Source organism: Vulpes vulpes, chromosome 4, assembly GCF_048418805.1.
Source record: "Vulpes vulpes isolate BD-2025 chromosome 4, VulVul3, whole genome shotgun sequence".
In the NCBI taxonomy this organism is placed as follows: domain Eukaryota; kingdom Metazoa; phylum Chordata; class Mammalia; order Carnivora; family Canidae; genus Vulpes; species Vulpes vulpes.
Genome location: NC_132783.1, coordinates 122,784,603 through 123,072,960, shown reverse-complemented (window position 1 = coordinate 123,072,960; position 288,358 = coordinate 122,784,603). Strand labels below are relative to the sequence as shown.

At 36.7% G+C, this 288,358-nt stretch overlaps 2 protein-coding genes and 2 long non-coding RNA genes across 7 annotated transcripts; 1 reads left to right on the top strand and 3 right to left on the bottom strand.

Moving 5' to 3' along the window:
* Positions 1 to 72,564: 72,564 nt before the first annotated feature.
* Positions 72,565 to 74,457, bottom strand: LOC112933781 (uncharacterized). The gene is made up of 3 exons (XR_003237741.2): positions 74,335 to 74,457; positions 74,172 to 74,225; positions 72,565 to 72,811 (listed from the first exon to the last, which is right to left on the bottom strand). It is a non-coding gene; the product is annotated as an uncharacterized lncRNA (long non-coding RNA).
* PARP8 (poly(ADP-ribose) polymerase family member 8) lies at positions 74,059 to 247,768 on the top strand. Of its 4 annotated transcripts, none has more exons than XM_072756941.1 (27): positions 74,059 to 74,904; positions 75,982 to 76,083; positions 77,025 to 77,079; positions 165,970 to 166,007; positions 173,377 to 173,466; positions 174,291 to 174,361; positions 175,860 to 175,937; positions 177,411 to 177,505; positions 187,116 to 187,176; positions 187,610 to 187,700; positions 193,268 to 193,334; positions 198,931 to 199,056; positions 199,529 to 200,093; positions 201,746 to 201,796; positions 201,894 to 201,989; positions 211,901 to 211,993; positions 219,846 to 219,971; positions 221,241 to 221,306; positions 223,804 to 223,871; positions 225,594 to 225,642; positions 226,744 to 226,856; positions 227,062 to 227,134; positions 228,348 to 228,417; positions 230,688 to 230,761; positions 231,895 to 231,964; positions 232,849 to 232,933; positions 243,170 to 247,768. In XM_072756941.1, exons 2-27 carry the CDS (start codon positions 75,993 to 75,995, stop codon positions 243,270 to 243,272), a joined length of 2,565 nt encoding a protein of 854 aa, XP_072613042.1. In that variant the 5' UTR covers positions 74,059 to 74,904; positions 75,982 to 75,992; the 3' UTR covers positions 243,273 to 247,768. The 4 variants fall into 4 exon arrangements, with proteins under 4 accessions (XP_072613042.1, XP_072613045.1, XP_072613044.1 ...); XM_072756944.1 differs by having other exon boundaries at positions 74,894 to 75,100; XM_072756943.1 differs by lacking the exon at positions 74,059 to 74,904 and adding an exon at positions 75,314 to 75,391.
* LOC112933801 (uncharacterized) lies at positions 74,990 to 75,700 on the bottom strand. The gene is made up of 2 exons (XM_072756945.1): positions 75,290 to 75,700; positions 74,990 to 75,078 (listed from the first exon to the last, which is right to left on the bottom strand). The coding sequence occupies exons 1-2, from the start codon at positions 75,698 to 75,700 to the stop codon at positions 75,049 to 75,051; spliced, it is 441 nt and encodes a 146-aa protein (XP_072613046.1). The 3' UTR covers positions 74,990 to 75,048.
* Positions 150,737 to 171,976, bottom strand: LOC112933800 (uncharacterized). The gene is made up of 4 exons (XR_003237742.2): positions 171,573 to 171,976; positions 158,554 to 158,718; positions 153,597 to 153,938; positions 150,737 to 153,402 (listed from the first exon to the last, which is right to left on the bottom strand). It is a non-coding gene; the product is annotated as an uncharacterized lncRNA (long non-coding RNA).
* Positions 247,769 to 288,358: the final 40,590 nt, after the last annotated feature.

Sequence of the window (288,358 nt, the reverse complement as noted above, 5' to 3'; positions counted from 1 at the left end):
AAAAGTAATTAAATAAAGCACATTTTGCAGTACTATTGTGACCATGCAACTTGCACAAAGCCTACTGAAGCACATTTTGTTCAAATGCATTTTCTTGCATAATTTTCCAGCACCTTATATAATGCAGTCTGAATCGAAGATAAAATAGATCTTTTAGACTTTTCACCAATCAGCACTAAAAAAAAGCTACATTCTATTAATCGATTGTCAATGACTGCAAGTTATAAAGAAGATATGTTTCATTTTCTTGTCAAGATTAGAATGGTTCTCCCAAATATGGCTGAAATTGGGATATTTGCAGAGGGAAAGTAGGTTTTTTTTGAAAGTTACATTAGAGAGTTATCGAAGCACCATACCTTCTTTTTAAATTGTATTTTCAAATAAGATTTATGCACATTTAAAAAGGGGTGTGGTGATTTAAGGTACAAAACAAACTTGGGATATAGATCAGAAAAATCTTCCCTTTAGCAGAAGTCCTTTCTGAGAGCTGACATTGAAGTCTATCTAATCTTTTCTTTGGCAGAACAGTGATTAATTGGCATTAGCACTTGATTACCTGATGAAATGGGAGTGCTGGGTGCCTCTTAGTTGGTTAAGTAGCCTACTCTGGATTTTGGTTCAGGTCATGATCTCAGGGTGGTGAGATCAAGCCCCACATCTGGCTTTGTACACTCAGAAGGGAGTAGGAGCTTTCTTGGGATTCTCTCTCTCTCCTACTACCCTTTCCCCTGTTTCTGTGCACTCTCTCTAAAATAAATAACTGAATCTTAAAAAAAAAATTACTTGGGGATCTCTGGGTGGCTCAGTGGTTTAGCGCCTGCCTTCAGCCCAGGGTGTGATGTTGGAGACTGGGGACCGAATCCCGCATTGGGCTTCTTGCATGGAGCCTGCTTCTCCCTCTGCCTGTGTCTCTGCCTCTCCCTCTGTGTGTGTGTGTGTGTGTCTCTCATGAATAATAAATAAAATCTTTAAAAATAAAAAAATGAAAATAAATTACTTGATGAAATGGTTATTAGTTCATATGTTTTCTAATTTTTGTTATTATAATTTTTTGCTTCTACTTGATTATCTTCATTTATTCTTTTGAGAAAATTGTTACTTCATGTATATCTTCAAATTTACTGGCATGTATTTACTCATTATGTTGTCTTACAATTTTTAAAATTCCTAATATAGCTTTAGTTTATGTCTGTTTTCATTTGCAGTGAAAATGGTTATTATCATTTGCAGTGTGCAATAAAAATAATTACTTTGGCCATGTCTTGGAACATATTAGTCTCTTCCAATTGTATCATTGATTCTCTTTGATCTTAAAACATTAACAGTTGCCACTTTTTTTACTATAAAATGTATTTATCGAAATTACTTTCCTGTTTATTAAATGCCTTAAGAGCTTCAAATGAAAAGATATGACACTAAAGCAGTTTCACTTTTGGTTCATCAAAAGTGTGTATTTCTTCCCATATTAATACAAATTCTGAATTTATCAGGAATCATTTTTCTTTATACCAGTGTATTCCTAATTGCTTGAAAATGTCATGGTGCTATTTTCTTTTTCTTTTTCTTTCTTTTTTTTTTTTTTTTTTTTGTTGTTGTTGCTATTTTCTTTACTGGAGTTCCAAACTTCCAAATGGTTTTCTTTTGACAACTGTTGAGAGCAATGACTCATGAAGCACTGTCTGTAGCAGAACATAGTTGTCCAGTGGGTAACAAGACTCAAAGTGAGACAATGGGTCAGAGCTGAAGAGGAGAAAATGAGCATGTAGATATCTTTAAACACAGAGCTCCACTGAAGACTTCTGAAAGTCTAGATTTATCTACTCTTTGTGGCTCAATGGGAAAACCGCACAAAGAAAGTGCTTAGAGAATAACGGAAGAAATAGAGGAGAAGAAGGAGGGGAAAATTAGAAAGGTAACTGGAAATTCCATATAAATTTTTAAGATTATATTGTGGAATTTCTTTCAGTTGCTCAGGCTCTGTCTCAGAATGAGGCAGTCATAACTTTGACAAAATGGTAGCTTTGTAATTCACAAATAAAGGGAAAGACATCATACCTCATCTATTCTAAATTGTTTTCAAGTAAGAACAGGCAGTACAGAGACTGTGACAAATACGGAAGCCATTGTGCACACAATATGACTTGGCCATTGGGCTTTTACTTTGCTTTATTTTTTGTTTATAAAGAAGCTTTTGGCTGGCATTCTCTGGGTATATACCTGAATGTAAATGAAGATGCCTTTGAATTTGAAACAGAGAATAGTCCTGACACTGTGACAGGCTACTCGTGTTATGCTTTTATAACTACTCTCCAGTAAACATTTGAAACACTTTGCAATCTCAACATATTATAAATAGTCAGGTCAATGCAAGATATTTTAAAATAGTTTCACATTTCTAATGATTTGGACTTGAGCTTTAGCACAAATTACTTGGACATTGATATAATCTATGTATGTTTTCCAATAGTGTCTTGATTGTTTAAAAATACAAATCTTATTTTACCTCCCAACTTAAATCCTCTAATGATTTCTCATGGTCAAATTTCTTTTTTTTTAAAGATTTTATATATTTCTTCATGAGAGACAGAGACAGAGAGAGAGAGAGAGAGAGAGAGAGAGAGAGGCAGAGACATAGGCAGAGGGAGAAGCAGGCTCCATGCAGGGAGCCCATTGTGGGACTTGATCCTGGGACTCCGGGATCACTGCCTGAGCCAAAGGCAGATGCTCAACTACTGGGCCACCCAGGCATCCTTCCAAGGTCAAATTTCTTAACAAAATCTTACTAGAGCCTAAAAGAAAGGTTCAAGCATGTGCTTCTCCCTTGTTTCTCTATGCCAGTGACAGTGAGCATCTTCTAGTTCTTCCAAAGTTCCACAGTTCCCAGATTCTCATTTTTGTGTTGCCTCTTCTTTGCTGAAATGTGTCCATCGCCCTTTTAACTAAACCCTGCTTCATATGTGAATAAAAAACTTTACTCCTTGTCCTCCCAGATTAGATCAGTTCCTTCTGTCACCTGCACATTTAGGTCTCAATATTTCCTCTCATGCCACTTGTCACAGTTTGACATTGAGTGAGGATAAATGTATAACCACTGTTACAGATGGCACTATAAGATCCACGAGTAAAAATGGACTTAACAATTTTACTTACCATTTTATCCTCACAACCTAGCCCTGTACTTAGGACTTAGTAGGTACACATGAAATACTTTTGACTGAATGAATGTATACACCACATGGTAGTTATAATTGTTTTTATGTAGATGAAGCACAAATAGAATTTTCATTGTTTTGTAATTTATATAGGTGAATTCAGATAGTCCAAGCGTGCTATTATTTTCACAGTAGACATAAGATTAATTTTCCTAAAAATACAATAGTCTCTCTTTATCCACAGTTTAATTACCTGCAGTCAACCATGGCCCTGAAGCAAATGATCCTCCTTCAGAAGAGTCCTCAGGTCAATAGCAGCCTAATGCTATGTCACCCTTCCTATGTCATTCCCCTCACGTCATCTCATCACATAGGCATTTTAGCATCTCACATCATCACAAGAAGGGTGAGTACAAGGGCACCTGGGTGGCTTAGTCTTTTGAGCATCCAACTCTTGGTTTCCGATCAGTCACGATCTCAGGGTTGTGGGATGGAGCCCCTCACTGGGCTCTGGGCTCAGCGGGGAATCAAATAGAGATTCTCTCTCTCTCTGCCCCTCCCCCAGGCCCTGCTTGTATGTTATCTCTCTCTCAAATAAGTAAATTAATAAATCTTTTTTTTAAAAAAGGTTGCACACAGTATAATAAGATATGTTGAGAGAGAGAGAACACATTCACATAACTTTGTTCTTGTAACTTTTAGTGTATTGTTATTATTGTCCAACTTAATTATTAGTTATTGCTATTCTCTTACTGTCCCTAATTTATAAACTTCATCATAGGTACATATATATATATAGGGAAAAAAGTAGTACATTCTGTACAATTTGTAGTTTCAGACATCCACTGAAGGCCTTGGAACGTATCCTGTGTGTAAGAGGAGGACCACTGTGGTGGCACCAAGTGCCCTTTCTGTTCTCTTTTCACTCTACCATATTTAGAATGTTTAAATTATATTAGAAAACACATATGACGGCAGCCCAAGTGGCTCAGCGGTTTAGCACCTTCAGCCCAGGGCGTGATCCTGGAGACCCAGGATCCAGTCCCATGTCATGCTTCCTGCATGGAGCCTGCTTATCCCTCTGCCTGTGTCTCTGTCTCTGTCTCTGTCTCTCTCTGTGTCTCTCATGAAAAAATAAAATCTTAAAAAAAAGAAAATACATATGAGAAAATGTGATTGTATGTGAGTTTGAGTTTCCTCTATAAGTAAACCCTAAAAAGGGGGATTCAAATGTAAATAGTTTAGATGGGAGGTGATCTCAGGAAACACTGGTAGCAGAGTGAGGAAGTGAAATAGGGAATGCAGACAATTTAATAGCATAATGACATAATAACAACACAATAGCAGGGTGTTTATTAGGCATGTTAGTATTGTAAGCTTTGGGATCCAGTGTAGAACATGTACCTTATTCAAACTGAGGGGCAAGGGCTCTGGGTGTTTAAACTCTGTCTTCTATCAGTTGTGGTTGCTCAGAGGAGTGTAGATTTCCAAGGACTTTCAGACTGCCATTGTGCACCAGCAGAACAGTCTCACATTACTGGAGAAAACCTTCAAAGAAATGTTCATGCTGCCTGTGGAAGTCTACTGGTATGCATGGCAAAGCTAAGAATGTAGAGGATATGGCAGGGCACAGAGTTTGCTTATGATAGGCCTCATAAATATTTCTCACTATATTTTTTCACTATATTTTTTCTAATTTTAGTATTATTTCTTCTAGTTCTGTGACATATGCTATTGATAGCTCTTGTCTTTTGATAAGGATTGCATTAAATCTGTAGATTGCTCTAGGCCATATGGACATTTTAACAATATTGGTTCTTCCAATCCATAAGCATGGAATCTTTCCATTTATTTGCACCGTCTTCCATTTCTTTCATCAGCGTTTTATAGTTTTTGGAGGCTTTCACCTTTTGAGCTAAGTTTGTTCCTAGGTATTTTTTTTTTTTTTTGATGCAATTGTAAATGTGATGGTTTTCTTAATTTCCCTGTCTGCATCTCTGTGACTTCATTACTAGTATATAGAAAAATGGCAGGTTTCTGTATGTTAATTTTTTGTATGTTAATTTTGTATCCTGCAGCTTTACTGAATTCATTCATCAGTTCTAGTAGTTTTTTTGAGTCTTCAGGTTTTCTATATGTGGTGTTCACATATTCTGCAAATATTCGTGGTTTTACTTTTTCTTTACTGATTCGAATGATTTTATTGCTTTTTCTTGTCTGATTGCTATAACTAGGACTTCCAGTGCTATGTTGAATAAAAGTGCTAAGAGTGGATGTCTTTGTCTTGTTACCAATCTTACAGGGAAAGCTTGTGGCTTTTCACCGTTGAGTATGGTGTTAGCTGTGGGGTTTTTTTTATATATGGCCTTTATTATGTTGAAGTTACCTCTAAACCTACTTTGTTGAGAATTTTTATCATGAATGACTATTACACTTTGTCAAAACCTTTTCTGCATCTATTGAGATGATCATACGGTTTTTATTCTTTTGCTTCTTAATGTGATGTATCACATTGATTGATTTGCAAATATTGAGCCAAACTTGCATCCCTGCCATATATCCCATTCAATCTTGGTGAATAATTTTTTAAATGTATTTTTGAATTTGGTTTGCTCATATTTTGTTGAGGATTTTTGCATCTGTGTTCATCAGAGATATCGGCCTATAGTTTACTTTATTTGTAGTGTCTTTGTCTGATTTTGATATAAAGGTAATGCTATCCTGTAAAATAAAGTTATGTTTTCTCTCCTCTTCTATTTTTTTGAAATAGTTTGGGAAGGATAAGCATTAACTCTTCTTCAAATGTTTGGTGGAATTTACCTAAGAATCCATATAGTCCTGGATTTTTGTTCATTGGGAGTTTTTTGCTTACTAATTCAATTTCATTGCTGGTAATTGGTCTGGTCACATTTTTTATTTCTTCCTGATTCAATTTTTGGAGGTTATATGTTTCTAGGAATTTATCCATTTATCCATTGTCCAACTTGTTGGAATATAATTTTCCATAATATTCTCTTGTAATCCTTTGTATTTCTGTGGTGTTGGTTGTTATTTCTTGTCCTTCATTTTTTATTTTATTTATTTGAGTCTTCTCTATTTTATTCTTGACGAGTTTGGCTAAAGATTTGTCAACTTTATAATTTTTTAAAGAACCAGCTCCTGTATTTATTTATTTCTTTCAGTTTCTGTTTCATTTATTTCTGTTGTAATCTTTATTATTCGCTTCCTTGTACTAGCTTTGGGCTTTGTTCTCTTTCTAGCTCCTTTAGGTATAAGATTAGATTGTTTATTTGAGATTTTTCCTATTCTGTAGTTAGGCCTCCTATAAACTTCTTTTTTAGAACATCTTTTGCTGCATCCCAAAGATTTTGGAGCATTGTGTTTTTATTTTCATTTTTCTCCATGATTTTTTTTTTAATTTCCTTTTTGCTTTTTGGGTTGATCCATTCATTGATGAGTAGCATGTTCTTTATCCTCCATGTATTTGTGGTCTCTCCAGATTTCTTACACTACACTATATTTTATTATCTCAAATACTGAGGTGACTGTTTTAATTATGATATGCCCAAATAAAGTCTTGGTGGTACATTTTTAAATGAAATAATAAAAAATCATAAAGGAATGGGCAGGTATAGATTATAGCAACTGATAGCATTGCTAAAACAGAAGCTGGTATCCCTTAAAAATACTTGGGGAAAGAAACTAGTACAGTTTTTAAAGGGATACTCTAAAACATGGTTCTAGAAATTCTTCCAGGTATATGTGAATACAAGTAGAAAAATAATTTGGCAAACAGTGGACCTCTTCTTTTCTTTTTTATCTCACATGTTGGAATTGACCAAACTTGCTCTCCAACTGGTGGAAGCAAAATAGAAAAACTAACAAGCATTTGGATCTTAAGGAGATTAAAAAAACTGAAATGGAAGAAAAATCAGTATAAAGATATTGGTCATTTTGTGACATTTTCACATAAGTAATAGATACATTACAGACCCTGGAATTATTGGAGTTACTCCTAGACAGTTTACATGATACCATTGACTTTTCATCCAAAAAAATAGAGTACCATAAGAGATTGATACAATGCATGCTGAATGAATATTAAACTCTCTTCATATAAGTAAAAGAAAATATTGCATTTATGTTCTGATTTTTAATAAAATAAAATGCTTCATACATATTTTTTACTCTCATATATTTTGAGATAATACTGTTATTTATCTGATAAGGGATTTGGACACAATGCCACAAAGTAAAAAGAACTCGTTGATTGTTAAAAAATTTGTAAGATATCAAATTGACAGTGGTATTTCTTTGATGAAAATAATTACTGTAAACAACACTTTCTGTTTTTCATAATGCTCTCACATTCATTAATTCAACCAGTCCTCAAAACATTCCATTTTAAAGGTAGGAAACTCACTCTAACACTAAATACATCTAGTAATGATCCCGTCTCCCTCCTTTGGAAAAAAAAGAAAAAAAGCCATTGGATTGAGCTTACTTCAATTAATTTACCCCAAATAAATCCAACAATCTTGTCTCCTTCTACTTTATCTTCTCTCCTTTCAAAATAGAGTAAAGGAACTGAACCTTCACTGTGCCCTGAATCAACTCTTCTTTTGCCTTTTTGGGGAACTGACACTACCACTGATCCTTCCTCCTTGCCTCAACCACATCAGCTTTAAATATCTTCATGTTTTTACTACATTTAAAACTAATAAAAACAAACAAACACAAACAAAACAGATAAACCTCCCTCTTAAATCCCTCTCCATCTAGCCCTTCATAGCCAAACTCCTTGACTAATCCATATTCACTGTCTTCATTTTCTTCCCACATCTTCACTCCTTAATCTCCATCCTCTGCCCCATTGAATTATCAATCCAGAAGTTTTTCAGCCTCATTTTATTTAATCCACTTGTAACATTTACACCTGTTGACCACTTCTGCCTTCCCTTGGCTTCATTGGTACTATTTATTCCCAGATTTCTTCTTACATTCTGTCCCCAACTACTCAAATCCTTTGTCAGGTTTATCCTCCCTCACCCATACATTAAAAATTTCAGGGCTGGGATGTCTTATCTTCTCTAAGTGCTTTCTCTCAGTAATTTCATTCCTGCCAAAGACTTCAATTTCTATCTCCATGAATTGACACCCAAATTTACATCTTTAACATAGATCTCTTTTTGCGATAGATCAATACTTTTTTTTCTTCTGGATATCTTCACTTACCTACCTCAAAGTCATCCTTTTACACAAACTGAACAAACAAAAAACTAAAGTAAAACTAAAGTTAAGCTAAAGAGATTGTCCTCTTTCAGTACTCATTACCTTAATTAATGGCATCACTATTTACCCAATTTCACAAGCCAGAAACCTGAGAGTCATCTTTCATCCACGTCTCCCTCTCCTTTAGCCCTCATGTCCAAAACATCCTCAAATCCTATTAACTATACATCTTAAATATATTTCAGATCCATCCCCTTCTTCCCATTTCCAATGCCATCATCCTAGTCAAAGCTATTCGCTGTTTTCCAACCTGACAACTGTAACTGCTTCCTAACTGGTCACTTCCCACTTTCCCTTTCCTCTCTGTTCTGCACACAAAACTCAAAATGTGTCTTTTTTTTTCTTCAAAATGTGTCTTGATGATATGATCATGCCCCTCTCCTGCTTAATACACTTTAATGTTTCCCCATTTGCAAGAAAATCCAAACCCTCGATCCAGGCTATAAGGCCCTGCAAGTTCTTCTCCCTGCCTAGTTCTCCAGCTTTATCTGATTTCTCTTTCTCCCTCACTCAGAGCTCCAACTACTCTAGCCTTTTAGGTTTTTTAATCTCTTGCACTAGCATTTATCTCATCTTAGAACACTTCTCACCTACATCTTCGTACTTATTCTTCAGATTAGATCAAATGATTAATTCCTAGAAAACCCTTACCTGACCATCCAGTTTTACTTCACATTCTTGAAGTAATATTCAGCTTTCTTTTATGGCTCTTAGCAAGATTATTGATTAGATGACAATTTTTAAAATTTATTTTATTAATGTTTGTCTTCCCCCATTAGACTATAATAAAAACAAGAAAACGTGACTTTGTTCACCATGGTCCCTGAAATGTAGTCAAATTCCAATAGCCACTCTTTGTTAAATATATGGATAATCATATCTGGGTCTTGATTTAGTGTGAAACTCAGCCCACTCTACCATGTACAGCAATTTTGCAGAAAAACCCACTATTTTTAAAAATTGTATTTATATTTTTTTATTTATTTAAGTAAACTCTACACCCAACATGGGGCTTGAACTCCCAACCCGAGTCACACACTCTTCTGACTGAGCCAGACAGTCACCCCTGAAAACTTTATTTTAAATTATCAGCTCTTTATAAAGGTCTATCATACCAAAAAAAAATCGTATGTTCTTTGCTACATACATCACATTATGGACCATTTTCTTTCACTTTCAAAGTAAACATACCCACAGAAAATACCTATTTTATCAAAGCAGAGTAAAAGATTATCTGGGAAAGTTTTAACTAAGGATAGATGTTTAAGTAATTCAGACAACAGTGATTCTTCAGTGGCAAAGACACAAATTATGTGAAACATTAGGAGGACTTCCAATGTGTCTAAGCTTTATAGACAATAAATACATTGGAAGAAATAGAAAAACTGGCCACCATATGTGTTAAACTGTAAACCATTCAGATATAGCAATGGCTACATATAGGACAGAACCTTAGATTTAAGAAAGCTCTAGTTTGTGGGAAGAAATATTATCTTTCTCTCTTTCTTCAAAAGACTGGCCATATTAGGTGTACCCCAACATCTTGTGTTTCACTGAATGACTACCTTTGCTGAATAAAGGCTGCCACAGTGACACAATCCAGCTGTACCCCCCCCCCCACTATGTGTAAAAGAACAGTCCTGAGCCCCACTTTATTTCATTACTAACTACTCTAGAGATTTCCCTCAATGGGTCAAATCCTGATTATACTTTACCCTGTGCCCTTGAATTCCAAAATGTAAATCAAACATATATATTACCTGTCTCACCTCCCACATACCATTGCTCTGAAAACACAACACAGACTACTTGTACAACATGAGTTACAGGTGTCAGGATCAATTATTTTCTGAGGGTAACTAAGAACACTAAATAGGTAAATTGCTGCTTCATTTTTCTATGCCAAAATGTATCCAAATATTACTGTTATCTTTCCTATTGCTTTATTCCATACCAAAAAGACTTGAAATGCAGGGGGTTTTTAAATTTACATTTTTGGACAAAGAAGTGCAGGTTTTATGACACTAAAGCAATGGTTTCTAGAAACCGTAGCCTGACATAGATTTTCTAAATTTTCCTTAAAAATTGTTTTGGATTTTTGAAATTTTCTACCTAGAAATAGTCCATAATTGAGACATGAATTTATTTAAGTTGCAAGATGCTGGCTCATTCTCACTAAAGTTTTATTATAATATTAGATATTTATAGAACTTGAGCAGTAGTAAGACATTTCTTCACAAGATTTGCTGGGGCTAAACTTGAAAAAAAACTGATATGATGCATGATCTGGAGAATTTGCTAAACTTTAACAATATTATTATTACACAAAAAAATAAGGCACAGAGATGTTAACTTGTGTTGTTTGCTTTTCTTAGTAATTACTATAATGAACTTGGAAAATACTTAACAAACATTAATACAAAGCTAGAAATGAAAAATTTTAGCACACGAAATTTTGACACAGGCTTTCATAATTGTTATTGAGAAAGAATGATAATAAACTTTAACAAATGTAATCATTTAAGCTAGACATGCTCGATCTATTCCACTGCCTTACTCTTGCTAACAATATTATTTCTTATTATTATGTTTATTTTGTTTGCACATTATCAGTATAGTCAGATAAAAATGATAACTGTGATTCTTTCTCAAGATTGTAGTGCTTAGATTTGCAAGTCCCATTAATCTCAATGTCAGCAATCCATAACATTCCAGTTTTTTAGTCTATTTCCTAGTTAAATGTTTATGTATATATTTAAACTTTTGCCATGCTGCTAGACAGTCTTAATAACTAGAAATTTAACTTCCCTGACTAATGTTATTCTGAATAATAGTATTAGAAATATTATTAAGTATTCTAATAAAATTAGAAATTTAACTGCCCAGAATAATGTTATTCAGCACTGAGATAACCTTAATTTGACTATGCCATTGCTTAACTGCTAGTTATATAGTTTGTTTCAATATCTTTGTTTGTTTTTACTGTATTAGGGAACACTAAAATCAATATTTTCCAGCAAAGAACTGTTTAGAATATTTATTTGAAGTTGCAAGTACATTTTCCTTTTTAAAAATCAAGTTTTTGAGATATAATTTACATATAATAAAATGCACAAATTTGGGCAGCCCAGGTGGCTAAGCAGTCTTAGCGCCGCCTTTGGCCCAAGGCGTGATCCTGGAGATGTGGGATCGAGTCCCACTTCGGGCTCCCTGCATGGAGCCTGTTTCTCCCTCTGCCTGTGTCTCTGCCTCTCTCTCTTTATGTCTCTCATGAGTAAATAAATAAAATCTTAAAAAAAAAATAAAATGCACAGATTTAATTACAAAGATCAATGAGTTCCAACAAAGGTACACTTCCATATAACAATCAATACAGATATTCAATTGACTATTTTCATCACCTCTTACAGTTTCCTTGAGCTCCTTGAATTCAACCCCATCCTTCCTGCAATTCCCCATCCCAATGCCACTTACCAGTTTTCTATCACTACGTGTTAGTTTGGCCTATTCTAGGATGAGCTATAAGTAATCATACAGTATTTATTTGAGTGTCTGGCTTTTCAGTTCAGCATAATATTTTTGAAGGTCATCCATGTGGTCATCTGTACCAGTGGCTTGTTTCTATGTATCTCTGAGTAGTATTCCATTGTATGAATCTATCCGTTCCTTCATGTGTTGGAGGACACTTGGGTTGCCTCCAGTTTAGGAGATTATGAATAAACCTTTGTCAACATTCTTATACAAGTCTTTTTGTGGACATTGTTTTTTATTTCTCTTGGATCAATACCCAAGAGTAGAATTTCTGAGTCATAGGGTAAATTCATGTTTATAAGAAAGTATTCAACCCCTTTCCAAAGTGTACACTTTCACATTCCAATCAGCAATATATAGGTGTTTCGGTTGCTCCACACTCCTGCCAACCTTTATTATTCTTTCCAATCATTGCAGGACTATAGGAAACTGAGACAACAGGACTTAGTGTCTAGAGACTGCAAGATATCTGAGATCAGGAAACAATGAAAATAAGAGACTTTTAAACTGAGATTGCAAGATAATGCAATCTCTCAATTTCCTGGTCCAAGATTTGATTACTCAGTGAAATCCTCATGTAAGAGAATGAACCAGGGAAGCACATTTTCTTTGCATTTGAGACTTCCTCAGACTCAAAGCCCTCACATCAGCTGAAAGGTTTAAAAAGTTTAGCAAGTTTCTCTTACTGCAAACCAAGGTTGTTCTTGAGGTGGAGGCCTGCTCCTCCCCCTATCCAGAACCCCAACCTCAGCATCTGCACCAAGTAAAAGTGCTCTCCATCTTTTGCTCACCTATGAAGAGTTTGTCTCTCTGGAAAGTTTCGTTCTTTAAAATTTATTTGTGCCTGTGAAACAGGATTGTCACGAAATGGTGGTTTTGAACAAAAGTATGAATTTTGATGTATTGGGTAACTTATGTCAGTGGGAGTAAGGATGTTTCATGGTTTTTTTACACCCTAACCATAAGCAGAGCTTATACTTTTTCCCCCTAATTTGAATGATTTTCTAAGGATACACTCCCAGAAGAACATTGTTAAGTCAAGAATAATATATGTTTTTGTGACGACTGCCAAAAATAATATGATGAGTATTATTTATCAAAAGAAAATTGTGCTCTTTTTCGCAGTTACTCTTTTTCACATTACGGATTTGAAACAGGACTCATTGAATTTTATTGCATTCATTTTATTAAAATATTTGTATCTTGTTCTCAAGTTTATTTGCATTATATATTCTCCCCTCATCTAGTGTTCATTTATTTGACACTCATTTCTATAAAAGCAGTCTTAGTTAAGAGAATGACCTTGCCTTCAGTTTTACAGACAAAATGAAATAAATGAGAGTAACTGCTAATAGGTATGGGGTTTCTTTTCAGAGTGATTAGAGTTTTCTAAAGTTGATTGTGGTATGGGTCACAACTCTGAATATAATAAAAATCAGTGAATTGTACATTTTAAATGGCTGAGTTGTAAGGTATATGAATATTATCACAATAAAGCTGTTATTTAAAAATTAAATAAGGGAATGAAATATGAATGTCAATAAAGCTTCTATGATATGTCTCCAACAACTAAATTCTTACCCAACTGAAAACCAAAACCAGCTTTATGGATCAACTTCCAAGCACAGTGAAAGAAGAAGGAAAATTATCTCACCTACAAGAATATTATCATAATAAATACAACAAGAGTGAATTATATATTTGTTTGATATCATGCACTAAGCTATACATTTTAAATGCATTATCTTATTGGATCTTTGCATCAACTCTGGAGAGTTACTACTGTTTATTATGAATGAAAAATGAAAATGAAAAAAACTGATATTTAAATCAAAGCAAGAAACTGAAAGATTCAGGGCTAAAATCTCAGATTTGACATAATTGTTTTGGGGCATAACATTCAAGAAGATTCTACTGATGCACACATTCAGAGTCATGCGAAGTATAACAAGCATTCCTCAGGCCATGAGAAATCAGCCTGCTTTGGTGAAAACCTAGATCCAGAAATCCTAAAAGCCTAAATCGAGAAGTCCTAAATCCTTCGGAGGTTAATTGGAAGGAGAGGGTGCCAATACATCCTCTAGCTCAAGCTGGTTGTAAGTTTATAGTTGTGCTCATGTTCAACATGAGTTTAATACCTTGCTGATCCACAATAATAATTCTGTAGGTTCTATGACACTTTATAGTTGATGAAGATATTTTAATGGTTAAGACAATCTATTACTAGCCTTTTGAGAATTATCAGATATTAGGTTTGCAAGAAATTTTTTATGTTTTATTTTATTAATAAGGACACATTTCCTAGAGAAGCGAAGGCAACTTTCCACAGTAAAGCATTTTCAGAAAGAAAATCTGGGAACTATCTCAGGTGTGTTGAACCAGGGTCCAGAAACCCTTTACCACATTGCATTGCTTATTACTGATTAATAAATATCCTTATCCTTTCTTCTCTTCAGTCCCTGGTAAGAGCCCAACACTGGCCCAATAATCACTCACGATATTGCCTCCATCTTTTCTAGTACAGTCTGCTCTCTGATTGCAAACTCGGGGAATAAACTTGGCATTATTCCAGACTCTGCTCCTGCCAAGTCCAATTTCATTAGGGAGTAATAAAGAACAACAATACACATTTTTACTTTAATGTTCAAAGAACACTTCTGGATCATTGAATTTTGGACAGCATTTCATCTGTGGGACGCAAATTATTCTAATTACGACAAGTTTACCTTATAAAAAAAAGAACACCTGCTTTTTCAAGGCAATCTCCCCTAAACACTGCTGAATTAAATTAAATGAAATTTGTTTGCATTTAGTAGTAGTTAGGAAAGAATGAAAAAGAAACAAGGAATTGTGTTTGCTGCTAGGGAAAGCATTGGATAGTTGGCGAACTTTATGGAAGAAACACTTCAGAATTTTATAATGTGTGCATTTCTACTGTGTGCACTCAATAAAGGGTACACAAAGAAACAATAGCATGAACCTTGTAAACAATTCTTTCGTGTTGACACTCCAAAATGAACTATTCCCTTTAGAAATGCAATTAAACATCAGGAACTGAGGTTTGCCTTATACATAAGCAAATTTTCCATGTAACTAAGGCTGATAGCTCCAATATGCATCACTGTTTATTTCATCATTCATTCTGTAAATTTAAATTCTATATAAGCCTACTGTGTTCACCAGGCACCAGGCTAACCCTACAGCACAAGAGCAACATGGTCCCCATCCTTTGGAATTTTCATGTTAGATGGGATCATTACTGAAGACGTCTCATTTTTGCCTTTTAAACCAGGGATAATCTATGCATGTTCATATAGTCTCAATGGCTTTTGATAGATATCCATTATTGAAGTAACGTACTAGAACTATATTTTAGACTTTGTGTCTCTTCTTCTTAAAAAAAAGTCTGCCAACTTCTATGGCACCAAGCATGTCCAAATTTATCACACTTGTGGTATTTTCATTCTTTCAGTTTTTAATCATCCATGAGAAGTGAAGCCAGGTCAGTAAACTTGTTAAAAGTTATATGCTTGGTAAGTGAGATTCTAAAATACATTTTTATAAAGTACCTGGTCACTTACAGGGACTCTGGGAAATGTCTTTAGTGATTTGAACAGAACTTTGGGTTCACATATTTATTAAAAGTTAGAGCTCCCCGTGAATGAAATGACCTATGCTTGACTCCATTCTCTGTATCATGTTGGCAGAAGGGAAAATTGATAACTGGGCTGCTCGGGCTGCCATAATGAAATACCATAGACTATGCAGCTTACACAACAGAAATTTATTTTCTCATGGTTCTGGAAGCTAGAAGTCCAAGGTCTAAGTCCAACAGGGTCATTTTCTGGGGAAAACTCTTCCTGGCTTGCAGGTGGCCACCTGCTCATTGTGTCCTCACATGGCAGAAAGAGAGAGAGAGAGAGTAAGCTCTTTGGTGTTTCTTCTTCAAATTTGTCTTTCAGGGCAGTCCCAAATAAGAATAAGGCTGGGTTGCTGTGAAGCTCTCCCCTTGTATTTTCCTTAAAAGATTGTAATGGTGGTTTCCAATGTCTGTTCTTAATGTAGTAGTTGTAAAACTAATCAAGTGTAGTGATCCTTCATTTGGAAATTCCTCAGACTTCTTCTAATGGATCTTTAAGTTGTTTGTCCAGACACGGGTCAGTAAATTAAGCTAGTGGTTTTGTTGGTGGTGGTGGTGTCTGATGGGATGATGCAATAAACAAAAAACACTCATTTTCCTTCATAGTAAATATACGTTATGAATATTTTTTATTTATATACTGCAGTGGGACCATGAGACCCTTGTTTCCAGCATGAATACTGATTGTTTTAGGTCAATAGACTGCAGAGCATATGGTTTTTGCTAAACTTAAACTCGCAGTATTTCTTAAACTCCAATGTATAAATGAATCACCAAGAATATTGTTAAACTGCCCTTTCTGATTTTCAGATCCAGTAGGTCTAGGCCAAATCCTGAAATTCTGCAATTCCAGGGGTGATACTAATGCTGCTGGCCAAGACCGCACTTTGAGGAACAAGGCTTCCAAAGGCCCCAAAGCACAGTTCTTTCTTTTTCTTTTTTCTTTTTTAAATTTTATTTATTTTTTTGAGAGAGAAAGTGAGAGAGCATGAGCAGGAGGAGGAGCAGAGGGAGAGGGAGAGGGACAAGCAGACTCCTTGCTGAACATGAGGCCGTACACAGGGCTCGATCGCAGGACCTCAGACCGTGACCTGAGCCAAAGTCAGATAGATACTTAACGGACTGAGCCACTCAAGCACCCACAGTTATTTCATTTAAAAATCTACAAAATGGAAATCACTAAAATAGCATTGCTATCTCTATTGTTGCTTAGGGGATTGATGAGATTTCATATGTAAAGCAGCTGGTACAAAAAGAGTTTCAAAATGATGAAATATATTAATTGGATAAACAAAGACATTGTCTCTTATGGTGAATTTTATGAATTTTATGATTATTGAGATTACATATGTAAAGCAGCTGGCACAAAAGAGTTTCAAAATGATGAAACCTATTAATTGGATAAACAAAGACATTGTCTCTTATGGTGAATTTTATGTATCTGAATTTACCTAGGGCATAGAATTTGGAGGATTTGTTATGGTAGCATGGGCACGTCAAAAACATTAAACTCTAGAGATATGAGACTTTATTTCAAAAGTGGAAGTAAACTCATCAGTGGCTTTCAGTCATGTAAGGACAAAGCAAAAGCGATAATTTCATTCAGCAAAATTGAAGTTTTGGAAAGCAGTGTGAAGATTTGTGCAGTAATATGGATTTGACATGATGAGGAATGTAGGTAATGGTGGAAATAATGAAAAAGTGGAAAGCAAGAGGCCAACAGATATTGAGTACTTACTCTCAGCAAGCAACGTGCTCCACTGGCTACATGGAAAAGCATCTAGGAGACTTCCAGAATGTACACGCACATATTCACACTTCACTCTCATTTCTCACCAAAAGTACTGCAGGAAAGTCCAAGAAAATCTTTTTAAAAGCTGTTTATAGCCTCTCTTTCTTATGACAGGTATGCCTGTTCCTCTGGAAGACTTCTCCCATCATTACTACAAGGAGACAAAACCGCTCTATTCTTATCTCTACTTCTTCTCCTCCAGATTTCCTGGCTACCTTCATGTCATATCACCATGGAAGAGACAAATGGTTATGACAGATTATCCTGCACTTTGATCCCCTGATAGCCCTCTCTTTTTATTCTCAAAAGTCTAGGTTCAGGGGCACCTAGGTAGCTCAGTAGTTGAGCGTCTGCCTTCAGCTCAGGTTGTGGTCCCAGGGTCCTGAGATTGAGTCCCACATTGGGCTTCCCACAGGGAGCCTGCTTCTCCCTCTGCCTGTGTCTCTGCCTCTCTCTGTGTGTCTCTCATTAATAAATAAATAAATAAAATCTTTTCTAAAAAGTCTAGATTGAAAGTCAGAGATTTTTTAAAGTAGCTGTGTTTTTCTTTACCTCTTTGCTCAACCTAACTCCTCTAAAGCAATTAGAATTCCCAGGAGGTGTAGACAAGAAAGAGATACACACAGTTCAGTATTTCAAAAATCTTTTCTCACTACGATAAATGGCCTGAGTCAGGGTGTGATTCTAGGACTGACTGAGTCCCAAGTACATATTTATTATTCCTACTATGCCCTGCTGCCAAGTATTGCAAGCTATCTAGGAAAAAACCATTAAATTAATAATGACTTTTGCTTTTTCCTTTTCTAAGACAGGAAAGAAATAAGAGTCAGTATTTCATCTCTCAAGAGATATATCCTGAAATATTAGGAAATATGAGACCACAATTAGGGTGACATTTTTATCTTGAGCTACAAGGCTCTCACCACAGGTCCCATTTCATCAACATCTCCAACTTCCTGGTTCATATTTTTGGTCCAATTCAGACCTTAAAAATTGAGCATCACCCTTTCCAATAGATCTCTCCCACTTGTGCCCTTTGAGTTTCTCTTATGTCTCTTACCTGCCTTGACTGGATCAGATCTCCTTTCTATCAGAGCATAGTTTGCAAAGTTTGTTTCTTTTTAGCTTTCTTGAACAGAAGAGTTGAGTCTACCCAGTTTAAAACCTGTATGCATTAATAGTCCCAACAACAATCCTGAATCCCTTTCAAAATCGGCATTTCCTCAGTATGTACGTTCTCTTAATATATATTAAAAATGTATATAATATCTATAATATATAAATTTTAAAATATATATTTATATATAATATTTCAAATATATAATATATAAATATATAATATATAAATTTATATATAATATTTTAAATATAATATATAAATATATTATATATAATATATATAAATTTTAAAAATATATAAATATATATTTTTTTAAATTTTATTTATTTATTAGAGACAGAAAGAGAGGGGCTCGATCCCTGATCTCCAGGATCATACCCCGGACTGAAGGTGGCGCTAAAACGCTAAGCCACCGGGGCTGCCCAATATATATTTTTTATTTTAATTTTTAAAAATATTTTATTTAATTATTTATTTTAGAATGAGAGAGAGGGTGAGAGAGAGAGAAAGAGAGAGAAAGAGAGGGTATGAGCCAGTGTGAGCAAGGGGAGAAGCAGAGGAAGAGGGAAACAGAATCTCAAGCAGATTCCTTGCTGAGCGAGGAGCCCAACATGGGTCCCATCTCACAACCCTGAGATCATGACCTGAGCTGAAACCAAGAGTCAGACACTTAACCAACTGAGCTACCCAGGCGCTCCATTAATACATGTTCTTTTAAAGCTTTAAATGCTTATAATATTGCAGTGCCATCTGATCTTTTCTTTAGAGCTCCTCTAAAATATGTCTATGATGATTTCCTGGGAACAGTGATTCTCAGTTCCAGCTACACATTAAAATCTTGTGAGGGCTTTAAAAAAATATTGTTTCTTGGGCAAAATTCAATCAGAATCTCTGGGGTGGGATCAAGTATGAGTGGATTTTTAAACATCAGGATTCAGAATTGCTACAAAAATGTCATACATTGCTTCAAAAATGTCTCTTCTCTTTCCCTAAAAAAACAAAGACAAAAAAACACACACAAAATAGCTGCAGGGCTTAAGTTTAGCTAAAGGAGCTCTGGAAGGGTTTGGAGGCCTGAATACTGGAGAACTCCCAAGAGAAAAATGTGAAAGTCACAGAAATGGAGGACGTAATTCAACCAATAGAATTCCCTCAGCTCCTAGATACCATATTTATATTCCTCATTTCAGTTAAATCTTGTGAGACTGTAGGAAGTACTTTGTGCTCAAAATCAATCTTTTAGTGGATTGAAGATCAATCACTTTTGTTTCTCCGGTCTGCAAGAAAGCTATGGGGAGAAGAGCAGAGTCGAGCTTGCCTCAATTGTAGCTTTTTCTCACCTTGTCATTCACATGGCCCCAACTTTTTGGGGTAAAGATGTTCTTTTCAGATTTATTCATCAAGGGCCCAGAATTTCTAGGGTCCCAGGCACAGGAGCTTCATGGTTCAGAATTTGAGACTAGACACCAGGAAACTACTCATCATGACATTGCTCTCTATTGTGAGCACGTCACTAACCAATACATGCCTCGGTTTCCTCACAGTCAGAAGGATGTGGGATCCAGTGCTATCCACATCTCAAAGGATTTTATGAGATGAGACAATCATATAGCTAAGTGTTGGAAAAATTGCCAAGTGCAGTTCAAACAAAAATGATTTGTATCACTGTGATTACCCGTGAATGATTAATTTGGTCCATGTTCCTCTATTTGTTGCTAACTTTGAAGACCAAATGGAATTTGGAAAGTAACAATGAGGGGAAAAAAAGTCACATTGCAGTACATTAATGATATGAACCCAATGAAAACAAAGAAAAGAAATTATTTTATAGGAAAAGAAATACATCACTGGTATTTGTGATGGACAGTGAAAATCTGGGGAGAGGGAAACAGCTTTATATTTTGCCTTATTTACAAATGTCTTCCTCCTGCTGAAATGTACTTGTTCTCCCCCTAGCAACCTAACCATTGTTTAGGGCAGAAATGGCTGACTTTTAATTTAAGTTGAATTCTGTAAACTCCAGAAGGAACTTTTGTCACTTCCTAAGCCAAAATAAAAACTCAGTCTTTATCCTTATTATATTCTCCAGGGAAATTTCAGCTCCTCAGTGTAGCCCCTGGGACATGCTGCTGAAAAGCTGTGTGGTTGCTCTGGAGAAAAAGATCTCAGACTTCCCCTGAGATGCTGTTGTAACTGCTCATTTCAGCTATTTATACACAAAATGACTTTATTCTCAAAATAATTTTTCAGAAATGTATTTTCCAAATGATCAATTGTATTAAAATTCTGTATCAGAAATCACTTACTGGTAAAGAGGTTAACCTCATAAGAGACCAGGAATATTGTAAAATGTTTTATAATATCTAAGGCTTTCATCATTGTTTTTGAAAACAATACACAAGGGAAAATGTATTCCAAAACCACCAGGAAAAATTATGTTCCATTTAGTTCCTACCATGGTTACTCCTCTATTCTGTTTGCCCTCAACATTTGTGAAATTAGTCAATGCTATATTATTTTACTTTTATGATTAACTTTGAAGGAGTGTTTATAAAGATCAATGGAAACTTTCCTCCTTAAAAGAAAAATTGCACATTATTCTAAATGCACTCAATAAATACTTATAAATCACCTGCTAATTTGAATCACATGAAATTGATTTTCATGAGTCAAGTGTAATTCAATAACAGCAAATATATATATATATATATATATATATATATATATATATATATGCCTAATCTCCTACAGACTAACTCTTGTCAATCACTTTGTCAAATATCAGGCTGTGTTTAATTTTTAAATATGTAAAAAATGTCTTCTCATCTTTGTCAAAAGTTTAGCTAAGTGTTTTTTTTGCTCTCTGCTTATGGTAGACATTTGTACTTTATAGCAATTAAGTATTATTTCTTCATGACTATTATGATGACTATTGCAAGTATTCAAAAAATTTTTCTTTTATAAGTCTAACACTCTTCTCTAAGATTCATTGATTTTAGTTACATTCTTTGGATGTTAAAGGAAAATATCTTTGAACCAGAATATTTCAGCCTTACTTTTTTCTTAGATTCCATATATTACACACATAAGTCACAAATTAGCTAACAACATTCTTATTTCTTTAACATCATTTTCCAACTCTGTTCATGAAAACTTGAAAAAGCAAATTCTTTAAATTCATACTGAAACAGGTGCTTAGGCAAGTATTTTTACCATCCAGTTAGTCCATCCTAGTCTTTTTCCTTCCCCAACTCCGACAGAAAAAAAATTGAAAAATGTTTATTTCACAATAAGAAGTACATATTTCCCTTTCAGTTACTACCAGAAATCACAAATGTTAATAATGCCAAACAAGACACATGTAAGATCTCTGCACATCTTTCATCACTGATTTAATTCAACTTTCATGATTTTCTCTTCACCATCACATCAACAGAACCTCCACAAATACTAAATAACAAAACATTACAAGGACTCTACACTCAGATTGTCATTGTTTTCCCTCCACCGCCTCTTCCATTCTGTTTTCTGTTGTGTCGATCACATTCTAAGATCATTTGTCTATCAAGTTATGCTTTCAAAATGCTAATCTCCCAGTGCTTGGATTTCCCAGAGGGCAGTTCTAGTTCTTGCCCTTTACATTTATTTCTTAAGATTCTTTGTCAATACAATGAGTCCACTCTTCCCTGTCCCAATTTTCTACCCTTTAGTTTCAGTTTAGGCACATTTAGAGATTGTTTCACTCATTCTCCATGCTCTTCTCCTGGGCAAATGCTTTTCCCTCCCTAGGAGTTTTATGTGGACTTTGTCTAACAGCTATGTCCATACTTTAAACATGCAGTTCTGCATTGCCTGGGGTTCCAATTTCAGCAGCTGCTTACAGATGCTCAGCCACAGAGCTAACACTTTCCCTCTTACATAGCAGAATCACCATTGATATTTCTTTTCACATGTTTATTTTCCACTCATTCCCGGTTGGAAAAGAGGATGGGGAGAGTAAGTGGGAATGTAGCTTGGAGCAGGGAAGAGGGAGAACTGGAGGGCTGGGAGGGGGAGGCCAGAGTAGAAGGATGGGAGAGAGGAAGATGGAACAAAACCAGAGGATTAATTTCTTCTTTTGAGCCTGTTATTTAGTAGAAGTGCCCCCTTTCCAAAGGTCCTCAAGTCTAAGGGAAGAAAAACTAAAAGGCAGCATTGTGACAGCAGTGACGGAAAGATCAGTGCTACTCCAACAATAAGCTGTGTGAACGAGGTGGTGCCAGAAGGACATGATATTAAGTGTTCAGTTCTTCACCGTTTGAGGGGGTTCCTCTTCTTGCGCTCCCACCCATGGCTCAGTTCCAACTCCTGCAAATACCCTGGCTGCATATTTGATCAACTGTTAGAATTTGCATCTGATGTTTCATGTTCTCTTTATATTGAAACTCATGTCCTTTACATTGAAAATCAAAACCAAAATCTAAAACATTCTGACACTGAATTTTCTTGTCATTATCCATATCTTTAGAGCATAATTTTGAATCGCAACTGCATAAATTCACACCAGTTTCCTGTTGGATTGTCAAAATAAAGTTGGTTATCAACAGATATAGCTATTTTTAGAAACTATATAACAAACAGGAGAATTTAGAATCGGGTCTGTAGATGTGAAAGAGTAAAATCTGTCTGGAACCCAGAGACTAAAATCAGCTCGGATTGAAAAAGAAAAAAGCACCCCTGCTGTTAATCGGGCTGGGAGGACAGACACAGATAAAGCCAGCTGCAAAGAACAGGGAATGTTTTTGCCAAGGTCATGCAGCTCCTATAAACTGCTATCATGACCTTCTCTTTGTGAGACCACTCCCTTGTTACCAGTGAGGCCCTCGGCCCTGCTTTGCTATCCCCACCCATCTATTTTTGGGGATACCCAGCTGCTACACCACCCTCACCTCATGACAGTGCCTAACCCCTAGTTAATTTCTGCCTTTCCTAATCCTGCTTCAGAAAGAGCATCCAACCCAGAACTGGTTTCCCTTCCCTTAGAGCTTCCTCAGAATGCTTCAGCAGGAACCTAAGCCTTTTGAAGGACAGTGCTGCCCCCCCTCCACCCCCATCCTGAAGAGTCCCATCTACAGTTTTGGAGTGGGCTTTCTTGCTTGCAAGTCAATAAACACAATTTTGTGAAAGTACAGGTTTGAGTTTGGTAGATTTTGGCTGGTTGAGCTTTAACAGATGTCAAGTAGAAGTTGGACAGCTTTAATGATTTTTCTTGGAGATTTGCAGTTTGGAAATAAGATTTCCCAAATGCTAGAATTTTTCTTTTTTGGTGGTCTATAATTTGTAAGAAAAAATGTCTTTTAAAAAAATCAAAATCCTTTGAGACATAATTAAATTAGTATCTGAGGCTTCATGACTTCATCTAAAACTGACAACTTTCAATAATAAATAATAAAAATTTTCATTAATGGAGACATAACTTTTCAAAAAGGCTTGACAGTTTGGCTAAGAAGGAATAAATTTCCATCTAGTGTTTGATTTAATTTTTTAACAAGTTGAATTAACTCGGGTTTCCCTTCTCTAGAAAAACTTGGATCTCCTCAGCAAGCACCCAATATGAACATTTATATGCCTTCACTCTTCAAACAGGTCCCACGTTGTATATATTTGATTCAAATGTTTGCTCCAGGTATGGCCTATTTCTGACATATCTATTATGTTCTGTAATTTGTTTGTATACACTCTTTCCTCTGCTTTATGCACTACAATTTCAAAATACATTTTATATCTGGTGGGAAAAACCTCTCCCCACCATTCTATTCCTTTCTCAAAACAGTCTAAATTATTCTACCAAGTACATTTTGTTAAAACTTGGGTCAATCCAAAGGAAAATTATGATAGAAACGTTCCCCACTTTACCAAAAATGACATTAAACTTCTAAATTAATTCTGAAATCATTGAATATACTTTCTCAGGACTTATTATGCATCATCTTTTCTAAATATTATGTTGTTTCTCAGCAAAGTTCCTGTTTTAAAGATATGTATATAATATTTTTACTATTTTAAATACAAAATTTATTATTTTTCTTTAATAAAGAAAATGCACATGATAAAAAATTTGGAAAATACAAAAAAATATATTATTATACTCTTCTTGCTCCTATTAGGCCATAATATCAACAATGTTCAGTTTTAAATTCATATATATGTGTTGTCTTTTTTCTTAAAGATTGTATTTATTTGTTTGAAATACAGAGACACAGTGAGAGAGAGAAAGCATGAGCTGGGGGTGGGGAACAGAAAGAGAGGGAGAAGCAGATTCCCTACTGAGGAGAGAGCCCAATGTAGGGCTCTATCCAGAGACCCTAGGATCATGACCCCAGCTGAAGGCAGCTGCTGAACCTACTAAGCCACCCAGGTGCCCCAAATTCATATATATTTTCACATTTGTATTAATTTAGTATTTGACCACTTTATTCAATTAGATTAATATTTCTACTGAGCTTCTTAACAAGTTCTCCTTTCTATTTCCATTTCACGTGTAATGGGCAGAATAATGGCCTCTCAAAGATGTCCTTGTCCTAATCACCAGAACCTGTGAATATGTTATGTACTTGGCAAAAGGAAATTAAGGACCCAGATGGAATTAAGGTGCTAATCAGCTGACCTTAAAAGAAGGAAATTATCTTGATCTATCACACGAGTCCCTAAAGTGAAAAGACCCTTTCTCAACTTCCACCTGAGAAGGATCTGATGACAGAAGAACAGAGAGATGCGTCATCTGAAGGATTCCATCTGCCATTGCTGGTGGTGGAGATGGAGGAAGGGAGCCATTGGCCAAAGTGCAGGGGTGGCCTCTCAAGGCTGGAAAAGCCTTCTCCCCTAGAGCCTCCAGAAGGGAATGCAGTCTTGACTACACCTTGATTTCACCCAGAGAGATTCCTGCCAGACTTCTGATTTACAGAACTGTAAGATAATGCATCTCTGTTTTATGCTACTACGTTTGTGATAATATGTTACTGAAGCAATAGAAAACTAATACATATGTCTTCCTACATTGATCTGAACAATATTAAAAAATAATGTCAGATTTGGGGTAGAGAAAGAGATGTTAAAGTTGAAAAAAACGAGGCTATCCTCTCTCAGCAACAAATGATGTAGGAATTCTCTTCTACTTCATTAAATTTAATTAAATTTCTAACCTAGTTTTATTGATCTGGTCTCTAATGATACATTTTAATGTTTCATATTTCATCTCTCTGGTTTACTTCATTTATTTTTACATATTAATTTCTTAAAGTACCATTTTCAAAGGATTATACAAGTTTTTTTTCATTCATCTTATTTTATTATTTTATTTTTTTATTTATGAGAGGCACAAGGAGAGGGGCAGAGACATAGGCAGAGGAGAAGCAGGGTCCCTGCAGGGAGCCTGATGCAGGACTCAATCCCAGGACCCTGGGATCATGCCCTGAGCCAAAGGCAGATGCTCAACCACTGAGCCACACCCAGGTGCCCTTTCATTCATTTTTTAAAAGTAATTTTATGGGCATCTTCTCTAGTGGGTTCTTATTTCAAATACATGATCATCTTAAAATATTGGCCCCTTCTGGTACTCCTGCTATCATGTCTCTCTGTATTTAATATGACAAGAGTCAGGTCTTATGTACATATTCTTATTTTCATCTCTTAACTTTTCTCACATTTAAGCTGTATTTCTAAAGTTAGAATCTAGTCATGGGTTGAGTGAGTAAGCTATTATCTACTCAGTAGCCCTTCCTCCTCCTTTTTGGAATAGCACACAGCCCCAAGACTGTAAATCACCATGCATCACCCCTTCTTAACTAACAAGGAGTAAATAAACCAAGATTCTTTCTTTCCTGGGAATCTGAATCTTGAATAGAATGGCCGGTGTTCTTCAAGTTGTTCCTGGCACTCAAAAGTAACTGAGTTTCTGACTGAGGTGCCAAAAGCTATTCTATCTTTTTTTCTGAGGCTTTTTTTTGGTATAATTTTTTTATTGGAGTTCAATTTGCCAACATATACTATAACACCCAGTGCTCATCCCGTCAAGTGGCCCCCTCAGTGCCCATCACCCAGTCACCCCATCCCCCTGCCCACCTCCCCTTCCACTACCCCTTTTCTGAGGCTTGATTATCCTGTTTGTCCTTCTATTGTGTAAGCTAAGCAATATCCTTTTAAATACCATTATTTACTTTTACCAGAGGCATTTTCTAATGTTTTCAGCCAAAGGCCTCTGTGATGTTTCATTACAGGAGAAGTTGGGCAAGATGATATAGAACATTGACACCTACATCTGAATGTAATGGACTACTGCAAAAATGTTTCTTTGAATGCTATCTTAGTTAAGAATTTTTCGGTTCTAGTGTAAGACTAGAAACAAGAAGAAGAAAGAAAATACATCAAATTAGTATAAAAAGGTGTTAGAATAAGAACAAATTCTAGTAGGATCTCCCCAGTGATTCCAGTGTTGTCAAATGTGCCTTCCAATTAACTCCTGTTTTCTCCCAAAGTAAAAGACTACTCCGTGAAGGTTGGAGTGAGATTAATGGAGTATTTACCTATTTACTTCCTATTTTCAGTATGGATGTCAGCAAACTTTTCCCAAGTCAGTCCTATGCGACTCTCGAATTAAATAAAAGTCTCTAGCAGCCATGTCTGTGTCAACTCACTCCAGCCCTTGACTGCTGAATGGTGACATAAAAATAAGGGTGACTTCAACATAATGTAGCTTAATGGCCCACGTGGCAAACAAGGGCAAGACATCCGATGGCAAGGAAATGAGTGATAATGAGGGCAGCCCTAGAGGGAAAAACTAGAATGACATATTGTCATCAGATGTGCTAAGTGATAAACATTAGGAAATATAGGAGATTTATAGTGGGTCTGTTACTTTGAGCTCCTTTGGACAGAAGAACCTCTCTCTCAACCATTAGAACACCCACTATCTTGCCTCCCCCATGAACATTTATAAATATGAGTTATAAATCCCTTTTACGGGATGCCTGGATGGCTCAGTGGTTGAGCATCTGCCTTCGGCTCAGGGCGTGATCCTGGGGTCCTGGGATCCAGTCCCACATGGAGTCTGCTTCTCCCTCCACTTATGTCCCTCATGAATAAATAAATGAAATATTTTTTAAAAATCCTTTTTATTGAGATTAGTCTATGAGAGAACATTTCAGAGACAAGAAACCAATGGATATACAACTTCATTTATCTGAAGGGAGAAAAGAAGAATGTTTTGAAAGTTACTCAGGTATCTGCAAATCTATGGGAAGAGTGGAATATCTATTTTTTTAAACATTTTATTTATTTATGAGAGAAACAGAGAAAGGAAGAGAGAGAAGCAGGCTCCATGCAGGGAGCCCAATGCAGGACTCGATCCCTGATCTTCAGGATCACGTCCTGGGATGGAGGTGGCGCCAAACCACTGAGCCACCGGGGTTGCCTTTGGAAAGGCTCTAGAAAAACAATCCTACCACAGGACTCTCATGGCTCTAACTCTCTAGTTTCAATGTTTCCTCTTTCCTTGTTTTTCCTTTTTTCCCATGTAAACTACATTACTCTTTGATTTTCATTCTCTCTGTCTTTGGTTTTTCTCTATGACTTAGATCATTCAATTGCATTCTGTAATTTTGAAAATTAAATCTTTCACTTCATTTTTTCTCTTAAAATTTTTATCATATTTTAAATTATTTTATAATTCTCCAAAATTCTTAAAGTTAAAAAGTATCAGTAGTTTCCTTTCTGGTGTTATCTTTCTTTAATATACATGATAGATTAGGTGTAAAGGTAAGGTACAAAAACTAGGGTGATGACCTCTTATTTTTATAAAAATAATGTGTATATATATATATATATATATATATATATATATATATATAATAGTTTTATACACTAAGGTCCTCATCTAAATACCATTTTGCAAAAAAAATGTAAATGAAAGAGGAACAGAGTAAGTCAAGTGACCCTACAGGGAAGCAATCAACCAAATTCAGAATGTGGGAGATTGTTCAGAAGAATAGATCTAATTTCTTCAACAATAAATGTCATAAAAATTGGTGAAGGGAGAAGCAATTGATTATAAACTTAAAAATTTGGTTTGTGCCAAATTCCTCAGAGGTATCCTCATTTGGAAAAAAACAATAACAATTAAAACACATTTTTGAGAAAATCAAGGAAATCATATTAAGAAATAAATGTTATATTTGTTGTGTGTGATAATGGCATTGTGGTTGTATTTTTGGTGTTTTTTTTTTGAGTATTTTAATTCTAGTATAGTTAACATATAGTGTTACATGAGTTTCAGGTGTACAGTTTAGTGACATTTCCATACATCACCTGTGCTCATCACATCAGTACGTTCCTTCATCCTCATCATGTGTTTCATTCATCCCCCCACCCACCTCCGCTCTGATAACCATCAATTTGTTCTCTTTAATTAGAGTCTATTCCTTGATTTGTCTCTTTCTTGATCTTTCTCTCTTTTTACACTTAGCTCATTTGTTTTGTTTCTTAAATTCCACATGCATGAAATCATATGGTATTTGTCTTTCTCTGACTGACTTATTTCACTTAGCATAATATTCTCTAGCTCCATCCATGTCAATGCAAATGCCAAGATTTCATTCTTTTTATGGCTGAATAATATACCATCAGCTATAAATATTTATATACTATATATAGATTAATATATATATATATGTATCACATCTTCTTTAACCTTTCATCAATCAATGGACACTTGGGCTCCTTCTGTAACTTGGCTATTGTAAATAATGCTGCCATAAATATAAAGGGTTCGTGTATTCCTTTGAAATATATTTTTTTTTGTTCTCTGGGTAAAAATCCCATAGGGCAATTGCTGGATCATTGGGTTCTTCTAGTTTTAATATTTTGAGGAACCTACGTGCTGTTTTCCAGGGTGGTTGCACCAGTTTGCATTCCCACCAACAGTGCAAGAGGGTTCCTCCTTTCCTTCACATCCTTACCAACACCTGTCATTTCTTGTGTTTTTTTTATTTTAGCCATTTTGACAGGTATGAGGTAATTTCTTTTTTTTTTAAGATTTTATTTATTTATTCATGAGAGAAAGAAAGAGAGAGAGAATGAGAGAGAGAGAAGCAGAGATACAGGCAGAGGGAGAAGCAGACTCCATGCAGGAAGCCTGATGCAGCACTCTTGCTGGACTCCAGGATCACGCCCTGGGCCAAAGGCAGGTGCTAAACTGCTGAGCCATCCAGGGATCCCCTGAAGTGATTCTTATTGCATTTTTTAAGGCCTGTCTGTTAGAGATGCATACTGAAATATTTTCTGATAAAATGTTATTATGGGTGGAATTTGATTTAAAATATTCCAATAATGCTTGTCAAAACTGTGTATTGGGATGGGGAAGGGCCATTGATGGCACGACTGACAGAAGGTTGATGACTATTGCACATGGATGATGAGGACAAGGAGATACACTGATGCTCTCTCTGTACTTTTGCAAACATTGAAAATTTCCATAGTAAGGGTGGTGAGGTTATAAGTGATTTATCGTTCCTTTTCAGTATTTTTCTAATTTTTTAATATGTTAGTCATACAAGAAAATTTTGAAATATTTTAAAAGTATGTCTTATAATTTAAATGTATTCCTATTTCTAATGCAATTTGTTCATGCTTTATGTGCTACTGCCAATTTTTCCAGTTTTGAGAAATGAATTTTGACATTTTGAGGAAAAGTGCCATCTTCCATCACAAGTGCAGTTTTGAAGTTCAATTGAGATCACATTTCTGAAAATACAGTGTAGCTATCATAGTATTATCCAAATGTACTATAATTTGTTGTTGACTTGCTTTTTCCTTTCCGTTTTTTGTTATTATAATCCAGACTGTTAGCACACATATACAAGCGCATGGACTTTTGTCTTATATTCCAGCATATTATTTACTATTACTTGACTTCAGTAGTTGTTTTACTTACTTCTGGTTCTATTCTCTTTTCCCAAGATTCACCTTAAATCTTATTTATTTATTTATTTATTTATTTATTTATTTATTTTTAAAATTGTATTTATTTATTCATGAGAGATAGGCAGAGACAGGCAGAGGAAGAATCAGGCTCCCTGCTGGGAGCCCCATGTGGGACTTGATCCCACAACCCTAGGATCATGCTCTGACCCAAAGGCAGATGCTCAACCACTGGCCACACAGGCATCCTGATAATTGTCTTTCTCTGATTGACTTATTTCGCTTAGCATAATACTGTCTAGTTAAATCTCTTTTAAATAACTGCTATATGCAGAGTGATTATCTTTGGATGACTTTTCATATTCATCTTAAGAGTATGCCCATTAGATGGGTGCCCAGATGGCTCAATCGGTTAGGCTTCTGACTCTTGGTTTCCACTGAGGTCATGATCTTTGAGTCAAGGGATCCAAAGCCCCGGCGTCAGGCTTGAGCTTAGTATGGAGTCTGCTTGGGATTCTCTCTCTCTACCTCTGCCCCTCCCCTCAGTAGCTTGCAGACATTCTCTATCCCTAAATAAAATAAATAAAATCTTAAAAAATAAAAAATAGTATACTCATTAGGAATTCTCACATTCCCCTCTCAAAATAAACTACCACATTCTCAAGAGGTAAATGTAAAATGTCTTGGAGCATGGAAAATATTGAGGTAATGCTAATAATAATGATAGTAGTAATTTCCTCTCCCCTCAATTTCTCTCCTTCTGCTTCTTCTGCCTGTGTCGGACCCTCCTGTTATTGTCCTATGCCCATGCACCTGCTGCTTCCAGGCCTCATCGTCCATTTCATTGGGACTATTCATCTTATTTCTTAGATCCTTTTCCTCTGTTGATTTATCCATATACTCTTTTCCTGTCTCTACCTTTCTACTATTGGTATTATCCCAAACTTCTCTCTTAAGAAAAGGCTGTCATTCGACTCTTTGCTTTATGTGTACTGTTTTGTTTGCAGCCGTGCTGTCTTCCTTCACATCAGCTCTATCACCAGAAATCCATTGTCTTTGCTTTCTGTCTCATTTCTAAGCCTTGCTTCATTGCACTACAGTCTCATGTGGCCTTCATTTAAAAATAAAACAAAAAACAAAACAAAAACAAAACAAAACAAAACACTCATTGGAGCAGGAGTAGTCAATTTATTTCTTTAGATTCACATTTTATTTATTGGCTTGAGTCTGACCTGGTTGTGTCCCTCTCAATTTTGTTATGACCAGCTGCTCAGAACCCATCGAGCCCACAAAGGGACTCTTGGGGATTGTGAATCCAACTCCTTCATTTAAAATGATGAGAAAGCCACAAGCCCATGCTTCCTGATTGCTAGTCCAGTACTGGAACTCTTTTCCCAACACCTCAATTCTTTAAACACTTTAAAAGTCATATTTTATATTTGCATAATCCTATTGCCCTTGCAAAGGGCTTTCACATCTATCTTCTCATTTGCATGTAGTCTAAAAGCCATCCCTGACCACTAACTCCTAATCATAGCAACCACAACTTTGGGATACTCCTGCCCTGTGACTGTCCTTCCCTGTTCTGGGCACTTGGCTAATAGCACAGAATCCTGCACTGTGTTTTCTCTAATGCTTTCCCACTCTCTGGAGAACAAATTTTGTCATATGTTCTGTTACCATGGTTAACACTTGCCTTCAGTCCTATCTGGAATCATTAAAAATGTGCATAACATATGTGTGTGTGTGTGTGTGTGTGTGTGTATCCTTATAAATATTATGTTAATAAAAATCACTTGTGGTGGAGGGGAAGTAGAAGAGTAAAAGAAGGGTATACTTCTTCCTACACAAACCCACTAAGAACCTCCTGAAAAGAGCTAAGCCGAAGGAGGTTCACTTCAACACCAAAAGCAAAACAGCCAAGCTACCCCTCGAGAGAACCTTTCTGTCCCACTCGCGTCTTAGAAATCTTTTCGCTGCTTTCTCTCTTTTGTTTGTTATCTTTTTTCCTTCTCTGGGATGCCCCATTCTAGCGTGCACATAATTCTTTTTTTCTAGAGTTTAGTTATGTCCTTTTCTTCCAAATATGCTGTACTTTTTGTTTTTGTTTTTTGCCTGACGGCATATGCCAAAAGGGATGGGAAGAAAATCAGCCTCTCCCATTCTGCTCCCCAGCCTGCAAAGACAACATAGGCAGGAACAGTGTTTTTCACCCGGGGTGTCCTTAATACCTTGTAGAGCCCCCTACCATGTGCAGGCCCTTAGCCTGTGCAGATCAATGAAGAAATGGAAGATCTTAATGGGATTTCCGTGGCATGCCCACTTTGCCCAATTTCTCAAGCAGCCTCTCTATCTCTAGAATTTACTCTACCTATTTAAGAACATTGCCAGCTGCTGTTAGACACGTTTACCATTGAGACCATGATACCTTCATCTCACCATGCATTGATCCTCAATACAGCCCCTTGAGGAAAGCAGGGAACTTTACAAAGAAAGTGGTTTAAAAAGAGAGAAATCAAGCCACTTGTTAAAAATCAGTTACCAAGCTGGTGACAAACCCTGAATGAGCTTGAACTCGAGTCTCCGGCCGGCCGAGAGTTCAGTGCTCTTTATATTTAAGCCACATAGTTTCTTCAGAGTAGATGAACTGGAATAAAAAACAATTTGCCTAAGTGCAGGGTGCCCTATAAGAGCGTATGGAAAGTGACTGATACATGGCACTGGCAGCATTTGGCCATGGGTCCTCCTGGTCCCTCTCGTATCTTTTGTTTATGTCCCAACTTGACTTGGGCAGCAGGCAGGTAGCACAACAGCTGTCAGGATGAATTGAGGCCACAGTTTTATGTTGCTGAATGTGTTGAGTCATTTCCCTGAGTTCACACTTCTGCCTCACTCTGTCTTCTAAGTTATTTTCACGACTTTAATCTCTCCTTTATTTTGACAGTTGAGATTTTTTTTGAGACATTATCCAAATGAAATATTGATTCTCACTTATGAGCCCCTAATCCTTCCTCAGGAGAAATGGCTATTTCTTTGATACAATAGTTAAAGCAGTAGGATTAAAAGTGCTTTTACGAAGACATTAAAAAGTTGTTTACAAAAAGGATGGTTAATTTAAAGAAAATAGAAACTGAAACTAGAAATGACTGCCATCAGCTTTCTCTAATATCTTTCTCTAATCTTTTCCCCCCTGCGATGTAAATTGAAAGCCTTTTTTAAAAAGACTATTACATTCAGGTGAGGAAAACAAAAACAAAAAAACAACTAGCCAAAACACTGAATTAGTTGGTAGACAGAATTTCTAGCCACCAACTATTTTTATATTCTTTTGTAATATAGTTATTTCTTCAGCCCTCTCTGATACTGTGTTTAACTCATCTCCAGGTAGGGAAACTCTCATTTCTCTATCATTTATCATTCTCTGATTTTAATCTTTTATTTGATAAAAACTCAGCTTCTTTTTATATATAAATATTATTAGTAATCTAAAAGTATCATTTGTCAATGAAGAGGATAAACCAACTTGGGAAATAGAGAATCAGGTAATCACCATGGGAGAAATGAGCAAAGAGAGGAGTCCCCCCAGCCGGGGGAAAGTCAGTCAGGGCTGCAGCATGAAAATATTGGAGAAGCTTGTTGGAAGGGCAAGACCTGATATAGTTTATCTTTACACTTTTAAAAGATTTTACTTCTTGACTCTGCTTGAATGCCCTCTGTCATTTATTATAACTGGATTTATTGTTTCAATAGTGTTGTACCTAGAGTCTTGACCACAGTCAAAACAAACAAATCACTGGATCTAGCTGAAGCCATGGATAAATGACATGGTAGGGATTCATGCACAGATTTGCTCTATCGCCTTCTCACATTCTCTTACCATCAATCCATCTAGCTCATGCTCTCTGAAGGTCATCAAAGGTCAATATAATTTCAATAAGGATTTTTTTTTTAATTTCAGTAAGGTTTTAACTGAAGGATGGCCCTAACACTGAGTGAACATCCTGCATGTTTATAACCAAAAAGCCACTCCCCCTCTGCTGAATGCTCACCTTCTACAGAAGTCCCTAGCTTGTGTCACATTTCCCAACAGTGCTCATACTGTGATGCATTGGCCATTGATTCCCATAAGCCCAGTTGCCCCAACATTGATGATCCACATAATCTCAGTTATTTGCCTGGCCTTGTCAAAGCCATTTCATTTCCTGTCTTTTTTGCTCACATTGTTTCTACCTGGAATGTCCATATGCACCTACTTCATTTTCCACTTCATCATTCCACCATCCATATGCTCTAGAGACTATCCATCATAAGAACTGCATTTATCTGACTCTCCATCAAAAAGCTTCCCCTGAACTCACCCTGAAATAACATTTTTCTCTGCTAAATTACCACTTGTCATAGATTAGTGCATGGCTTTTCTAATTATCATGAAATGGAATAGATGAGAGAAGATGGAACTTGAAAGGAAATCTGTTCTTTGAAGGTAGGCCCTAGGGAATAGGCCCTGGCTGGAGGTGATGTACGGTCTAAATAGTATTTTCAGGATCTGAAGATGGTAACAACTAAAAACCGGTGTGAGCCCAGACAAGCTGTCAGTGCTGGTCCTAAAACTAGGTACTTGAATGAATGGACATATCAACTTGGGGAATTGTATCACCAAATGGAAGAAGGGCAGGAAGGAGTTCAGTACAAAACTATTGAGGAAAAATGGCTAAGAGATAGGAAGACTAATGCGTGGCCTAAATTGCTAAGAACTTAAGACTATTACTAAGGCACTAAATCAATTATAGGGGCATCGGACAACATAAAAACATAGGTTAGGTCAAGATGAGCGGTAAGGTGAAATAATATTGAGTCTGGCAACACCGAGCTAGAAATATTTAAATCCTTCTTGCCAAAGATAAATGTAAAGGACATTTGTTGGTTCAGGGTGAATTTCAGGTCTTTTGTAAAGAAGGCTAGAACAAAAATATTCTCTTCCACTGAAAGGGAACAGTGAAGCATAAAACCCCAAATTTAGCTGCAGGTTCCATCACCTGCTGATTTGTGTGTATGGAGCATGAAAGGAAGGCGCAGAAACAAAAGCATATAGAAAAAAATAGAAGGCAGCATTTACTTGCAAAGAAATGTGAGGAAGTCAGACTTCAGAAGAACTGGCCCAACAAATTAAAAAATAGGACAAGTATTTTTAAACAAACAACATTATGAATTCTTAAGCTCACATCAATCTGTTCATGGTGGAAAGCAGCAATTTTATTGTGGTTACCATACTCACAAAGTTCACAACTATTTTCAGACAACAGCATTGCAAAAGTCAAGGGCAAAGTCATTTCCATTTAGGAGTTTGCAACTTGCAGGGAATACTCCAGGTTTTATTTGGAGGACAGAATGAGACAGAGAAATCCTTTTATTTTTTTATTTATATCACAGCAGCATATGAGGGGTTTTTTCTTTCTTCCCTGGTGAGATATGATGCACATGCTTACAGTGGTGGCAGTGCCAGGTGTCACTTTCTGTTTGTACAGCCCTTTTTATGGTCATGATTCCCTGCCCCCCATAGAACACAGTTGTCTGCCTATATTTGCTTAACAATGTTCTCAAATGAATATTATTGATTTTATATTTTAATTTGACTCATTTTATTTGCATAAGTATAACAAGAAATGTTGATTAATATATCATCACCTCCTCGTAGGTTTTGTTTTAATAAAACAATATGATAATAAGACCCAAGACTTTACTTCTAGTTGTAGGTTTGTAAAGCCTTTATGGCTTTAATTTATTTTCATGTGTTTATTAGTTCAAGTGAGAGCAGACTACACCACCCAGTTCACCTCTATCTGATTTCATCTGTGGTATTTTAATTTTAAGAGTGTCCTTTTCCCAAAAGATATCCAAATCTCTCGGTATCCATACCCTACCAGAAAGTGACATTCTTTCCCACCTACAGGGCAGAGAGTCCCTTGTCCATTAGGGCAAGTACCAGATGAGTTTCTTGAAGGATGCTGTAGGCATCGCTTCTGTATGCAAAACACAGAGCCTGTTTTTATTACTGAATTTGTCTTATCTACTTAAATGTAATTTATAGCCTGCTTATGTTAAAATTTGATTTTTCCCATCACATGGTGGTAGAAAAGAGGACAGATTCTTATTGAAGCAATACGAATAACCACACTCTCATGGAAAGTAAAGGTTTTTATTAACAGTAAATTCATAACCATTATAATGAATTTTATACCTATGGTGTATTAAATCTCAACGTTTTTTAAAAAGTTAATTTCCAAAGCAATTATAAACAGAAATCTAAAAAATAGCCTTTGCTGATGTCTTTCAGAACCCAGGACATAATAGTCTGACATTAAAATTTTTATTTTCTAGTTAATGTTGGAAAATAATCTATCTTATGCCAAGCCAATCTGAAAATTAGTAGTTATTTACATAGCAGATACAGAAAAATTTTGCCATATTTATGTTAAATGCAACACTCTATTCATCTATAAGTAAGGCTTTCTCAACTCCTTTTTAGAATAACCAAAAATGATGTTAGAGGAGAATGCTCATGTTGAAATTCAAAGCTGATTTGCCATTCTGTACCTTACTCCTATATGGAAATTTGACCATTTTACCACAAAAATAAATGTTTAACATTTAGCATTTCTTGAAAGGATTTTTGAGGAGAATCCCTATTCCCTCAGATAGCAATGTTGCTATGGGTATGAAAGGATGGGCTCCAGAAGGACTATTTCTAATCTGGTAGGACACTGTAAAAAACACTACAAAGCAAAGAGGATACTGAACCCTGATCATTAGATTTAATGAGACAAAATGATTATTAAAAGTGAGAAGGTTTTTTAAAGAATTATTCAAACTTATAGTAAGATCAAAAATGTTGTCTTCACTAAATGAAAATCCTTTGCTATCTGGAAGAGGATAACTTTTTATGGTTTTTACTAAGAGCAGGCCAGTATACAAAGATTGATTTATCAATTTATCAAAAAGTAAACCCAAATACTATTGCTTCTTTTAGGTCATCTGTATAAGAAATTGCAGCAAAAAACCTCAAAAGCCCTTTTATGTTTTATATTTAAACTCATTAATATTGAATCAACTTAGTGGAAAAATTGTAAATATTTTATTGCTCATTTAAACTCATTTTTGCACTTATTATAAATTATGATAAATAAAATGTATTTCCCTCAGCTATTCTACAATTATTATACAACCTCAAATTTGTATTTTAAAGCCTAATTTCACATTCTGGCACAACTACAGCAATTTTACTTTTAGGGAAAATTACTCCCAACCTGCCTTGATAAACAAAAACACATTAATATCTTGTGTGCACTTTCCCTGCATCCACACTGACTTAAATTCTTAAAGTAACAATGAACATGTGCACTAGTGGGTCCTAAAGGTGTTTGTACATGCTGTTCATTTTCTTATCTGACAGTCATTCTATAATGTATAAAAATAAGGGACATGGTTTTACTTGAGTAGGCAGAGATTATTATCTTAGCATAATATTAGTCCAAGTTCTCAAAGTTAACTAATATATTAAAATTCCATTTAAGTTGACATGTTACATAGGAACAAAAATTTATACTAAAGTTCTGTCAGATATGAAATTTGAAGTTTTTTCCAAACAAGGTAAGTGTGATTTACCAAGGCAGTATAATGATTTGTAGCCCTATCTCAAGTTACAGGAACAAAACCTCTTAAAAGACAATAGTTACTATAATTCAATTTAATTGAATCATAAAGCCAGCATAGGCCATTTTGAGAGCTCTGATTAATTAAGGTATTTTATAAATTAGAAAAAAATATGTGTACATTAATTCCAACATTGTGATAAAGTCAGGAAGAAAACTTATAATTCATTTAACCCCAAATTATCAAACATACGCATTTACCCAAGGATTTCCCATTATTAGAAGAATTACTGAACTTTATTTAAGTGAAATAGAAAAACTTTTCAACTTTTGTTGTAAAGTAACAAAGTCCTTAGCATTTTGGGCTCTTCTTATGCACCTGCCTTCTTTTGCTTCTATCCTCTCACAAAGCAACCAAGTTCATTAATTCAACTGAGAACTAAACCTCAGAGTTTTTGTTCCTCAGAACTACAGTTCTGCAAATCACCTGTGTTTATATAAATAAGCAAATGAAAGCAGCTCCATTACATTTAAGACTTGTTTACCCTAATTCATTCATTTTCCTCAGAGATAGTAAAATATAACAGAACTTGTTCAAAATATATTTACATCATACAACAAGAGGTCCTTATTAAATTCTGGGCCAGCCATGATTTTCTCCCTATTTTATTAGGTGCATTTTTGTGCCATTTATTTGTAGTCCTCATCCAGCCAGATTGTTGGTCAAGTTAGGGACATAATTATTGAGGTTAAGTAATTCTTATAGTTGGTATATAGAACATTTCTTGCATCTTCTTGTGACTCATTTTTTTGCATATCTGTGAGATTCTCCTAGTTCTGTTTTTTGTTTTGTTTTGCTTTTGGGGTATTTGTTTGGTTGGTTGGTTGGTTTTGGTTTTTGAGAGAAAAGAGAGAGGAATGAGTTTCCAGAAGACTCAACTGGAGTCTGAGTCAAACGCAGAAATTTCCACTACAAAATGTACTGGGGCTCACTAATGTTTGGTTTCTGCAAGCCATGCAAAACTCTCTTAAAAGTTAGAACTTTCCATTTTACAAACCATGTGAAATTGCCTTCCTTAGCTATTGCTACAGTAGTGACTCAACTTACATGAGCATAAGAATCACTTGGAAGGCTTATTAAAATATATGTTTCTTGGCTTTCACTGGGCAATATGTGCTTCAGCAGGTAAGGTCCAAGAACTTAACAAGTTCCCAGGTAATGCTGGTACACTGGACGACGGACCATTTTTGAGAACTCGTGTCCTAGAATGTTCGATAACTGACCAATTTCTGTACCAAATTAATCTGCCAAAATTTCATGAGAGAGAGAGAAAAAATGAAACAGTAGTTACACTTAAAAACAGACCACTTTAAAGGCTAAGTAAACTTTCTTCATAAGAATGAAGGGAAAACTTATTTCGCAACCACAGAAAGCTTTAAAATCTAATTCATATGCCAGAAAGAAGCATAGAATGCCAAAATTTACTGACCCAGATCTCAAAGGGAGATGAGAGTCTCAGAAGTTCTCTCCATTCCAATGGGCACAAAAATTTTGAGCTTCTGTTATTTTGCAAAAATTAAAAACACAGAGGATGCTAGAAGGTATCATCAAAGTCTTCAATACAAAAAGACCAAAAAAGAAAAAGGAAAAAAAATATTAAGGACTATCTGCTAGATTCCCCAACACTTTCACCCAAGAGAAGATGTCTCCTTAATATTACCCAACAAAATCAAAGAATAAATTAATATGGTAAAAATTTGTTATTCTTGCTTCCTTGAAATTTTATTAAGAATTTCAGGGTAAAACAAACAGAGGGTTGCTAGAGGGGAGGTGGGCAGGGAGATGAGTTAAATGCGTGATGGGTATTAAGAAGGGCACTTGTGATAAGCACTGGGTGTTGCATGGAGATGATGAATCACTAAATTCTACACCTGAAATTATTTATTTATTCATGAGAGACACAGAGAGAGGCAGAGACATAGGCAGAGGGAGAAGTAGGCTCTTCACAGGGAGCCTGAAGTGGGACTCGATCCCTGAATTGGGATCACGCCCTGAGCCAAAGGCAGATAGATGCTCAACCACTGAGCCACCTAGGGTCCCCTCTACACCTGAAATTAATATTACACTGTATGTTAACTAACTGATATTTAAATTAAAACTTGAAGAAAAGAAAAAGAATTTCAGAGTAAAAAAAATCATCATTTTCCAACCTTGTTTTCCTAGGTGCAAAAATAAGGATGAATGGTCATGAGTTCTTCAATTGCCTCAACGGAAGCTGACCCTTTTAGTGATATAATAGAGGATAAATTGGAACCAATGCCCCCAGGGTCACAAAAATAGGCTGTGCAAAGTGGTTCACTAAGCTTTCTTAACAATTTTCAAGGAATTTATACTTAAATGTTTGCCCTTCATAAAAACTATAATAAATTCTATAAATGTAATTTGACTTTGCCACTTCAACTCATATAAACAAATTGCTTTACTTACTTATTATACCATGAGAAAGTTCCCTCAAGTCAACAAACAAAAATTAAAACTGTTGCAAAACAGTGTAATTTTTACATATAGGTATAAATAATATATATGTGTGTGTATTTTTGTGTAGGTGTGTGAACGTATATATGTGCATATAACTAAATTCTACAAGTCATTTATTTAATTTCTCCTACTGATGGAAATTTACCAAGGTCCCAAATCTTTTCCTACAATAAACAAAGTGGCAATAAATATTCTAATTTTCTGGAATATGTCTACTTTCACACTGGTGTTTTAATTTCCATAGGCTCAGGTCCCCAAAATGAAACTGCTAAGTCAAGGGGTTTTTTGTCTTTAAAAATAATAGCAATAATTATTGCCATATTACTTCACAAGAAGGTTCCAATTCAGATTTCCACCAACAACATATAATATTGGTATCCCTGAATCCTCACCAGCACTGAATTTTTAAAATATAGTCTAATGGAATAGAAAAAATTAGTTTCCTTTTCAATTTCAAATTCCCTGATACTACTGAAATTAAAAATCAACATTACTCCTTTAAAACACAAATACTGAAAATATGTATAATTATAATAAATGTCAAGGCTCTAGCAGCCAAGAGCCCTGGTAAATTAAATATCAGAATTCCCAAGCGAACACAGCACTAGCTGTGGAGCTGGGAAATTCTTATATAAATCCTATCTCTTTCACCTACTAGTTTGTAAATGTAGGCAAGTTGCTTAATTTTTCTGTTTTAGTCCCTATGATACTTAGTTGGACTAAATCATCATCCCTATTTCTTGAGGTAGTATGATAATGTCAAGGAACAACCTCTGTTGAAGTGGTTAACACAGATCCTGGCACTCGGAGAGCAATAATAAACATTGGCTAGGATTATGAGGATGCTTACCATCTTCTGATATGCTTTCACTGCTTTTCTCCCTAGGATCTTGAGTGAAACGTGGTTATAGAACAAAGCACAGAATGATGTCAATCTGATGACCTCAATGCATTCACATTTGAAATACCTTAAAATATTTTGCTGGCAAAACAAAAGATACCTCCTATCCTAAGAGGCACGATCCTTTCTTTAAGCTGTATAGGCAAACAATATTATAAAGTGAAAACAGCAGCACCAAAAACAAAAATAAAAACAACTAAATGAAACTAGACGCAAGAAAACACATCCACATAAGCCTTCCTAGTGAGTTCATGAAATTCCTAATGGTGAGATGGTAATGTTTTAAGGATTACAATTTCTTCACAAGTGACTAGGTGGCCCCTGTGAAACCATGTTATCAGTTCACCCACTCACCTCACTGTTCCTCTTTCCAGTATTTTTACATCTTTATTGTTTCTGTAAATTCACTAATTCTTTCCGACATTATATTCTTATACTTTGAGCCATTTTTGTCAGTTTTCTTTTTTAAGATTTATTAATTTATTTGGAGGGACGAGAGAGGGAGGGAGAAACTTTGCAGACTTAGTGCTAAGTGCAGATCTGTTGGGAGGCTGGATCTCACAACCCCGAGTTCAGGACCTGAGCAAAACCAAGAGTTAGAGGCTTAACCGACTGCGCCACCCAGTCACCTCCATTTTTATCAGTTTATTATAAACTTTCTCAAATGGTAGTTTGTCTTTGTTTATTCTTGGCTGATTCAAAGCACTTGGTATAATTTCCTTTAAGTGGTCTCCTCCCATTTCACAACACTGCATTATTTTCAATTAATTCCCAATAAACTCTTAATTGTCCATGCTCTGTTAGAGTTAACAGTTAATCCCTGTTTGAGCTAATGGTTTCAACTTCTTCAACAAACAAATCTTTCATGAAAGCTGCTGACAACCCAGAGTATTAACTGAGTCTAGTTTCATTATTTCTCACGTTCCTTAATCTTTCTCTCTCTTATTCTTTGGGAAATAGTCATAGCGTCTGGTGCTAGTATATGACATGTTAAAACCTAGAGAACTCAATTCAAGGAGTCAAACTACTCTCCTTAAAACTGATATGATCTGCTTGTATACCAAGCTTCAGATGACAAGACCATAACTTGGGTAGTGGTACTCTCCAACCCATTCTCAACCATAAGGCAGAAAACAAATACATCTGACAATATGTGATTTCCCTTGTATCTTCCATGAGCACCAAGAATAAGAAGCCACTGTTCTATCAGATACAATGACACAACCTTTTTCAATTGGGATTAATTTTTCAAAATAGAAAAACTTAATGGTTATTTTTATTATAAAAGTAAATGCACTTATCATTTGTAAAAAGCACAAAAATGTCTAAAAGGAAAACGGAAAAAATTACCAGAGGTCTTATATCCCAGAGACAATCACTGTTAACACTTAGAAGTAAAATATCCAAATATTTGGATAAAATTATTTCCCCTCCCAAAATACTAGACATTTTATTTTGAATAACCTGTGTTTCACTAATTATACGTAGCATGAAATAATGCCATCCCTTGACAATATAAACCAATCCATTCTTTTACCTTGCTAGCAAGATAAATTTCATTGCATTATATACATAATATACCATGAAATATTTACTGAGGCCTCTGGATGGGAATTTAAGTTGCTCATAATATTCTGATTATAGTTATAAACATTATAAATGTAATCTTTGCAAAAATATTTTTTCTCTGTTATTTGTGTAGGAAAATTACTAGAGGGATAATTGCTAGATCAAAGATTTATAACAATTTAAATTTCAAGATATTGGGACTAATTGTCCTTCAAATTATTGTACAGAATTGTATTTGAGTTTTTCTCCCTTTCATTAGAGCCAATCATTTCAATGTTTGCCAATCTCTGAGATAAAAAAGAAAAAAAATCCAAACAATAATATACAAGGAGATTAATAGGCATAAAAAGAAACACACAAATGACCAAGAGATGATCAATATCAGTCCAATCAGATTAGCGAAACTTTAAAGAATGCAATAATATTCAGTGTTAGCAAGTGTATATTAGACATTCTCAAATGATGCTGGTAGGAATATAAACTAGGGCCTTGTTTTGGAGGTTTATTTGGTCACAGCATTAAAGAATATTATATTCCACAGCACTTTCACTGAAGAATTTATCACAGAGATAATCTTGAAAAAATACATAAACCAAAATGTGTTATTGATGTTAGTGGCAGCAGATTATTTAAATAAAGCATAACATATTCATACAATGCAGTTGTAAAGGTAGTAATATCTTGGAGATCAATTATTTAAAGAACCACCAAGCTTTCATGATATATATGCCCATCAAATTATTATGTAATGTTATTTGTCAATTATATTTCAATAAAGCTGGGGAAAAATATAAAGCCTAGGTTTTGAACATCCTTTTGTATAATTCTAAAAGATATAGCTATATTTTCTCTAAACTTGTTTAAGATTTAGATTCTGTATAGGGGATATATCTTAAAGTAATTTTTAGAAAGATGTTCAAGAAACCATCAACTGTCAATGAACCAATAATGTGGTTTCATAGGAGATATCTATTCATCTAGAACCTTCGGAGGAAGTTCTAGATGTCTGGTGGTGCAAGACTACAGGAGGAAAATTTTAATTTTATTCTTAATCCATGACTTCTAAAAAGTTCCCTGTTACCTTCCTACATCCTTCCACAAGGACTGTTTATGTTCTACAGTAACTATTTTCTCCAGAAAAACCTTATAAAGTAGATACAAAAAGTGGCGTACAACTTTTGGGTCAAACTAATTTCATGTAATGAACAAAATTGTGTAATATCATTTTTCTCAGACCTTTTTGTGATCTATCAATCCACTGAGTTAAATAGCTGAAATCACTCCCAAAACAAATCCTTTTGCAGTCAGCAAAATGAAGCAATTACATGAATAAGTTTTTCCACTTGGCCTATTTTTCTGCCCATGGTTATTAATCAGTCTCACTGACTACATTTTCCATTTTACATCCACTTTGAGGCACTACTCCAGGTGGCCAAACATTTCACATTACGTAAATAAAATAAAACAAAACCTTTGCCCATTGAGCAAATGGATGTACTTCATATCTAACTCTTCCAGCCTCTCTCAAATCATTCAGAAAACACAATATGGTTTCTATAAAAGGATACTCAATATTTTCATTTTATTTGGCTAACTGGAATTTCTTTAAGTGAAATATTACTCCAGCCAATCTTCCTCAGATAGCTGAATTAATTTAAGTTGATGCCCTGTTTTATCTAATGGCTCCTTGAGATCTTTGTCTTGATTGTTTGTTCTTGCTTTGTCTCTTCTGAATTCAAAGTCTGGAGAATGCCCCTTCTGAAACTGCTGTTTTGCATAATGTGACTTTCAGATGACGATTCTTAACCCTTGCTACACATCATAACCACTATTTCTTTATACTAATACTCTAGACACAATCATGTAGAGATTCAGATTTAACTGGGACAAAGTGGGGCCAGGGTAATTTTTTAAAGCTCCAAGTGTGATACTGTTGGTCCCATACATGTTGGCCCTCAAGCAGAGCCAAATTTTACTCTATGTTAATGATACTTCTCTTAAATTTAGTCCAGGTCCTTACAACTGATAGATTTCTGTAGGTTAATCTGCCCTGAGTGATAACATGGCTATAACAAATCTACTCACAACATCTATGCCCTTCACAGGAATTCCAGTGTTATAAAGATTAATGGTTCTTAGGCCTGAGATCTTTAAATAATAGTAATGTTTGTACTGCTCCCAAAGTCTGACGTGTGAACTGGGCATTGAAATACTTTAAATTTTTCCCAAATGATACCAATGTGCAGCCAAGGTTGAGAACCACCATATAGGGCCAAGATACTTAAGACAATCCAATTCCTGCCCTGTCAAATGCAGTATCCCTCTTTCCCAAAGAGATCCCCAGGGATAACGACCACAGGAAATAATCCACAACTATTATATGTACATACTCTTCTGTTTGTTAAACTTTGGCTTGAAAATATTTGTGTTAGAGTTTATTTCTAGAATTCTATACAGGGGCAGTCTTAGGAAAAATACTGAGACTAGAAAATATTTTCGATGGCCTTCTCTAAGCTTCTTTTATCAACTTTCCTCATTTCTCTACCTGGGACCCTCTCATATGTCACAATCTCTGAGGGCTTTGCTCTCAGCTAATCAGCTAAGACATTAGATTTCGAAGGCATGAGATGTTTACTCACAAACATGTAGAGTATTTCTATTTAATAGGACAACCTATGGAAAGATTTCAATTCTTTCCAGGAACACTCTATCTTCTCACCCAATTCATTAGAATAATCAGGTTTCTAGACCAAGACTGAAATCCACAGTTAAAAAGTAAATTCCTGTAATGACTTTTCTACAGTCCTAGTGTGCCCAGGATTTGATTTTAGCAACAAAAATTCCTGAGCAAATGGGGATATTGACCACCTTTCCTCCTGTGTCTCCCTTTCATGACTGGCTCATAACCATGGTGGTTACGTTCTGAATGTTTGTATCCCCTGAAATTTATACGCTGGAATATTAACTCCCAAAGGTGATGGTATAAGGAGGTAAGGCATTGGGAGGGGATTAGGTCATGAGGACCAAGCCCTCAGGATTGGAATCAGTGGCCTTGTGAAAGAGACCCCAGAGATCCTTCACCTTTTCTGCCATGTAAGGACATGGGGAAAAGACAGTAATCTGTGAACCAGGAAGTAGGCTCTCTCCAGACACTGCATCTACCATCACCTTGGTCTTGGACTTCCCAGCCTCCAGAACTGTGAGAGATAAATTTCTGTTGTTTATAGCTTATACAATTTGTAGTGATTTGTTATAGCAGCCTGAGCAGACTAAGACAATGATGAAGGTCACAGTGTTGTGTTTTCTTTAAATTTTATTTTAGTGCATTACTCATTGCTGTTTCTGCATTTTAAAAATAATATAAACTTATTAGGAAACATTGGATTTAGAAAATAATAAAGAATAATACAAAAACCATTGACAGAGTCACTATTAAAACCTTAACATACTCCCTTTCAATTTTTTTCTCTGATAATTGGAACCTATTAATGTCAAAAGGAAAAATCAGAGATTCACTCTTGTGAGCTGGCTGTCACTTGCATATAGACAATGTAGGACAAACATGAAGCTCAATTCTAGCCAGACTTCCGTTAAGATATTATTTCTTGAGATTGAATAAATATACTTACCAACATACAAGCTTTCTCAGTTAAACTACCATCAGTTATGCTTCCCTAACCTTGACTTCGTAGCATTTGGATTGCGAATGATCCAGAACATTTCTTGAATAATTCTAAAGATGGTTGATTATTCCTTTTGCAACTTACTTCTTTCCTTTCAAAGTCAGTTCTTGGAACATAACTATAATTTGGTGGTACTTTTTTGTTTCATATTCATATTCTCTCCCAAAGTTTATGTATATTTCCATATTTGAATATTGTATGTAAAAATGTGTAGAACAATAATGAGATGAATGTAGTACATGCAAATTTGTATACTGTTGTTTTAAAAAGTAAATACTGAATATATAAAATAATATTTATAAAATATGTATAATACATCCACTGTAGTAATAAAACAACAGTATATCCATCTGTAAGTTTTAAGACTAGAACATTGAAATACCTTTGAAGCCTGCTTTGATGGCCCCTCCATTCCCTGCTCTTCTGTTACTTATTGGATCCCAAACTAGTTTTTCTCAGACCACCTCCAATCTACTCTTCTAGTCTATTCTCTATTTCAGGAAAATACATTTGCAAGTATCTTTAACCTCCAATTTTTCATTAGGCTAGCCAGTGGGAGGCCCTGGGAAAAGACAAGCTGTTATATCCCCATCGCCTATGATATCTCCAGCAAAACTTGTCCCTTCTCTGAGGATCTAATTCCCAACAGATAGCCTCTCCTTCCATGAAGCCCACTTTCCTAGACAATGTTGATCTTAGTTCTAGCAGCTGCCTGAGAATCCAGTCTCTTGACTCTAATAACACCTCATCCCACTTCCTTCTAGCCCCAGGTGTATGACTGGTTTTCTGCTCTTGAGCAGCTGACTCAAAATGCCGGTTTGGCTTTTATAATCTGAGTAATCAATAACCTGTCTTAAATCACCTCTGCTTGAAAGACCAAGAAGTTTCTGATGTATAGGTGGGCACTAAAAGCTCTTCTATCTTTAGTTTGCAAATAATAATAATAATTTATTAAACTTAATTATTTAATTTTATTGAATTCACTTTCTGCAGCTCCTGAGATGATAATTTGCTTTTCCTCCTTTAACTTGTTAATGTGATAAATTACATTTATAGATTTTTTTCTATTGTTTAAAATCCTGCCAAAACCTAGTTTTCATTTTATAGATCACTGTATAAAAGATAATTTGCTAATTTCTAATGTAGAATTTTTGCCATTAGGTTCATGAAGGAGATTGGTTATAATTTTTCTTTATTGTACATTTCTTGTATAATGTTTTTATCAAGATTATAGTGACTCCATAAAATGAACTAAAAAGTGTTACTTCTTTTCCCATTGTGGGATAGTTTTTGTATGACAAAAATAATACATTCCTTGAAAACATTTGTAGAACTCATCAGTAAAATTGTCTGGGTCTGATTGTTCTCTTTTTGTGAGGAGAATTTTTAACTTCTAATTAAGTGTCTTTACCAGTAGGAAAAATTTGCAAGTGCTTTATTTCATTTTGAACATTAATAAATTTGAACTATGAAAAGTCTTCAGATATTATTTCCTTGAGTATAACCTTTCCTAATTCTCTTTATTTTTCTTTGGTATGTCTTATCAGATATTGCCTCTGTTTCTTCATCCTACTTCATATATCCATCTTCCTGTCCTCCTTGTGCTGTATTCAGTATAATTTCTTCATATCTAACTTCCAGTTCCTTATTTTATCTTTGACCCTGTCCAATCTAGCACTTAATCTGCCCATTGAGTTTTCAATGTTCATTATATTTTTTATTTCTAGAAGTTCTCTTAAATTCAGTTTGAAATCTGCTTAATACATTATATATATATATACTGTTGCTAACTTATGTTACTGGCACACTTCACTGATTTCTTTAAGCATATTAAATTTAGTTTTTATTGTTACATAATTCTAATATCTGAAATATTCATGAGTATAGTTCTATTTGTATGTTTCTGCTCATGATGCCTATCTCCTCATTAGTTTTGTGATTTACATTTAATCTCACGTTTAATGGAATTTTGTCTGTAATTCTCTGAGACCTGGAATACACAGATTTCTCTAAAGATGCTTTGCTTTTGTTTGGGGTAGGTTCTTAGAGATAACACCAAACTGAAATAAATTTCAGCTAGGTTTTCTCTTACTTATAGAGAGTGTGAGAATTTAAACTACAAAATCATGTGAAGATGCACTTATTATTTTTTTCCTCCTCAACCTATCACCAAGTTTGGGGCAGAAAAATGTCCTAATTGCCCCTCTAAGGGGAAGTTATTTTTCCTATGTTATCCTTTCACTGAAATTATAGTCCTTTAGATTTCTGGCTTTAAACAGGTTTCTCTAGAAAATGACTACACTGGGAAGCTCTAGGCTCTGTGTCCCACTCTCCCATAACTTGGATAGTCATAAAAATTGAAAGTCAGGGTTCAGGGACAGCATTGTTTTGTGGAAGTATCTGGTTACAGTGCTTTAATAGTTCTCTGTATTCATATATTCTCCACATGGTCTTCTTATGGGTATACCTTAGTTCCTTGGTGAGTCAGCAATACACTTTAATAAATGGCATATATATTTTATCTGGTCTTTGTGGATATTATACAGTGTTATGGTGGTCCAGCAAATTAGTCTACCATATTGTTAGTAGGAAAAAACCCCAGCTTTTTAAGAATACTATGTCAAATCATTTTTATTGCCATTAATATTTTTTTAGAACTCTGCTTTTATTTTATTTTATTTTATTATTTTATTTTATTATTTATTAATGAGAGACACAGAGAGAGAGGCAGAGACATAGGCAGAGGGAAAAGCAGGTTCTCTGTGGGGAGTTTGATGTGGGACCCATCCCAGGACCCCAGTGTCATGATCTGAGCCAAAGGCCAACGCTCAACCACTGAGCTACCCAGGTGCCCCTAGAACTTTGCTTTTAAATATCTGCACAGCATTTTGTTACATCTTTTTGTTATATTTAACTAATCTGCCCTCCTTCCCTTTGTTTTTTGGAAGTGAAGGTTGTACTCAGCTCTTCATTTTAAATAACATTGCAATAAATATCACTCTACATATGGATTTATGGTTATTTCCTAGGGAATAATTAGTGAATCATGGTAAATGTATAGTCCTGATGCTTGAGATACATATTTTCAAATTGTATCCCAGAAATAATGGTACCAATTTATACTCCAATCAAGCTGCATTTGAAAGTGCCCATTTCACTGCGTTCCTACCAAGAAAAACTATCACCATTTTTATACCTATAAATCTGACAAAAACTTTAGAAGGCATCTTATTATTTCAATTTGTATTTGTTAGATTATTAAATTACTCAGCATTTTATCATCTGTTTTTGGACACAATTTAAACATTTTTTTCTTATTGTTTTTTATATTAATGCAAACCGTATATCACTACTTTCTTGGTCCAAAATGGTTTCCCAAGCAAAATTATATACGCCTTATTTGTATGTTTTACACTGGATTATTCTTATATTTACATCTTGCAAAATCTGTTAAAATATATATTAATTATGAATGATTGATCATACATAATATCTTTATTAGTAAATTTTCTCTGTAAACCGGGGATCCCTGGGTGGCTCAGCGGTTTCGCGCCTTTGGCCCAGGGCGCGATCCTGGAGCCCCGGGATCGAGTCCCGCGTCAGGCTCCCGGCATGGAGCCTGCTTTTCCCTCTGCCTGCGTCTCTGCCTCTCTCTCTCTCTCTCTCTCTCTCTATGTCTATCATAAATAAATAAATAAAAATAAATCTTTAAAAAAAAAGAAAAGGAAATTTTCTCTGTAAACCTAAATTTCATAAATCATCCTTTAAATAGGTCTATGGAATTTCCCCTAGTTTTAATAATTGCAGATAAACCTTTCTTCCATTTTCTATTGCTTCTGGTCTGTTGCTCTCCCCTTTTTCTTCCAGAAGATAAATAAAAATTCTAGTATCAGATTCTATGATATATTATTTCTTACTCACAACCTCCCACAACATTTTAAGGATTCAAATTGACCTTTTCTCCCATTCTTCTTATTTCAAGTTACCAGTATGTCAATACCTGTGAAATCTCATCAAGAATTTAATAGTCCATACCCTACTGACTCATTCTTTATTTCAATTTAATCTTCCTTATTCTCATTCAATTTTTTTTAGTAATATAACTTCTTCAAGCATTTTACCCTCTAACTCATTTCTCCAGATAGCAGCTGTAACCCATACTTGCCCTCATTCAGCAAAAAAATAAATTGCACTAACTTTCTTTAAACGAATAATTATATCAATTTGATGATACCAAATCTGATGTCTTCATAAACAAATGAGGCCTTACAATCATGCTCCTTACAAGTGGAGCAAAGTTGGGAATCAGAGGGGCCCTCCTGTGCTTTATTCTGAACAAGCCAAACGTGTTTGTTTGTTTGTTTTTTTCTACTATTAAGGGATGTTTTCCCCCATAGTTTTTACTTTTTGTTTAGATTTTGCCCATGTTTCCACTTTTCCAACTTTTAGATCTCTATACTTCGCTGCTCAAAAGGGGTAGCATCAGTTTCACTTGGGGGCTTGAGAAGACAGAATTTCAGGTTCCCTTCCAGAGCCATTAAATCAGAATCCACAACTCCTCGGGATCCCAGGGTATTAGTATGTGCAATCCACTTCAGCAGCACTGTTCTGGCAAACTAGGAGACTATTCTATCTCCTTCATATAAGTTGTATGTGACAAAATTAGTTAATCAGGCAAAAAAGATCACATTTCTTAATGAGAAGGAGCAGACACTGGCTATTATTTTTAGTGGTGAAATGGGTTTTTCAGTCCCAATTAAAAATAGAGATGGCAGAGACTGAAACCAACATTTTTAATTCAAGACGTGCTTGTGATGCAATTACATTTCCTGAATGACGCTGCTTGAAAAATCAAATGTAGGTTTCTTCTTTCTTCTCCTTGAAGAGAAGGGAAAAAACAGTAGGTTTACAGAACTCAAAAAGTTGCTACCGACTTCCTTCACCCCACTATATTGTTTTCTTGTAACATTGCACAGAGCCAGTTAGCGTTCAAAAAGTGAAGTCTCCCAATTCGAAAACAAGTTAAAAGAACTGCTGTGATTTTATTTCAGAAGTTTTATTGAATACTATTTACAATTCTTTTCTTTTTGCTTCATTAAAATCTGACTGACAATATTTTAAAACTTCCACTTTATTCCCAATCGGTAGCCTCTCTTCTTCTGATCAGTTTTTTTTTTTCTTTTCTTTTTTTTTTTTTTTTCTATTAACTTGAGAAAATGAGATTCTGGAAAGTATACTCAAACTTTGTGATCCTGAGATTTTATATTTTCAAAGTGAAGTTACTCTCCTCTTGCACCACAAAAAGTACTCAAGAGAGCTTAGACTACATTTAAATGTTTCTGGATGAAATATGTTTAGTGACTGAAGGTGATTGTTATACAAACCATGTGTTTTTCCATTCCGAATTAAAAGTAATGAAAGAAGATGACAGTTTTAACTAGTATTCCTGTTTCAATATTACACAAATTAGGAACATCCGTCTTCTATTATATTTACAAGTTCCAAGGCTTCTCTTTAATTAGAAATAAAATAATTGATGAGTAAATAAAAGGTGTGTGTGTGATAATGAAAGAATGGATAGATGTAGAAACCCAAATTGCCTGATAGCTAGCTAAGTACTTCAAATAGCACACTTTTATTTCAATGACTTTGTATTAAGCTTCAGTGATAAATAAGTAGAGTACATGGAACATAATAGATACTTGATGATTCAGGGTTAACACTACACAATAACAGTATGATAAAGAGTTTACATTTAAAAAGTGACTGCTCCTGAGACCTATGAGATATTTGGAGGATGTAAACAGCATATAAAGAGAACAACACACCAGTAGAATTTACTCTGTTACCTCCAGGAATAGTATCTGAATTGTAAGGATTCCTTTAGCTTTTGAACCTCCACTTGTGTTTGGATAAACCCTATAATCATGGAGCTTGGTAGGCTCTACCTATCCAGTTCACATTACTGAATGAACATCTGTATTTGGGTCTAGTTTTTCCTAATCTGACCCATTTTGATTTCTTTAACCCTGACTCTTATTTTTATTTTACAATAAAACATACATTAACAGATATGCCAACAAATAGAGTGGAGAATGCCAAAGAACTGGGTTTTTTTTTTTTTTTTTATTGTTGTTGTTGTTGTTTTCACAAACCAGACACCGTAACACAGAAAACAAATTTAAGAATGTGTGTATGGGAGGGTGCCTGGGTGGCTCAGTCAGTTAAGCAACTGCTTTTAGCTCAGGTCATGATCCCAGGGTCCTGGGATTGAGCCTGGCATTAGTCTCCCTGCTTAGTGGGGAGCCTGCTTATCCCTCTCCCTCTGCTGCGCCCCCTGCTTGTGCTCTCGTTCTTTCTGTCAAATAAATAAATGAAATCTTAATTTAGAATCTGTGTATGTTCACTAGCCTTCAGTGCAATTACACAGTTTGTGGGAATCAATTTTTTTTGAAGGTTTACCAGGTCTGTGATGGTTAATTTCATGTGTCAACTTGATGGGATTCCCGGATGCCCAAATATTTGATCAGACATTGCTCTGGGTGTTTCTATAAGGGTTTTTTTTAGATGAGATCAGGTTTAAGTTGGTAGACCAAGTAAAGCCAATCATCTTCCCCAGTGGTGAATAAGCCTCATCTAATCAGTTAAAGGCCTGAATGAAACAAAAAAACTGACCCTCCTCCAAATAAGAGAGAATTCGTTTTTATTCTGTCTTCAAACTTGAACTGAAACATCAGCTCTTCTTCATTCTTGAGGTTGCTGGGTTTCTAACTGTAACTACACCATTGAGTCTTCTGAGTTTCTGGTTCGTGGACTCACCCTGCAGACTTTGGGACTTGCCAGCTTTCATAATGATATGAGCCAAGATATATGTGTTTTTTATATATCTTATTGGTTCTATTTCTCTAGAGAATCCTGACTAGTTCAAGGTCACTCACATAATTTTACCATTTTGACTGGGAAATAAGAGTGAAAATGTATGTCTTACAGTGTTCTATAATCTCCTACTATTTCCTCTTCATGCGGTATCCTGGTTTGTGTGTGTGGTTATTGTTATAAGATCAGAGGTGAACAGAGGTGTTTGCTATGACCTTTTAGTTTTTCTTGTATACTCAATTTCCTGATCAGTTCATACTTTCTTCTTGCCCATCTCCACAAGATATGAGAACAAGTAATAGATTACCTCATGGTACCTATATTAAAGATGAATTTAATCAGTCCCATTTTTTTAAAAAGACACTAGTGAAATTATTTCATATTATAACATCAAAATCGTTAATCAGATTACAGAGCTAGAAAACAATTGATCCTCTCCATTCTCAGATGGTTATAAGGAAAGCTATATCCACAAAAAATATAATTAAGTCAAAATCTCTTGCTACATATCCAATCTTTTGCTGCCATTACTCTTTTCTCCTTGATAACAGATCCTGTTATTGTTTAGGACCCTGGTCTCAAATGATGAATCATGAAGGATATTGAGTCAGTATGTAGTATCATTTCTCCTTTGCTTGAGATTGTTTTAGAGGCCAGTCTCTGATCCATTTCTGACCTCTGGTATATGAGAGGAAATATTTTGAGGATTCTTGGAAAGATTTCACCCCAATGAAAAAAAAAAGGAAAAAAACTTTTATCCTCTTTCTCTTCTCTTTACTTTGGAAACTTTCAAATAAATATGGGCTATCTAGAGCTGCAGCCACTATTGACAACTATGAAGTAACAAGCCTCATAATGAAATTCAATACTCTGAAGAAGTCAGAGTTAAAGGATTAAAAAAAAAAAAAAAAAAAGCTAGTTTTTTAAGATCCCACTGAGCCACCAAACCAACCCTGGGAACCAGCTACTAAGGTTTTCTGTTGGTTTCAACCAAGCACAACCTAACTGGCATGATCTAACATAATTAGTTACATGTGATAATGTATGGATTTGTCTTTATTTTTCAATAGTTCTTTCTTGTTATGTTAGCTTCATACTGCATAGCCTATCTTTTTTGCATTATTGATTGCATTGTGTCAACTTTTATTATGATATTTTTATTGACATTCCCATTGATTTAATACCCCATGGTTGCCTTTGCTTGCATAGTGTGATCTTCTAACATACTTTATTAGAAATATACATAAAATATTTTATGTACACTAATGGTCTAGAGTACCCCTCAGAAGTTCACAAAAATTTATAGCAAAATGCTTCTCTTTTTTTGGGCAAAATGAGAATTTTTGTTTTTTAAGAGACAACTCTTGATTTGATCCTGGGGCCATTGTGGAGATTGGAGTCCTGTCAGTGGAACAAAACACAACAACATGAACTGTTTATCATGAAATTAGTGCTACCCAATTAACAGGTGTACCCCATCAGCAGGCAAGAATAATATATAGGGACTAGAGCCACAGTAGATCCTGAAGACACAGAAAGCTTCCTGAGCTTACTCTCTGCACTGCTGCCCCTTCTTGATCTTCATCTGTATCTTCATGGGAAATTCCCTATGGCCAGCTGATTAATGAGGGAAAAATTGAGCCTGTTTTTAGAAGTCACTGCACAATATATCAGTGCCAGCTAAAAGTAGATTGCTTAGACATTATAGCCCACTTAAGTATAAACTTAAGAGATACTTCAAACCATTTATTTGGCTGTTCACTATTCTTGCAAGATGAGATATTATTGAGTTATGCATGGTAGCTAATAATTTAGTTAAATGATTAAGGACTTGGAAGGAACAAGATTGGAGGATTGGTAATTATGAGTTTTGGGAAAGAAATATGTGGATGAATCACTGAGAATGAACTAGAGTATGAGAACATCTATGCTTAATATGAATGCTTACCAAACTACTGTCAAGATTATCAATCAGATATGTAGCTATGAAACAATCTCTCTCATTAGGCACTACATTGCTCTTTCAGAAGGCTAACGAACAAAGAACAAAGCAACCTTCATGGTAGTGTATAGAACATGCATAGGCTCAACTTCATACCTTGTCCCACACGAAAGCCAATTTATCTGCCAGGACTATTAGTGTCCAACATGCAAGCAACAGTGACGAAGGCTAAGCATTCAAAGATATATATCAGGAGAACAAACTACTTACCTTTTGGCAGGTTCATTGACAATATTTTAATTCCTCTGTCACTGCGGCAACAGAGAGTTTCATAACTGTAATAGATATCTGTTCTGAGATTACATTGTCTTTATCTGAACACCATGCTTCTCTGATCACCAGTCTCCGCGGCCATATTGAAAGCCTTATAGGCTGCACAGTATCTGATTTTACACTGCTTGTATGCAAGGAACTCTCATTATAACGAAATAGTATGTATGCATTGAACTTGCTTGTCTCATTATTTACCCTATCACCCAAAAATTACTCTTATCACTGAATGGTGAGAGACAATGGCTTGTGAGGATGGGCTGATGTTAGAGGATGACCGGTGTGTGTTCTGAGCTAGTAATCAAGTATAAGCTTGTGTGGGTCCCCCATAGAGCAAATACAAGAAGTTTTTTATTATAGATATTGGAGTGGTATCTTTGATCTGTGATAGATGTCAGAGTGACACCTTTCACCATTACAGTTACTGATCCTTTTCAAATCCTGAGATTCTAGGCTTTACTGATTTAGTACCCAAGGAAGATCCGCAGCAATATCCATTTGAATATGAATATGATAGACTGCTATGTGGCCTTTTAGGGTTCTGACAAACAAATCAAAAATTTAAGAGATGGTTACATTGTTGGCTGGAGAATTGGCTCTAGAGGGGAATTAAAATTGCAATTTCTGAGAAAAATAATAAAGAACACAGGGGATCCCCTTGGATGGCTTATAATTCTGCCAAGTTCTGTGGTAAAAATTAATGAAGACTAATGGCTAAAACTTGGAAGCAACCAAGATATCCCTTAATAAGTGAATGGATAAATAAACAGTGGTTCATCCACACAATGGAATATTATTCAGTGATTTTTATTTAAAAAAAATCAAGCCACAAAAAAGTCATGGAGGAAACAAATGCATTTTATTAAGTGAAAGAAGCCGGTCTGAAAAGCCCATATACTGAGATATTCCAAATATATGATATTCTGGAAACTATAGAGACAATAAGAAACATACAGAGCATTAGCAATTGCCAGGAGTTGGGGGAAGGGGGATAGATAAGTGGAACAGAGTAGATTTTAGGACTTTAAAACCATTCTTGAATGATGCTGTAATTGTACATACATGACATTATATATTTGGCAAAACTCAGATTTATACAACACAAAGAGTGAGGCTAATGTAAAGGAGGAACTTTAGTTAATAATAACATCAATATTGGTTCATCAATTTTAACCAATGAACCGTACCAGCACAAGGTGCTAAAAATTAGAGACTAGGGGCTGGAGGGAAATGAACAAAAAGGGCATACATAGAAACTCTATCCTTTCTTTTCAACTTTTCTGTAAACCTAAAACTGCTGTAAAGAATAAAGTCTATTGATTTTGTTAAAATAAAATAAATGGCCACGGCAAGCTCATGCAAGTAGATTATGAAGGACCTTTCTGTCAAGAATGAAGAGTTGGTCACTGTAACAACAGAAAGCTCTGACTAGCAGAGATGTCAGCAGAGGGCACATTGGTCATAGCTGCCAACAATAACCTGCTGATCATTTACAGAAACGAAGTCCTTAACTTCTACCCTCATATATTTTCTTGCACTGCTTGGTATATTTTTTTTAAGATTTATTTATTTATGATAGACATAGAGAGAGAGAGAGAGAGAGAGAGAGAGAGAGAGAGAGAGAGGAAGAGACACAGGCAGAGGGAGAAGCAGGCTCCATGCAGGGAGCCCAACACGGAACTCGATCCTGGGACTCCAGGATCACACCCTGGGCCAAAGGCAGGCGCGAAACCACTGAGCCACCCAGAGATCCCCAGTATATCTATATTTTTATGTCTATCTTATATTTATGTATCTTAACAAATTTCCCCTCTTCTTTCCTCTTTGTTTTCCCCTCTTTTTGTGTAGGATATATTGGGAGTGGTTAGCTTAATTTTAAAACCATACATGACAAAATATCAAAATAGTATAGTGATGGGTTTAGAAGAGGAATGGACCTCACCCAGAATCTTGGACTTGGGGTAGTTACTGTGACTGATGAGATTTTGTGGAAGAGAGTGTAGAAAAGTGTTTGGCCATTGAAAAAATAGGGGCATCTCTTAGGAGGAAGGATGAGTCTTTGTTTTTAAAATAAAGAAGAGTTTATGTTGATAATGAACAAATCAAAGTATGGATTTTGTTATTACTATTATTGAAGTATAACTGACACACAATGTTATATTAGTTTTAGGTGTACAACATTTTAATGAAACAGTTCTATATGTTACTCAATGTTCGTCATGTTAGGTGAACACCATACAATGTTATTGGAATATTATTGACTTTATTCCCTATGCTGTACTTCTTATCTCCATGGCTTATTTATTTTATAACTGGAAGTTTGTACCTCTTAATCCCCTTTACCTATTTCATCCATCCCCCCACATCTACTTCTCTGACAACCCCCAGTTTGGTCTTTGTATTTAAGAGTCTTTTTTTCTGTTTGCCCGTTTCTTATTGTTGTCTTTTAGAGTCTACGTATAAATGAAAATATATAGTATTTGTCTTTGTGTGAATCACTTAGCATAATACCGTGTAGGCCTATCAATATTGTCACAAATGACAGGATCTCATTTTTTTTTAAGATTTTATTTATTTATTCATGAGAGACACAGAGAGAGAGAGGCAGAGACATAGACAGAGGGAGAAGCAGGCTTCAGCCACCTAGGTGCCCCAAGATCTCTATTTTTTAATGACTGAGTAATACTCCATTGAATATACTGCATCTTCTTTATCCATTCATCTAGCAATGGACACTTGGTTGAAAGCATGGATATTTATTATTATTTGAAGTCTGTTGCTTTTGGAGAAACACCTTAGCCTGTCAGTCTTGATGGGAGCAAGAGACCATCTCTTTAGCCTGAGAAGCTAAAATGCCAAATGCTTGCTTTCTCAGCCTCCTTTGCAGCTAGGGTACCAGCGTACAATTTAAATTCTGCCAATCTGTTTGCCTTTGCTGAATTTTGACTCAAGAATTCATAAAAAAGAAACAGCTTTAGTTAAGCTTTCTCTGTTTCTAGTGGAAGCAATGCAGCAGCTGCTAAAGCATCTGCTGTAGAGCGCACAGTGGGAGCGGTAGAGTGGTTAAACAGGTGGCCTGGGATTGAGCAACAGGTACAATTGTGACGTCTGCAAACTGCAGCATTAATTCTTAGAGGTGGTGCTAATAGAACTCTGGACAAGTTCTATAGCATGGTTTGGGGCATATATCATGGCTGTTTAGCTTTGAGTCTGGTTGTCCAGCCTTTCAATAATACCACAAATTCCCCAATATCTCTGATAAACTTATTTACTGTTGAAGTCAGAAATGGTAGGCAACTCTGGTTTATATTTTTAAAAGTCCAAATTATACAAATATAACAGATGCTCAGCAAACATTTTTCTTTTTAAGTTGAAATACACTCTGTCACAGAAGGTAGAATGAACAAAAGTCAACAAGTTGAACTGAGAAAGAAAAGATATCTTAAGCCTGGTTGGTCTTGAAAACATAACTGGGTAGAACTTAAGCTTTTAAGTAAGTAGAAAATACTTTAGGTAAAATTCAAATAATAAATTAACATTCTAATTATGGATTTTTATTCTAAAATTTTTACTTTAGACTTTTGTTGCTTGTTAAAATATTTACCGTGTTGCAAATCCTTGAAAGTGTGAAATATAATCCTCAGGATTTTCCAAATGTATTTCAACATGGACTATTTTATGTACTAAGCTAGCAAGCAAGTGCTCTGCTAAACTCTGGCAAATACTAGAATATATTCTAGTATTCTAACATTTTAGTGCTTATGTTATTCTGATAATTTTGGTCACAAGTAACAAAAGCATAATTCAGACTGGCTCATATGTTAAAGAGAATTTGGATAATAGTTTAATGCAGAGGTTTAGTGATGACACAAAACAAATGCTTCTTATCCTCTCTGTATCTCCACTCTCCCTTATCAGGTTTCTGTTTTGTTTTAATGATTGAAATTCCATGTCATCACCAGATAACTACTTAACACTTCCTCTGCTATGCTTAGAGAGAAGCTATTTCCCCCTCAATCACTGAATGAAAAAAAAATTGTGCTCTTTTCTGATTCGATTAACTGAAGGCTCGTGCTCCTTCTTGCACCAAAAGTCCTGTGCCAAGAATTCAACATGGGTATCATCCCACTCAAACTTTGCTGTGGATGGGCAATTACTTTTCTGGCTAGGAGTGTGTGTGGGGGAAAGGGGGCAGATGTTGAATGCACGGAGGCCACTGCATACATTTCCAACAATGCCCACCACATGGATTTCTATTTCAGTAAACTTTGCCATTAAGATATTGCTTCAAGGGGCAGCCCAGGTGGCTCAGCGGTTTAGCGCCGCCTTCAGCCCAGGGCCTGATCCTGGAGACCTGGGATTAAGTCCCAAGTCAGGCTTCCTGCATGGAGCCTGCTTCTCCCTCTGCCTGTATCTCTGTCTCTCTGTCTCTCTGTCTCTGTGTCTCTCATGAATGAATAATAAATAAAATCTTAAAAAAAGATATTGCTTCGAGAGAAATCAGAGGAGCAGAGCCTGGAGCCCCCAACTTTTGTTGACCTCACAAAATGAGATTGCTTCCAATTGGATCCTTTTGGATCGCACATGTGCCTTTAGGTCTCAGTCAGTCCAAATTTACATTAAATAATTTTCAAACCCTTTTGTTTAGCACATTCCATTTGTTTCTCTATACATGTGTAAATTGTATATTATATATAAGATATATATATTTATTTAACAAATGCATGCACACATGTGCACATATACATTCCTACATGTAGTTTGGAGGTCTTCGCATTAACTTGTTTTCCTTAAAGAGTGAGGAGAAATGATGGGTATAGGAGTTGAAAAGAAACACTTTTACTTTATTTACACTTGTAGTATATGCATCTAAATATTTTACATTATGTATTAATATTTTCATAAGTTTATTCATTTTTTCACAATTTTATGCATTTGTTTATTTACTTACCTTACTTACAGATTAAAACAATAGAAATTTATTTTCTCATAGCTCTGGAGGATAGGAGTCTGAAGTCAAGGTGCTGGCAGGGCCATGCTCTCTCTGATACCTCTGGGGGAGAATCCTCATTTCTTCTACCTTCTGGCATTTGCTGCCAATCCTTTAAGTTTCTTAACTTAAAGATACACCCCTCTCATCTCTGTCCCCATCATCACATGGCCTTCTTCTCCCTTTGGGTGTCTGTGTCTTACATGGTCATCTTCCATAATTTTAAACACTACTTTAAAAGAAGCAGACGATTTCCCTTAAATTTGGTCAACTACAAGATATCAGAGTATATTCTACTTGTAATTTGTTTCTCAGGATCCTGTATAGAAATTTGAAAGGCCTCTATGTTTCAGAATGTACCTAACATGGGTAATTCCACACATGCACAATGTTCTCCAACTGTCGACCAAATACTGATAGAGCAACAGGGTGCTACAGAGAGATGATAGCACCTGTGTTTGCATTTGCTTCTCCTCCTTCTTTCCTCTGTATCTGACATGTTTCATGTCATTGCTATTTAGCTGCTGAGTTAATGTACTTGTATCTATAAGGGGTCTCATGTGAACCAGTAAATGATTAAAGACACATTAGCTCCCTGGAGAGCCAACATGACTCCCTGAACAAGCGAGGATACCTAGGGACCTAATCATGCAATTTCCCTAAACCACCTAGCTTTGAGGAAGAAGTCACATCACTCAGCAATGAGTATTATAATTATTCACAGCGGTTTGCCTGGTGCAATATAACATTCAATTTACAGAATTAGAGGTAATGTGATTCAAAAGAAAAAGCTGGTTTGAAGAAATGAATGGCCACATCAACTACTAGAAGTATCTTTGGGTTAGAGCCTCTATATTAAGCTTTCAGAAGGCTTATATTTTTAACTAATATCCTATTCAGCCTGATAAAACTTCCATTGAGCTTCCCAAAGACAAAACAACTCAGAAACTGATCTTTGATTATAAGCCAAATAGCAAAGAGCCAAGAATTGAGACAAATTTTGAAGAAAGAGGTCTATCAGGACTAACCATCTCAAAAGAATAAAGACTAATCAGACAAAAAAGAACCAAGTATTGTATACAAACCCTATGAAATACAGTGAGAAAAAATAATTTAACTTTTTTAAGAGAGAAAAAATAATTTAACTTTTTTAAGAGAGAAGGTATAAACTTCCAGAGAAGAGTTAGTAGTTTTGGTAGTAAAAGAGCCAAAGAAAATACCAAAGAATTACTGAAGTCTAGAAGATCAAGCTCTAAATGTTCTCAAAAAGAAATGGGATGCTAAAAGATATGGTTTAGTTAACAGGAACAGGCAATAAAAGAATAATATCTTCCACATTGTGAGGGAAAATAACTATCAACCTCGAGTTTTACAACCAAGTAAACTGTCATTGGATAGACAGAGATTAAAGATATTACCAAATGGATATGGAAAGATTTAACTCACCAATGCCACTGTAATTTGATTGTTGAGATGTGCTAAATGGATACCCAATAAACTTATTCGGAATTAGTTACAAGCTCTTCAAAGCTTAGGTCATGTGTCCTCATTGAACACTTTGCACTTGATATATGAAGGACTACTGCTTCATCTCCAAAGAAATCTCTGCAACTTCACCCCCGCAAGTGGAAATGGCAGAGGAAGAAGTGAAAGGCTCTAATCTTGGTTTCTATCCCCTGCTTACGTGTATGCATATTTGTACGCATGGGCTTCTCTTTTAGTTACAAGTCCAGAGACCATCTTTCAAAACTCTTTATATTCTCACCCCCCCCCCCCCCATGGAGAGCTGTGCTAAGTTAACTTGGTTAACTATATTGACTGTGTGGCAGTTAGCTGGTTGGTGCATTTCTTTGTAAAATATTTTATGCTTAGATGGAGAGCACTAGATAATTTCCAACTATAGAATATTTTCTTTGGCAGTTCCTGGACAATTAGACACAATGACTGTTAACCCCTCCTTCAGCAAACAAACAAGCCAAAAAAAAAAAAGTGATCATAAATGTAACTATTTTGATCATGCTTTCAGATGGTATATGAGGTAGTCCACAAAAGGCAAATAATATTCAGGAAAAAAATAATTATCTCTTAAAAATTGGTGCTGAGAGAGAGAAGTGTGCAGCTTTGAGGAGTGTGAGAAAAGTTTGAGTGAGTGTAGATAAATCTTACATTTTTGTTGAAGTTTGTCTGCTAAGAATTTCTGATTGCGTAATGAACAGGACAGCATGAGATGCTCTTCTTCCTCAGGGTCTGGCACACAGCAATAACTTCATACAAAAAGTGAAAGTTACATTATATGAAAAGACAGAACGAGTCGAAGAAACTGGACTTTCTAGAGGAGCGTGGAACCATGTGGATCTGAGAGTGTCAGGGAAAGGGAAAGGATTTGGGTCCCGAGTGTGGGGAAATAGGAGGTGCTGCAGAAGCCTTGTGGTGTCTTTCCAGGAAAGCTGGGTTGAAGAAACGGAAAAGGAAGGGACTCTGAATGGAGAAACAAAACAGAGCAGGGTTTCTTTATTTTCTTTCTTTTTTTTTTTTAAGATTTAATTTATTTATTCATGGGAGACACACAGTGAGAGGCAGAGACACTGGCAGAGGGAGAAGCAGGCTCCTGTGGTAAGCCTGATGCAGTACTCGATCCCAGGACCCCGGGACCATGACCTGCATTGAAGGCAGACACTCAACCACTGAGCCACCCACACGTCCTCAGAGCAGAAATTCTTCATCATTGACAGGGAGTAGAAGGGCTGCTGAGACCACTTGCTGGAGAAAGGAGAGCTGCTGTAGGAGGAAGGATGTGGGAAGAAAACCAGTGAGTCAGAAAGAAACGCTAGTACACAGGAAGGTGGAGACTCTGATCAGTTAAGGCTGCTGTGAGAGGCAAGGGTGTGAAGCTTGATGGAATTTGTTGGCTGACGTTTTCCAAAATAGGTAATTCCAATAGTCCCTTCTTTGGTCCTTGGCAGCTGAGGAAATAGCAGACTAGTGGATGGAAGACCTTTCTAGAAGAAAAAAGCAAAATGCTGTCTTTTAAAAACTTGTACAGAAAAATAGTAGTTATATGGTGATGACAGGTCCACTAATTTATTCAGCATATATCTCTATCTATCTACTTCACTATCTCTATCACCATTATTTCCATTTTACTTTTTTTTTTTCCTCTCGTTCCCACTCAACCCTTCCAAGTACTTTCTAGACCACTATGCACGCATTGTCTCTGGGGAGGGATGTGAAAGGTAAAGCAGAGAAAAATGTTTTTCTGGCTTTGGTTCCTAAAGCTAGGAGCTCTTGGGCTAACTTCCTGATAGAGAAAGATTCTGGATAGAGAGAATTCTAGATTTGACAAGGTAATCAGGAACAGAGCAGAACTTCCTCCAACTTCTCATTAAAACAAAAATAAAATCCAAAATACTTTGGGTTCAAATTGGAAAAAAAGAGAAAGGAAGATAATGCAAGTGGAAAGAAGTGTTATGACCTAAAAAGGAAAAGCCATGCCTAAAAGGTTACCCTGATAGGAAAGAGGAATGCTGCAGCAAAACCCTGCAGCAGGGTGTGGGGGATGTTGGGAGGGGTGTTGGGGACCCAGGAAGCTGAAGCTGAGTGAGCAGGCTCGGACTTCACTTGCATAAGCAGAATCGTTGCCTAACCACAGGGTGATGCTCCCTGAACTTGCCCCTTTGTGACCTGTGGTGCAGCTTCCCCTCGGTAGCATTGTGCCTGACATCACAGGTGTCCCCCATCAGTGCCTGTGGATGAATAATCACATCCCTAAGATGCCACTGGAGGGAAGGATGTGGGAGTTTTATATGGAAGAGAAAGTCCTATTCCTGAACCTGATAAGATACACTTCTATTATACAGACCTTCTACTGAAATCAGACAAACAATATCTAAATGCATCCCTAGAAATTGGGGTTTACTGAAGAAACTTTGTTTTAAGAAGAAATATTTCCTTTAGGGGCACCTGGCTGGCTAAGGCAGTGAAGCACTCAGATGCCCCTCAAACATTTTATTTATGCCCCAATCTTTTAAATTCTCTTTAAATGCTTGAATTTTTGTGGAAGTACATTTCCAGTATTCCATTAATATAATCCAATCTTGCCTCTTTGAGGTCACATCCAGGGTCACTATTTTTGTCAGGCAATATTGATGGTGTAATAGAACTCCAACTCAAACTAGCAAAGGCAAGGCGCCTAGGTGGCTCAGTCGGCTAAGCATCTATCTGCCCTCGGCCCAGGTCATGGTCCCAGGGTGCTGGGATTGAGCTCCACATGGGCTCTGTGTTCAGCGGGGAGTTTGCTTCCCCCTCTCCTCCTCACCCCCCACTCCTGCTTGCTCTCTCTCTCTCTCTCTCTCTGAAATAAATAAATAAAATCTTTAAAAAAAAAAAAACACTAGCAAAGATTTGGTTTGTTGGCTCAAATAACTGGAAAAGGTACTTGGTTGGCTTACCAAACCAAAGCAAGAGTTGGAAGAACTAGGGATTTAGGGAGTCAAACGGGACTCGATTCAACCTAAATTTTCTCTCTCTTTCCATTTCCATTTCTGCCTGGCATTTTCTTACTTTCAAATAACAAGGAAAATGATCTTGTGGTAATCCCAAATCTATAACGTGCCAGCTTAGTAAGCCCAGTGGGAGAAGGATAACTTCCTTCCTCTAGGACCAATGTATCAAGCTCATAATAAAAGTAATATAATTATCCTGCCAGCTTGGATCAAGGCTCTACCTTTCATACAGCCACGTTGCCAAGTGGATGAAGTACTGTGACCTGTGAGGCCAGGTCGAGTACCAACTCCATGTTTGGGGGCAGTACTTAGGGACGCATGGAAGCAGTATCCCTACAAGTCTCTTCCACTCTGATAAAAAATCATTTATTGCATCAGTTCACTGCATTTCTCTGGACTGGATTTATGGTGTTCACTCATCTTTTGGGGGTGAATTAGATCAAGAAATGGATGATTTTACTCCTCACAATTTGGATTTCTTCTCATATTATTCTCACAGTGTAATCATGCGAATCACAGGCTATGCTTTCTAGCACTGCTTACCCCAGTGATAGTACTTAGTGACTTATTGTCTTCCTTTTTTTAAGAGGCTAAGCAAACACACTCAGAACCTGAGTAAATTGCTATGCTCAAGTATTTATCTTATATCTAAGCTAATGTGTGAAACACAGAAAACACTCAATAAATACTCGTTAAAAGGAAGGACGGTATCCTTCCATGGTGCAAAATAGAAACACAGCAAGAGGGCATCTAACTCAATTGAACTGGGGAAAGCAGTGGGTAGGTGGATGCTGCATATTGAAAATAATAGGAGTAAAGGAAGTGAAGAGGGACAATCTAAGCAGTGGGGAGGCCCCTGGAGTCTGTGATGTGCTGAACTGGATCACATAAGCTTGCAAGGCCGATTGTACACCTCTCTTCCTCACTCCACGGGCATTAATTGTATATTAGTAGCTTGCAACGATCTACAGTGCAGAGTATTTACCCCAGAAACCAGAAATCTTAGACACCGAAAGATTTTGAAAGGGAAAGCGCATGACACGACTTGCTCAATACTCGCTGGCTCGAATTCTTCCACAGTGGCTTTGCATAGCAAACTTGGCAGAGGGTGGCATGAAGAGCCACCCTCTATTAAATATGTGCAGTTCTAGGGAAGTTATTGCCTGTCCTGTCAAGTCAATCATAGCCAGCTGCTTGGACTAGAACTATGCCAGGCCCAACCCAAGTTTGAGTCCATCCAGACCAGGTCTGGCCCTCATAGCTGCATCACTTTAAATCTATCCCAGGTGTTCATTTGTCCCATAGAATACAAGTCTGTTTCCTCCAGCCACCTGGCACAACAGCCTCCTGAAATGTTGACATTAGCAAGCTTCCAACAAAAAAGGTTTCCAACTCTAGCCATATTTTTTTTGTCTAGGTTATTTTAGGTATGGTTCTGTCTAATAGTAGAGACATGAACTAAGTGGGTTTTCACAGTTCTTTGAAATCTAGGAATATATATGTATATTTTAAAGAAACATTTGTTCTTAAACTCATTACAGAGGAATCAAGTAAAGTTTTTTTTAAAAAAAGATTTTTATTTATTTATTTGAGAGAGAGAGAAAGAGAGAGAACAAGTGGAGGGAGAAGCAGAGGGAGAAGCAGACTCCCCACGGAGCAGGGAGTCTCACTTGGGACTCAATCCCAGTACCCTGGGATCATGACCTGACCAAAGGCAGCCGTGTAACCAAGTGAGCCACCCAGGAGCCCAAAATCTAGGAATATATATAGAGAGAGACAAGTTTATTTAAGAAAGACAGACATACAGAGATTGGAAGGAAAAAGTGTTCTTTTGAGGTGACTGAGATGGACACGTGTAAAAGTGTGACAGCGGCAGTGCATGCCAGTTGGATGAAATGAGCAAGTACACCAGAGCATTCTTTTCAAAGTCACTTGGCTGTTTCTCATTTAAAACTTTGCTTTTATGAAAGCATCTAAGTGTTCTCAGTGGACAGACTCTTACAAACTCCTTTCCTGACATCATGGCAGAAAGCCCTCCTTTACCCCTAGCTTCTGATCCCTGAAGTCAGTTCACAGAGTCTTCGCTCCCTGACTCTGACCCTCTCTTCCCTTGGGGTCTTTGGCCTTTCTGCTGCCCCGTGTAGGAAATGCTGTGTGTTTACGATGATTGTTCTACCTGCTCAAACTTCTTACAGTTTACAGAGAAAATGTATAATAGAACCAGGAGTTAGAATTCATATTGCTATCCCTAGTTACTGCCATGGAAAAGCGGCTACAGAAAAACCTAGTGAGGATAATTTCTAAAAATGTATTTTTCTTCTCGCATCTCATGAAAGTGAGTCATCTGTGAAAAAGTTGTCATAGGGCAAATTTCTGTAAATCAGAATGTAAGTATCATTCACATTAACAGTATGCAACTACTACAAAAATTAACAAAGCAATTTTATAAATTCCAATGTTTAAATTGAAGTTTAAGGGAATAGATCCCATTCTTACTCAAAAATCCTTCTGCCCTCCAACTAATGGGAGAAGTCTACTTCTTCTTGCTGTTGCTTGTGTGACTCTCCTTGGCCTCATGCCAAGTGGGGTCTACACTGCTTCCCTTGCCTTTGGGCTTGTCTGTTGACATGTTTGGTCCATAGATTATTCACAGGTATGAAATCAGCAGAAGCTAGAAACATGCTCGTGTGTTAGGACTTGCTCTCTTGCACTTCTGCCATGACCATGAGAAGATAAAAACTAGGTAACTTGTTGGTTCCCAGAAGGATGAGAGACATGTAGGGTAGACCTGGATTCATCTTGCAATTTGGAGCCAAGCCCAGTCTACCAAGCTCAGGCACAGACACATGAATGAGAACACATGCCTGTTGCTTTAAACCACAGTTTGGAGTGCATTTGTTACTCAGCAGTAGTGTGTTAATTGTTGATTTACACAAACAGTAAAGACAAATAAATCAATAAAATTGAGGCAAAGAGTCTACCAGACTATTGCTAGGATAACTGAGACTGTAGGTTTCTTGAAAAGAAAACCTAGTACAATAATCACTGATTTTAAGGGGTGCTTTGGTGGCTCAGTTGGTTAAGTGGCTGCCTTTGGCTCAGGTCATGATCCTAGGGTCCTGGGATCTTGCCCTGGTGTTGAGCTCCCTGCTCAGCAGGAAAATCTGCTTCTCCCTCCCGTACTTCCCTTCAGCCCTGGGTGCTCTCTCACTTGCGCTCCTTCTCGCAAATAAATCAATAAAATCTTAAAAATAAAATGTTTGAGAATAACAAGAAGAGAATGGGGCTTCCCCATGCTGTCCCACCCAATATTAGCAACATGTATCTTTCAATGGAATGAAGAGTAAAACAAATGGAGAAAGTCTGCATGGGACTTACCTCCCAAGTAGGGTTCAAAAGCAACAGAGGGAGCCAGGTGGTTCCTAACACAGCAATTCAGCAGTGTTCTCTCAGTTGGGAGAGGCTTTGTGGACAGAGACAAGGGCTTCCAGCATTGACTTGAGTGGTTCACTGTCCAAGGAACACATGGGCCTTCCATGAATACCTTCACACAATGTAAGCTCTCTCTTAAATTTCAGTACAACCCCAGGAGAATTGGAGTAGAATTCACAAAAACTAAAGATAAATTTTCTGTCTGCTAGACATGATAGGATTAGAAATAGAAATCTATTTAAGCCATCAAAAGTAAAATATAGCTCCACCTCCTCCTCCTCCTCCTCCTCTTCCCTTCCTCTCTCACTACAGTCTCGGGCTCTGTGGTCACATTGCTTCCTCTTCTGTCTGTGCTTCTCTCGCTTCTCTAATCTCTGCTTCTTGCTTATAAGGACATTTGTGAAGGCCTTTGGAGCCCAATAATCTAGGATAATCTCTTCATCTCAAAATCCTTAACTTAATTACATACATAAAGAGCCTTTTTTCTTTACAGGTTCCAGAGATTAAGACCTGATACCTTGAAGGCCATTAGTTGAATTGCCAACCATACTCACTACTCACTAAAGTATTTGGGGGCTAATGGGGCAGCAGGTCGGCAAAGTCCTCTTAAATATTTCAGACAAAAAAAGTTGTTTGTTCTGTATTTCCAACTTTTTTTATAACTTTGTTTCAAAACAAATAAATACAGATATCTTTAACAGTTGACAGAGAAAGAAAACAAATGTACCTCCAGGGAGGACTTTGTTCTAGAATTCCTCTAGCTCCTTCTTCTACCTCAAATCTGCTTGCATTCCCAGTTGGCATCAAGCAAATGGGACTTACAAATATGAGTAAGAGGAAGGCCCTGCACAGGTAACAAATGCATCCCAACGATATGACAGAAAATTACCAGATAAATTGGGGTTAGAGGGGAGAAATTAATTATATATACAAGTGAGGGAGAAAATTTTTAAAAAGTGGCTCCTTAAGAATAATGATTTCTTACTAAGTAAATTCTTCATTTGTGTTTTCATGTGCTTATTTCATTTAATCATTTTCTTCATCCATACAGAGACAGGGATTGTTCCATTGGGGAGCCGTTGTTCTCCCCATTTTTCAGATGAGAATATTGAGATTTTATGTAATAACACACTGTGATTGTGTACCTTGCTCAAATTTACATCAGGAGGAAATTGGAGAGTCAGAATTTGACCCTGTTTTACGTCAAAACTCAATCATCACTAGCTTTTCCTGGGATGAGTGTTAAAAATGCTTCACAACTGATAACACAAAGAAGAAAATGAATATATTCACAATTCACTGCCAAAAAAAACCCCAAAAACCAAAAACCAACTAACCAACAAAAACCCCATGTGTTTAGTCACCTAAAACTTTTTGGAAATTCCATAAATCCCTCCTAGTTAGGCACAGTGCAGCTGCAAATTAATTAGAGAGAAACCTAATCCATTTTCCCCAAATTTACTTGAATCTGGAGCAATTTTGGAAGGAAATATCATTGTATAATATGAAATTGATATCCAATGGAACACTCTTGGGGAAATGCTTCTCTCTGTGAAGATAGCATGAACTGTTGAAGATCATAACAAGATGAAATCAACTAATCACTGTGTGTACTGAGTACCACCAGTATACTCAGCACTGTGCCAAAGGTCATTTAGGAGCAGTGGAAACAAAGTATAACAGGAGCAGCATGCAAAATTTCAAGGAATTTAAAACAACAGCAATAAGAAGTAGGAATCAAGATTTCTTGTCAAGCCAACAATTGCTCATCAAACTACTTACTGTGTATCATATTCAATAGCTTCTGTTGTGTATACTAAGATGAGCAAAACCAGTTCCCATCCTCAAGGAACTTATATAGTCTAGAAATGGGAGATTCAGTGAAGAAGAAATATTAGTAACCTGGAGAAACCAGGAAAGATATATTTTTTAAGATTTTATTTATTTATTCATGAGAGACACAGAGAGAGAGAGGCAGAGACACAGGCAGAGGGAGAGGCGAGCTTCCTGCAGGGATCCCGATGTGGGACTAAATCCCAGGACTCAGGGATCATGCCCTGAGCCAAAGACAGACACTCAACCACTAAGTCCCCCAGGCATCTCTATAGCACCTATTATTGAGAATGATGCAGAGAATTAGGTATTTTCAACAACAGTTAGTAGAATATAAAATAATTTTGAAAGCAATTTTCTTATACCTATTAAATGTTTAAATTGTCAGCTCCTTGTGATCAGGTCAGTCCACTTCTACCAATCTATCCCAGAGTAACTGCTGAAAATTGTGCATAAAGATGTGCATTTATTCAAAATTGTCTTAATCATAAAACATTTGGAAAAACTCATCATGACTGCAGAGGCATGGTTAAAGTATATAGTGCCATGTCCATTCAAAAAAATTCTCTGCGATAGTTAAAAGGAACGAGCTAGATCTCTTTGCACTGATACAGAAAGTTCTCCAAGACAGTGGAAAAATCAAGTTGCAAAACAACATATATTATATGGTTCCTTTTAAATTAAAATGTGTGTAATTAAAATACGTGTAAATCTATAAAAATACAGATAGATATGGCTATGTAAACGCCAGAATGGAAGGATTCTCTTATAACGATGCTATTTATCTTTGGGATCAGCAGTGGATTTAGGGGTTAAGATGGGTGGGAATTTTCAGATTTTACACTCCTTATTAATATACGCCTTAAATAGTTTGCACTGAGATTGTATTCATGCAGTATTTATGCACTTCCAAAAATAAACAAAAGGAGAGGTATTCCAAATGAAATAGAATTAATATGTGTGAGAACAAGCCGAGAAGTATCAGTCTGTTTGCATGGGATGGTGAGCATCTAATAAGGGCCAAGGATGCTTCTCGGTAGAAATGAGAATTAAAAGTCTATTGAGAGACAAATGCGACTATAATTAAAGAGAAGCCTGGAACTAAGAAAAGCAGTTCAGGTTTCATGTTATAGCTTTGGTGTTAGTTAAGTGTCTTAAGGTTGCTTGAAAGGTCCGTAAAACCTCAATATGACCTATGTGCTGCTCTATTTGACTTTAGGTTAGGGGATATGCTACGGACCAAATTGGGACGAATTTCACATCAAACCACCTCAAATTCTCTTCCATTTTGTCAAGTTTATTCAACGGTGACTTTGCTTTGCTCATACTTTGATTGTTAGACCTAACAAATGAAGTCAGGATAACAGGATTAGTTTCTCCCAAAGCAATACTACCAGCAGAAAGAATTGCCCAAATCCACCTTATTGAGGAGGGCCCAGTTGGGCCTACCAGGCATTTTGAACTCTATGGAATTCTTTCCATTACAGAATCACTGAAAGAAGTTCTTATACATCTAATCGTTGAAAAGTGTTTTGAGATCACCTTCCTTCCAGTAGCTTCCCATTTCTCTCAGATAAAATCCCACATCCTCATCCTGGCTAAAAGTCTCTTGGTGATCTCTTCCCATGGTAATCCCTCAGGCTCTCTGTCCTTCTTTCACTCAGATTCTACCTCAAGAGCAAATTGTCACAGTGCTGTTTCCACAGCTGACCAAGGCTGCTGGGTGTTCCCATGGGGATTTGCTACTGATGACACCACCATGCATTTGGCAAAGGGACTGCTTTCTTTGCAAATCCTGCCTCCCATCTTCTTTTCTTAATTCCCAAGAAATAAGAGAGGTCAGGCTTTTCCTAAGACTTTACTGAGGACTGAGATTCATTTGGGAAAAGAAGTTCAATGCAGGGAAGGGAAAGATAGCTGCCACCAGGAGAGGCTATTTTGAGAGCCCATAGACTCCAGGCCTGCTTCAGAATCCATTATAGGGCTTCTTGTTGGCTTAACTCCTGGCCGGCTGCCATCGGTGAGGCCAGTCTACTCAGAAGTGAGACTTCTGAACATTTCTTTTCCTCAAAGTTCAGTTCAACTGCTGGAAGTTTTGGAGAGAGGAAAAAGTTAATTGCAGTCTATGTCCCACTTTAGGTAAGTTAATTAACCCCTTTGTGCCTCAGTTTCCTCTTCTGTGAAATGTGAAGAATTATAGTAACGGCTACCATAGAGGATTATTATGAATATGAAATGAGTTAATATATGTAAAGCATTTAGAGCATTATCAGGCTGCTCTAATAATCTCTGGACACGTGTGAGTTATTAATAACTACAGCACACCCATTGCACTTAATGCCACATTTCCATTGCCTTATAGTTCTGCAGCTGGGTCTTTCAGCATAGGCGAAGAATTTACATTTTTTCCCCTAATAAATTTTATTTTTCTGCCTGGGATCATTTTTCTAAACTGCTGGGACTTTTTGACTAGACCCAGTCATCCAGTGTATTGATTACTCACTATCTTGAATTTCCTGTAGCATACTTAACCAGAGGTCTCTCCCCGTCGTGAATGATTTTTGTTTCTTTAACAAACTGATTAAAGGCCTGTTATGCGCTGTGTTCCTGAATCATGTGAGTATTCGTGTGCACATAGGAGTGGTTAAGGCAGGGATATAACCTCCTCATCTCAAAACATGCATATAGTTTTTAATCACTGCAAAATCATCTATAAATGTTTAAGTGAGAGTCTGAATGAGGTAGGGTAAATGAGATACCGATTGTGGGCCAAGTTGGAAAGAATCATGCCATAAGGATCTAGCATGGAACACTGACGCCTTGGTATAGCTTCTTTGGAGAAACTTATCTTGCAAAAATGCATACTAGATAGAAAGGGATTTTTAAAGATCTTATCCCTTAACATTTAAAAATATTTAAATACATCACACCTTAAGGGCATGAATGAGGGAGGTCAGTTTTGTTTAACAAAAACAGGGTGCCTGTGAAGCTTAAAAAAACAATCAGATATAGGACAAATCACAAGAAGGCCTATTTTCTGAAGGGAGTAGTAAACCAAGAGGTGATCCGGATGAAACACATCAGGTAGGTTTAAAACTATTTCAAATTCATTTGTAGTAAGGGTTTTACTTTAAAAATCTGGGTTTCCTGGATAAGAGAGACAACCATCGAACAAATTATTGGCAGTTGATAGATTTTAAGCCTTTTAGAGAAGTTAGAGCACAGAATGTGAGGTAAACACACATGATGCTAGGCGTGGAGAGAGGGAAGTGCTTTTGGTTGCCAAGGGGAGACACACCCAAGAGCTACATGAACCTCCCCTCCCACCACCTCAGGCGGGAAGTTTCAGCAAAGATCTGAGCAGAAAATGTAGCCTATGGTGACTCTGACATCAAAGGGGGCAGTGGTCTTCTTAATGCAGAGGAGCCTTTCCTCTTATTATTCACAATGAATGTGCTGTGTCCAAGGCTGGATGACAAATCATTTCATGTTTTTCTTTTCTGCAAGATAGAGCGGTTAGGACATACATGATTTCTCATTGCACTGATCTCTAAGGAATCCTAAGAGCCCTCAGGGATGATGACAGCCATTTCTAATTCTCCTACACACCATGTTGTCCATATCAGAATCCAGGCTGGACTGATGCAGTGTCTGAGCCAGTCTGCCAGCGCTTGGGAACTTTTGCTGATAAGGAAGTTGGTCAAGACTGTGGTAGGTTAGGCATCCCGAAACGAGGCTGCAAGGCACCACCCTTCGTGCATTCAGCCAACACTCAGGCCTGCCTGCTATTTTTCAGGCACTGCACCAGGCACTGGGAATGCAGAACCAGATGAGACCCGGACTGCTCAGGGAAGCCTTCTCAGTGGAGGAAGAAACAAAGGAGGAAAGTGCCATTGGAGGCCTGTCCTAGGGCATCTGGCAATACAGGGGCAGGACGGCTACCTCAGCCCTGAGGTGTCCTCAGGCAGAACAGGAAGTGAGGATCAGAGCCCTGTCTCACTTTCAAACAAGACGGCAGGATTGGAGGAGTTTTCCCCTCCACTGCCTGGCAAAGGGGCGGCTTTTTAAAACAAGCCAAACAGATATCCATCTTCCAGGGAGACCCTGGCACGTGCTCATTGATTCTGCCAATTTTTTTTTTTTTTTTTATGGACGGAAGTACCTAGGAGGGGAGAACTGGTGAGTCCCTGCAAAGCAGAGGAAGTCCCTGGGAAGGGGCTGCATTTCCTAGGGGGGGGGGGGGGGTCACAGAGGGACTGAACTACTTGCATCTGCGAGAAGAAGACTCCGCCAGGGAGGGCACGGGAGGGTGTCTGTCTGGAGTCATTTCGAGGCTTTTTTCCATCTTGCCTCCTGTGGCAACAAGGAAAGATCTGTTCGTTTTATTTATTTATTTTCAATTTTTTTCTCCCTCCTCCCCCCCCCCCCGCCCCCCCGCGCCCCAGCCGCTCCGGGTTGGGTTTTCCATATGACTCATAATCCCTTCCGAAAGTGGAGTCGAATTCATAAAAGTGGTGGAAGGGCGGGGGCAGGCTGGGAGCCCCGGGGAGTCTTCACTACCTACCTTCCCTCTCGGCCCCCCGCGCGCGAGCGGCGGCCGGGGCGGGGACACCCAGCCTGCGCCCGGGAGGGCGGCTACTATGCACACCCCGGCGGCCGGGCCCCGGTGACTGGGCGCGGGAGGGTCTGCGGCGGGCGGCGCTGCAGCAGCCTGGGCACGGCCGCCGCCGCCCGCGGGCGCGAGTGTGCGCGGGTGTGGAAGGCCGGCGAGCGGGCCGCGGGGGGTGTGCGCGCGCGAGGCGGAGCGGGGCTCGCCCCTGGCCGGCGCCCGCCGCCCGCCGCCCGCCGCCCGCCGCCCGCCGCCCGCCGCCCCGCCGGTGGTCGCCCTCCGGCCGGCCGCCTCCAGCACCCCGGGCGCCCACGGCCGTTGGTCCGGGCGGGGGAGGGAGAAAGTGAGACTCGGTGTCATCACCATCCATTGTCAGGAGGGGAGGAAACTGGAATCCAGCCGTGGCGAGCAGCAGCTGGGCGGTCACATCTGGGAATGCAAAGCCGACCTCCCCCTCCTCCCCCTCCTCCCCCTCCTCCTCCTCCTCCTCCTCCTCCTCCTCTCTCACCCGGGATCACTTCCGAAACCACTTCGCCTTCGGCCCCTGCCTCGGCCAGAGGTTTCATTTTTAACTGAATATTTACGAAAGCTGGAAGCGTGCGAGGGGGGTGGGGTGGGGGTGGAAATAGCGGCTGCTTCTTTTCCAGGGATTTATTTAATGGGGATGTGTTCAAGGCAAGAGCGAATTCAGAAGGATATCGACGTCGTGATCCAGAAGTCCAGAGCCGACAAGGACTGCCTGTTTGCAGGTGAGTTCTCGCCGTTCCGGAGCCTCGGACCCAGCGCCGGCCTCCCTTGACCGCCCGCCGCCCCCCTTCCCAGTTTTCTGCCCGCGACGTGTGTGGCTCGGGCTGGGGCCGGGCTGCACGTCCCCATTCCGGGGTTCATTTGGCAACAGCTGCTGCAGCGGGAGCGCGAGCCAAAAGGGGGAGGGGGCGCCAGCCTCTTCCCGACTCCCCTCCCCCCGCCCCCCGTCTGGGGCGGCCGCCAGCCCGGGGGGCAGAGCCCCGGGGCCCCGAGCGGGGTCTCGGCAGCGGAGCCGTGCGCGGTGTTCCCAGCCCCCCGAGGATGCCCGGGGCGCCCCAGCCCGCCTCCGGGCTTCAGCGGCCGCGGCCGAGCCGCTCGGGGAGGACCCGCGGGTTTGCGCAATGGGCTGAGCGGCGGCGGCCGGGAATGGAGCCCGCTGCGCTGCGCTGCGCTCCGCTCCGCCGCGCTGGCCGCCTGCGCTGGGCGCCGGGGCCCCCGGGGGGCAGCGCCGCCGGACCTCGGCGCCCCGCGGCTCCCGCTGCTCCCCTCCGCCCGGCGGCGCGTGGCCGCGGAGCGAGCGGGGCTTCCCGGGCTTCCCGCGGCGCCCTGCTCCCCCGCCCGGGGGTCGCCTTTCGTCCATTTTGCTCCCCCGGGAGAGGGATCGGATTTTGCTTTCTCAGCCGCGAGCTCGGCGGGGGCCGCTTCCGGCCGCCCCGACCGGGAAATTCCCGCCGTTGCCATGGCGCCCGGCACTTGTTGCGGGGGGCGGCCTCCCGCGGCGCCCGGCCCGGGGTGCGCAGCATCCCCTGCTCCGCGGCCCCGCTGCCCGCGCCTCCCGCCCCGCCGGGCCTGCCCTCGGCCTCGCTGAGTGGGGGGCCCGGGTCGCGAGCCAGGTTAGAGACCCGCCGGAGGGGTGGCTTCTAACAGGACTTTTCCGTTTCAGATTTCAGATACTCAGACTCCACCTTTACTTTCACCTACGTTGGCGGCCCCAAAAGGTATTTGTGTGTCTAGAGTTGCTTCATTTCCTGTTCACAGGCTTGTGTTTCCTTTGTTCTTAGCATGTTCCGTGTTTGGGTTTATTTATTTATTTATTTATTTATTTATTTATTTATTTATTTATTTATTTTTGTCTCTCTTGTCGCTGTCCTTCAGCCGCATCCCGGGCTCGAGGTCCCTCCGTTTTCAGATAGCAGAGGGGAGGGAAATAAATCTGCGATTCAGGTGTTTCTAAGATCAGGCCACAGGCAACGAGCAAAACTCTTGCACCGTTCATGTTCGAGCTGTTACACCGTAGTAGCTCGCTCTTGACACGTTTGGGGGGTGGACACGTATTCCAGCGGGTGCAGAACCGGAATCCTGGGTATGAAGTGAAATGCATGCATGAAAGATGGAAGATGCCACAAAGTAGTTTGAACACAAGTAATGGTTTTCCTGGTGAGTTGGGGCTGCATGTTTCTGTGTTTTCTGAAGGTTGACATAAATATGCAGTCTGCCAATTCTCCATACTTTTTTTTTTTTTTTTTTTTTTTTTTTTAAGCAGTGGCATTTTGGTTTTCGCATTCAGTTTTGGAAAGAATTTGGAAGTCCTGTGTAGCTGGAGTGTATAACTTCTCTCTTGAGGGGGAGTTATGACAGATGCATATATTAATACCGAATTGTTAACAGTGCGAAAGAAGTCCAAATCCAATTTTGTATTTAGGAAGCAGAGTTAAAATGAAAGGTAGCTTTTAAAACATGCCTTGCTGTCTTCATTTGTTAAGTTACGATTTTCTCCCTTTTAGCCCTTTGGGGACACTGGTTTAAAAGAGCAGTGGCCACATGACAACTGTCAGAGATTGAGCCCTGCTGTTCCGACTTGACATTCAATATCACTTGATCACATTCCAAAATGTCTCTTAGCTAATGGAAACATTTATGAACATATAAATTGCAAAAGAAGCTTTCCTGTGTAAATGCATTTTTTAAAAAGGTTGTAATTAATGTGAATCTTTAAAATCCTTAGGATCTGTGCTGCAATCTGTATCTCAAAAAAAGCTTTAATTAAAATAGTTAAGGCAGTTATCACGTTTCGCGTATGTAGAGCGTAAACCTCAGGATTGGCGTGTTGATTTGATTTACTAGTTGAAGATATAACATGTACTTTTTGGGAGAGAATGAAATTAGAGTGCTGCTTAATTTCCTTTGGTACTATCATCTTTGTAATAATGAATAAAAAGAATAACTCTTAGAAGAGATTCAGCTAAATTAATGCTGCTCCTACACTTACTATCCAAAGAAGGTTGGTGTATGACTAATATCCGTTTGGATTATTTTAACAGTTAAAATATGCTCCGCGGCCCATTGAGAACATTCTCCATGCAATCAGGTAGATGGCTGCTCCAGGGGTCAGTTTCACAGTTAACTGTTGTCCACCTAGTGAGAGGTGTGGCCCGAGGAATGCTCCCGCTAGCTTTTTCAACAAACTAGCTTATTTTCAATAAGATACTTGAGTTCTTTTGTGCTCAGTTCACTTACCTGTACAGGGAGGGAGAGAGCTATACACTTAATCTCTAAGATGTGTTAGATGCTGCAGTTAGATTATCAGCAAATGATTGAATTGGTGTTAACACAGCAGGAGGTGGAGAAGGTATAAATTCCTCCAGGAGCAAGGCCAGAGGCGTTGGGATGAATAATTAACTAATTAAGATAACATCAGTTTTCACTGTAGGAACTAGCACCTTGGTTGCTCTTAAAGAGATGTTTCCTTTTCTTTGTAATCCTATTAAGGGATAGTATTTTCTTTTGTCTCTGATTTAAATACCTGGGACTTGTGTATACACTAAAGAAGACTTTAACAGACTGTTCCGTGTGATTGCTTTGTCTCCCCAAAAGCTGGTTCTACAAAACGATATATAAATGTTGTTTTAGTATAATAACGAGGATCCATAATCCCTTTAATGATAGTCCCTTTATGGATTTATAGCTAATGGTAGAGAAGACATTTTTTTCCTGAAGATAAAAATGCACTGTTTACATTAACTACATTAGAATTTGTTATTTATTATTCTATTTCTAATTGTGACATGCCAGTTGGGCATTTAAAAATTTTAAAATCCTGCAGTTTTTATTTCAAGTGCTTATCGACTCTAACAGTCTATTAGTACTGTCATTTTAGGTAAACTAGAACTTATTTCACCATTAAAGGAGGTGGGAATCTTAATGGAGACATAGTATGTGATTATCTTGAATTATATTTAACTATCGTTTCATCTAAATCACTGAGAACATATTTAGAGAATAATTTTCAATTCAGGTTGTGGATAAAACTTAATAAACCACTTCCTCTTTCTCACACTTGCTAAGAACAAGTTACACTTTATTCTAAAGGCCAAGGTTGACCGTACATACTGCAATTCAAAAAAAGGAATAGTATTGAGAATTTTTTTTTTTTTACATGTGCATTTTTTATGTTTCTGTGGATAAGAGGAAATGCCAAGAGGCGACTGTGTCCGGGCTGGCCAGGCCTTTCATTTGGTGGTTGAAGTGCTTGTTAGCATTTGCTGTTTTGCTGCCTCGGTGTACTTGAGGTGAGCAACAGGATGTGTTGGGGGAGATGGTCAGCTGGGAGACTGAGTTCAGTTAGTTTTGCCTGAAGAGAAGGCTCAATTATATCCTCACTTTTGGATGTACAAACAGGCTTGAGAGTTTGAGAAACATGCTGAAATTTACTCCCTTCCTCGAAGAAGCTACCATGTACACCCTGTTCTGTTATATTCTTGAGACCTGTGCTCATCCCTCTGCACTAGTGCTTTCAGCCTCTTTAAACATGGAGACACTTTAACGTCAAAGGATTATGCAGATATTTATTCGAGAGTGATAGTTTTAGTGTCTTTTGATGGAGAAATAGTGAGAAAGAGGTGTTAAGTGTTATGAATTTGATTAATACCATTTATAGATGCTTGAAAATGTATGGTATACATACAGCTAGATTAATTTATTTTAGCAATGGTCTTTGTAACACCTCCGACTCCTGGACTTCTTGGAATAACCTCACAGCCATCAGTGGTTCGGGGCCTGCCATGGACACCTACCTAGGGTTGCTTCCAATTTCAGGGGTGTGCTGACATCTGACCTCCTCTGTAGATAGACAGTGTGGAAGTCAGTGAAAGTCATTCCTTCCTTGTACTTGTCATGCTTGTGATCTTCTGCCTCTTTCTTTCTCCCTTGTTGATTGATAGTAAAATCCTTAAGACCACAAAGGTTTGGGGTTCTGATCCTTCATCTCACTTGCAGTCAGTCTTGCAGTTAGTGGTAGAAGAAGCAGAAGGGATAAAGTGAGTGGTGACAGCTACTAGGGATGGGAGAGCAGCCTGAGTCTCAGGTGCCAGTGGTCAGCAAAGACAAGCACTGAGCAAGGGGAGCCCGTTGGGCCTGGCCGTAGACCCCTGTGGGACACCTCATTGTGAGCTTCAAGCAAGAAAAGTATTTGTGAGAATACAGCAGAGGTTTAAAAATATACAAATAAGAAGTGTTTATGGTAAAAAAAAATTGTGCAAAAGAGATAACCCCCCAAAAATAAGAATTACATGTTTTTTTTCATTTTCTATTAATGTGTTAGAGTTTATTCTTTCAGAATTTTTATGTGCTTATATGCATATAAAATATACACATCCAGAGAATGTATTATACTCTTTTGAGACCTTAATGTTTTTTCACCCCAGAACATAAAAATGTCTTCCCTTTAGAAAGGATATGATAATAAAGAAATGTTTATTAAGTTGAGAGGTTTTCAATCAAGGACTGTGACTGCACGATAAGAAATCCAAATTTATATTAGAAATTATTAATACATTAGAAGCTTAATATTTGGCAGAATGTTCAGAGTTGCCTACACGTGTATACCTTTTATTGTAAGAATGGACACTCACGTGGTGATGGGTAGAGTGGCATCTTTTATAAGTGTAACATACCACACCCCCCGTTTTTAGGATTTTCTGTTCACATAAATGGTTTGGAGCATCACATGTAACACTAACAATAATGTCTGCAATCCCTTGAGTCACGTGTTACCTCTTCTTTTCCCTGGGCCTTTGCACATGCTGCAGAACTCCCACCTACACCCTGTCCTCCCAGCCCTCCCTGCTGTCAACCTGGTAGGCCTTCATTGTTGGATCTTTGCTAAGCCAAATTACCCTCCGAGAAGCCTTTCCTGGCATCCCCTTCCCTGTATTATTCTTCTAGGTGTTTCTAAAACCATGTTGTCACATTGTATTGTTAGCACCTGTTCACTTGATTATCTGTTTGACCTTGAGCTTCTTCAAGGCAGGATCTGTCCTCTTCATTGAAGTTTCTCCAGCCCCTAGCTCGCTGCTTGCTATAATGTGTTTTCTGAATAAGTAGATGTTGAATCAGTTATTAAGCGAATGCTAAAAGATCCTCTGGCAGCAATTTCCTAACTAAATGACCAGGTATAGAGATAGTCAGATACTTCAAAAAGCCCCAAATCTGGTAGTGTCACTTGTAATACAATTTCTTAAGAATCCAGAAGTTGCCTAGCCAAGTTGTAAACCTGGTGGCATGCCCAAATGCTTTTAGAGGACAGAAAGATAATGCAGTTGCTTGACATTATGAGAGAGGTAATGGGGACTATGACACTCTAGAGAGTTTGGACTTCTAACGTATTAACTCAGTTAAAAAAATCAATAGCACTCTGGTGATCAAGCAGATTTTCTGGGGGCCCTAATCCACCTGGGCTCCTAGTGGTTAATTCCTTACTCATGGGATGCCATGGAGAGAGGTAATCTACTTGATTGCTAAAGTTCATTTGTTTTTACTTTCTTCGAAAGGAGAAGTGTATGTGTGTGCAGGAATGGGGGCATTGGGACGGTGGTGAAATAGCAGAAGATGATCTCAAAAAGATTAGTCAGTTCATTATGAAAGAATTACACACTCATTTTAGAAATCTTGAAATATGCAAGTATTTTGAAACCATCAAGTGCTTCTTAAGATGTCATAATGAAAAGAATGAACATTTTTAAAAATTGAAATTAGCATGTTCCTCTTGGCGATGGGGACTTGCTTCCCATAATTTTATACTATATCAGTTATTACCTAAAATAATGATTTTTTTTAAAAGAGGCTGTTCTTTGGAACCCTGGGAACCTATGTTGGAAGCTGGGGTCCCTGGTGGAAGGAAGTGTGAAGGAAGGTGTGAGTGAGAGAGATCTGGGCTTTCATATCCCTTTGTAAATTACAGCTGCTCTGGCTCTTTTCTGTACAGAATTTTTTTGAAAAAGATTTCACTGTTAAATGAATTTAAAAACCACTGACCTAAATAACCGCCAATTTGACATAAATATAACTTTATTGAAACTCACATATTAAAATGCTTAAACTCCATTTATTTAATGGATTAAGATAAAACTCTTCATCATATTAATTGGGCATAGTCTCGGCTATGTCTTTTGCCTACTTTACATCCAATGCTTGCAACAAAGATAGGTAGTTTTTTGTCACTCTTTTGCATTTTATAGCTAAAGAAACTGAGAGTTGATGTTTATGGAAGGTTTAAGGGGCATTGGTTGTACTGGCATGACTAGGATAGTTGGGAATGTTTGGGGTTGGGGAGGGATTGCTTAGTGGGATGTCTGCCAGGGGCAGTTCTGAAAATTCCACTGGTTGGCAAGGGAAATGCCTGAGCCCAGTGCTAAGCATTAATAGGGAGAAAATTATGTACATTGGCTGTGGAATTCTTATGCAAATATTGGGCCAACCCATTTAAATTCCCCATCATTTCTCTCGGCAGCATTTTGAAAAATATATGTAAGTGAACATTTATCAGTCCTAAAAATATTTTGTAATTCTCTGCACAGATTTGCTGTTGGATAGATTGTGCTGTAGTAGATAAATCTTGTTTTAAGACAGCTGCCACTGACTTAGTATGAATTGTTAAGTTATTGGCATGTCATCTTTCTCTTTTTCGTTCTCTAAATTTTTGAAATCCCATTTTCCGTGTACCCCCAGGGAAGACTAATAAGAAATATGCTTTTGTTAATCAGGCTTGTCACTCCTATTTTATTGGGACATAATTTAGGTTTCCTGTCCAGTTGCCTCCCTTAAATGCTGGAAACTTCAACCCAGCATATCAGAACAACCCCATGGCTTCCTCATTAAAAGCTTGTCTTCCCAGCCTTTCCCTCCTTATCACAGTATTTGAGCCACTCAGAGGGAGTCAGTCTCCTTTTGTTTATCCCCATCTCTTCATTTCTTTTGAAGCTTCATTGGCTCTTCTTTGAAATCATTGTGGGCATCTTCATCCCTCTCAATGTCAACATTTGGTCTGAGCCTTGATCCCCCCAGTTCAGGTCGATCACTTTAACCTAATGTTTTAAAATTCTTGATTAACAGCTCCTCAGCCATCCAGGTCATTGATACCTGAAACTCTTTTAAGTTTGCATTTCACCAAAGCATTGTTTCTGCTCAGAAGCCTTCAAATGTGACCATGGTTTCCTCCATCTAAGATTTAAACCACCATCCTTGGCTTTCTAGAGCCACTTTCCCCATCCAGTCATATGTACTTCTCAGGCTTCCCGCTGTTTGTTTATTGACTTGGCCTCTCCATTCAACAGCAGTTTGTGTTTGGTGCATTAAGCATACACAGCTGTTCATGGTTTATTGATTGATAGTTTCTGTGTCACATAATGTGCTTGGTTTGGATATCGAGATCATGATTTTTATTATCACAAATGCCAGTTCATTTAATCTTTTCTTTGACCACAAGTGGCATCTCTGTGAAAATTTATGATACGTTTATGCTCAAGAAGAGGATAGAGTAAGATCACGAGTAGGACAAACGCAGAAGACAGTGAAATCTGAAGAGGATGGGATGAGAATATAAATAGACTGTTCCCAATCCATTACAGAATAACGACAACAACGTTTTGGGTGTAGTTCATTTGCATGTCAGTGACATCTCAGTTTATGGCTGATACCTTCTTGGTATTAACAGAAGATGTCAAAGCATTATGTTAAATTTAAAAGGGGATCATCCACGTAAACCTTTGTGCAGTCAGATCAGTTTTCCTTGTACAGAAATTAGCAGAAGGCTAGCTGCTAACTGACTTTCCCCAAGATGGCTTCTTTCTGAATGTTTTGAAATAGATTGAAAAGATCTTACTGATGGCCTGCCTGACAGTGTTCTTAGGATGTCTCAACCAACTCAGAAGTATTGTAATTATTTGGATTTTCACCATTATTTTGTTTAAAAAAAAACATGAACAGGTTGTTATCCAAGAATCCCTTTTATCATCTACTATATACAAAGTATAGAGTGGAGCCAGAGACTAATATACTCACTTTGCATTTGTTAGGCTTTTGCATCTATGAAGAAAAAAATTAAGACAAAATTGGAAAACATAAATGCTATTAAGGATACAGCTGTGTAAAAGAGAAGATAGAAGTCAAATAAAAAAAAATTACCAAAAAATCAATATTCTGTTTAAAGACTAGAATTCTAGTTTCTTGCAGAGTGACTAGAATATTATAAATATTTTCTACTATTTTTAAAACGAGAGTAATATTTTTCTTACATTATGTGTTAGCATTTCCCAAACTCTTTAATTAGGTGTTAGATATGTGGCCAAATGTGTCTGGGAAATGTTTAGTTAAACAATATTAAACATTTCTAATGTTTGGCTTTTTAGAGCTTTTTATGTATTAGCGTACATTATGCATATCCAAGAGGTGAATGAAGCATTCAGGGTTTCTCAGACTTATTTGACTACGGATTTGGAACATCTTGAGAAAGTTGTTTTGTAGAAAACACTTTGGCAAACTCTGAGTCTTACTCATTAAAAATAGTTTTTGAGTAAACAGCAGTATAGTAGAAGTAGAAATTGCCGATTCACTTTGAGCCCTAAAGAATTTACTTTCAGTAATTTTTATAGAACTTGCTTAATGACCAGGAAAGCTTTGGTTAAAGGTGGTTGGCATTTCATGCCACCAATTTTTCTATGTGAGGACTTCTTTCTTTGGGTCTCTCACTTTGTCATCAGTTGTGTTGAATCCATTTATAATAAGAGCTTTCAACTATTCTTCATCAAAGCCCTGAAGTTAGCAGGGCACGCTGTGGTACAGGATTAGAAGTCAGCCTCATAAGGAAGTGTTAGAGATAGATAATGATTTTGTGTAGCAGAAGTACTCATTATATCCTCTAAAATTCTGTTGCTTCACAGTAGAGCTTCTTAGTGGAGCAATCTTTGATGGAGTACATACTTTTGGGAGAAATTCTTGGTAAGGGAAATACGGAATTTATTTAAGTGTTTCATTTTTTTGATAAATTACATCTAGAAATCAATGAGGGTAGATATTTTATTTTCTTCCCAGTGACCAAATGAGAAATTTGCTGGAGGAGTTTTAAGATATTTCTCAGAATTTTTTCAACACAAGTCAGGCAGCAAACTCTGTCTTTCTCTTAGGCAGTGTCAGTCAAGGCAGTGTTAGTCATTAAACTTTAGGAAGCCACATGCTACTTTTGGTAAAACACAAATGGAGAATGAAGCTTGTGCTTGAAAGCGCGTCCTTGTGGACACGGGGTTATATATATATATATATATATATATATATATATATATATATGTATATATATATTTAAAATGATTCATGTTGACAGTAGACCTGTTCCTATATGAACACTCCATAGCTTTTGTGATTCAGGGAAGCCAGTGGAACCTCATACGTACTGAGAATCTAGTAAATCCTAGGCTTTTAACTTTGAAGTCAGTGTGCAAATCTTAACTGAGTGAATTCATGATTGTAGTGATATGTTTGTCAGTCTGTGTGTATCTATGTCAGTGATCTTCGTAAGAACAAAGTCTTAGATACTGGTATGTGGAAGACCTAAGCAGAATGTAAAGATCTGCTTTATGGGTAAAAGCTGATGCAATCATCATTTCTTATTAAAATGCACCACAGCTAGAAATGCACCACACACACACACACACACACACACACACACACACACACACACAAAGGCCTTCCAGCTGCAAAGTAGTCATTAGTTTATTATCACCACAGAATTTGATATGATTTCTCTAATTAATGGTCAAATTCACTTTTAGTTAACTAAGAAAAAGTTTGAATAATTCACTGTGAGCCAGATTCTTTCCAGTTTCTTTTTGGAGCAGTCCATCCTCATGGGAAAACCAGCCTAGAAATGGTGATTTAAGTGAGCTTCAATTAATATGAGAATTGCATATCCTTGGCCGAATTTAATGCCCAACTGATAAAATTTGGAGTGAGAAAGATTTTAAACTTAGTTTTTTAAAACTCATACTAGTTTGGGGTTGGTCAGTAAACTGTCTGACTCTTGATTTCAGCTCAGGTCATGATCTCATGGGTCAATTGATCAAGCTCCACATGGGGCTCCTCTCTCAGCAGAGAGTCTGCTTGAAGGTTCTCTCCTCCTGGCCCACCCCTCAATTGCAGGTGTGGACATGTGTGCACATGCATGCATGTCTCTCTCTTTCTCTCTCTCTTTGTCAAATAAATAAATCTTTAAAAAAATAAAATCACACTAGTTTGATTTTCTTTTTAAAATGAGATATAATTGACTTATAACATCATGTTAGTTTCAGGTGTACAATATAGTGATTTGATGTTTGTATATATTGTGAAATGATCACCACAATAAGTCTTAATTAAGATCTGTCACTGCACATAGTTACAACATTTTTTTCTTGTGATGAAGACTTTGAAGATCTAGCCTCTTAGCAACTTTCAGATATGCAGTTGAATATTATTAACTATGATCACCATGTATATTATATCACTGACTTAATTATAACTGAAAGTTTGTACTTTTTGATCCCTTTCACCCATTCTTTTTCCCCTACCCTCAGTTTGACTTAATGTGAGCTTTCTGTGTTGATTTCCTATGTCATTAAAATCTCCAGTGCCCCCAGTTCTTGATGCCCAACATCCTTTCCAGCTGTAGGTAATTGGCAGGGAAAAATCTCCTTCGGGCAGTAGTTCACCAAAGGTTTTTTAAAACAGAAATGTGACCTTTCCAATCTTTGGTGTACATTCCGTGAAATGTTGCATTTCAGATGCACTTTTAAATGAAAGTACAGGTGCTTACTTACTACTACATACCTATTAGAATGGCCAAAATCCAGAACATTGAGAACACCAGATGTTGGTGAAGATGTGGAGCAACAGGAGCTCTGATTCATTGCTGGTGGGAGTGCAAAATGGTATAGCCACTGAGAAGACAGTTTGGCAGTTTCTTGCAAAACTAAATGCTCTTGCCGTACCGTATAGCAGTCACACTCCTCTGTATTCACCCAAAGGAGTTGAAAACTTATGTTTACACAAAACCTGCACATGGGTGTTTATAGCAGCTTTACTCAAAACTGCCAAAACCTGGAAGTAACCAAGCTGTCTTTCAGTGGGTGAGTGGATAAATCAACTGTGGTACAGAGAGACAATGGAGTATTATTCAGCACTAAAAAGGATGGCACAGCAGTTTAGCGCCTCCTGCAGCCCAGGGTATGATCCTGGAGATCTGGGATTGAGTCCCACGTCGGGCTCCCTGCATGGAGCCTACTTCTCCCTCTGCCTGTGTCTCTGCCTCTCTATCTCTGTGTATCTCTCATGAAAAAATAAAATAATAAAATAAAATAAATAAAATAAAATAAAATAAAATAAAATAAAATAAAATAAAATGAATTAGCTACCAAGGCTTGAAAAGACACGGAGAAAAGAATTTCTGTGACTAAGTGAACAAGACCAATCTCAAAGGCTGTATACTGTATGATTCCAACTATATGATACTCTGGAAAAGGCAAAAGTATGGAGACAGTGAAAAGATCAGTGGTTGCCAGGGGTTACAGGAGAGGAAGGAATGAATAGGTGGAACAGAGGATTTTTAGGGCAGTGAAGCTATTCTGTATGGTACTGTAAGGGTGCATAGGTGTTGTTATACATTTTTACAAATTCCTAGAACGTACAACACCAAGAGTGAGCCCTAGGGTAAACTATGGACTCTTGGTAATAATGATGTGTCACTGTGGATTCAGATGTAACAAATATACCACGCTGATGGGGAATGTTGATAATGTGGCCAGCTCTGCATATGTAGAATAGAGGGAAATAGAATATGGGAGATCTCTGTACATTCTGCTAAATTTTGCTGTGATCTCCAAACTACTCTAAAAATTAAAATCTATTAAACAAATAGCCAAGAAAAAAAAGGCATGTGTTTGCCAAGGCTTTTTCAACTTCTAAATAAAGAACCTGATCTATAGAAGTTTAAGAATTTTTTACATTACACAGGCATATAAATTTGAATTAGGAAAATAGAAAATTAGCTTTTCATTTTTATTAAATAAAAGTGACTTGGCACAAAACTAAGATGAATAGCCTATATTGCAGATTTAGTATGTAGCTAATTACATAGAAGCAAATCACCATTTTAAATTAGATTTTCTATCAGTGTTTTCCAAATATAGATTATAAAACTGTACTATTCTAAGAAATACTAAATAATTATTATAAATAGTATTCTAATAGTATTCTAAGAAATACTAATAATTATTATAGAAATCCTATGCCTGTTAATTTTTTTGTCACCATAGAAATACATAATGCCAGTGCATTTCTCAAATAAAATTGAATAGGAGTTGGTGCTCTCAGATATTTCTGTGGCTGAATACTGAGCTTAAACACAAAACCTATTTGAAATGTGTATGTTGTCTGTGTTGCACATCATGTGATGCATGCATGCACACACAGGCATTTATATGCACATGGCTGCAGAACACCAAAATTGCAGTGGATTTTAAGTTTTCCTCCTACACCTTCTAAACTACATTTGCAGACATGAAGAAAATACTGATATACCTACTTCTCTCTCCCTAAACACCTCGCCCCTAACACACACACACACACACACACACACACACACACGCACACACACACAGATACATAGTTCTCAAAGACAGGAAGTATTGGGAATTGAATTACACTGGAAATTTTTTGTGAGCAGAAGGAATAGGCAGACGAGGGACACTTTGTAGGTTAAAAAACATCTGATTATGGCTTTTAGAACCACCACAAACCAAAAATTATAAGTCCAACTTTAAGTTGGATTGTGTTTATAGATTAATTGTAGTCTAAATATTTTTCAGAGTTTATGAATTGTATTTTATATTTTCCAAAGGAAAGTTTTCCAGTGCTGGTTGAGTTCTAAGATTATTTTAAGAATTCTTTGTGACCCTCAACATAGTATTACATAATACTATGGTGTAATATTAACAGAAAGGACGGAGTGATTTGGTTTCGTCTTAAACAACCAAATGACTTTTCCTCTTGGAAAAGTCTTGACTTTATCATCTGAGAAATGGCAGTGATATTGCAAGATTTTTAGGATTGAACTTGATAATGTGCTTGGAGGGGGTCCTGAAGACTGTTCTTAGGCTCAGTGGTTTGCTAGAAGGAATCACAGGACTCAGAAAGCTATTATATTCATTGTTTATTATAGCAAAATAATAAAGAATAGAATCAGCAAAGAGCACAGGCTCATTGGGCAAAGTCCAAGAGAAATCAGGCACGAGTTTGCAAGTGTCTTGTCAGTAGAGTCATAGGGACACACTTAATTTTCCCAGCAGTGATGTGTGACAACAAAGGACAACCAGGGAATCTCATCTGAGCCTCAGTGTCCAGGGTTTTTATTAAGGATCAGTCACAAAGGCATGCTGTACCTTTACAACTGACCTCAGTTATTCAGACTCCAGCCTCCCAGAGCAAAAACATGTGTTCACCATACATCACATTTGTTAGTATAAACTGTCTGAGCAAACTGGTATTGCATGGCCCAAGACTTAGGGCATACAAAAACATTCTTATCGGGGAGTCAATTCCAAGGGCTCAGAGCTCATTTCCTGGGAACTGGCCCAGGGCCAGTCTTGAGGACAGGCCTTTCTTGGGAATGTGCAGGATTTGAGCAACCAAGGCCTGCATTAACCCTTCCCTCTTCATATACTGATGGTGTCCAGCTCAAGACCTGACAGACAAGGCAGCACTTGATGTCATTATTTAAAGCACTAGCCCAGTTCCAATTCCTGGAATCGGGACCTCATAAAAAGGCAAAATTAAAGGGGAAAAAATCGTCCCCCTTTTTGGTAGGACAACTGCTCTATCTGGTTTGGAGATAAAAGAAATTTCTCCATTTCTCCAGTAACAGTTTCTAATGAAAACTATATTAAATGTATATAGAAGTAAAAAAAATGGCAATAGCATATGTTTATTCAAGTAATTGTATGCCACCCCCCCCGCCCCCCCAAATAGCAAAGCATATGTTCACTCATGATTGTATGCTGGTGTTTTTTTCCATGTTGTTGTTGTTTTTTTTTTTTTTCAGTGACACAAAGTTCAAGTTTAAACTTTTATCAGTTTTATTTATTTATTTATTTTTAAAGATTTTATTTATTTATTCATGAGTGACAGAGAGAGAGAGAGAGAGAGAGAGAGAGAGAGAAAGAGACACAGGCAGAGGGAGAAGCAGGCTCCATGCAGGGGGCCCGATGTGGGACTTAATCTGGGTCAGGCCCTGGGCTGAAGGTGGCACTAAACCGCCGAGCCCTATCAGTTTTAGAATGTAAAGTTTCTCCAGACTCACTTTTGGCCATCATCAGGTCACCACAGCATTCAGTGATAATGCTTTTTCTCTCCATTGGTCTGGATTCCTGATCTTCACCCATAAGTTTAGAATAATTCGGATTTTTTTATTTAATTTGAAATAGTCTATGTTTTTGTTTCTGTTCTTTATTTGCTTACCCTTGTATTATTTCCCCTTTCTTTAACTGAGTTGTTTAATATTAAATTAAGTAGTTTCTTTGGGAAGGCAGTGAAAGTGTGTTTTAGGGCCACCACAAGATCCTCCGATCCAAAAGAAGTCTGGGTATATTCTGGTACACGTGGCAGTGTCTGCTGACTTTTCTTGCATTGTCTGACACATAATAACCTTCTTTGTAGGGAAAAAAAGTTTTTTTTTGTTGTTGTTGTTTTTAAGATCCTATTTATTTATTTGAGAGAGACAGAGAACGAGAGCATGAGCAGAGAGAGGGAGAAGCAAGCTGCCCATGGGGCAGGGAGCCTCACCTGGGGCTCAATCCCAGGATCCTGAGATCATGCCCTGAGCCAAAGGCAGATGTTTAACAGACTGAGCCCCCCAGGTGCCCCTGCTGTTGTTTTTATAGGGATAAAACTGTAACTTCAGGGCTACATCAGAACTTCACCCGATAGGCAAATGGTGGCTCCGGGGCAAGTACCATAGGGGACCCATGAAACGAAGTGAAATGGTCTCTTGATGGCCGAGCTCTCACTTTTGCTGACCCTGGTGGATAAATGTCACAACTTCCTCCTGCATAGCAGTTAGCTAAGATATGCATATGTATGTATATTTAAGTAAGAAACATGAATTTTGTAATAAATAATGAAACAAAGGCTCACCAAACAACTTACTATGAGATAGGCAGGTGCCAGTTCTTGCTTCTAACTTACCCTCACATTTTTGTCCCATTCAGATTTCTCATTTACTCCGTGGAAAGGTTCTAGGAGGAGCTATGGGAAGGAGAGGGTGTCTGGAACAACCTTATGCACACAAATAGCCTGGATTGCCTCAACATTTACATTTGTAATTAAAGTATCTGGTTGATACTTTCATTTTCAGCAGCACTGTGAAGGGAAAACTCTTCAGACTCTGTGGGAGAAGGTATTTTGGGACTGGATACGTACCATAGACTTGCCACTTCTGTCCTCCTTCCTCACCCTGGATCCGTGCCCTTTCCTCCTACTTTTGATAGCTCCCTGCCCTCTACTTCTCACACCCTGCGTGGTCTCTGTAAGCTTCCGGTGTTTTATCTGGTTTCACAGCAACTCTCAGGGCTGTTGGGAGTTGCTACATCAAGCGAAGTGGGAAACACAAGGGTGGATGAGCATAGAGGTCACCTGTAAACCATCTGTGTTCATATTGTTCCTCCCTTCACTATGTCTGCCTGTCTGTGTGCAAGTCTGTTTATGATTTTTGTGGAGAAGCTATTACTACAATTAAAACCTGGGAGTGGGAAATCTATTATTTTTAAGAAAATACCACCTGGCAAATAAATGAATTGACTTCCGCTAAGACCCCCTAAAAATTGCTTAAGTGCGTTGTTGACTCCATACACTGGGTAAAGAAAAACAGCACTGTCTCATAAAGTATGCTTCGCTCAGGACCCTGCGTGGCAAAGTCTGTTAAGGGTCCGACTCTTGGTTCTGGCTCACGTCCTGATCTCACAGTCCTGAGATCGAGCCCTGCCTCAGCTCCACACTCAGTGGGTAGTCTGCTTGGGATTCTCTTTCCGTCACCCTCTGGGCCTTCCCCCACTGCACAGGCTCTCGAGAGTGTGTGCCCTCTCTGGTTTTCTCTCTCAAATAAATAAATCATTAAAGAAAAAAAAAAAAGTATGCTTTACTTTCACGTGCCTTCCCTATGGCAGAAACTCAGGCTGCTCTGCGTTAAGGGTTAGCCTCCCAGTAACGTTGGAAGCCTTGTGGTAAGAGGACAGAATTATAAAATCAGACTTAAATAAAAAAACTAAAGTCTTGGTATATTTGGCAAAGGTCCATTAGCCCTGTATATGTTATGACCTAAGGGCATGCCTGGTTTACATAAACACAGTGTACTGCCATTCAAGCAAACAAGCAAACATTATTTTTGATACCCTAACTTGAAAAGGTATGTGAATACCTTAAGAGTATTAAAAATTTTGCAGATGGTTGAAATTTTATAAAATGCTGAGTTTTACCTTTTTTCACGAATTCAAAAGATAGGCCTTATTTTCTTAATAATAATCTACATAGATAATTTCCCTAGTAGGACATAAGTGAGTTTTAGTTCCAACTAAAATATCTATTACCATATAGAAGAATCATAAATATTTCTGAACCTTTTAGAAAATACTACTTTTTTCTTAAACTTTTAGAAGATAAGAATTTAATATCTCTTGACTATGTCTTGTTATATTTTTAAAAATTGTTTCAGTAAAAAACAATTGAGCAACTGAAGTTTGTTTTCCCAATAAGTACAGGCTTTTTTTTTTTTTTTTTAATTAAGTGTGTTTGGCTTTGAATCCAGTTTTTCCATTGCTGAAGGTCTGTTGGGTCTGATCTCTAAAACAAAAGTCATTTAATCATCCTACATGTGGATGGTGACTCTTGAGCATCTTTTATTTCTTGTCTACTTAAAATGAGAGGGATTAGCTTTGGGAAGCTAGAAAAAAGTGATGGTGAGCATTCCTCTTTGATAATCTCCAGTAGGAAGTTTACAGGTTCATTTTTCTTGCAGCTTTAAATTGTCTAAGAGCATCGTATAAAATTTAATGCCACTTTCAACTAGTTGTGAAGCACTTCACCCAAAATAAAAGTCTTTGATTTTAAGTTGTAGGGGAGACTCAAGAATGAGAACAGAAGTTTCTTTCAACCTGAAGTTCTTTGGCATCTGTAAGGAGAAGGCCTGAGTAAAAAAGCAAACTATTTAGTTTGGTCATTAAGGGGGAACTAATTAACTAATTCAGCAGTTACAATGCCCTGTTAAGGAACATTCCGGTTTTGAATCCCTCACTCTCTGACCTGTCTCTCCACACCCCATTCTTCTTTCCACTCTACTTATAATATGATGTGATTGGAAACCAGATAACCAAGCCTGTTAGAATCCTGTCTAAAATGGCAGACTTCGTTCATGGACTCCAGAGGGAATGTAGGGACATGGCCTTGTGACATTATTTCGGCGGTTTAAAACCTTTTTGTATGTTTTGTTTTCTTCTCTGCTTAATTTTATGGTTATTATTATTTCTCATAATCTGCTTAGGTGCTTTAGCTACAAAGCAGTATAAATGTTGCTCATAGTACCATTTGTCATATTGGCAAATGGCAGTGTGTTGATGGTGGGATACTGCTGTGTGGTCAAGGCTATGCCTTTAGAAACTCATTCTCCCAAATACCAGTGCCTCCTCCACTTCTGCTTAAGTGGAGAAACCCAGATCTGAGGTGAGCCCACCGGGGTGGGTCTAGCGGTCGGTCGTTGCCACTTCTTTTGCTTCTAAATTGTTCCTTGCCTTTGAATATGAATAAAAAGGGTTACCACCAAGAATATGAAAGTAACATTTGCTAAGCTAAATTTTAATGAAATCATTTCAGCTTATTTATAGTCACTTAACATTTTCAGTTCGTGTGTTAATATTCTACTTACTGGAGAGAAATTACAGAAAATGTTATTCAATGTGATAACCACCTTGTTACTGCAGAAATGTAGAAGTTTGGCATTTTAAATATCACATGTGTTAAGTTAAAAAAAATTACCAGTGCCCCATGCACAGAGAGATAAATCTGTGCTTGCTGGTGTCCCTTTAATTTTCCTTTTATAAAATTAAGCCTGAAGGCTTTATACTATTTTAAATTTTCAAAATTAGGTCACACAAATGTTGTGTCAGACTTCCAATTCATAAATAGTATCTTCATGAATAGGAAGATAGGATATATTTATATCCTAATTGCTTAACTGTGGATCAGAGGTGAACGTAGATGATAATGGTGTTTTCAAATGTTAGTAAACTGTTTTTTTTGTGATCTCTACAAGTATGATGGCTTTCCCCCCTCCCTGAGCTAATATTAGAACATATGGTCTGATAAGTGTGAGTACATTTGAGGAAGGCAGGATAGAAATCAGGATTGACCTGGAAAAGACATGGTCATAGTATTTGTGGATTAGTAGAGGTAGGGACTGAGGAGGAACCAGAACAGCAGTGACCAGTGGAAAGGATTAGCAGCAGAATTTGAGGGGTCCTAGGATTTTCCTGAAGAGATTGAGGAGAGTTCTTATGGTCACTGCAGCAGGCGCTCAAACTGAAAGCCAGCCACAGAGGGAATGATTCAGATACCCTGTTCCCAGCTGGAGGGTGAATGCTTTATTTACTTTGAGAAAGATTTTCAACCGGACCCCTCTGTATAGATTCCATCAATTTCAGATGTAATGTAAATACATTTTCCCTTTGGCTATTTTACAAGGATATTGAGGATTAATTATATTTGAAAGAAAATAGCTCTTGAACTCTGCAGTGAACTCTCAGGAGAGGAGGAGGAGCTGTTTATCATTTTCTCATCATTCATTGTTTATTCATTCATTTAACAAATATTTGTTGAATACCGATTATACTGAAGACACTATACCAGGTGTTCTAAATGGAAACACAAGATGAATGATTAGGGTGACTTCTGCTCTCATTATATTATGTATTCATATTTTATATTAAAAATTCCCATTATAATATGAATAATTGTGCAGGGACATAATATTGCCAATCTCAGCAATAGCTGATCTTTGACTAACATCACTGACACATATTTTTACTTTGTAAGTTCATTTTTCCTTTCTAATTTTAGGACTACTCTTTAAATTCTAATGTAAAAGATGTACAACGTAACTTCATTTTCCCCCTAAATTATCATCAGTACTATATGAACTACCTTTTCTTAAATTTATTTTTCTTTTATTATTATTTTTTAATTTAAATTCAATTGGCCAACATACAGTACATCATTAGTTTCAGATATAGAGTTCAGTAATTCATCATAAACTACTTTCATATTAAAACAATAAACACAAGTAATAGTAGCAGACCAAAATGAAGTCCCTACACATTCCTTCTTCCATTTAAGATCAGTTGATCTTATTTTGGATGGCACATTGAGAGCCATTTTAACTCCATGTTATTACTTGTGAAAGTATTATTCAGTATAAGTTTTAAAAAAAGAGAGCTACTCATATTTGTATTCTTTAGTTAGCATTAAATAAACCTATATTAATCCATAGTTTGAATTAAAATATGTTCGTTATCAGGGACATGAACTTAAGACTTTTCTAACAAACATTCATAGGATGTTCTAGTTCAAGAATGCTAGCTATTTTCTGAAGAGGCTGATGCAAGTTTCCTAGCTTAGGTGATTTTTTAGCTGGTTGGTTCTTGAAGTTCACTCAATAATGAGTGAACAGTTTTGACTACCAGCCTGAAAATGTTAATCTTTAATTTTAATCAGAGCAAGTGAAAGTAGATAAATTAATAATGTGTGCCTGATTCTCTCCTTTGAGTTTGACAAGAAATCAAGACTACTTCCTAAATTAGGATAGAAAGGAGGAACGTTTCTCTCCTTGATTATTTCTCAGTTTGGGTTTGTGTTTTTGGAAAAGAAAAAGAATAGTGCTGGTATCAGTAGCCTTTGTCACTGCCAAATAACGTAGTTATGTAGATGTTTTGGACTGGTTATATGAAACAATAGTTAGGCATGTAGCCTCAGATGACAATCTATAAAGTAAGAATGCTGAGCATGAAAATGAGGGGTTGAAAAAAATGCTAGACTGAGAATAATAAGTGATAACTAGAGTTACATATATTCATATATTCTATTTCTCTTCAGTTTACAAAATGTCATAAAAAATGATAGAGTGCTTAAGTGGTCTTGAAAGAGAACTAGCATCCAACTTTTGTGTAAATCACAAGAGCCTATCAGAAACCTTATGACAATAGTTTAAGAATGACCTAGTATTATTTGTGAACCAGTGTCAGGAGGTACTTCTAGCACTCATTTTACTTCATCCTTATAGCATGGACTTTAAAAATGATTAGATCAGTATAACTACTTTGAAAACCAGGAGTTTAGTGAGTGTCACCAATGGCAGATATTTCTTTTACTGCGTCCTGTTCCTTCCCCAGAAGCAAGATGTGGGTTGAGGTCTCTTTGTAGGTAATATGCTTGCTGGTCAGCAGACTAGTAGTTCTGTTGCACTTCCATCCAGGAAAGATCAAATCTTACCATTACTGTTGCTTTAGCTGTTCCATTTATGGCAGTCACTCTAGACTAGTCACCTGTATGCTCCTTTTTCAGAAATGCGGACTTCATGATACCTCTAATCATTCTCCTTGCATTTAGTTTAAACATGTTTTTAGTCGTTTGGAGACTGGGGAGAAGCAAGCCAGGATTTCTGGAACGCACAGTAGTCTCTCAGAGCGTGGGGAGCCACAAGAGAGCCATGTGTCTTGACATCTGTGCATGTCAGGATCCTTTATTTGCTAATGACAGAATACTCAGATTGGCTTAAATCAAAAAGAATTTTCTTGCTTATCTAGCTCTAGGTTAGGTGGTAAATTGAGTTTCTGAATTGATTGGTTTAGGCCTTAACAATGTCTTCAGCAACCTGGTTTCTTTCCAGAGGTCAGCTCTTGCCTTCCATGTCGGCAAGTATCCTTTCCTCGTGGGACTGCAAGACAGCTGCAGACAACTCCAGTGCTTTTTCCTCTTCCATTTCCAGAGAGGGGAAATGCTTTCAAAAGCTGATTATTTTAGGCCTAAATTCCATTCCCATTGCTAGAGTCAGGGGTAAAATTAGCTGTCCCCAAATTAGCTACCCTGAGGAAGATATGATATAGTGATGAATAATAGGAACATTTCTAAGAAAAAGGAATAGATGTCGGTATGACAACCCCAAAGTCTACAAAAGCGAGAGCTTTCCACTTTCATATCATAGCTTTTTATTCTGTTTGCCCTTGGAAAATGTAGGGAACTTACATGGACTTAACCTTAAACAAATAACTGTACTGTGCTATGTGAGAATAGGTCAATTTTACACACACAGCATCTGCAGCACAAACGAAATCCTAGATTTGAGTGTACCCAGGGCAGACTTCTGTAACCAACATCAGTAGTTTTGCCATGAACCTCAAAAATTCCTGATGAGCATACATTCTATAGGAAGAGATTTCACAGGAGATAGAGATTTACCAGGATGCAAAGCAGAATATGACATAATGAACCACCCCATTCCCCTGCAGATGGTAGAGATGATGTATAATATTTTATTCTTTTGGATAATCTTCTACAATTCATTTGAACTTATTGGTGTGATTTCAAACCCACATATGTGGCATAAAGTGTGTATTAATACTTTAAACCAATAATGATAGGAATAAAAATCAGATAATTCTCATCTCTGTATAAGATGTAATTATGAAAGTTCTCAATTAATATTTATATAATGCCTAGAAGTTAATTTTAGCTTTACTCTTCAAGTACTTATCAATTAGCATTTAAATTCTTTACTGAAAGAAAACCACTTATATGCGATGAGTGACTAAATATGTTTTATTCTTTTTATTATAGCCCTGTCAATTAAGAAAATTAAGAACATCATTTTACATTATTGGTTGAGCTGTCGTCCAAGGCACTTGAACAAGAAAATGATCATTTTGATGCACTTGATCTTGGACAAATATCATGATTCAGAACTGCTTCCTTGTTTAGGCCAAAGGAAAGGGGTAGGGTTTGGGAAGATGTTTACATATGTATAATTTTTCTAGAGGAGTTCTTTAGGGGATGCTACATTTTTCCTTAGGGCTAAATTGCTGTATGACCCACTGGCCTTCTAGGGAAGAGATTGTTTAGTCCACCTGTTATTGGAGATAAGATTTTCTAGGAGGATGAGTTGCTGGAGACTCTTGGTCAGTATGGAAGTTTTCTATTTTTGGTGAGCATAGCCTTCTTATGTTGCTATAACCAAGTAATTATGAAATATGAGCCACTTCTAAGGTTTATTTCTCGCTTCCTCTCTATATTCATCTTTGGCTGGTGGGTGCTCTATATCATCACTTGGGGAATCAGATTGAAGACCTTGTATGTGCATTATCTGGAAATACACCCTGATTATTCTCCATTTCAGGTAAAGAACTTGGAGAATTCTACATGGGCCTTTCATTGCATCACTTCCTCTCACATATCATGGCTCTCATTAGTCATGTAGACCTGCTCAACTATAAGGGTTACAGTAAAGGGGAGAACAAAAGGAGTATTGGTGAACTTTACTATATCTGCTGTATTTTTCTGTGACCCAGGAAATGTAATTTCTGAAGACTTGGTAAGGTTCCTGGGGACTAACTAATTCATCCCTTCACCCTACGTCACTTGGTAGAAAGGTCTGTTGGAATCCATAGACCTAATTTTTAAATGAGACATATGTCCCACCATGTACCTGGATTGCAGATGTTTTCTCTTGGAAGATTATTTTTGGAAACACCATTCTTCTAGCCATGTGGCTGCTGGTGCGGACCCAGTAAGGCTCATCAATCTCTAGCCTTCAGTGGGGATTAGGCCTTTCCTGAGATCATCTCCACATAGGCCCACGCCCTTTTTACTTTTCAGTTAGAGCCAGGACCTGTGAATTATGTATGATGGCAAGAAGATAAAAGGATGCTCACTCAATGGCTTCTATTCTTTCTTAAAGAAGGTAGAGGAATAGAAATTAAGAAAGTTGGAATAGCCAGTGTGAAGAGGTGTGGAGAAGGGAGAAGAGATGCCCAGTGTTTTCTTTTCTATCCTGTGTGAAATCATGGGCTCTTATTAAGCTGATTGTTTTGCTGTACTACCTTCTTTTCCCTCTTGCCGGTTTGTACCAAAAGCCTAGTCATTCACCCTCCATTCCTGGGGCCTTTGTCACACGGTTTGCAGTTTTCCAGTCAGTCCCAAATTCAGCCAGCACATGAGTGACACTCAAGGATCCACATCTGTTACCTACTTGATATCCACAGGCCTCTTAATTCTTCGACTATTCCAACACTAGTATTTTCACATCCTCACCATGTTTTTTTAAAAAGATTTTATTTATTTACTCATGAGAGACAGAGAGAGAGAAGCAGAGACACAGGCAGAGAGAGAAGCAGGCCCCCATGCGGGGAGCCTGATGTGGGACTCAATCCCAGGTCTCCAGGATCAGGTCCTGGGCTGAAGGTCGCGCTAAACCACTGAGCCACCTGGACTGCCCCACATCCTCACTGTGTTAACCTCATAGTCCACAATCTGGATTTGCTGTCTCCTGGAATTGCTTAAACCCTGGTGTATTTAACATGCCCTCCTTCTCAGACACTGTAGGTGTTCTACCTTTCCTGTTCTCATGTTAATACTGATGCTTAATTGAGACCTTAGATCTCATGGTCCATTTAGTTTCTTTCTATTATCTTCCTCCTAATTTTCTCCACTCTCTTTTGAGCTATGTTTCATCATTTCCAAAGACCCATTTGGCAATATCCTCTCAACTACCTTGTCTTTTTCTCTTTTCATAGGACCCATCTAGCTAAACTGCATCTAAAGACCCATCGACCTACTTATTCCACACCTATACCTGGGCTGATTAACATTTCTTCAGGTAGAGACTCAGGAGTGACAATGAATGTATGATTTACAACCTCACTGGGCCCTCACATATCAAGTGTTGCATAAATCATTGAAAGAATGTTGAATAGTGAAAAACAAGCATGGTCTGTTTTCCTGGTTAGCTTTCCCGTTTTCCATTGTAGTCTTTCTTTCCTCTTTTCTCTACTCTTCTCAAAGCTTATTCCTCCAACCTCTTCCAGAACACATTCCACTAAACTTCACATTAAGATCCGTAACCAAAAGGTAGTGATTCTTTTTACTTCTTGCCAGGTGTCTATAACCTGACTGTGTTCTAGAGCATTCTTTCCTCCATCATTCATCCTTATCAGAAAAAGCCTGTGGCTAACATGCTAACACCCACCACTGGGCTCTGAATGCATCCGTTTCATGATTTATCCCTCTTTCACTCTACTGGCTCATTTCTGTCTTAAAAAATAGTTTACAAATAAACACTCCCTTACCTCCTATTCTCTTTTTGCTTCTGTCTTCCTCCCATCCAAAGCCAATTTTTTGATGGAAATCTTTGTGTTCTTTTCTTCACATTCTCATTCAACTTCTCTCCTCAGCCTAACAGCAGTCTGTATTGATGCAGCATTTTTTTTTTTTTTTTTAATGTAGCTTTACTTGACTTGTGCAACTGTGGCCTTGGAGAGGGTTAACCATACCTTCCACATTGGGACTCGCTCTCCAGTCTGGGCCTCTGTGATGGACTCCTGGTTTTACCCAGTATCTCTGACTGCTGTATCCTTCCAGGGGCTCCTCTTCCAATTTCAGCTCCTTACATGTCTGTATAACTTAAATGTTTCCTTCCTGTTCTCCCACCTTTACCTGCTTGAGACATTCTGGGAAATCTCCATCAACCCCCTTGTGTTAATATCTATATTTTCATGTCCCAGATCTCCCTAATCCTTGACTCTTCATTTTTTAATGTTCCTACACTGTGATCTGTTTTTCAGCTCAGATCTGCCTTATATCCGTATTACCTCCCTGCCTTCTAAATGGTATCACAACTTGGACATTTGAAGAATCTCCAAACTAAGTTAGAAAAAATGAGTCTCATCTCCCACCTCCACCCAAGTTCTTGTGTTTTTGAATGACACCCATATTTTCTCCCATGAAACACTTGGGAGATATCCAAGATGCCTTTGTCTTCCATACACCTTACATATGTGATTAATCACCATAGTCGTATTGATTTTTAACTCCTCAAAACCTGTCAAATGACTGATACTGAATGGCGGCTACTTTCCATCACAACTTCGTCTACCTTAGTTGTGACCACCACCACCACTTCTTACTTTCGTTATTCTAAAAGCCTTTTCCAGATTAGTCTGGCTCATCTAGTCTTGCTCTATTCCATTCCATTACACCCATAGCAAAATAATCTTTCTTAGGTACAAATCTGATCATATGACTCCTTTCTCTTAAAGCCCGTTCTAGTTTCTCCGCTAACCACAGGGTGAAATCTAAACTCCTCATGGTCTTTTAAAGCCCTTTTGCTATCAAGCATCTCTTGACTTTCCTGAGCATAACTCACTAATCTCCACCACTTATTTTTGATACTTACTTTTAGTTTGCATTTTAAAAAATTTTTTTTCTGCTTTGATTTCAATTTAGATGCCATTTCCTCAAAGAAGTTTTCTCTGAGACACTCAGAATTAGATTTTATGTCTCTCCTAGATGTTACCATAGCTTCTGATACTCAGCCACATGAGGACAGTGATCATATAATTAAAATTCTCTGTTTATGACTCTGTCTTTATATTCCTTAAGGGCAGGAACAGTTGTTCCTTTTTCACTTAGCACAGTGCCTGAGTTAAAGTAGATAATCAAAACTTTTCAGTGAAGGAATGAATGCTATTGGGACAAAATTAAACAGGCCTATTGATGGGAAATGCTCTTTGTCCCTATGATTACTTTTTCTTCCTTCCACAGGGTGGTAAAAAATTAATACTCTACTTTCTAATCATTTGACTAAATCTTACTATCTTTCAAGGTTCGGCTTAGCTTCTCACACCTGGTCAGTCATTACCCTGTCCAAGAGGCACTTACTCCGCAGTCCCAGGCCACCCTATACTTGTTTGTTTTAACACTTAAAGCAGTGATGTATAATTACTGGTTTCCCTGCCTGTATTCCCTTCTTGACTTTAAATTCTTTGAAGTAGTGGTTTATATTGTTCTTATTTGTGCCTCTGAATGACTGGCCCAGGAAAAGAACAGCTCTTAAAATTTTTATAGTAAGGGTATTGGAGACTGCTGTTAGGAATTTTGCATTTAAATTAAACCTAAGCATTCTCAAGATGATTACCAAACTAAAATACCATTGGTGGATTTTAAGCCAATTTATCTGTTGATACTAAATGAAGTATTTAATTTTTTTCCCTAGCCTTTAATTATTTATTACAACTGACCATAGATTCCACTACCAATGGCCTATCTCAAATAAAATGTGAATAAGCACAGGAAATAGCTAGTAGCTGTATGTATGGCCCCAGTGTTTTCTCATCTTTTATTAATTCAGCACTACAGTTGAAAGTATCCCCAGGCATAGAATGGATTATATGTAGCCAGCATTTTGAATCTAAGCCTTGTTCTGAAGCCATTAGGAAATTAAGTCTGTCCAGGTGTTCTGATTGTTTTGGCTGTCTCAGGAGGTCAGAGCCGATCTCGGGATAGAACATAACCACATTTATAGAAGAACATGTTCAGAGTCTGAGACAATATTGTAGAATTCTAAGCTTGTTTGGTTTGTTGTGTTCACATCTGTATTGCCCATGATTTTAGAGTCATGCATATTTACTCTAAAAATCTTGACAATGCAGGAAGATGTGAAAAAGAAAGTAAAATTATGGGACGCCTGGGTAGCTCAGCAGTTTAGTGCTTGCCTTCGGCCAAGGGCATGATCCTGGAGACCCGGGATCGAGTCCCACATCAGGCTCCCTGCATGGAGCCTGCTTTCTCCCTCTGCCTGTGTCTCTGCCTCTGTGTGTGTGTGTGTCTCTCATGAATAAATAAATAAAATCTTTAAAAAAAAGTAAAACTACAGTTTTAGCACTGAAAGATAATGTAACAGTTTAGTATGTCTTCTTTCAACCTTTTTTTTTTTTTTTTTTGGTACACACACCATGTACACACACACAGATACATACACATGTGTAAATACTTGCTCCTCACATTCTCGTTTTTTTTATATATTATGTATAAAGAAGAATTATCCTAAATTCCTAAGTGATATTTTACAGGTAGCCTTTTTTCACAATAACCTAAATCATTATGACCATTTATGAACCATACTTTGTTCAATTCAATATTTTTATTGCTCTCAGGGTCCTACAGTGAACAAGGATTCTTGGACTTATATTTTCCAGCGCTTGTCTGCTTACTCATAATATATTCCTACAGCGAAAATTCTGAGTCTTTTGATACATGTTGTGAAATTGACCTCATGAAAGTGACACCAATTTTCACATCTGGCAACACTCCCATGACATAACTCACACAAGGATATTCGAATTTTTTTTTGTTTTTGCCAATTACACACATGCAAAGTTGAATCTCATAATTTTAATTTGTATTTGTTTAATTGCTAGTGAATATAGTATATGTGTATATATATATATATATTTTAAGATTTTATTTATTTATTCATGAGAGACAGAGAGAGGCAGAGACACAGGCAGAGGGAGAAGCATGCTTCATGCAGGAAGCCTCACGTGGGAGTCAATCCCGGGTCTCCAGGATCGTGCCCTGGGCTGAAGGCGGCACTAAACCACTGAGCCACCGAGGCTGCCCAATAGTGAATATATATTTTTTATGTTTAGTTTATTCTCCTGGTTTTGATCAAAACCCCCTTGGAGGGTCTTGGAACCACATTTCTCGTGGAGGGGGTTTCAGCTCTGCTTATATGAGTTTGGTGTCCTTGAGGCATTTCCTTATGGTGGTTTCAAGAACCTTGCTTTTAACTATGATAGTACAGCTTGAGATCTCCAACTTTCAGAAACTGGGATCACGTGTAGACTCCTTATATGGACTCTATGTAGTAATTAGCTCCCCAGGATAGAAATTTAGTGTCTTGACAATTGTGAATTGTCCGTGCTTAGATAAGCCTGAGCTTTATGTGTGACCATGCAGCCCCCACAATGCTTAGAAAATGAAAAAAGTAACAACCGAGTCCATGTTCATGCTCAGTCATTCAGACCTCCTGAAATATTGAGTCTACGTTGTAAATGACTCTTGGAGTCTGACTAGCTAATTGAATATTTATTAGACACACTTCCTAAAAGCAAATGGATAGATTCTATAGTTTATACTAATAATGTGCACTAATTAATAAATGATTATTATTGTCAATAAAAAAGCAAAATATTTCAATAAGCTTTCCTTTTATGGCTCTTTTAAAAAATAAATGTAGTCACTTTTTTTCTTTGGTTAGTGTTCAGTTTTGTTCTTTTTAATATCTGTATCCTTGCCTCAGTAATGGATTATTTCTAAACTCTTTTCCTAATAATAAATTATTTTGACTTAAAAATTACTCAGCAGATATGGGATCATTATTCCCAGAAGCACTGCAAGTTGATTTACTTTTGAATATGCAAATTTCAAGCTTTAGTGTACTTGAGCAATGTTTTTGTGATTTATAGTTGCTGTGAGAAATATAAATTTCAGAAATTTTCATTTGGGTGAATTCTAAATTATTCCCTACCATGGCATTATTTTGATATATTTTAGTTGAATATACTGTTTATTTTTGAACAAAGACACGATTTAGATGAAAGGAATGCATGTTGTTTGTTGTTAGGAATTATGTAAATCTTGGAAATTAAGTCTGTACATCAGTACTTAGAGGACATAATTTGGTACTTATACAGGGGAGATGAAAGATTTTGTTTTAAATGAGGATAGGAAAAACAATTACATTTAATTAATTTCAAATAAATACTGTAGCAAAGGAATGAGTAGAATCAAACTAGACCACAGTTCCTTCTATGAGTTAATCTCATAATACTTTATAGTCACTATTTAAGCTACCTTACCAACAAAAATAATAGAAAAAAATTAAATCAGAATTCCTTCAAACTTTACTGGGGTGAAAGCTTAAAAGTTTTATTTTAAGATTATCTTAAAATTGTCCCAAATTTTAAATTAAATTTGGGTATCCAAGGTACCATATTTTAATGTGTGTGGAAAGCATCCATTCTATTTCTTGAATGATTAGCCCATAATCTTCAATTTGAAAGGATGGAAACTGGAAGGCAGCCATGATTACATTATCTGAAAACAAAGCAGCAGTTCTTTCTGCCCATTAGATATTTCCCTTTCTCTTTCCCTTGAAATAATCTTCTATGCTTATTTCTCATTCACTCACTAACCCCTTATTATTTGCCCTCTGCCGTCACTCATCTGCTTCCTTCTCCTTTGTGAATTCTTTTTGTAAAGTCTTTTTCATCATGGTTTTACCAACACTACTCCTAGTTTTTTTCTTTCTTTCTTTTTTTCTTTAGTTACTTCTTTGGTTTCAGCATTTCTACATTTGTACTTCATCTGCTTGCCCCTTTCTTAACTGACTCTGTAGCTGTTGGAATTTCTTTTGCTTTTCACAAACTTAGCTGGCGATCAGCCACTGAGGACACAACCTTCTTATCTGTGCTCGGATTTACTGCTCTAGCCTTGGGTGTTTTAATTCTCACTTAGGACAGAAACACCCAGCTTGCCACCACAACTGTCACTCAGGTAGGACATGAAAAAGAATAGGTCATATCCTTCTGAGTCAAAAATTCAAGGGGTTTTTGGAAAGTTATTAAACCAAAGGCCAAAATTTTATCTGGAAATCCAATCTCTTTTATTTGAAATTCTGGCCAACAGTATTTGAAAGAAGAAAATCAGTACTTAAATTGAGACGTTAGAAACTTAAAAAGGCTTATTCTAGAAAAAATAAAAAAGCAAGATTTTTGTATCATTTTCTTGATAAATGTGTTGGTGGTGATAGGTATTGGTGAATACTTAGAGTTGTATCTTTTTATCTTTTTAGTAAGTAATATTCTTATTTGTTTTCCATAATGTAATTTGGCATCTGGCTTTTATTACCTATAATTTTATTAATAATTATAATGATCACTGTGTTGGATCAGTGGCACCGAATTTCTTTTTTTATTATGTGTGTATGCTTCTGGTCACTGTTTTAAGTATCATATAGGAACACGGTCTGTTTCTCTCACTCTTTAGGTTAAATTCTACTAGAGATTTCTCTTTGCATCACAAATGCCATTTTACATATTTGTACATGATTATTTGAGCAGTTTCATTTCTTTCTCTGGACCATGAGTTTTGCAAGGGCTTTTGGTGTCATGTCTGTGGCTTACCATTCCTAGGGTCCAGCTCGGTACCTGTACACAACAGGTGCTCAGCAGTTATTTCTCCAAGCGCATGAGTAAATAAATGAAGCAGTTCGTGTTTCATGGCTAAATTGGAGATTTAGATAAGAAAACCTCCAAGAACCAAAATGTATAAAATATTTACTAGTTGATTTCCTCACCCACCACTCCAGCAGACATAGGCATCAGGGAAACAAAAATGAATTCAACATGACTCTTGCACTGTAGGTGTACTAATCTCAGACTTTCCCTATTTTCAGGGCTTTCTGGGAATCTTAGAACATCTGTGTATTATAATTGAAATATAACTGAAATAAATTACCTTCTAGGAGGTTCTTCATATCCCCTTCTTATTCCTTAGCATTTTTTCATTACTTATTACTGTGATAAAATGACCCTTTGCCTTAGATAAAGCCAACAATTATACCTGAAAATTTTATATGCGGCAGAATCTCAATAGAAATGGGATTCTTCTCCGAACAGCACAGTGGAGAGCAGGAAGGAGGCCAAAGACCATTCCTCAAAGAATAATCAGTCTCTAATCCTGATGAGATTTTCACTTTACCCCCTCTCTTTGAATGGAAGGAAAAGCCATTAGAAGAAATAAAAAGGAGACCAAAAAATTTGAAAAGAAGCCAGGGGGTCAGGTATTCTTTAAAAGGATTTACGGAAGGAAAAAGAATAGAAGTCTAGGTGTTATATAAGATGTGCTAGCTCAGATGATCTTTAGCTTCTATCTAGTAAGTTAAAAATGTACCAAGTAAATCTATTCAAAATGTGTCCTCCTGCTAGGAAGACTTAGAACAGGATTTTACTTAGTTTCACAGGGAAAAAAAAGTTTCTTTGAAAAAAATCCTTCCAACTTTGCCTCCTTGGAACTATAGTGGAAAGATTTTTCCACATCCCTGTGTTTGAGAAATGAGGACACTGTGGTGTCTTTGGTTCCTGTGTGTGTTTCTGGAAGAGGGTGATAACCTGTTTTAGAACTGTGGTAATGTCAGTTCCATACAGACAGAGTCAGGTCTGTTTTATTCTCTGCTGACTATATTCTTATCCATAATATGGCAGGACATAGGTAGTGTTGAATAAGCATCTGTTAAATGGCTGACCAAGTAAATGAAAGATTGAGAAAGGCCTGCAATGCTGGAACGTGGGAAGGATTGATTGTTGACCGGTTGGGTTCCTCCCTTGCCAAGCCCATTACCTAAGGGACATGGCTCTTGGCAGAATTGGAATCTTCAGAGAAATCACAATACCAGTAGTTTTTTAAGACTTTACCAATTTCAGAGTGTCTGAATATACATTTTCCATGTAATCATTTCCATAGGTGCTTCCCAGTTTCCCGGTGGACTTGAGAGCATGAGTGTAAAGAGGTACTCAGATCAGAGGAGGCATATGTTTGCCCAGCCATCTTCATTAAGACAACATCACCTGCTTAGGCTTCCTCTTAAACTTGGTTCTAGAGAGACCCTTGTAGATTAGCCAAATTACTTGTAGTTACGTCTCCACTATCAATATGATGAAAATAGCAAATGTGTTTTGCATTAAATCTTAAACTGGAGTGTCATAGGAACTATATGAACATCTGTTGAATGTAGATTAAGATTCAGTAGATGTGAGGTGGGCCAAGACATGATATTTTTAATAGTCTCCTAGATGAACAGATGCTGCCTGGCCTGTAAATGGGCCAAATTCTGAGAAGTAGTAAGTTGCTAGCGCACTGGAGGTCTTTTAGATGCAGCCAAGGCCCCTCATTGTCTTTCTTTGGCCAATACATGCTTGATAGGTTAACATCACCCATTGGGTAATTAAAAGTTCCATTAACAGACATGAATGGCTTATGGAACCTATTTTCATTGAAAATTAATGAATTAAACCAGACTGAATACATACCGATTTCTAAAAGTCCAGCTGTAGGCATTCTGGGGAGAAAAATGAGGCTTTCAGATGTGGTTACTGGTTTAAGGTCAAGAAAGGGACTGAGTCTTAAATCATCAACATGTGTCCTCTTTCTGCTACACCAAGGGCCAGATGTGCTGGAATCAGCTTCCAGAAAAAAAGAATTATACTAGTTTGGGGTGAAGAAAGCTGGTATTTTTTTTAATCTTTTGCTGCCATGCTGGAAAAATAATTTATCTTGATGTGATTTTTCTCCTTAAAGTTCTCTGAGTAACAGGATAAAGCTTCTTCACAGTGAAAACCAAGTTCCATCTAGCTTTTGATTATTCCATAGATTGTTTCATTCACAGTTGGTAGGCGAGATAAGTTTGTGCATAAAAACTTTTTTCCTTGAGAGGCCTGTGGTTTCCAAACATAAATTTTTGTTTTGCTTTTCTGTAATGCAGTAAAATTAGAGAGTTAACTTGATCAACTGCAAGGAAATAATATAACATGACCTAAATTTACTAAACAATGCTTTAAGGCAAGTATTTAAATTAGTAAGAATTAAAATATATGTTTGTTTTTTTCTTATTTTAAGAGTATTTGTAGTCTCTTGACTGTTGCTCGTACTTAGTAACCAAATATTTGTGTCAGGACATCATTTCTCAAAATTATATTTCCCCCCCATGGATATAGTTTTAAATTAATGCAATAATGCTAATTCAGCTACTATTTCATAAAGCTCTGTCTTTTTTTTTATTTAGTGAAATCCTTCTCTCAGGATAATCATTACACTTAGCAAGCCTACCTCTTGTACTTGAAGTAGTTACTAGACAACACTCCAAGTAGTACTCCAGATTCATCTAAGTATTCATTAAAACACTTTTTGATAATATTGGAGTTTCTGAATTTTTGTGTCTATGAGACAATGGAAACTCCCCAGATGGTGCAATGGAGACATATTTGTATTATAATTGAAACCTAAGTCTTACATTGTTTGAATACCCTCGTTCTAATTTTAAATGTGATTTATTTTTACTGACCGATATGAATTCAAGCTATAGATTGTAATTCTGGAGTTCAGTTAACTCAACTCTGGCCCTTTTTCTCACTCTTTTTTTTTTTTTTCTCAGTAGAATGATAAGATGGAAAGTGTTTTATGTAATTTTAATAACGGATGCTGTTACAGTAGTGGCTACAAAAATGGGGATAAGTGGATGAATTGAAGAAAAACTCAGGGGCAGAATAGTAGGATCAATGTTGATTGGATGTGTTGGGTGGGGTGTGTTGATTAGATGTGAGAATTGTGAACTGAGGGAAGTCATTAAAATAAACTAAGCACGGTGATTTGCTTATTTAGGGATAAAACCTTTAATTTTTTCTAATAAAAAGAATATGCTTTTTTTTTTTTTACCTCAGTCCTTTTTATAAATATTAATTTGCTTTCCTTGGCATAGTTTCCACAAATGGCATATAATATATGACATTGTGATTATGTAATTACATTTACAGTTTGAATAATCAGATTTGAAGTGACTTTGACTAATATGAATGGGTCCTTTGAAATCTGGAAAATTTATAAGGTTGCTAAAGAGACAGAGTTTGCTTGGAAAGACCGTTTAAAGCATGTGTTGATTAGTGATTGCAAAATAAACGATTTGCCGTTCTGCGTAGATAGAGATACACAGCCACATCTGGAGATCTTGCTTGCTTAAGAAGCTACAGATAGGGCTTATTGAGCATTTTTGTTTTTGTTTTTGTTCAGCAATACAGTTATACGTAACATTTAGAACTTCTTCCTTTCTTGTTTAGAAACTTGGAACCTTTTTATGTCCCACTTTTATTATTAAAAAATTCAAGAACTTGACCTTGTTTTTATAGCTCTGACTCATGAAAATATGGGTATAATTGTGGAGTTGTGATTGTTTCAGCTAGTAAACAGAAACTAATACTTTTTTTTCTTGTTTTGACAACTGACCTTTTAAATATAGCAGCAGCTTCCCTGAACTTGGGGTCTGATTCACAGAATAGAATTTGAAACCTGATGAAAATGTATTCATCTTTATTAATTGTTCTTAAATTTGGCCCTTTTAGAAATAAAAGCATCGCCTTTTAATTTTAAATTAAATCTTACTTAATTTCTCTAAGAAAGGGCATTAAAATTTTTGAAAAGTACATATTACACATAATCATACAACTGCCATAATTAGACCTAGTCTTTTGTGACAATAAATAACTTGATCTGTGATCACTGATAAAACATGAAAATAAAATAATCATTTAACTCAGTAAATTCTGACTTTATTGGTGGTGTCTGGAACAATAGTACGTTTAAAATTCACACCTGCCTGTCAAAGTGACAATGGTCGTGATTTCTCATTTTGTTATTTCATTCTCTAACACATTTTTATTTTCTAAAAAGTATCGTAAATTTATTCTGTCAGAAAACCCTCTTTCATTCCAAACTAAGAATCCAGTAAATAACACCCTTGTTTCTGACATCTCTTAACTCTTAACTCTCTAAAAAAATTTTTTTAAATATATATGTAAATCCCAAAATATGTATATAAATATATATAAATCCTCTCAAAAAATATATAAATATATATGTATGTGTACAATATATATAAATACATATGTATGTATACATATATACAAACATATATGTATACATGTGTATATAAATACACATATAAATCCCAAACATCATTGCTATAGTACTGCTCTTTTCCTCACCCCATTTCTCTCTCCACTTTATTTAACAAGAGTTAGTAGGAAATTTTGTTATTGTTAATATAGTATCAGGTGTTTTTAAGCCTCCTGTAGAAGTAATTGAAGCACCAAATAATGTTAAGGGCATTTCAGGCTCTATTCTCAGCCTTGGAGAACAAAACTGTCCAATGCCTTGGTCTGAGGGAATCTGCTGTTTGTTCTCTGTTCCTTTGATATACCCCACCTTGGCAACACCTACCTGGAATTCTGTGTCCATCTCTCAGAAGAAAGCCTCAAGGGGGAGATGCCCTGGGGTATGACGTTAGGGCAGCTGACATTTGTGCACTTCCTTAGGATTGGGAAAGTGAAACAAAGACATGGTCAGAGAGTAAGATTTTAGAATTACTTTCTCACTCCTGGCTTCAGAATTTCAAAATCTGTCTGTCTTGTTCTTTCTCTACCTTTCAGACCTTAGCATGTTATTTCATCTTTCCTTTCCTTAGTCTCATATCTAGACTGTGAAATGATGGCAGTAATGACTTTCCTCACTAGGTTGTGGGGAGGAATAAATGACCATATTGTAGTGAACTTATAAATATGGCAAATGAGTGCTTACTTAATTATTGATAGGAATTACTGTTCCTGTGTTGATCCTAATTGGATTGAAGGGAAAAGAGGAGAGGTTGAAAAACTAGTTATCTGTCGCACAATTTATTATGGCATCATAGAGTTTCCCTATCTTAAGAACAGAACCTGTCTTACCTATTTCATTTTTGTGGTGTTTTGCATAGCACCTCACTTGGTGCTCTCCACGGGTGAGATGCTGCTGAATCTTCATGAATGACTACCTGTGTGTTCAGCCCATTGATCTAGCAGTTTCTGTGTTGCAAGCCTTTGAAAGTCTTTGTCTTCGTGCCAGACATTAGTGTTTGAATAATAGGCCTTTTCAATGAATGCAATAATGTCTCGTTAAAAAGATACTCATCTGGAGACCTTACAAAATTTTCTTTTGAAGATTTTATGTCAAATATGGGAGGTCATTAATAAACTTCTGTTTTTACGTTTGTCTAATTAATATTTGCTTTAAGACTTTGTTCTAAAAGAATTTGTTCTTAGTTAAAAATTTATTTTTATTTGTTTGCCTTAAGACTTGGAACTTTTAAAATATTCTTAATATAGGGATTGAAGTTTGATTTTAATTTACTTTTTAAGAAAAATACTGTCATTTGGGGAGAGCTTACTTAAAAAGAATAATGGACTACATCTCTAATTTATTGATTCTGTAAGTTTTTATTAACATCTACTGTGTGGCAGGCACTTGGCGGGCTGCTAGGAATGTAACAGCACAATGAATGTGCTAGATTTCATTATGCAATCAGGCTAAAGATAGTCAGTGAAATATTTCTAGTGCTTTTGTGGAAAATGTGATATAATTGTTAACAACAACATCCCTGTTTTCAAGAAAACTGGGACAGAGTTAATAAAACTTAGTTTAATGAAGAAATTTGATGTAAGCAGGTGAGTGTTGTGTGATACTGACTTACATATATCAGCAATGTTTCAAAGAAAGGAGAAACTGCATTGCCTTGAGTGATACCTTTGATTTTTAAAGTTGACTATAATTTAGAGAAGTATCAAGAAAGAGAGCAGTGACATTAAAAATGGTTAACATTTATTAGATGTTTACATGTTGTAGACAGTTACACATACACACACACACACCTCATACACAAGTCTCACACACTTTGAATTAACATTTTCAGGTTTTGAGCTTTAATTCTCTTAACAATTCTGTTATTGTAAGGGCCCGTGGGTGGCTCATTTGGTTAAGTGTACAACTCTTGATTTCAGCTCAGGTCATGATCTCAGGGTCCTGGTATCAAGCCCTGCGTCAGGCTATGCACTGGGCACAGAGCCTGCTTGGGATTCTCTCTCTCCCTCTCCCTTTACCCCTCCCCTATTTGCTCGTGCATGCTCTCTCTAAAAAAAATCTGTTATTGTTTCTGTTTTCAGAAAACTGAAATTTTCTAGGGAGTGTTTTCCTCCTTTATCTTTACCACCTCAATTATACCATAAATGTAATGAAAATGAGAGACTAGGAAACAATATGATATAAACACGACAAAGTCTTACAGGAACTTTTTGTGTAATTAGTGTATTATAAGGAAATCCTAATTTCATAGCATTTAGTGAAGAGAAAATGAATTTAAAAGTATGAGCTTTTAAAAAGTTTTGGTTTAAATACAGAGAACAAACTCGTGGTTGCAGAGGGGAGGTATTGGGGGGAAGGTGAGACATATGAAGGGGGATTAAGAGTACACTTAAGATGATGAGTGTTGAGCAATGTATTGAATCACTATATTGTACACCTGAAACTAATATAACACTGAAACTAATATAATACTGGAAGTAAAAGAAAAGAAAAAGGAAAAAAAGCTTTTAGTAGATATTTTAATATTGTTGGCTTAGATAACCCCTAAGTCCCTCATTGTTTCAAGTGCTGCTCCAACTTCATTTCTCTCATTTCTCTTTGAAAGTTTGCAGTGCTGGAATGCCTGGGTGGCTCAGTAGGTTAAGCTTCCAAAGTAGGTTAAGTATCCAACTCTTGGTTTTGGCTTTGGTCATGATATCAGGGTTGTGTGGTCGAGTCTCAGGATTCCCTCTGCAGTCAGCTCAGGGTCTGCTTGGGGTCTTTCTCTTCCTCTGCACACTGCCGCTTCTGTGCACCCACGCACTCTTTCCCGCTTTCTCTCAAATAAAATAAATAATAAATAATGTTTAGTTATTAATCTTTAAAAAAGTTTACAGTGCTCAGGAAATAAATTTGTTGCCTTTTCTATTCCAGTTTGTTCTTAGAAGCCAGAAATGTCCCAGATTCAGCATCTGAGCTGGAGCAATCTTCTATGTCACATAGGTGGGGAGCTTGAGATTGAGAGAAAGAATTTATCCTGGGTCACACAGCCTATGCCCATGCAGGGGCTACACATGGTGTGCAAGACACACTTTCTTACTCACTTCAGGACTTTTTTTTCACAGCACATAATTTTTCTTGGAGGGGAAAACAAATCTAAAACATAAGCTCTTCTCTCTTGCCTTTTAATTTTTAGAAACCAATCTTTTTGCTTATTGTAGAAAACAAGCCCGAATGAATGGACTTAGATTTCTTAATTTTAATCTTGGAAACCATTGAAAGATGAGAGTAAATTAAAATTGTAGTCTGCTTGTTTATATTCATGGATTTGGTGAATGTAAAGCTATGCAAGATACGCAGGGAGCTTAGACTTCCCTCTATTGCCAGGCAACTAGTATGAAAAAACTAGTAGAAGAGTAAAATTAGGAAAAGCTTATTTAGTTTTGCATTTCAACTCGGGAGATTTCTTTCTGGGTAATACTGTACTCATTTAGCTTTCCCAGATTTTATTCTGAAGTGCAAAGCCCACTATCTCTGCCCAAGCCTTGTATTTATGGCACCTCATCCATGACTATCCAAATCAAACACTTTGTTACCTTGGACAGCATCCTTGGAATTCTGTGTTTTTCAGCAGCACTTGACTGTTTAGAGAGTATGACCTTGTTGATGGGATTGTCTTGATTCTGCTTGCACGCAAGCTCTCTAGTTTTTTTTTTTTTTTAATAATTTGCTTGTTTCATTACAATTCTTACTTTTACTCCACATCTTACTTGGACCTATTAAAATATTGAAATCTGAGAAAACTCATTTGAATGAGTTTGTTTTTTGAACAAAGTGAGAATAATGAAGCAGAGGAAGGAAGCTGGAACCTCCACTGGTACTTAGATAAAAGGGGTCAGATTTGCAAGGATGTTCTCTTGCAATGGCTTTGTTAATGTTTAGGTACTCCGCCTTTTGGTTGTGCAGATATGACTAGGTACATTACAGTGCTTGCTAATTTTATAATATATATATATATAATATATATATAAGCCACATATTTTTATTTGCTTCCTTCATATATATATGATATATATATCTTCATATATATATATTCATATATATAATATATATATATTGCTTCCTTCATATATATGATATATATATTTTCATATATATATATTCATATATATCATATATATATATATCTTCAAACATTGGCATAGTAAAAATACACAGGGTTTTCAGCCTCTATCATTGATGGAACTCAGTGAGAAACAGCAATGCAGTCATTATAAGAGTAAATTTAAATACACTTGTAGTAAATTTTCAATAGGAAATAACAAATTTGCAGTAAAAATATTGATGTCCCTAGATGTTTCAGTATATCTCAACTTCTCCTTTTCTTATATGAAAGGTTATATGTTAGATCACCTCATTTTATAACAGTCTGAACATTCATTCTTTGCTTTTTTTTGTTTTGTTTTGTTTTTAAGTAAACTCTGTACTCAGCTTGGGGCTCAAACTCCACAATCCTGAGATCAAGAGACCCATGCTCTACTGACTGAGCTCACTAGGTGACCCTGAACATTCATTCTTTGAACATTATTTTTCTAATTTAGACAAGATTTCTAGGAGAAAGTACCTACTTCATAAGGCAAGATTTAAGATTTAATTGATAATGTATTGAAATAATTGATTTCGTTGTTGTTATTTTGAGCTTTATTTAACATTTATTTATCTTGCCGTCTTAACTTGCAGTAAATCTTTTCCTGTTACCAGAAGTTGTCTTCTGGGTATACATTCCACAGTTAGAGTGTCAAATCTGCCTTAGGCTGAAGAGCCTGGCCTACTTCAGGTACCTCAAAGTCCTTCTTCTAAATGGGAGAACTGATATTTACTGACTTCTGTGGCTGGCTCTTATGTCTATATACCACAGTGATTCTCCTTGGCATACGTAGATTTGGATCACCAACTGTCGCATAAAGACCATTTTAACTGTCTTCTTTCAGATCATAATCAGAAAATACTGTTTTTCTACCTTCTTTGAAAAGCTACCCTGACCAAGGTATTAATACCTAAGTGAGCACATGGTTATTCACTTTATTTTAATCATTACTCCCTAAATGCTCACTTCTTAAGATAGGGTGGCTACTAGCCAAAAGTGGCTTTTGAGCTCTTGAAATGTAGCTATGCACCATATTTCAAAGATTTAGTATAATAAAAGAAATGTAAAATAACCTATTAATAATATTCATAATGATCACATACTGGAATGATACTATTTTGGATATATGGGGCTAAATAAAATATTTTATTAAAATTGATTTTATCTTTTTATCTTTTTAACTTGGTAATTTAAAATTACATGTGGCTTATAATATATTATTTTGGACAGTGCTGCTTTAAAAGAAACATGAAAAATGGTTTGTTTAGAATGATTTTGTTAGCCTGGGTTTGTTGATCTGTGTGCAGAGTTGCAAGATTACTTTAGAGCAGTGTAATTTTCAGATTTAGAATTACCTAATGATTAATAATTTGCTTCCTTCAAAATCGAGTGAAAACTTGAAAACTGCATATGGGGTGGATATGACATTTACAAATGGACAATTGCAAACTGCCAGCACAGTGCCTTTATTGCCATCCCGATTATCTTCTCAATACATGTTGACACTAATGCACACAGTGGAAAATGTTTTAGTGGACATTTTTTTATTTGTATATTTTTAAAGATTTTATTGATTTATTCATGAGAGACAGAGAGAGAGGCAGAGACATAAGCAGAGGGAAGCAGGCACCCTGCGGAGATGCAGGACTTCATCCAAGGACCCCAGGATCACACCCTGAGCCAAAGGCAGAGGCTCAATCACTGAGCCACCCAGGAGCCCCCAGTGGACGTTTTTGTTTTAAAAATTAAAAAATGTATACTTTAAAATTGTAATTATTGTCATGACTGGTACTGTAGGGGAGCCTTGCTTTGGGTTTGTGTTACGCTTTGATGAATTTTCAGACTCCAGAGTAAATCAAGGGTTTTTTACATGTGAGTGAGACGGAGTTTTTCTGCATCTATGTGCCTTACTTGATTATAGGAAAGCAACCACGGTAGCTAATTAGCTTGCTTCTCTTTTAATTGCCATTTCTTAATGTGTCACACAAGTGAGAAAAGAAAAATACTAATTTGATAAAGATGACTGACTTATTTTTAGTTAACTGGGCTCATTTTCTTTTTAAAATCAGAAAGCTGCAATAAAGCATATAAAAATTGGAAACATAATTATGTAGAGATAAATTATTGAAAATGAAGTTTTAAAGCAAGTACTTTTATTACTCTCAGAAATAGTTTACTGATTAAGACAGTTACTCTGTTTTGTCATGGCTCAGGAGAATGTGTGATCGTAGGAGTGAAAGATGAAAAGGATGTAGGTGATACCTTTTGGCCAAACATCTAGGGACTATTTTCTGTAATATCTAGCTCAGCTGTGAAGTGTAGTGGAGCGTCAGGTTATGGACAAAAATCAGTGGACTAAGAAATGATGATCTAGGTATATTATTTTAAGACACTAAGGTGCATACCAATTGAAAAATAAATAATAGAGTTTCTGTACATACAGTGTAAACAATGTAGAGGTGATACAATAAGATCTAAGTGTATGGAGATAACTATCAGAGGAACTAAAAATGCATATGTTTAAAAAATGTCTGTGGGACTGGGCTAGGATTTGATTTTCATAATGAGGGAGCTGCCTGTGTCTTGTAATGTTGCCATTGGTCAGCATTTCCTTCATATATTTTTTTAAGTTGGTCTCAGGCACGGTGTCTTAAAATGTGGTTCAGGGTTTGGTTGCATCAGAATTATTAAAGTGCATGCAAAATGTGGATTTCTGTGTGCCACTTCAGAACAGTTGAATCCCATTTGCTGGGTGTGATGCCTGGAAATCTGTATTTTGACTTGAATCCCAGGGGAATCCTGAGAGGATTAATGTGTGAGAACCTCTGTAAGGTGTCAGAGTATTACACTTGGTGAATATTTTCGTGACACGTAAAGTATTTTGGCAACAACTAAAATGAATATGCACTATAAATTTGTTGGGGTTGGTGTAATACACAACGCTAGCCAGCCCTGAACAGGGTAATATTGGGATTTACAAAGTACTTTTTGGTAGCGGTAATTGGGGATCAAGAGTTTCTGTATCAGTGGTGAGAGGTCAGTATACTATTTCTATACTATTTCCCAATTATTGGAGCTAAGAGTGCCCTGATTTCTCTTCAGATTGTATGAATCTTTCACCTTTTACCAATTCTTGGGGCTAGCAAGTCTTTTATGGATACAGTATTTTATAACACTGTGGGCAGCATATAGAGAATTAACCTTAAACAAAGTTTGTTCTTTACCTGGGTGGTAGTCTGTTGTGATCATGTCAGGGATGGTATCCTTGTCTCAGCCAGGTTACCTGCAACACCATACACACTGCTTCTGCCTCATTTATGATATTTTGACAGAAAATAATAAAACACTAGGACTCAAACTAGCTTAAATATGAAGGACATTTATTATGCAAGATGAGAACTGCAGGAAGCCGCAGTCAGAGGCTAAGTGATGTCATCAAGAAACTGGTTATATAGGCTTCATCGTAAGGTTGCTTTTCCTCCTGCTTTCAGGATGCCTGCCATTAACAACTGGTATTTTGCCTGCTTACTTGTTCAGATTTAACAGAAAGAGTGAGGGAAAATCCGTCACGTAAGCCAGGAATTCACATCCTTTCTTTCATTCTTATTGGGCCAATTTGGAGCTAAGGATGGAGCCATCTTACTCTTAAGTCTTGGAAGCAAGAGAACTGGATACTCCAAAAAAATTAGGACTTTTTTTTTTTTTTCAAGAAGGAAGAAAGGACACTATAAGGCAACTAACATTGCCTGTTGTATAGACATTTTAATTTATTGTTTTAAAAAATACTTATTTTTTCATGAGAGACAGAGAGGCAGAGACATAGGTAGAAGGAGGAGCAGACTCCCTGTGGGGAGCCCAATGTGGAATTCAGTCCCAGGACCCTGGGATCACTACCTGAGCCAAAGGCAGATGCTCAACCACTGAGCCACCCAGGTGCCCCTGTATAGACATTTTAGTATGTTTCATGGCAAGTACTACTGGTAATTTGTAAAATAAGTAATTCAAACTTTATAGGTAAAAGTATAAATGCAATGATACATAATAGCTGATGAACACTGACTATATTTTAGGCACCACTCTAAATAGTTTTTATGTATTAATTCATTTCATACTTAGACCAGTATGTTAAATTAGGTACCACTGTTTTATCTATTTTATGGATTAGGAAACTGGGACATAGAGAGATTAAATGACCTGACCCAGGTAACATGAGTAGGAAGTGGCAGATGGGGATTTGAACTTTCAGACTGGCTCCAGAGCTCACTTTCTTACCTGCTGCAATATGACTGTCACAGTAAGTGCTGGACGATGTTGGTAAGCTTGAGTTGAATAAGGGCTTGAGAGGTGAAGAGTCATAGGGTTCATGAATCAAGGTTATTGTCACAACTCTTTAAATTGCTGATGATCAGGAGAGCTTGCTCGTGTTGGTGTCACAAAAATTTCAAGTTGAAATAGAGTAATTATTCAAACCAGAGGTAATAATGGTAACAACAATAATGCTTATGATGATAAATAATAATAAATTAACTTACATTCCAATTATCAACCCCTATGGTTAACTTATACTTATGGTTTCACTATTATCTGGGAAGGTAGCTATTTTAAATTTCCTAAAACCATACATTCATTCCCTGCCTCTTTGCATTCGTTAAGCACGATACTCATTTTGTTCAGCCAACACATGTGTATCTGTTAAGTCTGATTCTCTAACAGTGATTTCAAGGATAAATAGACACAGCATCTTTGCTTTTAAGTAATGGATGGTCCAGTTAAAGAAAACCAACAGGTAAAAATGTAGCCATAAGATAGAGTAATAATTACTGAAATGATTATTACTGGCACTCGGAGAAACTAGCATTGAGACGAGGTCTGCAGTTTGTTGGGAAATGTCAGCAGTTTGGGAAAGTTCTGATGGCAGAAGGTTCTGGAAAATGAAGTGGGTACACCCAATCAGGAAGATTAGATAGAAACATTTTAGAAAAGTAAAGAGCGTATGCAAAGGCACTGGGAACTGAAGAGCTTATACGTTTGAGAAATATAAGTGAAATGCCTCATTAGGTTCTGAAAAGAGGATTGAGGAAGGTGGTAGGAATTTAGATTAGACAGATATTTTTGGAATGTTTAAATTTTTAAGATTCACTGAATTTTAAATCTTCAAGATAAATTATTTGTGGTTTGGGCTGAGAAAAGTGTTTTTAAGCTTTACCTTCTTGATTTTTAGTTTTGATTTACGATCTTTATTCAGAGATCCCTGATATTTGGAAAAATAGATAAATTTGGGATTGTTGGTCACATTGTGGTGTCTCCATGGCATAATTGTTAAAGAATTCTTTAATATTGGGTGTGTTTCAAAGTGCTGAAGAAGTGTGTAATTTGAAGAAAATTATTAAAAAAATAATTTGATGTTCAAAATGAAGACCCTGAATTATTTACTTTCCACACATATTTTTGAATACAACATGCCAGAAATACATCTTTTCCATAAAATATGATATGTATGCACTTTTAAACCTTTGGATTATTTTATATCAGTTTCATTGTAGTAGAATTATTGTATTCCACTATTATGTGGTTATTTCAAGTTAATATAGGTATTAGTTTTATTGAGCATATTTGTATGTCTCTTTATATACTTAAACTAGATTCTCTAGGGCATATTTTAAAAGTGGAATTGTTGGATTAAGCTAGGCTAATATTCAAAATTGCTTTCTTAAATTGTTTGTGTCATACTTCAGGTAAAATGAAAGCCACCATTTCTTCCATTCTCGCCAGTAGTTTATGTTATATTTTAAAATTCATATAAAAAAAAATTCATATCAATATTATAGTGTTAAATCATATCCCATTGTTATTTTAATTTGCATCTACTAATTATTAATGAGTTGGAACATTTTTTAAGTTTACTGAAAGTTTAGAACTTTGTTTCTGTGAAGTTTTATATTTTTTGCATATATGTCTTTTATTGGGTTTTAAATATTTTTTCTTAAATATTTTTAGGAACTGTGTGTTCTGAATAGTTGGTTTATGGGATCCAAAACTTTTCATGTCTGGTGTCAATTTTCATTTCCCTGAAAATCATTTAACTCTCTCCCTATTCCATTGGGTTACACTTGGAACCTTTTGACTGTAAACTTCTTGTGATGGTTAATGTCAGAAACAAGCCTGCTTCATAATTTTAGTGGTTAAGACGAGGGTTTTGAGTCTAAAAGTTTTGGTCTGAGTCTAGGCTCTTCATGATCTTGGGTGGTTACTTAATCTCTCTAATTTCTACTTAGAAATAGTAACTTGTTACAACAAACTCACACAAACACAAATATTTAATTGAGAGCTTGGAACTATATCCACAATAAATGGAAACAATAATAATAATATTACTAATAATAAGAAAAAGAACAGCATCAGTACTTTTTGTTTTGTCAAATACCTTGTGCTTTCAGAGCGCTCTTATTTAAATAAATTTTGGTTAATCTGAACATTTCCTAATTCATATTTTAATAGTTCATTGTTATGTTAGTTGCATACAGTGATTGATTTCTGCAGTTTCCATATACTGGAAGTCATATATCTTGCTTATGAAATCATTACTCAAGGGTTTCATAATTTGCACAAAATCTATATAGCTACTTCTTTATTGGGTAGTCTTGACTAAGTGTTACATTTGCATATATTTATGTAGTTCACTAAATCAATATGTTCTTTGTAAACTGATATATATAAAATCTTTTCATACACAATTTATAAGAGCATTTATTGATTTAATAAATCAGACATTTGTCAACCATGCATAAGTGTAAATTATTGTTTATAATATAAGCATAGTCTTTAGAGTACGTAATTCATCATTCAATTAACATAAGTATATGATTAATCAGTATTTACCTCCCATGGCCCAGATCCTGCAGGAAAGGAACTTTCTTTGATACATAGAAGTTAAAATTGTTTCTCGTTTGCTGATTCTCTTAGGGTGTTTTTGTATTTTGCAGATGTTTTAAATTTAGATTTTTTTAATACTCCATAGTAACAGTTAAATAGACTTAACAGCTAGTTAGAATGCATAATTTCTTCTCAAAGACAATGCAGCAATTTCTGAAGGTTTGATTAAAATTCCTGATTAAAATTCATCAAAAACTAACCTCACAATATCTGAATATAATATTTAAATGATTTTAACACTTGATCTTTGGAATGTATTCCAAAGAAATATTCCGGGGAGAGGGAGAGTGATTGATGAGGGGACATGTTCTGCTGCTTTTCAGGGAAAATAGCCAAGTGTAGAGACCATACTGCTTGCCAAGATTTTCTTTTGAAAATGACCATATTGACTGCTTCTTTTGGATTTGAGTGAATGCTGATTTTATCCTGCTTTTCTTTCTCACATTTTTCTTTTGTTATCAATGAGGAGTTGTTTTTTTTAATTCTTAATTAAGAATTAATTCTTATTTCATAATTACAAAATTAGGCAGTATGGCTTTATAATCTATGTATTTACCATATTTTAAAATAATACACTTTAACTTTTCTTCATTCACTTAACAGTTTTAGACAGTTTCTGTTGAATGCATGCTATATTAGTATTTATCTCTCTGATATCTTCTTATTCCATAATGTCTCAGTATAGCCATTTTACAATTTTTGTTTGCATCAATAATTAATATTTACAGTGATTATATCATTATATCTATATATGTTTTTCCTTCTACAACTGTTTATTGTTCCTAGAGTTAAAAATTGCCTATGAATTTTTTTCCATTAGCTTTTCTTTGACTATATATCAATTATTTAAAACAATTTTTTTTAGAACACTTTTCATGGCTTTCAGTAATTTTCTCAAGTGGTCAAACATAAAATAAATTATCAGTGACTTATCCGTTCCCGTTTCCTGACCCATTCCTGGAGTCTTTTCTTGGGTCCATTTTTTTTTTCTTGAGCTTGATCCATATTCTCTGCAGGTTTGATATCTCCTTTTTTTTTTTTTTTTATTTTAAGACATACACTCTTCTGGCAGCCAAAGAAAAGTTGTGTTTAAAGTTTTTTTTTTGAGTCTGGGCATGTCTAAAATAACTTGATTTGATTCTCACTTGAAATAATAGATTGAGAAAATATGGAATTCTGATTTAGAATTCATTATTCCTTATAATTTTGAGGACATTACTCAGTAGTCTTACAGTATCCATTGCTTTTGAATAATCTAGTATCCTGATTATAATTACTCATTATATAACCTGTTTCTGTATCTCTGGAAGCTTTTCAGAACTTTCTTTATCCTTGAAGTTCTGAAATTTTACAATGATGTGGTTAGGAATAAACTTTATAAAATAACTCTTGGACTTGGCATTTGCAGCAAATTTTCTTAGTGTAGAGGCTCCCATCCTAGGAGATTTTCTTGTATTACATCTTTGATAATATTTCTTCAGTTCCTTCAACTCCTTTTTTGGGGTCTGCTCCTCAACTTTCTTTAATGTTCCTCTGTGTTTTTTATCTTTATTTCCATATTTTCCATGTCTTTATCTCTTCTGCTTTTTCAAGGTTTCCTCAATTTTATCTTCCCATTCCTTTGTTGAAATTTTAATTGCCAATATATTTTCTATTTCTAGAGTTCTTTCTTAATTTTTTATTTTTTTCCTTTTAAAAATACTTAAAATACTTGGTTCTAATTTTATGCACAGATCTACTCAGTTTACAGTGGGATTATATCCTGGTAAACCTATTACAAATTGAAAATACTGTTAAGTCAAAAATGCATTTAATACACATAACCTGCTGAATATCAGTAACTTAGCCTAGGCCATATTAAATGTGCTTAGAATACTTACAGTAGCCTACAGTTGGGCAAAATCAATCCAACACAAAGCTCTATTTTATAGTAAAGTTTTAAATATTTTCTGTAATTTATTAGATTCATTTTCAAAATTCTAAGTATAGTTTCTACTGAATGCTTATCGCTTTTGCACCATCATAAAGTAAAACAATATATATGTAGAACCATTATAAGTTGGGGACCATCTGTAGTCAATATCTGCATTTCTCTATTTCTCTACATCAACTTAGTTTCCTCTACTTCCTTCATTGTTTCTGTTTTCTCCACGTTTCCTTTTCGGTTTGTTTTAGTCTCCTACATTTATGTTGGAAGCTTTTCTCAAATGTTTAGTGATCTTTCCTTGCCTGTTGGCATTTAAGAGTAAGGCAGTGGGTAAAGGAAGAATCCTCACTGTCATTAAACCCTATTAGTGTTGGAAAATATAAAGGAAAAAAAAGGGAAAAATGAGAAATGAGAAGACCAAAAGAGAGAAATATAGACAGACCAAGAGTCAAAGATGAGTGGATGGATTGATCAGGGTGTGTGTATAAGTATGTATGCAGGAAGAGGGGAAGAAGGAGACAGAAGGAGAATACATGGTAATGATAATATATATTCAGGGATGTTTGTGACATGAACTTAATGACCCTTCAATAGAGACAAGCTGTATGCAGATTTTGGCTAGAAGAAAAATGGCAATGAGGGAAAGGTCATATTAAAGTTATTAAAGTTATTAAAGTTCATTATTATGTTTTAATTTCTTTACATTATTATTCCTAAAATATTCCTTTCTCATTTATTTAAAGGTGATAAAATGAGCACCTTCCATCACCTCATCACTTATATGCACATTTCTGCTACTGTTATCAAAAGGAAATCTATTTGCAGGTTTGGTTCAACCTGAAATATATATTGAAAAATCTTTTTTTGTAATTACATGAATCTTTGCTTAGATTCTCTCTTCTACTGATTTTTACCTCTATTTTGGGATGATTTATGAGGCAGTGGTTGTTGGTGCCTTGGAACATATCAGCAATAGTAATAGAGAAGTACTCACATGATTCTTATTTATATCCGTTTAAAAAGAAAATTGTCCCATTTAGAGGAATCAGAGATTAGATGGGGTTCAACACCCAGTGGCAGCCAGATCTTACAAAGTCCTGCTAATTCTCGTTTCTATAACTGCTCTTTGTTCTGGTAGGACACTTTTTAGAGAAAGATAAGGAACAACTTGTTTGTGTGTGTGTTTGTGTGTGTGTGTGTGTGTGTGTGTGTGTGCGCGCGCGCGCATGCATGCTCCTTTATGGTGCACATGTTCTTGGATTTCATCTTTTTCAGAGTGTTAATACTTAAGGGTAGGTAGTAGATTTAGCAGTTTAACTCTGCTCTTGACTTTTGAAACAGTCAATTTTGTTTCCATGTCTGTAGACTGCATATTTGATGAAAAATTATTATATCTGAGAGATTTTGGTTTGAATGACTACCTCGCTTTGGTGTATCCAACTCTATCTCTTATCTCACTCCTATCTATATATTATTATTCACATACACATTCATGGATGTGTTTGTATACACTCAAGTATTTGAATGTTTTCTAGCGTAAACTTGTTAGTATGTTTAGCTACTTTTTAAGAAAATGAATGGTTTCTTGTTATTGATCATCTATAAAATGGAATGTTAATCCCTTCTCTTGTGAACACAGCTGTATATATGTGTATATGAACCTTTGCTCCCTTATCCTACCTCCTCAGTACTTCCTAATTCGACCTATAATAGCGCTGACTCTTCTGATACCATTCGTTTATGTTTTGAACATTACTGTCTATAAGACATGGATCCCCTCTCTCTCTATGCCAAGAGAAAACCAGTTTTGTTCATGAAATGACCCTTTGTAAAAATGAGTGACCTCCTTCCCAGGCCAGGGGAAAAAGCAAGGTAGTCATCCAGTCATGTGTCTTGTTGCTCTTGCCTACCTCCCCCTTCTTCCCTGTCCTCATTGATTCAGGACTGGCTGTGAGACACACATCTGGCCTCTAAAATACGAGTTTGCTGCTGCAAGGCTTCAAGAACTGACTCCTATGCTGGGAAGAAGGAAACACACATAGGAAGCTGCTTCTGTTTTAGACGTTTTCCTGTCTGGATGTAATGTTGGAACTGCAACAGCCACCTTGTAGGCCATACAGGAAGCTGACCCACAGGTGAAACTGGGATATCCTAAGAGAGCAAAGATGGGAAAAAAATCTGAGTCATGGATGACACTGTTGAGCTGCTGAGTTAAATGATCGTGGAGTACCTCACTCTTACTCCCCCACCCCAACAGCTATACTCCTGCATATATTTCTGTACTTATAATCAAGGTCTTTTTTTTTTTTTAATCAAGGTCTTTTTTTAAAAGTCGTTTCAGTTTGGAGTTTTGACACTTGCAGCCAAAAGCATCGTTGGTAAAACATATTACTGCTTTAACTTTTATTTCCGTTTTCCATAGTGATTATTAATACACTTGTTAGCCTTCTTTTGGCTTTAAAGCCAGTGGGGTAAATGATAACCAAGTTATTTGTCTAGCTTTGTTTCAATAATAATAAATCTTTGGAGAAATAAAAATCTAAAGGGTTTTTCTGCAAAATTGATTTATCTACTTCCCGAAAGATCTCATTATTTCTTCTGTCTCTGATAAATATTTATGGTACAATATGATTTTCTTCTTTATCAATTTAAAGTTGTATTATTCTTCACTTTGTTCAAGATGGTTTGAAGTAGATTACAAAGTAGAATGGCAAGAACTAAATTATGTTATGTCCAAAACAATAAGAACATCAGTATATACTGACCTTTGGCAATACATTGGTTAACATTTTGTAGACTTATCCCTGAGCTATGTATTTAGAAATAGATATTTGCCATTTTATTAAAAGAAAAGAACTTTTGGAAAAGGTTTTCTTTTTCTCCATAGTGAATATATACTGATTTGTGAAGCATCTATAAAACAACAAAATGTTCATGTTTTTCATTCTCTGATTATTGTTGATTGCAGAAACAAAATAAACAGGAACATTTTGGAGTCTATTCAATTTCTCATTGATTTTATGTTAATATATGGAGATATTTTAAGAAGCATACAAAATGGTAGCATTTGTTAAAGATCCTTGGCAAAACAACCTACCAGGTGTTTTAATTACTGCAGTTTATTATTTCTTCACTCATTATTCAATAAGCCCTGAGGATCAAGCTCTACAGGCCATCCTGAATATAGAGAAGTCCCAGTCCTCAAGACACTCCCAGGTTAAGGGACAGATAAAGAGGCAGACATTATAGTCTATTCTAATGTTACAAGTGACTGTACAGACAAGTGCAGGGAGCTATGGGAGCATATGGGATGGGAACCAAAAATGTCACTGGTAGGGAGAAGGAAAGTTTTTATACTGGTATAAGGAATATTTAGGGGCACCTGGATAGCTCAGTTGGTTGAGTGTCTGACTCTTAATCTCAGCTCAGGTCTTGATCTCGAGGTTGTGAGTTCCAGCCCTGTGTTGGGGCCTACTTAAAAAAAAAGAAAAAAAAGAGTTAAAGTTGTTATAAGGAATATTTAAAACAGGAAAGGAGGAGGCACATAAAATGTTTTTAAAGAATTTCTAATGTTAATTATTGGGCTCGATTTTATTTTGTTTTTATGTTCATGGCATGAGATTTATGTAATAAATTCAGTGCAGTGATATAATAGTAATGCAGCAACTAAAATTTACTTGGTGTTTACCATAGTGGTTAAAGAGCATGAAGATTGGGGGCACTTGGGTGGCTCAGTGGTTAAGTATCTGCCCTTGGCTCTGGTCGAGTCCTGCATTGGGCTCCCTGCAGGGAGCCTGCTTTTCCCTCTGCCTATGTCTCTGCCTCTCTCTATTGTCTCTCATGAATAAATGAATAAAATTTTTAAGAAAGAAAAGATTTTAAATCCAATGTGACTTCAGGCATGGTAATTGTGTTGTATTTTTCTCATCTGTAAAATGGAGGTAATGGTAGTCTTTACGTCACAGGGTTGTTGTGAGGTTGCAATGAGTTGAATCTCTAAGGGATTGAGAGAAGTGCTTGGCATAGCTTGAGTGCTCAATAAATTTAAGCTATCATTGTTATTATTTGGATGTTCTCACTTAATCTTTCCAATAATCTAACAAGGTAATTTGGTAGACAGAATAAAGCCACCACACGTCCACATCTCCTAATCCTTGGACCAGTGAATATGTTCCTTTACGTGATATGAAGGCATTTGCCAATAGGATTAAATTAAGGTTTTGAGATGGGGAGATTATCCTGGATTACCATAGTGAGCCCAGGATAATTATGCAAGGATCCTTATAAGAAGCAGGAGAGTCAGAGTAGCAGGTGTAACAAAGGCAGCAGAAGGTGGTGTGTTTGTGGTGGGGGCAGGGGTGCGGAGACAGAGTCAGGGATTTGTTTACTGTGAAGATGGAGGAAAATACGAGGAGCTAAGGAATGGAGACAGCCTCTGGAAGCTGGACATGCAGAGACCTGATTTACTCCCAAGCCTTTGAGGGGAGTGTGGCTCTGCTGACAACTTCAGTTTGACTTGGTCACATTCACTTTGGAATTGTGTCATCCAGGACTACAAGATAATAAATTTGTAAAAGTTTAAGCCACTGAATTTGTAGTAATTTGTTACAGCTGCAGTGGACAACAAATGGAGATTTTTACAAAGGAGGAAATGGGCTCTGGGTTGTGAAGTTTCGGGCAAGGTTATTGGAGATTGTAGGGTATGAGTGGGGTGCATAGGCTGATAGGAGCTTCCAGGGAAAGACCCAGGCCTTCAATCCTGTGTAGTCTGATGTCAGTCTCCCTCTAGCTTACTGTGCCTCAAGTCCTGAACCTGTCCAGTGTCTTATGGGGGCAAATGGCCTCTCCTTCTTGAGATACATTCTTACAGGGTAGCCCACCACTAAGCTTTTCTACGCTTAAATTGCTTAACAATTTGCTGGCCCCTTCTCTTTTTTTGGAAAGTGTTAGAAATTTTCTTTCCACTGATGGCTCTCCTTTTCTTCCTGTCCTTGTGAATTTATATGCCCCCTCACCTTCCTTTACTGTCATTTTGGTAAGGGTTTATCAGGAACTGAAAATCATTGGTCAGCTAGTCAGGTCCAACCCAAGCAGCCTGTTAATTTTTGACCTATGGCAGGTCCTACTCTTCAGTACCTCAAAAGACTGCAAACAGTAGCATGAATTCAGCCAAGACTAGTGCAGAAGAGCAATGTCTCACGTGGTCTTTATGAAAGCACCCACAGTTTTTGTTGTCTTTAGTAATCTCTCCATATAATCTTTTTTCATTATTATTCAAGTATAATTTGCTCCATATTATCTCAATGGTGGATCAGTTAGGTAGGAGACAAAATGCTCCTACACAGCCTGCCAAAATAGTCATTATGGATAAATTTCATAATTTTGAACACATTCTTATGAATTCTCTTTTAGTTTTATGATTTTTTTTTTTTAGGAATTTACTCATACTTCCATGAACTCCTCTATTTTGGGAGGAGAATGGAAATTGCATTTCACACTTATTTGGGGATCTGTCAGTGTCCTTGTATTCCTAAAGACCTTTCCTAAAAATGAAATATTGCAAATAGAGGTTACCAAAATTGGTCATTTGATAAGGAAAAGATCATATGATTAATTAAAATTTTAAAATGTTTCTTTTTTTAAGATTTTATTCATTTATTAGAGAGAGTGCTTGAGAGAGATAATGGGGTGGGGGAGAGGCAAAGGAAGAGGGATAGAGATTTTATTTATTTATTCATGAGAGACAGAGACATAGGCAGAGGGAGAAGCAGGCTCCATGCAGGGAGCCCAACGTGGGACTCGATCCTGGGTCTCCAGGATCAGGCCCTGGGCCAAAGGCAGCGATAAACCTCTGAGTCACCGGGGCTGCACAAGGGAGAAAGAGTCTTAAGCAAACTCTGCACTGATGGGGAGCTCCATGAGGTTCCATCTCACGACCCTGAGATCATGATCTGAGCTGGAACCAAGAGTCAGACGCTTAGCCGAGTGCACCACCCAGGCGCCCCTAAAATGTTTCGTTTTAAACAAATATTCAGACCACTACGTTATAGTCAAATGTAACAAGGGGAACAAGTAAATGTTAAGAGAATAGTTTTAAAAAGCTAGTATTTAAATAAAAATACACGTTTAAATAAATTAAGTAAAAATAGCATGTTTACCTTTTGACTTATGTTAGCAAATTCCTGGGCCGGCATGTAACTGGAAATTTTAACTATTAGGTCTTCACAGCACAGATAGGTACAGAGCTGCTTTCTCAGTCTTGTGTAATGCACAAGAGCAATGCAGGCTTTTTTTATCTGTTCTTTAAAAATGAACACTATATTAGATTTTTATTGTGAGTTTTTGGTTCCCAGCTTTCTACTTGTAATTCCATTCCTCTTTAACGCCCACTTGTGAAAGCACATCTGAATGAATGAAACTGACATTGTAGCAAGATTCTCAAATTTATTATGCCTTACTAAAATGAGTAATTCTTTCCTAATCTTTGCTGTGCTTCAAAATGGCTATATGAAACACTTGTGTTTACACATGGAGGTTGAGAATTGTCAAATGGGAGCCTTTTTTGAAGAAAGGAAAAAGCTGTTATTCCTTACATTAGAATTCTGTCAAATTACAAAGGAGGCCAGTTTGATGGTATTGCACAGAGCTTTGTAAGTGAGATAATTATATGATGTAGGATAGTTCTGACTTAAGAGTTGTATCACTACAGTGAATATCATGGTTCTTTACTTGCTAATCAGAGAGTTTGATGATTAAGCGAACTAATGCCTCTGCAACACTAAGATTCTCAGATTAAAGGAATTTGGTAAAATGTTTAGTTTCTTGCTACTAATGAATGTAAGGTGTGTTTGAATAACTATATTGTAAGTTTATGATGTGGTTCATCTTAATTACATTTATTAATTCATTTGACAAATAGCAACTGCACAAGGCAAAGTAGGCAGGTAAGATCATGTTGGGCATTGTAAGAAATTTGAATTTTATTCTAACTACAAGGGAGGTCATTGGAGGGCTTTTAAGCAGAAATTTGAATTTTATTCTAACTACAAGGGAGATCACTGGAGAGCTTTAAGCAGGGAAGTTACAGGATTTGTAAATAGTAAATGAGTTATATAATTTGTAAATAGATCACCTTGGCATTTCACACACAATGGGTTATTTGGGAGTAGCAAAGAGGGGTTTGGAAGACAGGATGGAGGCATTACCGAAGTTCAGGGGAAACATGATGCTGGCTTGCCTTGGGGTTAAAGACAAGGATATGCAGAGCAGTGGATAGCTTCCAAAAGTGGTGTCAGATGTGAGGGCAGATGAGGGAAGGAAAGGAGTAATCATGATTGCATAGTTTTTGGCCTGAGCAAGTATATAGATGGTGAAGATAGAGAAGTCTGAGAAGGAGCACGTTTGGGAGTGGTAGGGGAGGGAATCAACAGCTAGGTCAGATGGGAAGTTAGATTTTTACCTGGGGTTCAAGTGTGAAGTCAGGGTAGGAAGGAGGGATTTGGGGTTTGTTGAAGTAGAGGTGACATTTAAAGCCTGGGAACAGATGATGTAACATTTATGCAGATAAGAGAAGAGGTTGCAGGACCAAACCCTGGAACATTCCATAAGTTAGAGGTCAAGCAAGATGATAGATTCAGCATTTAAAACTAAAGGAAAGGGCAGCCCGGGTGGCTCAGTGGTTTAGTGCCGCCTTCAGCTCAGGGCCTGAACCTGGAGACCAGGGATCGAGTCCCACATTGGGCTTCCTGCATAAAGCCTGCTTCTCCCTCTGCCTGTGTCTCTGCCTCTCTCTCTCTCTCTCTCTGTCTCTCATGAATAAATAAATAAAATCTTAAAAAAATAATAAAAACTAAGGAAAGAACATAGACATAGAAACTAAAAGAGGGTATGGTGTCATGGAAGCTAAGAAAGTGTTTTAAGAAAGGGAACATTATTAACATTATCAGTGCTAATGACAGTTCAGCTGTGATAGAAGTTTTTCTTGGATTTGGGGTTATGAAGGTTGTTGATTATAATAACAAGACAGAACCATGGTGGCTTGGAAGAATTATAGTAGATTATCCTAGAGTATGTTTGGATGCTGATAGAAATGATTTAAGAGGTAAGGAGACTTTGATGATGACAAACAGGCTAATTTCACATGTGAAGTTATTGAGAAATTGAGAGTATAATCATGAAGGAATTGTACAGTTGTGACCAATTGAAATTAAATTTAAAATCTGGGAGTTTGACCATCTGTAAGAATTTTGGTAACACTTAATGAATATTTGCACAATTTTACAATTTCACAGTTTCACCATCAGGGTCTAACTCAGGCAGTGGTTTGCAGTCATTAAAGATCTAGTACATGTGTCAAGGGAAGTTGTGTGTTTGGGGGCCCTCTTACTCTTCTGTTTTCAGTTCCTCAGACTCCAGGGTCTTCACATTAGCAACTTGGCTGCAGTTCACAAAAAGCCCATAATACCATTGGTGTAAGTGGGAAGTTTTTCCGTCTTGTGTAGGTCTTTCAGGGCTGGTCTGTTCTGAGACCCAGGCCGTTTTCACTCATTCTTTCCTTTTGGGGCAGGATGGTATTCCTGTTCCTGACAAGATGGAAGATTGGAGAAAGACAGTGGCAAAGGTACATTTACCACCTGCCTTTTAGAGGGTGAGCCCAGAACCTGCTACACTATACTTTTGTGTTTATCATATTGACCAGAATATGATGATATCATAATTCCTGGATATGCAGGGGAAACTGGAACATACAGTCTTGATTTGGGGCAGGCATGTTCCAAAAAATATTAGATTTCTATAAGAAAGGGTATGAATAAATACAATCCCTGATACCACAAAGGTCTGTATTTCCTTGAAATAGACCATGCATTTGAGACCATCTTTCCTCTCTTCCTCACCCTCACCCTAGCTATCGGACATGGATCTCTGATATTGAGAAAATGGCATCCCTTCCTCCTAGCTGAGCTGGGCTAGGATGCAAGTCTTACTGGGCAGATAGCGTACAGGCTAGATAATGATTCTCTTGGGAGCCCTTAGCCTGGAGCCCTTTTGCAGTGCACAATTTGCACAGCCATACATGGCAATCCTGTTTCCTTGCTCTAACATCTCTTCTGTGTCCTCTGCTACTTGTGGGAAGAAGAGCAACTTAATGATCTAACAAAGTGATTCACATGAGGTAAAAATAATTGGTTTTTTACTGTCCTCGGGTTATGTATGAAATATGTTCGAGTTGGGATAAAACCCTTAACATCTCTGTGTGCAAAACTTTTCAATAGCTGTTTTCCTGGTTTTAAGCGAAGTCACTTACTAGGTTTTTGTTAGGATATTGCAGCAGTGGGTGCCTCCCATATTTTAGAAAACATGCTATGTAAACACCAGTGGGTCCAGGAGACTTGGCTTTGGTTTTTTTTGTTTTTGTTTTTTGTTTTTTTTGTTTCTTGTTTTTTTGGCAGAGGTAGTGTTAGCTTTTGTCATGCAGGCATACTTAGATGATTTATCGAAATACGAATATTGGCCAGCTGTTTCAGAAGCATTAAGCTAATTGTGGCTTGTGTTATAGTCCATGCACTCAGTAATTTATCTCAGAGTACAGAACTGACTTTTTTTTTTTTTCTAAAGTAAGCTTTACGCCCGGTGTAGGGTTTGAACTCCCGACACTCCAGAATCAAGAGTGGCATGTTCTACAGCCATGTGCCCCCAGAACTGTTATGCTTGAGAGACCATTCAGTTCACTGAATCTTCCCTCCTGTTTTTCTGAATTCCTGGAGTCAAGTACCTGTGACTTCTTAACCAGTTGTATTGTTCTGTGCCTTCCTTTGTCTGTGGTTGATTCGTTCAGATGGGTAGAGTATAGTGGCAATAGCCTGGCCTAATATGGGAATGAGATTGATAATATTTCGTGGCTGAATCTTTCCTTCTTTGGTAACTTTTTAGGTATTCTTTTTTTCAACACAATAGGGTCTTATTTTCGTGAGAATGAGTGAATTCATAGAAAATGTTTTCTCCCTAGTGAAAAGAAAAGTTCTTACTGGATGATAAGAAATCATGCCTTTGTATGCAACATATAATGATTAAATAAAACTGCTAAAGCTGTGTCCTGTTTTCTGTTTATCTGTATCATGTTCTGAAACTTTTGTAGCTTTGGAATAGTATTAAGGAATGTGACTAAGTAGATGAATCAGCTTTTATTTTTCATGTCCAAGCTGTTCCCTTTTCGTTGTGTCCAATTAAAATATGTTAACAGTTTTCATAATGAATGTTTTCAGTGTAATATTTGAAGGAGGAAGGACAGCTGGACTGAACAGGTTTTCATGAAAGTTTTTGGGATTACTGAAATCTTTAAAATTACAGGCATACCTCGTTTTGATTGTGCTTTGCTTTATTGTGCTTTGCAGATATTACATTTTTTACAAATTGAAGGTTTGTAGCGACCCTGTGTTATTCCAAGCCCATTGAGATCATTGTCCCTCTATCATTTGCTCATTTTGTGTCTCTCTGTCACGTTTTGGTAATTCTTGCAATGTTTCAAACCTTTTCATTGTTATTATATTTGTTATGGTAATCTGTGGTCAGTGATCTTTGATGCTATTGTTGTAATTATTTTGGGGAGCCGTGAACTGTACCCGTTAGGGAACTTTCTGGATAAATGTGTGTGTTCTGACTGTTCCACTGCCTGTTCTGTATCTCTCTCCCCCTCCTCGGGCCTCCCTTCCCTGAGACACAACAGTATTGAAGTTAGGCCAGTTAATAAGCCTGCAATGGCCTCTGAGAGATTGAGGGGAAGAGTCACATGTCTCTCACTTTAAATCAAAAGCTGGAAATTATTCAGCTCAGTGAGAAAGGCACATCGAAAGCTGAGGTAGGTCATAAGCTAGGCTTGCCTCTTGTACCACCAATTAGCTAGCCTGTAAATGCAGAGGAACAGTTCTTAAAATGTACAAGTGCTACTCCAGTGAACACACAAGTGATAAGAAAAAAAAACAGCTTTATTGCTGATTATAGAGAAAGTTTGAGCGGTCTTGATAGAAGAGCCCCAACGTTCCCTTAAGCCAAAGTCTAATCCACAGCAAGGACCTAACTCTCTTCAGTTCTCTGAAGGGTGGGGAAGGTGAGGAAGCTGCAGAAGAAGAGTCTGAAGCTAGCAGAGGTTGGGACAGGAGGTTTAAGGAAAGAAACTATCTTCATAACATCAAAGTGCGAGGTGCAGCAGCAAGTGCTGATGAGGAAGCTGCAGGAGATTACCCAGAAGATCTAGCCGAGGTCATGAACGTGGCTACACTAAATGGCCGGTTTTCAGTGCCCACGAAACAGCCTCATGTTGGAAGAAGATGCCATTTAGGACTTTCATAGCTAACCAGGAGAAGCCAGTGCCTGGGTTCAAAATTTCAAAGGACAAGCTGACCCTCTTGTTAGGGAATTAATGCAGCTGGTGACTTGAAGTTGAAGCCAGTGCTCTTTTCCCCTTCTGAGTATCCTAGGGCCCTTCAGAGTGATGCTCAATTTACTCTGCATTCTGTAAATGGAACAATACAGGCTGGATGACTGCACATCTGTTTGCAACATGGTTTACTGAGTATTTTAAGCCCATTGTTGAGACCTCAGGAAAAAAAAAAAAAGAGTTCTTTCAAAGTAACACAGCTCATTGACAGGGCACATGGTCACCCAAGAGCTCCCCTGAGGGAGGCGTGCGACGAGGTTAATGTTGTTTTCATGCCTGCTAACTTGGCCTCCATTCTGCAGGAGTAATTTCAACTATAAGTCTTATTATTTAAGAAATACATTTCGTAAAGCTTTAGCTGCCATAAATAGTGATTTCTCTGATGAATCTGGGCAAAGGAAACTGAAAACCTCCTGGAAAGGATTTATCATTTTAGATAGATAGCTTTAAGAACAGCCCTGATCTTTTAAGGGAAGAGGTCAAAATAAAAACATGACCAGGAGTTTGGAAGAAGTTGATTCCAGCCCTCATGGATGATTTTGAGAGAGGTTCAAGACTTCAGTGGAGGAAGTAACTGCAGATGTGGTGAAAACAGCAAGAGAACTAGAATTAGAAGTGAAGCCTAAACATGTGACTGAGCCACTGCATCTCATGATAGAACTTTCACAGATGAGGACTTCCTTCTCATGGATGAGTGAAAAAGTAGTTTCCTGAGATGGAATCTGCTCCTGGTGAAGATGCTGTGAAGACTGTTGGAATGACAGCAAAGGATTTAGAATATTACATAAACTAAGTTGATAAATCAGTGACATGGTTTGAAAGGATGGATTCCAATTTTGAAAGTTCTCCTGTTGGTAAAAAGGCTATCAAACAGCACCTCATCTACAGAGAAATCATTCATGAAAGGAAGAGTCCGTCGATGTGGCAGGCTTCATTGTTGTCTTATTTTAAGAAATCGCCACAGCCACCCTCGCCTTCGGCAGCTACCACCCTGATCAGTCAGCAGCCATCCATATCAAAGCAAGACCCCCCCATCAGCAAAAAGATTACAGATCACTGAAAGCTGAGATGATGATTAGTGTTTTTTTAACAACAAGATATTTTTAAATTAAGGGGTGTACAATGTTCTTTTAAACATAATACTAAAAATAATAAACATAATACTATTGTACAACTAATAGGCTACAGTATAGTGTAAATATAACTTTATGTGCACTGGGAAATAAATTTTTTTTCCCTTGCTTTATTGCAATATTTGCTTTACTGTAGTAGTCTGGACCTGAACCTGAAATCTTCAAGGCATGCCCGTATGAACATTTGTTTTTCTCTGCCATTAATTTCTAATGTAAGGTATTGGAAAACCGAAGTTCTATAGTTAATGGAAGAGTTTCAAAGTAATTGAATTTTACAGTAAGTCAAATGTATTAATAATATTAAAAGATGCTGTGGTATAGACTTCTGTATGTTCACTAAATTCCTGCTTGGGCACACAGCTAGACTACATTTTCCAGCCTCCTTGCACTTAGGTATGATCATACACTTGCGTTCCAGAGAATGGAGTGTGGATGGAAGTGATGTATGTCACTTCGAGGCTTCACCAATGAAACTTTTCATGACTTTCATGCACATTTGTTTCTTGCACGTGTGGGTTGAGTGCAGAGGAGGATGAAGCCTTAGAAGATTGTTTACTAAGCCTGGACCCTCACTGACTGGAGCAGGATCTCCTGCTCTTCTCCATATTCTGTGTGATATATATGAGAAGTCAATGTCTGTTGTATTAAACTACTATTGATGTAGCTTGTAGCCATCTTGGGACCTTGGAATCCAGCTGTGTGTTTGGGAAGAAACAGGATTTAGTGAACACAAGACATTGCCCCTCTCATAGATTATGTGCCCAAATGTTCAGGCATGGATGTCTTGTGTACTTAAAGATTTTACACTTCTCATGTTACCCTAGACCTTTCCTAACCCTGAAGAATGATGTGAGTGGTGTACTCAATAGGAATGTTTGGTACAGTCTAGCAGCAAAGAGGCATTTCAGTTCACTCTAAATCATGAATATTTCTGCAGCAGATAATTAACATTGGTAATTGTATTGTTTTATAGCCAGCTTACTGGAATGATCTGTAATGTGGCTTGGCAACAGTCAACAGCTATCAGATGCCATTTGAAATAATTTACTGATTAGAGATAACTTATTATTTCTTGCCCAGCCTTTTCAGTCTATGAATGTTTAAGTATATTTTTGCCTCTTAAATATGGTAATAGATTTTACTTTACATGCAAATATTGGCAATAAGCTAAAAATCCCTTTCCTTTGTGAGTCAACTTTCAGATGCCTTTAATGGATGATAATTTTTTAATGTTATCATTTAGTTCTCAGATGCTTGTTTTAATAACTTCCTTCAGAGTCCTGAAGTGAAGTCTTGTCTTAGGAAGCTAGATATTAAATTTCTCCTTCTTGCACTCTTGTGCAAGGGTTTTGAGTTCTATATATTCTCTACTAGGAATAGGTTGTTTTCTTTCATCTCTTAGATTAAATAGTTGCCTTCTCAAGACTTTGGGGTGATAATGATAATCATAACGACAATGATGATGATGAATTGACATTAATATGGCTAAAGTGTTTGGATAGCAAAGGCCAGGGGCCATTCTCTTTGAAAAGAAGTGATGGTTTGTTCCTGGCTGTTTTATATTTAATTTCATTTATGTAGTTTGGGTTTGCATGAATACTAGGTTCTTGTGGCACTTTCTGGCTCTGTGGTATCAAATAAATCTGTTAACCTCTATTTGCTTTCTTATTCAGTCATACTTATAATGTGAGAAGCTATGAAGACCTTTAAAGCTCTATAATAGTGTGATCTATTGAACTTATGATTCACCCATAGCAGGTAGTGAGTACCTTTACACTTGGTGGTGGTAATCCTATAATTAGAGGTAAGACTAAATTCTTGAGGAAGGAAAATAACAGAAAAATGAATGAGAAAAATAAAGGATATATAAGAAAAAACATGCATTATTGGAGAGTATTTCCAGATTTCCCCAAACAGGTTTATTTCTATTCCTTATGAAATTTAAAAAAGAAAAAAAAACTCTTCTTTTATGAGGGAGGGAAGGAAATTTTTAAAAGTTTTTCTTCTCATTCAGAGTTAGTTTAATCCTGGAGACATTGACATATTTTTAAAAATTTATTTATGGGGAATTTAGTTTCCCTTTTAAATTTTAAGTAGAGGATTTCAGTTTCTCCAGAAGAAATTATTCTCTTTGGGTCAGCTTCCATCTGTGCAATGGCATGCCTATAAATATTCTTCAGAACTAACTGTAAAAATTCTCAAAAATACGATTGTCTATTCAGATTACATGCCTTTCCTTTCTGTGTTTGGAAGGAACAAATAAATATGTAGCTCAGTGAAATTGATTGTATGTGTGAAAATGGATTCTTTACTTTTACCTACCTTAATAAGCATGCAGATTGCTAACTTTTCAGTAGATGCATTTAAAATACATTATAGCTAATCACATGTTAAAATAAATTATAGCTAATCAAATGTGTTTTTGTGTTTCCTTTTAAATGACACAGTTCATGGGCCAGCACAGCAAAGGAAAAAAAAATCCGTTTAGTTACTCTTTACTGAAAACAAGTTGATTCAGAAAGGAATTTGCAGTTAAATGAATTGATATTGACAACATGATATGTTAGATAGGTGAGAATCACAATCATGCCCATCAGAAGCCACTGTCCATGACATATGGTGAAATGTTAGGTGATTTTTCCCTCTTCCAATCATCTGCCTACAATTTCATTTTTCATTAATGGAAAATATTATAATCATGTTATATGTTTTTACATTTTTTTGGTAAAAGCAATACATAGTATAATTTTGGCTGAGTATCACACTCTTTTATTTAATATTTTTATTATGATTGTAGAAGTTTTTTGATTGAAATAGTAGCTTAATATGAGTTAAATGAATGTAGTTGTTCTTTATAAAGAATTTTATTTTATTTTTATTTAAAACTTATTTATTTATTTATTCATGAGAGACACACAGAGAGAGGTGGAGACACGGGCAGAGGGAGAAGTAGGCTCACCACAGGGAGTCCGATACAGGACTTGATTTCCAGGCCCCAGGATCACGCCCTGATCTGAAGGCAGATGCTCAACCACCGAGCACCCAGGGATCCCTATAGAGCATTTTACGTAGTGTTTATGTATGTGTGTATTAGCTAGAGGTGAATGCTGGCTGATGTCTAAAATGGGAAAAACAATCAATGAACTATTTACAAACTATACTTTTAACAAGATACTTACACATAGGCTCAAATAATCTTCCATTCGAGTCATCACTATTAATCTGGGAAATTATTGGCCAACTTTTGCATTCTAACATGAACACATGTTCAGTCAGGAATGTCTCTGGAATTCAAACACAATTTCATGTGTTTACTGTTAATAATGGCTATTAAGTAAAACAAAATTAGTGGTCTACATAACACAAATTACAGAGCAATTTATTAATTTACTAATTGTTTTTTCTACAGCAGACCTTTTCAGTTGTTTATACAGTATACAACCCTGGTAATGAAAAAAACGGTTTATAGCTAAGTTAACAACAGCCGTGGAAGGTCTTCAGCCAGGCTTTCTAAACTATAATCGGTATGTTCCATTCTGTTGGTTGTGTTTCAGAATGGCACTGCTAATGTTACAGGCCTTACCAGTTTGTAAGCAGTCCTGCTTAGATAGTTTTTCTGATTCAGTGCTTATATGCATTTCTTCGAATCGTGACTGTAGAAGCATCCCTTGGAACCTGAGCTGGGTATGGCTGTGCCACCTACTCGCAGGGTGTTTCCGTGCCTCTTTTTGGAAAGCTGACAGTTCGATTGCTTTATATGTGACAATTTTACAGCTAGGCCGTGTTGCTTCAAGTTGCCCCCTCCCTACTTTTTTTGAATAAAAGTTCTTTTTGTGGTGTGTCAGACAAATCTGGATTTGAAGCTTCACTTTTTCTCTCAGTAAGGCGTGACATTGGGAGTGTTTCAAAGCTTGGGAGTCCCTGTTTCCTCAACTACATAGTAATAGTGAATGTATGGCTTTTTTTTTTTTTTTTAAATGATGTAATTAAGTGTGTGTTACATAAAAAGTGTTCAATAAAAATCTGTAGAATGAAGTATGTGGAAACTTTTTCATTAGCTATCTTCCAAGGTTTGTGTCTTTTTCCATTTTATAAATACGTTCTTACCGATAGGAGTACCTTAGATTTGATTTCAAAATCTGAGGGGGGAGGCTGTGTCTTCTCATTCAGCCACATTGATTAGCATCACCAACCGTTGTAAAGCATGTTGTATGTTGCCAATGATGTTTCAATTATAAATTCCCTCGGGAACAAAGCTCCATTTAATAAAGTTGGCTTGGGCACAGAGATGATTCAGAAAGTTCCCTTTCCCCAGTGCGGGAAAACTCACAAGGGAGCTGCTTTGTATGCTGGTCTCATGTAGACTTGCTGGCTCCTGAAAATTCTCTCAGAAGGGCGGGACCACCAAGGATTGTGCAGACAAGTCATACCCAAGTGTAAGAGGCACCGCTCAGGACTTGTCACCATGAATCATCTCTGTCCGCTTGCGGTAGACCTTTCTCAAAGGGCAGAAGTCAGGCACCTCTGCCCAAAAGAGGAAGGGTAGAAGTGTACTGGAGAAGGAATTCACATCTTAGAATAATACATCATTCTGCGTTTTCTATTGTTTCTTTTTGTGGAAATAACCAAAAGAGTGGTCATTAGAAACTACTCTCCCGCGTGAGGATAAGACAGTCCCATGTTATATATATAGTAAGGATGACATTTATGGTCCTAAGTCAAGATAATCTGAGATCTCTCAGGGCCTTTTAAGTTGATAAGAAAACCACAGGCACTTTCTTTGTACTAGTGTTTTGTGAGTGATAGAGGATTGCCACTATGATAGTTTTGTTAATCATTTTATCCTTATCTCTTTATCAGCAGGACTGTAGTATTTTTATGACCACCCTCCCTTCTTTTAATGAACACCCGAGCTACTTCCTTGTACAAAATGCTGTAGGCACATTTGGACACGTTGTGAGTCAGCCCTGGCTCTTGTGTGCCAAATACTCCCTTCTGCTAGAGTCTGCCCAGTGCCCACGCCTACTGCTCCTGCTTTCTTCAGGGTTTGGCTTCCTCTGGAAAAGATGGACACTGATCCCACCAAGATATTGTGGACCTCTTTTTGTGGTTGTCTTCTGTGTGTAGATACTATGCTTTGATCAAATGGGTGGCAAGTGTTTTTGGTCAAACTTGTGGCAAGGGTAGATGTAGACTATATTTTAAAACATTTAAACACCTCACATAGCCTCCCTTACTTGTAGGCTTGGTTTCCATTCTTTTCAACAATATGTTAAGGCAGATCATGATTTGCACCTTCCAGTGGGACAGGGGCTACAGATAGCAGATACCTAGAAGAATAAAACATAATGTCTTCCACATTTAGTTTGGAAGCTATTGGGCTCAAAAATGAAATGAAAATTTTGAAGAACAAGGTGGTGTATTTAAATTCTTCCACTTCTTTTCTTTTACTAATTTACAGATTTCTGCAGAAGACTTTCTATCCCTTCACTAGTGGCAAGTCATGTGCCCTTGTTTTATGCTCCGGTTTATGGTGTCATCTTCCTTTAGAGCATTTGTCACAGCTGCCATTTTCATCTGTTGGGGCGATAATTTTACTGTATTTTCCTTGGTCAGCCTTGAAACTCCCTGAGTTCAGGAGCTCTGCCCATTTTAATTCAGCCGTGTTGTCACAGAATAGGTCTTCAGTAATCATTTACTCCATGACTGGTTGAATGAACGTATGAGTATTAGTGATTGGGGGGATCTACTCATTGACTTATTACTCATTACTTCTTTTCACTCTGAGTAGGAATGTCATTTGTCTCAAGGGCTTAATATTTGCCGTATTTATAAAAGCTCTCATGTGCTTTATTTTATTTTTTTTTTTTAAATTTATTTATGATAGTCATACAGAGAGAGAAAGAGAGGCAGAGACACAGGCAGAGGGAGAAGCAGGCTCCATGCACCGGGAGCCTGACGTGGGATTCGATCCCGGGTCTCCAGGATCGCGCCCTGGGCCAAAGGCAGGCGCCAAACCGCTGCGCCACCCAGGGATCCCCTCTCATGTGCTTTAAAAGTTCTCTTTTGTTTTGTAGTATTCTTAGTTATAGTAGGATAATCACTTTGAATTGCTTCCTCAGAGCCATGTTTGTAAATGTCAGGGTGGGTTAAGATGGTGCGTGTTTGAGAAGGAAGATCTAGGGACTACAGCTGGACAGACGTGACCATTGAATTTTGAATTATCTATGAATCGGCTCATTAAAAATGGTAAAAAATGGTTCTGTTGATCTTAACACTTTGCGTTCTGAGAAACATTTGTTATATCATATTTTCACATAATCCCTACATTCACATCATTCTGATATTCTTGTTTCTCTCTAATATTCTGAGTGCTCTTTAATTGATGGCTGTCTCAGCCTCACTTTTGCTTTTTTTGTCAGACTGCCTATTTTTGTGTCAGGTTCTTGTTTTTGTAGGAGTCAAGTTTTCAAAATTAAGGTCCTACAGTTTCCTCAGTTCTTAAAACTATGCAGAGTTTTTTTCTTTTTCTTTTTCTGTCTTTTCTTTCTGTCTTTTGTTTCTCTCTCTTCCTTCCTCCCCCACCCCCTTTTCTTTCCATTTTGGCACCCACATGAAACTTTTGGGTACTCCCCTCCCAGAATTAGTCGCCTTGCCTTTCCCAAGAATGATATAAAAATATTTCTCAAAGAGAAGGTAAAACTAGTTCTTGAATATCAAGGAAGTTTAATATATTTTGAATCAATCACTTCCCCAACAGAATTTAAAATGTTGCATAACTTACAAAGTATGATTTTGATATCACTCAAAATAGAATTTTATATGAAGTATTTAGAGTTTTTCCATATTCTTTTCTATTGGAGGTATCTATATGTTAACTTTGAAAAATATTTAATAATGTGGTGAGATAAATCAAATATCTTCATTGAGGTAGAAAAAGGAATCTGAGGGGATCCCTGGGTGGCGCAGCGGTTTGGCGCCTGCCTTTGGCCCAGGGCGCGATCCTGGAGACCCGGGATCGAATCCCACATCAGGCTCCCGGTGCATGGAGCCTGCTTCTCCCTCCGCCTGTGTCTCTGCCTCTCTCTCTCTCTCTGTGACTATCATAAATAAATTTAAAAAAAAAAATTAAAAAAAGGAATCTGAGAGCTCATTTTTATTTTTTTATTTTATTTTTTAAGATTTTATTTATTTATTCATGAGAGACACAGAGAGAGAGAGGGAGAGAGAGTCAGAGACACAGGCAGACTGAGAAGCAGGCTCCAAACAGGAGCCCAATGTGGGACTCGATCCCTGGACTCCAGGATCAAGCCCTAGGCCAAGGGCAGGTGCCAAACCACTGAGCCACCCAGGGATCCCTTGAGAGCTCATTTTTAAATATTGAGTGAAGACTTAAAACATTTTTTCTCATAAATGTACTTAGATATGTAGTAATTTTATGGTCCAGTCTTATGATACATATGTAAATGTGTGGTTATTGAACATAACTCCTCTTCTAAAGTGAAAATCTCATTCATTTAAAAAAACAAAAGTAGATGCATTTTGCTTTCATTGCTCTGGCAACTATGAACTAAGTAAAAGTGGTTTAAATAGTCACCTCATCATTAAAAGAACCTTCCTTTGATAACTAATATCGATCTGCAAAACTGTTGCCAAATAGAGTCGCACATGTCTCTATTCAAAACCAGCGCTTTGCTAAGGAAACAATATATAGAGGAAAAGTGACTTTTTTTCACATCAGGTTGTTAAGGACATTTCATGATTGGTTTAAATTGACTGATTTCTGACTTGGAGCAAGAGCTGGTATTCTGCGTATGAATGTTAATAAATATGCTGTACAAATTCCATTAAATAATCGAGAAAATGCTAAAAACTTAATGAAAGGCATCTAGGTCAAAGGAAACCTAAGTTCTGGACCAAGTGCTCTGTAACCAAAGACAAATTGGTAGACCTCTCTGCACCTTAATTTCCTTACCTATAAAATAAGAGGCCCAGATAGATGGTCCATTTTTATGACTATAATTTTATGAGTGTTATGGGAATAAATTTTATTTCTCTTTGCAATTCAGAAAGGTAACTCTTTTTGAAATATTTCTTTTCAGTTAGGTATGAATATCTCCAGCAGGCATCTTCCATCCATCTCTTCCAGATTAGCTGTCTCAAATGTTTTTCCTTCCCTTTCTTACCGATAAATTTGGACTCCTTTTTGACACTGATGACAATTTCAGTATCCTTCTTGTCACCTTGCAGACTTTAACCATAAAAATGCTCATTGGTTTTAAAAGGAGAAAAAAGTATATATTAGGATTATGAAGCCTGGCCTTGAAACATTTCCTATCTTTTATTAAATGTCTGTTACCTGAACAGAATTTTTTTTAGGGTGGAAAGTAGGGGAAGAAGGGAGCTCAGTGCATTTGAGAATGCAGGTAACTGTCATACCAACATTTTAAATGCCTTCTTAAAAGGAGCACACATGGGAACGTATTAACTAAGGTATTAAGAAGTGTTATTGCAAGTCTGATACTAATTAGGGCAAGCATCTGGGTATATTTCTTCTTTTGAAGTTGAAAAAATATTTTTAAAAAGCACAAAACTTAGAGTCATCAGTACAGATTGTATAAGAATTTTAACTGGATTCTGTTTGGTCTTAGTTTCATCATTTTTTTTTTTCTTCGTTGTGATTTTATAAATGTCAGACCTATTTTTATTTCTTAAAAAGCTGATAGGACAGAACTGAGTTTGTGTGCTGATTATTTAACCAGTACTTTAACTGATGGAATATTTATTCAATGCCAAAAATCATCAAGATATTTTTGTTGTAGTCTCAGGGTCTTCCTTTGAAAACAAAGCTATACTTTTAGAATGTGAATCAGTTCTTTTGTTAATAATGATCAAAGGTGAAGTAGAACAGATGAAGAAATAACTACATAAACTTAAGCATATTAATTACAAGAGAAGCTTGTATTCTGTGCAAGAAGGGATGCCTGGTGGCTCTGACTTCTTTTGGGACAGTAACTTTTCTCTGTGGCTTCTATCTTCAGAAATATTTTGAGGAAGAAAGAGTAGAATCTTGTCACAAAATAATCAGAAATTCCTTGCCATAACAAACTACACTTTACAAGATCACAAGAGGCAAAATGACTCAGTGGAAAAAGTCAGAAAATCTAGCTCTGCTTCTGGTTCCACATGGAAACAAAGGAATCCCTATAAATTTGTTTCTTCATCTGGACAGTGAGAGTGTGCATCAGGTTCTTCTGTTTCACTCTGATAATGAAATCAAGATCATACTATGTATATTTGCTGTACCTTTCCCACCTCTCAAGACTTTTATCCTTTGGCCTTTAGAGAATGAAATTAAAACAAAGTCTTTGCCATTTTGAATTTTTTTTCAATTGATTTCTCTTTTGCTCTTCTGTGCAAAAGAATGAGCATGTTTGTGTGTTGGACTCGAGTCAAATGAAAATGTAAACCAGAAAAATCACAGCATTGTGCCTTTACTCGTACAGGTGTGGCTCATGTAAATCCAGGAAGTCCGGTAGAGTTCTTAAATTTATTTATATACTGAAGAAGATGTGTTTGTTGAACTCTGAATAAAGGATCACTAGACAGCTTTTTGTTCTTTCCATTGTGAAGATATATTTACCTAATCTTACTGTGATGGGAAATGTTCATTATCTCCTGCAGTTATTTTATTTCTCTCTCTCCCTTTTCTTTTTAGATACAGACATTAGTATAGGACTCAATGCTTAGGTATAGATTTCTTATAATCATTTGTGTATTTGCTTAATTACAGAATGTGGCATCATGAGTTATCCTTTCAGATATTAAAAGTTAAAATATACACAAGCGTGTGTGTATATATATTTGTAATATATATACAACTTATTATCCGGAATTTCTAAATCCAAAAAACTCTGAAAATTGAAACAAAGTTATTAAATTTGGCCCATTCACAAACTGATCTGAACTGACATGAGTTTATTTATAGTGGGAACGGTCATGCCTGTCTCTAGATATATTATTGTTTTTGATAAGGTGTAAGATGTGTATTCTATTAACCTTTCTAAAATATGGAAAATTCTGAATTTCAGGATATACGTGGCCACTGGGGTCTCAGATAGGAAACTGCGATCCTTAGCATCTTGATTTTCCTCTGAGATTATTAGCATGTGAGCGTAAGAATTTTGGTTTCTCATTGTTACTGGCAGTGGAAATCATGTGATAAAGAGACAATAATTTAGCGCTTGCCCCTAAAAAAACTGGAACTAGACTTTGGAGAAATAAACTACATACAATATGGGAGAGAATCTTAACAAATACAAAACATGCCATACATAGTACTTATCCATAAAAGTTAGTGCATAGTACTTGTAATTTTTAAAACCAGTTTTGTGCTTGCTATAAATACAAATAGGGTTTTATACCGTTTTGCTAAACATGTATAAAAAGAAATTCTGAATAGAAATAGTTGATATGCAGACTGATATTTGCATGAAAACTAATTAGAGGATGCTTTGGAAATGTTCAGTATATTGTTGAGTAATTTGGCTTTGGAAGACAAAGTAGTAAAAATTGTTTTTTTAAATGATAAATGCAAGCGACATACAATAGTTTTTACTCAGCAGATAATATCTTCTTTCTTTTTTGGTAACTATAGGAATAAAACTGAATAAGACTCACATAACAGTGCTTTTGTATCCTGTGACTTACGGTCATAGAAGACTGATTTAAAATTGACAGAAAACTTGTCTCTGATATCACAGATGGTGTCTATTAGACTCTTTGGTGGGCAGCTTGATTAAGAAAAAAACTAAAAATTCAAATTGCTAATGTCAATACTTTCTGAAAAAAAAAAACATTTTCTTTTGCTTGAAAAGTCTTTCTAATCTTGAAATAGTTTTTTAAAAGCTTTTAAATGATTCCCTGATTGATTGACTTTATCTTAAAAGCTTTTAAAGGATTCCCTGATTGACTTTAATTTAATACTTTATAATAAGTGAATTTTTGAAAGATTATATTAAGCTTTAATAGTATTTATATTTAGATTTTAATTACACTATATTCAAAGATAGACATAATGGTGGTTAAATAATTTAGAAAATGACTTATCAGTTAGTTACACACAACCTCACAATCTGTTATACCAAAAAAGGTATTTTGTCAATACCTATGGTAGAGTCTAATATCTTTACTATCGTTGTCCATCTTTTATCATGTGAGGCTTCATTTTAATATTCAACATAGTTACTTGTCCTACTTGTCACATTCCCTACAGTTCCCTACAGATTTATTTCTCCTACTTGTTCATCTGTAGTACTCCTTAATTTCTAGTGTGTTCTCAAGTATAAATACACATAACCTCCAGAAGTTTTCCTTAAATGACCCTGTCCCATTTGGAGCATTTCCCTACTTTCCTCACACTCTGTATATTAACTATTAGAAGAGTTTCTAATGAAAAAAATAAACTTAAGTCTATCATGTTATGAAAAGTAATTTCGGAAGCGTTCAGAAAGTCTTGAGGGAATGTATGATATGATGATATTAAATGTAAAAATATAGATAAGAGTGATATAAAGGCTTTTAACATTGAACTTTATCTTTTTTTTAATGGAAGTTTTATTTAAGATCCCATTTGGGTATTTATCTTTTTTTTTTCAATTGGTATATGCGAAATTCATAATAATTCATAAAGGATTTCTTTTTTTTTTCTTTCTTTTTTTTTTTTTTAAAGATTTTATTTATTTATTCTTGAGAGATAGAAGGAGAGACAGAGCCAAAGACACAGGCAGAGGGAGAAGCAGGCTCCATGCACCGGGAGCCCGACGTAGGATTCGATCCCGGGTCTCCAGGATCGCGCCCTGGGCCAAAGGCAGGCGCCAAACCGCTGCGCCACCCAGGGATCCCCATAAAAGATTTCTTTTTTTTTTTTTTTTTTTTAATTTTTATTTATTTATGATAGTCACAGAGAGATAGAGAGAGAGGCAGAGACACAGGCAGAGGGAGAAGCAGGCTCCATGCACCGGGAGCCCGATGTGGGATTCGATCCCGGCTCTCCAGGATCGCGCCCTGGGCCAAAGGCAGGCGCCAAACCGCTGCGCCACCCAGGGATCCCCCCATAAAAGATTTCTTGAGGGTAGAAATGGGGATTGGGAAATCTCATGACAGAAATTTTATTATTTTCCTTCTTACTGGCCCTCTTAAGAAAAAGAAAGAGGAAAAAGAGAAGAAAAGACCTTTTTGATGGTGTAGGAGTATCCAGTTTTTCATTTGCTTTGGGTTGTCACTAGATGGTTAAAGTGATGATTCTTACATATTCAGCTTGTATATGATAGCATAGAAGTGAATTGTTGCTGAAGATCACACAATTGTTTTAAACAATTTGCAATTTGTCAGTAATGTGTTTACTGTTACATAGAATTATGTAAAATTGATTTTTTTCCTATTTCATGTCTTTAGAAATGTGTAATTCTCAACCAAATTGCACATGTTCCCAGGATGTTAGTATATATTTTCTTTCTCAGATTAACTGAAAAAAAAAAAAAAAACCGTTAATGCTCACTCTCTCTCGTTCTGTTTTTCTCTGTAACCTGAAGAATTTCTTCATTGACTTATCTGAAGCTAAGAGATTTGCCTATTTTTAGAAATTAGAGAAGTGACTTTCCATGGGTGCTAGAGTTTTCCCATTTTCTTCAGTGAAATTCATAGTGCCAAAATCAAGGATGCCAAAGACACAGATTGAACCATGCACTGCCTAGAAAAGGAAGCTGAAACAGTGTGATATTTATGCCCACCCTAAATCCAGACTCTAACAAGATTATATATGCAGAACCAAGTGTTAGACAAACCTATATTCTAGAGCCTTATTATCATTAGTACCACCATCATGTATCACTATAATAGAAATTAATCATGAACAGAAGGATTTGAAGTGACTGGAAGAACATTTTTATAAGCCAAATTGATCGTTGCCTCTCTCATGTGGTGGTGCTATAATAGGATTCAGTGTACATTTGTTTGGTTCCTAGGGAGCTATCTCAACAGAATATTTTCTGTAATTTATTTAAACATATTTGCATGGCCTGCAAATATTGAAATTTCAAGACCTTTGAGTACCCTTTACTGTTTGTTCAGATTTTGTAATCAATGTTGCAAATATCAAATGTAATATTTTCATGATTTTGAGCATGTTGAATTAAAGATGAATGTCCTTGAACCCTCTGCAAATAACGTATAAACACAATGTGACTCCTTTGTTCTCACTTCACGACATTATACAGTATAGTAAAATTCCATTACAATGATTTGCTTCATACAGACACATTACAGACCAAATAATATCCCTTAAAATATTACATATGTAAAAAATCTATTCCATGAGGGAAAGGCAAGTGTTATTCATCTCTCCTAAAATCAGACTTACAAAGAGACTTTAGTTAATTGGATTTAGGTTATCTTTGGTAAGACATTAAACTACTTCTTACTCTACCACATTTTAAGAGTCACTCAGTGTACATGGCAAGAAAGCTATATATATATTTTGAGCATCCCTTAGGATGCAATATGCATATATATTGAATATCTGAGGCACAGCAGTGAATAAGATATGGAGAGAAATTAGATCTAGTAGGGGAAAAAAGCATTGATTTGATATTGACCTCACTTATAGTTATGAAAAGTTTTAAGAGGGGTTCATAAAGGGCCCTATGACAGTGCTTAGTAAGGGGTCTTAATCTTATCTGCATCAGATTGGACAGTGAAAGGTGAAGCTGAGGGGGAGGGCTCTTGAAAAGTAAAAATTCTGATTCCTGATAGATGTATAGGATTTAGCCAGGAGATATAGAGGTGTTTCCCCCATTTTATTGAATATATGCTTATGTGGATTGTGAAATACAATTTTTAAATTAATTCTAGTAGTTTTTCTCTGGAAGTACATTTAATATTAAAATATTTATTCCAGAAGAATTTGGAAGAAAAGAAAGCAAACACTGTCAGCAATAACAACCATAAGTGATCCAAAAATCTCCCCAGGAAGCATACCCTTATACCCTTCTCCACCCCCAGCAAAAAGCCCTATACAACAGTAAATACATATTTTAATAAAGATATGTAAATCCAAATTTTTAATAAAAACGAAGTCACAGTATTATTAGATTACAGTTTTATATCCCCTTAAGTGGCTGCAGACCTTCGTAATAGGTATACCATTATTTATTTAGCCAGTCTCTACTTGTGAACCTTTTAGTTACCTCTAACTTTCTTACAACCCAGAAATATTTTAAGTCAAGTCTATTGAATTTATAAATGTAATCATTTATCCTACATTTCAGAATGGAAAGGCATTCATTTGTCAATTCCAGAGCTTTTTTGCTTATGTTTGCATACTAAAGATGGTTCAAATGAGAATTGGTGGTACAGACATAACTTACCGAGATATTTATTCTTTACTGAAAAAAAAAAATCAGTTGCAATGCCATGAACAGGAATAATTTGCATTATGATCCCTTGTTGTGGTTTGTTTGGGTTTTTTTGTTTTCTTGTTGTTGTTTTCTACAACTTAGCTTTTGACCTTGCAGGGTATAAAAATAGCTGAGCTAATCAGAAGCTCCTTTACCATCAGAGAATCTCTGCAGGGTCCAGTGTTTCAGTGGAAGACATTCAGTATCTTTTTTGCTCATTTTTTGACAGTTTTTCTTAGAATCATAAGTAATTTACAAAGGCAATTCTTCATCAAAAAAAAGCTGCAACAAGAATGCTAATTGGCCATAGAGGCCTCCCTGAGTTTTGGAACTATAAGCTGTTGAGGTGATTGATAGAATTAATTTCTCTCCAGAAATTTTTATTAAAAACTTTGGATTGGATTCTTAAAAGCCTATTTTTTACTCCTCTAAGGCTAGGAAAACAAACCAAGAAACTCTCCAACACATTTCATCTTTTAGTACCTGTGTTATTGGGTAAATTTCTGTCTGGTTGAAGCATCTAATATTTGCTAAGATTCCGGTCCTCATTGAAAGAGACCTTTCTCACTGTCTTGTCACTTTGGGAGCCTATCAGCCAGGTTTCAGGCCAGTTTTCTTGGGGGAGATTTGTAAGCATAACTTACAAATGTAAAGTCAATCCTTGTCCCTCAGTAGTTGTCATCCTTGATTAAATGAAAATAATTTTCAAATATGATTCTAGGGGTAGCTTTGGTTACACAATTGATTTGTCCAGTAATACTCTGATAAAAGGAGAGGGCATATTCTTATTGAACCTATGAAAATAACTATATGGTCATGAAAAGTAAGGATACTCCTTAGTTTTTAAATTCAGGAGCGATCAGTGAGAATCAGATGCTCTATTAAAATGTTTTGTTTCAGTTTGAAAAAGCAGTGTCTACCAAATTGAAAGTTAGGTATAGCTTAAAAGTGAAAAAAAAAAAAGGATGAAAGTCTTCCTCATACATCCATTAGAAAAGAGGTACTCATCCATTAATTCAGTCTTCTGTAATTCCTGTTTCATTGGATCTAGGGGTCAGCAGAGTCTACCCTATGAATTCTTCTCCTTCCACAGGAAAAATCAAGTTTAGTGTTTAGTTTACACATATATTCACAATTGGTATTATACTTGTAACTACTTTGTTAAACTGCCACCTTTCCTTTGCTAAAACATATTTGCTTAGCTCTTTTTGTGTTATATATTTGTTACTTTGAGGCTATCTTTTAGTTACATATTCACTGGCTTAAGAATGAATTGCATTTGTTAATTGAATATCTAGTAATCAATTAACTCTGTGGTCAAAATATGTCAGATTTAAGTACAGTTCCCTTGTTTTCAAATAATTATACTTTCCACATTAATCTTGTGAGAACAAATCATTTTTCAAAAGCTTAATGAAGAGTGAAAGGCTAATTGATTGCAGTAAGCACTTAGAAATACTGTTCTAGGCTAAAGGTATTCCCACTCTTTTGTTGAGTTGCTGACTTCCCAAAAGGCTGTAGTCCAGTAACAAACATGAAAAGCAGTGGCTAGGACTACAATTTTCCAAATCAAACTTTATATACATATTGAAACAAAATAATGAACCAAACGCCTATGAAGGATTAAAAAAATCATTTAACTAGGAGGAAAAAAAATATAACCTAAAGAAGATAACCTTATCTTTGACCAACAGAAAAATCATAAGACCTGTGAACTTGCAACTTTTGTTGTGTAGTATCTAATTTATTACAATTGTTTTTAGGTCACAAGTTCTATAAATGTATGAATATTACTCAAGATCCTAAGTAAATCACTCAAGCATACATTTTGTAACAAAAATCATAAAATTAAATGAAGGCTATATATCTATTAGTTTTAATAGCTTGTAGATGTTTACATAAAACATCTCAAGTGGCTTACTAGGTCTGTGTACAAGGATGATTTTGGTTGTAACAAAAAGATATATTTTAGGCTGGCTTAAAACAGCAAAAGTGGGGGCGTCTGGGTGGTTCAGTTGGTTGAGTGTTCGACTCTTGATTTTGGCTTAGGATCCTGGGATTGAGCCCCATGTCAGGCTTCTTCACTCATAGCATGGAGTCTGCCTGTCTCCTTCTGCTCCTCTTCCTACTCACACACTCTCTAAAATACATAAATAGATAAAATCTTAAAAAAACACAAACAACAAAAGGAAAGTTATTTGTTCCTTGAAAAGTTCATTGGTAAGGAGATTTAGGTTTAATTTGATCAGGGCTCTGCGTCCACCTCTGAAATTTTCTAGGCTCTACCTTTCTCTGTTTACCACAGGTGTTAGAAGTCTACCAGCAGAAACTTACATTTGCTCAGCTCTTTTCTCCCTGGGAGAAGAATTCTCTTCCTGAAAATCCATGGAAAATGGATAGTGAAGAGGTCCACTGCAGAATTATTTTGTATCTTCTCATGGTTGAGCTTTGGGAAAGGGGAGGGAGAGAGAAATATGTTCATCGATTGCCTCTTCTCATTACACAAGCTGCTTTCTTCGGCTTATCATCGTCCATGTAATCCTCTGAACAGTACCAGGAAGTAGATGTTATCTCACTTCACAAATAAGCAGAAGGAGGTTAGCCAATTCTTTTTCTCAGGCTCACATGGCTTGTGGAGACATATTCTGAAGTCTTCTGTGCTCTTCGGGCTATAAGCTAAATCATAGTTGTTAAATAATTTTATGAGGAAGTTTATTCCAAGTTGGACGGTCAAAGGATTTATCCACTTATTAATAAATACTCATTCCATAATTAGTTAACAGTATTCCTACTACATACTAGGTATATGGTAGTTTCTGAGAGGTTAAAGTGAAGAAAAGTGAAGTGCCTTCCAATCGTCTAGATTTAGTGGGGGAAGCAGATGTTAGTGTCATGCAAATGAGTGTAAAACCACACGTGGTAAGATTTGTCTGAAGTCTGGAGGGGTGATCACAAAGTTTCTGCCTAGGAGGTACATCTGAGTTGAGAGCTGAAGAATGAGAATGAGTTAACAAAGCAAGGAGTGAGAAGAAGGGAGGGCATTTCAGAGAGTGCGAACCTGGCATGTTGAAGTGAAGAGGTCCTTTTTGTTGGAACCCAGAGAGAACACAGGACAAGTTGGGGTTGAGACAAGTAGATAGACTAGATCCTGCAGGGTCTTCAGGTGGTATTAAGAATTGTGCTTGATATCCATAAGAAATTTTCTTGGAAAGAACTGATCTTATGTATCTTATGTATCTTAAGTATCTGAGAAGGTTACCGAGATAATATCTTATTAGTATTTATTGCAGTTATCTCTGAGTATTTATAGTGTTTTCTTAAAACATGTTTTCTTGCCTCAACAAAGCCTTCCTTCATTTTTAGAATTATTTTATCATATTTCCAGTCCTGGCGTGTTGTAGCAGCTTTAAACTTTTCATAACCATTTATAACTTGAACTTAGATATAAAACAGTGAAGGTAAAAGCATCTTCATTTTAATGAATATTTATCAAAAATATTTACCAAAAAGAGTGTTGAATTAGTTGCAAATCAAGCAAAGGAGAAAAGTCCAGACATTAAACTTTGGGGAGGAAATATGAAAGTAATATTTATATATAATTAATTTAATGTTGGTGACTTGGCATGTTCTATCCACTATTCAGGTCTTGTTGAAATTGCATTTGTGACCTCCCTTTTGTTTTTTTGGTTATAATGAAAGAATTAGAAACAGAACTTTATTTAAATATGCTGTTGGCTCTTTCCTTTGACTAAGCAATATAAAAGAAAAATTTTGCTCGTAACATATGGCATATTAATATCCTAAATAAAGCATGCATCTGGGTTACTAATCAAAGCTGGACTTAGGTCCTTCAAGTTCATCTCTGTTGAGAAGATGGTTTACTTAAAATCCTAAGCATTTGACCTTTAGTATAATATTTAAGCATGAAGTTGCTGACTTAGTCAATTCCCTAAAACTTACACAAATGAACACCATTACTTTAATCATCTTACATCACTTACTGAGCCTATAACTTTAAAAATTATCAAAATAAGCTTTGAAAGTAGAAACATATGTATTGAGTAACTTAATGTTTGTTTGGGCAAACATCTTAACCCTTTTACCTTTGTAAAGGGTAATATGAATTCTCTATCAACAGTTTATTTCATTGGCAGGAAAAAATGTGTCTTTTCTTCTACAATGAGAGCCTAGTTCTCATGTCTTGATGTTGAGTTCTGTATAAGAAGGGCAGGACAAGTGTATATACATGGCTGTCATTAGAGGCCTTGTCTAAAGCCTACATGCTCCTGGCATGGAATACAAGATGTCGAAACAAATCCCTGCTCAAACATTTTCTGTACCACTTCCCTGTTGTGTCTAGTAGGAGAACTGACATTCCTTCCATACTTTCAAGATAGGAGTAAAGATAGATTTCAAGATAGGTTAAGTAAGGACTTTCCTATATAGTGCTCTCCTGACAAGTAAACTAGTAAACTAATGATCAGTTTGAAATGCAAATATTTCTACTTGTTTATATTGAAAGTAACTGTGATGCTTCCATTTTTTGGAGCATCTCCGAGATCTTCCCCTACATTGTGTCATTGAATTTCAGCTCACGCTGTCAAGACTGGCAATAATGCAAGAATCACCTTCAGTATGTAGATTTGAAAATGAGAAATGCAGAGAATACATATGATCTGGGCATTTGGAACCCACTCTGTTCTGTATATCACAAAAAGCCTGCAAAGAGGATGTGATGTAAGAGCCCGACACTTACATGCACAGTGTATGGAGTCACAGGGGGACTTTGGGGTACCAACCAACATTTGCTGATTTTCATCATTTCAGCACTTGCTGAAGTAATATGTATTCCGTCAAGAGCTGTCATGGTATATCATCCAGTAATTTTGGAAAAAGATATGATTTGCTCATTTATTCAGAAACTATTTTTTTAAGTGATAGGTTACTGTGTCAAAGCCCTGGGAATCTGAGGATGAAAAGGTTTTGTCTGTACTTTCAGTCTAGAGATGAAGGGGGACATAGGGAAAGAAGCACCCAAGTCTGCCTGGGTTGTTGGAGAAGTTTCATAAGGAAGTTGTCCTTGAGACTGAGTCTCGAAGGGAGAGGAGAGTGTTCTAGAAAACTAAGTCTATGTGTAGGAGTAATTATAATGATATTTATTAATGAAGCAGCTAATGTTTATTGAAAACTTTGGTGTACTTTGTTTCTTTTTTTTCTTCAAAGTGTTCTACATGTACTAACCTGTTTACTCCTCATAGCAACCTTAAGAGAAAACTGCAGATACAAAACTGAGTTCAAAGAGTGGTAGTTCTTACCTAGCCCATAGTCATGAGGAGCCAGATTTCATATCTAGAGTCTGGGGCCATTTTCCTTTGTGTGAATAAAAAGACCTGTTTTAGAAATGATAGAACTTGAAGTGGTTAGAAGTTCAGGCTCTGGGTATTTGCCAGGGTTTTGGCTGGTCCAATAGTCAGGGGTCAGATCATGAAGAGCCTTGGAAGACATGCTAAAGAATTAGTATGAATTTTGTTGAATCAGGATCTTTTTTGGAAACAAAGTCTAGAGCTTATCTTCATCAGAATCACTTGGGGTGCTTTTTAGAAATGCACACTCCAGGTCCCTCACTTCAAATAGACTAAATCAGAATTTCCCTGCTCCAGGGGGTACCTGGATGGCTCAGTGGTTGAGCGTTTGCTTTTGGCTGAGGTTGTGATCCCGGGGTCCTGAGATCGTGCCTACTTTTCCCTCTGCCTATGTCTCTGCCTCTCTCTGGGGTGTCCCTTGTGAATGAAAGAAAGAAAGAAAGAAAGAAAGAAAGAAAGAAAGAAGAAAGAAAGAATTTCTCTGTTTCAGAAAGTGGCCAAGTGTCTTACACTGATATGGTCAAATAGAAAGTAGATCACAGTTCTTAACAGCAGGTGCTACTATCATTTGCTCCAAATTTCTTGGCATTTAATTTGTTGAGTTGAAAATTAATGTAAAGAAGGCAATGATTTCTGTTTTGTATGAGTTGGGTTTAAGTTGCTTGCAGAATATCCTACTGAAATGTGGGGAGGAGAAAAAGCTGCCTACTTGGTTTGGAGTTCGGGAATTTTGAGCCTTGTGCTCATGGCTGGTAGGAGACTCATGGATACAATTGAGATTACTCATGTGAAAAAAATAGAGCAGTCAGCATAACTGGAAAGCGTTGAAATATGAAAACAGCATGAAATGTGAAATATCAAAAGTCAAGAGGCTAAGAAGAGCATCTTCAAAAACAAGAGGGGACCCAGGGAGAGATAAAATTCAGGAGCCAAGAAAGGGGGGGTTTCATAATGTCTTTGTTTTTATTAAATGCATCTGAGAATTTGTGTAAGAAAAGGAGTAGGAAAAAAAACTGCTATTGTGAAGAAGCAGAATTTTGGTGGGCTACTCAACCTGGTGGAAGCCAGGTTGGAATGTGCACATGCATGTGGGCAGGTAGTAAAAAAGGCTTAGATGACTTTTTGCAAAAACTTGATTTTAGGGAGGAAAGTGGAGTGATAAATAGAAAAGGTTACAAGGTAAGGAGAGAGCTTAAACATTATTAGTTTCCCTCCTTTTTATTTCATGCCTTTATAAAGATCAGAAAAAAATAGATACAAAAAATAAAGTTCTCTTTTACCCAATAAACAAGAGATAACAAATGTTGAAATTTGTCATTATTTTTCAAGCCACCCTTCTATTAGTATATATTTGTAGTAAATATTTACATATTTTTAATGAAAATATGTTGCAGCTGTCTGAATTTTCACATGTACCTTAATGTATCAGAAACACTTATCTAATTGCAATATTATTTTATATTACTTTTTCACAATTGCCTGGTGTTACATGTGTATATGTAATAGTTTATATAACCCTACTATTGGCATTTTTGCTTTTTTGGCTACTTCTTCATTTTAATAATCCTAACAATATCTTTGTGAGTAAATCTTTTCACACTTCCATAATTAGAAATTTTTTTATTAATTTCAAATTGTAGGACAAGGTCCCAAATGGAGCCTTCATTTATAGCATCTATAAATCAAATAGATGGATTGGTCTTAAATGAAAGAACAGACATTTCCATCTTTTTGGGTACAAGGAGAAAAGTATTAACTTATAGGTGGTTGGAGGGAGAAATAAATGATATAATCCCTAGAAGGAGTAGCCATATAACAATCTATTTTATCTCAATGTGGTTAGTTGAAACAGCAAGTTAAGTTAGAAAGTTGTGAAGGTTTGAAAAAGGTACCAGGAACAAGACACAGAAAGGAGTGTGAGGGCTTACTGAGCAAAGTTGTGCAGAACTTCCATGGGTTACCACATGAGTGCGGTGGTTCCAAGATGCCTTGGTTCCACTCTCCTCTCCAGCAGCATTCAGAGTCCAGATGTAGGGAGTTCTTTTCAGACTTGACTTACCTATGGTTTGGTGGTTCTAGTTCTGGTAGATAGTCTGTGGGCAAAATAGGGGCACAAGATGAAGGAGTTGAAATGGTGAGGAGAGAGCAGTTAGGTCTCTTCAGTCACATAAAGAAGGAAATGAAGCTGAAAGGTAGACTATACAGAGCACAAAGAAAGCATGGAGGATTGGTGGGTGTCAGGGAGTAGGAATAAAGGAGTGAGGGCTGAAAAGTTAAAAATTGTGGTAAAAAGTGGGACGCTGGGTTGAGATTTTAGAAGGAGAGCAATTATGCTTCAAGCCAAGGTCCAAGGTGTAGCCATGAATTTGGTGAGCTAAAATTAAGGGAAGATGAGGTCATGGAACCATATGTAGCTTAGCGTTGTCCATATGGATGTGGGTGATGTGAGGATTTTTAAGTAAAGAGGAAGAGAGTGCCCTAGAAGTTCCTAATCCTGGATAAATGACAAAATAATTGGTAGCTGATAATGGTAAATGAGGGTGCTATTGCTGGTTGACCTGGACATTTAGAAAATGTTTATGGAGGATAAAAATGATAAAGTGATAAAGAATATTTTGGGAAGTAAATGGCATCAAAGGCATCAAAATAGCAATTGTGAGCTTCTAGCATGCCAAGTCACCTTCTAGCTTGAGATCCAAGAGTTGGTTTTGGAGATGGATAGCCAGACAGTGTCTTTTTTCACCTTGTACCACTGAATGTTGAGGAGGAGGTGCCAGAGTGAATTTTCTTCTGGTAAGTTCCCAGGGAGCCTGGGAAGGGGGAAGGAACAGATATCCTCAGGTCTAAGCTGTTTTCTTGCAAGAGAACATACAGAGTTGAGGCCTATATTCGTAAGCACTGTAGCTAAGGTGGAGGACTGCTGGCCAAGATCTGCAATTTTTTGTTGGTTTCTGCATTTTGCTTTTTCTCATATAAATTTTAAAAGGGACCTAATTGGGAAAGGAAAGATCCATAAGGATTGGTTTATCAGATAAATTGTTTTAGAGAGTATAAGACACAATGAAATACTGGGTTTTGCTTGCTCTGTCAAACCCCCCAGATGTAGATGAAAAAATATGAGCTCAGAACCCAGCAGTCTTGAGTTTGAGGTAAGAAACATTTTGGGGCTCACTTGTAAAATACAGCTACTGAATCCAGTATCTCCAAGAGGTCTAAATCTAAAACAATTTCATCTTCAGATCTGAGTCCCCTATTATTTCAAAACTGCCTGTTTTCCTCAGCTCCCTACTATTCTTAAAGAATTTTCTTAGATTTGTGAACTCTGGAACTAGATCTAAACTCCTACCTGTTCATAATTCTTCGCAGGCATTTTAGAAGAAATAAGATGGTAATGGAGTGAGTGAGTGGTGAGTGTAGGTATAAGAATGACCTTAGGAATGCCTTTTAATTACAGGAGCAAACAAATATAGAAACAAAGTACAGAATTAGGTAGGTAGTGAACATCTGAGTCCCCCCCTTCCCCCCCCCAGGATCTCCTTCAGAGGCTCTTGGCAGTGGACAGAAATCTTTGATAGGGTCAGTTGTTTTCTGAAGAATAAGAGCTGGAAGCAACCATTTGTATTTAAGAGATGATTGAGGTTATAGAAGTGATTTATAGATTCTGATCTTAAATGTGTGATATTAAGAACCCAGTACTATGCAGTACATGCACTATATACCAAACACACAGTGACCGACCGAGTTCCTCTGACAAAGCACCTCCGTAGAATTGCCATTTAGCGTAGTCTAAAAGTTTGAAGGCATTGTTTCCTGAATTAGAATTCGGAGCTTGCTCCAGGTTTCTATTCCTTCTCCTGTTCACCTTCTTTCTTGTTCACTTCCTCATGATAATTTTGCCTGCTTTAGTATGTACAGCACATGCTAACCTTTCTCCTATATCTATTGAAGCTTGCTTCTTTGCCCCCCCCCCCGCCCAGCCCTGCCTATTAAGTCCTTTAGCTTAATCATCCATGTCTGCTTGTACTAGATTGTTTCCCTAAGAACTCTGTAAGCCACAGAGTGAAACTGATTTGGATTTTACAGCCCTGGTGATTTTCCTTCTGGTGTACTACCAAGAAAATGCTATATAGCACAGGACCCGATGAGTCATTTTTGTAAGGCTTTTGCTTTCTATTTTGTATTTGAAAAATTAGGTATGATCATGAACATGGAAATGTCTCCTAATATCATGAGGATAATACAATCATAAAATAAAATCAGTGTTAGTTTTGGTCTCTGATAAATGTATTATATTGTGATTTTGAGTAAATTGAGTCCCCCAAAAAACATTTATTCCTGTAAAATTTCAATTTTGTAAATTTTCATTTCTTGTATTGGAAGCTGACTAGAATTACTAGGCACCTGCTGCTCTGAGTCTGGCGTTGTTCTGGGGACCTTACACCTGTTAAACCATTAACTCATCACAGCAGGCTATACCGTAGGTCTGGATTCTCCCATTTTACTGAAAAGAGATTGAAGCTGAGTGTGCTGAGGTAACTTTTCTTCTGCCACTCAGCTAGTAAGGCTCAAAGCTGGAATTTGATCTCTGTTTGTGTGGCTCTGACTACAACAGGCTCCCTAATTGGAGATAGACATAGGAACGTATTAAGGCTTCCTTTTGTATTTAGACATTCATTTGGGTAAGATATGAAGCCAACTCCTATTGGTTGAGATGGTAGGGTGTTGGGAATCAATTCAGTTTAGTACTGAATTACAGTGTAAGCTCTGGCAAGATCCCAGGCTTCTGTCACATAGTACTGCCAGATGAAGGGTTGCCTTGATCATCAATAATTTCATTTCTACACAGTATCGTTCCATCGTCTAACGGGATGACTTGTGCGAAAATAAATTCATTGAAGTTATAGTGTGTATTTCCCCTGCTTATCTGAAGCATCACTGGCATGCTTATTTTATCTTCTAATTCTTGGCATTTGATTCAGGGCCATGATTTCCAAAGCTGGTCTCTTGGCTGGACTCCAACATCTGCCATTTGTTCCTGCCTTCTCCCTGCACCCCCACCAGTTACATACCTCTCCACGGATAGTTGCTCATATTTTGCTTCTATAGTAGCTTCTGAATCCAATCTCCCTCCTCTTTAGTCTATCCTAAATATTGCCAATCATAGCGATTTTTTTCACATTACTAACTTGCCTCAAAATACTATTGTGCTTCATGTCATACTCTGTGATTCCATTTATGTAATATTCTTGAAATGTCAAAATTATAGAGTTGGAGAATTGATTAGTGGCTGCTTAGGGTTAAGGATATTGGTTTGAGGGTTAAGGATATTGGTTTGAAGGGAGATAGGTTTGATTCTAACAAGCATGGCATGAGGGAAATCCTTGAATGATCAAATAGTTCCGTATCTTGATGTACGGTAGTGAGTACATCTGATAAAATAACACAGAGCTAAAATCAAACTTAACCTAATGTCAATTTCCTGCTTTTGATATTGTACAATAGGTATATAACCTGGATAAAGGCTACATGGGACCTCTCTGCTATCTGTGCACTTAATGGGATTCTATAATTATATAAAAATAAAAAGTAAACAAAAATAGTATTGTGCTTTAAAATGCTAAAGTTGCTATGCCTGTCATATTCATTGCTATATTCTTTGTTTCCTCCTGAATTAATCATACAAAATCATCTCCTGATTTTTTTCTAAGTTGACATTAACACAATGTTTGTCTTTTATCAGGTTACCAAGAAATTGTTAATTAAACAATTAAATGTGCTTTATGAAAGAACAGTATATCATTACTTGGTCTCATTACTAGCCATCTTGTTTTCCTACCCACTTCCTTATTCATTCTTGTCTTTGTGTAATCTCTTTCCATGCATTTAAGAAGCATGCCGGGGGGATCCCTGGGTGGCGCAGCGGTTTGGTGCCTGCCTTTGGCCCAGGGCGCAATCCTGGAGACCCGGGATCGAATCCCACATCAGGCTCCCGGTGCATGGAGCCTGCTTCTCCCTCTGCCTGTGTCTCTGCCTCTCTCTCTCTCTCTCTGTGACTATCATAAATAAATAAAAAAAAAAATTAAGAAGCATGCCGGGGGTTTGATTGGTGGAGCCCTGGAGACTTGGGCTTGCCTAGAGCTGTTGCATTGCCTATGGCTACAGTCATTTAGCCAAAAGTCCTCTCACAAATTCTAAAAGGCGATGGCTCTTTGAGGACTTAAGACTGAGTGTTATAAGAGTCAGATGAGCCAGGAAACCCAGGATATGAACTATGGTGAATCACAACCATCCATCCATTCACATTTACTAGACTAGTTTTATAACGCAGTATATGATCTTTCTTGGTGAACATTCCGTCCTGGAAAGAAAAAGATATCCTGCAGTTATAGGGGTTGTTTTTTTTGTTTTAAAGATTTTATTTATTTATTCATGAGAGACACACAGAGGCAGAGACATAGGCAGAGGGAGAAGCAGGCTCCTCTCAGGGAGCGTGATGCAGGACTTGATCCCTGGACCCTGGGATCTCACCCTGAGTGGAAGGCAGACGCTCAACCGCTGAGCCACCAAGGCATTCCTGCAGTTACAGTTTTTTAAATGAAAATCTGTTTGAGATCTTCTATGTCTTTAATGATTTTAGAGGGGTCTAGATCTATTAATTACTCAAACTGATTGTGCAGCTGTCCAGTTCTGTCAGTCTTTTTTTTTTTTTTTGAAGCTCTATTAGGTGCATACACATTTATGACCCTTATGCTTTCATCCTGATGAATTGACCCTTTGTCAGTGATCTCTTTGTATCTTTGCCTTGAAGTCTTTGTTATTTATTTAAACACTTGAATCTTATGCTTATCGTTTGCATGGTATAACTTTTCCTTCCTTTACTTTCAGTCTGCGCCTTTATATTTAATGTGAATCTCTTAAAGACAGCATAGAATTAGATCTTGCCTTTTTTTTTTTTAATCGATTCTGGCTATTTTTGCCTTTTATTCAGTACAATTTGTCCATTAGCATTAAATGCAATCCTTGCTACAATTAGATTCAGGCACCATTTAGTATTTGTTTTTTATTTGTCCCTTCTGTGTTTTGTTCCTCTGTTCTTGCCTTCTTTGGGATTATGTTCCAAAATGATTTCAGAATTCCACTTGCATTTATCTATTGTTTTTTCTTTATTTTCTGCTTTTCTAGGGATTACAGTATATTCTTAATTTTTCTTAGAGTTATTGTTTGGGGTTAGTATTATAACATTTTATATAAGATATAAGAACCTTGAAACCGTATATTGCCATTTAATCCCTCCCTGACATATGCTATAATTGTCATGTCATGTGTATTACATTTACATATTTTATTTTAAAAATCCCACAGTGAAGGGTTAGAATTTTTACTTTAAACAGTCGTATATTTTTAAAACATTAAAAGAAAAATAGTCTTTTATATTAACAATTTCTGGTGCTCTTCATTTCTTCTGGATATTTGATTTTCTGATATCATTTACCTGGAGAAATTTGTTTGGAATTTTTTTTTTTTTTTGTATTTTTGGTTTGCTGGGACAAATATCCACAATTGTGTCTTTATTTGTAAGTCTTTAAATTTATTTTTGTAAAGACCTATAGCCCGGATATAGAATTCTGGGTTCACAGTTGTCAGCCCTCCCTTCCCTCCCCAGCTCATTATTCTACTGTCCCCTGTCCTCCATGGTTTCTTATGAAAATATTGGTTCTTATTTATTTCCTGGAATGGAAGTATGGAGCGTGTTGAGTTTTTTTCTTCTTTTAAAAATGTTTCCTTATATTTTATTTGGTTTTCAGCAGTTTTGACGGTGTGCACCTATTGGTGTGCACCAATAGCTTTTTTTTTTATATATATATTTTATTTATTGCTGAGAAACACAGAGAGAAGCAGAGACATAGACAGAGGGAGAAGCAGGTTCCTCACAGAGAGCCTAATGTGGGACTCAATCCCCAAACCAGGATCATGCCCCGAGCCAAAGGCAGACACACACTCAATCGCTGAGCCACCTAGGTGCCCCTGGATGCAGCTTTCTTTGCACATACCCTCTTTGGGTTTTTCTGGGCTTCTTAAGTCTGAACATTGGTCTTTCATCCAAAGTGGAAAATTTTCATCTCTTTCTTTCCTACATTTTTCTCTCTTTCTTTGCCTCCTGAAGCTTTAATAATACAAACCTGTGCTCTTTTGTTAGTGTCCCACAAGACCCTGCTGATCTGTTTCTTCTTTATATTGGATTTTCCTTTTTACTTCCTTAAACATATTTGTAATAACTGTTTTAACACCATTGTAGGCTAATTGCATCACTTGGGTCAAATTTTCTCTTGAATATAGGTTAGATTTTCCTGCTTGTTCGTATGTCAAATAATTTGGGTTTTATTGAATTTTCTTTGTGAATGATACTTTGTATAGGCTCTATTCTGTACGTTCCTTCAAAGAGAATTGATTTTTTTTTTGTCTTAACAAGCAGTTAATTTGGCTGAACTTAAAACTAAATTTTGACTTTTCTTTGGCAAGTGTCAGTTCCACTGATCTATTCAGAAAGCTAATATTGAATATGTGCTGTGTGTCATGCACTAAAATAGGTGACTATGCTAAAAATAAAAATAGACATGGACTCTAACCTCAAGGGACTTACAGTCTAGCTGACAGAGATAGGAAAGTGAACAAATAAGCATGATAACTTTCTGTACGTCACTGAGATAATACCTGGAGGCAGTAGGGTTACTGAGAAAGGAGTTGTGAAATAGTTAAAATCCAATTTAAAAATTATTTTTAAAGCAACTCAATCCTTCTGAGAACAGGAGATAATTTATTTATTATATGTCATGATGATGAGAAATTGGCTGATGAATAACTAATTAGTTACACTGTCATCCTTTTGTTAATTCTTTGAAGAAAAGGACATGTTTCAAAAGCACATATTGTGGGGAAGTAGTATTAAAAATAAATGTTTAAATTCTGAACTGCCATAAAAAGTAGGAGGAATACTTTGGTAAAAAAAAAAAAGCATGATTTGATAAAATCATCTAAACAAACAATACAAATGATCATAGATTAGGGAATATTAGATATTGCTGAGTTTTTAAAGTTCGATCTATACGAAAAGTACCACTGTTGGGAGAAAGATATTTCAAAGACCATTTTTACTAATGGAAAATATATCTTAAAAACTCCTAAGTTTCGTATATCAAAAAGCAAAGCAAAGAGGTTGTTTATACTTATACCTGTACTTATATCTGAAAAAATGAATGGGTAATGTGAGGTTGGTTTTTTATAAAAAACATTTACCTTAGCAGTAATTTGAGCCTTTTTTTTCTCTTTTTTCCCTGTTTTAACAGTGTATCCTATTCAGTACATGTATCTGAAGATTACCCAGGTATGCTTTTCTTCTTTCTATTTTTATTACAAATACTTGTGTCATGATGTCTTTGAATATTTTTTTCTTCTGGAGATGGAAAATGTATATAAATATATCTAGGAGTGAAACGTTGGCAAAAGACTTGAAGATCTAGAAGAATTCTTCATTTGGTTGCCTGTGAAATACATGTCTTACCCTGAGATGCAGTCCAGAATCAAAATAGTTTCCCGATGAAAAGTCATTGACTTGAGCCCATGTGATAGGTTCAGCCTGTATATATTTATCACATTACGTGTAAAACAAATTCTCTGAACTGGTTTAGTTGTTGGATTTGGAACATCATTTAGCTCTTCATGACATAAATACAATAGGTAAGAATAACAGCTAAAATAATAGCTGAAAATAGTAATAGCTAAAAATGAGCCTGTCTTCATTTTTCTAAGTAGTATAATTAAACAATTCTCATAACAATTCCTATGAGATTGTTACCATAACATCATCATTTTACTCATGAACGATGATACATCTAGTAAGAGGAAGAGCTGGGACTTGAACCCAGTAGTCCAGAGCTGATGAACTGCATGCACCACTGGACTAGACTAGGTATCTTGTATATGCACAGCTATTCTCACTGTGTCAGTCTCCTGAAATATATTACTAGGCCCACAAACACTTGTCCCTAGAAGACAGAGTGTGAGAACACTGCAGATCCATCTTTCTGTAAATCAAACATTCTTTCTCTAGGCCATGGTCAGTCCTGTTTTCTAGACACATGTCATCTCACAGAGCCCCGGCTGCAGATGCCAAAATGTTAGTCATGGCAATTTGAAGATACAAACAAGATGTTCCTTTTTAGTATTTTCCTCACAAGTGATATCTACAATTTTATCTTGAATAAGAGCATTAAGTATTGTAGACTTAGTGCAGAAAAAAATATAACTTGTTTAGTTTACATCAGAGATAAGAGTATAATGCAGGAATCTATTGTTTATCATATCTCGTGGCAAAGAACAGCAAGGTTTAACTGCCTATATTTCATATATATTACTCCAGTATTCTTACTTCATAAAATCAGATGGTCACCAAACTAACTATTGTGGTTTGCCAGTGTCATAAATTGAAATAAATTCTTATTTAAATCTAGCCATTTTATTCACATACTCTGCATGATTTGGATCATATTTTTCTATGTAAAATGGATAGATTGCTATTAGTAACTTTGATTATTTGTACTTTGAGTATTTTAAAAAAATAATTAGTTCATAAGGTAGTATGAAGGTGTAAAATGTATTTCTTTAGCATTTAGGCTAGTATTTTTTTGTGGCAGTTTGTATCATGCATATAATTTCTTTTAAGATTTTATTCATTTATTCATGAGAGACAGAGAGAGAGAGAGAGAGGAACAAAGAGAGAGAGAGAGAGAGAGGCAGAGACACAGGCAGAGGGAGAAGCAGGATCCATGCAGGGAGCCCAACATGGGACTCGATCCCAGGTCTCCAGGCTCAGGCCCTGGGCTGAAGGTGGCGCTAAACTGCTGAGCCACCTGGGCTGCCCCCATATAATTTTTTTATACGATCAAATGTTACATTTCAAAATAATTTTGTAGGGGCACCTGGGTGGCTCAGTCTGGTAAGTCTGCTTTTGGCTCAAGTCATGATCCTGGGGTCTTGGGATAAAGCTCTGTGTAGGGCTCCCTGCTCAGAGGAGAATCTGCTTTCCCCTCTCCCTCTGCCCCTCAACCTGCTCATGCTCTCTCTCTTTCTCACTCTCAAATAAATAAATAAATCTTTTTTAAAAAGTACCATGGTTAACATTTAAAAAAATAAAAATAAAAATGAAAATAATTTTATAAATCAAAAACTTCCTTATAATTATTTTACCATGATTGCCATATGTGTTAAACATAGTGTTCTTTAAGACTATTGTGCAGTTTTACAAGAGGAGTTACTCATTATTAAAGAGATACTCATTTTTTAATAGTGTAAAAAGTGTTCTAGGCAGATTTCATTGGAGAAGCACAACAAAATATTTTTGAAGAAGAGTTTTTGTGGATGATTATGCAGTCAGCTCTCTCCATTATGATATACTATGTTTTTGATGCTGAACGTTTGCTAAGTATGTTAGGAAAATAAGTTAACCTCACTAGTTTTTAACTATTATAATTATTGTGCTTCTCATCTTAGGCAGCAAATCAAAACTCACCTCAGAGACAGTTAAGTGAATGTTCTTGTAGCACAGGAAATAGGGCTGAAAGATGCCTTTAGTAAACCAAGTGAACCAAATGTTTTGCTCCCTCTTGTGGCCAAGAGGTATCATTGACTTTTTCTTGCCTTGCAGGAGGGAGACCCTCTTGGAAATGCAATATACAAAACTTAAAACTTAAAACTAAAACACTGGTTATATCATTTGTGCTTTTTATAAAACAAATTCCCATTATGGATAAAGTCTGTAGCAAATTTGCCATATAATTTCATTTCTAAAAATAAAGGAAGTGTAAATAAAACACAAGTATGGGTGAGAGAGATTAGTGCATTTTGGGGTAGAATTTTGGATTGGTTGCTGGAACCAGTGCACTGTGTACCAAGTATTTTCATATACATAATTGAATTGACTCTAAATACCAGCCTGTGTATAGGCAGAACAGAGGCTTTCATGACATTTTATACTTGAAGAAATATGTCAAGAGAGGTTAAATGGTATTTCCCAAGGACATGTAGTTTGATGGCAAAACTGTAATTTGGTTCTGATTTCTATCACTTCTAGGAGAAAAGTAGTGGTAGTATTTTTATGGAGCTTTCTTCAAAGTGAATATTACCATGGTAATATTTCCCTCTTACTAAATTTTAATCTACATTTAGTTGTACTAACAGTTCAGTTAATACACTTGATTTCTCAGGTAGATAATATAGTATAAAAATTATTTGTTTGCTCTCCCTTTCCAATATTCATCCTTGTGTTTTTTTCTCCCATTACACTGGTAGAGCCTCCAGAATAATTTTTAATAATTGATATGAAAGTTGGCAGCTTTGTCCTTTTTTCCAGAATTAGTGAGCACAGTTCCATCTGCTTTCAGGAAACTGCTTTTCTCATTTACCAAGCTCTTTTAAAATTTCATTGTAAAGAATGAGTATAAAGTCTTTATTAAATTCTTGTTTAACATCCGTTGAGGTATCATATGTGCTTTCCCCTTTGACAACAAGGTGACAAGTTATTTTATTAGTAGGTATGTTAATGTTCATCTGTAAGATACATTTTGTCATATACTTTGTCATTAAAGACTTGACATTATACCTACCTACTTGGCATTTGACAGAACATGGAAGCTAATCTCTCTGAGCCTCGTATCTTTTTAGGGATGATTCTGGGATTAATAATTGTTATTTTTCTGCTCTGTTTATTATCTGTTCTGATTTTCTATCTCTTAGGCATGTTTAAGCATGTGTTCTTCTTGAAATCTTACTATGTTGGTGAAATGTGCAACTTTTTCAGCAAAAAGTTGTGTATAGTATTCATTATATACATCTGAAAACCTACTGCATCTCTGTGGCAATTTCTCCTTTCTCATTTCTGTTGTTTTATATTTGTTCTTGCCTTTTTTCCACCTTTGATTTTTCTTCCCCAGAGTTTTACCCATTGTAAAATCCTTTCAAACAAGTAGTCTTTTTACTTCATTTTTAATTTCTAAATGCAGTAATCGTGATAGTACTTTTGTTAATTACTTCTGCTAATGTTCCTTAGTCTTTTTTTTTCTTCTACTTTTCCTGGATTATATGGTTGAGTGATTAGTTCATCATCCACATTTGAAAATTTGGAACTCTCTGTGCCCTATGGAAACATATGAGCATAATCCTTCAAATTCGGGATTATGTCACCCTGTTTATCTCCTTAGGAACGGATTTATCATCTTATAATTTTAATCTGTTAAGTAACTTGTGCAATCTATTGAAATTCATCATAGTTTGGTTTTTGTGAACAAAGAGATTCTTAATTGAGCCTTAGGTATTCCTTAAATAACATGTATATAAATGCAATGCTAAATGATATGTTGGCTCTTTAAAATAAAGTGAAGAAATAGAACAGCCTTCTGGTTTACTTGTACTTCCTTATGTCATTTATACTGTAGACAGATTCTTGCTTTTTGAAGGTAAGTATATATTACAAGTCACAGATAATTGGCTCTGCTATAATAGAACAGCAGAGTTTTTTCTCATTAGTTCCCACCTTTAATTAGTAGGCTCACCTACTGGTGGGTGTGAATTCTCTCATAGATTTTATATGTTTTACAACATACTGCAACTGTCGAATGACAATTTTTTAATATTAAAAAAGCATAGCAAACATCGATGTTCGGATTCAGACAGTTCCACCACTTACAGTCATGTTAATTTTAATTATGTAAATAATTTGGGCAAATTGCTTAATTTCTCTGAGCCTTGGTATCCCTATCTTTAAAATAGGAATAATAATTGATTGGCTTGAAGGTTGACATGCAGTACATGAATATTAATATTTAACATTCAGGGGAGAAATCCAGATTATATTATAAAACCAATATAATTACTTAAGTTATGTAGTGATGAATAATGGGGTGACTTGGCCTAAATTATGTTGCATACGAAATGGGCTGAAAATAATAGTTTAAGAGATAGTTTTTCATAGCTTTCCACCCATCTCTCCCCAGTTGTCCATGGAGGCTCCCGTAATGCTTGCGTAGTCTGGTAGGGCGGAAAAGAGAAAATACTCGTACTGTTAACAGCCTTTAATAAAGATCCTTAGGTCATCTACAAAACTTACACATTAAAAACCTAACTGTCCCCAGAAATTTCAAAAAAAGAAAAAAATTGGCATCCCTGGAGTCAAGTGGTAGGATTCCAAAGAAGGAATTTGAGTTTGAAAACATTCTATTCTGTCACTGACTCATTCTGTTACCTTAAATGCATTCTTATCCTTTATATGGCCTACTTTCTCATGTCTAAACAAAGATGATGTTATTATTACAGATGTCAAAATAGTTTGAGGGAGGTTTGGAAATGGTTATTTAAACAACAAGAAGAAAAGAAAACATAGAATTCATTCATACAGCTGGGACGATCCTCAAAGCGCATCAGCAAATCTCCCGTTTTTAGAACTAAGCTGACCGTGGCTTAGTTAAAAGCATTCATTAGCTAGTTGATAGTTGAGTCTAGATTTTATGTGCTTTGTCCACATTCCTACATTTGTGTTCTTTGCTTGGGTATACCTCTTTGATCTGGCCTATTATGTTGTAATGATGATTTTATAGATGATGTCTTGAAACCTGAAAACATTTTGGGTCTGGTAAATTAAGCCAGAAACAAAAATTGAAAGTGTTCTAATGTCTAAATACAGAACAAACACAAACTGGTAGAAAATCTCTTAGAAAATGATGTTTGACTGCATAATCCTGTCTTCCTGCATTATGCAACATGTATTCACCAAATTATATTCTCTTGAATCAAAGCTGACTGCCTTCCAGTACCAACCCCACATAAACCATTTGACCCTTTAAATTGCATTATTCAGTTTCCTGTTTGCATAAACAGGAAGTCCTAATTTAATACTCACCTTTTGAAGCTGTAGTAAAAAATCCTCCTTGTCCCATGACACTGAAATATGCATGATACTACTGTGTCCACTTGGTGGATTTTTCTGGATCTCCCCTTGTAGTTGGTGGTCAGCAATTACTTCTGTTGCTTCAATCCACACTTCTAATACTCCTCTTCTCCGTAAATTTGCTTCATGGAATACATTGTGCACAGGGACAGTCTAATTCAGTTGATTCAGTAGCACAGTACTTGGAATCAGTAAGACTCTGAATGTGGGTTTAAGAAATTTAAAAACTAGCTTTAATAGAGGGATTTTGACCCCCTACCACAGAGTATTTGGTTACTGACAAAAGAGACTCCAGATAAAAGGTCAAAGTCCCAGTCAGTATGAGACAATAATTAAAACAGTAAGACTCTGAATGTGGGTTTAAGAAGTTTAAAAACTAGCTTTAATAGAGGGATTTTGACCCCCTACCACAGAGTATTTGGTTACTGACAAAAGAGACTCCAGATAAAAGGTCAAAGTCTCAGTCAATATGATGAGACAGTAATTAAAACAAGTTTATATTAAATCTACTTCTTAATCTGTGGTCCCACTTGATAAATAAAATCTCACACCTTCCTTGATGCTATTTGAAAAAATAAGGCAAAATTTGCAATTAAAGTAATGAGTCGAACTTGTTTTGTTTCAAATCTAGTCCACACTATTGTCCTCTTATTTTCCAGAATAACTGAAAGCCTTATGTCTGTTGAGCATCTTTTGTGGCTATGCCATGACTACATATCACTCACACTGACTCACTACTGTAGGTCTAAAAACAGTGCAGATGTTTCTTTGGAAATAAAGTAATGACTTTGATATTTATCAATTAAAAATCATGTTCTCAGTGTACTGACACAATATTATGAAAACTTGGCTCAAGATCTTTTATCATGTATTCAGACAGTTGTCAGAATACTCATTTCCTTTTGCCGAAACTGATACAGGTTTCTATTATTTGTTGGGAATATTTTACACTTTTTATTTTTATATTTTATACAACATTGATAAGAGTATTATAGGACCATTATTAATGAACTGGTGAAGTTTTTGGTAAACAGATCTCTCACGGATGCCCTGTAATCCTCAATGAACAAAGTAGAATAAATGGCTTTGTGTTGTATTACCATATACATGAAGGTCTGTATTTATTAGGGAAAAGTCCTAAATTTATAAAATATGCTTTTCAACGAAAACAAATAATGAATAAAAATATTAAGTAAGCTGCGGAATAAATATTCTATGAATTCAACTTGTATAGTACTATTTAATGAAATTCATGGAAGAAGAGTTGTGAGACTTTATCAATTTAAAAATGTATCTTAAAGTAATATGGAGGCATGACTTTCAACAAAAGCTTTAGTTCAAAATTTTTAATGACTTGATATTGAGTTTGTTGCAGCAAAGGTTCTTGTTTAGCTTTCTCCTTCCAATCACTAACCTGCTTCTATTAGCAGATACTGATAATGGGAAGGACCTGTTCAGTGAGTTGCGGCAACCAGTTGCATCCAAATGATCTGTTGTCACATGGGATCTTAGAGATATATTTGGGCAATAATTTCTATCCAAAGTGTCTAAGCATCTTTAAAGAGGCCATTTAAAATTAAGTCACACATAAATCTGAAGTATACATATTTTTTTCTGAGATTTAAAGACAGAGTAACTTGAAAAAATATACCCTTTATCAAAAAAATGAAGTTATATCCACATCACTTCTACCACTCGTGAAGCACATGCTACTACTCTGATTACTGTGCCTTTAATTGTCCATATTTCTTTGCAGATAATACATATGTGTCAAGTTCAGAAAATGATGAAGATGTATTAGTTACCACAGAGCCAATTCCAATAATTTTTCATCGAATAGCAACAGGTAATATGAATACACTATTTTTTAAAATTCTGGGTTAATATTTTCTTGACTGTAGGTTACTTTATTTTTTTTTTGTTTCTTTTAGCTCATGTAACAGATATTTATCTTTGGAATCTATAAATCTGGTTCCCCATATAAATTTTCTATTTAATTTGTGTTTGCTTTTTTACAGTTTTTTAAACACAGAAATTTACGGTACTTTTAAAAAAATCCTGTTTAAATGCATTATGTTGATATTTGCTCTTATGAAAATATTCCATACATAATGGCACTTCTAGACAAACTGAATATTTAAAAAGTTTACTCAGAGGAGACTAACTGTAAGAGGCTCTCTTAATCATAGGAAACAAACTGAGGATCGATAGAGGGTGGTTGGGGGGATGAGGTAACTGGTGATGGGACATTAAGGAGGGCATGGGAAGTAATGAGCATTGGGTATTATATAAGACTGATGATGAAAAAAAAAAAAGACTGATGAATCACTGACCACTACCATGGAAACAAATAATATATATTAATTAATTGAATTAAAAAAAATAAAAATAAATAAAAATAAAAAGTTTACTTGGGGCAGTGTAGATCCCATGAAATATATAATGAGAACTGAAGGAGTCTGTATAAGTGGCACTTTAGTTTGACCATATTTTTATGGGCAGTGAAAGACTTGTATATCACATAACTTCCCAACATAATATAATTTCAAAATATTCCTTAATTTTCTTGCAAAAGGAGAATCACCTGAGGGGTGTTTTTATACTGAAACTTATGAATGTTTGGTAAATAGTATACTGAAAGTGAAATGATGTTTTGTAACTTTCTTTCAGAATTAAGGAAGACGAATGACATTAACTGTTGCTTATCCATAAAATCCAAATTACAGAAGGAAAATGGAGAGGTATGGAAATTACATTTCATATTTTATATGTATTCAAAACAGCATAGGTATATTTTAAATTTACCTTGTATTCGTAGTTAATATCATTGTTATTGAGGTTAAGATTGCATATGAAACACAAGCTCATGACTGAGAGACTTAATGTGTGGGAAGGGTAGTGACCTAGAATTAACTCTAAGAAGGAAGCTCCCTTTAAAATAATAGATAGAATGTCTGGTTTAAACCTAAATCAAGTACATATGAAGCTTAACTTATTCTCTGTTTGTCTGTCAAGTAATGTAGTTGACTGAGGAGCACTTATGTAACTTACAGTTCTAACAACTATATGTGGTTATCCATAGTTTTGATGGGACCCTTAACATTTCATTTGTAAAAAGTGATCTCGTTAGTGAAGGTAGCAAAGAGTATGGGTGTGTAGTCTTATCATTATTGGCCAATGTTAAAACAACAACAAACTCATACCCCTTCTTCACCTTTAAAAAGTTTGCTTCAATCAGTCAATAAATACTAAGATGTGAAACAAACAAAATGAGTGCAACAGGACTAACAATTATTTACTGTTAAAACTATGCACCCAGTACAACCCTCCCTTCTAGTGTTGTATCACTATTCTTCTTTATCCACAACGAGAACCACCTATCTAGCAATACTGCAGCCAAAACCAAAAACTTCGCATTTTATAAAATCGAAATCCCCTTTTGTAGGTTTTTCTTTTTCTGTAAGAACTTGAAATTTGTTCTAGAAATTAAGGGATGCTTCCAAAATGTTGGATTAATAGATTCCTGTGTCAAATGGAATTTGCCTTTCTCCTAATTATTTTAACAGAGCCAGGGAGAGGAATATCATCATTAGTTACTTTAGATGAGTTTTTATTGTTTGCACTTTAGACACATAACAGATGTGGTTCAGTTCATTAGAAACTCAAACTTAGAGTTCAAGCGTATTTAATTAAATATCCTTTTGAAATCTAAAAGCAAATAACTTCTATATGCAAGAAGTTCTCTTCCTAATGTAATTCATATTTATTTTCATAATTTGATTTTTATATTATTGGAGTTGAAGTGCCTTTTATTTCATACCATTGTGTAGAGTTGGCAGTGGAAGTGAGAATAGTCAGGGATAAATGCTGAGGAACTTTTTAATAAAAATTGAATCAGTATGAACTTGTCAGATGTTTTATCAGAACAAAGCCAAAGTTGTAATTGATTATACATAGTTATACCTATATCAAATGGTTAATTTTGCAAGATAAAATCAATGAAATATAACTTTTATAAAAGATATCCATAGAGCTTAATACACTGACAAGCCTGTCTCTTACTACCTTTTGTTTTTGGCTTGTAACGGCACCCAAAATGTTTTTTATATAAAATGTTTTTTATATAAAAGTCATTTTATATAAAATGACTTACCTATTATGGCCATTTGCAACTTTATTTTCAAAAGAAGGCAAGATAGTTTGACCATTAAAACTTTCTTCTTATTCTATTATTTTAAGGAGTCAAGACAAAATAGTACAGTGGAAGAAGATTCTGAAGGTGATAATGATTCTGAAGAATTTTATTATGGAGGACAGGTGAGCACATCAGGTCCTCCAGCTATCCACTCTCAGAGTTAGCAATAGCTGCCATGTATGTCCTAGTGGAATCCTGTGCTTGATTGAGAGACCTGTATATTAATTCTGATACTAACTTGGAAATCTGTATAATTTCTGTTTATTTATATATATATATTCAGAAATTAAGATTGCTTTTGCAATTCTTTGTCATCACTCACATTGAACTAACTTCATTACAGAGATTTTGAGGACAGCATTTTATTATGTTTTTGACTTTTACATTTTTTAAGCATATTGGGGTCAGCCACTGTTTTGAAAAAATGACACTTCTAACAAAAGCATGGATAGTTAGTTTTAAATAGAACCTGATTAACCTTTATAAAAACTGATAGTCCCTAACTACTGAGCATCTTCAATATTTGTATTCATTGTCTTCTCCTTACATTGAGGTAAAGTGTTTGTTGAAGAATCGTGGTGAAGAAATATCATAATTTTTATATATGAAAATGGCATAGCCATATGTGCATGTATATAAAAGAATTCACTGTTTTTCCATGACAATGTTAGAATTATAAAGTGTGCAGTTGATTTTAGGATATGGCTGTATAAGGCAACTTGTTCTGTTTCTATAAACTTCTTGATCAAATATGTTTTGTGATTTGTATGGTGTAATGGAAAGGTGGTAGGTTAAAGTGGTGCTCTTTTGGGTTGTTGTTGTTAGAAAGAGAGAGGAGAGAGAGTGGGAGGGGGCAAAGAGGGAGAGAGAGGATCTCAAGCACAGAGCCCAACACGTGGCTCCATCTCATGACCCTGAGATCATGACCTGAGTCTAAATCAACAGTTTGACGCTTAATCAACTGAGTGAGCCAGGTAACCCTAAAGTGGTGCTTTAAAGCCAAAATTGTCATTATGTGGAAGAATGTAAGTCGGTTTACTTCTTTGGAATGAAAAATCACTAATTAGTCAATCACATATAAGCAAGGCAGTAGAGGTATGGACATACAAATAAAAGTGGGCTACTTCTCTCCAAGAATGCCTTTCTAGCCATGGTGATGCTAATGATTGTCTAACCAGTGTTGCACTTTAACATGAGGCAAAATAATCCTTCCAGTTTTGATTTTTGTTTACACAGCTAATATTTGCAGAGGGGAAGTAAATGCTTTTTTTTTTTTTCAGTCTAGGTATTCAGTCTAGAAGTTTTCAGATTGTCTGCCAGCCCCTTACTGCAGTCCCTTTAACATTTGCCTTTCCCTCACATCAAAGTGGTCTAATTTTACTTTTCAAACATAATCAATTATATGAGACATTCGTAAATTTACGAACTTGAGTGAATATACTGCTGTATCCTCTAGATTTTTCAATGAAGACGACAGAGAAAATGTCCGTGGCAAAACCTATGAGGGGGGGGGGCCTGTCCAAGAGATGGTTTGCATTTGATTCTTTTGACTCTCTTCACCCCTGAGTCATTTCTAAACCATCCCTTTTCACCAGGTGAACTATGACGGGGAACTACACAAGCACCCCCAGCTTGAAGCTGATTTGTCGGCAGTGAGAGAGATATATGGGCCGCATGCAGTTTCTCTCAGGTAAATAGTACCTCTCATGAATAAAGATTGAAATGACTTGGTACGTCAGTGGGATTTTTTTTTCTCTTGAGTTATTTAAGTAGAAATATTCTTGGGCTTAGTTATATTTGAAATTTTGGGAGACATTGTGCCATGTTTTTACTTTTACAAAATGGTATATCTTTGGCAGTGTGGATTTTTTTGTTTTGTTTTGTTTTTGATACATGTGGTATAAGAGTACATTGATGCATTGAAAAAATTAGTTATTTGGAGAGTTAGTTTAATAAAATATCAGTCTTAAGTTGCGTCATAATCAATTCTTGTAATAGACTTGGCCAGCTGGGCCCATGCTGTTAATCATAATCGTGTGAACAATAAAAGTAAATAATGCATAACCATTGGTGTCCAGATCACATTGTGATATGATCTGACCCCCAAAAAAGAAAGGAAAAAAAAAGGACATAAATTTGCAGTGTTTGAATGATAATGTAGTTTATCTTGTAGTTACTTCATACATAATTTGGTGACAAATTTAAAGACCATTATTTATCACTTTTAATTATTCAGAAGACCCCACTATCCTTCCTAACCATTTTCTCTCCTTTAATTTAAAAAAGAAACTCTTTCCTGCTACTATCCTAGTTTCCCTCCATGAGTCAGATCTGATTATTTTACATCCTTTTTTCTTTGCCTGAAGGGCAGCCTCCCAAGTTGCCAGGGAATTCCAGAACCCTGTCCCAGACTGACCGCCTTATCCTCAGCCGTCTACACCCAAACCCCACCTGACCCTATACTCCAGATGTGCCGTGTTCCTTATTGGTTTTGGGCATTTGCACAAGTTGTTTTCTTACCAAGGAGTGCTTCATTCTCAACCCTGTTGCTGTCTTTCATTCCAGCCACAGTCCAAAGGCCAGCTTCTCCCGGAGCCTTCAGCCTTTGTTGAATCTCCAGTGCAGATTAGTTTTCTGCCCTTCCCACTCCCCTTACATTTGGCTTTAACCTCATTTAAACCTCATTCTTGGGATCCCTGGGTGGTGCAGCGGTTTGGCGCCTGCCTTTGGCCCAGGGCGCAATCCTGGAGACCTGGGATTGAATCCCACGTCGGGCTCCCGGTGCATGGAGCCTGCTTCTCCCTCTGCCTGTGTCTCTGCCTCTCTCTCTCTCTCTGTGTGACTATCATAAATAAATAAAAATTAAAAAAAAAAATAAACCTCATTCTTCTTTTTCTTTTTTTTTTAAGATTTTATTTATTTATTCATGAGAGACAGAGAGAGAGGCAGAGACACAGGCAGAGGGAGAAGCAGGCTCCATGCAGGGAGCCCGACATGGGATTTGATGCTGGGTCTCCAGGATCACGCCCTGGGCTGAAGGCAGCGCTAAACCGCTGAGCCACCAGGGCTGCCCTACTTCTCAACTTCTTATGTCTTGTCATTATTAGTTTACATCTCACCCTATAGACCCTAAATTCTGTGAATGCTGGGACAGTGTCCTTTGTTTGTTGTTTGCTTTACATTGTTTTGGTTTTTTATCATGCTTATATTTTGGTAATAATATAGCGCAGGAAACATATGAAATGTGGGCTGATGGATTCTTGATTGTTTTCATTGGCATCCATGGAAGATGTTTACATTATCTGGTTATTTCCTCTTCCGTTGACGTATCCAGATTTTGAGAGAGCCAACTTAGAAGTTAGGAAGTACAATATAGCTATAGTTTATAATTGTCAACTGTTTCATTTTAACTTCAGAAACAAACTCACTCACACCTGCCACCTTAGTAATTGGGGTTGTATACACAGGTCCTGTCTCCCCCATTCTCTGGTAGGCTACAATTGAGTGAGAGTGATTGGGATTATACTTGGAAAAGCGAATATTTGCAATTTTCAAGATTTTGGCAAATTAGCTGCAGGTATTTCTCAGTTGATCTCTGCAGTGGCTCCAGGGTAGAAAATACGGATATTCAATAAGTATTAGAATGAATAAATGAAGAAGGCAGTAGGGACTAAACCATAAGTGGTCCAAAATAATGATTAAGTTTTTAACTTGAGTCAAAATTTGCATGACTGCTTAAAACTTTGATGACAGTGATTTAATCCCCTCCCCCACTAAAAAAATAAGTCTGGGATGCAATTAATCATACAGTACAACATATAATCTTCTTTTCCTTTGAGATACCTGTTTTAGGGGATTACCTTAGCACATGTTGATTGCTTTTATAGTTAAGGATTTTTCTTAAATACGTATTTCCATGCTAAGCTCTAATTACACTGTTTTTTTTGTTTCTTCAAGAATTTATTACATACCAGTGATCATCTCTACTAGTATTTTCCATTATTAATAAAATTGATAATTTACCAATTCTTTAAATTAGATAAATATTTGAAATTTCATTCAAATGAAATATCTAAAGTCATAAGTGGCTTGGATTTTTTTTCTCCTTCTCTATTTCACTTAGAAGTTTTGATTCAGTTTAAATCTTTATAAGCCATGTTCTTGCCTGCTCTAGAGTTTCTACAGCTACAGAGGATGTCTCTAGAATAAATAACCTCCCAGAGGCCTCATGGTATAAGGTATGAATCACAGCAGGACTAGCCTGATTTACTTGGAAAATATACGAATGAACTTAATACTGAGGCTTGGGCCCGTAGCAACAGGAGTAGTTAGGCATAAGGTCTTGGGATCTTCTTCCTTGCAAAGTTATAAGCCTGTTGAAAACAGACTGTTCTAATTAGCTGTTCTTTTGCTTAATTGAGGTTTATAAGAACTTAATGGAGTTTGAAGAACAAAAGTACCTCAATATGCATAATAGGCTATTTGGTGTCATTTTTTTTATGTGACGTCTAAATGAGAAAGTCAGCTAACCACATCTAAGTTCTCTGTAAGAGATGAAAATAACTGGCAGTGCCTCACTTGTGATAAAACCTCTTAAAGTAGGTTGAAGGAGGATATAGAAACAGGAACTAATGACCAGTTTATTACTGAGGTAGGTAATTTCAGCTCTACATGGCCACATTATTCAAAAGCAGAATCCTGGCTGTATTGAACCATAGTTATAAACATTGATGACAGTTCCGATTCATAGGCTCTTATGTTGGAAGTGAGTTAGGTCTCTGGAGAAACATGATAAACCATCAGTTTGTCAGTCTGAATGAATATGTCTTGTCTTGAATCAAGACATGCAGCAAACTGAGGATATTTTATGTTTTTCATTACAAATTTTCTCCCAGAATCATGTATTTAACAACAACAAAAAAATTTCATCAGTGTCATCTGAAAACAATATGAGGTTCATAGTTTTAGAAAGGTACGGGGAATTACAAGTCACAGAATATTCATTTGGTCGTGAATGAAATGATTCTGACAATTTGCTTGTGATGTTTCAAACTTCTAGCCTATGTGAAATAACCTTTGCTCTGTGATCATACCATCTTCTGTTTTAAAAGTTGAAGTTGTATGAGTAATATTCTAGCCTTTTTATTGTGACTAATGCTTAATGAAGGTTGGAAGATTACATAATTATGACTCTTCTGTACTTTGATCACCTTTTGTAGATGGACAATTATAATAGGGCCTCTTTGGAGTTGATGTTCTGAAGGACAGGGCATACTGAAGAGTTTTGAAGGTTGAGGAAGTTATGTTACTATTTTCAGGCCCACAAACCTTGAGAGAGAGAGAAAGAGAGAGTGAGTGAGAAAGAGGAAGGAATGGAAGGAGAGAGAGAAAGAGAAAGGACAAGGAAGGGAAGGGAAAGGGGGAAAAGCCACAAAAGTCCGCATGGACCACTTTTCTGGATTTCTGGATTTCTGTTTGTAGTGACAGTAGGATCACTTCCAGATCTTCTGGCTCCTGTCCTCTGGCATATGGCAGCATTTTATTTCCCTGCCCCTTTTAATGTCATGAGTGGACACAGCTAATTTTGGCCAGTGAAATGTAAGTGTACTAGGACATGAGCTCCTGTTGCTGCTGGGCTCCATCAGACTGGGTCCTTAGGGAACACAGTGAGTAGCATCTCCCCTCCCGCTCTTTGAGTCCTTAGTAAATATGTTGTGGTAGTGAGATATAGATCCTTTTATGTGTTAAACCACTGAGATTTGAAGAATTTTGTTAGTCCAACATAACTCAGCATCCACTGAAGTATGTCATTCATCAAAAAATCTGGAGCTAGATATTTGTAGTGCCCTTTCCCGCATATCGATTCTCCCACTCCTGCTTCTAGAGCCTACAGGAAAATGGTCTGACTCAAAACCAAGGGAAAGTGATGACAGGAAGCACATAGAAGAGACAAAAGGGAGACAGTTCTCCAAAAACACTGGCCCATAATCTAGATGAAAGCTTCAGAATGTCAGATCCCAGACAGTCACCCCTGTTCCCAATGTCTGTTCTTTCTTCAAGCAAAACCCAGGATTTTTTCAACGGAGGGGAAGTTGTACGGTACCTCTTATACACTGTCATTTGATATGGGCTTCCTTTTTTATCTGGATCTCCTTTTTTAAATTCTTCTCAGTCCTGTTGCCTTTTCGAGAAACTTCAGAGCACTTTGGATACAGTGTTGCCAGTGCTTTAATCTACCAAGATTTCTTTCTGAATACTGAGTTTGCATAATTCTTGGCCCATTCACTAACATCTCTCCCACACTGAGCAAAAAACACACATTGAGTAGGCATGCAGAGATAGACAGGCAAGCTGTTGAGTTTCAGGTGTCATAGAAAGTGTCTGTTTCCTCACAAAATAGATTTCTTCTCAAAATATAACTGACCAGTCACTGAATACAAGAAATAACTAAGCAGCAATAATTTTATTTCCCAGTAACCTATGGTAGAGTTTCATGTATATGTCTGTATGTGTAATTTCCTTGACAGCTAATAAGGGAAGGCTAGGTATCTAAAAATATTTTTATAACCAGTACAGTCATTGCTGATTTTCATCAGGTAGTGTTAATAAAACATCACAACAGTATAACAAATAAGCTGTAGTTTTATAGAGAGAGGAGGACCAGCAGAGATGGGTTAACATTTACTATACTGAGAGTATTGACGTTGTGTCTCATTAATGAGGATGTTATCTTGATTAATTCCATTAAAAAAATAGGAGAAAAAATTGCCAAGAATCCTAACACATAGTGCCCTCAAAAATACATGTTCATAGAAAAATACATTTCATACATATGCTGTTAAATGAACTAGGTCACGCATAAATATCCAAAATCAAATGACCAAATTTTAAGATATGTTGTTTCAAACAGTAGCTCACATGTCTGGAAGAAAATTTGTCAGGCCGTCCTTTGTCAGTTCCAGGGTGTAACAACTACATCAGATCATTTCTATGTTGTTCCCCTTATCTTGAAAAAGTACTCAGGTTCAATTTGATGCAGTCTTTTCACAGTGAATAAATATAGTCAGTGCATGAAATTATTTTGAGTTATTATAAGCCCAATACAGCATTCAGGACACAATCAGATATCTGGCTTCACAATTCAAGTTGCATTCATATTTCAGGCTTTTGACTTGATTCTGCATTTGCTATTCATGAGATCCGGGGCAACTGAAAGTTATTCAGATATAGAAGCAATCCTGATGACTGGGTCGCTGCATCTGGACAAACTGTAATCACGCTTTGTAATCTCGCAGTGGGAAATGTGAAATTACTGGCATTATATAAAAAGGGCATCACAACGGAAATTGGTTTGCATATACGCAGCGCTGTTGTGAATTCTTTGAAGTGTGACATAAAAACAAAAAGTGTAACTATTTACAGATCTACACCTGCAGAATCCAGTTTATTACAAACCTTTAATGCCTCCCCTCCTTAAAATTCTGTATTTGTGTTCTTTGTTTGTGCTCTGCTCTGGTGGGTAGAGCACGTAAATCTTTATTTCCTTGTTGTTGTTGTTGTTGTTGAAATAAATTGATAGTATTAGAAATTTGACACAAAAGTGTTGAAGAAATTATAAAGAATACCTTAAAATTCACATATTAAAAGTTTTAAAAGAATACATGTCACTTTCTGATTGTGACTTTATGATAAATTCTGTTGAAGTAATCTGAGAAACTAAACTCTGAACAAAACAGCTGTGGGTAAGGTTCTTACTGATTTTTGTTGTCTCCGATTTCCTTCTCTCTGCCTCTGATTGCACCAAAGTCTTGCCATTTTAACTAAATCCAAACAAAAATTATTCTCCCTTGTGAAACTGGCAATGACCAAGTGGAAACGAGTGCTTGGTAATGATGGGGATATGGGAAGTGGTCACTGTGATAACCTAGCTGGTATGATAAGAAATGGTCATAACCTTCTAAAATGGTACTTAAATAACATATATTAAGACTCCCGAATATAATTATATTATTTATTTCATGCAGTAATTCTAGTAGAAATTATTCTATGAGAAGACAGATGCACAGAGATTTTTTATCCAGAGACCTTTTTATCAATATTTACAGTGTAAAAAGAATCAACAGCAACCTAATAATTGTATAATTAAATATCAATTAAATATCAATTGTATTTATACAAGTAAAACCATTTAAATCTATAGTTTTGAAGAATATTTAGTAATACAGAAAAATACTCATTTTAGAAGAAGTGAAAGAGCAGGACAACAAATTTTATATACCATATTTTATATATATATACATATATATATACACACACATATGGAATGAAATATAAGCAAAGATAATTCTCTCTGAGTGATACAAGTTGGTTTTTGTGTGTTTTTCTGTTTCTGACATTTTATAAAATAAGCTTATATTACCTTTGTAATCAGAAGAAGTAGATATGTTTTTAGAAAACACATAACATTTTTTTGTAAAAAGAGTTTTACCCACAATCTATAGTTAATAAATAAGTACTTTAGAAAAAGCTTTTTTGGTTTTTCTATTTCTATTTTATTTAAAAAGCGCATTTCAGTTTCCATACATTTTTGGTACTCTGCTTGCTCCAAACAGTGTATTTTGGAACATATCTCTCGGGATAGTAAATATTTTTATATCAATTTCCTTAGTAATGGGTAAAAAAAAAATTATTGTAGAAGTGTACTATAGTTTACTTAAGTATTTCCTTATTATTTAGCATTCATTTCTGTCCCCAATTTCTGCACTCACCAACATCCTTCTACACAGAAGTCTACATGTACTTGTTACAATTTTCACCCCACTTAAATGTCTATTGAACATCATTAGTCATCAATCCTCATCATTACAGTTAGTGGTTCTTTCTTTTAGTTTGCCTAATGCAAAAGATGTTTGACTTTTATATTTATGAATAATTTGCTGATGTTCAAGATCTAATTTGCTGATGTTCAAGATCAGCAAATTTTGATCACTGGGTCATGGGGACCATTTTTGAACAGCCTCTGAGATACAGATAGTGTTTGCTTTTTAAAAAGGGTTTCAAGAAAAACAAAAACAGAGGAAGATGTGACAGAAACCAGAAAAGGCCTGAAAAGGATAAAATACTATCTTGACCTTTACAGGAAAATCTTGCTGACCCCTGCACCGGAGGCATAAAAGAGATGGTTTATTTGCCTGGTCCTTATTCTTGGCACAGTGTCTGTATAATTTCATAAATAAATTGGCATATTCTTATATCTAAATTTGCATATCATATCATGTCTAAATTTGCATAAGGTTATAAGTGTTCTTATCCTTTATGAATAAGACAGATGTTTTGAGACATGCAGTGTTTTTAAAAAATCAGTTCCTACGTGTATAATTTTTATCCCTGTTCTTCTTCATATAATCTAAGAATATTACCATCAAAGAATAAAAAGTACGATTTCATAAATAGTGAAGATTGGTCAGTGTTTTGATGCATGTATTTTTTAAAGTTTTTAAAAAAGATTTGTATCTATTCATTTGAGAGAAGGAAAGAGCACAAGCAGGGGGGAGGGGCAGAGGCAGAGGAAGAAGCAAGACTCCCTGCTGAGCAGGGAGCCTGATGTAGGGCTCCATCTCAGGACCCTGGGATCATTACGACCTGAGCCGAAGGAAAGCACTTAACCAACTGAGCCACACAGGTGCTCTTTTAAATTTTTAGAAAATTTTTAAAAGATTTTTATCTATTCAAGAGAGAGGAAGAGTGCATTAGAGGGGGGAGGGGCAGAGGGAGAGGGACAAGCAGACTTCCTCCTGAGCAGGGAGCCCTGTTTTTATATATTTTTTAAGGGGGCTGTGGAAAAAAACACAAAGGCTGAGTTCTCTATTCTAACATGCTGCTTTTTGTGTTTCATAGACATTAAAAATCCAAAAACCCCTTCAATTCCTTCATCAAATTACATAAAACAAATTAGTCATCAAAGGTGTCTTCTCTGAATCCTTTGCAATTGCCACAGTTTTGTATGATATAGCATTACTTGACTATGTAGCACGCAGAAATTGTCTTTGAGGACTATGTGCCAGACACTGTCCTACACACAAGAAATGGAACAGGAGTTCAATGCCTGACCTCCCTACTGACTTATTCTTTGGCATCCTATTACAATTTCTCTAAACTTTAGTTTCCTCGTTTGCGAGTGAGGGTAGTAATAGTGTATCCTTGTCATAAGGCTCTGACGAGAACCTAATGAGACCATCCATTAATGTTTGACCTGGTTTCCTGCAAAATGGTAGTTTATTGTATGTTGAACCGATTAATCGCCTGCATAAATAAATAGGGTGTGTGTGTGTGTGTGTGTGTGTGTGTGTGTGTGTGTTTCAATCTTGACTCTGCTACAGAGTGATAATGAGTAAGTTACTTTATTACTCTGGGCTTCAGTGAATGCATATAAAAATTAAGGTGGTAGTGGTACCTATAGTAACTATGATTATGTGTGTGTAAAATTCTTAAAATAACTTCTGGCTCAGACTTAATGAATGTTGGCAGTTAACTTTTATCATTTCAGTTATCTCTATAATTGTATCCCTCACCGTGGATAGCATTTGTCAGTTCATAATTTTATAAAAATATTAAAAATATAGATGTGTAAATAGAGAATATGGGAAAACTGTTGTTTTTGTGTTCTTTCATTAACTTTTAAAAAGTATGCTGGTTTATGACACCATCGGGGCTGGAGAAAAGTTGGTTTTTAGAATGTCTTCATGTGGCACATACTGTTGTGATTTGTTTTAATTTTGATATAACAGACTTTTAGAGCTGCCTATCAAAACACAATGACATTTAAGTGGCAGAGCACATGGATCCGGTTCAGAACCAGTGATGTTTACCATGGGAGGGGAAGTCATGGGCACATCATTTTGACAGTGAATTATTTCCCCACCCCTTCCTCATGTTGGAAACTCCTTCTCTTGCCCTTTGAAAACAGCTCTTCCTCTTCAGAGAGCGCAATGAAAATCAAGTGATCATATGAGAAGATGGTTGAATTTGCCACAGAGAACTGGGGATGTTTGAGACTATGAAGCAAACAATTTTTGAATTTATGTATGCAAATGCATGTATATAAAAATAGATGTCTAGATGATATAAAAAGTCACAGAAGATGAAAATCCACTACATGGGGTTAGTTAATTCAAGTCACCAGTCAGTTCTGAGCTCTGTAGAGGTCAGGGATAAGAGTTAGTAGTTGAATCTTTGACTTAAACTAGCACACATTATCTTTTAAGGAAAATGGATAAATAAGTGTTAATCTTTGCTTTCAGGGAATATGGAGCCATTGATGATGTAGATATTGATCTGCATATTGATGTTAGCTTTCTGGATGTAAGTATCAATTTACACAATGTGATTGGTACATTCAAAGCCATTTATTTTTATTGTTGGAAAAAATTAAATACTTGTTTCTTTTATGTTATTAGTAACATGCTGATTTTGTTACATTGATTAGAAATGCTATGGTTGGAGAAACAAATTTTATATATATATTTTTTACATTGATTCTTTTAATATATTTTGAAATTTATGGGCTCTTATTATAGTACTTTGTTATTTCTTAAAATTTCACTTTAATTTTCCTATGTAGAAGGCAAAAACTGAGAATGCTTTGACATTCTTTTCCAAACCAATAGATCTTGAGGTAATTTTTGTGAGCCTTATTGATTTATATATTTCTTTAAAATAAATTTACAATTCTTTTCATTTTGGAAAAAAGTCAAGAATGCTAAAAGGTGGCTCATCTTTTAATATATTTGCACAGGAGGAGATTGCTGTGGCTTGGGAAGTGATTCGAACAGAACCTATAATTGTCCGACTACACTGCTCACTAACACAGTATTTAAATGGCCCAGGTTAGTTTTATTTCTGTTTGTTATTTTGAATATGAATTAATTGTGCATTGTGCATTAAACAAAATGTTCATTTGGTAATTCTGAGCATAATTGCAGCTATCTTGATAATGGTATTTAAATATTCTGGCATCCTTACAAAGATGGTTTATTGTCAATATAACTTAGGGAAACAGAAATATACAGGATTAGATTGTATAGATTTCAGAAGTTGACAAGTTGATGTGAAACAAGCAGAATAAAACCTACAAGAGAACTTCGCATATAGTAGAAGCTCAGCAAGCATCTTTTGGGTTACCCTTAGATTTAATTATTTATGTCTCTGATTCTGAGATTTAATTTTAATGTTTACTTCTCCCTCCTTTGATTACTGATGAATTTAGCCTAACTATAAATATAACATAGTTATATTTTTGAAAATGGAGATCTTCGTAATATTTTCGTTTTCCACCATCTTAAGGGATGATTTTACTGTATCTCAAGTGATAACTATTTACAACAAAGGACGCTATTATTTAATCTTCCCAAGGCTTACTGGATTAAAATATTTTCCCCTACCAAATACACATGTACGTACTTGTGCACATGCGCACACATACACCCCCACCCCCCCACACACAAACTGTATCTACTCATGTTGCTCTAGCTATATACTTCTAAATAACAAACCACCCCAAAACTTAGTGGCTTAAAACAACCTACCATCTCTCACTATTCTTTGAGCTCAACTGAGTTCTTGCTTGGAGTTCTTGCCATGCCTTTGAGGTCAGATGGTAGGTGGAGCTTATGTTTTTTAAAGCCGCTACTAGGCTGGATGCTCACGATGCTGGACTTTGAGATATCTCACAGTTGATGTATATGCCATCTTGGAGCTCAGCTGCAGCCTCTTGACTTGAGTGTTGACTTTACACATGGCTTCTTCATGTGGTTCAGGCTTCTTGTAGCATGGTGACTGAGGGCTGAAGGCAAGCGTTCCAAGAGACAGGCTGTGGATGCCATCTGGAAAACGGCCCAGTGAATCTTCCATAGTATTGTATTGTTCAAAGTGGTTGAAAAACCCACCCAGAATCAAGAGATGTAGACATAGATAACACCTCTTGAAGTCATAGCTATCTTCACACATTCTTTGTGCTCTACAGAGTTCTCTGTACTCTGATTTTAGTATGTTTTTCTTTATAGGCATATTAAGGAAGTTACGTCGACTATTAGTTTTTACACAAGAAATATTCCTGTCCTTCCAAGTTTATGAAATACATAGGAAAATCTCTCATTTTGAAAAAGTTTCCGTTGAGTCACCTCTTTTCTATTTTTGTAGAATGATTTCTACTCTATCAACTCTTAACATAAACAACATGATATGACTTAATGCCAGGCAAAGACAACTAAATTTTTATTGTGATTATTTCAAATGGAGAGAAATGTAATGGAGAAGAAAAAGAATTACTCATAATCCCTCTATAGTGAGAAACCTATAATAGTTTAGTGTTTCTCTTTTCTGTGCACACATGCCTCATTTTCATAAAGTTGACATTGAATTGTATAGTTATGCACCTTAATATTATGTCATGAGACTGTCGTTAAGTCATTAAATATTCTAGAATGGAATAATTTGTAATATCTGCACAGTATTTCAGGTTTTAGGTATATGTTTTTGCTCCTTCCCCAGATACTCTGCTGTATGGCTAATTTTTTTTTTCTTTCCTTAGAGATTTGATACATGATCATTCAATTTTATTCTGTTAGTGGTTAAAAGAAAAAGCAGCTCTTATGTCTGGACTTTTTTTTTTTAATTATCAGGGTTAGGGGCAAAATTGGGTCAATTCATCTCTACTGACTCCACTCCATCTGTGTGAGATGAGAATGTGGCATGCTTTTACGTAATCTTACGACTGTTACTCATTTTTTAAATATAATTTCGAATTTTAGGCAGAAATTTTCCTTCTCAGTGTCTCTTTAAAGATTTGTTATATTTGCATGGTTTTATAAATGTTCTAACAACTGTATTCTAATTCATGTTTATATGATTTTATTGTTCACCTTCTTTGATGTTGAAACTTACCCATAATTTAGTTCTTCTGTTTTCATTTCTATTAGTTCATTTGCCTATTTAATAGTTTATAACCCAAAGAAACATGAGGATTATGCTTCTTTTTCTCCATACATAAGAGTGACTATTTTGTGAATGAGATAAATTTGACCAAGTGTAAGTAAGTTTATGGAATCATAATAGTTCCCCCACAAAAGGGTAAAAATACTTTAGAGACTTCTGCTAGTTTGTGTCTGAAGTGTTTTAATTTTGTTCATTTGTAAGACATCTATTTTGGTGTTGCTTATGTTTTGTTATGTATATTTATCGGGTTGGTTTTTCCTCCTTTTCCTTGATATTATCTTCCACGTATTTATTTTCGATTGGTACACTTCAGTCTTCATTTACTTCAAGCAAGTTTTATGACTAATCCAAGGTTTAGACTGACCTAGTTAACAATTATTTTTGAAAGCATTCATTGCTAGGTTTTTGAAATACATGATTAATACTTATTTGAGCTGTAATATTTGGCCGGGGCTAATCTGACAAAATATCTATAAGTGAACAGGAATGATAAGAATTAAAGAAATGTACCTCCTTATCCACTTTAATATTGAAGATAGGGATTATTTTCATTGTACATGAAGAAATACACTTTAAATAAAAAGACATGATTATTCTTATGTATTTTTTTTTCAGAATTGCTGGTGTATAAGTCTAGTTTCTGATCTGAAGGGCAAGGCTGCTTTTAGTTTAAAGTGACAACCAACCAACATTATTAAACATATTTTTATGTGCACAACATCTCATCATTGGTACCTCTGCATGTACATGGTCAGTGTTAGAATCATTTCCACATATCTTAAACAGCCCTCACTGACTGCCTTCCCAACTTACATTATATGAAAGACAAGGAAAAATTGAGTAACTTTCACCTTTTTTAAAATATGAAAATATTTCTCTAGTGCATTCTGTCAAGTTCTTCCTTGTTCTCTTGTCCCTAAAAATGAAAACTTGTAGGGAGTTATGTAGTTATTTTAAGGTAACTTTTAAATAAATTTAGGAAGAACAGACATTTTTATATTCATTTTTCCTTTAAAGGAAAATTTGTTTATTGCTTTTAGTTATATTGATCAGTACAGTTCTATGTTTTTTTCTGCCTTAGGTCAGTAATTTTAGCTAAATTTATTCATGAGTACTTGTTTGCTATTTGTTTGTTAATGGGACTTTTGTATTTCAGTTTAGGATTTTTGTATTCCAGTTTATTTTCTAACTGATTATTATTTATCAGAAAGCTATTACTTTAAAAAAATTATAAGAATTGGAGTGACTGAGTGGCTCAGTTGGTTAAGCATTCAACTCTTGATTTCAGCTCAGGTCATGATCTCAGGGCGGTGAGATTAAGCCACATGTTGGGCTCCTCACTGAGTATGGAGTCTGCTTGAGATTCTCTCTCTCCTCTCCCCCCCAAAAAAATTATAAAAATTAATCTAAAACATTTCTAGATTTATGGAAAAATTGCTATATACTCTGCTTCCAGTTTCATTGATTATTAACATTTTCTGTATACATTTAATGCAGCTAATAGTAATAATTGCATTAATTTAATAGCAATATATGTTCTTTCACTTGAATCTTGGAACAGTTTTGGAAGTAACATCTTGTTACCTCTTTCAGTATATTCTGAAATTTGGGTCATCCAGATTTTATACTACTAGTTGAGTCAGTGTTTGTAACTTAAGTTTACCTAGGAGATTTATTATTTTAGTAAAATATTGACATTTATTTTCTAGTCATTCATAGTATAAATAAGTTTTATCTTTGCATCATTAATTTGTAGGAATGATTTGTATATTCTGGGTAAACATGCATCATTAATTTGTAAGAATACTATATATATATCCTGGGTAAACATTTGTGTCTATTATCTCTTTGTGCATTTATACAATTTTTTCCAGTGACAGTTTCAGTTTTTCTAGTGCATTTTGGAATTTTCTGCTTTTTTTTTTATACGAGATCCTTTTTGTTTCTCTGCCTCCATCTCCCCTGTCACTTTTTCCATCTGCCTGAGAAGAGATTGTGTCTTCTTCAGTCTTTTAAGAGAGAGCACAGCATGTTCCAATGTTGTCATCTTTTTCTTAAAAAAATTATTCTGCTGAATTTTCAAGATGTTAGGATTCTTTATTCGTTTTTTAATTTCTGTAGCCTGGGTTTGGGACAAGTAGGATTTGAGCAGTGTCCACTCTGTTCCTCAGTCTGTATATAAGGATTAGAATGCTTTTGGAAAAGGAACCGATTGATGATACTAACCAATTTTCTTTGATCAGTGGAGTGTTTGTGTCCCAGAGTAATGGCCAACACAGGAGGTGAGGAATTTGGGTATACCAATTTGGTTTCCATTGTGGAGCATGTATGGTCTGAGAATGTCCTATTAGCAAGACAGTTCACCATCTCCACAGATCCAGACGACAGTATCTCTTTCCAATTTCTTTATGAAGTTCCTGAGTGATTTTCCTACTTCTACCCTTGTTTTTCACAGAGATCCCAAGGTCCTTCTCAGATTTCGTCTCCTAAAATGATAATTTGCTCACTCCTCTGTAGTTCCACCGATCTCCTTCCTGTTCGTAGAATACTGAAGCACTTTTTTTTCCTCAGCGGCTGTGCCCTCCTGGTTTCCTCTGATAGGACACTTTTCTTCCTGCCATACTATCTAGTGCTGGAACCTACTATGCCCATGTACCCTTTACTCCAAGACCTTTTCCCTTTATTTTTCTCCAGAACCTTTACCACCATGTGGCGTTTTGTATCTGTCTAGTTTTTGTTTGTCTTTTTCCACTGGACCAAGGCTTTACAATAACAAGAATATTTGTGTGTGTGTGTGTGTGTGTGTGTGTGTGTGTGTGTGTATTTGCCATTCTAGCTGGCACGGTGGACACTCAGAAGGATATTCTTTAATAAATCTGTGAATAATGAATGATGAGTGACTTTTTTTGAGAGATTATTAAATTCATAAACATCATAGTTATTAGCTTACAGAAATGCATCTATCTGGTAAAACTACATGACATCAGGCTACCCAGTGAAAGGTAATAAGTCTCTTATACCTCATCATCCATTGTTAAATTGCAAAAGAAGAAAAAGGTGCATGTTTATATAAACATTTCTTTCTTTCACTTGAAGAATCCTGTACAAACTGTCCTATACAGTGCTATTTACACTTACATATTTTTTGGCAATTCTTCATTTTACATACTATATATTTATATACACATATATTATACATTAGTGTATGATATACAATGACCAAGAATGATCTCCAAATCTGTATATATTAAGCATAAATAGCAATGTACAGGACTGTGTGTATACTGTTTTTAAATATGAATGTGTGTATAAATATAATATTATGTATTATATAGCATAAATGTATAATTATGTATATGTACATATTAGAGTGTATCATTTATAATACTTTTCATTCTTTTTCCTGGCTGGTGGTTAAGTTTCAGCTCAACATTTTAACTCATTATATTTTCCTTTGCAGTGCCCACTGTTGATGTCTTTCAGATTTCTACAAAAGAGCGATTTGGATTGGGACATCAGCTAAAAAAGTAAGTTTCCCAAGAATAAAAAATAAATTTCTATTAAAGAGAATGGATTCATTGCTTTGCTCACTTCCCTCCCCCATTCTTGTTCAATAAGAGCTTTTTAAAGTGAGTGCCTCAGGAGAGGAACTCATGTGATGCCAAGAGCTGCATCAGTAATTTAGCTGGCAGAGTTCACATCTAGACCAGGCTGCATTCTTTTTATTTGCCTGCCCGGATCCACTTTCCTCCTTCCAAAACTCTGCCCTTACCTGTGGAGCTGATATGGTGGGTATAGCTTCTAACGTGTCGCTGTGTCTCCTGTGACCAACAGAGGAGGAAGCAGTGTTAAGAAGAGAGTATTTATTGTCTTTGGCTTCCACCCTAAGAGGTCACCTTGAGTTAACTAGTTCTTCAGCTGAAGCTCTCTTTTCTGCTCTAAGCCACAGCATTTGCAGGACTCTCTCTCTTACTGGGTTCCATTACGGTTTCCCTAGGCTTGTCCCTTGGAGCCTAGACGTGGTAACAGTCAGCAGCCATTGGCCCTGGGCAACTGCACTGTGCTTAGCTTCTATACCTACACTCTTCAAACAATCAATTCTCTTTTAAAAATAAACCTTTTATTTCCTTGTTAGATCTTGACTAATTCAATGGAGGAGTTTATATTTTATAAACATAAAATTACCGTGGTCAAAATGACTTTTAAAACATAGTAGCAGGGCGCCTGGGTGGCTCTGCCAGTTAAGTATCTGCTTTCAGATCAGGTCATGATCTTGGGGTCCTGGGATTGAGCCCCACGTCAGGCTCCCCTGCTTAGTGGTGAATCTACTTCTCCCTATCCCTTTGACCCTTCCTCCTGCTTGTGCACTTTCTCTCTTTCTTGCTCGTTCTCTCTCAAATAAATAAAATCTTTAAAAACAAACAAAAAATAAAAACAAACAAAACATAATGTATAGTCAAAATATAAATTTAATAAATCCCATGCTATATATCAGCTGTAAGAATTTGTATTACTGGAGAATACCTGAAGGGTTATTTATTCTTCTGATTATGCAAATTTTATTTCAACTTAAATTTTTCTTTTTTCGATTTTTTTAAAATTTATTTATTCGAGAGAGAGAGAGAGAGAGAGAGAGAGAGGCAGAGACAGAGGCAGAGGGAGAAGCAGGCTTCATGCAGGGAGCCCGACATGGGACTCCATCCTGGGTCCCCAGGATCAGGCCCTGGGCTGAAGGCGGCGCTAAACCACCGAGCCACTCGGGCTGCCCTCAACTTAATTTTTTCAAGACAGATCATTAGATTATTGTATATTTAAACACATGATTTGCACCCACCATGATGATGGAGTTCATGTGTTCACCTGTGTTTTAATGAATTTTAATTAGGTATCAGACATTAGCCTTTATTGAGCAATGTTCTAAGAGAAAGTACTTTGAAACTTTTTTATTTCATTTACTAAATAGGGGATTTATTGTGATCATTTTACCTGAGATTATGGATACAGGTGGAAGCTTATGTGTGTTATTAAGGGTTACATATTATGGAGCTCTAGAATTGTCTTAAAGTTTTTATGATTTGACATTGCTCAACTGTGAGTTATGTGTGGATCACATTTGAAAGGAAATTAAGGGAGTATTCTTGCAAATTCTCAGTGTTGGGTTTAAATGTGAACATAAAAAATTAGATAATAAGCCCTTAATGGTTCAAATTGCACATCTGTAAAACTAAATTCAATTTATAACATATATTTAGTACATTATAGAATGCAGTGTTATTTCTTGAAAAGGACTCAAAAGAGAAATTTTCTCAGTTTTCTGTACTAGGATTAGGTGTGCTTTTCCAGTAGAATTGGTTTTTTTTTTTTAAATTGCATTTTGTTTTCTGTGTCAAGCTAGTATCTTGCACATCTTGGAGCTAAGTATAGAGCCTGCCTCTGTTATGCCATCCAAGTTGGTTACCACCATTCATTGGCACATTCCCCCTCCTATGTAGTTTTTTCCCCCTCACCCAATTTTCTTCTTTGTTTTTAATGTTTTTAATTTAATGATTTTATTTTTTTATAGAAGTTTTAGGTTCACAGCAAAACTGATACAAGATTCAGAGATTTTCCATATATCTCCTCGCCTTCTTATTATCAATATCTCTTGCTAGAATGGTACATTTGTTGGAGTTGATGAATATATATTGACACTAAACTATCATCCACAGTCCATAGTTTTACTTTATGTACTTCTGTTAGCCACTTAACAAAATTATTTCATGAAAGTTAAATGAGGTTGATTCCAGCAAGACAAGAATTACAAAACAGAAATCTTGAAATATATAACTTTCTGCCCTTTAATGTTGTCTGAGCCTATTGTTTGGGCTTTGGAAAAAAAATGATGTGTATAATTCCAACTCTGAGAAATTAAGGAAAGCTGTGTTCTATATTCATTGTTTAATCACTTTGGATATGTAACATTTTGTTAATATTTCCATCTAAATGTTTAACATTTTAAAAAGGTTAATTACTTCTATGGATAAATTTTAGTTCTATGGCCAGTTTAGTATATGTGCTAAAACTTTTTCTTAATGATTCCTGATAAATTTTAATCTAATTTACTTTTCCTTAATTATAAATAACTGGGCTTGCCTATGATCCCTGCTAGTCTAAAATTACATGATTTCCAAAAATCTGATCTCATCTTCATAGTAAGTCATAAGAAGAAACTTGAAATATAAAGAGATTATTTTCCAGAAACATATGGCAAGTTAGGAAGTCCGACTCAAAATCTAGGCTCTTTGTTATTATTGCTCTCGTCTGTTTTCAGCAATAAGAAACACTCATTAAACTTTTTCCATGATTCTTTATCTGGTGTGTTTCCGGCAAGTAGACGGGTTTAATGACGATTACAGTAGCCTTTTTTCCTCTTATTTTATTATCAGCCAGTGGCAAATGTAGTAGCTCTTCGGAGTGCCAGCATAATAGAAACACTAGTGTGAACACTAAAATCTCTTGGTGGCCCTCTGTTATTAAGAGGTGGTCATTACACCGCATGTATATTTCACATACTATGGACATTAAACACAACATTAACTTTCTTACAGGACAGTTAACTCCTGCTTTTTGAATTCAAGGACATCTAGGGATCTGAGTGTCCCAAGTTTAAGAATTACTGGTTTTAGCTGCTGAGATTACATTGTGGAACGCTAATGCAATATGGAAGTTAGAACAGCTTTAGTTATTGACTCGTTATTGTTTTGTCCCAATTAGTCTATCAAGAGTTAGAAAAGCACTTGTTAGGTTTCTTGGGGAATGGTGCACAGGAATGGCAGTTTATCATAGGAGGAAAAGAATCTGAATGTACGTAGTAGAAAGGGTTAGTGGTGTTACAGGGTGTTTAGTGGGATTTCAGGTTACATACAGGGAAAAACAAAGTAATATTACTATTACATTTAAATTTTGCTGAGATCTTGGGTGAAAAAAAATCTTCAAAAATAAAGCATTAAATAAAAAATAAAAAATTTCCATTGGCCTGAGCTTCAAGGCGAATTTACTGCAAATTTGGAATGCTGCATCATTGGCTTCAGTTTTATCTCCTTCTTCCTCTCAGTTTGTAGCTAAAAAATATTCCATGAATGACTGTTTCTTCTGAACTTATCTAAGCTTGATGACTAAAGGTCAGAATAGTAAGGCTGAAGTTGTACTTTTTGGTGATTTGAGTTAATTTGATAGAACCTGAATGGTCTTGAGAATAGTGCTTAGTGCTAAGAGTCCCACCTTTCCCTTTTGAGCAGCATAGGTTAACATAGGTCAGTCTAGACTGGACAGCATAGGTGTTGCAGTTTTTCCACCAGGCTAAATTGGGAAGATTTCAATCTTTAACCTTATTTGTGTGAAATAATAGCTCCTGCTCTCTGGGGGTATTGAGAGTTAAAAGAGAAAAAAGATTGTTCTATAAATTACTCCTTGATATATTATAAATGGTAAATATTGATACCATTTTTTTTTCCTCCCAAAGCAATCTGTGTTAGAAATAACTGAGAAGGGCAGCCCCGGTGGGTTAGCAGGTTAGCGCCACCTTCAGCCCAGGGTGTGATCCTGGAGACCCAGGATCAAGTCCCATGTCGGCTCCCTGCATGGAGCCTGCTTCTCCCTCTGCCTGGGTGTGTGCCTCTCTCTCTCTCTCTCATGAATAAATAAATAAATCTTAAAAAAAAAAAAGGAATAACTGATAAGAACATAAAAAGCAGGGAAAGCTGAACTGACTTTTGAAAGAAAATCAGAATGTTTAATTTATTGTATACATAATGTTTAATTGTAAAAGTTCACATCTACTTTAATATCAGCCTTAACAGACCCTCTGCCATTGTCACTTGAAAGATGAGATACCTAGAAGTTGTCGCAATCTGGGACCTTTCTCAGAAAACAATGCCATATATTCAGGTCCACAGCTGATGTTCCAGAATTCTTTGCCATAAAATAGTGATGTGCAGTGGTCTTAACTTAGAAAATACTGAGATCAGGATTTACCAAATTCCTGCTTTATGATAGTAAACTAAAAGTTTTTAGAGACATACACATTTGGTTTTTTTTTTTTTTTGAGATTTATTTATTATTTTATAGAGAAACAGGGTGTGCGTGTGTGCACAAAAGGTTGGGGAGGGGCCGAGGGAGAAGGAAAGGGAGAGAGAGAGAGAATCTCAAGCCGACTCTGCACTGCCACAACCAGCTGGATCTCATGACCCTGAGATCATGACCTGAGGCTGAAACCAAGAGTTGGTCACTTTACTAACTGAGCCACCCAGCCGCCAACATAGCCGACACAGATATTTTTAAGAAACCATTTAAAAGTGAATGGGCTGTGCTGAGAAAGAAAATTTGCTGGTTTCGTATTTCTCCGTAGAGTCAGTTTTACATGGTTTGTTTTTACTTAACGATTTCACTTTCATTTTATTTCCCTTTTCATGAAGAAAACTGCATATGCAAATCAAGTGAAAAGAAATTGACTTTACTTGTATCTTAATAGATAAAATCATAATTACTATCAAACATTTTATTCAAAACTGTTTCTGGCACCAACAAAATAATTCACAATGTCCTTTCAGCTAAAGAGCTTTGGCTAAAGTTGTTGATCCTAAAGGCTGCCCTTTTAAATCTCCTTATATCCTATAATATATAATTTTTTTTTGAGATTTTTATTTTTTTATTTGTTTGAGAGAGAGTAAGCACAAGCATGAGTGGGAGGAAGGGGCAGAGGGAGAGGGAGAAGCAGACAACTCACTGAGCAGGGAGCCCAACATGGGGCCAGATCCCAGACCCCGGGACCATGACCTGAGCCGAAAGCAAATGCTTAACCATCTGAGCCACCCAGGTGCCCCCATTTTTTCAATTCTTTTATCACTTGTGTTATTAATCGTATCACAGAAATTAATGAGTTATTAACCAAAATGCAGTAAAGTCCTAGAAATTTTCTGCATGGTGCTTTCCTACATGTGGAAACATCTCGTATGACTCTCAATTAGAATCTCTCCAATTACTGTGCATTTCTTTTCCTTTGATAAATACATTCCCCCTATAGTAGAGAAATCTCATATTACATTATCTTGGAACTGTGATGACAGACTTACTTTGGATTGACAGGATCATGCAGACATTTGTTACCCAGCAGTGGAAACAGAGCAAAGAAAAATCCAATTGCCTGCACAATAAGAAGCTGTCAGAGAAGAAGGTGAAATCTCCCCTGCATTTATTTTCTACCTTGCGCAGGTGGGTAGTAGATGACTTCGTTGTCTTTTCTCGATTCTTTGGTACTTCGGAGCATTCTTCCTATAGTCTTGGCATCCATTTATTTTCTGTATGACTTCAAAGAACAGACAAAGTTCTATCCATTCCATCGAAAACATAGAAAGATACTCATTTCTACACTGAGTTTCTGTTTTCTTACCGTGAGTTAAATGTGTTAAAATGACATTCTTTGTTTTCTGATCACACGGAGTCGTCTCTATGTGATTAGTTGTGCATAGTTCTGGGGTAGGAGGGGCCAAAAACCTGATAATCCTTTTTTTTGCTTTGCAGGAAACACATAATTCAGGTCAGTCCGTGTGATCACGGCGCACATACCTTTGGGTTTCTATGTGAGCCGCGTGGGCTGTAGTAAAACGAGGGGGCATCTAGCAGAGCTGAGCTGGCCAGAGCCGCCCAGGTCTGCCCCGTTGTTAATTGTTGTTCCCTTTTGAAGGTCGCCAAGTTATCCTCCCCCTGGTTGCGGTAAGAGCAAATCCAAACTGAAATCCGAGCAAGACGGAATCTCCAAAACGCATAAGCTGCTGCGGAGGACTTGTTCCAGTACCGTCAAGGCTGACGATGTGTGTGCCACCAAGTCGCACAGGACCTTTGGCCGCTCCCTGTCCAGCGACCCCAGGGCGGAGCAGGCGGTGACGACCATTAAGTCGCACAAACTCTTGACCCGGCCCTGCCCCGCGGCTGTCAAGCCCGAGGACTGCCTCACCCTGAAGTCGCACAAACTGTTGACACGGTCCTGCTCGGGGGATCCGCGGTGCGAGCACAGCTCCAGCTTGAAGCCCCACAAACTGCTAAGCAGATCCTACTCCAGCAACCTCCGGATGGAAGAGCTGTACGGGCTGAAAAGCCACAAGCTGCTCAGCAAGTCTTACTGCAGCGCTCCCAAGGCCTCCAAGACCGAGCTTTTCAAGGAGCCTAACGCAGAGGGCAGGAGGCTCTCTCTTACCTCAGGGCTTATTGGTATCTTAACACCATCTTCGTCGTCCTCTTCCCAGCCTGCTGTGCGTAAACCCTTTTCATCCCCAGTTCCTATATGATCACGAAGGGGCAGGAGAGGGGTGTGTGCGCGTGTGTGTTGTCAGGTCTGGTAGAGGAAAGAAGCAACATCTGTTTCTGGTTGGTTTATTTTTATTTTTTTGGTTTGCTTTGTCTTTTTGTTTTGTTTTGTTTTGCACCCTTTTTTTCCTTGGGGATAGGATTTAGCAGACCAGACCTGTGCAACCGGTACTGGAATGTTCTTTTCGGTTCTAAAAAAAATAAATAGAGCTATTGATTTAAGGTCTAGTCCAAATTCTGGTCATGGTCATGAATGCTGCTAAAAATGGATGTCGGTTGGATCCCTAAAGCCTAGATCCCTAAAGCCTATCCTACTAAGCGAGCATGGCATTTCAATGTTTTATCAAGTAGGTTTATCTGTTTGCTAGTTTCCATACATAGGTAGTGGAGGACAGAGTTAGTCTAATAATTAAATATATATATATGTATATTACTCTAATATTACAAAGGAACACTTTGCCTATGAACATCATAACTTGTAGAGAGAAGCAGCATTTCCTTCTGTATCCCAGAGCTTCACTTAAAGCTGCTCTCAGTGTCTACTTTATAAAACTGAAATCACTTAATCCTGAAGTTTTTTGGTGGAGATGGGGCTGGAAGGTGACTGTGATAAAACTTGAGTCCTTTGGGTGGTATTTATTGGGAGTCAGTCTTACACAAAATTTACCTTTGGAGTGATCAGTTAGAGCCAATTTCAGATAAAGAAAACAGACCTACCTTCTGTATATTAATTACATAAAAGAGTTGATAAAAAATGTTGCTTCTTTTGGGGGGGGGGAATGTGTGTGTGTGTGTGTGTTAGGGTAAGCATGTATGTAGCTCTTAACCATACATATGGATACACTTAGCAATCGATGAAATTGAAAAAAAATGAGATATATTTTCAGAAAGTTGTTCTGCTCTTGTATAGCTTTATTTCTAAAATTACATTGTAAGTGATATCATAAAATTATATTTGTGTTAAGAGAATATATTTAAATATGTTGATAACTTTAGTTGGAGATCCCTAAAAGTCCATTTCCTAGCAAAAGTAAGCATTAAGGACACACACACAGGAAATAATGTCAAAGTGTTAATAACAAAGAGAGTTTCCCATGATAGTTATACCTACGAAAGATAATTTCACATATTCTGTAAAGGAAAATGCCTTACTATCTTCCTGTATGATTAACCCTCATACAGTACAATAGTTTAGTGTTGTGCCTCCTCAGTAGCTGTCTCATATATCCTTGGAGGAATAATTCTCATTGTAAAATAAGATCGAAAATAGTCTAAGTGAGGAGGTGGGAGCATTTGACAGTAAGCAGTAGAGGAAATGAGCTTTTGTGATCATTTAAAAATGCCAATCATTTTTACTAGAAGATCAAAAATTAAGAATACTATTCATTTAGCTTAGACAAGGCTTGCAATAGTAATGGCAGAAAGTATATTATAATAAAGAAATTCTAAAATCTTGATGTCATAATCGGTGATCTAATTCATATTACAGGCCGTCTTAGATCACACTTGTATTCACTGTTGCAGAAAGTCAAAGTCTGTAATTTATATATTCTTTGAGTTAAAAAATTATTTTCTTCTTTTACTTTGCTTTTTATAGCCAAATGGTGCCAAATGCATTCCAATACGAGACCGCGGCTTCCTCGTGCAGGTATGAGCCAAGCCATCCACTGCAGAAGGATTTTAGCTTTTAATGGGTGTTCAGATAATTTCTGAGCTTAATTATTTCTCTTTATTGTTTTATTCAGACAATTGAGTTTGCTGAACAGCGGATCCCTGTATTGAATGAATACTGTGTGGTTTGTGATGAGCCACATGTGTTTCAAAATGGCCCCATGCTCAGGGTAAGTTCTCACTGATAGAACTATCAATGCTAATATAGACTATAAATGACAAGGGTTAAGATATAAATAAGTAAATGACTTGACTTAGCAGTAAATGCTCTCCAATGAGCAAATTATGTAATGCACATAGTGGTGTAATTTTGACAAATGAATCACTGTTTCTGAAGGAGTCTGTGAAAGAGCAAGTTGTTTCATATTAGGAAAATATTTCTTAAATGTGCCTATCCATCATCTCTCTTTCCATCCATCTATTTGCGTGTCTCTCTCTTTCCATTTACATCTATGTTAATATCAATTGATGTAGACGTAGGTGGATATAGAGATAAATATAGCTATAGGTGTATATATATAAGCTTGTGAACAGTGTTTCTTCAAAACCACACAATTTTAAGATGCTTACTCTAGAGAGGAAAGGGTTGAAGTTAGAAGAGATATAGAGTAGCATTCAGAGAATTAGAATAAAGATTTTTTAAAAATGCCAGCTCACTGACACGTTTGGGGCATTATTGAGGGAGTATAGAAATAAGAATCAGTGTATATATGTGCAGTTTGGGGGGATTCACCCAATTTCAAGTTTTCCTGCAATTTTTAATTGAGATAAATTTCACCACCATGCAATTCACTATTTTAATTTATACAATCCAGTAGTTTTTAGTATATTCATAAATTTGCAACCAGTACCACTGTCTGATTCCAGAACATTTCTGTTACCCTCCAAAACAACCCCTCACACGGGTGCCTGGGTGGCGCAGTTGCTCAAGTGTCTGCCTTTTGCTCAGGTCCTGATCTCAGGGTCCTGGGATCCAGCCCCATGTCAGGCTCCCTGCTCCGTGGGGAGCATTCTCTCTCTCTCTCTCTCTCTCTCTGTCTCTCAAATAAATAAAGTCCTTAAAAAAAGAAAAAAAATCCTTAACTGTTAGCAGTCATTCCCAATTTTGTCTTCCCCTCATTCTCTGGAAACCATCAATTTATTTTTTTATTTCTTTTTTTTTAATTTTTATTTATTTATGATAGTCACACAGAGAGAGAGAGAGAGAGAGAGAGGCAGAGACACAGGCAGAGGGAGAAGCAGGCTCCATGCACCGGGAGCCTGATGTGGGACTCGATCCCGGGTCTCCAGGATCGCACCCTGAGCCAAAGGCAGGTGCTAAACCGCTGCGCCACCCAGGGATCCCTATTTTTTTATTTCTATGAATTTGCTTATTCTGGATATTTCATACAAATGGAATCATATGTTATTCAGCCTTTTGTTTTTGGCTTCTTTCACTTAATATCTTCAATGGGGTGCCTGAGTAGCTCAGTGGTTAAGCATCTGCCTTCAGCTCAGGGCGTGATCCTGGGGTTCCGGGATCAAGTCCCATATCGGGCTCCCTGCATGGAGCCTGCTTCTCCCTCTGCCTGTGTCTCTCTGCCTCTCTCTGTGTGTCTCTCATGGATAAATAAATAAAATCTTTAAAAAATATATGTTCTCAAGATTCACCCATATAGTGTCTATAATTCCTGTATTCATCTTTTTTTGTAATAGTATTATATGGATATATGACATTCATTTATCCATTCATCATTTAAAGGAATTACTGGGACGTGTTAACTCTGTTTAAGAAACTCCAAACTCTTTTTGACAATGGCTGTATCGTTTTATATTCCCATTGACAGTGCATGATGGTTCCAATCTCTCCAGTATTCTCCAGCACTTGTGATTCTCCCTTTTTTCCCATCCCAATTACAGCCATCTGAATGTACGTAAAGTGGTATTTCCTTATGGCTCAGATTTGCACTTCCCTAATGATTAGTGATTTTAAGCATTTTTTCATGTGCTTATTGGCCACTTGTGCGTCTTCTTTGGAGAAATATTTGTATTCATTGCCCATTTTTAATTGGACTATTTCTGTTTTGTTGATGAGTTATTAGAGTTCTTTATATATTCGGAATACTAGATTATTATTAGATATGTGATTTGCAGATATTCTCTCCTGTTTTATGGGTTTTCTTTTCACTTTCTTGATAGTGTCCTGTGACGCTCAAAAATTTTTAATTTTATGAAGTCCATATTTATCAATTGAACTATTGCTAATCCAAAGTTACAAAGATTTATACCTATATTTCCTTTTAAGTATTTTATAATTTCTGTCTTACAATTAACTCACTGATCCTTTTTGAGTTAATTTTTGTGTATGGGGTTAGGTTTTAAATTTATTCTTTTGTATATAGATACCCAATTGCCTCAGCACCATTTATTGAAAAGACCCACCTTTCTCCATTGATCTTGGCACCCTTATTGAAAATCATTTGACTCTAGGTGTATTGGTTTATTATTGGACTCTTAATTTTATTCCACTAACCTGTATGTGTATCCTTGCACCTGTGCTACACTGTCTTGATTACTGTAGCTCTGTGGTAAGTTTGTAAGAAAGAAGTGTGAGTCCTCCAACTTCGTTTCCTTTTATAATATTGTTTTCACTATTTAGGGTCCCTTGCACTTCTATTTGAATTCTAAGGTCAGTTTGTTCATTTCTGAAAAAAAATAAAAGAGGGGGGAGTTGGAATTTTATAGGTTTGCATTGAATCTCTAGGCCAATTTGAGAAGTATTGCTGCCTTAACAATTTTAACCCTTCCAATCCATGAACACAGGAAAAATTTCCATTTATTTGGATCTTAAAAAAATTTTTTTCTACACTATTTTGTAGTTTTCATTGTTCAGTTCTTATACATCCTTGGATAAACTTAATTTTCAAGTTAGTTTATTCTTTGTAATGCTCTTGTCACTTCTAACCAACATTGCACTGGAGGCTTTAGCTGATTAGATAAGAAAAAATATTAGAAGGTATCTAGATCAGAAAGGAAAAACTGAAATGATCTCTATTTGCAGATGACATGAGTGCTGTGTGCTAGACACTGCAGTAGATTGCATATTGCTTCCTTATTTGATTTTCACAAAACTCTTGTGATTTATGTATTTTTGTGCCCATGGTGCACAAATTAGGGGATTAAGATTGAAAGAGGTTAAGCAATTTGTTCAACATCACTCAGCTAATATGGGTAAAAGCTGGACTTTGAGCCTGATGCTACCTGGTTTTAAAACTGTATAATAACTGCTTACTGAAGGCTTCTTAACTATAAGGCATCATGCTAGATTCTGTTGTACTGTTTAAGAGAAATTTGTCTTGGTCTTGGGAATGTATATTTGAAAAGACAAGTTAAAAAGCCTAGAAAGAGACAATTTTGTCAGTACTTGTTTGCATTTCAAGATTATACTCTTAAAAACCTATAATAATCATTTCTAATCATGATCTTTTGTCAAGTTGTCTGATATGTTGGTTTTATTTTATTTGCGTATAGGAAACAGATACACAAAAAGTTTTTCTTGCCCCCCATACACTATTTTTTATCTTCCTTCAAAGAGATACAGTATTACTCTGAAACCCAAATTAACTAAATCATCATTTATTTATTAAATATTTGTGCAAGTGTGTGTGTGTATTAAATATTTGTGCAAGTGTGTTACATGATACTTGGAAATGTGTAGTTATGATGAGAATAAGGAGAATCCTTTGGTCATCTCAGTTTACCCATCAGAGGTCCATCTTTATATCTGTGTATCTTGATCTATTGCTTGATCTATGGCAATGCAATCTTCACTCCAGAAATTAATAGTAATGTTATTAATGGCACATGCTTTTTTAGTGCTTTTTATGCGATCATGTGTTCAAAGTGTTTTACATGGATTGATTTACTCCTCATGATAACCCTATTAGATGGCTATTATTATTACCCCTGCTTTACAGATGAGGAAAACAATAATTTTTTTTAATATCAACACTGCTAGTAAGTGATAGAGATGAAATTCAGATCCTGTCAGAATGGCACAAGGCCACGGTTCTTAGTCATGATGCTACTTTTGTACTTGAACTGACTACTTTTATATCCTGGAAATTTACTACACATGTTGTGGTTCTTATGGTTTAGTTACTGGCAGTTCATTTTTGCAATAAGTGGTAGAAATGTCCTGATTGCCATTGGTATTCTCTGTGCCTTGTTCCAATTTTTGTTTTACTTTACCTGTTTTATTCTGAACCAGTGAAGCTACTGGTTTCTTTCTAGAAGTGGAAGTGCTTTTGTAAATAATGATGCTTTCTAAAGAAATAGAGCTAGTTATCAGCTGGTTTTATATTGCTACAATTCAGACTGATATCTAAGGAAATCAGAAAACCTACTTAGGTTTCTTAAAGAGTAAGATAAGTGACAACTGAGATCAGAACAGAAAATGAAAGACAAAGAAACGTCTGATTGTCAAAGGAAAAGAAGTAAACAGAAAGCACTGCTTCTTGATTGTTTTAAATAGATATTTAACCTAAATCCAGCATACTCGTTTTTTATATATCTCTCTTTACACTGCAGTATGTTTTATTGTAGTTTTAATAGAAATGTATTAATCACTAAACTGACCCATTGACCATTTATTCAGCTCAGGTGACACATTACAAACTGTAATACTACTAGAGATGTAGAGAGAAGAAGTTATATACCCCAGTGGGTGGTTAAATAGATCAGAGAAAACTCGGGGTTCCATAGAATTCTATGCCTGATGTTCATTATGTTTGTTAGATCTCTCTCTTTCAAAATTCAAACTGTGTCTTACATTTTTTCTCTTTTTTCTAAGCATGATTATTAATTGAATGACTAAGTCGCCCTTTACTACTATTCCCCAGAAGTCCTAACATTTTGGTCACTAGTACTGCTCTGTCACTTTCCTCAGAGATCTGGGTAAGCATATCGAACTTTCTGCAACATGGGTAGCCACACTGCTTACTTATTTAGAATACATAATGATCCACTTATCTCTTTGTTCATTGAGGTCATAAATGTCACTCCCAGGTGTGAGGCCTGACATGAAATACTTTGAAAATGCATAAAACTCACATTAACATCACAAGTTTATAAAGTCCTGCGGTTTTTTTGTGTGTGTGTGTGTGTAGTTTGGATTATGATCAGAAAACCAAACCAAAACCGCATCAGTGGTTCTTTACATTTTGAAATCAACTGAAGTATTAATGGAACAAACTGTTGATGCTTTAAAATGTTGATTTTGTCTTCATCTGGTGTTTTTGGAAAACATGAAAATAAGGTTTTATCACCAGACTCACCACTGTTTTCTCAGTCTCTAACTTCCTAGTGCTCTTTTTATTAGACTCACCCTGAGCACCAGGATCAATGTAATTGTTTGTCTTCTTTGAACCCTACACAAGGGCAGCTGAACTAGTTTGGAGAAAACCACACACTTGGTTGTAGGGATTAGTGTCCCTACAGTTAGAGGTTTATCACTGGTACTTGGCAATCATTCTGTATGTCCCTGGCTAATAGACTTTCCCATTCCCAGATCAACATAGGATACAAAAATTATGACCTCCTTTTCTTCTCCTATCATGTGAAAATGTTCCAGATTGCTTGGTATGAATGGATTGATCAGGCCTGAGATTTTGCTATCATTGTTTGGGAATAATGCCCCATAAACTGAACCAAAATCAGCTGAGAATCTGTAATTTTGTGTATCCAGCCTTGTTTGGACCTTAGGCAAATGTTTGTAACTAAGTTCTTATTTTCAGAGGGAAATTAACAGCACCCAGTTATAACTTCATCATTAGTTTAAAGCATTCCCATGAAAATTGTTGAGAAACTGAGAATATAGTTAAACCTGGATATGTCCTATTTTACTTCCTAAGAATAAAACAGCAGGTAGGTCTTCTTGTAGTTAGGTCTGACTTTAATATTTAAAGAATGGATGGAAAAGCACATCCTGGTCCCTCCTTACCCCATCTTCCCATCCCACAGAAGTAAGATTTCAACATTTGAAATACAGGCTAAGCTAAATAATAATTATACCAAAACATTTTAGTTCAGAAATAGGATTTTTTTTCATATCTAAATTGAGTAGAAAGAAATTGGCTCAAATAACAACTTTAGTTGTGTGAGACAATAGGAAACACTGTTGAAGCTTAAACAGGCATGAGCCTATCTTTACTATATATCTGTCTTGATCTCTGTGGGATTCCTGTCTTTCTTTATGGGTAGTAAACTTTCCCCCCACCTTGAATGTGTTTCTCTTCCAAACTATGAAAAGAACGTGAAGCACTGAATATAAAATCAGAAATACAAAGAGCTAAAGGCTTGTAGGTTTTGAGTTTCTAGCAGATACTCTTAATTATTCTCATATGTTTTCAATACTAGTTTTTTAATTATGAATTGTATTTACACTGCTCCTTTATTTTTTAGCAAGAACAATTTTAACAATAAATTAAGGATTTGGATAAACTATGGATATGAAAATAAAAATATAAACCATTTCCTAATAAGCTTCAATGAATATTTTTATTAAACATTTATTTTTGTATACAAATTGGGCTAAAAGAAGTAGAAGATATGACTTATCCAGGTTACTTAGTTAATATTTAAACAGCTCTGTACACCTCAGGGAGATTTTATAAACCTTATCTTACTTGGTTCTCTTTCTCAGTCTTCTTATCAACCTAGTGCTCTAGCTGTGATTTTTTTTATCCCTGTTTTACAGATAGGAAAACTGAACTGTGCACATGAGCCCCAGCTAGAGCAGTAACCACTTTTTATCTGTTCTATATGTAAGGCTTACATGACAAATTTTGTTTAAATGGGAAGAGGATGACAAAAAAAGGTTTGAAAACCACTCACCTACACCATACTATATATAAATACATAGCTAGATTCTCTTGAATTTTATCATTTCTATTTTTAGTAGGAAGTAATTTAAATTCATTGAAGACACAAAGTTTCTAAAATGCATTTTAGGTTCTAAAATATTCTTTAGGGCTTAACCATTTTTGAAATATTTTTCATTGCTCACATTTAAATTGTTTTGATTCAAATAAAATTTAAAATGCATTTCTCTTAGCTTTAAAACTTCTAAAGTAAATCTTTGGGACATATAAAGTTCTCCATGTGTTTAAATGGTACATAATGAATATTATATTGCAAAAAAATTATGTATGTGAAATGGCAAGAGGGACTTGTCATGGTTTTACAGTTTAAATTATAGGAACTAATTGCTTGAGGAAAATATAATAACATTAAGAATTGGTAATACTTTACAAATTGCAACTTACCAATTGAAAACTCAAAAATGAATTCATAAATGATGTACAAATTTAGTTATATTTAGGCATGCACACTTTGTATTAAATTACATGTAGTAAGACATATCATTGAACTTATCCTGTAAAGCAATTAAATTACTGTCTTATTTTTTTAATATATTTTTAATTGGGGTATATTTTTATTAATTTATTAATTTATTTTTTAAGTAATCTCCACACTCAACGTGGAATTTGAACTCACAACCTCAAGATCAAGAGTTGCGTGCTGTACCAACTAAACCAGCCTGGTGCCCCAACTATGTTCCACTTTTTAATTGATGCTAGAACTTTCTGTATGAATAGCTTAGTAATAGCAGAATTTGTTGGGGGCGGGAGATTAGCTGAGAGTCTGCTAACATGGGAGAACACTAACCCACAATATAATTACTTATGTTTCTTTAGGGAAGAATAATTTGGTTTCCCTTTCTTGAATAAGATATCCAGTCTGTGAGCAATGAGATATCTAATCTTGATTACTTAATATGATTTGAGAAGTTTGTTTTAGTGTGCTATCTTGTGTTGACATTTTGAACTTCTCAAATAAGATGTGAATAAACATGGGGGAAGAGAGGGTGAAAGGTTTACAAAAACTAGTTTGTAAATGTTTATCTCAAAGTTAAACTGATTTACATCTCAAGTACTGTCTTATACTTTCTAGTAAAAATGAGCAATAAATATAGAATTGTTATTTTAAAAATTCACTAGTATTTACTTAATTTGGTGTTAATACAGCATATAAATTAATCACCTATCACTACCTCTATGTTTGCTATTTTTTAAAAAAGGGGAAGATTATAAGAATTTAAGGTGTACTTCAAATTTTTTAGTGTGGTAGTGAAATTGCCTTTCCTCCTTCTCAAAGTTTTCTAGTTTTCTAGGGTACCTGATTTCCTTCTTCATATAGTTGCAGTAACTGTATATTCCTGTGAATCAGCATCATTTCAACCAAAAATATCCAGGAAATCTTAAAACTTTATCCATCCAATCTCATATAGTGTGAGGTATTTTATTTCATTTCCATTTCTGTTGTTTAAAGCAACAATTTGGTACTGAGAAACATAGTTTATATTATTTTAAACAGTTTCTAGAATCTGTGTGAATATACATGTAGATAGGTACATATATACATACATATATACATATTAGGATGATCACAAAGTATAATTGATTGCCAAAGTTCAAATGAAAAAATAAAACCAATTATTACTTGTATACACTTAGTAAGCTTTATCTTATTATTCCTTTGGGATTGATGGATTTTATTCATTAAAAAAAGTATGGTTATTTGACAAGAATAGTATTAAAAATAAAAAACCTTCTGTATCACTGTTTACTTCCTCAGTGGACTTTGTGGGGTAGCTGTACAGGAATAAATTCCTAGGGCCCTTTATGATTTCCATGGTTTATCTTTTCCTTGGATTCTTTTTGTATACAGGTCCACTAAAATACCAATATAGAAAAAAATAAAATAAAATAAAATACCAATATAGTGTTTGGCAGGATAAGAAATATACAATAAATGACTGCTGTTATTATTTCAGACCGTATCATGCTTCCAGAAAGTGAACAAAAGAAACAACCAATGTCCCTGGAGAAAATGGAGGCTGAGATATATGTGCACAGAAACACACAAAAAAAATAGAAGATTAAAAATAGGTTAAACTTAAGAATAAGTAGCAGAAATTGAACAATCTGATGTAGCAGGTATATATAGGTTGAGTCTGGAAAAAGAGCTTTCTCCAATTTATTTCCTCTGAGGTAGATTTTCCTAATGTTTCGGAAATGTAATCAAACTGTACTTTTAAGGTGTACAAAAGAAATGTATCAATTGGTTGTTTTCCTGGAATTCTCTTAGGGGAATGTCAGCCAGAAATGTTTGTGATTGGTTATGCTTATGTCTACAAAGCAACCATATGGGCCCATTCCGAACATAAAGGATGGACCCTAAAGGACCATACTTCCCACTGGTTAAGCACTAGACCAAGCGGTCTTCTGAAATGAGTGAGCACAGGGCCAGTGGCACTAACAAATGACTTTTGTCTGCTAGGCAGTGGCACCATGGATTGTATCGTGTTAGGCTTCATCAGCTACCTAATGCAATGTATCTCGAGAGATAAGATAGATCAAACAGATGACACCATATTAGATTTGAAAGATGAGAAGTTTTCCAAAGCAATTGCAGAGTGTATATTTCAGTGCTGTTGACTTCAGGAGGTTATTGAAGTCAAAAGTCTTTGCAACAAAACCAATCTTTCAAGAGCTGGGTAGCAAGTAAGCAGTCATGCTTATTTCTTCCAAAGAAAATTACCTAGAAAAAAGTAGGATTCTTCTTTGTATGTTTGTTTTACACAGCTGTAGAGTCTAATCTCATTTTTTAGTATATCTCCAGCTTAGGTGTCTGCTTTATATATATATATATATATATATATATCTCAGGTACAAATGTGTATTAAGTAGGAGAGATGGATTTTCCATCTATTGCTAAAAAATTCTAAATGCTGATGCTAACAGCTATTTGAAATGGATTTCTTATATTTCTGAATCCATATCACTAGATGATTATTTACCAATTGTTACCCAAATTTAGAAATTTAACTTTTGTTAAATAAAGTCCTATGATTGATTTCTTTCTTTTTAACATTCTGAAATCTGCATTTTCTTTATATTTAATGGAATGTCATAAATTTAATTTAGGAATTGGAAAATGGAAAAAACAGCGTTGTAACTGATTGCCCTTTCTTTTACAGCCCACTGTGTGTGAGCGAGAGCTATGCGTGTTTGCTTTTCAAACCCTGGGAGTAATGAATGAAGCTGCTGATGAGATAGCAACCGGAGCTCAGGTAGGAACACATGGTGCTAATTATCCTGATTTTGATTTGAAAAATTTATTCTGATACACTAGTTACCTTCAGTCTGTTCTTCTTTTGGACACATTTTTTGATAGTTTGACGGTAAACCAAAAAGCAAGCTGGCGTTTGACTTTTTTATTTTATTTTATTTTTTTAGCTAGAAACTCAGTTTTGCTATCTGTATCTAGTGAGTGTTTTGTCATTTGGCAGTTGCCAAGGGAAGAAATTAAGCCAAATTTCTTGTGTTTGAAAAATAACTGTGACTCTGTCATGGTGAAGTTGAAATATCGAAACCCTTGCACATGCATTATGTAAAATTTATTTGTAAAGTTATAGTGCCATAAAATGGAAGCCAATTTATTTTTAAAACTTGGGTGAAACAATAAAGGGCAGAATATATAAAAAAAATCCAATTTTACAATAACAGTGTTTATGACATGGAAGAAAAATATAAAAACAAATGAAGCAGCTTGGAAGTAGAGAAGCTTTCCATGCTTCTGGAAGGAAAAAATAAATTCTAAAGATGCCAGAATTTACTTCGCGAATTCCATCAAAATTTCAATTTATTTTTAAAATTTCTTTATGGAGTCTAACTTTCTAATAAATTTATAAGAAAAGAAATCAGAGAAAACAAAAATATGAATGTTAATTAAGGGAGGCTAGACCAAGCATATACAAAAGCATATTCTGCAATCCTGGGGTGCCTGGGTGGCTCAATTGGTTAAGCATCTGCCTTCAGCTCAGGTCATGATCTCAGGGTGCTGGGATTGAGCTCCGTGTCACACTCTCTGCTTAGCTGGGAGCCTGCTTCTCCCTCTCCGTCTGCCTGCCACTCTGCCTACTTGTGCTCTCTCTCTCTGTCAAATAAAGAAATAAATTCTTAAAAAAAAACATTATGCAACCCTGTATTTTTTTTAAATGCAGCCGTGGCAAAGAACAGAAAGAGATCTAGTTATAAATGTATTTAATATACTTTAAAGGCGGTATCACGTCAAGTTGTAAAATGAAAATTGATTTAGTATGTGAGGCAGGAACAAATGACCTCCAACATGGGGGCGGGAGTCAATTTAGCCCTGTACACTGTGTGTAAAAACAAATTCCCAAAAAGACTTAAAGAAGAGTTTCATTTAAAAATACTATATACAAACTAGGGGAGAGTAAAACCAAGCATGCACAATGCAGATAGTGTATCAGGTTTGTGCATTTATGCAGTTTCAAGAAATGGTGAAGGAAAATACCAACAGATTTGAGTCCTCACATACTTTCCATTTTTTACTGGAAAGAATAGTGAACATTAAGGGCTAACCATGAGAAAATTTGTTTTGCCTCAAGCATAGTTGTATAAAAGCACATAAAAATTAAAAAGAAAGACATGAAGACCATTAACAGATTAATTGTGGAAATGAACACATGATTTACAAATATGGACCTATAGTTCATAAAGAAACATAAGAAAATTTTCAGCTTTACTGAAACCAACGGGAAGGTAAATGTGACAAGAATTACCAATCTGTCACTGATAAAATTTACAAAGATGGTTAGGAAAAAATGAACATATAACAGACATTCGTTCAACAAGTATCAAACACCTACCATGTAACAGGCATTACACCAGATGGAACTACAACAGTTAATATAGAATGACACAGGCCTCATGGATTTACATACATCCTCTTAACGTAATCATTTCACTGATTAACTAAACTGAGATATGTCCACTTGAAGAAATATTAAGGAAAACAGTTGTAATATAATGAGTTCTCAATGACCAATAATACAAACAGTATAGAATTGATCAGATGTAATGTGGAAAAAAAGATCAAATGATTAAATTTCAAAAATATGGCTTGATACTGCTCCTATAAACAACATGCACATATTTGCATATTAAAGGCTCTCAGAATCCCTGAAATTAAGAAAATGAGTAAGTAGCCAGTATTTAGAAGATTTCTCAAGTGTGTGTCTGACCATGGTAAGTCTTTTTCTTTTCTTTTCTTTTTTTTTCTTTTCTTTTCTTTTCTTTTCTTTTCTTTTCTTTTCTTTTCTTTCTTTTCTTTTCTTTTCTTTTCTTTTCCTTTTCTTTTCCTTTTCTTTTTTCTTTTCTTCCTTTCTTTCCTTTCCTTTCTTTCCTTTCCTTTCCTTTCCTTTTCTTTTTTTTCTTTTCTTTTCTTCTTTCTTTTCTTTTCTTTCTTTTTTTCTTTCCTTTCCTTTCCTTTCCTTTCCTTTCCTTTCCTTTCCTTTCCTTTCCTTTCCTTTCCTTTTTTTTTTTTTGGTGAAAGTTTTTCTCATCAATTGGAACTAATATTGCTAAAAAAAGATACTTTAATATATGCTGTTTATAGTTATGTAAGTGCTTGCTTCGGCAACACATATATTAAAATATAGCTATGTAAAAATGATTAAACTTCACAGGTGTGCGTATGTTTGTAAATATACATATATGTATACATTCATAGATAGGTATGTGAGTATATATGTATAAAATATATAAATTTAATATAAATGAATTATAAACAATATATATAAATAAAAATTATTCAAGTGGTAAAGTTAACATTTGTGCATTTGAGTGGATGTAAATTGCCCTTAGACTATGTGAAAAGGGAAGGTATCAGAGCCTGGAAATAAGAAATAATTAATTAGAAGGAAATTTCTTTTTTTGAAGATTTTATTTATTTATTCATGAGAGACACAGAGAGAGAGAGAGAGAGGCAGAGACACAGGCAGAGGGAGAAGCAGGCTCCATGGAGGGAACCTGATGTGGGACTCGATCCTGGATCTCCAGGATCACACCCTGGGCTGCAGGCGGCGCTAAACCACTGAGCCACCAGGGCTGCCCCTAGAAGGAAAATTAACATCATGCTAGCAGTAGGGTAGGTTGATAGATTATTAGGTGCTTTTTGCCCCCTCTTATTATAGATTCTCAAAAAATAATGGTTGTTAAAGAGAAGTTAAATTTGGATTTTATAATGATCATTACAAAACACAATTACTCAATCATATCAGTTTAGTGACTCAATTCTAAAGATCAGTATCCAAAAATCAGAGCATTTAGTGATTCTACTCTGAAGTGGAAAATTCCGTTCACTACTTTAAAGCAAGTACCCAATATTTTGGTTGTAATTCTAAAGATTACATGGAAACTGATTCTCTTTCTAGACAGAAAGAAACTGTATGTCAGTAGTCCTAATGTGTCAGTTGACTCCTGCATTTTAAGTGGTTCTCTGAGGTTGCAAGAATGTTCCTTAGAGGGATGCAGTAGGAGGTTGGAGTGGGACAAGAGTGTCTCAGCAGCAAGGAGTCCAAGCCCCTATATACTGTTTCAACCAAAAAAGTACCGTTTTATTTCTTTTGTGTTGAGCTCTCATATTTTTTAAAAAAGAATCAATATTGAAATGTTTGAAAGCCATTGATTTCAGTTTTAAAGTCCTCTGTTTTCCAGAATACATTATATATCTGTAGGTCATTCCTGTATGTGCCTTGCTTACTCTCCTGGACTTGAATTTTCACATTTGCAAGTGCTCCAAGGTCTTCCTTACCTGCAGAGGAGGGTGGAGAGAGTCTTGCTCTACCAGTTGCGTTGTATATAATAATGACCTTTGGAAGCTTGTGATTCTGTAAACCCACAGACTTTTTCTCCCTCATCAAATGGCCCAGTTCCCTTGCTTGAATTCTGTATTTCCCTATCCTAATATCTTAGCCTACAGATTGCTTCTTCAATTAGAGTATTCAATCTAGGAACAAAGATGTCTTGCTGGCTGTAGCACTCGCTATTATGTGCTAAGATCCCACTAAGAATCTTTCATTTCAGGGCATCGGTGTGACTCAGTCAGTTAAGCATCCAACTCTTGTTCTTAATTTAGGTCTTGATCTCAGGGTCATGAGTTCAAGCCCCATGTTGGCTCCACTCTAGGCATGGAGCCTACTTAAAAAAAAAAAAAAAAGGATCTTTCATTTTTTTTTTTTTTAAATTTATGATAGTCACAGAGAGAGAGAGAGGCAGAGACACAGGCAGAGGGAGAAGCAGGCTCCATGCACCAGGAGCCTGATGTGGGATTCGATCCCGGGTCTCCAGGATCGCGCCCTGGGCCAAAGGCAGGCGCCGAACCGCTGCGCCACCCAGGGATCCCGGATCTTTCATTTTTAATGCTGGGAGTGGGGAAATACATATTTTGGGGTAAAAGAAATCGTAGTCGTTGTTACCTTTTATTTTTTAAAGTAGACCTTTTACTCTATGGAAAAATTAACATGTGCAAATGAATACAAATCCAGACAGTGTTATACAGACTTTTGTTCAAAAATTCTGACTGCTAACTTCTGTAACAGATAAAATTACAGGGGCTTAAGATGATAGACTTTTTCATTTCTTGCTCACACTACTGTCCAGTTAGAATGTTTGTTGGGCAGCTTCCTGTGTGATGATTGAGGGAACTGGACCCTTTCCATTGTGTGGCTGTGCTGTCCTTAGTACATGGCGTAAGTAGAGGCAGAGATAATGGAGAAGGTGCACCTTTCTCCAACAGCGCACCCCTTTCCACTGCTGATCCATTGGTTAAAACTAGCCACCTAGTTTTAGCCTTACCCGGACAAAAGGGGTAGTAATGTACACAGAGCAGCTGCCTCCGGTCAAGAGCTCTATACAGGGGGAAACAAGGAGTAGGAAGCTTGGGTGGACAGCTTGTCATTTTGCTGTGGTAGTTATGTTACTTCTCTGAAGTTGCCTTTGAACATTATTAGCAGAAATATTCTAATTAAATTCTCTACCCCTATGTCTATTATTTCACTATAGTTTACTTGACTCCACTGGTGAAATTATTGGCAAAAGAATGCATATAATTTTTGGTAGTTTTGATTGTTTTGATGCTTCTGGCACAAGGTATTTAATAAACATTTGATTGAAAGGGACACACTGTTTAGGTTATATTACTGTATATATTTGTACCTTTATTCTTGTGGAAGAAAACACAACGCAAAATTTACTATCTTAACCGTTTTTTAAGTATACAGTTCAGTAGTGCCATTTGACTTGTCGTGAAATAGATTTCCATAATTTTTTCATCTTGCAGAACTGAAGCTCTATGTCCATTAAACAATTCCCCTTATGTAATCATCATTCTACTTTGTGTTTCTATGAATTTGACTACTTTAAATACCTTATAAGTGGAATCTTACAGTATTTGTCTTTTGGTGGTTTATTTTATACTGGTTTATTTTATACTGGTTTATTTCACTTAGCATAATGTTCAACAATGTTGTAGCATATGACAGAATTTTCCATTTGTAGGCTGAATAATATTTCCTGTATGTATATACCACATATTGTTTATCCATTCAACTGTCAATGGACATTTTGGTTGCTTCCATCTTTTGCCTATTGCAAATAATGCTGCTATGAATATGGGTGTGCAAATAATATCTTTAAGATCTTCTTTGAATTATTTTGGATATATATCCAGAAGTGGGATTGTCCCTTCTTGTCAAGATTATATGGAAGTTCTATTATTAACTTCTTGAGGGGCTTCCATAGTGTTTTCTGTAATGGCTGCACCATTTTATAATCCCACAACAGTGTACAAAGGCTCCAATTTCCTCATGTGCTCAACACTTGTTATTTTCTGAGTTTTTGGTTTTGTTTTTTGATAGACACCATCCTGCTGGTTGTGAGGTGACACCTCATTGTGGTTTTCATTTGCATCTCTCTGATGATTATTGATGTTGATCATCTTTTTGTGGACTTGTTGGCCAGATGTATGCCTTCTTTAATGAATTGTCTATCTGGGATTTTTGACCATTTTTAAATCAAATTATTTAATTTCTTTTTGTTAGTTGTAAGAACTCTTATATATTCTGGATATTAACCTTGTTTCAAATATCTGATTTGCAAATATTTTCTCCCATCCCATGCCTTTTCATTCTATTGATTGTGTCCTCTGATGCACCAGAGTTTTTAAGTTTGATATAGTCCCATTTGTTTATTTTTGTTTTATTGTTTGTGCTGTGGTCTCAATCCAAGAAATCATTGCCAGGTCCAGTGTCATGTTTTTCCCACACTGTAGGAATTTTATAGCTTAAGGTCTTATGTTTAGATCTTTATGCCATTTTGAGTTAATTTTTGTGTGTGGTATAAGATAGGCATTCAACTTCATTTCTTCTTGCATATGGATATCCCGTTTTTCCACCATCATTTATAGAAAAAGCCATTCTTTTTCCATTGAGTGGTTTTAGTACTCTTGTAGAAGACCGTTTGACCCTATACATAAAGGGCATATACCTTTTTAAAGCTTCAATTTCATACTGTGACATGTGAATTTTTTAATTAAATTTTTTTTATAAGATAACACCAATTCCCTCCCCACCACCAGAGTTTCAGAAAAGCCTATTTTATTTTACTGATTATTCTTTTTCAGGAGTTTTTATTTGGATTTTTCTTTTATTGGGAGACCAGATAATGCCCAAAACAATTTGTATCTAGGTTAAAGCGCATCTCTCTGGATGGAAGGAATGTGAGTGTGGGTACAGAAGACAAAAAAGGATTTTATTATATCTTTATTCTATCTATTGCTTTGAAATCATACACACACACACACACACACACACACACACACATACACACATAAGTGAAATAGTGTGTTGGAAACGTATAAGCTGTTTCAGTTCTACTGTTTCCTGAGTGAGTCTGTATATCTATGTACTTTGGGAAGTGTTATTTATAGATCACATATCCAATGGCTTGAGTGTTGCTGATTATTTTAGGTCACTGGAAATTCTGGATGCTGTGATTGGGGTGGATGTGTTTTGTGAGTATATATACAACATAGTGAGCCCTACTGTCATTAGGTCACTGTGCCCCTCTCATTAACCACAGAATCAAGAATTGTTTTACTCTTACTGTACATTTTATAAATGCCTGTCTAAAAACTTCCTAGAAATATTTTTTTCTGTAAAGATTAAGTCCACTGCTTTCCTTATGATGTCCCTTATCTTCACACTATAGGGATGTCTGTTCTGGTGCCTTCTCTCCATTTAGACAGTGTCGGTTTTCTTGATTCATTTGCCAGAAGCATATTGTTTTGGGAATTGGAGAGAGGGGCTTTGCTCTAACCATTAAATAACACTGCTTCTTAATTGTAGTAAGAGGTCCCAGAAGGATATAGGAATAAAACCATCATATTTAGCATATCCAAGTTCATTTATTTTTTATTTTTTATTTTTTATTGCCAAGTTCATTTATTAATGGCCATAGGCAGAGAGTAAGAAGTAAGATGATGTCAGGAGCTTTACTGTTCTTGGAGTACATCAGACTCACTTCCTGAATTTGCAGTTTCCATCACCTGGAATGGTTTCTCCCAGAGCTGTATCTCCCTCTCTTACCTTCACTCTTGTCTCTGTTTAAGTATTACGACCTTCCTAGCCATTTTGAAGTCTCTAACACCTGCTTAATATTTACTACAGCATTCAACACAACCAGAAATATATTTGAGCATATAGTGAACTGATTATTTTGTTGTGCATCTTCTCCATTAGAATGTAAATTCTGTGAGAGAGGAGCTGTCTCTCTTGTGCATGTCTGCCATAGAGCCTAGAGCAATGTTGGAGCATAATACGAGTTCATAACAAAGACATACCAGGACATAATTGGAAGCAACGCATGTCAGCTATTTCAAGCTAATAGTCAAGTTTGGTCAAATGTGGTCTGAAGCCATAAATTACAGATTTGAGAAGTTGATAGCAATTCTGAGGCTTTCCTACTTAACTTCCATGACCACGAGAGGGAGGAGTAATGAATGACAAAGTGTGTGCTAAGACACCAGGGACACTAACTGTTTTATGTATGTGTTTCAAGGTGGTAGATCTACTAGTCTCCATGTGTAGGTCTGCGTTGGAATCTCCTAGAAAAGTTGTCATTTTCGAGCCATATCCTTCTGTGGTGGATCCTAATGATCCTCAGATGCTGGCCTTCAACCCCAGGGTGAGTACTTGTCCTTGCATGCCCTAACCATCCCCTGTAGCAGCAGCTGTGATTTTAGTCCTTCTCGCTTTCTTCCTCCTGTCCTACTCATACATCAGGCTCATCCCTGACCTGTTGTGGACCACATATCCATCTAGTAGATACGGTTCTTTCCCCAAAACTCGATTTACAGCCTCCTTTTATTTTTCCCATATCCTCTCACTTCCCCATCCTTTCATTTATTAAAATCACTTTCAGAACTTCGTCTTAATGAAACTAGACCCACTTCATCCTCTCAAATTGTGATCTTTATACATCCTGTCTGCCTGAAGGGCATAGCAGTAGTAAATTGCATGGTGATGGTTGATATGATGAATTTAATTTCACTATTTTTTGAGATTCTAGCTTTAGTATCACCTCATTGTCATTTTAAGTGTTGTGGATAAAAGAACCAATTTTTGCTTTTCTTTTGTATTTTTACCTAATCGTTCCTCGCCTTCTTCCTTCCTCCTCCCCAGTTATCTGAAGGTCAGTGAAAGTAATAATAATAATAAGTAATGCCATATTGTTGACCAACTGGCATTTCTTGAGAAAACAATTTTATAGATATTTGTGGAGATGAGGCAGGATCCTTCTGAAAGAGCAAAATTTTCAAAATTTGAGCCAAAATTGCCTTAGTTTCTAATACTATCCATCTTGAAATCATTTTGTAGGAACAATGGCTATATAAAATGCCCTTGGAAAAGCTTCCTTCCTTCATAAGTGGCAACAGTACACATAGCTACAGTATCCCTAAAGATGAATTATAAGTTAAGTCATTTATACACTAACTAGTCAACTAGTCTACTCTTTTGGTAATAGTCTTTCAATCAAAAGAAAATAGAAGCAAAATGATATTGCAAGATTTAAAGTGGATTTTTGTATTTTAGAAAGATTCTATTCTTATTTTATTCATCACGGCTTAGTTTTTTTTTTTAGTGAAACTAAGAATCAGGAGCCCAATATCTTTTTTTTTTTTTTTTTGTATTTATACTTTTCCCCCTGTAAGCTAAACATGATTTTATGTACTTATATTAGGATTGGTATTGCTTTCTTTTTTCTTCCCTCTCAGTTATACATCGTACATCCTAGAATCATCTTATTTAAAGCCTTCCATTTTATGTACACAACACAGTCAGTGCTTTCAAATCAAGTCTGATGGAAAATCCATGTACAGAAATATGTTCCTCTAGTAATATGTAGGCCTGCAAAGGCTTATAGTGAATACTGTTTTTCTTTCCATTCAAACAGAAGAAGAACTATGATCGAGTAATGAAAGCGCTGGATAGCATAACTTCTATTAGAGAAATGACACAAGTAAGTATATCATCTTGTGATCTTGTATGGTTCAGTTTTGCTTGAGTAAAATCGTATTTTAAAAATGTCTGAGAGTATTGGCTGTATAGTGAAATGTAGATTTTTCTGTTAGATGGGAGTATAATTAAAGTACTTTAAAAATTAAGATTGTGGCGTACTAGGACGTTTTAATTAAATTACATCAGTGTACTAGTGGGCTACCACTGGGACTTTTGGAAGGTAATTGCATAATTGTGATCCTAATGTTCTCTGCAACAATTGGAGTATGTGGAGATGTGTTGAATACCTTAAAGCAAGGGTTAAATTTGGTACCATCTTCCTAGACTGTCCATTTTAACTAACAGTAGTGATTTTAGCACATTATTTTAATGTTAAAATAAAAACAAATATTCTGTCATGTAAATTGAACGTAAATATTTTAGAACATAGAATCTCAAAACAACTTTGGAGGACACAAGACTCCTCGAGAGTATTGAGTTTATTATATTTGTAGACATTACAGAGGTTTGGTGATGTTTGATGAGCAAGAATTGAGGTTTATTATGAAAGTCTTAACATACCACTGGGCTATCGTCTAGCTCTTCGGAAAGCACATGCTACTGAATTATTGAGGCCTATCCATTGCCAAAGATTTGGAGAAAGGCTTAAAACTCATCGTGATAAGTAGAAATTAATAATCTATAATTGACAACAATAAACACTTTGGGTTTGGTTTGCATATGGTGATTTCAAGGCTTGCACTGCCTTATAGACCCTGGGGGCTTGTAAGTGTTACCCTACGTCATTTCTGTCTTTTGGAAAAAGTATTGGATTCCTTGAGGCCTGCAAAGCTTCTGTGCCATTCCTCCCTTCTTCCCTATCACGTCCACTGTACTTGAAAATGTGCTCCCAAGTACATTTTTGCATTCCCAGATTTGAGTTTTGAGTCTTTGGATAGATATTTATTCATGTAATCAAATATTCATCCATTTGTTCAACAAATAGTGTGTGTCGGATGATGGTAAACAAAGAGATCTTTAATTCACAAGTTATATTATTTGCTTAAAAACCATCATCCTTGCTAGTTGTTTTTCTATGCCATACTTTTCTGTATCACCTGAATTCCTTTTCAAACAAATATTTATTATTTGTATAAGGAAAGGAAAACAGTGAAGCATTTCCGCTTGGGGGAAAACATGAACCTACTCCAGTGGCTTATACAAAGTTAAGTAAACATTTTTTAGTCACCAAAGGCTTTGGTGGCAATAGGATATTTATTATACTATACCCCAGACCCAGATCATTCTTGGACGAAAATAGCTACAAAATGTTGACTCTGGGATCAGCTCTCTGCCAAAATTTGCTCCCTTTATTCTGGGTCATGTGTAAGCTATTTTAATAGAAGGCAGTGGAGATGATTGGGTGTCAGCCTAGTAAGTCAGAGGCCTGTGTTGTATAATTTGCTCATCAATGATGCAGCCTGTGACCTTGGGCAAGTTGCTTAATTGCTTGATGCTTAGCTTCTTCACTGTCAAGATGGTAAATAGTAATGCTGCACCCCCTTCCAGTGTGCATTCCTTAGGGATGCTGTCAGATTTTATTGCGTCAAAACCTTTACTCCTCTCCAAGTAAATTTAACATTATATTGTCCTATTTTCTAGAAGGTACTTACTGCTCTCTAGATAGACCTAAATTGTCACAGATGGATTGCCTTTTGTTCTCTGAAAAAGGTTAATTGTCTGGGTAAATTCCATTAAATACTTTGAAAAGAAGGGTTCTTCTTATGTAAATATTGTCCAGTTGTCTCTTGTAAAGCTCTGCACCTAAGTCAGTACCTTCAGATATGAGTGTGAGGGGTAACTATTACAAGTTTTGCTTTTAATGTTAGTTAAAAGGTAAAAACAGTCATGCTCAAAGAGAAACAGCGCCTGACACTTGTTAAAGGGATAAATTTAACTTGAGGGCTACGGTGGGGGAGAGTGACTTGCAGTGTGAGGGAGGTCACCTCCAAGTAAGACAAAAGTGACTGGGTTTTTTTAAGTGAGAGCAGAGAAAGAAGAGAGTGAGCCATGGAGAAGTAGGGGTCTGTGGGGAACAGGAAATAACAGGAGAGATGAGTAGAAAATTACTAGAAGGCTAGCAGTGTGGGTGGGTACAAGGTAGGTACCTTGTGTATTTGGGCAGCATTGAGTTTTTCTCCATCAGCGACTCAGCAGGGGGCCTAGGATCACCTTTAGACATGGCCTAGTGCATGGGAGCCAGGCTAAAGCTTGAGGAAGCCTCTGGAGCAAAATGTTAGGGCAAGTCCATTGTGCCCCATGAAGTTGAAAGTTCACATCACTTGATGGTGTAGGGGGACAGGTAGGGTAATTGTTGCTGTTACCTTGTCACAGCCACAAGCTTCCGGGTTTAACTAGATTAGACATACCTGTTCAACCTCATTTTCCTTTTGCATAAAGGAAAAAATTAAAAGGAAAAAAAGGAATGTTTACAAGAAGTATGATGCCTTTTTTTCCAGGCACCATATCTGGAAATCAAGAAGCAGATGGATAAACAAGACCCCCTTGCTCATCCCCTACTGCAATGGTATAAAATTTTAGTTTTCCTCTTAATGAAAACAGCATCATTTTCTACTGCCTGCTTTAAGGGGGAAGAAAAAAAAAAAAAGGCCTATTTTACAAGACCTGCAATGCTACAGTTCTACAAGCCTCTGAGGCCTGGTGATTTTACAATCAGAGTCCTTAATGACTCTCACTTTAATTAAAACTTGTATATCACAAGGGGAAGAAAATGCTGTCCTATGCACTACACAGATATACAATGTATTTGACAGCAGTTTGTCTATAGTTTTAAAAAATGTGATTAGCTGGATTATATGGTGAAGCTGTTGTGGTTCATTTAATTTTCTAGTTAACTGGGGACTAAGTGACAAAACTCACTGTTTCAAACACTTACTGAAAATCTTTCTAAAATGTCTGTCTTGTATGACTCACTCCCTTAACAAGAACAGTATAAATTTGATGAACTCTGTTTGATGGCTGCAGATGATTGCTCTGTTCAGAGCGAGCCTGGTGAGGGGTATAACCTGCATGGAAACTAGGAGGGCTCACCTGATAATAGGAGAGCCAGTTGAGAACACCCTTCTTACCACACCTGCTTCATTCAGAGCCTTTGCCCTCTGGTTTCTTATTTGCAAAATGAAGACAATAGTATCTACTCCCCATATCTATAAGGGTTTTATGTACAAATCTCTTTGAAATCACTGAAAACTTAAGGACAATGGAATTCACCATGATTATAAATGCAGTAATACAAATATAAAGATTACAAGAGATTGATCTGAATAAGACCTATTTTATGCTGCAACCAGGAAGTTTTTAAAAATTATGGAAAGATAGGCAAAGGAGAAGGAATGATTCTGGTTACTTTCATTTAGAATTTTACAATAATCATTTAGTGTAATAAAACTTTAAAAATTAGATTTGGAGGTCTTCCTTCTTTGTATCTGTTATGACCTATTATTGAAATTTTGATTGAGTAGAATAACATATTTTTCACTGTAATTTTTTACATTCTCACATTGTCATATTCAAAATGAAGGTAAAAATCTCAAATATCTAATCCCCCCTCACCCAGTAGTCAGCCTGATTATTAACTTTTAATTATTTGTGATCATTTTCTTCAGCTTGTTTGTTAATCACTCTTCTTTCAAGGAGAAAAAAATCCACCAAAATATTTTTTAGAGTTTTCCCTAGTTATTAATTTCTGTACTGAAAAACACAAAATAACTAGTTATTTCAGATACCTGAATGTAATGTTTTTCAACCTCAGCGTCTAAATATGGTGAATAAGCTTTTGTGTACAAACCACTGTATATATCAGCACAATGATCCTCAAATATTTAAAGAAAGAAAAAGGTCTTCGCCAAAACTGATTATTAATTAGACAATGTAGGGAAGAGCCAAGGAAGCAGATGTGTGAATCAGCTTTGCATCTAGATGATCATCCTTTGAAAGTATGTTTAGAAATGTTCATTTTGCTGATATCTGAGGTTGTAATAATTAAAAATCATTATCTCTTAGGCTCTAAGGAACTACTTCTCAGATTAAAACGTTCTTTTTTGTTACATAAGCTCTCTTTAAATTGTTTCAGGAAGCAAAGAAAAGTGATGTAATAAGTAAAATGATTACTTAATTTAGTTAATGTCACAGTAAACAGAAGTTTCAATCACTTGCCAACTAAGGAAAAAAATCATTAAATATATTTGGCATATATTTGTGACTGATGGATTATTTTAATTAATTTCAGGGTTATTTCAAGTAATAGGTCACATATTGTGAAACTGCCAGTTAACAGGGTAAGTTGGTTTTTCACTTATATATACACAAAGGGAAGAGTCCTGACTAGTTGGGAGAAGTGATTCTTGTGAGTTTTAGGCAGCTTCTTCAAAAATTGAAGTAATCTCAGGTTAGCCCTAATTCCTCAGTTTGAAATTACCATATGTACACCAGCTCCAGGTTTTCCCAAGAAATCAAATTCAAATTCAGGCTGCTGCCCTGAACTTTTCAGTAAGTAAAAGGGTCAGTATGAAATCATTTAGTTATTCCACAAGTGATAGGAAGAATCGAGATTGACCAGAAACAGGTAATGTGCTTTTTATCATTGTCAGTTTCTTGTTGGCACAGCTCCACTTTTCCACAGCAGAGAAGATATTGCCTTATCGGCTTAATATACTTACAAAATAAAGGAAAAGCTAATGGACTCTGATTTCAGTTCTGATCAAAAACCTAAAAAGAACAGTATCCAGAATCTTAGCTTTCCTGTCTATGAAACTCTAAAACTGTGAGATTTCCTTTATATTGTCATCCTATATAAATATATCCCTAAGTGAAAGGGCAGCAATTAAAAAAATTTTGTCAAGTGACTAATTCAAAAGATTCTGTTTTAATTTCTTTTCATGAACAAAGGAGAAACTATATTTGAATGTAGGCAATTTACAATTTTATAAATGTATGCAAATAAAGCATGATGATAATTTTTATTTTAAAATCTTGAACTAACTTTTCTTTTCTGCTTAGCAAACTCAGATATTTCCCCAGTTGAATAGCTACTGTATACTTAGGGAATTTAATAATAAATGTCTTAAAAAGAAACATAATTAGGAAGGCAGATCTGCTCGGACATGATTACGGAGTGTATTCCAAAGCTAAATATAAATGACTTTGAATTGTCTGTCTCCTATTACTTTTCCATTAGCCTAAAGAATTACCCTTCATATCAGCAACTCCATATGATTTATCATTTATGCGGGTCTTTCTTTTTAATGAATGGTTTTGTTAATGTAAGTTAGTGTGGCTTGAATCTAGATAATTCTTAAACCAGTAAAATTTGAAATTGTCATCAGTCTGATACGTGTTAGTTTTGACATATTTTCATTTGTCATTATTTTAAATGGCAGCAACTGAAGTTTATGCATACACCACATCAGTTCCTTCTTCTCAGCAGTCCACCAGCCAAAGAATCTAATTTTAGAGCTGCTAAAAAACTCTTTGGAAGCACCTTTGCATTTCAGTGAGTATGGCTTGGTCTCCCAGAAACGTGTGGGGAGGAAAACATTCTTTTAGTAGTTGGCTATTAACCCTGAATAGTCCCCTGCCTGAGACTTGTCTTGGACATTCAAGACTTTCAGATGGTACATGACTTATTGTATTATGGCCACTTTAGAAGATTATTAATGTTTGGTTTTACTTTGTCCTTCCCCTCCTCTGTGCTTTAGTGGCTCACACATTGAAAACTGGCACTCTATCCTGAGGAATGGTCTGGTTGTTGCTTCTAATACTAGACTGCAGGTAAATGTTCTGAATGCTTTCACAAGACCATATATGCTTTAGTGTAAGAGTTCAGTAAGCAATCCTGGTGCTTTTTTATTATGAAAAAGGGGAAGCAAGTGGGCTTCAAAAATTATATAGAATTTCTAACAGGTATAAGTAATATTCATAAAATAACTGAATCAGAATGGACCTATACACCATACAAGGATGAAAAGAAAAATAAATTGAATTCCCTATGAGAAAACTGTAAAATCACTTTGAATTTAAGTAGAAAAAAAGTTATTCAGAAAGTAAAACCACATAAGCATTATGTCTGCTAATTCAACACAGATTTCTTGAGCACTGCCTCAGTGTAAATACTTTACAAGAAGAAAAGGTAGCGCTAAGAATCAGCAAGAGAGAGATTGAACACCAAAGAACCATCTGCTGCCTGATTCATGGTCGCTGGGGCAGCACTGGGAGTTATTGTGGCTGTAGTGTTTCTCTTTATTTCTGCCTTTCACCTCCAACACCCCCACTTCGTTCTCATTCAGCTGATTTTTATCTGACTATGGAAAGAGGTCAGAAAATGACATGTTCAATCCCATCAGCTCTGCTGGATCTCACGCTCCAATGACAGTTAAGATGATACAGTTAAATGCAAATGTCCATAAACACACACTTACTGAATTAGCTAGTAACGACTAGGGTACAGGGGCCCTAAAATGTAGAAATCATGAGAGAGAATTTTTATTGTCCTGAGTAGTTTCTTAGACCAGTCAAAAAGTTTCAGTTAATGAAACTTGTAACCTACAAGTTTAGAGGAGATAAGAATGGGTTGACAGCATTGCATAATGAAAGCCTGAGTAGGCTACTTTGTTGATATACTACCATGTGAGTCCTAATCCCAACTCTGTGGTGTATAATTCAGACTGTTTTGTTTTCAGTATTTTGGAGTCATTAACATAAAAACCTATTATAGTACTTTATAAGTGACTGTCTTTGTCATAGGTCAAGTGGAAAACCTTTATCAAGGATTTTTTTCTTTGGCTATGTCTTTTCATATATCAACTCACTGAATTTTGAAGACAAGGGTATCAGTAGTATTATTTTCATGTTAGACCTTCGGAAAGCGCTTTATCGTTTTCTAAGAGTTAATCCTCCCAACATAAGACTGATTCCTTTCTTTTGTAAAATATTGACCTTTGAAACCATTGACTGTCCACTCTCTCTCCACCTCTCCCCCCTTTAGCTCCATGGTGCAATGTATGGAAGTGGAATCTATCTTAGTCCAATGTCAAGCATATCTTTTGGTTACTCAGGTAAGCTTGTGTTTCATTTCTAACCTCAAGTTTGTGAGGTTTTTGTTATATCAAGTGACTGAAACTTACTTGATATATTTGCATTTAATTCATTTCGTACATGTCAGAAGCGAAAACAAAGCTCACATGTCAGTATGAATTTAAAATATCCTAGTATATAAAGTAGAATATGTGGTTTTTCAATTTCAAAATTAATTTCAGTCTTGTTGAGTAGTTTCTACATTTATTCCATCCACAAGGAAATATTGAGAATGCAGTATGTGTAAAACATTTTGTAGAGCACTGAAAAGTATTTGTATATAGTAGTTCACGGCCATGGATTGTAACTGTATCATGCCAACATCTTATCTTTGAATTGTTATATATCATATAAAGAAATTTTGAACAGTATGGAAAACTTAAGATTAGAAAAACACCCCCACAATCACCCTACTTATTGACATCTTGTTTGGTGAAACTTACAAAAAAATTATTTTGGAAAAAATTGAAAGCATGTGCTAGAGAGGAGCCTGGTAAATTCAAAATATGAAAAGAATGATCATGACATTGTTAGCATTCCTTATCCTCAGGTGGTGGAATTTGGGGTGATTTCCTTGCACTTTTAAATTTGGGGGAATACTTTGTGATGATTGGTATGATTTTTTTTGAGGGGGCAACAACTTACTAACTTACTGTGTTTAAAAGTAAAGTAATTGTGCTCACTATAAAGAAATTGAAAAAAAAAAAAAAGAGATTGGAATTACGTAGAACTGTATAAAATAACAAGTGAAATTTTTTTTCTCCTCCCCAACCTCAGTGTTCTCGGTATTCCCCTTCAGACTTTCAAATGTTTTTATATTCATAACCTGCATGTATAGTTGGTTTTGCTTGTGTACTCCTGCATATGTACAATTATGTGATTATATTGCACAACCTCAGGAGATGTCATTTATGTGGTACCTGGTTAGTAAGTTTTAAGATTTTTTATTATAGAAAAGGATATCCTGAGAGGTCTCATAACCAGGTAAATGTTAACCATCTAATTCCTTTGCCTAAGTTCATGCTCTTTCAACCACAGCAAGTTGTTTCTCAGGGTTCCACCCCAACCTTTTCCAGAACACATGTCCTGAGAGCACCAGGTGGACTTTGTAGGCCTTTTTTGACTCAGCCTCACAAGTCACATGGTGACACTTCCCACATATGCTATAGGTCAAAACAGTTACAAGCCCCTCCAACTTTGAGGGTTGGGGTATTAGACTCCATCCCTGAATGAAAGAGTGGCCAAGTCACATTGTAGAAAAGCCCATGGCTTGAGAAATATTGTTGCAACAACCTTTGAAGATATTGACTGAATATTGTCAGTCAGTATGTCAAAATATGTCAGTATGTCAAAATAACACTAAAAAAATAAATACCAGGAGGAATAAGGTAATAGAGAAAATAGAATAATATAATTAAAAGGACAAAACAAATTAAAATCAGCATAAATCAGATGATAAATCTCATTAAAACATAACACAATGAAAAACTAAAATGAAACCAGTTTAATAAAAGACATCCTCAGCATTGGTAAGACTTCAAATACTGTGAAGTAACTTTGTAGTTGGCTTTCAGGCTATGAGTTTCAGGAGTAGAGAACAGGACATTCCCTCTAAGGGATTTTTCTCACAGAAGTGCATGTCTGAAACCCTACGCCTTGTTCCTCAGCTTGGCCTTCTCCACCTCTGCACCTTTAGGGGTATGTCTAACTTGGAAAGAATTATATTTACACCAGTGGCAACTTACTCATTCTCATCAAGACTTTACTAAAATAGCAACAATAACAAAAAAACACAACATACTTCTCAATTTTGGACAGTTTTCCAAATAAAATATAGAAAAATATCTATCTATTCTAAAACAGATATGAATTTTAGTTCTATCTAAAATCTTTCACAAAGTAAAAAGTCCAGGCATTAACAGAGTAAGCTAAAACTTGGGAGTATTAAAGACAAAAGAACTTGCATAATTTTCCTTTATTAGAAAATACAGTAAATTCCACGCCGAATTAAATATAGATCAACAATCTCTGTTTTCAGTACAAAGAAAACCAAACTGAATCATCTAATTTTTAACACTGTCAGAACTTCCACCCCAGGTCACAGCAGCTTCTCCTGGCGCCCATCATGGTCCTCTATGACCAGATGCCACAAAGTCTTTGCCTAAAGTGGAACTTTGCAGTGTCACTGGATTGTATTTGAGGGATATTGCATAGCTTTGTTCCTAAATTATTATTTTGTTGGTGTTTTCAGGGATGAACAAGAAGCAGAAGGTGACAGCCAAAGATGAGCCGGCGTCAAGCAGTAAAAGCAGCAGTGCATCACAGGTGTTGTAGTGACTCGAGTGGCTGCATGTGATGAGTGAGCTCTAGCTTCATTAGCCAGCAGGATTTCCATAAGCACGCAGGCTTTATAAGTCTGCAGAATTATTTCAAATGGCCATTACTCAAAAGACATAAAATCTACCCTAAAATGTGATAATCAAAATGCCTTTATTGAAAAATACTCAGCAAGTATTTATTAAGCTCCTACTATAATGTTAGAGATTCCTAGGCATTGAGCTATCATGACAGTCAAAAATAGAACAAAAAAGCATTAGAGAGAATTCCTCTGGGACCCTACATTCTGTTGAGTGGCTATTAATAAATTAAATATATGTTTAGATAGAAAGAATGCTAGATGGTAGAGAAAAATGGAGAAAAATCAGGGCAAATACCATGGAGTGGAAGGGGGAAACAAGAATGAGTATTGCTTGGGGTAGTCAGAAATGGATGTTCCATCTGAGGTTACTATGTGGAGACTCGAGGCAGTGGGTACATGAGCCGTATAGGAGAAAGAGAATTCAAGGCAGAGAAAAGAACAAGCATGAATCCCTTGTTGTTTCAATAGAAACAACCATTCTGGACAAATTAGAAATCTACTTAAGGAGTAATGTGATTTTAAATTGGGGAAAATAAGTATGGCTAACCTAATATCAAAAACAAAAAACTACAGATTTTCTGCATGAGATTTTCCTGAAACCTCTGCAGCTTAGTTAATGGTGCTGTAAAAATAGGTTGGTTTTGGGTGAGTTAGATGATCTGGAATAACTGATCATAATGTTTGAAAAGATCATGCAATTTTTATTTTGTTTCCCTTGAAATGAGGATGCGAGGCTTCCAGTGAATATAAATTTGAGTTCTAATTCTATGATGTGAGGCTGTTAAACTTTAATTGAGCATCTTTAGTTCACTTATCTTGAGAGTGATTTAATAATGATTATGTATAGAAATTAAGTGTTATAACAAATACAGCTTGACATTAAGAAAGAATTCAAGGATATCCCTGCTAGTCTAGATAGATTTTTTTTTTAATCTGGAGCTATCTTAGTGGCTATTATTTCTTAATGATGATGAGTTCTTTTTTCACTTGAGCAACTGCCCTATTTTCACTCTGATTTTCAAATTCTTTTGGAATTTAGTCACAGAAAAAAGGACAGCAATCCCAATTTCTGCAAAGCCGTAATTTAAAATGCATAGCCTTATGTGAAGGTAGGTTGAAAGTTTTACAAACTTCACAGAGTTAATTCTCTATGTTATCTGTATTTAAGAATTTGACTGTATTTCCAGAATGCTCATAATGGGTTAGTGAAAGCATTATTCCTTGCGACCTTCGCTAAGAGCACAGATGGAAAACAGGTACAATTGATATCTTAAAGGTGAAAAACAGAGCAGAATTGGCAAGAATTCAAACTGCTGTATTTTATTCTTGGCAGATATCTCAGAATAGTAATTATATTTTTCTGATCAAGTATTGCTAATCTCTTTTGTGAATATTCCGCCTTCCTCTTTAAGTTGGTTTTGGAATCTATCATACCATGAGAAATGTGAAAGATGAACCAAGCACTAAGAACAGAACCTGATAGGTCTTTCTGTTTCTACACTGAAATCATTCTTCTATTCTGAACTTGGGGTAGACAAATTGATAGGCGATTTGCAAGATCATATACTTCTCTTTGTTCTTGCTATAAAATCTAACCTTGACTAAAAAAAAGCATTTTTCTTCTTCTGCTGGGAATTTCAGTAACCACTGTTAACTGCCTTTTAAGTTTTCAACCCTTGATAGTTATTGGAGGACACAAAGTTGCTTTCTACATCATCCCCGAGTCAGGATTATTTGCTTTTGATAATAATAAACAAAAACAAGTGACTTAAAAAAAACAAACAAGTGATTCCCTTCCTGTTGTTAAACTGATGGTATTTTAAAAAAAAATCATTACATTACATTTCATTGTTTTCACTTAGAATTTTGGCAGCTAATAAGGCTAAACATTTTTCATGTGTTTGTGCATGTGCTTTTTGCTTTTAAATTTCTAAGATGAGGGATACAGTAACTTAGAATAAAATGAGTTTTTAATTTTATCTTCCATTTACAGTGATCACCTCACCTGACCTGCACAAACATGGAGAGATATGGGTCGTCCCAAATACTGATCACGTCTGCACACGATTCTTTTTCGTGTAAGTGTAAAGGTTCAAATGTTTATGTTATTGTCTTCTCCATGAATGAGATAGTAGTGAGTACGTTATTATTTGGTCACTTTAGCTGCCAGTATGTAACAAACAGGTAGTTTCTCCTCTGAATGCTTCTGTTTTATTTTAATGAGCTGTAAAAAACATAGTGATATTTAAATACCATTAACTTAGAAGAACTGAAGAAAAAACCCTCCATTGGTTTAGTGAGCTGTAGTTGTACATTTGTTTACACCTACATGTACATACACATGCAGATAGATTATATATATATATATATATATATATATATATATATATACATACACATATATCTTTATTTGTTTATGGAGTTAAAAAAATTATAACTGGAAATGAAAAAAACAATAATGAGAATGCCCTGTCCTTATAAAAAGTTGATAATCTTGGGCTCCTGGGATCCTGCTTAGCAGGAAGTTTTCTTCTCCTTCTTCCTTTGCCCCTCTCCCGCCTCGTGTGCTTGCGCGCGCGCTCTCTCTCTCTCTCTCTCTTTCTCTCAAATAAATAAAATTATTAAAAGAAAAAGTTGATTATCTGCTTTTCATATAACAGGCTGGCAATGCAGGGCATATTGGTGTGGATTTTTTTGACACAGCTATATCATAAGAGCTGCATGAAAATATAATAGCATTATTTTTCATCCCTGAATAATGAGTGCAATAGACCTGTCTGGTCTTCACCCACACTTGCTTGACCCTCAACCCTTTCCTTGCCTGTTTGTTCTTCATCCACGGTCCTATCACAAGAAGGACCTCAGGGTAGAATTGAGTATGTCTGTTCTGTACTTTCACATAGTCTAAAGAGAAGATGGAAAAATGCCCACTGGCTTGCTTTATAAGCCATGTCAAAATGACTGCCTCAAGATTGCTTCAGTATACATGCTGCTATCTACAGCATGCTATGCCTGCATCGACAGGCTTATTGACAGGCTGTTCACAATGACAGTTTTATGAACTGTCTGGTTTTCTTTTGGATGGTATAGAAACTGTGACTTTCTTATGATACTGATTTATGTATTATGCAATTATATATCTTTTGTATTCGATACATCTTAATACATACATTACATATTGTGAGATATATACATATCTATAGATTTCTTTCTTCATGACCAGGCAGCCTCGAGAATGGTGGGCAGAGCCTGCTTTGGTTAGACAGCCCTTTGTTCTTTCCAGGCTCACCAGTTAGGTGACATTAGCCACATCGCATGACCTCTCTGAGCTTCATCAGTGCATTCAGTCAAGGATCATCGGTAGATGTTGTAGCACCATATGTCTACCTTATCAGGTAGACTCCCAACAGGAAACCTGTGGCCCATGAGAAATACAATTTCTGTCACCCACAAGCAGATTACTTTAAAAGTGTGGTTTGTAGGGAACCATGGTCTAGTGTAGCAGCCTGAATCTAGTAGCACTAGAGCTGTTCTATATCCCCAGGACCAAAAAGGACAAGGACAAGAAACAGTTCTCAGAACCTGGCAGGAGATCCCTTTCTAGTTCAGCAGCTTTGAAAGGAGCCAGAACCTTCAGCTGAGGGACTTACGTAGTGCAAGGAGCCCTTATGATCCTGGAACCAGGGGAAACCTAAACTTTGCCCTCCTGCCAGTGTCCTGCTAGGACTCCTCATTGGCCAAACCCTGCCAGAAAGTAGAGGGCAAGTGAGCATATTGATGGAATCCATACAGGTCAGCCTCCTGGGTCAGATTGCAAGTTAGAGAAGGATGATGCCATGTGGGTCTGGAGGTTCTTAGGGAAGCTATCTGCATGCTATTTTAAGGTTATTATGAAAACAAACTTAGCACAGTGCAGGTCTTCATTGAAAGGCACTCATTAGGGGCACCTGAGTGGCTCAGTCAGTTGAGCATCTGCTTTGGCTCAGGTCATGATCTCAGGCGCTAGGATGGAGCCCTGCCTCAGGCTCTCCTGCTTAGCAGGGAGTGTGCTTCTCCCTCTCCCTCTGTGCTCTTGCACTCTCACTCAAATAAATAAAAATCTTTAAAAAAAAAAAAAAAAAGGAAAGTCACTCTTTAAATTTTCTTCTTAAAAAGACTGGCCTTCCAAAAGACACATCCAATCACAAAGTTGTTTGATTGACTTGCCTTATGATTTAGATGGAAAGGTAAACCCAAAGTCCTTTCCTTAGCCTGATGTTAATCGTTTAATTTACTCCTTTTAGTATCTTACTAAAATTCAAATTTGTTAAGCCAAATAAACAACTTTAGGCAGTAGGCATTTTAGTGTTATTTCTTTGAAATTTTACATAAATTATATGTAAAATAAATCTGTAGGGGTATATATTTGTGTGTCTGGAGGGGAGGATTTCTGTATTTATTAGGAGAAAAAATTGGGGAAAGACCATCTGAAGAAAAGAATAAAATTCTTCCCTTATACTTAGATACTTCCCAAATAGTGTAAAAAAAATAAGATAAAGATTTTCATTTCTTTAAAAATACAGATGAGATTTCATCCTTTTTCTCTGCACCCTCAAGAGAGAAGGGACTAATTAAGAAAAATTGATAAGATTCAAACATATCAAAAGGAGAATCCATTCACTAATTAATGTACATTCTAATTACAACCATCAGCTTCTTTATAAAAGATGTAATCACAGAGTACTATGAGTATTGTGTTTCCCCAGTGAGCGGTAACATCCAGGAAAAGATAAATTGATGAGGAAGAAATGAGTTATCACAAATACACTGTTATCAGACAAAATCTCATTTTCTTATTCTCATTTTATCCTGATTCTTTAATTAACATTATCTGATTCCGTATGTTAGAAGTTTGGCCTGATGACCAGGATATAAATTAATGTACTTTCCTTTTTTATCTATTTTGAAGTGAAACTACAAAAAATCAAAATAATTTCCATACTAATCTGATTTCTGGAACGGAGATAATAAAACAGTTGTTTAATATCCTAATCATACTCTTTCCAACAAGTAAACAACAGCACAGAATGAGAGAAGAATTGGGGGGAGGGATATTTTAGGAAACAGGCTACTATATCAAGAAAAATTGGAAAGTAAAATTAAATCAATTCCTTTAAAATTTAAAGGAAGATATCACATAGAAAAATAATAAGTTTGGAAAATGTTGGATAATTTCAGAATGAATAAACTTAATCAAATTTTAATGCTTCAAGCAAAATGTAATAATTCAGATGTTATGAGTAGATTCCAGCCAATTATTTCATTATTGGCCCTGAGACACATGTACAAAGGCATTAAGGCCAATGGGTAGAGATAAGGCAGCAATTTTTTAAAAGGGCTAGAAGCTGAACTTGAGCAGAAGATGCAGAAACCAAATGGACATATTGTGCTCTAATCATAGACAATAAAAATGTTTATTTCACAGCAAATGGGGGATTTTAGAGCAAGAGAGGAAGACTTACTATTGGATACATTCCATAAGTAAGATTAAATAATAAAAATCAGAGAGAAGGTGGTTGCTACTTTGGCAAGGTAACAGAACAGGTGTGTCTAGTGCTATGGGCTCCCCCACACTACCTACCCACCCCCACCCCGGCACCATAATGAAAACTATTAGAGGTAAGAGTGTATGTCTTCCCCCTCAACTGTCTCAGACCAAGGAGAGGTTAAGAATTGCTAGGTTTGCATATCTTGCTTATTTGATGTTACAGTCTACCTGCTTAATGCTTTTGTGTTTCTTTGATTTAGAGTAGGCAGGCATGCAAAATCAGTTGTTTCCATATTTTGCCTATTAGATAAATTTAAGGCATACACTCCTTCATGTTTTTCAAGGCATGCCAATAAGTCCAGAAACTTAAGAACGGGATGGACCAAATCAGACAAGTCTGCAGAAGAGAGATGGTGTATGTTCAGGTTCTTGAGTTGGGCAGATCTCAGCACTAAATTAATTTCAGGAATTCTTATCCAAAGTCTGTCTTTTAAGGTCTAACTCAAATACCACCTCTTCTAGGAAGCTCCTATTCAAAATTAATCTCTCTTCCTGGTGTCCTGCAGCTCACACTGTAGAATTTCCATTTAAAATTCAGTTTTTTCATTGTATTTGACTTTTCCATGAGGCCATCCAGTCCTAAAGGGCAGACTCCTACTGTTGCTTTTCTTTTACTGTCCTAATACCCTGCAGCACCTCCCCTGGCACCTGATGCACAACTGTTTGTCAGTGCATTTTTAATGAATGAACAAAGCCAAAGCTAAAAAGGAAAATATTTTGGACTATGTGCGGTTTTTATTTTTGGTCAAAGTTTGGAATATATATAAAGAGGCATCTACAAGAAAAATTTGTAAAATAAGAATTGTATAATGGCCATTCAGTGAAAAGAAAGATAACTTTCATTGTGATTTTGTGTGGGGGGGAACACCTTAGCGTTTGAATGGGAACATAGTGAGGAGACAGACAAGTTATTTATAACTTTGGAAGACAAACCTTCAGTCATGGCTCAGTGAAGCTCTGTGACATAAGCTATATGACATCAAGCTGATACGATCGGGAACTTTGCTTTATCCCTAGCCTATAATAAATCCAATTTCTCTGTCTGCAACCTAGATCCCTTTCCAAGATTTAAACTGCCACATCACTCTCCTACTTAAAACTCTTTGGAGCTGCTTGTTCCTTATAAGATGAAGCCCAGTCTCCTTTGCAAAGAGAACCAACTCACCCTCCAAGCCCTTTGTTCTTCCTTCAGCATCACCTCATTGGAAGGTCAAGGGAATTTAGTCCTCAGCCTCACGGCCCCCAGTTTTTATCACCCACAATTTCTCACCTCCAGATGTTATGCTTCACAACCTAACTTGTACGCTATGATTCCCACATTTTCTCTTTCCTTTCTCCAGTAAGCTTGGATTCCGTCTTCCTCTCTGCCTTCATGCTAATTTACCTAATTCCCACTCCTCTTTTAAATTTTAGTGTATGTCTTTCCTCCTCCCAGAAACTTCTCTTGACTCCTTTGTGCTACTTCTTTATGTTACTGCGTGATGTCCGTAAGCATGTTTTTTATCATTGGATTATTCTTTCTTATGTATGGTCTTCTCCATTGTTCTGTATACATCTTGAGGTCAGGGACTGTAGGGCTTTTTTTGTCTTTGTGTGCCTAGCACAGTGCTTGGTAGAGAAGTAGGAATGAATGCAATGCCCACACTTAACTGCTCGCTAGGTATTTCCCCTCGAAAAGTCTGCTCATACCTTAAAATCAGTTTGTACAAAGTGGAACCCCTTCTTGCTAAAATACCCAAGTCAAGTTCTTGGCTTCCCCAATCTATGCAGTAATTTTACTCAAAGACACTTGAATCCTGAGCTGTAGTTTTTAATTTCTTTTTCCTTAAATGCCCAACATATATCTTTATACAGTTTTCTCCTTTTGATACCTTTGTTTCCACAGATGTATCATTCTCTGCCCCAGAGTCCATCAAAGGATTACTAGTTATTCTCCATGCTTCTGATTTTGTCATTGCCCCTAACCTATCTTGTACAATGTCAAATTTATTGCACATTAACATTATTACACTAATGGCACCCGTTCATTGTATAGAAACTGAAATTAAAGGTCAGCAAAAAAGAAGAAAGTCACCCATAATATCTCCACTTGAAGTTAACTACAGTTAATCTTTTGGTATGTAGCCTACATTTCCATGCATATATTTTTTTTTAGGATCATGCTGTTTATATCATATTAATAGTCCTAAAGCAGAGCTTCGATTATACCCTGTTCATACACACTGGTAGTTTTTAGCAAATAAAAACATGACATTCTGCAACATAGAGCCCTTTTTACCTTATTTCAACGACCCGTACAAACTACTGATCGAATAAGAGTATTTCTTGAAAACAATGTGGAATTATTTTTCCCACTACCATGCCTTTGTTCTCAGTTCAAACGATGAACCTTCTTGCCAGCTCAGCCTTAGCTGACCTTCCATGACTTAACTACGTGGTCTTTTCCATGGGGTCTTTCCTGACATCCCAGACATGATGTCTGTCTACTGTAAATTTTACTCGTCCTTGCTTATCCTTGCTGCCTGTCTTACAGTTATTTGCATAACTCTATTATCTCCCCTAGTAAGATGCAAATTCTATTTGTAGAAACACTTCACACATAGAGAATGAAAGCAATGACAAAGACTGAACGTTCCAAAGTAATGACGAGATATGGTACATGAGCAGTGATGTAGACAATGCCTCAGATACCTTAAGGAACTTTGGAGAAGTGCTGGATATCATTCAGTTCACAGTGAATTTCTCCTCTCTATTGCTAATAAAAAAACAATGCTATCATTTCTGGGTTCCAGATTCAGGCAGTCTGAAAACAAATTTACGTGTGCCATTCTTTAAAGCTGTCACAAAGTTGCTCCATCAGTTTGGGAATAGAACTTGTCAGTACATTCAGAAGTTTTTATCCACAAAATTTTCTAACATACCCAGAGAGTTCCAGACAGCTAAATTCCCTCTGTTCTTTTATTTTATTTCTCATAGCTTTTTAAGCACATTGGTTTATTTTTTATTAAAGTTTTAGTAATCTTTTTATGCTCCTGGGAACTTAAGTAATTCTTGTCTCCTTTTAGATGGTTTCATTTTTTTTCCTTCTTGAGAAGACCCCAGTCAAGTGTATCATTTCCTGGGCAGCCCCGGTGGTGCAGCGGTTTAGCACTGCCTGCAGCCCGGGACGTGATCCTGGAGACCTGGGATTGAGTCCCACGTCAGGCTCCCTGCATGGAGCCTGCTTCTCCCTCTGCCTCTCTCTCTCTCTCTCCGTGTGTGTCTATGAATAAATAAATAAATAATCTTTTAAAAAAAGTGTATCATTTCCCTATTGATATCATTCTTGCTCCATTTCTTTCTTTTTTTTTTTTAATATTGGTGCTTTCTGGACATAAATGAACTTCACTGTTTAATTAGCAATTGAGGGTTTGTCTGTAATACTAATAAATAGCGGCAAAGTATTCTGTATGCCATATTGTAGTAAATGCCCTAATGCCACCAGTAATGCATATATCTAAATGCTGCCAGTTGGCCAAGTCAAATGGTAGTTTGTCTTTCCTTTTATTATTATATATGCTTCATTATTTAAGACACCTGAATGCTTGTGGCCAGTTTTATCCTTCCAATTTACAAATGCTTCCTCTGGGCATCCTAGGCAATGGAGAAATGTGCATTTTTCTTAATATTTTTAATTTCAATCGATTGCTCTTGCTCTCTACTCCCTCTACCCCAGGCTCTTTCTGTCTTATATTATTACTGTTTATTTAGAGAATATAAGTCTCATCTTCTCTCCATTAACTACAAATGTTTTTCAAGTATCAGTGAACAGGTAGTATTTGGGGATATCAAACCCTTCCATCTGATGGAGATAGAGTATTGGAGGAGAGGGATGTGGCTGGAGAGGAAATTTAGGATTAGGTTATGAAGGACCCCAGTGTGTCATGCCAGTGCCATTGGTTTTGTGCTGCAAGTGAAGTGGAGGCCATTTGTATCACTCAAGCAGAGCAGGAAATCATCTTATAGGAGGGACGATGGGGCTAAGTGTGGAGACAGAGAGATCAGTTATAATGTTCTTATAATCATCTAGGTCAGTATTTCTCATTCCAAAAGAAAATGCGTTTGACATTGTGACCTGAGAAAAAACAATGCTTACTTTGTGTGGTGACTTTACTATTCCATGTCCTATTCTAATTTCATTGAAAAATGCTAGCCTGGACAATCTAAGTTAATTTCAGAACCTGCTAATTGTACGTAACCTGCGACTTGAAAATCACTTGTTTAGACAAATGATAATGAAGCCCTGAATGAAGGTTTTAGCATTAAATGAAGAGAAGATGCAACTGGGAATAATTAGGAAAACAGAAGCAAGATAACTTGGTGATTTATTGGATTTTGGCACACGGAAGAGCCGAGAATGGCTGAAGTTTTCTTGTTGAGAGACTGGGTAAATGATGGTACTCCAAATTGAGACTTTGATAGAGTAAAAAAGGAGTCTTGGGTAAAAAAATTAAGCTCAGCTTTGAATATACTAGATTTGTGATTTCTGTGGGAAAATTATAGTTAGGGAAATATGTAAGGATTAGAGATATAGTTTAGGAATCAGCATGTGGGTGATAATTAAAGCAGCGGGAGAGACCAAAATAATTGAGAGTTTGCATATCATGAAAAGAGAAAACACTGAGAGTGAATTGTGGCTAAAACCAGCCTTGAAATGGGAGGCCAGGGAAGAAGACGAGATGAAAGAAACTGAGAATTAATAATCAAAGGGACAACTAGGGAGTGAAGAGATAATATAGCTTCAGGAAAAAAGAGCAGTCGACTGTATCACATATTGCAGACGTAGCAGGTAAAATCTGAATCTCTCATCTATGAGGCCATGGGTAACCATTGTCCATACTTTCAGTAGAGTGGTAGGGTCAGAAGAATGATTGCAGTGGGTTGAGGAAAGCAGGAGCAGTTAAAATGTACTGTAGACAAATCTCAAAGGTCAATTTTAAATTGAAAGGAATAGAGATGGTAATATGTAGGCTGAGTATCAGTTAAGCCAAGAGTATCTTACTCAACTTTGTGTCCAGTGGACAGAGGACACAGATGCCATAGAGAACGAACATAAATGTGTATTAGGAAAATGAGGAGAGAGCCATGTGGACTGGTATGTGTAAGCACTATGGTTTCTTTGTCTCTCCAGTTGTCTTTTTGGTAGTGTTTTTTGCTTTCCAAAATCCAGATCCTTGAGGAACTAGCTGGATCAGCTTGGTAAACACCATTCTCTCTCTTGGGATGAGCCTGCAAGCCAGGTTGCCTCCCCAGCCTTGACTCAGCATTATGGATGGCTTAGTTTACCCTTTGTCCCATGGGTAGCCAGGATTTGCACAAAAACAAGTATAACATATTTTACTTGCCCAGTAAAATGTATCTTTTACACAGTTTGCCACAAAGCACCAAATTGGATTCAGACAGTGCTTAAAACATTTCGCTTTAGCATTCTCCACTTAATTAACACAGCACTTTTACAGTTTGGTCTCCTGGGAAAATAATTCTAAGTGAGCCATGTGCCACATATCCCTTTCTTTTCTTCACAGTGAGTGTCGGACACGTACATATGCGTACGCTCGTGTGTGTGTGTGTGTGTGTGTGTGTGTGTGTACATACTATATGGATCAAATTAATCAAGTTGATAGGCAACAGGGGGTGAGTTCTTAAGAGTTTAAACTTGATACAAATGCAGTGATCACTAGGTATTTAAGCAGTGGATTACATAAGGACCGGAGTTCTCATTGCTGTGTGTCATCTATTCCATTTTCCTGTATTGTGCTATTTCAGAATTTTAATGTGGTGAGGAAAAGACAGTGGTGCGCATAAATCTTTGAGACTGCTTACACCCCTGGTTATCTACTTTGAAGTAATTACCACTTCTCGAAAGCTTCTGTCTTGAAGTCATTTTTATGAAGTAAAATTAATTCATCACCTATTCTCCTTCTGAATATTACCATGGAAGTTTAAAAACCCATTCTTGGAAAATTCTTATTGCCCAAGTAAGTTTATTTGAGGAAATGAATAATCATCTAAAATGCAATTATTTCTTTCTAAAGGACTTAGTAATCGCTGTCCTTTAATGCTATATCTCCACTTCTGTAGCTTAGCTAAACTTAGCACACTTGCATTCCTCTGTGAAGTACCAGCATAAATAAGAATATCTTCTATAGTCAGTCTACATAGAGCAACCAGTGATAAGGGGAAAAAAGGTGGCACCGATCACAACAGAATAATAATTAGAAGGCAGAGCAGTGGCAGAAAGTGAAGTAATTTCTGAAGTGTCACAGATCAGAAAATAAACAAATGATTGAAGTACGAGTGGGGCTAACAAGTTTTGAACCTAAGGAATGGAAAGCTAAGGCTGGTAGGTTCCTTCAGAGTAGGCTTCATAAAACAACTGCTGAGGGAAAAGTCTGCCAGGCCAAAGACACAAGGTGCTTCCTGCAGCACAGGCAATGCTTTAGGGATGAAAAAGGAAGGAAGGGGCAAACAGGGCATGATGTAGGATGATCATGTGTTTAGCAGGCTTTTCTGTGTTTATTAATGCACACACATTATTAAATACACCTGAGAAATAACTTCTTCACTGCTCATTCCCTTTGGCTATTAAAGGTTTTAGGTACCAAATAGCATTTCTAAGGTGGCTTAAGTGCTTTTTGGATATTTTATCCCTTTAAAAATGTCCTCTGTTTCTTTTTTTGGGTTTTAGCTATGAAGATGGCCAAGTTGGAGATGCGAATATTAACACACAAGAAGGAGGCATTCACAAAGAGATCCTTCGAGTAATTGGTAATCAAACTGCTACTGGTTAAAGGACCACCATTTAATTAACATGATTTGAAAGCCTTCCTCGGGTTCAAAGCTGGATTTTGAACTGAAGAAGATGATAAAATAATTTATTGTTATTATAAACAAAAGTAACCCTTTGAATACTGATTTTTTTCTTAGTATTTCTAAGTATCTCATTAAATACCTAAAATGGTATAAAATTTATCAATTGTAGGGTTATGGAATCTAGTAATAAAATTACAACAGCACTTAAACTAAAGTTTGGGTTGCTCACACAATAAACAGATTGAAAAAACAGTTTTGTGCTGATATTTTTATATTAAACTCTTTAATTGGAAATTTGGTATTATATACCGACATTTTAGGTTAACAAAATAGAACTGAGAACATTTTATAATGACGTCTAAATCTATATGATACTTTGCAATAAGTACGTTTGCACATTCTGATGTGCTGTTTAATTAGTGGTATGAGCATTCAAATGTTTTGGGGAGGGATGTTTCCTATTCTCCTGTTATTTTTTTCTTATACAAAAATAATTAGGTCTTAGATGCAGTGCTTTGCCCAAGAGTATGTAATGTACATATCTATAGATTGATACATCAAAGTGTGTGACTGTGCATATATGTGTGTATGTATACACATATATGTGTTTCAACAACAGATAGCACAGCTCCACAATTCTGTCTATGCTCATTTAATGAAAAGAATAATAGTAAGCAGTAAATCTGGACATAAACCAAGATATGAGTCAAATTTACCACCATTCAGTCATTGAAAATATTTACAATTTTTCTATTTGTTTAAATAATTTTCCCTTCAGTTAAAATTCAGCTCTTTCGTGATGTTATCTAACAGTTATAATTTGGGGAACATAGATGCCCCAGGTGGACTAAATCTATATTTAAATGATTATATGTTTAAGAGAAGGGCCTCAAAATTTAAACAAACTATATTTTTTATTTCCTACAATGGAGCATTTTTAAAATTTATTTATACCACACCAGCATTTTTTATATTTTTTCATCTAATACCTCGGCTTAGTTTTTTTCGTATTGAGAAAGAAGATAAACTTTGAAGTTTCTTTTATATTAAAAGAACACAAATAAGTTTATAAGAATAATAACACCAGCTCTCAGCATTTTCCTTTCAAGAGTCATGTGCTCATCAAAATCATTTCTATTTCTTTGAGTCCTAAAGTTATTCATATTCATCATAAGTTTTAATTGATGGTGTTTATTTTCCTACATGATGTCTTTGGAATAAGGCCATTCATGAGAGCAATTTAATTAGCAAGTCTGCCACTCTATTCAAATCCTGAATCAAGGCTCATATCTGCTGCTCAGTTATTTAGAAAGAAAATAAATAAATAAAAATGTTTAGTCATTTGCAAGTATAATGTTATAACTTCTATGTTTATTTCCTTTGGCATAAAAGGTGAGCGAAAAGGTCATACACGTTGTTAAGGGTTGCTATTCAAGAAGTATTTATTAATTGTTTGTTTTCTAATACTGTAAATAATCGCTATGCCACTTAATTTCTGCAAAAATAGACTTGAAGTGGTTGGGATATTAATCATTGTTATAGGATACACTTAAAACATTGATCTATTCTGATTTGTGCCTCTGAACCCAAAGCCAGACTGAGGGACAGTATTGGCATGGTAGGGCCAAAATAGAGCATTTTACCTAGTGTTCTGTGACCAGATACTTGAAGACTACACAGGACAAAAGGACCACTTGCTTTTTTCCTGTCAAGATTCCCCAAGTCTTCCAAATCCCTTTGTGTTTTAAAAACATTTTTAAGCAACAAGATAATTTTTCAAATTAATTTTGTGGCACATTCTATAAATACCATAACTACGAAGATGTACTAGCAGGATTTAGAAATTGAGGTCTTAGAGCCCCACCTATGTGGCCACTGGCATCATTGACGCACCTCCCAAAACAGTGTTCAGTGCCTCCAAGCACAGTTTTAAAACCATGGACCCAATCCATTAAGGTCTGACTTAACAGTTGAGTGATCGGTAAGGAGTGTAGTATTAAAATCTGAACTGGAAGGGTAACTTGGAGGACTCAGGGGAGAGCATTTCAGGGAGCAAACACTGGCTTAATGCAAACTCCTATTGCCAGTTCAAGAATAAAAGTAAATTCACCTCTTAGAACAAGGAAAGTAGTTGATAGTTTTAATGCCTCCTAAATATTACAGATAATAGACATCTTTTATGATAATAAAATAAGATGTCTCCTAAAGGTAATTAATTGAATGCTATTACAATGCAGAATGACAGATTTTAAGTTTATTTTGGAAAATTAAGTTCAGATCCTTTGTAAGCAAATATTCTAAGTATTAGAGCAATTAAAGTTCTTTTAATTGAACTTTTGATATTGGGATAGCTATAGTATGCTGATACTTACTTTATTTTTAAAGAATTTAATTTCAATATATACTAGTAGTAAATGAATATCATGCTTACAAGATCGAAGGAGGTCTTTAAAATTTAGAAGCTTAAACATTATCATGCCTTGATTCAGTCAACCCATAAAGATATTATCTATTGACATATTTGATGATGCCAAATGTGATATTGTATTGTATTTATAAAATATTTGAAGTCTGTTCACTGATGCTTTGTAATAGTTATATTAATTGTGTGACATTACTACTTAGTATTAACCCACCGAACAAAGGTAATCTTTTATTTTCATTCTTGAAGTAGGAGAAGAAGAACCTTAATTTATTTCTACTTTTTCCTGCGTTACTGACTTTGTGAACATTTCCCTATAAGTAATTTGTCCTCTTTCACTGTCCACTGTATTGAAAAAGAGAAGAAAATGACTGGACATTCGAGAAGAGAAAAAATAATATAACCTAGTGCTATAGAATGCATTATAGTAAGGCACCAAAGGTGCCTTAGACTACATTATGTTGAAATTATTTTTATTTCTTTTTGCTCAGCAAATCTCAGTCAAATGTTGGACATGGAGGAGTTTTCAATTTAAAATTTAAAGATGTGCCACATCCTTAAGCTTAGTATTAAATATGTGATGTAAGAAACCAACCCCAAAACTATTTATTGTTAATGTTCTGAATATCTCTCATTGAAAAATTTAAGAGTTTAGAAAAGACCTCTCTCAGTTATTGTCTGCTTTGCTAAAAGAAAGAAAACTTTTAATATGCAAGTATATGAATTTTTAATACCATTGAAAGAATTTTAGCAGTACTTTATACCATAATATCATACCTTGCCAGAGGGCATGGCATTTGAGAAAGTTTTAAGGAAAAATTCATCATCTTTGTTAATGTCTGGATGCCTTCATCAAATAGTAATTTCATATGTCATGAAGGGCCACTCAACCTTGAACTATCTACCACTTAAATATGTGGATTTCATAGTAGCACTTGAAGCACATTTAAAAAATATTAGGATGTTATTCGATTGTTTCGCTGAATTCTTCATTATAACACTACCTCAAGACAAATGATAGACTGTTTGTGAAGGTAAATTGGGTTTCCAGTAGAAGGAACAAATAAAATTTTGCAAATGAAAGTTATCAAATAATTCAATGGTCAAGACTGTGTTGGACATAGATATTGTCAGTTACCTCTTGACAGTGCAGTAATATGGATATTTCAGTCACTGGTGATGAATGATAGTAGGTACAACCCAGTGAGTTATATGAAGGGGTTTCAAGTTGCAAAATTTGAATATAATTAGTTCCCTTTCAGATTGGTTTCTCCATGGGCCAATTTGACTTCAATTCACCTAAGCCACAAACAATTGCTCACTTAACAGTTAAAGGATTAAAATACTCAACTGCTTTGCCAGAATGGCAGACTGAATATTCAATTATTTTGGCATTGAATGCCTGCTAAATTTTTGTCAGATTATATATAAATTTGATGTATATTATTGTCCAGTCAATTTTTCCTGGAGCTTTTGTATACAGTATGATATATTAGGATAAGTTTTTGTAGGTTAAAAGAATTTCAAGTAGTTTTTAGACAAAACATATCCATGAGTGTGAAAAAGCTGTGTTGAAGAATAGATTACATTACACATTTACCAGCAAGTCAGTAAAAAAAAATAGTGCTTATTTACATAGTCAACATAATTTAATGTTCTAAAAATATTTTCTTCAATCTGCCCAATATTTAATGTATCATTTGAGATTTAAAAAAATGCAGCCACTCCTTTATGTAAACATTAAGATATGCCTATGTTTCTTTAACTATCCAGCCTTCTTTACAATAAATTTCTTGACTTTTGTGCACAAAATAGTATATTGCAACCTGCTATTTAGCCTTTGGTGCCTTAGAGTTATTATAAATATTTAACAATATGTACATAATGTAAATACTGCCAAGAGATCACTAAGGCCAAATATTTTCTCTATTCACTTTTTATTGCACTTGCTTTCTATTGCTACTTAAGCCTCTTTTATCCAGCTTTGTAATAGTTCTAACATTGTAGCCAATGTAAATGTTTACTTTCAATAAATCTGAATTTGTTCAACAAGTACGGTATATGTGGGCACTATTTTGAAAACTTGGCTAGGTCTTAGATACTCTCCTGATGATGAATCTTGCTTCTGGGGACTAGATTTTTGAAGTTCTCAACAAACTCTAAAAACGATTTTGCCTTTTTTCACTTATAAAATACTTTTAAAATAAGGGGGTATTTAAAAAAAGCCTTCTTACCAATATTCCCCCCAAATAGTCACAATATATTTAATTGGTCATGTTGAGTACCATTTTAATTTCAAATTCTGTCAAGAACTACAGGATTGAAACAAAAAAAAAATTTATATGTTTTGTAGATATGCTCTATAAACACTTAGGCATAATATCAAAAGGAGCATTTCAAATGAATCATCTTGAATTTTCTAAGCATTTCTGGCTTGATTAGTAATTGGAAAATGATTTTTAAACCACTACATTTTATAACATCTCATTAACTGAATAAGACATTAGTCCATAAACAAATTTGGTTTTCTAAATACATTAATAGTAAATATGAGGAACTAAGTTTATATTCTCATAAGAAGTAACAGTTTTTACTCATGTTACATTTACAGCTGAGAAACCATAGAGAGTTAACTTCTGTTTATTAGACTTGATTTCAGTTACTCTAGAAATACCTGTTAAGAGTCTATGTGCATACTTAGAGTTTACAATATTCTTATAAGGAATAGAGAGTTTTATATTTTGTGTTGGCCTTAAGGAACCTTCTACTTGGGAAAAGCAAAACCATGTTTGGAAATAATTCATGAATCTCACAAAAACAACAATGTTGAATGGAAAAGGCCAAAAATGCAAGCAATGTTTAGGAAACAAACAGATAATCTACATCATAGGTAAGGGGGAAATACCATGGTGTTAGCCCAACCCTTAACATCCCATAGACCTTCCCCAACTTGAGGAAAAGGCCTTTAAAACCAAAATGAAAGGAAGATTGGCATATGAAGGAAAGTAGGCTTACCAATGCAAGGGTCTTGAGTGAACCCGCAAAAATTCATAAATAATTTTGAAATCATTGAATTAAAAACTGCAATCCAAAGGACATTTTGAAACCTTAAATTAGTGCCAATGAGTACTATATTGCTAATTTCCATTTGCTTATTCACCAGATACTTTTTGTAATCTTTTTGCAACAAAGTTACAATGATTTACTCATCTGCTTCTGCTTTTTTGCAGATAACACATATATTAGAAAGCACTTAATTTTTTGAGTTTTTAGCTTTTCCTCATCCAAATTTTGTATATCTTTATGACTTCATGGCTCAGTCTTACTTTTGGAACTGCCATTCCTTCTTACAATTATCTGCATTCCTCATCATAAGAATATAGTTGGCAAGAATGTACCTCTACATCCTAGGGTTTCTATTTGAAACCCTTTGAAGCCCACTCTTTTGGAAAACCAATGTTGAGAATCCCCAAGAATTTGTTGAGTATTTATTTTGTCTCTATTTCTGTTCCCAACCTCTGGGTCCTTCTTTTTAATTATTTCATATAGTAGTGACTTCTGACTTGTATCTAAGAACACTGAAAATTTCAAAGCTATCAAACATATACATTCTTTAAAAATCGTGTATTCCTGAATTTCAGATAAGAGAAATTTTGATTACATAGGGTTTGCTTTATCTAGCACTTTATAATTTAGAAAGCACGTTCACATAGATGATCTCATTTACCCTTCAGAATAACCCTATGAAAGGTGTTAGCAGATTTCTTTATCTCTCAGAGATAAGAAATTAAATAGCTTGTCAAAAGAGTCACTAGGCTTCAAACTTAGGGCCAGAGTTTCCGAGTCTTATCTCTGTGCTCTTTCTAATAAACCATGTTTCTTACTGCTGAGACCCCAGCTCAGCAAAAACAGAAAACAAGTGTGTGAATTATGCAGACTAGGGGGCTGAGTCAATGAAGATTTAGGTCTGATTGCCTTGAGGATCTCTATCAGGGAATCATCAAAACCATTCATAGGCTAGGTGTGATTTTATTCTAGAGAGTGGGCGGGGGTAGGGGGTGCAGTATGCAGTTGGTATAATTGACAGTGGAAAAGTCATTGCCAGCTCTTGGTGAATGACGTCATGGAAGTGGAGTTTGGGAAGTATGCTGGCAGCCATACTTCCCAAACAGGAGTTCTGAGAGAGACAGAAAGCAAGAAGCTATGAATTGGTTTTAATAGTTCTTACAGGCGCAGAGGCCTGGAGAAGAACTAAGAAAAAGAATAGGTAGACAATACGTAGAATTTAGGAAAAAGCAGTAAATTAGTAAACAAAAGACCCAATTTATATGTTAGGATAACTTAATATAAACTGAAAATAATTTTTCTCCAAATTTTTTATTGGAGATCAATTAAGATTCTCCTATTCCTTTTAGTATTCAGGAAAGAGAGTAGGGCTAACTGAAAACAGTGTTTCTAGACCATCTATAAAAGCACATATTTTTCCATGTGAAGAAGAGTAGGGGAGGAATATTCTATCCACAAAGGGACATCTTTGGGAATGCACTTCACCCCTAACCTAGGAAACCTATAAATACTGAGATATGTAAGAGAGTGGTTAGTAAATCTCATATGGGTTTTGATGTGATGTCCAATTGTGTGTGTGTACAAGGCACTATTGCCTAGGGAACACCTAAGACTCACTGTCCAAGATGGTGGCACCTCACTCGATATGCTCTACTTGGAAGACATCGTCCACCGTGAATGGCTTCAACTCCCACCTATAATGATGACTCCTAAACCTGCGGCTCTTGTTCCTCTCTCTCCTGAGCTTCAAATTTATAGGATCATATAATGCTAAACAAACATCTCTTCCTCAGTGTTCAAGAGATACGTCAAATAAAAAACTCACTGGTTTTCCTATCCCTGACTATTCTACTCCCTTTTCACACTTCTCAATGACCCAATGAATGGCCACTCCATCCACCTGTTTACTCAAGCCAGGAGACAAGTCATCCCCTATTCCCCTCCCTTTCACTCCATCACCACCAATTAATAGCCAAGTCATTTAATTTCTCTTTCTGAGTGTCTTGAGTGCATTCAAGTGTTTTGATTTCTCCTGTGACATACTTTGTTAACTTCTACATGGGTTATATCAGTGATCTCCAATGGCTCTCAACCGAATCCAGTGCCTTCTACCCAGAACAGATATTCAGCTAGGACATATGAGTGCAGCCTTATGATTGCTAAGATACTGAATACCTCTATATGTTAGTGAATAGACATCTGCACTGGCCTGGAGGCAGCAACTGAAGTGTTAACTCGGCTCACATAAGACCCTGCTGCCCTTTGGTCCCAGCTAAATAAGCTACTGGAATTTTTAATATCACCAGTGGCTTGACCCCCTTTCATAATGCTGATCTTTCTGAAATGTAAACCTGGTTTTATAGGCCCCTTACTTAAAATCTTTCAGTGTCTCCTAACATATTCCTCAAGATAAAACTTCTGGCTCCTTTTCCCTCTCCAGCCTCATTTTGCACCGCCACCACAGCGATCCTTACACTCAGCACTGGAGTCACACTGAGTTATTCGCAGTCCAGAGAACAGCCCATTACTACTCACTTCTCTCAGGCTTTTTCTCTCTGCCTAAGACAGCCCTACTTCCCGTCTCCACATTTTACTCCCCTTCACTTTCATTCTGTTTTCACTTCCTCCACCACCTTCCCTCTTTCTCCCAGACTGGACCAAGTGATTGTTCTAAGTCTTCTCTGAGTATCTGACCAGAGCTCATCCATCTCACTTAGCACATGGTGAAAAGGTTTATTGATTGTCTGCTTCTTGCCCCCTGGTCACCCCTCTTCCTTCCTATCAGGCACACATTATTTTCGGTACCTAATAAATGTTTTGACACTTATTACATACATAAAAAGTAACTCATAAATATCTGTCTGATGGAGATGGTTTTCAAATAAAGCAACATTAAAGCCAAAAATCTTTAGAATGTGTCTTAAGATTGGCACATAATATTTTCATAAATCTAAACAACTACTCAGCAGGAGGAACATAACAAGCCACAGCTATCATCATCATCATCATCATCATCATCATCATCATCATCATCTCCAGCTCCCAACTCCATCAGCTGAAGGAAACGTTGCTAACATCTCTCTCGTCAGCCTTGAGGTATATGCTTTCATCCTCCTGTTACTCATCCTAACTTTGGATCAAGCAATACCTGCTTTGGAAGGTCATTTTGAGGGCCTGGAATGAAACATAAAACTGGGTACTCACAGATTTATAATTTAATGTCAGTAATTTGCATAATCAAAGGATCATTGCTTTGCTAAATAATTACCTTAAATAATGAGCTTCTTTAGCATATTTAAGAGTTCATTTACAGGTCATTAACTACTTGACATACATGGAAGCGAGATACTTTAAGCTAAAGTACTAATCCTCATTACCAATAAAAATAAATCAGTGATGGAATTAAGTACATCTATAATTATAAGTCAGTGGTGAAATAAGGTTCCTTCCAAAGGAATTGCTTTCTTCTAACATGGTATAAATTGTAACAAACCTGAATTTTATTATACATACTTACTACTCTGACATCTAACTAAATTTTTGCAGCTGTGTAATTGGGACCATTTCTATTCTTTATGTGTTTCTGGGTTAACTTCTGGGATACGTATTTCTTAATACTTGTAGGCTTGCAGCATAATCAATATTCTAGTGCCGAGATGCAGCAGCCGTGGAGCAGTGTAGCCTCCTGCAATTTATTATTTGGAATATTTTTCCTTGAGTTTCTGCGTATTGCACATCTATCCATAATTCAAGGCCAAACTCATGTGCCCTCAAGTACATGAATACTTTCTGGATCACCCAGCCATAAATGATGTCTCTCTGTTCCAAATTTCTGCAATACTTTGTAGTTCTCTTGGAGCACTGGCATAGTTAATGCAATTGGGGGGGGGGGGGCGTCTTTGGGTAAAAAATGGCATTCCTGAACATTATTCTCTACCTATCAATACCAGCAGTCTCTCTTTGCTAATGTTATGCTTAATTTCATAACTTTAAGATGTTAAACATGCAGTGTTTAATTTTTATAACCTTATAATTAAAAAGCATTTTAAATTTCTATTAGCATTACTGAAGAAAGCGGACAGAGAATGCCCCCCTACACACACACTTTGGACTAAAGGGGACCACTGTCTCTCTCCATCGCTTTCATACCTTGTCCACATCTGCTAATCAATCAGGATGATTTAGGAGAAGTACAGGGCAACATTATACCATTTAGCTACATAGTATAATGAAGAATAATAGATCCATCATTTTCTTTCCATTCTCCTTAATGGGAGTTTTCTTATTTCGTAGAGGGCAAAAAGGACTGGTCATACGTTGGACATGAGGCAAGATACTAAGCTACATATAGACATTCAAAAGGCATCTGACAAACACATAGATTTGCTTTTTAGTGTACAGAAGGGTTTTTTTTTAAAAATAAGCAAATAGTAAACTTCATAAACATTGATTTTGTTTTATAATATTGTCTGAGTGACATCTGTTTCCAGGGATCAGGAATGGTATTTTGGCTTGCATAATTCCAACAATGAGGGTTTGGAAGCTTGCACTAGCACATTTTTCTATCGAAATAGCAGTGCTCAAGACTTACGTTATTTTTGTTCCATTCCCAAAGTCACCACGTTGAAAACTATTTCTCTTGCCTGCTACATCTACTCAGTCTCCAAGAGCTGTCAAGCCTCCATCCAAAATATCTCTGCTCCCTTAAAATGCTATAATATTTGTCAGCTCTACTATTTTCATTTATCTATTCAAATCATATATATTTTTAGCCCATTGTGTGTACCAGTTTCTGTGATCCATGTTCTCCATATGCTCATTTTCACCTTCCAAGACGTAGTTCTTGCCTTAACAGGAGTCCACACTAAGAAAGTACAGACAAAGGCAACTACAGTCCGGGATGCTGCATGATGTGATAGGTGGGGACATGGAAGGAAATCTCTCACCCAGCCTTGAAGATCTCCTCATCAGGGTTCTATCCTGCTCAGAAGATTTTGTGGTTTCTCATTCATACATGAACCACAGATTCTAACACAGTATTGAAGCCCTATATGAAGAAACCAAATAGTTTTCTATCTATCTACTCACTTCACATGACTTATTTCCAGTCAAACCAGGATCCCCCATTAATACCTGGATGCACCAAACCTTGGACTTCCCTACGAGTCAGTTCATTCTACCCATTACCACTGTCAGATCCGTTGCTTTAATCTTTCTTTAAAAATCTCAAAGGGAATCTTACCTCCTCTCTGAGGCCTGTTACCAGATGCAGTCTTACAGCCATTAGGGTGAACATTTCTCGTGGGTTCCAACACATTGTGCTGGTAAGAGCGACAGCCTTTCTTCATTTCCTCCACTAGACTGGGAGCTCCTCCAGATAAAAGTCTTTATCTTTTGGTATGCTCCAAGACCTGAATAAGTTAGCAGCAAATATTTTTTAATAAAGACATATATAATTTGAAGAATTTGTGGCCAAAGCAGTACTATTGTATGCTACCGGTACTTCCTTAAGTGGTTTCTGCTCTTCCACCCCAATGGTACCAAACTATAAACTGAGGATAAATTAATATGTCTAAATCTTGTTTTGCAAATTCACTACAACAAAATGCTACTCATTCCAATAGCAACTAGAAATCCCCTGTGGGGGAAAAAAAGAAAATAGCTGAACCTCAACTTGGGATCCTGGTTCTCTCTGTTTCCTAATCTGTCTTGAAAATACTGTTTGATATCTTCCTCACAACCCGTTTCTCACGTCAGACTGGGCAGGCCTGGTCAGGATTTGTATGGTTGTTAGCTAGAGAAAAAGGAGAGGGTAAACCCTTAAGACTCTTTCCCTCAGAACTGTAGCCTCCAGTCGCTGCTGGTTTCTCCTCTCATCCTCAGGAAGGATAAACTTCTGTTTCAGCTTCATTAATGAAACTCCCAGGAGATGCACAAAGAGAGAAACTTCTCCATATTACATGAGGCTATGTTATTCCTTTGAGTATCCTTGTGACTACGTTTTTCCTGTGGGCAAAAAAGAAAGAGGGTTGGGAAGGGATCCCAATAAACTCAGGTCTTCTTTCCAGAATGGAAAAGCCCTTGGAAAACCTAGAAAAATTAGCCACGTGTATTTTCCTTCACTGGCGTGGGCTGAAGAGGTGGGCCCTAGGAGAGAAGTTAAGGAAGTTGCCTTTCATTCCTTCCACAGCCAATAGAGCAAAGAAGCCAGGTCAGAAGCAGCAGAGAGAAAAGGCCGATAATCTCAGAGCCCTCTGACACCAGGAAGAGTAGCAAGAGAAATTTCAGAGTAGAGCCTCTTGTGGATCCTGGCTGTCTCACACTGATTTCCCATGCTACCTTTTAGAAACAATATTCAATTTGTTTAAATGCTTAGTAACTTAGTTGGTTTTTCTTTATAGGACTGCCACCTTTAATGCTTTTGAGTTGTCTAGCTCTTCGGGGCTCTCTCCATATATATGTTTATTTGTCTGTTTTTCTTTTTTTTTAATTTTTTAGATTTTATTTATTTATTAGAGAGAGAGAGAGAGAGAGGCAGAGACACAGGCAGAGGGAGAAGCAGGCTCCATGCAGGGGGCCCGACGTGAGACTCGATCCCGGGTCTCCAGGATCATGCCCTGAGCCAAAGGCAGCGCTAAACCGCTGAGCCACCAGGGCTGCCCTCTGTTTTTCATTTTATTTGTCTACATTAGTGCTTTCCTCAGCACGACTGCAGCTGTTCTTTTACCCACACCCCCACAACTGCACTCCAAACCAAGTATGTTGACATATTTCCAGAAACGTCATTCTGGAAGATGAGAAGGTGAAAGGTTAGTCCATACTAGGTTGTGACGTTATTAACAAGCTGTCATCATCTTAGGACTTGCAGACAAAAGTGAGCAACATGAGCACAATTTAGGAATCTAGGTAACCACGATTTTCTACATAACCATCAACAGACCTCACAACAACGGAGAGATCACAGTGAAAAGGTTTCAAGGAAGAGACAGGGAGTGATATATAATAAAGATGGCAAAGGTGAGGAGTTAAATATTAAGTACAGGCTGTAAGATACCAGTCTCTCTTCACAACAGAACTATCCAATGTGTTCAATTGGCCAAAGAAAGACTGTAATTCATTCATTCATTCATTCATTCATTCATTCATTCATTGTTTTCCCAGAAAGTACAGAATGGACTCCTGAGTACAGAGTGCATAGTGGATACTCTAATTAATTAGACTTTTTTCCCCTGAGATCTAGGCTTTGCATAATTTGACTATTCCCATCAATCTAACCTTATCTCCACTGTATCTCCATCCCAACACTCTGAATTCAGCCATTCTTTTTCTTACGTCCTTTTAGCCCTCCATGTCTGTCTATTCTCATGCTCCAAGTTTCTCTCCTTGCCTAGAAGGTCATTTTCTTCTGTCTTCCAGATACTTATCCCCAATCTATACTTGCAAGCCCAAGTTAACCTCTGTCTCCTTCATGACCTTCCACACTGTAATCTCTGTTGTTTGAAGGTGTGCCATGAGGGTTTTTTGTTTTTTCTTTCTGATCTCTCTAATATTTTGTGAAGACCCAGGAGGAAAAAATATCATTTTTTAAAGATTTATTTATTTTAGAGAGAGCAAGAGAGCAAACATGAGTGGGGCAGGGGAGCAGTGTAGAGGAAGAGAATCTCAAGCAGATTCCCAGCTGAAAGCAGAGCCTGACTTGGGACTCAATCCCATGACCCTGGGATCATGACCTGAGCTGAAATCAAGAGTCAGGCACTCAACTGACTGAACCACCCAATGCCCCAATAAAGTATCACTTATACTTTAGATATTTGCAAAGGTCAGCATATAGCAAGTACTTGATAAATAATTATTGAATAGACTAATTGAACTGACCAAGATAATTGAATGTTGAGAGAAGAGAATGAGAAGTTTTGAAAAAGACTGGATATGTAGCCAAGAAAAATTCCATATTTTACTTAGTCATTCCTAGTTCTTTGTCCATACAGCACTCATATGTACTTCTCTCTAAAGTAATCTCACTAATATAACTATTCATTAGCATTGATGTCTCTTTATGACTTCTGAGGCTGAGGCCCAGGATGTATTCATCTGTCCCATTTGCCTTAGTCCCGTGCCTGCTACAGAGGAGGCACTTAGTAAACCTTAGTAAATGAGCCAATTGCCCAGTGCAGATATGAATTAATGAACAAAAAAAGCGAGATCACATTTGGGCCTCTAGGCGGTACCTACACGGGCCTATCAGGGAAGTATGTCTTATGTTGAAAATACCCCTGTGGGCCCAGTAGAAACACATCATTGGACCAACGATTTTGGTGCTTTGGGGGAAGGAGGAGGCAGGCCTTCTACGTGAAGGCAATTGCACAAGGGTCCACATGAGAGTGGAAACAGAATGTGCGGTGGAAGAGAATCATTTTTCATTAATTGTATTCCCTTCCAGTGCTGGGAGCCATGTCTTATTTTGGCCCCCTCTCTCTGTTTACTCTGACTCTGCCTTTCTCATCTCTGCTTTCCTTATTATTTCCTTGTTCTCTACTCTCCCTCTTAAGCTCCATTGGTCCCAAAATGCAAACTGAGGGCAGACAGAGAAAAAGCCAAGAGACATTGTAGAGGCTGGGGTGCTGTATACAGTATGGATTTTCCCCAACTGAATGAATCAGGACTGAAAGTAGGGCATTTTCTAATAGGACAGACATAGTAAGCAACGTGATACATTTCAGTATTGAGTTCTATTTGAGTAGAACTCAAAAAAAAAAAAAAGTAATTAAGTGTTCTCTAGGTTCTCTGCCAGCCACGGGGTGCCTCCAAGTCACCTTAATCCCCGCCCATCAGGAGTGTACAGTCTGTGCCCCGTGTCCTTATTAATCTGAATGATGATGATGATGATGATGATGATGATGATGAATACTCTGCACAATACATTGTTCTCACTTAATACAATGATCTTTGAGGTCGATGCTGTTATTACCCCCATTCTACATATTAGAATATTGAGGTAGAAGAACACGGGATTCGGTCATGGTCACAAATTCATTGAATGGTGGAATCATCCAACTTGACTTCACATTCTTAACTGCCCTGTGATTTTGGATCCCTCCCTCTGATCAGCACAAGGCCAACCACAGAATCAACATGCCAAAATATTTGCTGAACAGAATCACTTTTATGCAGTGTTTATGAAGAGTTTTTACCTGGGCCTTTAGAACTAATTTTGGCATTTATGATGGCCCAGGAAAAGACCTTGGCCAGTGAGAGGACCTTAGAGGAATGAGAAGAACAGCTGCTCATAGAAATGCTACTCACAACACTTAGAGAGTTTTGCCAACAAGTTCAGCAGAATTCTGGAAATGTCTGCTCCAGAAGGGCTTGAGATCAATTCCGGTGCCCTATGCTGTGCCCAGGCTTCAGAAGGCAAATTGAATGCTCCACTCACAGAATGTTGAATACAGCAGCTGTAAAAGGGGCTGTAGGGACAGGCAACGCTCTGCGAAATACAGCAGAATGAAACCCAGAAATTGTCACAGCAGCTCACATTGCCCGGGGTACAGTGACCTTGATAATCTTCTGGACTATGAAACCTTGGAAGAGTATCAGATTTATGAGGCCCAAAGCAAAACACCACAGAAAACATAACCTGCATATAGGACCCATAAGCTACCCATGCGGGAAGTGGAAGCTACGCTCTTTATTTGGTATCAAGAGATGAAGCCTTCCAAAGTATTTTCTTGCGGAGCAGTTTGTCAGAGATGTAAAGGGAACCATGAGATCATAAAGATTATATATCTTTATGATTTTTTATTCTTCAGTGAAGGCATCCAAGATGCATGTTGGCCACGTAGTAGGTGCAATCCCTATGCCAGGAGTTAAAGATACAGAAGTGACATAGAATGAAATGCCCATGTACTCATGAGGGTAGGAGAAAATTTAAAAGATTTATTAACTGCTGTGCTAATCCTGGGCATTTTTGCCCTCAGATCCATCCTGCACCCTTCCACTGCTCTGCTCTGTGTCACAGTGGGAGCCAAACCTACTGTATTTCTCATGCTCCTGCTCTAGATGGCTTCCAGATGGACTTGTCAATGGGAAGCACTAGCAGGAGACTGAGGAACAGAAGGGAGAAGACAGGAATTTCTCCCTCCATTTGTTCCTCTGTTGGCCTCTCTAGCAGAAGCTGCTGTTCCCCTCTGCCTCCCGCCAGCTCCTGCGGGGCATGGTTCTGGGTTCTGAAAGATGATCTCCACCCCTGGGCTCTTGTAGGTTCTCTTCCTCTGTTAGCTTGTCCAGTCCCAGAATGCCCCCTTCCCGGTGCTGTTAACTTAGGGACAGCTTCCCCTTACCCTGTTTGATTTTCATCTTCTCTTACCAATACCTTGAATTAAACCTCCTCTGTTGTAAATTCCTCAGTAGTGCTTTCATTTGGAGACCCTGACTTCTACAACTGCTATCTTCCCTGTGCTCAGAGCAGGGCCTCATACATATTTATTGCTGAGTCTCTGTTAAATGAACAAATTTGTGGGGGGCAGCAGGTGTCCAGACAATTATACTACGTACTTTATATGATTAAATGGACACGCATGGGAATGCAAAAAGAAGTGCTTGGTGAGTTTTTTGAGAGTTTAGGGAAACTGAGTTTTGAAGGAGGCATTTTCAGGTGGACAGTAGGGAACATGCTTTCCAAGAGTCAGAAGCCGTGTGAATAGAGACAAAGACACAGGAAGGAGAAGGAAATAAGTGCTCAGGGACCTACCGAGGATTTCTTCTCAGGTGAGAGATAAATCTACTGTTTGTGAGTTGTGCAGATCAAATTACAAGATGACCAGATCTAGACTACAAAAGGCCTCATGCCCAAACTAAAGAGTTTGGAGTTACCCTGCAAAGTCATTGAACAGTTACAAGCAACTATAAGAACACCCCTGGCATTTTGATATCTCTGAATTTTGACATCCCATTTCTGAAACAAAGCAAGCATTTAAGATTACTTCATTTTTACCTTTTTTCTGTTTGCCCGTTGTTTATTTTTCTCACAAAGAGCAACAGTTGCCGAAATATTTTGTCTAGTTAAAAAGGATTTTCAACAGCAGTGGCTGCTTCGGTGTGAAGAGGCGTCCGTGAATACTGATGAGCGAAGAACCGCAGGTGTACGCTGCTCCCTGGGAATAAACAGCAACCACCTTTCGTTGTTTTTAACCACTGGCGGGTCACCTTACAGTGTCAGAGGTGTCCTCCTTCGCTGGCTGCCAGATGGCCGCGATGTGCCAGTTGCCTAAAACGCCACAAAAAATGTCATTCATCTAGGATTACTCAGAAATGAGAAAAGAAGGCTGTGGAGTATCAGAACTGTGTTTTTACAACCATGCTGATCTGGAGCCTTTGCTAAGTATGCTCACATGTAGGCATAATCCCAAAGGCCGAAAGCAGCATCCGAGCCCAGTCCTGTGAAGGAAGAGAAAGGCCAATCTTCTTCTTCTTCTTCTTTTTTTTTTTAAGATTTTATTTATTTTTTTGTGAGAGATCCAGAGAGAGAAAGAGACACAAGCAGAGGGAGAAGCAGGCTCCCTGCGGGGATCCCCATGCAGGACTCGATCCCAGGACCCCGGGTTCACGACCTGAGTCAAAGTCAGACTGTCAACCACTGGGTACTCCCAGGCGCCCCGAGGAAAGGCCAGTCTTGACCACTCCAATCTCCGAAGCACATAGATTCTGTCTGCCTCCAGCTTCAAAAGGATTTTTACAATGATTTATGGTCTCCTTACTCCTTGGATTTTAGGTATCATTGGATTCACTGCTGAGGTGGAGACCTTATGGAAATCCAAAGCCTGACTGAAGATCTGTGTCGATGGCTCCCACGGACAGGTCACCCTCACCTCCCGGGTGCTGACTTGTGCTGTTTCTGTGTCATAGGTGTTGACAGAGACAGAGCTCGGCTGCTCCCTCACTTTGCACACACACTGGGCAGGACTGCATCGCATCACGAGTGAGTTCTCGCTCCGCATTAACAAGTCGGTTCAGCTCTCTCAGCCCTCTTGCCTCCGAGTTTCCCACTGGTTCTTCCCCAGCCCACTCCCCACTCGGCCCCCCCCCATCCCCAGCCACTACACCTCAGCTTCCTCACCAGGATCCTAAACAAGGAATTTATATGATAAATGTTCCAACTCCATAAAGGATCACCCTTTTATTTTAGCTTACCCACCAACACTCAACACTAATGAGGAAGAAACTTCTTGAAGTTAAGCCAGCATAAGGGATCAGTGAAGGTGATCTTATCATTGAGGCTATTGCTATGGTTTAAAGGCCATAAGGTCCTGGCTCCCTCAAGAAGCTGATAAAAATGCTGGACTTGCACTATCGCAAGATGTGGTGGAAGTCTGGGTTCACCACTCAGCCTCTGTAGGCCTCTGGGCGAGTGGACCCCTACTTACTATTTATTGGATGCAAGTGGAAGTTGTGACTCCCCACCAGGCCCTGCCAATGTCTGGTCAGCAGGAGTCGGAGTGCCCTGTAACTGTTCTCTATCTGACCTCCACTAAAACCACAGAAGGAGGTCATCCTCATTCCCCCTGGACAATGATGAAACCACTAGGCCTTTGCGGGTGTAGATAGAGGGGAGCCAATCATGTTTTCTTATCGGTTGGTTGGTTTTGTGTGAGTGTTGTCTTTTTTTGTGGTGCTTGGGTATAATAGAGTGATTATTTCTAAAACTTCTCTTTGCTAGGCAGCCCCTTGCCTTATCCTTTGGTTAGAGACTTTAGTTTGATTAGAGGTTAGAGTTTAGTTTCCTTTGGTTAGAGGCTTTTGCTGAGGCGTTGTTTGTTTGTGTCTTTTGGATACCTGGGTTGGTGGCTTCTTCCGGTCCAAGTCTAAGATACATGAGGAAAACAGCCCCGGAGAACTCACCACTGTTTTGCCCCTTGAATCCCCAGGTCTTCAGCCAGGCTTGTCGCCTTCTCTTATGTTTGTTTTATACAGAATGCCAATGTTTGTAGTAGTACTTAGTGGAGGAAATAGGGAAAATGTGTCTACTCCATCTCCTGGGAAGTAAAGTCCACTTCCCCAGTTTTTGTGAGGTTTTTGTATTTCTTCTTTCGTGAATTTCCTGTTTATGACTTTTACATATTCAACTATTGAATCATCGTTGCTATTTTTATTTCATTGCCTGTTGTCAGTTTAAAATTAACACTGTTGTGGCGCTGGGTGGCTCAGTTGGTTAAGCGTCTGTCTTCAGCTCAGGTCATGATCTCAGGGTCCTGGGATTGAGCCCCACGTTGGGCTCCCTGCTCAGTGGGGAGTCCGCTTCTCCCTCTGCCTCTGCCCCTTCCCCTGCTCATGCTCTGTCTCCTCTCAAGTAAATTAAAAAAAAAAAAAACCTTCAAAAATAAATAAATAAAATTAACAATGTCATGCTGGTTGCAAATATTTTACCAGGTCTTTAAGGGACTTGATTTTGTTCCTAATGTTGATGTATAGAAATTTTAATATTTAGATAATCAAATTCCTACAGTACTTTTCCATATGAAGTTTTTACAAAGTCTTTCTCTATCCAAATATTAACCATTTGTAGATATTTGTGGATAAATATTCATAGATTTGTTTTTTAATTTGCAAAACTTTTAGTTTTGCACTCTTTCATCCACCTTAAATTAATATTGTTTTATAGTGTGAGCAGAGAGATTCTTTGAACTATGGTTTCAGGAGAGGAATTCGTGACTATGTTGGAGACTTGAAAATGTTCTCTAATATCCTGAATTCCAGTACAAAATTTTGCTGCAATAACTACAGACAGTATCATTTATTTACTGAATGGATTAACAGTATCAGACCTTCTATTTTTTTGTAAATTTGTAAGATTTTATTTATTTATTCATGAAGACACACACACACACACACAGAGGCAGTGATACAGACAGAGGGAGAAGCAGGCTCCATGCAGGGAGCCCAATGTGGAACTAGATCCCGGACTCCAGGATCATGCCCTGGGCCGAAGGCAGGCGTTCAACTGCTGAGCCATCCAGGGATCCCCAGGTATCAGTCCTTCTAGACAATGTATTTGCATACACCTCAGTTCATGCTAAGGATGATGGGAAGAGAACCGTATCAGAGCTGTCACTGCCCGAGAAGTGGTCATGCTGAAACTCTGTGTGGATGAGGATGGATGCCTTGAGCTGGACTGTCAGAGGATACTGGTTGTGCCATCTTGTTGAGTCTCCTGATATCCCACACACCATTCCAAGCTCAGCAATAAGAAATGACCTCTACTGAAGTATTAACCAAGTGATTTACTTCAAGCATCTTGATTCAAGACTCAGGACATTTTGAAAGATGAGCAAGTGTGCACTGTGTCTCCTTCATTTTCCTTCCCAGGTGTTAAGTCTTTGTTAAGAACTCTAGGGCTAAACCAAGGTCATTTCTTGCTACTCTTTTGGAGGCTGGAGGTGTTTGTAATCATCTCTCAGAATACAGATGGGCCAGTGGAGTGTTGCCATCTTGAGACATGAGGAAAGGATTCTGCAGTAGTGGACCCACCACTGAAAACACATCCCTCAATGCTGCCTTTGTCTTTTTTTTTTTTTTGTCTTTGTTTCTAAGTCTTCGCCAAAACCATACACTGGGTAAAACAGTAACTTTTCTCTGCTTAATGCATCAAATTAAGGATAAAGAACTCATAATTCCTTATTAACATGGGTAACTCAGAGTCAGAAAAAGGAATCTCATTGCTGACGTGAGAAAAAATTGGTGCTACTATTAAACATGGCAACTATAAAGGCTTCATAGAAGCATGGGTGGCATTTCTGGGTTACATTAAGAGAAAAAAAAAGTAAAATGAGAAATATATAATCTGCTTGCCATATTAGGAAATAAATACAAATTATGGTGGTAATAACTTTCAGGTGGTTTTTCTCTTGTTTTTCTTCACCATCTGTAATGTTGCATATTTATGAGAGAGCCTAAATTATATCATAATTTTTATTAATAAAGGAAGGGTAATTATATAGAGAATATATAGAAGCAAGAGTTACCTTGGTATACTTTGTTGCTCGTTCCCTGGAGTTACGGACAGAATGACTTTGGATGAAGGTTTGCGTAGGCTCCTTCTACAGAAATAAAATATTGGTTTATTGAACATTGCCTCATCACTGTCTATTTTTATTGCTACACAACCCAAGGGTGGATTAAAAATAACTCAAATGCTATAGTACTTTCTAAATTTCTGTGCTATTTTATAAGCAATGAATGCCCCATTAGAAGAGAGTGCAAGATAAAGAGTGCTACTTCCCAAGGTAGCCCTTTTGATATTCTCCGAGCTTTGTGAGGGATGCTTAAAACCAATGAAACCAGTAAATAGCAGCAGAATAGGTTTGTTTCCTTGGAGTTTCCTTGGAGTGTGTTTTGCAAAGAGGCCCTTTGCCAGGAAGCCCAGGCCACAGTATTTTTTAAAGCCAACTAGAGCCTTCTGCCATGCCAAGAATTACTTGGGAAAAAAAACCCGCCAGCAGCATTCCATTCTCCAGAAGGCAGATCTTGGTGCAGACTTGAGGCAAAAGTGTGTGTGTCAATCAAGGCCAAGTGGGTTCCATGCTTCACAATAAAAACAGCAAAGTCCAGGAATTATTGCAAGCTGGGAACAGAAACATAAATAGTGACAAGACAAAAAAATCAATACTTCATAAGTAATACATGAAAAATAAAAGAGAATACAGGTATGGATCCAAACACACATGCACACACACACACACACACACACACACACACACTCAAGGGAAGGGTGCTGTTAAATGCATTTGGCAAAAAGAAGAGATAAGCTCTCTGGAGCCAGAGGAGGGACAAATAATGTATAAAAAGAAAACAGAATGGGAAATAGAGAGAAATTAGGTCCAAAGCAGCTCCTCATTATGACCAATGTTTCTGGATAGAGAACATTAATCAATTGTCTCTGAAAAACAACTAATGTTCTCAAATTTTTCAAAGAGTCCCACGGAGAATATGTGCTGGAGAGAATCTCAGTTGAGAGAGCTATATATTTGTTTTATATTTCTCAAGCAAATGTCTTTATTTGTTCTCAGTCTTGATTAAGGATGCTAATCAAGTTCTGTAAAAACTTGTGACTCTCAGTGTGCAAACAAACCTGTCACTAAACCAACACCCAGAGAAGACCAGATGACTCGAGAAGAAAGGGAAGTCAGATCTCAGAAGGAAACTCTTTACAGCCTGTGCTTATTCTCCATGCTCCCGGGTTATCATCATCACAGGTCACAGTTGAAGTAAGAAGGCTCAGAGACTTGCCTGGTCCCCAGTTAGAACAAGTCAGCTTGGAATTAGAGGCCAAATTCTCTGCTCGCTGTTCTCCACGTTTTAATATATTTATACTCAGTTGCTTAACCCCCCCCGCCCCCCCCCCCAGAAAAACCACTCCGGTGCCACTGCTCTGGGCACTGCTCGGGAGGGAGACAGTCCTCTGGTGGTGATCAGTGGGCACCACTGACAGAACACAGCAAATTCTCACCTCTGTGTTGTGTCAGCTTCCACTGAGGTCATTCTTGCTCTGTAGCTAGTCCTTTCATCTATGTTCCCTGATGGGTCATTTACATGGCAAACCAGTGCCTCCTGTTAAAAATATGCACACAAATTTTTCCAGTAAAACTACGCTATGTATTTTAGCTTAGAAAAATGAAAAGGGTAATGTAAATTTTCCAGACTAGTATTTCTCTAGGACACATTTACCTAACTTGTTTTCTTTTTTTATTTTTTTCCTGCTCGCCTCACTGTTTTTCCATTTACACTAATCCCTAAATGCCAGCAGCATTCTGGTGTATGTCACTGTTCACCTGACACGTTCCTCTGGTGGGGACATTCTGTTGGCATGCACTTGCAATATTCCACTGTTAGTGTCTCCATCAGATTCTGCAAATGTTAGTGTTGTATCTGTTACAATAACATTCAAATTATAAAAATAAATATTGGAGACTTGAAGCTTCAAAAGTAATCATAGAGATACTTCTCCTATAACCTTTCAACTTTAAAAGTATGCACATTTTTGTTGACTGAAGTGGGTTTTACAAAGAAGGTAGAAGCAAGAGAAACAATTGTATTTAAAGTTTTTATTTATATGCAGTGTTTTCCACTCCTACTTTTTTCTTCCTTTATTTTTATTTCCCTTAAGATATTATTTGTAGTATATTAAAAATGTATTATTTGCAGTGCATTGAAAAGGAAAAGTTGAAAAGTATGTATGATTTCACAAGATTGATTTTTCTTCTTATCTAGGATTCTACAAGTTGAATTTCTAATAGTGTCATTCCTTATATTTATCATTTCTAGTCATTAGCTCAGAAAAAAATACGGCTACCTTTCTGATTTAAAGATGCATTAGGGGGGCACCTGGGTGGCTCAGTCAGTTGAGCATCCAACTCTTGGTTTCAGCACAGGTCATGATCTCAGGGTCGTGGGATCCAGCTCTGAGGCAGGCTCTGCATTCAGTGTGGAGTCTGCTTGTCTCTCTTCCTCTGCTCCTCTCCTGCTTATGCTCTCTCTCGCTCAAATAAATAAGTACAATCTTTTTTAAAAAATGCTTTATGGTTGTTTTCTTGAGCAGAGTGGGACTTTGGAAAGTAGTCTTTTCACAAAACATAAAAACATCCTGAGGCTAACTCCACCGTGAGTGTGTGTGTGTGTGTGTGTGTGTGTGTGTGTGTAGGTGGGTGTAGAGATGAGTTCAGCATTCCTGGGCTGAGTTGTTCACAGCCTGTGCCCCTGCACAGGCATTTCTAGATTATTGTGTGGGCACATGTCTTAACATAGCTTTGAGAGTGTGGATGTGGCGAGCGCACAAAGGAAACATTAAGAGAATGGTGACAAGTGGATGGGCTCAGCATACGTCTCATTTTTGAAAGAAAAGAGAATGATAGAAAGTATTGTGTTCGGTCTATAGGGTCCTCAGGGACAGACTCCTAGGTCGCTCTAAATTCAATTTTAATTTTATTGAATTTTTGAATTTTATGGAATTTTACATGCCTGACACAGAACACATGAAAACGATTACACATTATTACAAAAACCTTTAAAAATGTATTTGCTCCATGGATAAAATAGACTTCTTACAATATTATATCTGCTTACAGTAATTCCACGTTGGAATATAGAAATAGAGCTTATTCTAGTGAATACGGGACAGGCAAGGCTAGGCAGAGAGAGAGGTAGGGGCTGCATGACTAAGCTCATGTAGGGGGTTATGTAACCAGACTTACAGAAATCTCAGATATGAAGAAATGTTATAGAGGAGATATTAACCAGAGAGAAGGAACATAACAAATGGACTGTGTTGCTCCAACTATAGACAGGATATTCTCATGATATTTACAAATCCACCATGTTGGTTCTAAATATTTACAGATCCACCAATTTTGTCTACATGTAATTGATAAGATATTTACCAAGTTCCCTGGTCAGTTTTCTATAAAAAGCTCTCAGTGGCAACTCACTTGGGACCCCTCTCACACTAGAGAGCTCCTTTTCTTTCCTTTCAGTTCTCACCTTCACCTGATAAAGTTTCACTTCACTTCACCCTCTTAGTCTGGGAGATTTATTCTTCTACTCTGTGAGACAAGAACTCTGCAACCCTGCAACACTAGGAAACCAAGAAGTTCAAAGAATATGAAATCTTTCAGTAAGATGTACTGCTAGTTTTACTTTCTTGTGGTAACGACCTTATCTTGAACCTTGCAAGTAGGGTGGCAGGGGCAAACTCTATCGCTTTGCCCTAGTTTGCACTTATTCAGTTGAAATGATATTTATCTACTATATCTACTCCTTGCTCTCTTTACACAGCCTGAATAAATGGACCAAACATATATCCCCCCCTTCTTAGTAAAGATCACTTGGGCCACCTGCAGTTTCAAACACCATTTTGGTTTTTGTTGTTGTAGGCTTTGATTCATGCTTCACCTCAGTTTCCAGGTAGAGGTTTCACTGCATGAAATATCAACAGAGAAGACCCTTTAGGTCCCAGAGATCCTTTTGTGGGCTCTGCTCGGTTAAAACTATTCTCATAATAATACCAAGACATCATTTCTCTTTAATACTTTCATGCCCTTATATGTCTACCATGGCATTACTCAGTGGCTACACCACGTGTGATGTCATAACAGCTTTAAAGCAGGAGCAAGTATGGCAATCCAACCATCTTCTATAGAGCCAAACATTCAAGAGGTTTGAAAATAAATAAAGCAATGCCATTTTCACTAATTATTTTTTTACTTGGAAAACATAGTTATTTTTCTTAAAAATATGTTAGCCATGTTTTATGTAAAGGTTAACAAGATTTTAAGTAAATGACTGAATTGATATTTTAACATTTCTCAGTTTTATTCATTTTTACAAGACATAAAGCCCACATGAATTAAAGGTTTTTGGGGTCTTCTGTCATGTTGAATGTGTTGAAGTGAAACCAAGTGTTTGAGAACTGCTGTTCTAAGTTTCTTCTACACCCCTTTAATCTCTGTAAATAACCTTCGGGTGGCTGAAACTTGTTTACGAGGTACACATCACATTTTTCTTTCCTATTTCACCCACAGACCTTGTCTTTCTCCCTGTACCCACCCCAGGCTCCCCAGGTATGTGAAACACACCCACAGAAGTAACCAACTCAATTGTGTCACCAGGAAATAAGAAACCAGAAGAAAATGAAGAAAAAGGGATAGTGTAATTAAAAAAAAAAAAAGCACAGGGTATAGTCAATAGGTAAGGGTTCTAGTCCTCCTACCAGGAAAGGATGTTAACATTCCTTGTCTGTAAAATGAAAGAGGAGATTAGTTCTTTTCAAAATGCATTCCACAGACCTTATGGTTCTGAAGATGTGACAATGTTTCCAAGTGGGGAGACTCATGGGGAGACTTCCTCCTCCTCTGTTTCCTCCACAGTAGAGCCATTTCTAGAATGTCTTACATAGCAGGATTTGGGATAAGACTTCATCTGCTAAGAGATATTTTGCACTAAAAAAGTTTGGAAACCACTGGCTTAGATGTTTTCTGTGAGCCCTTGCAACCCTAACTTGAGAGAAAAGCAGTGGGCTTCCCATAGAATATGTGTCTACCTTGACTAGGATGATGCAGTTTTATTATTTATTCTAAACTTTATGAGTTGAGATTAGAGTGAACTTGAGATGACAACTATGCATGGGTCCTAAGTGAAGAAGTTGTGGAGAGAATTTTCCTGTGCTCTACTGGTGATCTGTGTTGCTTTGACACATGAACACAATCCTCCAACTGCATTCTTGCTCCAACACTTGACTAGCTCCTCCTGAGTGGTGCCACTAACTTCACAGAAGCAATTTTACTTTGAGTTGATAGAACATGATTGAGTAGAAAATCCGAGAACTTGTGAGGAGTTTCTTTACATCTGGAGTTCATGGAACATTTGCTTTGTTGTTGAGGTGAGGAGAGGAGGAAAAAAAAAGAAGAAGAAGAACTGTACGATCTAATAACTGTTGAAATGAAGTAAATTTTAGAGCAATAAAAAATTAGACCAATAAAATAGTTCAATGAAATAGCCTTTTTTAGTATTTGGAAGGCTTTCTCATATGCTATCTCAGTTTTCATTTCCTCAATAAAATCTTTAGACAAGATACCATCTGCATTGCCAATATAAATATTGAGGCATAGAGCTGTGGGAGAACTTGTGTGAGGTCACTAACAAGAGGCACGATAAAGAAGACAGAGCTACACTATAAGGATTTTGGCCCATCCCCTGACTTGTTTGTTTTATGTTCAGGAGAATGGGTTTCCTCTGTATTACCAGCCTTACCAATGCTAGGAAGTGGCTGAGGACTATATTTTTACAACATGAAGTATTTCCTGAAGGAGTTATTTTCTTGGGCAGACAGAGCACTTGTTTTCATCTCTGCTCACTCTCCACCCCCAAAATCCAGCTCTCTCTTTTTTTGTCAATAAGCATATTATAATTTTAAGTGAAATAATTTCAAATCATCTATAATTGCCATTTACACAAAACAAAGGATGTGCTTTTTCATGTCCATAATTTTATAATACAATTTTTAATTTTTAAAAAAGATTTTATTTATTTATTTATTTATTTATTTATTTATTTATGAGAGAGAGAGAGCGCATGAGCAGGGAGAAGCTGCAGAGGGAGAAGCCCATGTGGGGCTCAATCCCAGGACCCTGGTACCATGACCTGAGCCAAGGGCAGAAGCTTAACCTACTGAGCCACCCAGGAGCCCCTTGTTTTATGATTTTAAAGTACTTTAAAAAGCTCTTGCACTGCAAATGCTTACAGTTTAAAAAGGAAAGAAATGCATGATCCTACTGTCTTGGTTTCCCCATGAGACATTCCATGCTGACTGCGAGTCCAGATAAAATAGGGTTTGAATTCAATTTCTCTAGAATTTGAAGAGTTGCTGTTTAAACTCCTGTTCTCTGAGATCTTTCAAAAAATGGTAACACCCTTGCTAAAAACAAAATCACAAGATTTAAAAATCTTTAATGGAAAACAGTTTTCAAGTGAATTTGAGATTTTTCTCATCAATCATAGCTGTGTCACTTTCCAAATGTGTTTTTTCAATATAGCTCTCTATAAATGTATGCCATTCTCTAGTTTGATTTTCCTCTCACGTAATGAGGGCTTGATGTTTCACCTGGATCAAGGGAAAAAAAACTTGAAAGAGAAATGACATAAAATTCAGATTCTACACCATTTGCTGTTCCACAGAATCTGTGAAGGTTAGTAATTTCCTGCAATTATTAATGACCTTAATCTGATCACTTGATGAAAGACATGCTATCTTAGTGATTTTTTTTGGTTCTTCTGGAAGATTTTTTGTTGTTGTTGTTTCTTTGGACCAGTTCTCTGGTGAACTAAATTAGTTAATTTATGTCTGCTATTTCAGTCATAAGTTACATATAATTCATTTTTGTGTGCTTATCTGGGAACAATCCATTATTGACTTAGTTTGGAGTAGACATAATGTACCAATCTTAGTCATCAGAAATATGTCCTACTTAGAGAAATTTTCCACTCACTTTATTTCTCAAAAGCACAGACCACTTTGAAAAGTCCTTATCTACAAACAACAGAGAGGAGTGGTTTCACACTCTAAGAATTCATCATAAGTCACTGGAGAATTTGACATATCCTTATGCTTCTAACTTATTTGCCTGAAGTAAATTTCAGCACAAACCCTTAAATGATTAAATGAAATTCATCCAACCATTTTCTTACATAGTTTGAAGATTTGTAACACGACGGATGGTTATATTTTGGGAAGAAGAAATATGGCCTCAATGGCTGATTTGACACCAAACAAAACAACCAACTCTTAAGTTTTTCAAATGCTTGAAATCTGTTGGATTTAGAATGGATATGAGTTTTTGCTTTCCTGCTCCAGTTTTATCTTAATGTCTTATTTTTATTTTCTCTTTTCATCCCTCCTCCCCTACCACATAATCTCTATCTTCCTTTGGTCAATTTGCTTCTGTATGTCATGTACAACATTTCTGTAGGAGACCTCAGACTTTTTGGAACAGGGCATTATGCCTTCTTTCCACATTGCTCTTCTTCCTCATTATTCTAAGAAAATATAAGCTAAAAACGAAAAGTTGAAATTTATCTAACAAAATATTTGGAAAGACTGTCTGTACTCTATCAAAAGGACATTGTAACTCTTTGTGGGAAAAAGAAATGCAAGAGAAGTATCTCTTTCTTTATAGAAGTAGAGTTTTAAATAAGACTTTTGATTTTTTGTTCCCTTAGTTTGCTAGGGCTACCATAACAAAATACCACAGATTGGCTGGTTTAAACAATAGAAATTTATTTTCTTACTGTTCTAGAGACTAGACATCTGAGTCTAAGATGTAAGGAGGTTTCATTTCTTCTGAGAATTTCTTGGTTGGCTTGCAGATGGTCTTCTCACCATGTTCTTACATGGTCTCTCCTCTGGCTGTGTGTTGTTTCTCTCTGTGTCCAAATTTCAACTTCTTATAAGTCATGTTGGATTAAGGCTCACCCTAACAGCTTCGTTTTAACCTGATCACTTCATTATAAGACCTATCTCTAAATAAGTCATATTTTGAGGTACTAGGGGTAGGGCTTCAACCTATAGATTGGGGGGAACATATTCAGCCTCTAATACCTGTGTTTTGGTAAAACCTTCTTCAAGTAGCCACAATAGATTTGTTGTAGCAGGATCTGATTTTCTCTTCATATAAACATTAAAATGCCATTAGCTTTTTCATTATATCTGTGATTAAAAGTCACATTATCATCAGAAATTAGAAGAGCTTTTATCTGTGTCCTAGGAAGGGTTAATATCCTTAAGTATTCTGGAGGGCCCTGCAGGTGTAGTGTTACTGTTCTGATTTATTTTGTTTTACTTTAAGTAATACACTATAATTTTGGAATGAAGTGACCCAGAAGAGAGGATTGCTAAATATCAGATATTGAAGACTTGGTCTTCTAGCTGTTTGCAACATACCATTTTATAGACTTCTATATTTGTAAAGGTTGATCTACACTTAACCAGAAGGAGAAGCCAGATTGGAAGCAACTGTCCCCTAGGTTTGGTTATGCATTGGTCTGTATCAGTCAGGCCTTCTAGAGAAATAGTACCAATAGAGAATCTAGGTATCTATTATCTATCTGTCATCTATCTTTTTTTTTTTTTTAAGGAATTGGCTCACATGATCATCAGGCTGCTAAGTCTAAAATCTGCAGGGCATGCTAGCAGGCTGGAGAGCCAGAGAAAAGTTGACATTGCAGTCTTGAATCCAAAGGCAGCCTAAGACAGAATTCTTTGCTTTTCTGCGGACCTCAGTCTTTTCTCTTAAAACCTTCAACTGTTTGGAATAGGCCTACGCACATTATGGAGGATAATCTGCCTTACTCAAAGTCTACTGAATTAAATGCTAATTGCATCTAAAAAAATTCCTTCACAGCAACACCTAGACTGGTGTTTGAACAAACAACTGTGTACCATAGTCTTGCCAAGTTGACACATAAAATTAAACATCACAGGTGGCTTTTAAAGTACATTGATGACAACTTCTGTGGACACTATGTCCAAGAACATGGCTTATGTTTTTGCTATAAGTTAACTGTTCTTATGCATCTAAGAAGGTGGTGATGTCAACTCATCCATAACACAGCCATCTTAATGTGGAAATGATCAGTGCTGTAATCATATCTTCCACATGCACAGCTACCTAATGCATGCAAGAAGGCCACCCAAAGAATGTATATGCATTGTGAATGTTCAACTTTCTGACGCACAGAACCACACTACATGTCTCTTACTATAGTTTGGCTTTTTAAATCCTCTGTACATCACCAAAGACATGATTTCCACCCCACAATTTTACACCAATCATTCATATTTTGGAGGTAGAGGGCTTCTGAACCCTTTCTTCAAATGAAATTTGGAAACATAAACAAAGGAAAAATGAAATGGAGCAATAAGAGGGCAAGTGGGTTTATTCACTACTGGCCCCAACCTCACTGTTTTAACACCATACTGTGAATGTAAGGAATTACATCGTTCACATCCTGGAGATATCAAATCTTCAGAAACCAGGAAAAAAAAGAAGCAAAAAATTTCCATGATAACTTGAAAGAGCTATTGCAAACCCCCTGCTCTCTAACCAGCACTTTATTGTTTCAGCCATCATACGTGACCTCATTGTCTCAACTTAATTTTCTGTTCTAAGTCCAATTACAAGCTCTCTCAGGCCATCACGTACAGTACTGTGTTGGTGAACAAAATTCTTACTGGGAAGATGAGTCTATCCAGTTGATAGCTTCTAAGATCTTCTCCCTCTGACTTAGGGAGAGAATTAGTTCCAGGAAGATGAAATGAGAAGAAAAATGACAGACAAGACAGATGTGCAGAGGTCACAGAACAGAATTACTGCAAGATAAGGGACATCTATATTAGTAACAATGAGTCAAATGAGTTTGATTTATATTTGGTAGCCTCTCTCCTTAAGAGAGCGGAGGAATGTTTTAGCAACTATTTTAGAGAAGTATTTGGAAAGTATTTCAGACATACTTCAGAGGACTATTTTAGAAAGCTTCCAAATAGATTGATTATCATTGTTTTGTCAAAGTTTTGGCACACATATTGGATAAGTCAGTTTGGAGAACTTCATTTACATAAAAAAAATCTAGGAATCCTGATTATATAATCACATGTTTACATGACTATTTTACAATAATCCATGAAAGTGTGCTGTTTTTCTCAAGTAAGCTCAGAATTTGAAGCACGGTGCGTGGCACTTGCCCTTAAGGAGGCTTTTTCACTGTAGTTACAGAAAAGCAAACATAGTTAAACGGGATAACCTGTCATTAAAATAATGGAAACACCAACAACAATAACCAGAGCTTCAGTCACTAAACGCCTCTGTGTCAAACACTGATCTAAGCAGTTAGCAGTAAGAAATTATTTATCCTCCTCCGAGGCAGGGCCATTCTGCCCGTTTGCAGCTAAGGAGGCAAGGGCATGGGAAGTTCAGGGATTTAGGAACTGAGCTGCTGGTACCTGGAGAGACAACAGGACCCACAAGCAGTCTGGCAACCCCCTCCACGCTCCGGGGCCCTGGGATTTGGAGTCATCGGCTTCCAGAGTTTACTGGGAAAAGCTGCATGGACAAAGTGGGTCTTCCTCGTTGAGAAGCCAGGAGGGTGGACGGGTGGTAGGACCACAGGAAGCATCGCATGATCTGAAACAGCCCACAGCCCCAGAGGTGGAGTCTAGGGCCCACAGGGACGGCCGGGGCCTGGGTGAGGGTGTCCCAGAGACAGCTGCAGCAACAAGAGGGAGAGACGTGCAAGCCACGGTCAGTCCATGGAGGATCTCAGGTCGAGGCCAAATTTGGCTCCTGCTCCAAAGGACGACCTGAAACCCACTGGAGGCTTGTGAGTGTGCAAAGCGTGTATCCGTCACTCTGAAGACATTCCAGACCCCTGCAATAAAGCAAATACTGCAATAAAGGGAGTCGAATGGAGTTTTTGGGTTCCCGGTGCATATAAAAGTTACATTTACACTCTTCAGTGGTCTGTTAAGTGTACAATAGTATTACGTCTAAAAAATAAAAATAAAAACCAATGTATATACTTTGAGAAACACTTCATTGATAAAACCCGGTAACCAACATCTGAGCTTTCGGTGAGCTGTAATCACTGATCACAGATCACTGTAAGAAATATAATAATAATGAAAAAATTTGAAGTATTGTGAAAATTGCCAACATATGGCCCAGAGACACGATGTGCACGAACGCTGTTGGAAAAATGGAGCGGAGACCTGCTTGATGCAGGGTTGCCTTCAATTTGTAAAAAGTGCAGTGTCTGGGAAGCACAATAAGATGAGGCACAAACAACATATGCCTAAGATGGAAATGACTTTTGTAACCTGGTGCGGCAGAGAGAGGGAGAAGCTGATTCCAGAAAAGATCTGGACTGCCAGTGCCTACCCTGAATGCTGTTTGCCCTGAGAACACAGGTTAAGGTTTACATAAAATTCCTTATAGCCCATGAAGGTCACATTTCCTACACTATTTGCCAGGGGGCCCCCAGAGAACTTCAGGGAACTATAGGGGAACAGCAGGATATTTTAAATCCTTGAGGGAAGCAGCAATACATAATGTCTTTTGGACAGGGGCAAATTATTAGCTTAGGGACATTCACAGTTTCAATATTAGGTTGTGTTACATTCCATTTACTGATGCTATATTTTTGAGAAGCTGGGTTTTCCAAAGTCGCTGTGATAAAAAGCAAGTGGCAATGCAGAAATCAATGGGGAGGGAAATAAAAGGTGGCAGTGTCCAATCTGACTGCAGGGTCTCAGAAGCTGTGCAGTGCCCCAGAGGCACATACGTTCAATCCATTAGTACATTTAGTTATGGTTATTTAAAGTTGAAATGAAATAGATTTTTTCCAGTGTGTTTGGATTAAACTAGTTAAAAAAAAAAAAAAAAAAACATTAGGTAATTCATTTGCTGTTGCTGATGCCATGAAAAAATTACACCAAAGTCATCATGAACTGAGAAAGTTTGCAAACCCCCATGCTAGGGATTATGCCTGTGTTTGGTATCCTACCAGGTAAAGAATGGCCTTCAAAGTGTTCTAAATATGTAGTTTTTCACAAGTAATTTTGTACAAAGGAAAGAGAGAGAGTGAGAGAGAGCGCTTCGTATTTATTTTGGCTGCATTATACTATTTTGTTTTTTAAAAAAAGACTATTTAATTGTAAAAGGCATAGGGCTGTTTAATCTCATCTCAGAATCTCCTGCTGATTCCTTTCTCATTTGTTCCACATTGGTAAAATGGGAACACCATCCAATCAGAAACCTAAACCTAAATCTTTCCTCTCTACTACCCTCCACAGTGAATGAAGCGCTTCCTGGGTCTTGTTGCCTCTGTCTTCAACACAGAGTTCCAGTCTGTCCATCTCTCTCTGGCCTCACTGCCACCCCCTTCCCCAAACCACCTTCTTTCCCCTCCCTAGACCGTGATGTCTGCAACAGCCTTCCCCAGGTCTTTCTGCTTCCATCCTTCCTTCCCCTTTTTCTCTTCTCAGCAAAACATCCTCAATAGTCTTTTGAAAATATAAGGGGAATCAACATATTCCCTTACTTAAAACCTTCAGTAACTTTTCATTTCACTTTATTTTTTAAAAAATCAAAGTTACTCACCATGATTTAAGCCAATCCTGTAACATTTGTCTACTCTCTGCCTCCCTGACCTCCTCTACATGTCGTGCCCTCTGACTCCATCCTCCAGCACCCTGGTTTCTTTCAGTTTTGCTGAGACTATGAGCTCTTCTCCCACTCAAGGTTTTAATGCCTCTGTCTAACAACATATGCCTAAGATGGAAATGACTTTTTCCATCTCTCAACCATCGCCATCGCTATGACCAATCCTTTCATCCTTTGGGCAACAACTTCACTGTGACTTCTTCAGGAAAACCTTCTCTGACCACAATGCCTTCTGCCAAATCCCTCCACACAATCAAAGTAGAATCTTTTGTGTGGCCTGAACTGATCACAGTCTTTATTTATAGTTGCCCGTTTACTTTTTTATTGCCTGACTGGCCCCCCTAAACTAACTGTAGGCTCTGCTAGAGTAGACAATGGGTCTGTGTACTCCTCAGTATATACCTGACACCTAGCAGTGACTCTGGTATTCAGTAGGTATTCCATAATAATTGTGAAATAAAGGGAAGGATAAATGAATGAGTGAATGGGAAGATCGATAAATGAATGAGTCAGTGGGGTTGGTCTGTTTGATCTGTCCCACTCTGTCGGCCATTACAGCCAGCCTGGTCTCCTACCATCATCTGCCAAAAGAAAAGTGACTCCATAGGTTCAAATTTGAAGGCAAATTTGGGACACAAACAAGGTAGCAGGGTCCCCTTTCCCCTGAATAACTCGTTAAATCCCCTAACTTTGTGAGTACAAATAAAAATTTCAGATTATTTTCTTTGGAGCATTTTTTCCTGCCCTAAGAACATGGTTACTTTAATATTTCTTAAATGGTTTGAACATATACCATATATAAGAGCTTTCTTGAGCAACTATTTCCTTTGTGCTAAAAGTCTGTCCTATTTTTTTCTTAATTGGTTTGTAGAAGGAAGCCCCAGAAATGATGTTCATAGGAACAATGTAGGAGCAAGAGTTCTTGTGATGTCTGCTATATACAGCATGGAGAATGTTGCAAAACAATTATTTTGGTTTTCTGAAAATGAATCTCATCTCCAATTTTTTTACTGTATTAAAAATGTCATTACAGTTCTGGAAAAAAACTTTATTTGGTGCCTGAAGATGGGAAATTTGGGCAAAGCTATGCAGTAACTGGGAGAAAGAGATTTTGAAAGAACATGCATTTGCATTATGTGCATTTAGGGTGTTTTACTAGTTTTAATATTTTAGTCTTAGTAGAACATGCGTGTATATCATCACTAATCTAACATTTTATAAATATGTAAATATTTGCTCCCTAAATACCAGGGATAAGGCTCTAGAGTAAACATCAAAGAGAAAAAAACTGTCTCTACTATTTGGTTTCACCCACTGGGGGTTTATATTCCAACTGAGAAGCATAGAAATGTACACACAGAACTGTACTAGAATGTCATGTGTAGTAAAACTTATACTTACAGATAATAAGTACTGCAAAAGTGTGGAGAAAGAAGGAATTTCCTTAAATTCTTTTTCCCATCAGTTTTATTGAAGTATAATTAACAAATAAAAATTGTATTTAAAGTTTACAATATAGTGTTTTGATATACATATACATTGTGAAATGATGGCTACTATTGAGACAATTAACACCTCCATCCCCTCACATAATTGTCTTCTCTTATGAGAACACTTGAGATCTACTCTGTTAGCAAACTTCAAGTGTATAATACAGTGTTATTAGCAGTAACCATGCTGTACATTAGATCTCTAGAACTTACTCATCTTATAACTGAAAGTTTGTACCTTTTGACCAATACCTTCCCATTTCCCTACCTCCCGCTCTCTCACAACCACCATTCCACTCTCTGCTTCTATAAGTTTGTCATTTTTAGAGTCCATATATAAGTGAGAGCATACAGAATTTATCTCTCTAAGCATGCTTATTTCCCTCAGCATGATGCAATCCAGGCTCATCCGTGTTGTCACAAATGGAGAATTTCTTTCTTTTTTATAGCTGAATGGTATTCTATTGTATGTAACTACCACATTTTCTTTATCCATTCATCCATCAATGAACATAGGTTGTCTCTATTTTTTTTGAATTCTTTTAATTCCTGAAAATGCTATGGAAAAGAGATGTGTTTGCTGGTGCTGAAAGGGGAGATTTCTTTTTTTTTTTTTAAGAATTTTTTTAATTCATTTTTTATGGAGTTCAATTTGCCAACATATAGCATAACACCCAGTGCTCATCCCATCAAGTGCCCCCCTCAGTGCCCGTCACCCAATCACCCTCATCCCCTGAGATTTCTTTATAAGTAGAATTTTTAAAAGAAGAAATGGACAAGGAAATAGCTATCTTAGGAAAGTATTAGCAATGGATGAAGAGAGACAACAAATGTCAGAGATGTCTGTGACCTAAGGTGAAGGATGGTCCAAATAACGATCAATGATCTGCAACCTCAAGTATTGGGGCCTGTTCATTTAGTACAAAATATATTCTGGTAGCCATGGCCCTCTCATCTTTCCCACGCCTGCTTAGCTGAAGAACACTGGGCCCTTCCCTAGCACTCCTTTTTCTGCTTAGACCAAAAAAAAAAAAAAAAAAAAAAAAAAAAGAAAGAAAGAAAGAAAAAAGGAAAAAAGAAAAAAGAAAAAAAAAAGGAAGAGGTTGAGTAGATAGATTTATCATTAATCCCTTCCTAGAATGTAAACGATGTTGTAGGGAAGACACTGGTGTACTTCCTTCTGACTTTTGCATCAGACTGTGGCCTGGTCCAGATCCCTCTGTGGTGATTAAAACCCTGAGAAAAGAATGACCTCAGGCAGATAAGAGAGTTTCAGTGACACAGTATCTACCAAGTGTTTACCTTAATGGCATTTACCAGAAGAATCCTGGATCAGTATCTCTCAGTGGGAGCTTCCACTTATCCTCTTAGGAGATTGTTCCGATTAGGGAAAGTTGTTTCAAAGGGAGGGATAAACTCAGGTGAAGCTGGTGACAGAACTTAAGACTGCTGACTGCAACTCTTACTTGAGGCATGGTGTCATTTCGTCTTCTATTTTACTGAAAATATTTCAGATTTAGTAGAAAGCAGGGGGGTGAGCCTTTTATAGAGATCATTCAAAATTCAAAATAGACTCCACAAAATAAAGAATGGTAAACAGCATTGTGCTTGTGCCTTCGGTGTTCATTTGGAGAATTCAATTTAATCTAAAAAATCCAATTAAAACGTGAGTGTTTGCACCCAGCTTAAGTCAATAGGCAATAGATGTTATGATGTATAAGGTACCATAAAAATGGCTGTGGAAGAGTTGGAAAGTTTAGTGTCTGGTCTCTGCCATCACTGGGAAGAGGAGACATAATCACAGGAAATACAAAATATATAAGGCAATATGTAAGCACCAAGTTAAGTGATTCAGCAATTTAAATTTAAAGACTGAAAGCCTCATTTTAATTGCAAATTGCATAATTGCATTTTCTTGTTTTACAATAAATGAGATGAATTTCTCTCCAAATTGTTCTTTTCTTGGAGAGACAACTTGGCCTGCAGCATCCTTGCTGAAAGCCAAGCCCAGCACCCCTGCAAAAGCACTAGTGTTCCGAAGCCACACTGCCCCACTTGCACTGTCTAGGTTGGGTAGATGGAAGAGGTTTACCTCAAAGGAAAAGGTGGAACATGCTGTTATTAGGGATGTCCCAATTCTGAGATGAAGGAAAGATTTCCTTTTCTCTGGCACTATGAAAACAAGTTATGATATTTCCCCAGTAAACAAACGAGAGAATTAGTTTGAAGACAATTACACACTGGAGTTTAAAATCACACTTGTATGTTTCAAAGACTAAGAATCTCAAGGTAGATTTTGTGGAGTGGAGAAGATATGGCTAATTTTCCTTACCTAACACACAATCAGGATTGGCTTTGGGCATTTTCTCTGATAAGAAAGCTAGGCTGAGCAAGTTAGTCCTATGCTCAAGTTATTATACTAGATAAAATTTTCTGGGTGAACCCTATAGCTATTATTTTAAATATTGGGAGGCTAATTTATGTAAGCTGGAGCCCAAGTTCGGCTCACTACTGGGATTCAGAAATGTTCAGGGATGATAACTGATAAGTTGATCATATGAGCAGCACATATATACACATTCACACTCTTTGATTCACACAGGGAAAGAATTTGCCTCAAAACAGGAAGATGAGAAGTGGGATGGACACTACGGTGTCCTCCCAAAGACCCCATAGTGGACCTATTTGATATCTGCTCAGTCCATGGGCCATTTCCTCTTTTTTGAGATTTACTCCCATTTCCTAGAGGCCAATGCATTGCAAACATGTTTGTATTCTATAATCCTAGCCATGGCTGATTGGACCTGGAATAGACATTCTATTCAAGATAGGTCATTCTGATTTTCTTTCCTGAGATCCTGGAATTGAAATTCCAGGTGTCCAGGAAGTCTCTCCATAGCGCTGAATCATATAAGCCACTGAATTATAGTCACAGCAATACAGTCTGCCATGTGAAGGAAAAGCAACAAAAGCTAGTTGGCAGACAGAGAAAGAAGAGTGAAGTAGACACACCAGAAACTCGAAGTTACAAGTGGTTACACCTATGCTTCTCAGTGACAAAGGATGATCTAGAGAGAAGAAAGGCTTTTTTACACTGAATATAGAACTGTCCCTGGCATAGACACCAGTAGTCTCATGGAGGGCACAGTGAGCAATAGCAGTATGGGGACACTTGGAAGGATCAGGTCAATAGTTGAAAGGAAAATAGTGCTGGTAGATTGACTTATGAGTAGCACCTGGAGACCTCAAGACATAGGAGTGTAAGATACGCCTCCATGAGATGAGGAGAGTAGTGAGCCATTGAACATTGGGTAAATAGAATGAAAGTGACCCCTTTAGTACCCAGGATTGGTTAGGTCTAAGGAAACTTGCAACCATATAAGAGCAAGGGCAATATTTTCAGAGCAGTTGTTTTGCAAATAGGAAGCAGAGAATAAAGCACAATGGTTTACTTGTTTGTTTGGTTGGTTGTTTTTTACTCCCAGATGGACTTGAATCCTTCAGTAAGAAGTGGCACTCTGTGAATAGGTAGCTTTGGCCAAATCAGTCACCTTCTCAGGATCTCATATGCTCATTTGTAAAATGAGGCATTTGAACACAATGATGCAGGTGGTGTTTGGGGGTCTCAAACTTGTATTTATGTGAAATTATGAATATCTTACAGTTGTTCTTCTCCTTCAAAAGGAACCATGAAACATATTTTGTGGTAGCTAGTTCATTTATTTTGGTTTTTCCCATGTGTAGAATTTATTATCTATATTATTTTATTATAAATCAGCATTTGTTGTAGTCTTTCTTATATGCTGAAGGGCAAATGGCAATTTTCTTAAGACAGGATTGCAAAGCAATAGGTTTTTCACCCTAGATTTTAAAAAAGAAATACTGTGCCGAAATGAATCCTTTCCTCTATGAGGTATGGGACCCAGAAGCTGTTATAAACTTGCCTCTGGTACATGTCAGTGACTGAGAATTGGAAAAACTAGTATAGCTGTTGTTAAAAGTCTGATTTGTGTTTGCTGAAATATTTCAGCAGTATTTCAGGAGCCCTCTGAGAGGAGACCTTTCTGAAGCTCTTACCAGGGATGGAAATACCTCCATAGAGGCCTAAGAAATGAAAGGCTGTTGAAGTAGTAGAAGAGAGATGATGATCGATATGCCTAAATCTTTGATAGACTATGCAAGGTTTTGCCCATTATAAATCCTAACTTGGCAGAAGAGCCAAAGGGGTAAAAAGAGTAAAGACCCAAGGATGCAGGACAAGATTTTCACTGGAGAGACAAAGTGAATCAGAAATAGTGTAAAGACTCTCCTACATGGAATTCATAGGATAATTTAAGACTAGCCTTAGGCAAACCTTAAAGGTGGCAAAGTGTGTTTGGAAATAACTCCACTGGGCTCTAAAAACTACAGAACTTCTTTTCCAAGATATAATTTTTTATGTGTTAAATAAAGCACCATCCTGTATGCATGGATGTGGCTAGAAAATGAATCGCAAAGTCACAATCCCTACTGGAGGATGAGAGTTCCTCAGTGTTTCTGGTTGACTCTCTTTGCTGAAGAGGCAAAAGGTGTTTTTTGTTTGTTTGTTTTTTGTTTCCATGTTTTCTAGAGAAAAATATAGATGTAAGAATGAGGTGCATTGATGTAGCAAATGAAATAAGGGAGGGAGACAGAGAAAGAAAAGAGGAGAGGAGGGACGGAAAGTTTAGATTGCCAAAAAGGTATCAGACACTGCTGGAATATTCATAAATGTGATTTAATTTTCACCATGAAAGAGACTGAGAATCATGTAGAATAAACATGGGAGGAAAATGGAGATTTTAAACAATGTATTGAGTGTCGAGATAATATTACTCTATCCTCAAAGGGTTTCAGTGACAATGATAACTATGTAAGGTTTTGTATCCTGCTGGTCCCAGAGTAAGCCTTCTTTACCATCTGAGGTAGGTATTGATATGCTCATTTTACAAATCAGGCACCTGATAGGCAGAAAGGTTAAGTCTTTTGTCAAAAGTTACAGTTGGCCAGCGGTGGTATACCTAGGTTTATGACTCCAAGTCCAGAGCACTTTGGCTTACCTGGGACTTTGATCAGAGAGGCCAAAGCAGAAGCAGGCAGAGCGAAAATGGCATGCCATTTTGTACCTCTCTTCTCCTCACCACACCTTGTATGGTCCACTGGTCCCCATGGAGCTGGGAGTATGCTAACAGGACTGTGCCCTTGGTAATGGCCCTTGAGTGACCCCTTCCCCTCTTCCAGTTCCCTTCACACTAGTCCCTGAGTGAATGCTCTCTCACCTTGAGAAGGCGCTTTATGTTATGACATTATCCTATGATAATGATTGGAGGGGCCACCACCCCAATCTCTTCCCAGTTATTATGATATATTAAAATAAATTTGCAAACTCCCAAGTCTCTCATTCTCATGATATACCCTCATTCTCCACACACAGAGTTATTCACCAGATCACACAATCACCAGGAGAGATGGTTGGCTCACTTACAGCTCACAGCCTTGGGGAGCTGACCTTTGGGCCAGGCTGGACTCCTGTATGTAACTATGTTGTCCAGCACTGGGTTCAGGGTGGTTTTCTTCACCTTAATCAATTAAGTTACTATTTACGGAGCATCTCCTAGAAACTCAAAATTAGATCATAAAAATAGATAAACACCATGGTTAGCCTCAAGGGCTTTCTATATAGAGTATCCAAAGGGAGGTCAGGGAAAGTTTCTAACCATCTCTGATTGCTTGTTGCTCCCTTTCAACTAACGCTTCATCTATAAGACTGTTAAAAAATGATAAAGATTTTTGTTTATATTAAATGTTGCAGCCACACCAAACACTGTTACACCAAGGAAGATCTAAGGGATCAATAAAGACTGATTCTGGATTCCTTTTCTGGCCTTTCAAGCCTCCTAGCAGAATAAACAGAATTTTAAAAGGTCCGTCATTGAAATTACACCTTAAAACAGAAGACTTAGATCCTGGGTGAGATCCACCAGTGAGTAACGGGTGATCTTGGATAAGTTACTTAACTGCTCTACATCATGGGATGCTTTTCTGTAAAATGAAAGGGCTTCATGTGTGAGAGATTACATGCCTATAAGGTCTTTCTTTCAGCTATAACTATGAGCTGGGGCCACTCTCCACAAAATTTTATATGTCATTTATATATGCCATTTTTATATGCCATTTATATATGCCATTTATTGGCATATATATATGCCAATTTTATATGCCATATATATATATATATATATACACACACACACACACACACACATACACACACATATATACAATGTGTACATATATACAATATATATGTATATATAGTATATATACACACATATATATATACAATACAATATATATATTATTGAAGTTTGATTTGCCAACATAAAAAATAACAGCCAGTGCTCATCCCATCAAGTGTCCTCCTCAGTGCCCATCACTCAGTCACCCCATCCCCTCGCCCCCCTCCCCTTCCACTTCTCCTTGTTCGTTTCCCAGAGTTAGGAGTCTCTCATGTTTTGCCACCCTCTCTAATTTTTCCCACTCATTTCCCTCCTTTCCCCTAAAATCCCTTTCACTATTTCTTATATTCCCCGTATGAGTAAAATCATGTAATGATTGTCCTTCTCCAATTGACTTACTTCACTCAGCAAAATACCCTTCAGTTCCATCCATGTTGAAGCAAATGGTGAGTATTCATTGTTTCTAATGGCTGAGTAATATTTCATTGTTTACATAGACCACAGCTTCTTTATCCATTCATCTTTCGATGGACACCGAGGCTCCTTCCACAGTTTGGCTATTGTGGACATTGCTGCTATAAACATTGGGGTGCAGGTGTCCTGCCGTTTCACTGCATCTGTATCTTTGGGGTAAATTCCCAGCAGTGCAACTGCTGGGTCATAAGGCAGTCCTATTTTTAACTCTTTGAGGAACCTCCACACAGTTTTCCAGAGTGGCTGTACCGGTTCACATTCCCACCAACAGTGCAAGAGGGTTCCCCTTTCTCCACATCCTTTCCAACATTTGCTGTTTCCTGTCTTGTTAATTTTTACCATTTTCACTGGTGTGAGGTGGTATCTCAACAGGAAGACCTAACAATCATGAATTTTTATGCCTCTAATGTGGGAACTGCCAAGTATATCAATCAATTAATAACCAAAGTAAAGAGATACTTAGATAATAATACACTAATAGTAGGAGACTTCGACACGGCACTTCCTGCAAATGACAGATCTTCTAAGCACATCACCAAAGAAACAAGGGCCTTAAATGATACACTGGACCAGATGGATTTCACAGATATATACAGAACTTTCCATCTGAATGCAACTGAATACACATTCTTCTCAAGTGCACATGGAACTTTCTCCAGAATAGACCACATACTGGGTCACAAATCAGGTCTAAACAGGTGCAAACGGTTGAGATTATCCTCTGCATATATTTTTTACTTTAATTATCATTATGACAGATGGGTGGACTTGGCTTCAAGGGCAACCTCCAGTCTTTACTGAAGTTTCAAGCTTCTGCAACCACAGAGGGCAACGGTAAGCTTTGCAACATGTAGGGACTGGAAGGAAGTTCCCTTGGGCACCTCCAGTGGCCAGTAAGACAGCCCTTAAACTTACAGCCCCAGCCTACACCTAACAGTGATCACAGCTTAATGCAAATAAATTGAGAACTACAGAGAGTATCACTCCCTGATCTGATGCTAATTTGAACTGTTACTTTAGACAAGTTATTTACACTGTTAATTTTACATTGTCCCTCTTGATCAAAAGGGAAGAATTATATTGGTTCTAATCATTTCATTGAATCATGTGAGGATCACCCCATACTCTCTGCACAGTACTCAGATATAAAGTGTCTTCAAAAATAAATAAATAAATAAAGTGTCTTCAACATCTTTGGTGGATGCTGGTAGCAGTGTGGTTTGTGATGCAGATCTTTGTTTATAATATATATGTCACTCACTGGCCTCTCTGCATGATTGATCTTAAGGGACCACTCTTAGTTTGCCACTTCTGTGTTCAGAAACCTGTAGCTGCCACTGCTTGACAAAGGTAATCACAAAGACCTGGGGCCTCAGCCTGGTTACTGTAAAAGTCATAGAGACTGTTAGACTCCATATTGCCAGCTCAGCACTTTGCAACTGTGTCCATAAAGCCCTCTGCACTTCCTTTTCTCGACTTTGTTTCTTTAGAGACCTCCATGAGGCTGTCTGAGGACATAACTCATTAGCCTGGGGTTCTGATCCCTTCCTATTGCAATTCTGCATCTGTCCTCCACTGAAGAGCTGCTCACCTGATGCTGGCACAGCCTCTGCCCCCAACTGTCATTCGATCTCCTCCCCAGCCTCCATTCCCATTGCTCCTGCCTCTGCAGCTCAGGCCTGGGTGACTGACCGCCAGGCTTCTGCTGCCTGTCAGAACTGTGCTCAAAGTGCTGAAATCCTGGGCAACGTCTTCGGCAGTCTGACCCCAATCTACTCCAGCCTTGTTGCCTGCCTCTCCCCATGGTAGCTTACTGCTAGGGGTGAAATTTAGAATAACTGCTTAAAATAAATTCTGCCTTCCCTTCCCTTTTGCACCCATCTACATCTTTGCCATCTTGCAAGGTTTCATCAAAATCTCACCAGCTCTAAGAAACCTTCCCTTGCTACCCTACTCAGACTTAGCAGCCTTGTTCTCTTTCACCAGCAATAATTCTTATTCCTTGCACTCTGCTTCTGACACTGAAATGCTATCACAGCTGACTTCAAAGGCAAGACTTTGGTCCTGCTATGGACTTTGTAAATCTTACCATTTAAGTAAGTTTTCTGAGTTTTTCCCTAAATCCCAACTAAAAAGCATATTACTTGCAACAAAAAGTTGAACAGAGTAAAAATACAGAATAGTCTTGTTTAGAAGATTTTTTTTTTATCAGACCTGGAAGTGATGAAGTGATGGACTAAATATAGTCAGGATCTATTTCCAAATTATTGACAATATTCTTTCCCCGACTACCTCAAAGGATTCTTTCAAATCCTAAGCAAAGTGAGCGGGATACAAGGCCAAAGCAATGCCAACAGAAAGTGGTGGCTACGCTTTTACTGCCTCCTTAAATGCCTTGGAGAGCAACACATGTGTGATTATTCAACTGCTTCTTTCCAGGGACAAGGACAGGGTTGTATAAAATTATTTGATACAGCCTTCCCTTCGAATCTAGGGGATGCTGTGACTGCCAGATGTCTTAGTCCATTTTGGCTCCAATATAGCAAAATACTATAGGCTGGGTGGCTTAAACAAAAGAAATTTATTTTTCACAGTTCTGGAGGCTGGGAAGTCCAAGAACAAGAGGCAGACAGATTAGGTGTCTGGTGGAGTTCAGGGACTGCCATCTTTTTGTTGCGCACTTGTACGGGGCAGGAGTGAGGGAGCTCTCTGGAGTCCCTTTTATAGGGCACAAATCCCATTCAGGAGGGATCCACCCTTATGACCTAATTACTTCCAAAGGCCCACCTCCACATATCATCACACTGGGGATTCGGTTTCAACATATAGATTTTGGGAGACACAAACGTTCAGTCTGTAGCACTTGACCAATTGAATACAGCAGAAGTAATGCTGTGCCACTTTCTGGGCCAAGGCTTCCAGAGACTAGCAGCTTCTACTAACTCTTACACTCACATCTGAGATTGACCTATCTCATGAGAGGAAGCCCAAGCAGTCCATGGAGAAGCCCAAAGCAAAAGAAAGAAAAGCCATCAGGGGAGTTTCCAGCTGACAACCAGTACAAACTCCATGCAGATGAGCCATCACAGAAATGGAAACTTCATCCCTGGTCAAGCCATTCTAGTGGATGCTTCAAGGAACAAAGAAAGATGAGCAGTCCACAGAGAGCCCTGTCCAAATTACATATCGTTTAGCAAAATGAATAATTGTTGTTTTAAACCACAAAACCTTGGGTTGTTTGGTAGGTAGGTGTAGACAATCAGAATACAGAACGAATTCCTGTCTTGCTGATTGAAATCAGAGTTGGCTGAACTGACCTGATAAACTTCATGATTGCACGTTGCTCAAAAAATTCTACCAAAAATGTGGTTTTGCTCACATTGGGAATTTTTGAAAAAAAAAAAAAATTAAACAACACTAAAAGCACCAGCTCAACTTTTTCAGTGAAATGACTACAGAATAACACAGCTTTTAATTTCTCATATGTATTCTATAAGTTGGAAGGAGAGCATAAAGACCATTAAATGATGTCTGGCCTAGATTTCCCCTCTCCTGTCACGACAGGGCATAGCCAGTTAGCCATTAGAAGCCATTAGAAAT

Excerpts from the sequence above, each read along its gene's own strand:
- PARP8 (XM_026017049.2), top strand. The coding sequence starts at position 75,770 with ATGCAAAGCCGACCTCCCCCTCCTCCCCCTCCTCCCCCTCCTCCTCCT. Across the intron at positions 199,057-199,528 it reads TTATTTTCTACCTTGCGCAG|GTCGCCAAGTTATCCTCCCC; the intron begins GTGGGTAGTAGA and ends TCCCTTTTGAAG. Across the intron at positions 226,857-227,061 it reads GGAAGCACCTTTGCATTTCA|TGGCTCACACATTGAAAACT; the intron begins GTGAGTATGGCT and ends TCTGTGCTTTAG.
- LOC112933801 (XM_072756945.1), bottom strand. The coding sequence starts at position 75,700 with ATGGTGATGACACCGAGTCTCACTTTCTCCCTCCCCCGCCCGGACCAA. Across the intron at positions 75,079-75,289 it reads GCGGGGGGCCGAGAGGGAAG|GAGGCAAGATGGAAAAAAGC; the intron begins GTAGGTAGTGAA and ends TTGTTGCCACAG.